Genomic DNA, 270,408 nt, shown 5'->3' on the forward strand with positions numbered 1-270,408 from the left:
AAGGAAGCGACGGACGGAGTGAAGCTTACGTTGTTTTTTTAAAAGGATTTTCTGATGTAGTTCATACAAAAATACACTGTGTATCTGGTCCAAGAGTTATGACCGGCAAGCCACAGAAAATTTACGTTTGCTTTTAATCACAGAGGCCACAGAACAAAACTTTCCATGACGGGTCTCACTCCCGAGTAACGGCACTGGGCTTCTGCCTCGTCGTGGAGCAGAAAGCACAGGTTTGAGATTTCACTGGAAGTTGGAACGGCAGTTTCTGCAAACCTCATAAAAGGGAGGACTGATTTAGTCCTAGGATCTCGGCAGGACACCTGAAGTTCAATTTTGTCTCTGAACAAAAAGCACTATAGCAGCCTGCAGGCTTTCCGTAGGATGAAGGGGGAGTTGGGGGGCCCTTCACTGGAGGAACTAAAAAAAAGCCAAATCATTAAAAAGGCCCTTAGAAAAAAAAACACCACCATGGAAAAAGGCAGCAAGAGAGAAGAGGTTCTCGCTCTCCTGCCTTCCAAGCAACCAGCGAATGTTTCAAGCCGTTCAACTACCTCTATCTTATCTCAGAGCGGTCCCTGCACATCTAGAGGAAGAAAGCCACCTGAAGAGGGCTTGCTGCTCCCCCTTGTCCATGCGGAACGTTTGATGTGAATATTTTCTAAGGTACAATTCCATGGACAGAAAGGACCAAGTTGAATTTAAGGGAGTTCAGCCAAGCTCTTTCATCCAACACTGTGACCCTGATCTAATAATCGGTGCTCTTTGCTTCAATTCTCCAGCTCTGACATACTTGGAAAAGTTAAAACGGTGAATATCTACTGATTACTAGTTGCTGGAAGACGTAATATGCACGCATTTTGAGTTCTTTGGAAGAAAGATGCTAGAGAAATGCAAACAATGAAATATTAAAGCATGGCATGACAGGTCTGCAGATATGAGACTCTTTTTTTTTTTTTTTTTTGACACGGAGTTTCACTCTTATTCCCCAGGCTGGAGTCCAGTGGTGTGATCTCGGCTCAATGCAACCTCCACCTCCAGGGTTCAAGTGATTCTCCTGCCTCAGCCTCCTTAGTAGCTCGGATTACAGGCGTGCACCACCACACCCGGCTAATTTTGTATTTTAAGTAGAGATAGGGTTTCTCCACATTGGTCAGGCTGGTCTCGAACTCCCAACCTCAGGTGATCCGCCCACCTCGGCTTCCCACAGTGCTGGGATTACAGGCGTGAGCCACCGCGCCTGGCCGAGTCTCTTTTAATAGACTCAGATATTTGACATTTCAAAAATGGAGAGTCAAGCTTTTTCCTATTTTTGAGCACAGAATCACACGGCAATCCAGTTGCACAAGAAGCTGCCGGAACTCACCCAGCTGTGACATCCATTTGCTCATTTAGTCCTCTTTAAAACACTCATTGAGAAACAAAAACAGACCCAGCGCGGTGGCTCACGCCTGTCATCCCAGCACTTTGGGAGGCCGAGGCAGGTGGATCATGAGGTCAGGAGTTCACGACCATCCTGGCCAACATTGTAAAACCCCGTCTCTACTAAAAACACAAAAAATTAGCCGGGCGTGAGGGCGGGCACCTGTGGTCCCAGCTCCTCGGGAGGCTGCGGCAGGAGAATGGCGTGAACCGGGGAGGCGGAGCTGGCAGTCAGCCGAGATCGCGCCACTGCACTCCAGCCTGGGTGACAGAGCGAGACTCCGTCTCAAAAAAAAAAAAGAAAGTCAGGATTCACAAATATTCCAAATTCATAGCGATTTTCCTTGAGTGTCTTGGAATACGCATAAACGGTAAATTCAACGCAACACAGAAAACTAAGCACCTTGGTGGTTCACACCATGGACCACTGGGAATTCAGATCATGAAAAAAGAAAACACACCCTGGCCGGGCGCCGCAGCTCACGCTGTGATCCCAGCACTTTGGAAGCCGAGGCGGGTGGATCACCTGAGGTCAGGAGTTCAAGACCAGCCTGGCCAACATGGTGAAACCCTGTCTCTATTAAAAATATAAAAATTGGCCAGTCACGGTGGCTCACACCCATAAGCCCAGCACTTTGGGAGGCCAAGGCAGGCGGATCACCTAAGGTCGGGAGTTGGAGACCAACCTGACCAACATGGTGAAACCCCATCTCTACTAAAAATACAAAATCAGCCAGGCGTGGTGGCGCATGCGCCTGTAATCCCAGCTACTCGGGAGGCTGAAGCAGAAGAATTGCTTGAACCCAGAAGGCAGAGGTCACGGTAAGCTGAGATGGTGTCATTGCACTCCAGCCTGGGCAACAAGAACAAAACTCCATCTCAAAAAAAATTTAAAAAATACAAAACTTAGCCAGGCGTGGTGGCTGGCACCTGTAATCCCAGCTACTCGGGAGGCTGAGGCAGGAGAATCGCTTGAACCCGGGAGGCGGAGGTTGCAGTGAGCCGAGATCACGCCACTGCTCTCCAGCCTGGCAGAGCGAGACTCCATCTGAAAAAAAAAAAAAGAAAAAGAAAAAAAGGAAAGAAAACACATCCTATGCCAAGCCTGTGCTCTCCTGGCCAAAATGAAATCATGCAGGAAGGATCCCACCTAGTTCACAATGGGACGAGCTGGAGCCCTGGAACCCTGATCACTGTCAGGAAAAAGGAAGATCCCCAAGGGGCTTGTTCACCCCCGACCCCAGCTGTGCACAAAACCTGTTTTCTCAAATGTGTGCACACATTACAACACCTTCCCAACAAAAGGTAGGAATATTTTAAAACGTAGAATCAGGGCCGGGTGCGGTGGCTCACGCCTGTAATCCCAGCACTTTGGGAGGCTGAGGTGGGTGGATCACAAGGTCAGGAGATCGAGACCATCATGGCTAACACGATGAAATCCCGTCTCTACTAATAACACAAAAAATTAGCCGGGCGTGCTGGCGGACGCCTGTAGTCCCAGCTACTCGGGAGGCTGAGGCAGGAGAATGGCGTGAACCCGGGAGGCAGAGATTGCAGTGAGCCCAGATCGCTCCACTGCACTCCAGCCTGGGCGACAGAGCGAGACTGCGTCTCAAAAAAAAAAAAAAGTAGAATCAAATCAGTGACCCTAACTTCCAGGGCTTGCCTCTGTGCTCTAGCTCACATTCCAACCCGTGTCAGAAGACAAATCAATCAGCAAGAGCTGTGGACGGCTACTCAGAGGCAGGCCTGAGCTGCTAACTGGGAGATGAGTACCAAGCCAGCAATGCCTACATGTCTGAGCAAACCTATCCCACAGCATTCCGGAGCTGGGACGGGAGGCAGGCCCACGCTAGAGGTGGCGTTTCTACAGCTCCAGAGATGGGCACCCTCCATTTCCCACGCGAAACAGCAGTCTTTCAACCTCTACACCGCCCAGAGTTAAGCAAACAGGGTCAGCGGAAGACACACCTAATAGCTTTGGGAAACCACAAAATGATTGCTTTGTGCATAATTTCTCTCAAGAAGAGTGCCTGATCATCTTTAAGTTACAAGGGTGACTTAAAGGGTAACTTAATAGTAACTTAAATCTTTCCCAGGCTTCGTTGGTCAGCAGCAGTCTGGAGCGTCATTGGCAGATAGAAATACAGAGCTCAGTAAGTATCAGTAATATCCCGGGACTTTAAGGCACTGTATTTGTTGTTTCATTCTTCTAGGTCTTTCTTCGCAGTGATAATCTCTTATGGGGCAATTTTTTTTATTTAATTTTTTTTTCCCAAGACGGAGTCTTGCTGTGTCACCCAGGCTGGAGTGCCGTGGCCCGATCTCAGCTCACTGCCAACTCCACCTCTCGGGTTCAAGCGATTCTCCTGCCTCAGCCTCCCGAGTAGCTGGGAGTACAGGTGTGTACCACCACACCTGGTTAATTTTGTATTTTTAGTAGAGATGGGGTTTCACCATGTTGGCCAGGCTGGTCTTGAACTCCTGACCTCAAGTGACCCACCCACCTCGGCCTCCCAAAGTGCTGGGATGACAGGCGTGAGCCACAGTGCCCGGCCATTGTAGGGCAATTTTTTTGACACCTTCATCAAATCCCCTTGTATGCTTGTAAAAGTCATTGGTTTGAAAAGTTTAAAAATATACCTCATGCCGGGCGCGGTGGCTCATGCCTGTAATCCCAGCACTTTCGGAGGCTGAGCTGGGCGGATCACGAGGTCGGGAGATCGAGACCATCCTGGCTAACACAGTGAAACCCCGTCTCTACTAAAAATACAAAAAAAAATTAGCCAGGCGTGGTGGTGGGCGCCTGTAGTCCCAGCTACTCAGGAGGCTGAGGCAGGAGCATGGCGTGAACCCGGGAGGCGGAGCTTGCAGTGAGCCAAGATCGCACCACTGCACTCCAGCCTGGGTGACAGAGCGAGACTCCATCTCAAAAAAGTATATAGATATATATATATATAGATATATAGATATGCCTCATAACCGTTTTACAGTTCAGTAATGTGATAGATTCCCAAGGCTCAAGCTATGAAATGACTAAACTTAATGATCATTTATCTAAACACAATAATAACATTTATTGAGCACTCACCATATGCCAGGCATGTGTATATTATCGCACGTAGCCTTTACACAACAAGGCAGGTGCTGTTATCACAAATGGAAAAGGAACGTGTGGTACAGAGATGTACAGCGCCTTGCACGAGGACACACAGCTAATAAACGGCAGAGCGGGGGCGTGAACTCAAGCAGAAGGACAAAAGAATCTATATTTTTAGCCATGTATTAGACTGCCTTATTATGCAGAGAAAAAACAAAGAGATTAAAAAATATATTACAAATGATGGAACAAGAAAAAGCCTCTCAAGGAACATTGCTCTTATTACTTTATTTTTATTTATTTATTTATTTATTTATTTATTTATTTAATACAGGGTCTTGCTGTGTTGTCCTGGCTGGAGTGTAGTGACACAAACATGGCTCACTGCAGCCTCCACCTCCTGGGTTTAAGCAATCCTCCTGCCTCAGCCTCCCGAGTAGCTGGGACCACAGGTACCCACCACTGTGACCAGCTAATTGTTATTTTTTGCAAAGACAATGCTTCACCATGTTGCCCAGGCTGGTCTCAAACTCCTAGGCTCAAGTGATCCCCCCACCTTGGCCTCCCAAAGTGCTGAATTACAGGTGTGAGCCATCACACCCGGCCTGCTCCTAACTGGACTGTTGTCCTTTATTACTAAAAGATTGGCCCAAGTCCTAGAAACACAGTCACCAGTGGGAGCCTGTCCTGGCTGGTCCGGGCTTCTTATGAAGAAGGCAGAAAATCCTCATTTTCAAAACGGCACCTTTTTGCCATCTTGTCCCACCTTGAAAGTGAATGCAAAGAAAAGATACAGTGGTGTCACAGCAACTGTTCTCTTCCTGGCTGCAGTGTTTGGATTCAAGGAAGAGTGGCAGAGCTGGAGTTGTAAGACTGTTGAGGTTGCTACCAAATCCTGTCCCACCCATAGGGCCAAAGGGATTCAGGTAAATTCTCAGCCAAGCTTCTCATTGAGTCTGAACTGAAAGAATCACCCAAAGCAGCCAGAGTGAGACTCCACTTCCCCTGGCTGGAGCAGGCTGACCAGGGATACCAGACCAGGGTCCCCTGACTCTGCAGACTTTCTCTTCCCCTTTGTCATGCAGGAAGTCCTGGGGCCACACCAGAGCCTCACAAAACTGTCCAGAGGAAGCCAGTGGTCTGCACCCTTGGATGTCAGTGCACCCACACTGACCGTATGTTTTTGATCAGGCATCCAGCCCAGACAAAGTTGAGCTCTGCGACTTTAACACCAAAAGAGTGCTCACTTCTGTGAGGCTGAAGTGGATCCCGGAGACGGACCTCTCCAGTCTTGACGAGTGAGTAACATACTCATCCAAAGGGAAGCCCAAATCCCCAAAGTCCCAATTTCACCACCTCCTGACTATCGATCACATTCCTTCTCTCTAGAAATCTGAAAATCATCTACCAACCTACTTATTAAAACAAGTCTAACTGCCTTAACTTCAGGATTATAGATTTGCTGATGAAATTGTTATAAATGCTCTCAAAGTTCTATTACCATCTAATTACAATTTATGCACAGCTATATCATAATGTGTGTTTTGGAAGCTGAAATAATATGTGTTTTGGAAGCCAAAAAAATTAAGCTTCAATTACTTTTGTACCTACCATGACAACAGGCAGAAACAGGACAATTTTGTATAAAGAATGTTTTTTTACATTTTTGTCCTTATTTTTTTTTTTTTGGTGTTTTCTCACAGTTCCTGTCAAGGTGAGAGGAACCAGGCAAAATGCAGGCTTAACATATATGGTCATCCCCAGGTTTTTTTTTAACTATATAAAGGAGAAATTAATAAAAGAAAAAAAGAAATACCACACAGCATTTTCTTTCCCCACCATAATTTTTCAATTTTCTTTAGAGAAATGCCAGCCAATAGCTAATTAGAACCACACCCTTTGTTATCCCAATGGCAAGAAGTATACGCGTGGGCTTAAAGAACAAATGTTAATGAGAACTTAAAAAAAAATTAGCAATCTGGAACTCTGGTTTCCCTTCAGTGTAAAACAAAATTCCCTTCTCTAGAGTTATTTTAATCGTTGGTGAAACGACACGGACAGAGTCCATCCACAAGACGTGTTCACCCATCCAGTGCTCTCAGCTGGGAGAACTCCGGCTCTTCACTTGTTCTGATGGGGAAATTAGCATCATTAGCTCACGGGCTTCTGAGCACCCTAACTTCAAACGAGACAAAAACTCAGTTACAGAAAAGGCACTTGTTCCACATCTCTTTGGTTTCAAGGGGGAAAATAATTCCTTTTTTTTTTTTTTTGAGACAGAGTTTCGCTCTTGTTGCCCAGACTGGGGTGCAATGGTGCGATCTCGGCTCACCGCAACCTCCGCCTCCCAGGTTCAAGCGATTCTCCTGCCTCAGCCTCCCTAGTAGCTGGGACTACAGGCATGCGCCACCAGGTCTGGCTAATTTTGTATTTTTAGTAGAGACAGGGTTTCTCCATGTTGGTCAGGCTGGTCTGGAACTCCCGACCTCAGGTGATCCGCCCACCTCAGCCTTCCAAAGTGCTGGGATAACAGGCATGAGCCACCGCGCCCGGCAATAATTCCTTTTAAAATCAGCACATAGCTTTTGTAATTTCCAAGAGTATGTGTTCCATAAGAAGGACAGCTGGAGTCTTTTTACCTGGTACATATCCCCGAGAAAGATCTTGAGTGGTTTGTTCACGACCAAGGAAAGAAACTATCTCCTTGAAAACTGGACTGGTTTTAGAGAATAAAGTATAGGATGTGAGTCAGAAAAACTCTGGGCCAAAAAGTAAAATGTTTAAGATGCTAACGCACCAGGGTTTGGGCACGTCCAGCACTCTCAACGGTATTTTCAAATGAGAGTCTGCCCTGTGTCATCCAGGTTCTCATCACGGAGGAATCAGCAGGTCCAGGCTAGGGCCGCAGAATACTTTTTGTCATGCAAAGAGCCTGTCCAGGGTAATAGAGAGCCAGCCATGGCCCATGTCCTATCGAATATTCTCCTTTTTCGGAAAAAGCTCTAAGCATTTGCAAAACATCTGTTTGCTCCATATTTTTACTATCCAAAAAATGTATTTCCTCTTCAGTAAAAAACACAACAATAGGCTGTTAAGCCTGTAACATTTTACCATAATTCTATGTTTTCAAAAGCTAGAAATCATTTGTATTGCCGGATAAGGACATTATTTTAAGTAGACTTTGGTCTACAACAGAAACTTGCCGTAACAATGAAAATCTTTTTTGGCAAATCACTTTCTGAACATTATTTCTCCACGAACGTACCACAAAAACCACCACCAAGGAAAACAAAGGATTCTCGTATTTTGAATCAAAAAGTACTGGCCATGCATATTCATACTATATCAAGCATGTCAATCAAAATGGGCAAAATAACCTAAAAAGCAGTAAAAATGCCAACTCTTGCCTCTGAGTGGTTAGTGAACCTATGTTTTCCCAATGTGAAATTTACAAACTGCATCGGATCAACTGTATTTCATACTTTAAATCTCAAATCTCTACCTCACACTGCTTCGGGATGGATGATTTACTCAAGACATTTGGGGTCACAGTATAAGCCTTTTGCTCCCAGTAAATCTAAATCATGCTTCTCAACAAGATTCTGCACATATAAAAGGAACACGTGGCACGCCTCGCCATGCTCCCCAGAGGAAACTAAACGCCCCCAGAATAGCCCTTCTGTCCACTCCAGAAACAGGCTTTCCCCAAAAAGGGAAGGGGGCTGGATTCACACGTTGGTTGCATCATATACACTCACGAAGCAACAGCGCTCCAAAACTTTTTCTGACTCCATTCATTACAAAATGTCCTGGATGTGCTTTATTATCACAGAGACAGACATCCTCACCCAAGGGACACACTCAGAAACCCAAATTCAACTCGGCAGCAAACTGGGAGACACGAGAAGTTGACAGCAAAGTATCCATTTCCCCAAATCCTCCTTCTTCCAGTCAATGTGCATCGATGGGGTCAGCTCAGCCCTTAACTCGAAGACCCCGGGACCACAGGGGCCACCACGCAGCTGAGCTCTGCACAGCCCGGGCTGTTCCCGCGCCCGGGAGGCGTCTGGGGAGGAGGCTGGACGGCCAGACAATGCAAAGCTCCCCGGCGGCCGCGAACTCAGCCTGGGGCGGGGGGGGCGGGGGAGGCGGGGGCGGGAGACGGAGCCGTGAGCGCCCTTCTCGGCCACAGCCACGGCCACGGTCACCGGCCGCCTCTCCTGACCTCGGCCTCGGCCCCCAGGTCCCCGGTCCCCGGGGAAGGGGCTCCGGGAAGGCAGGTTTCTCCCGGAAAGAAAGGAAACGCGCTGGTTTGGGCACCACGGGCGGGGGGCGCGCGCCCTCCCCTCCCCTCCCCTCCCCACTGTGGGAATCCGCGGGGGTCGGCGGCGGAGGCAGGAAGGGCCTGGCGCCTCTGCTCGCGGGTGAAGGGGTCGCGGAACCGGGATCCCCGAGCGCAGCCGCCCCCACCCGAGGCTCCCAGCGTGTGCGGACGGAGGGGCTCCAGCCGGGGTCCCGGGGGCCGAGGGGGGTCCAACTTTCCAGGGCGGGCGCAGCGCAGCACTCGAACCAAAGAGGGGTCCTGGGATGAGGGTGCGGGCACAGCGCGGAGAGGGAGGGGAGGGGGGGCAGAGGCGGGGACGGCGGGGTGGGGGGTGGGGAGAGGACAGTGGGTCGGGGGGCGAGGGACTGGGGGCTGGGGTCGGGGGGTGGGGGGCGGGCAGGGGGACAACGGGGTTGGCGGAGGGCAGGGGTAACGGGGGTGGGGGGCGGGCAGGGGCCGGCGAGGCCCGCGCCGCTCACCTTCCTGTGCTTCTCCTTGTAGGGCAGCGCCAGCCACGGCATGTCCCGCACGAAGTCCTGCCACTGCCGCTGGTCCTGGTCCGAGGACACGAAGACGATCTCCAGGCGCCGCCGCGGCTCGGGCTCCGCCGCCGCCCCGGCCCCCGCTCCCGGCCCCGGCCCGGCCGCCGCGTCCCCCCGCAGGCGCCCGTAGAAGGCGGCCAGGCTGGCGCTGAGCTGCGCGCAGGGGGCGCTGAGGCTGCAGCCGAAGTAGAGACCCAGCAGCGAGATGCCGCGGGCGCCCAGCGAGTGCACGTCCACCTCCTCGCCGCCGCCCGTCACCAGCTTCTCGCCGAGCAGCTCCTCCAGGAAGCCCGACATCCTGGCCCACCGCACGGCGGGCAGGCGGCTGCGACCCCGCTCCACGGTCCGCGCGGCGGGAGGAGGCGGCGGCGGCGGCGGCAGGCGCTGAGGAGAGCGGAGCCCGGCCCAGTAGGGTCGCCCACGCCACGCCCCCTCCGCCTGCCCGCGCCACGCCCCTTCCCCCGCCCTGCCACGCCCCCTCCGCGTCCCGCGCCACGCCCCTTCGGCTGCCCTCGCCACGCCCCTCCGCCCGCCCTCGCCACGCCCCGTTTGCGGCCGGCCATGGCCAGAGCTCTCCGCCCAGGCGGGGTCCGCAGCTGCCGGCCGCGGTGCGCGGGGTGATTGCTTGGGCGAGAAGCCGGACCCGAAACGCCGCACTCTCCCTGGAAAGCCCGCGGCCGAAGTGAAGAAAGGAGAAGGGCCCGCTGAGCCGGCGCTTTCCCGGGCTGCAGCCCGGCCCGCATTTTCTCTCCTCCTCAGTTCTAAATTCCCTCCAGACCTCCAGGGATCCCGCCCCCTCCCCGCGGAGCTCTTCACCCTCTTCCTGTTCCTCCTCCCCGGCCTTTCCCTCCTCTCCCTGCACGAAGCCTGACCCTCAGGCCGCTCCGGGACCCACTGACCCTGAGATGCTTATAGGACTCGCCGTCCTCACTGCATCAGGCCGGGCCTGGCTGGACACTGACTCCTCTGTGTGTTCCAAGCTGTTCTAAGGGGGCCCAGGACGCCCTCGCAGCTTCTGGTGGGGTCTGGTTAGGGTGCCAGGTCTCAGTGTGGGATTTCCGTCCAGGGGTCGCCGGGGCCTCTGCCCCCAGCGAATCTGTCTTCCAGCCTCACAAATGGATGCAAAGGACGCCGCGGGGCCTCCAGACCAATGCTGGCCGCGCTCCTGAATCCGCTCCATCCTCATGTCAAGTCTATGGATAGTTGAGAACATTTCTAGAGATCTTTTTTTTTTCCTACCAGCTGGCAGGATGCTCCCCGATGCTTAGGGAGAAGCTGAATTAAACAGGTGGTCTGGGCCGGGCGCGGTGGCTCACGCCTGAATTCCCAGCACTTTGGGAGGCCGAGGTGGGTGGATCACAAGGTCAGGAGTTCGAGACCAGCCTGGCCAATATGGTGACACCCCCCCCCGCCTCTACTAAAAATACAAAAATTAGCCGGGTGTAGTGGCAGGCACCTGTAACCCGAGCAACTCAGGAGGCTGAGGTAGGAGAATGGCGTGAAGCCGGGAGACGGAGGCTGCAGTGAGCCGAGATCGCTCCATTGCACTCCAGCCTGGGCAACAGAGCGAGACTCCGTCTCAAAAAAACAAAAAAAACAGGTGGTCCGTGGCGAGTACTCTGGCCACGCAGCGCCTCCCCCCAACCCAACCCACTGGTGCACGAAGCAGGTGCAGATCCGGGCCCAGCCACAGTAACAGGCCGCCGGTGTGGATCAGCTACTGACGACTCAGCGAAAGCAAAAAAATAAAAGCTGAAAACCCGCCCCTCTCAGAGCTTCCACCGCCGCTTCGGAGGGTATTTCCTGTGCATCCATCGCCACCTAATGGAAAGAGTGAAAAATGAGGCCGACCAGACTCCATTTGTGAAAAGACACTGCCGGGACACCAGGCACAATGCTTTTATTTTACAGCAGCTTTCCACATACACAAATAATAGGACGCTTTGCGGGAGCTAATTTAAACCTCAGAATAGAACTTCAAGCTTTTGGCACAAAACGTAAGTGTTCACATCGAAGGTTCTCCGTTTTTCTAGGGTAGAATAAGGAATGGTGCAGGGTTCCAGCTTGGTGAAATGTTACCATATAAAACAATTGGGAGAGGTGGAGATGGGAGCGGAAAGTGGACTGGCGTCTCTACAAGTTATATCCACTTCCTTAGTCACCTGCTGGTATTGCTAATGACACAGGTAAGATCTTTGATGGAGGACCACGTTCGAACACGCTAGAATCCTACTGCGAAGTCGAATTCCACCTTAATTCTTAGGAGACTTTCATGCTGAAAGCCTTTGCCACTGTAGGGACAATATTATAAAACACACACAGAAAGCATCACTTTTTAGTGAAAACTTTATTTATTTATTTATTTATTTTGAGACAGTGTGGGCGGCAAGCCACCCAGGCGCTGAGGCAAGAGACCAAGGACACGAGCCGTTCCAGTATAATAAAATATAAAACAAAATAGTTATACCAGATATAGATCTTAGATATGCTTATATATGAACATCATTCATCATTAGTTTGTAGCAATTACTCTTTATTCCAATATCATAATAATCCTCGCTCTATAATCATAATCTAGGGAAAACCAGGCCATACAGAGATAGCAGCTGAGGGGACATAGTGAGGAGTGACCAGAAGACAAGAGTGTGAGCCTTCTGTTATGCCCAGACAGGGCTACCAGAGGGCTTCTTGGTCTAGCGGTAACACCAGTGTCTGGGAAGACACCCGTGGCCAGGCAGACTGTGGTCTAGCGGTAGCGTAAGTGTCAAGGAAAAACACCTGCTACTTAGCAGACCAGGAAAGGGAGTCTTCCTTTCCCCGGGGGAGTTTAGAGAAGACTCTACTCCTCCACCTCTTGTGGAGGGCCTGACTGCAGGCTCGCCCACAATTATCCGGAGGCCTAACCGTCTCCCTGTGATGCTGTGCTTCAGTGGTCATGCTCCTAGTCTGCCTTCGTGTTCCATTCTGTACACCTGGCTCTGCCTTCTAGATAGCAGTAGCAAATTAGTGAAAGCACTAAAAGTCTCTAATAATGGTGGAAGCTGTTTCTCTCTTTGTCTCCTCTCTCTCTCTGCCTCGGCTGCCAGGCAGGGAAGGGCCCCTGTCCAGTGGACACGTGACCCACGTGGCCTTACCTATCATTGGAGATGGCTCACTCTCCTTATCCTGCCCCTTTGTCTTGTGTCCAATAAATATCAGTGCAGCCTGGCATTTGGGACCACTACCGGTCTCCGCGACTTGGTGGTAGTGGTCCCCCCGGCCCAGCTGCCTTTTATCTCTTTGTCTTGTGTCTTTATTTCTACACTCTCTCGTCTCCGCACACGGGGAGAGACCCACCGACCCTGTGGGGCTGGTCCCTACAGACAGAGTCTCACTCTGTTGCCCAGGCTGGAGTGCAGTGGTGCGATCTCAGCTCCTGCAACCTCTGCCTACCAGATTCAAGTGATTCTCCTGCCTCAGCCTCTCGAGTAGCTGGGATTACAGGCATGCACCACCTCCCAAATAGCTGGGATTACTGGCATGCACCGACTAATTTTTTTGTTTTGTTTTGTTTGTTTGTTTTTTGCAACAGAGTCTTGCTCTGTTGCCCAGGCTGGAGTGCAGTGGCATGATCTCGGCTCACTGCAAGCTCCGCCCCTCCAGGTTTAAGCAATTCTCTGCCTCAGCCTCCGGAGTAGCTGGGATTACAGGCGCCCGCCACCAAGCCTGGCCAATTTTTTGTATCTTTAATAGAGACGGGGTTTTCACCATACTGGCCAGGCTGGTCTCAAACTCCTGGCCTCAAGTGATCCACCCGCCACAGCCTCCCAAAGTTCTGGGATTACAGGCATGAGCCACCGCCCGGCCTTGGTGAAAACATTTAAAGCTACTCATATGATATATATTAAATTACTAGGCCGGGTGAGGTGGCTCACACCTGTAATCCCAATACTTTGGGAGGCCGAGGCAGGCAGATCATGAGGTCAGGAGATTGGGACCATCCTGGCTAACACAGTGAAACCCCCTCTCTACTAAAAATACAAAAAATTAGCCGGGCGAGGTGGCGGGCACCTGTAGTCCCAGCTACTCGGGAGGCTGAGGCAGAATGGCATGAACCCAGGAGGCGGAGTTTGCAGTGAGCCGAGATCGCACCACTGCACTCCAGCCTGGGTGACAGGGAGAGACTCCATCTCAGAAAAAAAAAAAAAAGTATATATATACACATATATACATATACATATATACATATATACACATATATACATATATACACATATACATATATACACATATATACACATATACATATATACACATATATATACATATATACACATGTGTATATATATACACACACACACACATACATAGTTACTAGACGTCTTTTGAAATCCTGTAAATGGGTTACAATGTTTTATCATCTCATCCAAATCCTATCTGAAAGGCCCGTGCACTGGGTACATGGGTTAGGCACTACTGAAAGAGTGTTAGAGTCCTACACTCTGACACTTTCAAAATTATGAAAACTACAGAAATGTAAAAGGGCCATCAGCATTTACCTGCTACGGCAGCCAAAGGGCAAGAGGCATTTGGTGTGGAGGCCGGTGAAGAGGGAATTTGAGGGGCTGCAAATATTGCAAATATTCAAGTATTAACTTTGGTATACTTGGTGCAAGTCTGATATAAAGAGGAGGTTTCTTCCATGTGTGACTTGTCTTATTTTACAGGAAAGCACTTTCCACTGGAGTGTGTCCAAACCAGCATCTGGCACCTGGGGAAGGGAGAGTTCGAACACACTGCACATGAAATATAAATAAAATTTAGAGAATTGTGGATGCGGCAGGCCTTGGTTAGAGGCCAAATATCACAGCTGCCTTTTAAAGGGGTGTGGAAAGGGGGGATTTGCAATGGAAATGATGCCAGAATCATAATTGTAGTGGGTGTTATAAGAAGCCCAAGGAGTCATTTGGCATCCTGTGAAGAATTAGCCAGGGTGCTCCGGGCTACAGAAATCTCTCTCTCTGTGTATGTGGTTCTCTAAAGGAGAATGTCCCCACTGGTGTTCAGCTAGCGATGTTACATGAATCGACTTGGCTATTCTGAAAAGTATTATTGTTTTACAATATGTAGGAATGAGCCTCAACACGTATCGCATTCTGGAGAACATATTAGAGTTTTCTCTTCAGAAATTGCATTTGAAGGCACACGAAGTCATACGAAATACACACAGCACAAATATATATTTGTCACTTTTAAGATTCATAAATCACAGTCCTTGGACTTTAGAAAGAGTAGCACACATGATGTGGGCCGGGCGCGGTGGTTCACGCCTGGAATCCCAGCACTGTGGGAGGCCGAGGCGGGCGGATCACCTGAGGTCACGAGTTCAAGACTAGCCTGAGCAACATGGCAAAATCCCATCTCTACTAAAAATTAAAAAATTAGCTGGGTGTGGTGGCGCACACCCATGGTCCCAGCTACTCAGGAGGCTGAGGTCGGAGGATCACCTGAGCCTGGGAGGTCGAGGCTTTCAGTGAACCGTGATTGTGCCACTGCACTCCAGCTTGGGTGACAGAGTAAGACCCTGTCTCAAAAAAAAAAAAAAAAAAAGTAGCTGGTGTGGTGGCGTATGCCTGTAGTCCTAGCTACTCAGAAGGCTGAGGTGGGAGGATCGATTGAGCCCAGGAGGTCGAGGCTGCAGTAAGCCATGACTGTGCCACTGCACTCCAGCCTGGGTGACAGAGCAAGCAAGACTTTTTCTTAAAAAAAAAAAAAAAAAAAAAAGCATTCGTGACTCATGGGAGAAGATCAAAATATCAACATTAACAGGAGTTTGGAAGAAGTTGATTCCAACCATCACACGTGTCTTCCGTGAAGGAAGAAAGTGTGGATGCGGTAGAAACAATGAGAACTAGAATGAGAGGTGAAGCCTGAAGATGGGGCTGAGATGGCTGCAATCTCATGACCAAACTGTAGCAGGTGAGGAGTTGCTTCTTGTAGATGAGCAAAGACAGTGCCTTCTTGAGGTGGGTTCTGTTCCTGGGGAAGACGCTGTGAACATTGTTGAAATGACAACAAAGGACTTAGAACGTCAACTTAATAAGGCAGCGGTAAGGTTTGAGAGGACTGACTCCAATTTTGAAAGACGTTCTACTGTGGGTAAAATGCTATCAAACAGCATCGCACGCTACAGAGAAATCTTTCTTGAGAGGGAGAGATGATGGATACGGCAAGCTTCACTGCAGTCTGATTTTAAGCGCTTTTACCACAGCCACCCAACCTTCAGCAACCACCATCCTGATCAGTCACCACCAGCCATCAATATTGAGGCAAGACCCTCCACCAGCAAAATGATTGCAACTTGCTAAAGGCTCAAATGATCATTAGCATCTTTTTTTTTTTTTTTGAGGCGGAGTCTCGCTCTGTCACCCAGGCTGGAGTGTGGTGGTGCCATCTCCACTCACTGCAAGCTCCGCCTCCCTGGTTCATGCCATTCTCTTGCCTCGGCCTCCCAAGTAGCTGGGATTACAGGCACCTGACAGGATGACCAGCTAATTTTTGTATTTTTAGTATAGACAGGGTTTCACCATATTAGCCAGGACGGTCTCGATCTCCTGACCTCGTGATCCACCCTCCCCGGCCTCCCATAGTGCTGGGATTACAGGCGTGAGCCACCACGCCCAGCTGTTTTGTTTTTGTTTTTGTTTTTTTGAGATGAAGCTTCATTCATTGTCCAGGCTGGAGTGCAATGGCGCGATTTTGGCTCACTGCAACCTCTGCCTTCCTGGTTCAAGCCATTCTCCTGCCTCAGCCTCATGAGTAGCTGGGATTATAGGTGTGTATCACCACGCCCAGCTATTTTGTTTGTATTTTTAGTAGAGACAGTGTTTCACCATGTTGGCCAGGCTGGTCTCAAACTCCTGACCTCAGGTGATCCATTCGCCTCAGCCTCCCAAAGTGCTGGGATTACAGGTGTGAGCCACTGTGCCCGGCCTGTGATATTAGTTTTATTGTTGTAGTCTGGAACCAAAGCTGCAATATCTTGAGGTTTGCCAGTATATAAACACACAGAAACATATTCCTAACAAAACAAGTAGGAAATATCCATGATCATTCCAGCCCGTGTTTCTGTAACTGGCCATGGGTTGTGGCTGGTATTTATAATGACCTTTCACTATCCATTGTGTATTCCCTTTGCTTTCAGTAAGCACCTCAGCTGGTTGTGGGTCTTTTCCTGGTGGGTGACCCAAACTTTCATTCCTGAAAGGTCTGGGCCCTTGGTAGTCCTGCCTGGATTGAATTCTTGTGGTTTTTCCATTGCCCTAAATCATAGGCCATGGTCTACTAGGACACCCTGAGGGGCCTCCTCTATTCCAGACATACTCTTGCTCACCTCAATTGTGGACTTGTGGTCCAATTTAGGATCAATCACCCCAGCCAGCACAGTAACTCTCTTATCTGCCTGTTGATTCAGAGGCAGCAGGAGGCCAAATAGGCCCAGCAGAAGTCCTCACTTGGAGTTCAATGGCACCATTGTTGGGTCTTCTGGGGGGAAACATTCCTCCATTTGGAAATACGACCCCTAGGCCAGCAGAGCATAAGGTCACGTGAACAGGAAACAAACATCTTGCTGCTGGGTCACTAGGGGTACTAGGGACTGGTGCCCCTCTCATTGCCACCCCTTGATTCCCGGACCCATGAATCCTGGCTGTGGGAGAAACAGCACCCTACACTCAGTTCTGATTCAGAGCATATACTGCCTCCTGGAGAACTCTGGCTGATCGCTGGTGGTCGCTGGCTGATCACCCCAGGGATTGGGGTCACCGGCTGATCACCCCAGGGATTGGGGTCACCGGCTGATCACCCCAGGGAATGGGGTCACTGGGTCGCTGGCTGATCACCCCAGGGAATGGGGTCACCGGCTGATCACCCCAGGGATTGGGGTCACTGGCTGATCACCCCAGGGAATGGGGTCACCGGGTCGCTGGCTGATCACCCCAGGGAATGGGGTCACTGGGTCGCTGGCTGATCACCCCAGGGAATGGCATCAATTCAGGGGCTCAGGGTTGGTCTCTGTTGCTGGCAGTTGGGGCTTTCAGCCATGGCTGCAGCCAGGATGGCCATAGTGAGTAAGAGTCTGTGCTGTGAGCCCATGAATAACCTTTATCCCTGCCCCCATGGCCACTTTGTTCATGAGCCCACTGGGCACTAACTGTGGTGTCGGGGGAGAGAGGCTGAGCAGCACCCAGAGAACGGGCCATCCTATCACTTGAAGATTCGAACCCTTCCCTGGTGAGGCCACCCTTTGGCGAGCATTTACATGGGACACAAGTATCGTCACGGTTTTTGCCCACATACCTCTTCTCTCAGTTCCCTCGGTTTCCTTGTCACTAATTTTCCAATCACGTTCCTTCCAAGTCCCTGACTCTCCAGGCAAATCATTGGCTATGGTCGGTGAATCGGTGTGTGCTCTCACGTCCAGCCATTTCTCCTTCCAAGCACAACCAACAACCAGGTGCACTGCGCCAACGTCTGCCCACCGGGAGGATCTGCCCCCACCGCTGTCCTTCAGGGATGTCCAAGGAAGAGGCTGGAGGGCAGCAGCTGCTCAGTTTCGGGCAGAGACTGCACGTGGTACAGAACTGGGATGTGAGTCTTCGCTTTCTCTGTCAGCTGATCATGGAGGACTCCCCATGATGCTAGAGGTGCAGGCTGGGAAAGGGATGGCAGGGTGGAGTTGCGGCAGTGGGAACCAAGGGCCTTTGAAGCTGCTTCTCCATCTAACTTCCTGGTGCCTTCAGGGCCTGCTTGGGCCCAGTCACGTGTATACTATTTCCATTAGATGGTGAAGCACGGTGCTGCTGTGCACACCCAACTTTATGGCTTGATGGGTCAGAGAACCTCCAGTTCACGACGGGCAGCTCAGGCCACATGGTAACTCCATGGCCCATGGCTAAGCATCAGTCTCCAAGAAGGCCCAGTAGCAGTCCAAAAGCTGTGTCTCCAAAGTAGAGTACTGTCCACAGGATGGCAGAGCTTTGCTCCAAAATCCTACAGGCTTGCTCTGCGATTCACCTACGGGGCCTGCCAAAGGCTGCAAACAGCATCCTTGTCTGCCACGGTCTCTTCAAGCATCACTGGATCAGCTGGATCACGTGGCCCACGTGGAGAGCAGCTTGCATCACAGTCGGAACCTGCTACAGTGCGTTCTCTCGCTCTGGTCCCTCTCAAAGCTAGCAGATTTTCAGGTTGCTCTATAACTAGGTCAGGCTAACACGCCCAAATGAGGACTGGGTTGTCTTTAAGTATCTGGACACTAAACGGCCCAGTCAAGTTGACACACACAATTGCCCATCACACACTCTGCCATGGGGTATCTTTAAGACGTAGCACAAGAGAAAGGAGGGTGCAGAAGAGGTAGGAAATACTAAGCTACAACTTGTCTTTTTTTTTTTTTTTTAAAGAAACAGGGTCTTAGCCAGGCGCGGTGGCTCACGCCTATAATCCCAGCACTTTGGGAGGCCGAGGTGGGCGGATCATGAGGTCAAGAGATTGAGACCATCCTGGCCAACATGGTGAAACCCCGTCTCTACTAAAAATACAAAAACTAGCTGGGCGTGGTGGCGGGTGTCTGTAGTCCCAGCTACTCAGGAGGCTGAGGCAGGAGAATCGCTTGAACCCGGGAGGCGGATGTTGCAGTGAGCCGAGATCACACCACTGCACTCCAGCCTGGTGACACAGTGAGACTCCATCTCAAAAAAAAAAAAAAAAGGAAAAAAAAAAAGAAATGGGGTCTTGCTCTGTCACCCAGGCTGGGGTATAGTGCTGTGATCATGGCTCACTGCAGCCTCCAACTCCTGGGCTCAAGTGATCCTCCCACCTCAGCCTCCCGCATAGCTGGAATTACAGGTGCACTCCACCATGCCCGGCTAATTTATTTTCTTTCTTTTTCTTTTTTTTTTTTTTTAGAGATAGAGGTCTCACTATGCTGCCCAGGCTGGTCTTGAACTCTTGACTTCAAGGGATCCTCCGGCTTGGCCTTCTGAACTGCAGGGATTAGAGGCATGAGCCACTGCACCCGGTCCCATTTGTAATTCTTTTTTTTTTTTTTTTTTTTTTTTGAGACAGAGTCTCGCTCTGTCGCCCAGGCTGGAGTGCAATGGCACAATCTCGGCTCACTGCAAGCTCCGCCTCCCGGTTTCACGCCATTCTCCTGCCTCAGCCTCCAGAGTAGCTGGGACTACAGACGCCCGCCACCACCAGCTAATTTTTGCATTTTTGGTAAAGACAGGGTTTCACTATGTTGGCCAGGCTGGTCTTGAACTCCTGACCTCAGGTGATCCGCCCGCCTCAGCCTCCCAAAGTGCTGGGATTACAGGTGTGAGCCACCGCGCCCGGCCTGTATTATAAGCTTTAATGTCTGTTTTATATTTTCCTTTTTAAAAAGTTGGTATTTTGTGGCAGATCCACTAATAAAGGAAATTACCTGATAGAGAAGTGCATACAGCAGAATATGGAGGCGAGATCTGACAAGGATGAAGACGAAGAAAGGGGGAGAAGATCGTTGTTCTCACTGGCTATGGCAGAAGTGTGGTGCAGATCTTTCTGGCACCAGCTTGATATATAACTTTGGGGAGCCACCGTGATTTATTATTCTTTCCATTATTCCTTTTATCCCTTAGCAAAGCAGGACAAGTCTGGTCTCTGGGTTGCTTTTTTGTTTTTCTTTTTTGAGATGGTTCTCACTCTGTCGCCCAGGCTGGAGTGCAGTGGTACGATGATGGCTCACTGAAGCCTCGACCTCCTGGGCTCAAGCAATCCTCCCACCTCAGCCTCCCAAGTAGCTGGGACTACAGGCACATGTCACCATGCCAAGCTAATTTTTGTATTTTTTTGTTTTTTTAGAGATGGAGTCTTGCTCTGTTGCCCTGGCTGGAGTGCAGTGGCATGATCTGCAAGCTCCTGCAAGCTCCACCTCCTGGGTTCACGCCATTCTCTTGCCTCAGCCTCTTGAGTAGCTGGGACCACAGGCACCCGCCACCACGCCTGGCTAATTTTTTGTATTTTTAGTAGAGACAGGGTTTCACCGTGTTAGCCAGGATGGTCTCGATCTCCTGAACTCGTGATCTGCCCGCCTCAGCCTCCCAAAGTGCTGGGATTACAGGTGTGAGCCACCAAACCCAGCCTAATTTTTGTATTTTTTTGTAGAGACACAGTCTCACTATGTGGCCGAGGCTGGTCTTGAACTCCTGGGCTCAAGTGATCCTCCTGCCTTGACCTCCCAAAGTGCTGGGATTACAGGCATGAGCCACCATGCCCGGCCATTAGTCTCTAGTTCCTAAACAACTTTCCTAACTCTTTTCTGACTTTCTTGTAGAAGCGTAAAGTGCTGGAGAAAACATTGTGCATTTTTCTATCTGCTTCCAGTACTTTTCAGATCAGATCTGAGGATTATAATTCATACCCCTAGGCTGGGCACGGTGGCTCATGCCTGTAATCCCAATACTTTTCAGATCAAATCTGAGGATTATGACTTGTACCCCTAGGCCAGGCACAGTGGCTCACACCTGTAATCCCAGCATTTTGGGAGGCCAAGGCGGGCAGATCACTTGAGGTCAGGAGTTCAAAACCATTCTTGTCAGCCTGGTGAAACCCCATCTCTACTAAAAATACAAAAAATTAGCCGGGCGTGCTGGCACATGACTGCAAGCCCAGCTACTTGGGAGGCTGAGGCAGGAGAACTGCTGAACCCAGCAGGCAGAGGTTGCAGTGAGCCGAGATCTCACCATTGCACTCCAGCCTGGGTGAAGAAGCAAGACTCTGTCTCAAAAAAAAAGAACTAAACCTGGACGGAAGCACCTGTGTCTTCCTGGGCACTAGTTGTAAAAGCAACACATTGAGTTCAGATTTTATCCTGGCATGAGGTAGAATCCAGAGCAGGGAGCACGATCACAGTCCTGTGTGGGAAGATCATTCTGTGAATCGTTTGGAGAGGAGCAAGGTAGGAGGCTCAAAAACCAGTGAAGAGCCTATTAATTAAGAGGCCGGAGCGGTGGCTCGCACCTGTAACCCCAGCACCTTGGGAGGCTGAGGTGGGAGGATTGCTTGAGCCCAGGAGTTTCAGACCAGTCTGGGCAACAGAGTAAGAACCAGTTTCTGTAAAAAAGGTTTTTAAAAGTTAGCCCGGGGCACGGTGGCTCACACCTGTAATCCCAGCACTTTGGGAGGCTGAGGTGGGCGGATCACGAGGTCAGGAGATCGAGACCATCCTGGCTAACACGGTGAAACCCCGTCTCTACTAAAAATACAAAAAATTAGCTGGGCGTGGTGGCGGGTGCCTGTAGTCCCAGCTACTCGGGAGGCTGAGGCAGGAGAATGGCGTGAACCCGGAAGGCGGAGCTTGCACTGAGCTGAGATCACACCACTGCACTCCAGCCTGGGCAACAGAGCAAGACTCCGTCTCAAAAAAAAAAAAACATTAGCCCATTAGCCCGGCATGGTGGTACATGCCCATGGTCCCAGCTACTTGGCAGGGTCGAGGTAGGAGGATCCCTTGAGCCCAGGAGGTCAAGGCTGCAGCGAGCCACGATGGGGCCACTGCACTCCAGTTTGGGCCACAAAGAAAGACCCTGTCTCAAAAAAAAAAAAAGAGTCTCGGAGAAGACATTACTTCCAATTAGATTAATCAGAAAAGGTAAGTTTTGAAGGGCAGGAATATTTAAAGACAGAGCTGAGGGGCATGAGTGGAGTGTTGTGAGAAGAAAAAAGAATTACTAGCAAAAGTTCACCAGGGCCCGAGTGCGGCGGCTCACATCTGTAATCCCAGCACTTTGGGAGGCCAAGGCGGGCAGATCACTTGAGGTCAGGAGTTCAAGAGCAGCCTGGCCAACATGGTGAAACTCCGTCTCTACTAAAAATACAAAAAAATTAGCTGGGCGTGGTGGCTCACGCCTGTAGCTAGGGTCAGGAGGCTGAGGCAGGAGAATCACTTAAAGCTGGGAAACGGAGGTTGCAGTGAGCTGAGATCGCACCATTGCACACCAGCCTGGGCGACAGAGTGAGACTCCATCTCAGAAAAAAGAAAAAAAAAATGTGGTCCTCAACCAGCAGTAGCATCACCTGGGAAATCCAAAATTTCACACCCACCTCAGACCTTTCTGAGTCAGAAACTAACTCTGCGCTCAGCAGCTTAACCACCTGGTTCTCAGTGATGGTTTAGGGCAGCCTCACGGACCTCCAGTAAGCCCAGCCCCTCACCAGGCCAATACTCTATGAAGATGAACAGATGATGCTATTACGTGCCCTTCACTGTGGAGACAGAAGGGAGGGACCGACGGTGCTCAGGGCTGGGCCTGGAGGACCCCATCCGGAGCCTGGAGTGCTCTTTATCGCCGGCTGCCCGTGGGAACCCACGACTCACGGCTGGAGGCCCTACGCCCCCTGCCTTGTTTCCATCTGCTGCAGCCAGCGACGTCAAGCCTTATTCCATCTGTCAGACCAGGCCAGACGATAAATGTCCTCTTGTGGGGAAAGTGATTCAGAGAGAAGAGCTAAGAGCCACTCCACCCTCACATAATCCACCCTCACATAATCCACCCTCACATAATCCACCTCACATAATCCACCTCACATAATCCACCCTCATATAATCCACCCTCACATAATCCACCTCACATAATCCACCTCACATAATCCACCCTCATATAATCCACCCTCACATAATCCACCTCACATAATCCACCCTCACATAATCCACCCTCACATAATCCACCCTCACATAATCCACCTTACATAATCCGCCCTCATATAATCCACCCTCACATAATCCACCCTCACATAATCCACCTCACATAATCCACCCTCACATAATCCACCTCACATAATCCACCCTCACATAAGACTGTGCAGCTGTCTGGTCTCCATTTCTGCCGGGTAGGGTATTCCATCCTCATCTCGGGCAACATGTCCCAAAAGTATGGTTTCCAGTACGGCTCCTTAGGTCCCACCCATTTCTTCTCTGGGACCCCAAAGACCCACCCCCCACCTTTTTCTTCTTTTTTTTGACACGGAGTCTCTGTCTGTCTCCAGGCCGGAGTACAGTGGCACCATCTCGGCTCACTGCAAGCTCCACCTCGTGGGTTCAAGCGATTCTGCTGCCTCAGCCTCCTGAGTAGCTGGGACTACAGGGGTGCAGCCACTATGCCCGGCTAATTTTTGTATTTTTAGCAGAGACAGGGTTTCATCATGTTGGCCAGGATGGTCTCGATCTCTTGACCTTGCTTCAGCCTCCCAAAGTGCTGAGATTACAGGCGTGAGCCACTGCGCCCAGCCAAGACCCTTAAAAGAAGGACACTTCACTTCCTCTTACAACTCAGACATACCTGTGAGGCTCCTGGGCTATGGAACACCCCAGCCCTTTCGCAGCCCTTGATGGAAATTGTTTTTCAGCCCTCTGAATAAAATGACCACTGTTTACTTAGAGTAATCTTTTTTTTTTCTTTTTTTTGAGACAGGGTCTCGTTCCCTCGTCCATGCTGGAGTGCAGTGGCACGATCATGACTCACTGCAGTCTCAACTTCCCAGACTCAAGCAATTTTCCTGCCTCAGCCTCCCAAAGTGCTGGGATTACAGGTGTGAGCCACCGTGCCCAGCAGAGGAATCTTTTCCGATCAACATCTTCTGAGAGTCCCTGGCCCAAGTAGGCAGATGCTTGCTACGGCACTGCCTTCAGGCCATTAGCAAAAAGTGTGCTTAAATGCCCAGAGGTGTTCCCAGGCCACGTTTTGTTCATACGAGGAGTACAAAATGATGCCAAAGTGTTAGCATTCTTGGGACTGAAAACCTCTCTCCAACATCCCCTAGGATTTTCCTGGATACGACCAGAAATCCATTCCCAATTTCTCTGCCTCCAGGCCCCAATTCTGGTTTCCTCAAAGAGGAGGAAGTGTTCTTGGTTCCCAAAATATGCTTGCGGTGCAGTGGTATAATGGTAAATGTTTAACAACAATAACAAAAAGGCCCTAACTGGCCGGGCGCGGTGACTCACGCCTGGAATCCCAGCACTTTGGGAGGCCAAGGCGGGTGGGTCACCTGAGGTCAGGAGTTTGAGACCAGCCTGACCAACATGGTGAAACCTTGTCTCTACTAAAAATACAAAAATTAGCCGGGCATGGTGGCATGTGCCTGTAATCCCAGCTAGTCAGGAGGCTGAGGCAGGAGAATCGCTCAAACCCGGGAGGTGGAGGTTGCAGTGAGCGGAGATTGCACCACTGCACTCCAGCCTGGGTGACAGAGCAAGACTCTGTCTCAAAAGAATAATTTTAAAAAGTAAGGCAACAAATTATCAGGAGTTTTTGAGCTGGTTGTTAAGCAGGGTTATTATTAAAAATTACATTCTATACATTTATAATAAATTACACTAAAAATAGGTAATATGTGCTCAAAACTCATCCCCTCCTAAAAATTTTACTACACTGTACTCCTATCTATGCTGTTGAGGTTATTTCCATAGATTGTATCTGTGTGATAGAAACACCATGTAACCACATGCTGCTGTACGTCTTCCCAATTCTGACTGATGACCTCGCTTGGTAGTTTGAAATCAGCCATGATGGGGATATTAACACCACACAAGTCAGCAAATGCTGTCAGTTAGGATCTTTTTTTTTTTTTTTTTTTTTTTTTTTTTTTTTTTTTTTTGAGACGGAGTCTTGCTCTTGTCGCCCAGGCTGGAGTGCGATGGTGCGATCTTGGCTCACTGCAACCTCCGCCTCCCGGGTTTAAGAGATTCTCCTGTCTCAGCCTCCCGAGTAACTGAGATTACAGGCGCCTGCCACCACCTGGCTAATTTTTATATTTTTAGTAGAGACGGGGTTTCCTGCTTCAGCCTCCTAAGTAGCTGAGAATACAGGCGTGCACCACCATGCCCAGCTAATTTTTGTATTTTTTTTTTTATTATTTTTAGTAGAGATGGGGTTTCACCATGTTTGTCAGACTGGTCTCGAACTCCTGACCTCGTGATCCACCGGCCTCGGCCTCCCACAGTGCTGGATGACAGGCGTGAGCCCCCGCGCCCGGTCCGTGCATTTACAGCACAAGTTCACGCTTATCTACAAAGCATCTACCTCTCACCGCACCTTCCGGGACCGCAGGATTTAACGCCTCACCGCCCGATGACAGCACGAGGCGGAAAGGGCAGCGACAATGCTCGCGCGTCCCCTCCCGGCGATCCGGAGCACGGCAGCCCCGGAGCGCGCGGCCACTCCTCGCTCCCCTCAGGAGCTCGTAAGAGCCCCGCGCGGGGCCGAGGCGCGAGAGCACGCGCAACGCTTCCTGGGAAATGTAGTTGGATGTCGGATTAGAACTACAAATCCCGGTACTCACCGCGCTGCAGCCCCGACCGTGCGGGCGCTTTCTGGTGAATCTGAATCTCGTTTGTCTGTGACATGGGGAAAGCTGTCCAAGCCCAATTCCATTTTCACAGGAGGCTTTCTTTTTGGAAACATGATAGCGGTCTCGCTGGTGTGCGCACGACGAGCGTTGCGGCCGCGGCTTCCTCCTGCGGCGAATCTGCCGTTGCGTCACAGTGGCTAGTCTCAGGGCCCGCAACGTGACGCTTGTCGAATCTGCTGCGGGGAGAAGGACGCGAGGGTTGCTTGGGCAGCGACTGTCATGGCGGCGGCCGCCCCCAATGCCGGGGGATCGGCCCCTGAGGCAGCGGGTTCCGCCGAAGCTCCGCTGCAGTACAGCCTTCTCCTGCAGTACCTGGTGGGTGACAAGCGTCAGCCCCGGCTCCTGGAGCCTGGGAGCCTGGGCGGGATCCCAAGTCCAGCCAAGAGTGAGGAGCAGAAGATGATCGAGAAGGCGATGGAAAGCTGCGCTTTCAAGGCTGCGCTGGCCTGCGTGGGAGGTGAGGCCGGGCGATGGGACCCTTGGGAGGCTGAGGGCCTGGACGGCAGTGGGGATCTCTGCCGAGAAGACCACGCGCCTGGGAGGCGAGGGACTGCGGGCCTTGACCTTGACCACACCCTCGCCTCGTTCGTGAATCGGGCGTCACCTCTCCTGCCCCCTCAGGTCGGCTTTCCTGATGAAAATTGGATCAGAGAATCGGTGCTGTGGTTGGGGCCTGAAAGTTATTACATGACATCCTGGCTAACACGGTGAAACCCCGTCTCTACTAAAAATACAAAAAATTAGCCGGACGTGGTGGCGGGCGCCTGTAGTCCCAGCTATTCGGGAGGTTGAGGCAGGAGAATCGCTTGAACCCAGGAGACGGAGCTTGCAGTGAGCCGAGATCGCGCCACTGCACTCCAGCCTGGGCGACAGAGCGAGACTCCGTCTCAACAACAACAACAAAAAGTTATTACGTGGGTGACTTCATTCATCCGTTTATTCCCTTAAATTCACTCATTCTCTTAAATAATTCTTTCAACAAATTGCTCCTAAGCAATATCACGTGCCAGGTGAAAGAGACAAGAGCCTGGTCTTCATGGGGCCTGTATTATACTATGTGGAGAAGAATGTTGAGCAGGAACACTGCAGAGGAAGGATGCAGACATATAGAAATGCACATGCAGACGACTCTAGGGCAGCGGTTGAGGTTTGAAAAACTGAAAGACCATTGTGACTAGACAGCCCCGAGCAAGGAGAGACGAAGTCTGCACTTGTCCTTCTGTTTTTCCCTTAAGTTGAAGGGGAGGTGCCCATGATTTTATTAAACTCATATTGACCATGAGGTCATGAGAGGGCATCCATCTGGACACGTCCAGCCGGCTCAGGAAGGACAGATGTGGCAGCAGTGTGGGATTTGCCATTAGGTAGCTGTGTGGCCTTGGGAGAAGTTGCTTAACCTCTCTGAGCCTCAGTTTATAGAAAGGAGAGGCTAATAGCATCTGTCTCACTGGATTATTGTGAAGAATGAATGAGGCTGTGGCATACTGGCATGTGGTGCTCAGTAAAGCATTACTGTGAATGTCACAGTGGCCAAGAGAGTGATTTGCAAAGTTGATAGCTGAAGTTGAGGGTGGCTGGTTTACATATGAGAGAGTGTAGAGAGAATAGAGGGTTAAAGATGGAATCTTGAGAAATGTTAGGGAATGACAGGAGGAAGAAATCTTAGAGACAGAGAAGATGATGTCAGTAACATAGACCCTGGATTGTGCAAAACCCTCCACCAGGCAAGTGGAGAGTTTGAGTGGCAAGAGGGGGGTATCCTCTGCGCCGGTGGTCATCCAAAAGTATGGTCCCTTCCAGGATGATCCCAATAGAGTAATGCAGAAAACATGCCAAAGACACCTTCATCTCTGTGTTTGCTTCTAGGATTTGTCTTAGGAGGTGCATTTGGGGTGTTTACCGCTGGCATCGATACCAACGTGGGCTTTGACCCTAAGGATCCTTACCGTACGCCGACTGCAAAAGAAGTGCTGAAAGACATGGGGCAGAGAGGAATGTCCTATGCCAAAAATTTCGCCATTGTGGGAGCCATGTTTTCTTGTACTGAGTGTTTGATAGAATCTGTAAGTGTCTCTGCCTTCTGAGAAATCCTTGCTGGGGCCACCATTTCATTACTTTTAAAGAGAAATTGCTCTTTAAAAGTCATTTGAAAGTTGTTACTAGAAAGCAGATCAGAAGCATCAGATACATTCTAGGTTGAACTTCCATAAAATAGTCCCTGTGGCAGACTTTTTGTGTGTTTACAGTATGGGCTTGCATTATTTTTTACTTTTTGTAGGCTAGAAGTTAGCTAATGATTTTAAACGAGACTTATTGGAGAGCCCCTTGAAGAAATTTTGATTACATTCCAAATGCTGGACTTGGTTTCAGCACTCTGGTGCCACCTGCAGGAAGCATCTATGAACGCATACTATATATATATATAAATATACACACTGTATACTTAGGAACTATATTTTCAAGAAAGATTAGGTTTCCTTTGGGTAGGGACTGAATGAGCTAACGAGCAACCCTGCGTATTCCTCCTTAATGGTCTGCCTTGGCTTGTTTCTTTGGCTCTAACGTGTACTTCTCCGCCCACAGCACCGGGGAGCGTCGGACTGGAAGAACAGTGTCATCAGTGGCTGCATCACGGGAGGAGCTGTTGGTTCCAGAGGTTAGTAAACGGCTCTCGAATGCTTTTTCTCTGTGGCCTTGGACAACGTGCTGAGGTTGTCATTTCCAAACACACCAGTGTTCCAGGGACACTTGATCTTCTTCCCTCTGACAAATAAATCATGTTTGTTTCTGTGTTAACTCGGTTTTGGAAACTTGCTAGGATCCAGATTAGGGTTTCCCATCGTTGGCACTACTGACATTTTCGACCAGATGAATCTTTGTCGGGATGGGGTCTGTTTTGTGCATTCTAAGATGCTGAGCAGTATCCCTGGCCTCTACCCACGAGATGCAAGTAGCACCCCCGTCCGTTGTAACAACTTTTTTTTTTTTTTTAAAGAGACCGAATCTCACTCTGTCGCCCAGGCTGGAGTGCAGTGGCACGATGTCAGCTCACTGCAACCTCCACCTCCTGGGTTCAAGCGATTCCCCTGCCTCAGCTTCCCAGGTAGCTGGGATTACAGGCACCCGCCACCATGCTCAGCTAATTTTTATTTTTTTATTTTTTTAGTAGAGACCAATTTCACCTGGTCTCGAACTCCTGACCTCGTGATCTGCCCGCCTCAGCCTCCCAAAGTGCTGGGATTACAGGCATGAGCCACCACGTGTGGCCAACATTTTTCTCAATAATTCTAGACAATTGTCTTTTAATTTTAGATATAAATTATAACAGTAATATCTTTCTGCCCTTGGGGATTCTGATTTCTACCCATTGAATGCTAAGTACAGATATTCTAGAAATATTAGATTATCAGCTGCAAAAAAAAAAAAAAGAAAACCAATTTGCTGCCTCTTCTCCCCATTGGCATGTCCATTCAGAGCGTGGTGGAGGGCCTTGGTGACTTGACTTTCCTAGAAGCAGCAGTGTTTTATCACTGGGCCACTTTCCATCTGTCATGCCCTAACTTACCCAGAGCAAAAAGCCGGTTTTCTCACTTCTGAGAGACAGGATGATTTGCTGTCATGAAACCTGGTTTTGCTCCTCAAGCACCATTTATGATGACGGAGTGACTTCTCCGCCGGTCGTCCCATTGTTCAGCTTCGCCAGGGCCTCTTTGAGAAGCTCTGCTGTCTCCAGTACTGCTTTGATCACCTTCCCAGGAATGTATTCCATAAACAAATCAGGGTCAAGGCCATATGCTTTCGTTTGATTCCGAGGGCTGCTTCTCTCAACCAGTTTCCTGCCTGTGAGGGGCTATTTCCCTAAGACTAGAAATACCCTTTGAAGGAGAAAAGCTAAACAAATGTAGTTAGATAAAGCGCACTGGATTAGATCATATACACTGCTTCATTGATGTCTTCCAGAGCTATGATCGTTTGAATGACTTACACTGCTTAAGCTCATTTCATGACACTGAGGGTGTGCCAACTTTCCGTGAGTGCCTCGTGACCCAGCAGCTGTCACCACAGGTCATGTTCTTTCTGTTTGTTTGACAGCTGGCTTAAAGGCTGGGGCCATTGGTTGTGGAGGTTTTGCTGCTTTCTCTGCTGCGATTGATTATTACCTCCGGTGAGAGTAATTGCCTGCAGGGAAGGATGATGCCAGCCCCGGATCCGGGCTGCTCTCTGGAGGACAGTTTCTGTACCACACCAGGGCCTTGCTTCAGGGCCTGAAGACATTCATTTTCCCTCATGTCGTTGGTATTCTGAGGGAGCTGCCTGGCTTCTCTGCCTCCAGCCTTCAGGGCAGCCACACTTTGCTGCTCCTGGACTCCAGCCAGCCTTCACAGAGGGCGTCCCGTGCCAGATTCTCTCACAGCAGATCGGGAGACAGGATGTTGACATACAGGAATTCAGCTCCACAAAGCTTCAGGCCTGACCACAGCTGGCCCTCTAGGTTGTTTGGTGTTGTGGGCACAGAGGTGACAGTGTCTCTGCAGGCACTCAGGAAGCTGTTCTACCTTGGAACTCCATGCAACTATCCGTCTCGAATACCAGGGCAGGGCAAGGCGGACTGATGCCGTCCAACCAATTATCTCACTTGTTTTGTGTTCTGTCATCCTTGTTTTTTTTTTAAAAATACGCTCCCCTCCCCCACCGCCACACACCTTACAGTTCAAAAGGTTGGTTTATTTGTATTTTATTTTCAAATTCCCTATTCCAAAAATAGTGCCGGGTGGCCCAAAGATAACATCTGAAGGGAAAGAATGAGAAAGCTCCCAGGGAAGCGGGGGATGGGGCGCTGAGGCAGGGTTGTTAGAGGTCTGTGTCATCCTCACCAAGATCATTACATCTGCCAGGGCCTGCCTCAGGAAGCCCAGCCCAGCCTTTTCCTGGGATGCAGTGAAATCCCATCCGTGAACTCGATGGGCCCCTTGTAGAAAAACCCTCCTGTGCCGGCCGAGAGGCACACACTGGTTTCACGACGTGACTGCTGGACCTGGCCGAGCTTGAGGCCACGTGTGAAGGGTCCTGCTGTGGTCATCTTGGTGACTCGGTCACAGCAGCTACTGGCCAAGATCAGACGTCGCTGAGGGGCTGTTCACCAACATCCTCGTTCTCCAGGGTCAAGGAAGTGTTTTAACATGTCGTGTTTTCGACTTCACGTTGTGGTATTTTTCTTGGCCTAGTTGTGTGCCATGGATATTTAAAAAAAAAAAAAATCCGTCTACAGTTGGGCTTCAGCACTGGTGCTGCTTTACCCTGGTGCTCTGTGGGGGGATGACACTGCTGGAGTCAGGCCTTTGCTCTTGGGTGGGGCACAGGCAGGTCACTTGGCGGGGGCCACACAGTGCTGGGCACCTTCAGCCAGTGGTGATGAGTCTCCTTTTTCCTATAATACGGTAATTCCTCTATCCTTTCCTTTTTTGCCTTCTTCCTCATCTGCCCTGTCTTCTGGCCCACACGCTCTTAACCAGCGTTCACACTCAGTGTACATGGCCTGGAGGCCCGAGTGTTTGTACATGAGTGATGATGTCAAACCCAGCTGGTAACACCTTCCTTGGGTCATGTTTGCCATTTTCTTGGAATGAATGTGAGTTCCTGCTCAGGGCTCATGTCCTTTTACGGCGAATTCTATATAACGCCCCTCCCAGTCTCACAGCCAGGAGGCTTCATCACTGCTAGGCCAGTTGGAGCATTCCCTAGAGCTCAGAACAAATTGTTTCCTCTGCTGTCCCTAAATATAGGACACCTACAAGCACTCTGAAGCAAGGGCAGACATTCCCACCTGGTACCTGTCAAAGTCCTAGGATGCCTGGGATCTTCCATCTTTCAGTCTAGCACGTGGGACCAAATACAAGAGATGCTGCCCTCACAACAGCCTTGGAAAAGATGAGCGCCAGGGCTGTCAGTAGCCATCGGTTCAGTAAGCGAGGCTTTGTCCACGCTGCCTATTCACTCGAGAGATGAATAGTTTCCTGTTTTCGATGGCTGGGGAGCCAGTATGAGCTCATAAACCAAACAGCAATTTTCAGAGACATCTGTTCCTGATCTTCAGAATAAACTCAGTGTCCAGTTGCTTCAGCTGGTGGGAGCCAATATTCACGCCACTGACTCTCTCAAAGGGAGGGTGGGCCCTCGGAGACCCAGCTTCTCTGACAAGCAGATTAGACCAAAAGGCTGCCTCAAAGATATGCCACTTTGAAGGAAAGCGTTGAGAAGCGTTTACATAAAAGAAGACGCTTCCTGTTCAGTGGACAACTTCATGCCACTTTCAAGGCACACCGATGGCCAGGTCCCAGGTGGGACATTTGTACTGTAGCAGCACATGGCAAAGGCGAGCCAGAAGCAGCCTGGATGCTGGCTGATCCGGAGGCCTTTGTGAAGAGCAAGGAGAGGGCTCCAGCTCACCTCCCCGCAGCTCTGCCCCAGCCCCCGTGGGCCACAGGGAGGCTCAAGGGGAGTGAACTAGGTAAACAGATTCCTGGAAACTCACATCTGGATGCAGCTGCAAGAGTTAAATATTTACCTTGGTGGCTTCCCTGGACCACCGCGAACACAAACATCCACACCACAGGGCTGAGTTTTGTGCAAATGTTGGGGCTTTGCATTTTTTATTAACATTTTCCTCTCACGTGGTTTACATCAATTTATAATAATCTACATAAGTTGAAACAGAACATAGACAAAAAAATATATCCTTACCAACTTATTAAAGTCAGATATTCATGAAGGGTCCCATCCTACCTGTGTATCAGCAGAAACTGGCAGCCATCAGCCATTGCCCAGCAAGAACAGGCAGACCTGGCGTTTCTTAGCCTGACTCCTGCTGGGCACAGCCCACCCTGCTGGGCACAGTGACTGGAGGTTCCAGGCTGCACAGTCCCTGCTCACAGAACCCTTAGCCTGACTCCTGCCGGGCACAGCGACTGGAGGTCCCGGGCTGCACAGTCCCTGGCTCCTGACTCCTGCCGGGCGCAGTGACTGGAGGTTCCGGGCTGCATGGTCCCCGGCTCACAGGAGACCCTGCTGGGTGTTTCCTTGGTGCAGTTTAGTCCAGGTCTGGCACCTGACCCTCCCCACTCTGGGGGTGGGATTTATAAATATGAGCCTTTGCATTTCTCAGCCTTTGCAGCCTTCCCATAGCCTGTTCTCACGTTGCCTCAGCGAGCTTGGGGCTGTGGGGCTCCCTGAGGCTGAGACGCGAAGGTGCCCAGTCTGGGCCGTGACTCACTCTGCCCCTTCCTGTCCATCACTTTGGAAGCAAGCAGGAGCCTTCTGTGCCACACACCGACACTCGGATGCCAGGCAGGGACCTTAGGAAGGGCCAGGCGCTGCATCTTTAGACTCAAGTTCACCGCCTTTCCCAGGGAGCAAGGGCTCCTTGCTAAGCTGCTCACAGGCAGCCGATGGTCAGTACTTCCTTCCTCTTGGGCATGTCTTTCCTCCGTGCACAGAGTATTTACTGTTCTGCCCAAGGCCACAGGAGTAAACAGGCTCAAAAAGGGCCTCTCACCGCGCACGCGCTGCAGCGTTAGGGCCGGCAAACCCTTCTTTAAGACTCAGCCCTGAGCACAAGCAATGGGAACTGAGCTCCCCAGCCCTGAGGGCCCCGAAACGACGCTCTGCCACACAGAAGAGCCGGGGAGCTGTAACTGGCTATAAGTCGAGCCCCTGGAGCTGCATCTGCTCTCCTAGGCTGATGGCCCGAGGCTGGCAGCCGCAGCTCGTGTGGGAAGTGTATGGTGGGAACACAACTCACTCCTTCCTAGTACCGGGCAATGCGTCTGCAAGTCGGGTCCCTGCTCCCTGGCGGGTGCCTACAGCACCAACAAGGAGGCCCCGGCAGAACCCAGCCCCTAGAGGCGGCTGTCTGATTCCCCACTCTCCCCACAACTTCTGGAGTTCCCAGTGTTTACCCAAAAGGCTGTATCCAGAAGCTGGGGCGGCACCACAATGGCTGGCCACCGTGGGCCTGGGCCTTTGCTTCCCAGGTCCTGGAGGACCGTGGCAGTGCTTGGCTGTGGAGTGTGTGTAAAATCTAAGGCAAGAGTACCGCGAGGTCCTGCGGTGCCAGGGGGCTCCTGGCTGCAGCCTACCTGCCTGGACACCTGCTTCGGCCACATCAGTCACCCTCCAGGAAGCCTGGCCCCTCTTGAAAAGCCCCCACAACTCGCTCCTAAGAGCTGAGCTGCCCCCCCGCGACCCGGGACACCCAGCGTGGCATGTGCATTCCTCCCCCGTTCAGCCTGTGGTGTTTCCTCAGCAGCCTGACCGCCTCCTCCCCCATTCTCTCCTGACCCTCTGGCTATCTCGATAGCAGGTCACCTGTGAGTCCTTACACTCAAAGGAAATAGAACAGCAGGGAAGGGAACTGAAAAGCAGTAGAAGAAACAGTCAGAGATGCCTCACTGATAGGCAGGAGGCCGAACAGGTAAACCCCAGAAGTGGAGATTCCCAAACGGAAAATTCCAGAAATGGGCGCTCCAGCTCTGTGCTAAGCTGGGGACGAGTGTGAGTGTGTCTCCTTGTCCAACATTTGCACAGGCAGCAAGGCAAAGCAGGTGTGCTCCCAAAGGCGGAGTTTGAGGAGGGGCTGGCAGCGGCAAACGGCAGCATCGAACGGACCGCTGCTGCCCCGGCAACCCAGGGCCTCTTCAGAGCTTTCAAGGCGATGGAGCGAAGACCAAGGGTGCACATGCATGCAGGCAGGCTGGGAAGGAAGAGCGGGTGGAGGAAGACTGAGGGGAGGCTGCCAGGAGACCGCCATCTGGGAGCAGGGCCAAGAGAGAAGCTGGCAGCAGTTACACAGCGCAAAATAAAAGGCCTTGGGCTGGACTCAGGCGGAAAGAAAGTGCTGGAGGAAATGAAAGAACAAAGCGGGCTGTCTGTGTGCCCACGCCGGGCCGGTCACTACCTTTTCTGCCTGACAAGTGTACATAAAACAATTCCCGAACAGCACGGAGCATCAGACACAACTAGAGGTATGGAGGGCAGGAGGTGGGATGCGGTGGTGAGGCTGGGGCTGGGCAGCCGGCTTTGTACAAGGTGGCACAAAAGACGTACGCATTCCAGTTCTTGGAAGCTGGCTTCCCTCGAGTCTGGAGTGCTGGGTTTGGGAGTTTTCTATTGCAGTCTTTCAAGTCTGAGTTGGACCCCGGGCTGCAGGGGCTGGTTCCACCACCCCCCGCAGCCGCCCTGCCTCAGACTACACGTCGGTGGAGAAGTACAGTGTGTTCCGCTTGAGTTCTGCGAAGGAAATGGGGGGGTGCTGCAGGTAGTAGAGGAGGACCTGGACCTGTGGGGAGACAGGAAGGCGGAGGCTGGGCTCCCTGTGCTTGGCCTCGCCGTCGACGTGCGAGAAGACGTCGTCCTTGCTGACTCCGGCCTGGGTTGCCCCTCCCACTCCCTAGACTGGCTCCGCCCACCGCCCCCTCCTGGGGAGCCCAGGTGTGTTTGCCTTTCTGCAGCCGTGGAAGGTGCTACGGGGCAGAGGGTGGGGGGCCTAGGGCCACTTCCCCAACCTGGCCATAAGCTTCTGCTCTGTCCTGAGGCGGCCACAGTCTGGCCCCTGCTCTGGGTCTTGCAGGAATCCCAGGGAAGCCTCCCGCCCTTGGAAGCAACCTCAGAGCTTCCACCCATGAGGACAAGGGCCCAGCATCTCCCCACCCCTGGGCCTGCTTTCTGAGACCGAGGCCCTCCTGAGAATGCAGCCGGCATCTCTGGGCCCTGGTCTAGGCTCACATGTTTGTTTTGGCCTGGGAGGGGCAGAAGTGTCTGCAGTCCTGCCTCCCTGGTGACACCCCATAGCCCATCAACCCAGCTTCCCACGAGGGAAGAGGTGTGGGGACTCTGAGCTGTTCTCTCTCCTCCTAAGGGGCTGGTCTCACCCTCCGCCAGCCACGGGCCCGGGCGGTGCCAGGGGTACCTGCGCCATGACGTCATGGGACCGTCACCCTCTGCCAGCCACGGGCCCGGGCAGTGCCAGGGTACCTGCGCCAGCCATGATGTCATGGGACCGTCACCCTCTGCCAGCCACGGGCCCGGGCAGTGCCAGGGTACCTGCACCAGCCATGATGTCATGGGACCGTCACCCTCCGCCAGCCACGGGCCCGGGCGGTGCCAGGGTACCTGCGCCAGCCATGTCATGGGACCGTCACCCTCCGCCAGCCACGGGCCTGGGCGGTGCCAGGGGTACCTGCGCCAGCCATGATGTCATGGGACCGTCACCCTCTGCCAGCCACAGGCCCGGGCGGTGCCAGGGGTACCTGCGCCAGCCATGATGTCATGGGACCGTCACCCTCTGCCAGCCACGGGCCCGGGCGGTGCCAGGGTACCTGCGCCATGACGTCATGGGACCAGATGTCCGCAGCCGAGGTGAGGTGTGCTTTGCTCTCCACTTCTGAGGGTCTCAGTAACGTGGGTCCAAACACGGTAGCCAGGTTGTGAAGTGACATTTTGTTGATGGGCTCCTTCTCGGCAACCCTAAGAAAGAGAAGATGGGGAAGAAAGAAGCCCTTCCTCAGCAGCCACTCGGAGCTCCAGAACCCTTGGCCTTCGCTGTGGGATCTCCTGAAGGACTCCTGGAAGGGGTCACCTCGTCTCTGTCTCCTAGGAGTGGGGACCTCCCCCGGGGGAAGGGGACTCATCCAGGAGAGCAGGGCCCCAGCCATGTGCCAGGGTTCTGTGCTAACATCTCCAGCTGCTGGGTCCCCCTGAACTGATGGTGAACTGCCAGAGCCAGGGAGCCCACAGATGCCAACTCCAGCTCCCTTGCCTGAGAGCAGATGCTGTTCTGAAAACTCCCTGGAACAACTCACACTCGCCACAGTCCTTTGAGGTAAATATGATTATCGTCACCCCCATAGTGTAGATGAAGAAACCGAAGTACAGAGGGGTAAGTGACTTGCCCAAGGTCACACAGCCAGCAACTGGTAGAGCTGGGATTTGAACCCCGGTAGCTGCCTCCAGGACCTACCGCTCTGTTGCTTTCTCATGTGCTAAGTGGCCCAAAAGAAGAGTTAAGGTGGGTGGGGCAGGGGAGAAAGGCGGGGCCTGGAGCCCAGCAGGGGTCACTAGCTAGACCCGGGGCTCTGCCAGCTGTGCTGGGGCAGGAGCAGCCCTACTTCCAGATGAGCCCGGGGACTGTCCCCCCGTGCCTCTCCGGAAGGGTCTGCCTCGTGGGACCCAGGGCTGCCTCCTATGCCTCTCCGTCTGCCTCGTGGGACCCAGGATTGTCCTCCCTCTGGATCCTCTCCTGCTTCTCTTACTCAACAGGCCAGATGCTCTGCGATGCTTCCCTGGGGTAACAGCAGGAGCTGCCATCAGGGCTGGTGTCCAGGCAGGCCCAGGGTCAGCAAACATATCAGAGGGCCTCTGGTTCTCCTTCAGTCTCAAAAAATGTTTCTGGGCTGAGACCCACCCACCCTAAGCAGCGCCTCTCACCCTCAATACCATCATTCCCACCCTCCAGGCAGGAGCTGTGGCTGCGCCTGCTTTGGAAACAGGCAAACAAACACTGTGATGCCAACAGGCAGCTGTGCGGCGGGGCCAGCCCCTCACCACACGCGCGCACACGGTCCAGCCAGGGGCCCAGATGTGGGAACAGACTGTGCCCAGTTCCCAGGGTGGAAGCCGAATGAATTTTCCCTTCCCACTCCTCCCCACAAGGCTTGCCAAATGCTTTCGGAATTGGTTGGGGCTCTAGTCCTGGCCAAACCAGAGGAAAAATGTTTCATGATGGGAAAAACAAGACACCAGTCCCGGGCGCGTCCAGGTCTCCGCTGGCTCTCCCGAGCCTGGCCTGGCTGAGCTGCAGCGGGGGGCCTGGCCCTGAGCTGGGGCTGAGCTCAGGGAAGAATTGTTCCGCAGAGCAGTCTGAGGGGGCTCCCCGGTCCTGGCGTGCAGGTGGGTTTAAGGGACGCCCAGGGACCACCTCCCCACGCAAGCCTGAGGACCTCTGAACTTTGCTACAAGTACAACCAACTTTAGCCACTCTTGCTTGGACCTGACTAGAAAGGGAGGTGGGAAGGCAAGAAGGGTCTGAATTTAGGATCTGGAAGTTGAGAGTTCTAAGGACAGGTCTGCTACTAACCCAAGCAAGTCTCCGCCTGGTGTGGGGACTCAGTTTCCCTATGTCTAGTGAGGTGTGGGCCAAGACCAGTGGGTTTCACCTTTTTTGACTGTGGCCCACAATACAACCCATGCTGTAACACAGTCCACACGTCTCTATGTAACTGAAAAGCAGCACCTGCATCAAGGCTTGCAATGTATCCTCCTGCTGTCTGTCCCCCACTGCTGTCCATCCCCACTGCTGTCCATTCCCCCACTGCTGTCCATCCCCACTACTGTCCATTCCCCACTGCTGTCCATCCCCACTACTGTCCATTCCCCACTGCTGTCCATCCCCACTACTGTCCATTCCCCACTGCTGTCCATTCCCCACTGCTGTCCATCCCCACTGCTGTCCATCCCCACTGCTGTCCATCCCCACTGCTGTCCATTCCCCCACTGCTGTCCATCCCCACTGCTGTCCATTCCCCACTGCTGTCCATCCCCACTGCTGTCCATTCCCCACTGCTGTCCATTCCCCACTGCTGTCCATCCCCACTACTGTCCATTCCCCACTGCTGTCCATCCCCACTGCTGTCCATCCCCACTACTGTCCATTCCCCACTGCTGTCCATCCCCACTGCTGTTCATCCCCACTGCTGTCCATCCCCACTGCTGTTCATCCCCACTGCTGTCCATTCCCCACTGCTGTCCATCCCCACTGCTGTCCATTCCCCACTGCTGTCCATCCCCACTGCTGTCCATTCCCCACTGCTGTCCATCCCCACTACTGTCCATTCCCCACTGCTGTCCATCCCCACTGCTGTTCATTCCCCACTGCTGTCCATCCCCACTGCTGTCCATCCCCACTGCTGTTCATTCCCCACTGCTGTCCATCCCCACTGCTGTCCACCCCCCACTGCTGTCCACCCCCCACTGCATCTAGAGATGGCTGCATTCGTTGAATGAACCACCAGTAGGTTGGGACCCACTGATTATAAAACCTGCCTACAGTCCTAATACTATCTGTTCTCCATTTCATTTATAGAAGGCTGAATTGACATAATGAACCACTGGTAGGTCAGGACCCATGATTATAAAACCTGCCTGTAGTCCTGGGCTCTCACCCTGCCATTCTGAGCATTCTGTGGTCAATATTTGAGGTTACTACTGGTTACGGGACCCAAATATTTCTCAAAACAGAAAAACATGAGTGCAAGAACTTGGAAAGCAAACTCTCACTCCCCACAGACAGCCCGATGGAGGCCAGCGCCCACGAGGAGGGACTGAGGAGGTGGGGTTGGGGCCCCTCCCCGTTACCTTTTCACGAGGAGGGACTGAGGAGGTGGGGTTGGGGCCCCTCCCCGTTACCTTTTCACGAGGAGGGACTGAGGAGGTGGGGTTGGGGCCGCTCCCCGTTACCTTTTCAAGTGTTCCAGCAGGAAGAGGAAGGTGATGAGGTTGGGGTCGGGCAGGGAGCGGAGCAGGTGCATCATGCAGTTTTCCTTGGCAGCAGGGTCTGACAGGGCTGTGGGAGAGAAGGGCCAGTGTGGCGTTTGGCTCCTGGGGCTCCCCGCCAGGGCCCCTGTGGTCGTGAGGCTGTGGGCCCCTGCGGGAGAGAGCCCAGGCTTCCAGGCCTTTGGGGAGCAGACCCCGCAGGGGAGGGCCTGGTGTCTGGGTGGGCTGTCAGCAGCTGCTTCCTCCAGGAGGCCCCACCACGACTGGTAACTCAGCCAGGAGGCCGGCTGGTGGGAGCAGACCCCCTTCCTGCAGCTGACTGCATAGGCCTTGGGTGCTGGGGCATCCCCTGTCTCGTAACAGGACACCCCCTGGTCTGTGTGGCTACGGTTAAGCCAGTAGGGACATATCCTGCCAGCGGTGGATTCTCTTTCTCCACCCCCTCTGCTGCTGGAGTATGGGTGCAAGCAGCCTTCGTGGGGGGCTGAAGCTCCAGTCTGCCCCAGGAGCAGAGAAGGCTGAAGGGATTCCTTGGGGCTGGGTTTGGCCCAGGTGGGTGGAGGCGGAAGGCCTGCTGGCCGGGGCCCTCAGCAGAGGTGACGGGACGGTGTGTGGTCCCGCTGGAAGGCTCAGCACAACCCGTCTCCAGTGCCCTATGGCTTGAGCCAGCCTCCTCCTTGGCTCTGGGATACTGGCTTCTGGCCACTCACCTCAGGGCAGTCTTCCCTGGATGCTCGAGCTTCCAAGCAAGAGGCCAACGTCCAAATAGGAAGCAGAAGGGGCTGCCCATGGGGACATCAGGGGCAAGAGGCAGGCGACAAAGGGCCCAGTGTCTGCACCAGGTCCCAGCAGGCCACACCTCACCCTCGGACCCCTCAGCCACAGGCCCCAGTGCACTGGGAAGGTCAACCAGCAAAGGAAGCCACAGATATTTCTCCTGCTGGTGACTTCTCCGGGCAGGGAGTCTTGGCTCAGTCTGGCCCAGCCCAGTCCTAGGAGCCCTCAGGGCCTCACCGATGCCCTCCATGAAGGCTGGGTAGAGTCGGTCCGTGAGGAGCGGCTCGGGCAGTTCCCGGAAGTAGAGCTTGAGCGTCCCGGCGATGGCGTTGATGTCCATGTCACTCAGCATCAGCAGGATGTCCTTGTTATCTGCAGGGGTGGGGCCGAGGTCAGGCAGCCTTAGCCGGGCCAGCAGCCCCGTTCCACCCCCGACCCATCCTGACACAGCCCCCACCCACTCCAGCTCTGGTTCTGGTCTCCCCTGGAAGAGCGGGATGTAGAGAGGGCCCACAGGTGTCTGTGACTCGGCTCTGTGGGTCGGGGTTGGGGGAACAGGGAGAGATAGCCTGGGGGCCATCTGCTGTGGCTGCTTGGGAAAGGGTGTTTGGGGAGTGAAATCCATCACCCAGAGTTCAGAGCCACATTCATACCATGTGGCCCGCAGCTTCCTTCCGACTGGAACCTCCCCATCGCTAAGCCCCTCTCTGGAAGGCATTGCACACTTTTCACACGTAAAAGCATGTTCTGACAAAGCCTCAGCTTCTAGGCTGCACAGAGGCACCAACGCCGGCCAGTTCCCAGGCCCCACCCCGTCCTCCACTCCAGGCTCCCCACGGATTCATCCCTGCCTGGCCAGTGCAGGTTTCTTGACAGTGGGGTATGTGGCTGCTGCACCTGAACCAGCAGGAGCAGGGAGGAGAAACCAGAAAGGTCAGGCCTCACCATGGTGGGCTTCACGCAGAGGCAGCACTGCCCCAGAGGGGACCTGGGGCCCTGGAGACAGCAGGTGCAGGCTCAAAGCTCTTTCCCTGCGGCTCACCAGGCACCCAGGAACTAGCAAGAAAGACTCTGGAGTCAGATCTGAGTTTTAAGTCCAGAACCAAAACCTACAAGTTGGGTCATCCTGGGCAAGTGATTCGGCCCTTCTGAGTTTCTGCAGTTTCTTACCTGCAGCAACGGACAGGAGATTGGAGGGGAGGGGATTACGTGAAAAAACACAGAGAAAGCACTTGCCACGGGGACTCTGAAGCAGACCAAGCCTCCTCTCCAGGGAGGCTCCTGGGTCCCCCGAGCTCTCCTGTCCATCCCACCAGCCTGCTCAGACACAGCCACACCTGCCCCGGCTGGGCCTCCCAGACTCACTGGCATCGAAGACGGCCTTGAGCGCCTGGATGTCCGTGGCCACGCCCGATATCCTGTAGATGCCAACCTCCTCGATACCCCTCTTCTCCACCTCCTCCACGCACTGCCGGACGATGTAGGGCACCTTGGAGCGCTCCCGCCTGGGGTGGAGCGTGAGGATGGGTGGAGGGCGGCCCCCACGACAGCTCTCCCGTAGCAACCCTCACCCAGCACACACACCCTGGAGAGCTTCTAGCATTTGGGATGGAGAGCTGGGGCGGGGGCAGGGGCAGGGCAGACAAAGAGGCCACCGCACCCCACCCCAGCCAGCCCACCCGAGGCCTGCGGAAGGGGCAGCGACGGACGTGGGCAGGAGAAGCCTCGGGAACTCGGGAAGGTAAGGCCGAGACTCTAGGGAAACAACGTCCCCCAGATTCAGATGCTTGTAGGAGGCCCAGCAGGCAGCCCACACGAGGAGGCGGGTCAGGCCTGAGACAAGGGGCCAGGGTGGTGGTGAACCGGGGGACACGTGCCCTTTCCCGAGGGGCCGCCAGTCCCCGTTGGTGCCGAGCCCAAACGCAGGCCCCCGGCTGACAGAGCTTCCCGCTTGTTACGAGGAGCAGACGATCTGGGATCTCACAAGAGACCTTCCAGCGTTTAGGTGCTGGCTCGCGTGCTTCTGAAGTGTCCTGTGAGCGCCTCTGCGGCCACTCTAGATCCACACCGGCCGTCTGCCACCGCCGAGCTGGGGGTGACTGATTAGGTGCCAGGATGGGCACCGGCAGGGAGGGCTGGGGGGGACCCAGGGCACTGACGCCAGGACTGGGAGACCGGAGGCAGCACCTACTTAGTCACCACGCTGATCTTCACACCGAAGACGCCGGTCTGCTTTTTGGACGGGGTCCTCTTCAGGCTCATATCTCGGCTGGTGAATTTCATGGAAAATTCCACTTTGATCTGGTTGGGGGGTGAGGCAGGTAAAGATTCCCCAGGGTGTGAGTGCCCGAGGAATGCCCCCAAAACACAGGGGTCCCCTCCCCAAGACTGCAAACGAGGGCTAGCTCACACCCAGGGCTCCCTCAACACAACACCTGCAGGACAGCAGCGGGCAGGGTGTGGGCAGGAGGGGAGAGGGGGCTGGGCTGCGGGGAGGTCGAGGCGGCACAGCGGCCCCAGGAGCAGCCACAGGGCCGGGCTGCCCACCTGCTGCACAGACGTTCCACCTCCCGGCTCACCCCACTGATCATTCCCATCCCCGGCTCACCCCGTTCATCTCAATCACGTCCGTGTGCCAGTTCTTGGTCTCCACAGTTTGTGGGTCCAGCTGCAGAGAGAGAATGTGGGTGAGAGAGGTGCCAGCTCGGAGGCCAAGCCAGAGATCTCCCCGTGGGTCAGCACTGCTCAGAGCCAGCTACACGGTCAGGAAGGCGGAAGTGAGCAGCTGGGATAAGCTGATGTTTACCTGGAAATCAACCCTTTGGGGGGACCCTAGCCCCCAGGCCCCTGTGGCCGCCGTGAGGGAGGCAGGGCACACTCTGTTACCTGCCGTGAGGGAGGCAGGGCACACCCTGTTACCCGCCGTGAGGGAGGCAGGGCACACTCTGTTACCCACCATGGGGGAGGCAGGGCACACCCTGTTAGGCACTCCTGGCTGCCAGCCCGGGACATGGGTATTATTACCCCATTTCACAGATGCAGAAACTGAGGCTCACAAAAGGTAAGCACCTGATTAGGAGGCGCTCAAGTCCATCAGGAGGGAACCAGCCCATCCACATGGAGGTGTTGAAGAGTCAGGAGCCCGCGCACAGGAGGCTGCCTGGGTTTGAATCCTGGCAAGTTTTAAACTCACTAAGCCTCAGTTTTTCCATCTGCAACAGAACCTGCCTCCCTGGGATTGCTGGGAAGATTCAGGGAGAAAACTTGGGTCAAGCCATTGGCTCCCAAATAAGCAAATCCTCCACAGGGGAAGTCCCCGGGCTCGGGCTGGAGCCCAGGGAGGTGCGGACCCCAGGGGAGGTCAGAGGCAACCCTCACACAGGACTGTTCCACGTTCTGTTTCTGTAACTCAGGGGCCTTCGCGCCCGTCTGCCTGTGCACCTGCGAACTAATTCTGAGCAACTGTGCACTCCCTGGCACTTTCTGAAGTCAACATCTGAACATTTCCAAGTTTAAATAGTTGCAAAGAGTATGATTTCCAAAATCATGTCAATATTGCCATCCTAAAATAAAAGTGTGACATCATTCCTTCTCATGGATTCAGTGGGATCTAAATACCCCAGTGACGTGATACCCACACTCATCCATTTAAAAACTACACGAGGCCGGGCGTGGCGGCTCACGCCTGTAATCCCAGCACTTTGGGAGGCCGAGGCAGGCGGATCTCGAGCTCAGGAGATCGAGACCATCCTGGCTAACACGGTGAAACCCCGTCTCTACTAAAAATACAAAAAATTAGCCGGGCGTGGTGGTGGGCGCCTGTAGTCCCAGCTACTTGGGAGGCTGAGGCAGGAGAATAGCGTGAACCCAGGAGGCGGAGCTTGCAGTGAGCCAAGATCGCACCACTGCACTCCAGCCTGGGCGACAGAGCGAGACTCCATCTCAAAAAAAAAAAAAAAGAAAACATCTAAACAATGTTGAAAAAGAACACAGCTATAGGGCTAATATTACCCAATTTCAGGGATTATTATATAAAACTCTCAAAATTCAATATTAAGAAAACAGGCCAGGCACGGTGGCTCACGCCTGTAATCCCAGCACTTTGGGAGGCCGAGGGAGGTGGATCACGAGGTCAGGAGATCGAGACCATCCTGGCTAACACGGTGAAACCCCATCTCTACTAAAAAAAAAAAAAAATACAAAAAATTAGCCGGGCCTGGTGGCGGGCGCCTGTAGTCCCAGCTGCTGGGGAGGCTGAGGCAGGAGAATGGCATGAACCCAGTAGGTGGAGGTTGCAGTGAGCCGAGATCGCACCACTGCACTCCAGCCTGGGCGACAGAGTGAGACTCTGTCTCAAAAACAACAACAACAACAACAAAAAACTACATAAACAAGCTCTTCTTTCCCTCACAGAGCCCCTGGATCTTCTCTCCTTGAATTTGTTTCTATTCCATTTCTCCTAAAGAATGTTGTCCTAGTTTATATTTTTATATTTTCAAGTCCTTTATTCACCGTTACATTTTGCTTCCACAAAAAAAATCTGTATACATTGAAAACAAAAATTTCCAGAGACCGCAAGGCTCCAAATATTCAAAATATATTCAGGATTAGTTAGTACCATGATTGGCAGTACATAATTAAAAAGACAGCCAGGCACGGTGGCTCACGCCTGTAATCCCAGCACTTTGGGAGGCTGAGGCTGGTGGATCACCTGAGGTCAGGAGTTCGAGACCAGCCTGGCCAACATGACAAAACCCCGTCTCTACTAAAAGTACAAAAGTGAGCCGGGTGTGGTGGCGGGCACTGTAATCCAAGCTACTACTTGGGAGGCTGAGATGGAAGAATTGCTTGAACCCAGGAGGTGGAGGTTGCATTGAGCCAAGATCACACCACTGCACTCCAGCCTGGGCGACAGAGTGAGACCCTGTCTCAAGGAAAAAAAAAAAAAAAAAGTAAGCCGACACATCATATACATTTTATTTATTTATTTTTTTTGAGACACAGTTTCACTCTAATTGCCCAGGCCGGAGTGCAGTGGTGCGATCTTGGCTCACAGCAACCTCCACCTCCTGGGTTCAAGCGATTCTCCTGCCTCAGCCTCCCGAGTAGCTGGAATTACAGACACACACAACCACACCCGGCTAATTTTTTGTATTTTTAGTAGAGACGGGGTTTCTCCATGTTGGTCAGGCTGATCTCGAACTCCCGACCTCAGGTGATCCACCCGCCTCGGTCTCCCAAAGTGCTGGGATTACAGGCGTGAGCCACCGCGCCCGGCCTCATTATACATTTTAATAAATATTAAGTAGCAGAGTAACTTTTTGGTGGAATGCTCTCTCAATGAGATGGGCGGAACATTTTTTGCTTTAGTTCGCGTATCTATAGGGTATTATTTTTTGCTAGAGTGAAACGAGGCTCAGCATCAATTCGGTTCATGTTTCTGGTTTTGTGGTAAAGATGTGCAGGTGCCGTGGCTCCCAGCCACAGGATCACTTGAGCCCAGGAGTTCGAACCAGCCTGGGCAATGTAGGACCATGTCTCTAAAATGAACAAGAAAGATGTGAACAATGAAACATTTTGTTCACATAAAGAAGTAGATGAGGTCGAAAAGAGTTTTATCACAGCCGCGTTACACCATTCTTTAACCTCTCTCCATGCTATCCGCCTTAAATCGCATATATACCTATTACTGAAAATTACTTGAAATGATCTCTCAGGTGAAAATTGAGTCCTCCATCAGTTTTGTGGAAGGCAAATAACTGGATACCACCTGACTTTTGAAAGGTTCTAAGTGGCCACTAGAGTCTTTTACTTTCTGAACACCGACCCCAACGTTTCTTTTTTTCTTTTTTTTTTTTTGAGACGGAGTCTCGCTCTGTCGTCCAGGCTGGAGTGCAGTGGTGCAGTCTCGGCTCACTGCAAGCTCCACCTCCCAGGTTCAAGCGATTCTCCTGCCTCAGCCTCCCGAGTAGCTGGGATTACAGGTGCCCGCCACCACGCCCAGCTAATTTTTTATTTGTAGTGGAGATGGGGTTTCACCACGTTGGCCAGGCTGGTCTTGAGCTCCTGACCTCAGGTGATCCACCCGCCTCGGCCTCCCAGAGTGCTGGGATTACAGGTGTGACCCACCATGCCTGGCCCCTACCCCAACATTTCTTTTTTTTTTTTATTGATCATTCTTGGGTGTTTCTCGCAGAGGGGGATTTGGCAGGGTCACAGGACAATAGTGGAGGGAAGTCGTAGAGGGGGATTTGGCAGGGTCATAGGACAATAGTGGAGGGAATGTCAGCAGACAAACAAGTGAACAGAGGTCTCTGGTTTTCCTAGGCAGAGGACCCTGCGGCCTTCCGCAGTGTTTGTGTCCCTGGGTACTTGAGATTAGGGAGTGGTGATGACTCTTAACGAGCATGCTGCCTTCAAGCATCTGTTTAACAAAGCACATCTTGCACCGCCCTTAATCCATTTAACCCTGAGTGGACACAGCACATGTTTCAGAGAGCACAGGGTTGGGGGTAAGGTCACAGATCAACAGGATCCCAAGGCAGAAGAATTTTTCTTAGTACAGAACAAAGTGAAAAGTCTCCCGTGTCTACCTCTTTCTACACAGACACAGCAACCATCCGATTTCTCAATCTTTTCCCCACCTTTCCCCCCTTTCTATTCCACAAAACCGCCATTGTCATCATGGCCCGTTCTCAATGAGCTGCTGGGTACACCTCCCAGACGGGGTGGTGGCCGGGCAGAGGGGCTCCTCACCTCCCGGACGGGGCGGCTGGCCGGGCGGGGGGCTGACCCCCCCACCTCCCTCCCGGACGGGGCTACCCCAACATTTCTAAAAGCCCCTCTGTTCCCCACCCAGGAGGTCTGCGCACCCCGGGCCAAGCCCCCACAGCCAGCCTCAGGCCTCTCCTCTGCAGAGGACAGGATGGCGAGATGCTGGCTCTCAGGCAGATGGCTTTCTGGCAATAGCACCTATGGCAGCTGAGAATCTGCAAACTGATTTCCTGAAAACCCTCCTGCCCACGTCGCCCTCAGAACGTCTCTGTGCACTCTGAGGTGTGCGTGCCACGGTTTGAACGCAGTTGCTATAACAGGCCACTGTCATCACGGAAGGGAAACTGGATCTGGGTCAGCCCTGGGCTTCCTGCAGCTCGATGTAGGTCCTTCCCACATCTTCTATCACCCACACACCGGCTGGGGGCAGGTGGTACCCAAGCCTCCGACGGGGTCTGGGTCTGCACTGGGTTCGCCCTGGGCCCCGCATCTGGGGCCAGCTGTGGCCCAGGCCCTGTCTTTGGCTGTTCCCTGCCCAGAGAAGGGATGGAACCCAGAACAGGAGACAGAAGAAGTCGGGTGTGTGCAGAGAACCAAGTGCCCCTCAGGGAGAACCACTGCTCCGAGCACCTCTTCACACACGGGAAGCGTGAGGCCATCACCAGCCCGGCTGGAGGCAAGGGTCCTACAGGGTCTCAAAGGAAGCCCCAGCTCTGGCCTTACTTTCCCGAAACCTCTCTCCCCTCTAAGCTGCTTCTGTTCTTTGCAAACCCTCCTGGATCACACAGGCTGTCCCTCGTAGTTCCTTCATCTCGTCTGGACACGGAGCCGGGCCTGGGTCTGTCCCCACCTCTGTCCCCCAGCAGTAGCCACACAGGGTGGAGGAAGCAAATGCTCTTTGTCGACTGAGATGCTACCCTTGGGAGAAACATTCTGGAGCGGCCATGCCCTCTTTTTTTTTTTTTTTTTTGAGACAAGAGTTTCGCTCTTGTTGCCCAGGCTGGAGTGCAATGGCGTGATCTCGGCTCACTGCAACCCGTCTCCCAAGTTCAACCGATTCTTCTGCCTCAGCCTCCCGATTAGCTGGGACTACAGGTGCGCACCACCACACCCGGCTAATTTTTGTATTTTTAGTAGAGACAGGGTTTCACCATGTTGGCCAGGCTGGTCTCGAACTCCTGACCTCAAATGACCCACCCACCTCGGCCTCCCAAAGTGCTGGGATTACAAGTGTGAGCCACCATGCCTGGCCAATTTTTTTATTTTTAGTAGAGATGGGGTTTCACCATGTTGCCCAGGCTGGTCTTGAACTCCAGACCTCAGGTGGTCCGCCCACCTTGGCCTCCCAAAGTGCTGGGATGACAGGCGTGAGCCACCGCACTCGGCCTGTATTTATTTTTCTAGAGACAGGGTCTCACTGTGCCGTCCAGGCTGCTATGTTGCCCTGGGCTTCAGTGATCCTCCTGCCTCAGCCTCCTGAAGAGCTGGCATTACAGGCATGTACCACTGTGTGGGCCCTTATTTTTTATTTATTTATTTATTTATTTTTGAGACGGAGTCTTGCTCTGTCGCCCAGGCTGGAGTGCTGTGGCGCGATCTTGGCTCACTGCAAGCTCCGCCTCCCGGGTTCACGCCATTCTCCTGCCTCAGCCTCCTGAGTAGCTGGGACTACAGGCGCCCGCCACCACGCCCGGCTAATTTTTTGTATTTTTAGTAGAGACGGGGTTTCACCATGTTAGCCAGGATGGTCTCGATCTCCTGACCTCGTGATTCGCCCACCTCGGCCTCCCAAAGTGCTGGGATTACGGGCATGAGCCACCGCACCTGGCCCGGGCCCTTATTTTTTAATTGACACATTGCAGTTGTATGTATTTATGGGGCGCAGTTTGATGTTTTGAGACCACCCCTTCTTGAGGCAGGTCTCTCCACACATCAGCATAAGCCTCAGGCCAATTCCATGGCCCCTGCTCCGATTCACCCACAGCCCCTCCCCCGCCCCAGCTTCCCCCCAGCTGCCTCCTGGCAGCTTCTGCAGGAAGCTGAGCCAATGGTCCCTTCCCAAGTCTCAGGGGGACCTGGACACAACCTGGTGGGGGGGAGTGTGCAGGATTTGGAGGCAGGCTGATCTGAGTCTCCCATTCAACCGTGCACACTCGGGCAAGGCCTTTCACCTCCGTGAACTTCAATTTCCTCATGGAGGCATCCACACCTGCCTCACAGGGCTGTTATGGAAGAGTGAGAGCAACGGACTTATCTCGAGCTCTTCCGGCAAGTCTGACACTGATGAATCCTCTACACACAGCATCTGCGTTCATGATCATGATAGCAGACATATGCGGTTTAAGCTCTCATAGCCGCTCCCATCTCACAGATGAGGATGCTGCAGCTTAACGAGAGCAAGGAATTTACCCAGTGCACACCTAGGAAGTCAGAGCTGGGGTTCAAAATCAAGGCCCCCAGCACCCTCTCGGCTGAAACTGCAGAATGTGTGAAGTCCATGACCCGCAGCTGCTGTAATTGCTGCTTCCTCAGAAAGGCAACATCGGGCCTCCTGGTGTGCGTCCCGACCCGGTGGGCAGACCTGGGTGCTGGGAGGCCACCCCCAGTACAGCCCTCCCGCTGCCTCGTGCCCATCACCTCCGCTCCAGCTGCCAGGTTCAACCTGGGCGCATCTGACCCAGGACTGCATCTCCTGATGCCAAGGCCCAGTTCTCGCCCCGCCTCCTCCAGGGAGCCTTCTCGGAGAGCCCCAGGTCACGGTGGGAAACTTTGGGTCCTCTCTGCCTCCCTGCTCCACTAAGATCTACCCTCTGCAGCCTCCCAGGCGACACTTGCTGCTGTCTCACACACTCCAGCCCCTTCTGAGGCCAGGCCTGGGCCAGGGGCACTTTCCTAAGCTGTAGGCCCCTCAAGCCCTGACATCTTCCCGGTGCCTGCTGCAGGTGTGGCCCTGGTATCTGCTGCAGGTGTGGCCCTGGTATCTGCTGCAGGTGTGGCCCTGGTATCCGCTCAGAGAGGCCTGCCTGGCCCCACGGTGCCCTGACAACGACGCTCTGTCTCCCAGGAGGCCATCAGCCTCCAGAAACCAAGTCTATTTCAGGATATCATTTAAACACAGAGGAGGGAGGGAGAGGGACAGCGTACATTTTCCAGAGAAACGCTGCTGCCCGAAACTGCGCTGGCTATTTATAACTCCTGGGAAATGTGGACTCTGCTATTTCCTGATGAGATTAGCACCGGGGTGGAGGGGCTGGCCCCTGGGATGTTGGTGGATGGGACACCTGACTGCTCACCCTCTGGTCCCAGCAGACAGGTGCCTTCCATGGGCCCAGGGGAGCAGGTACTTGGGGGATGTCTGATCACCTGAAGCAGGGAGACAGAGGGAGCTCGTGAAGGGTCAGGCTGGGAAGACCACTGGGGCACACGAGCACTGGGGCCTCCCCAAGGTGGGCCACAGGCAGGAGACAGAAACAGGCTGCAAAACATCGTGGAGCCAAAAGGCGGACGAATGACTGGGCCAGGGGTCGACGACTGGGCCATACATGGTCACTGAGAGCAGCTCAACTATTTCCTTCTTTTTTTTTTTTTGAGACGGAGTCGCACTCTGTCGCCCAGGCTGGAGTGCAGTGGCGCGATCTCAGCTCACTGCAACCTCCACCTTCGGGTTCAAGCGATTCTCCTGCCTCAGCCTCCCGAGTAGCTGGGGCTACAGGCACGAGCCACCACGTCCGGCTAATTTTTGTATTTTTAGTAGAGACGGGGTTTCACCGTGTTGGCCAGGCTGGTCTCCAACTCCTGACCTCAGGTGATCCACCCGCCTCGGCCTCCCAAAGTGCTGGCATTCCAGGCGTGAGCCCCCGCGTCCGGCCGACTATTTTCTCTTTGTCTGGGCACTTCGCCTGGTCAAATCATGACTGCGCATTCAGGCCTCTCCCAAAGAGAAACGCTGGCGCTGGGGGCTCATGTCCAGGAGACGACCAGGTCCCCTGCGGCGAAAACCCAGCAGGCAGGGGCACCGGGTTGAAATGGGGCTCCGTCACCTCCGAGGGAGCAGGAGTGGAGACCCGAAGGTGAGCGTGGATTCTCTGCCAAGAATCCCGTAGGTGGCTGGTGGAGGTCGCCTCGCCTTTCTGGACCGAAGTGACCTCATGTTTGGGGCAGGAATCAGCAAAGTGGCCCCGCAGCGGGGAGAGGATTTGAGGCTCCAGGGCAGAGGGTGCTCCACGCACACCTGAGCATCCTCCAGGGCTGAGTTTCAGGAACATCCTGGGGATGCCCCTGAGGGTCTCAGCCCTTCCTCTCGGCTCACCTCTCACCCCCTGGGGCAGGTGACCCCATTTCTCCTGCCTCTGCACGGAGGGCTGCTCCCGGCCAGCTCCCCGTGCTCGGATTCAGGGGCATGCTCCCTCCGGTCTCCACTTCTGCTCCCTCGGAGGTGGCAGAGCCCCCATTCCAACCCAGTGCTCCTGCCTGCTGGGCCACACTCTCCACTGTAGCGCGCAGCTCGCCCCAAGGTCTTCGGAGATGGTTTCCACCACCTCCCTCCCACAAGCCCTCACCCAGGGCCCTTTCATCCACAGTAAGGGGCCTGTGGTGGCCCTGCCCAAGGCAGGTGGGACTTAGAACTGGCCACTGGGGGTCTCAGTGGAGGGGGGAGCAGACGTCCCAAGCAGCCTTCAGTGGACACCACTCAGGACGTGATCCAGGGGCTCACTGGGCGACGGGAATCTGAAGACCACATTTGCCAGGGACCCAAGGGCTCCCAGGCCTCCGCCTCCTTCCTGAAAGCCGCTTCCCTCAGGAGCCCACTCGGTCACTCCCACCGCCCAGGAGCTGACCCCCCGAGAAGCCCTGCCTCCAGGCACAGCCCTGCCCTCGGGGGCCGCCCCATCCTGCCTCTCACGGCTGGCGCTCTTCTACCCTCCACCCTCTAAGCCCCGGCAACCCAGAATGCGGGAGGGTTTCCCTCAGAGGGGGTTGCAGAGGTTCATAAAAAAAAGTGCTTCTTCGGCCAGGTGCGGTGGCTCACGCCTGTCATCCCAGCACTTTGGGAGGCCGAGGCGGGCGGATCACAAGGTCAGGAGATCGAGACCAACCTGACCAATGTGGTGAAACCCGGTCTCTACTAAAAATACAAAAATTAGCCAGGCGTGGTGGCGGGTGCCTGTAATCCCAGCTACTCGGGAGGCTGAGGCAGGAGAATCGCTTGAACCCGGGAGGCGGAGGTTGCAGTGAGCCGGAGTTGAGATTGCGCCACTGCTCTCCAGTCTGGAGGCAGAAAAAAAAAAAAAAACGCTTCTGCACAACAAAGGTGGTAAATCTGTTCCTGAGAAGTGGGACAGGAACGCTAGAAAATGACTCCCAGCCGGGCGCGGTGGCTCATGCCTGTAATCCCAGCACTCTGGGAGGCAGAGGCGGGCGGATCACTCGAGCTCAGGAGTTCGAGACCAGCCTGGCCAACCTGACGAAACCCCATCTCTACTAAAAATACAAAATTAGCCGGAAATCACTTGAACCCGGGAGGCAGGGGTTGCAGTGGGCCAAGATAGTGCCACTGCACTCCAGTCTGGGCAACAGAGCAAGACTCTGTCTCAAAAAAAACAAAAAAAAAACAACAGAAAATGACTCCAGAAGGACCTCAGTGCAAGTGGCCCCCGGACAGGGAACCACGTGGAAGGTGGAGCTGTGTGGGCACATTTCACGCCTGCCCTGGAGGGGCCGCGGAGCCCAGGCCCTGAGCCAGGCATCGGGTCTGAGGGTGGGCACGTTTCCTGGGGCTCCCAGGCCAGCGGCCACGGTGGCAGCCTGGGCTGGCTTTCCCCTGCCCTCCCCCAAGGGCAGCCCCACGCTCAGGGCTGGGTCCCCTTGGGACACCGAAGCCGGCCTGTCATTGGGGCAGACCACAGGCGTGAGAGGCACGGCGGGGCTGGCAAGCTGGCAACGGGGGAGACGGGAGTTGCCAAGACCCTGCCTCTCCTCCCTCGAGGAGGCGCCGGAGGATTCCGTCAACGTGGCTGCTCCGAGCGACTCCGAGAGAGGCAGGGCAGAGAGGGAGGGGCTGCCAGGACCTACCCCTGGCTTCCAGCTCAGCAGCTGGGTTGGGGACACCGGGCCAGGCTCCATAAACTCTCCACACATCTTCCCATGGCTTGGCATCCACACTGCTAGGCCAGGCAGGCTCCGCCTCTCCAGCCCTCACCCTGCAGGGTCAGCCAGGCTCCCTTGTAGCCAAGGTGTCCTGCAGCCAAGGTGTGCCCACCTGCCATACCCAGGCCAGCCACAGATAGGCTCGGGCTGATGCTGTGTCCCAGGGCCTCGGCTGGCCTCCCCTCCAACACCAGAGAACTTCGAAGTTCCCCAAGCCTCATGGAAGGAAGGGGGTTAGCAGCTCTGAACGACGCTTTTGTCGAAGGCAGGCTAGCCTCTTAGCACCCGCAGCAACCTGCCTTCCCCAGCGTCCATTCTAGCACCTCTGCCTGCCCCACGTCCACTCCAGAGCCTCTGCCGGCCCCACGTCCACTCCAGAGCCTCTGCCGGCCGCACGTCCACTTCAGAGCCTCTGCCGGCCCCACGTCCACTCCAGCGCCTCTGCCGGCCCCACGTCCACTCCAGAGACTCTGCCGGCCCCACGTCCACTCCAGAGCCTCTGCCGGCCCCACGTCCACTCCAGAGCCTCTGCCGGCCCCACGTCCACTCCAGAGCCTCTGCCGGCCCCACGTCCACTCCAGAGCCTCTGCCTGCCCCACGTCCACTGCAGCGCCTCTGCCTGCCCCACGTCCACTGCAGAGCCACTGCCGGCCCCACGTCCACTCCAGAGCCACTGCCGGCCCCACGTCCACTCCAGCGCCTCTGCCTGCCCCACGTCCACTCCAGAGCCTCTGCCTGCCCTGGCACCCACTTTGCTTTTAGCCCCCGGGCTGGGCATGGCTGACCTTGAGGAGAAGCAGACAAAACCCAAACCTGGGCTGCTCTTGGAGGCCCCACAGCCAGGCACATCTCCCCCAGCGGCCTGGGGCTCCGTCTTCCTCAGGGCCAGCCCATCCCACCACTGCCTCCCTGTGCAGGCAGCCTGGAGGCTTCAGCTTCAGCTCAGAACTGGGCTACAAATACCAGCCAGGAAGCTGGCCCTGCCCCAGCCCAGGGCAGGTCGAGGATGCCAGGGTAGCAAGGGCAGGGGCAGTGGGGCCCTCTTGAGAAAAGGAACAGGCCAGGGCCAAAGCAACACAGAGGCCCTGTCCTGAAAGGAAAGGGGCGCCCTCAGAGGTCAAAGTCCAAGATGAGAGGCCTTCTGTGGTCCTGACTAGGAAGCTTCACGCTGGAGGCCACGGGAAGGCCAAGGACCTGTCAGACCTCCGTGGGCTCTGAAGCCTCGAGCTGGACCTGGAGTGGTTAAGAAACATTAACAGGGCTGGGCGCGGTGGCTCACACCTGTAATCCCAGCACTGTGGGAGGCCTAGGCGGGAGGATCACCTGAGGTCAGGAGTTCGAGACCAGCCTGGCCAACATGGAGAAACCCCGTCTCTACTAAAAATACAAAAATTAGCCCGGCGTGGTGGCACATGCCTGTAAACCCAGCTACTCAGGGGGCTGAGGCAGGAGAATCGTTTGAACCCAGGAGGCGGAGGTTGCGGTGAGCCGAGATTGTGCCATTGTACTCCAGCCTGGGCGACAGAGCGAGACTCCATCTCAAAAAAAAAAAAAAAAAAAAAAGCAGCATCAACAGCCTTCTCTGATACCAGCTTCACCCTCCCTGCCCAGGCCCAGAACACTTTCTGGGCATGGAGCTTGCCGCCGGGGACGTGAGGGGCTCCAGCAATTCCAGGGCCCAGGTCAGCTCTGAGCGGCCCCTCCCAGGCCTCGCCTTGCTCCGAGTCTCACGTTCGGTGGCGTCGTCGAGAAGAACTGTCGTGCCTGTTGCTATGCACGGCGTGCCAGGCTGGGCACCACACTAATGCCTGACGAGCAGGAGCCCGGCGTCTCCAGACACCCCCATCTGGGGCACGCAGCCCAACCCCAACCGGCCACGGAAGGCAGGACACCGCGGGTGAGAGCCTGCGCTGAGACTGAGCGGCCGGGGTCTGAACGTTGTTCCTCGGCTAAGCCACTCACGTGACATCATCTGGGTCACTCTCTGAGCCTCATTCCTCATATATAAAACAGTCTGGGCCAGGCACGGGGGCTCCCGCCTGTAATCCAGCACTGTGGGAGGCGGAGGCAGGTGGATCCATTGAAGCCAGAAGTTCAACATCAGCCTGCGCAACATAACGAAACCTCGTCTTTACAAAAAATACAAAAATTAGCCAGGCATGTTGGTACATGCCTGTAGACCCAGCTACTTGGGAGGCTGAGGTGGGAGGATTGCTTGAGCCTGGGAGATGGAGGCTGCAGTGAGCCGAGATGGTGCCATGGCACTCCAGCCTGGGCGAGAGAGTGAGACTCCCACAAAAAAAAAAAAAAAAAAAAATTAAAAAATGTAAAACAAAATTCAAAACACATTTAGGCCTGGCGCAGTGACTCACGCCTGTAATCTCAGCACTTTGGGAAGCCGAGGCGGGTGGATCACCTGAGGTCAGGAGTTCAAGACCAGCCTGGCCAACAAGGTGAAACCTCGTCTCTACTAAAAATACAAAACTTGGCCGGGCGTGGTGGCGGGCACCTGTAATCCCAGCTACTCAGGAGGCTGAGGCAGGAGAATCGCTTGAACCCGGGAGGCGGAGGTTGCAGTGAGCCAAGATCGCGCCACTGCACTCCAGCCTGGGCGACAGAGCAAGACTCTGACTCAAAACAACAGCAACAAACAAAAACAAAAGAACCCAAACAAATAAATAAATAAACAGTGTGAATAACAGCACCTTGTAAGTGTCACCTCAGTTGCGTCACAGGCTAAGACTGATGCCTCGTACGGTACGTGTTCAAAACATATCGTCACAGAACTGTGCCTGAACACCCCGCGGCTTCCCACCGCATTCGGATTAAAGGCCGAGCTCCCCGTCCTGAACCGCAGGGCCCCACGTCGCCTGGCCGCCGTCCCCTGACCCCACGTAACGCGCCACACTGTCCCCCTCTGCCTCTGAACACACCTGCCTCGGGGTGCGGACCTTGCCGGTTCTTTGGCCTGGAATGCACTGCCCCCAGGTTTTTTATGGCTGAATTCTTCTTGTCATTTAAATCTTCGTTCAAAAGTGATCCTCTCAAGCCAGGCAGCCCCCCGTCACTCTCTACTGCGTTACCCAGTTGTGTTTATTTTTTTCACAGCACTCATCTGACCCGCAAGGATCTCATTTGTTGACGGACTCCTCCTGCAGACAGGGTCTCGTCTGTCTCGGGCGCCTCTGTGTCCCTAGTTCCTGCAGGCCTGGCACGTGGAAGGTGCTCCGGCAATACTCACAGGCCAGAGGAGCCAACTGGGGCATGGGGGAAGGAGGTGACAATGGCTCCCCGCCGGGGCTGCTTCAGGACAGGGGTCAGGAAGCCCTGTGTTCCCACTAAACCCCCTGCTCCCGTGTCCACTGAATGGCTGGCGTTGGCACAGGTGCAGCCCTGTGACAGACTCTCCCAGGGTGCTCAGGGTTTAAGGTTTAGGACTAGGAATCTTGAGACATGGCCAAGATCATCACATGAACTGGATTCCAGGAGATCATCCTGTTCAGCTCCTTCATTGAGCTGATACCAGAGAACCAGAGAGGCAAAGGGATGTACTCGCGGGCACACAGCAGTTAAGTAGCAGACTGAGACGAGAAAAATGGGAAACCTTGACTCCCACCAGCCTGGCGCCCTGTCTTCTCTGGCACCTTGTGCCACATGAGACTGAGGGCTGGGGACCCTGGAGGCCTCCCCGAGCACAGCCACGGCATCCAGGCATCGGATGGGAAGGGCGCTGTGGATGTCACGACTCTGGCTGTGCTGGTCATCGGTACCAGCCCCGGCTGGGGTCACGGTCCAGGAAGGAGACCCCTCCAGATTTCGGCTCAGGAGCTGGTTCCGCTGTCTTGAAGCGGGACTGGGGAAGTCTCTGTGGGGAACCTGGGGCCTCCTGGCCTCTCTACAGAAGCCCAGGACCTGCTCCACGGGCCCCTCCCGCCTCTCCAGGGCCCATCCTGGAGGGCCAAGGGTCTACGGCTCACTGGACCCAGGACTGACGCTGCGTTTCTCCCCAGGGTGGGGCAGGCAGGTCACAGGCGCAGGGGACTGTCTGTTCCTCGAAGGTGCTGGGGGGCCGTCAGGACACAAACATCTTCCTGCCCCAGCACGAGTTCACAGGGGAAAGGAGGCCAAAGAACAGCACCTGCTGACCAGTTCCCAACCATCTGGGCAGTGAGCGGGGCCACTCAGCAGAGGGCCAGGCCTCTCCAGCACCAGCGCCCTGTGGCCAACACCTGGCAGCTCCCCCAGACTCACACCTGCAGGCTTGGGGGTGCTTCCAAAATGCCTGGGGCAGCTCCCCCAGACTCACACCTGCAGGCTGGGGGGCTCCTTCCAAAATGCCTGGGGCAGCTCCCCCAGACTCACACCTGCAGGCTTGGGGGCTCCTTCCAAAATGCCTGGGGCAGCTCCCCCAGACTCACACCTGCAGGCTTGGGGGCGCTTCCAAAATGCCTGGGGCAGCTCCCCCAGACTCACACCTGCAGGCTTGGGGGTGCTTCCAAAATGCCTGGGGCAGCTCCCCCAGACTCACACCTGCAGGCTTGGGGGCTCCTTCCAAAATGCCTGGGGCAGCTCCCCCAGACTCACACCTGCAGGCTTGGGGGCTCCTTCCAAAATGCCTGGGGCAGCTCCCCCAGACTCACACCTGCAGGCTTGGGGGTGCTTCCAAAATGCCTGGGGCAGCTCCCCCAGACTCACACCTGCAGGCTTGGGGGCTCCTTCCAAAATGCCTGGGGCAGCTCCCCCAGACTCACACCTGCAGGCTTGCGGGCTCCTTCCAAAATGCCTGGGGCAGCTCCCCCAGACTCACACCTGCAGGCTTGGGGGCTCCTTCCAAAATGCCTGGGGCAGCTCCCCCAGACTCACAACTGCAGGCTTGGGGGCTCCTTCCAAAATGCCTGGGGCCTCACTGCCTCTGGGTACTACAGCAACACTGGGCTCAGGCAGCTTTGGCCTTTGAGGAACCCCCTTGATTGGCAGGTTCTCCTCTCCCTGGTCCAGAGCCATCCAAAAGCTGGGGCACCGCGCCCAGCACCGCTGGCTGGCCAAGCCGTCTGTGGCCTGCAGGGAGGCTGGGGAGGACCAGCGCCCTTCTACCTTCCCTAGGTACCAAGAAGCGGCACCTTGCCAAGTTCACTCAGAGCAGGGTTCCCGCCTTGATGTCTACAGCCCCCTCTGAAGTCGCACACAGTGTGTGCATGGGGTGGCTCTGTGTCTGAGTGCCCTCCAGAACCTTCATCAGATTCTCAGAGTCCAGGGTTCCCGCTCTGCGGACTCAAGCAAGCCTCTTGGGAGCTGGCCTGGCAGAGAGATCAGAGAGTACTCATGAGGCCCCAGCAGTGAGGTCTGCCCACTCGGCAGGTGGGTAAGTGCTGTGGAAAAGAGGGAGGGTCGCCCGACCCCACTGCCAACCTGTCAGCCAGCCTGGCCGCAGTCAGGAGCCACACATAGGCCCAGGAAGAAGTGGGCTGGTGTAGGGGCCTCCAGCTCTCGGGGGAGGCACCACTGTAGTCCCGTCTGTGGCTGAGGGGTCACTATGGGGGTGTGTGTGAACAGAGAAGACACACGATGAAGCTTTCTTCCCACCGGGAAACAAGGAAGGGCGGTGGGCAGCCGGGCCAGGCCAGACTCCTATTGCAGAAGGCTGCGAGATCTTTCCTGACGCCCAGACTGGATTATAAAATAAAGTAGACGAGCCCAAGACATATCTGTATCTTGTACCCAGCACCTGTGTACCCTCGATGGCCAAGTGAGTGGTAGAGTGAACCTCTGGGGTGTGCACGTGGTCTGCACACCTGGTGCCATCAGGAAGGAATAAACGACAGGCTCTGTGAGGGGTGGGGTTGTCCTGCAGTGGCGATCAAGCTGACAAAGAAAGGGACCCTTTTTTCCCCCCACCCCGAGACTGAGTCTCGCTCTGTTGCCCAGGCTGGAGTAAAGTGGCATGATCTTGGCTCACTGCAACCTCCACCTCCCAGGTTCAAGCGATGCTCCTGCCTCAGCCTCCCTAGCAGCTGGGATTACAGGTGCCCGCCACCATGCCCGGCTATTTTTTTTTTTTTTTGTATTTTAGTAGACACGGGGTTTCACCATGTTGGCCAGGCTGGTCTCGAACGCCTGACCTCAGGTGATCCACCCGCCTCTGCCTCCCAAAGTGCTGGGATGACAGGCGTGAGCCACCACACTTGGCTAATTTTTGCATTTTTAGTTGAGACGGGGCTTCTCCATGTTGGCCAGGCTGGTCTTGGACTCCTGACATCAGGTGATCCAAGAAAGGGACCTTCTTCTAAGACCATCGTGAGCCTGAAGCTTCCCCGAATGGCCCAAGAGGGGCTCTCCACCCCGCCCTTCCTCGGGTAACACCTCTGATCCTCTCTGAAGCAAAGGCAGCAGCTCCCATCACAGAACACGGGACTCGCCGTGGGGGTCAGCAGTGCCGGTGTCCAGCTTAGGAGGAGCTCTTTGGAAGTAGCAGATTCCCAGACCCACGTGGCTGTGCTTCGGGGCAGAGACGAGGTCACCTGAAGCTGCACTCAATCTCCTTAGACCCTGCCGGCTCAGCCTGAGTCCCCACCGCCGGCCAGCATCTGGCCTGGTCTGGGTCAGGAGCGTCTTGGACTTGGTTGCTCTATAAGGGCCTCAACTTCCCCGACAGACAAGTGCTTCTGGACCGGCCTCCCTTCAGGCCCTCTTAGCCTCCTCACGGCTCCCACAAGGGGATGCTGCGGGGGTGGGGTGGGGGGGTTCCTCCTTCAGCCCCTTCCCTTCCAAAGCTCAAGCGAGAATCTAGAATTCAGCCCCTTCCCATCCAAAGCTCAACCAAGAATCTAGAAGAGGGAAGGATGGGAGGGAGAGGAAGGCACCGGGCCTGGTCTACTTGAGTGTGATTTGAGGCAAAAAAAAAAAAAAAAAAAAAAAAACAGGGAAAAGGAAAGAAAAGTAGAAACGCGAAGTTCAATACCGAGAGCCCTGGCTGAACCCACAAACCCAGATGCCACGTGTCCCCAGCTAAACACTCGCACAAAAAGCTGACTGCCAAGTCAGGGGCTGGAATGAGGCTTTGGCCCCTGAACTCTCCTCTGGGGACAAGAACAGCCCAACCACCGGGACCCCCGCTGGTACCCAAAGGATCCTCCGTGAGTGTCCCTGCCTCCTCTCCCCCAGAAACCAGAGGCCCTGCGCTATTTAAAGGCTCAGTTCTGATCATGAGACCTTTCCATCTGAACAGATTGTTTAATCCCAGCCCTGGATGAGTCACGCCCCCGCCTCCAGCCTTTAATGAACCTTCAGGTCAGTGGAAGCAGGAGGGCCACCCGTGTTTCTTGCACCCACAGGGTCACTCAGGGCAAAGTTAACGAGGAGTTAATGAGGCAATCCCTCCTGCCAGTCTGGGCAGTACCAGGCACCCTTCCCTTACCCCACCGAAACGAAACTGCCTAGTCCCAGCCCCTCGGCCCAACTGTGAAGCTGCTGCAGGAAAATGCCAGGTTAATGTGGCTGAGGATAGAAAGAAAGAGGCCTGGCCCCTTGACTCTGCTGCTCACCCTCTGGCCTGCGCACAGCGAGGTGGGAAGCACAGGGCAGACGTCCCTCCGTCCACCACAGCGCTGACCCCTGCGTCCACAACACGGACACACCGTGGCGGACGTCCCTCCGTCCACCACAGCGCTGACCCCTGCGTCCACGACACGGACACACCGTGGCGGACGTCCCTCCGTCCACCCCAGCGCTGAGCCCTGCGTCCACGACACGGACACACCGTGGCGGACGTCCCTCCGTCCACCAGAGCGCTGACCCCTGCGTCCACGACACGGACACACCGGGGCGGACGTCCCTCCGTCCACCCCAGCGCTGAGCCCTGCGTCCACGACACGGACACACCGTGGCGGACGTCCCTCCGTCCACCCCAGCGCTGAGCCCTGCGTCCACGACACGGACACACCGTGGCGGACGTCCCTCCGTCCACCAGAGCGCTGACCCCTGCGTCCACGACACGGACACACCGGGGCGGACGTCCCTCCGTCCACCCCAGCGCTGAGCCCTGCGTCCACGACACGGACACACCGGGGCGGACGTCCCTCCGTCCACCCCAGCGCTGAGCCCTGCGTCCACGACACGGACACACCGTGGCGGACGTCCCTCCGTCCACCACCGCGCTGAGCCCTGCGTCCACGACACGGACACACCGTGGCGGACGTCCCTCCGTCCACCACCGCGCTGAGCCCTGCGTCCACGACACGGACACACCGTGGCGGACGTCCCTCCGTCCACCCCAGCGCTGAGCCCTGCGTCCACGACACGGACACACCGTGGCGGACGTCCCTCCGTCCACCCCAGCGCTGAGCCCTGCGTCCACGACACGGACACACCGTGGCGGACGTCCCTCCGTCCACCACCGCGCTGAGCCCTGCGTCCACGGCACGGACACACCGTGGCGGACGTCCCTCCGTCCACCACAGCGCTGAGCCCTGCGTCCACGGCACGGACACACCGTGGCGGACGTCCCTCCGTCCACCCCAGCGCTGAGCCCTGCGTCCACGGCACGGACACACCGTGGCGGACGTCCCTCCGTCCACCCCAGCGCTGAGCCCTGCGTCCACGGCACGGACACACCGTGGCGGACGTCCCTCCGTCCACCACCGCGCTGAGCCCTGCGTCCACGGCACGGACACACCGGGGCGGACGTCCCTCCGTCCACCACCGCGCTGAGCCCTGCGTCCACGGCACGGACACACCGGGGCGGACGTCCCTCCGTCCACCACAGCGGTGAGCCCTGCGTCCACGGCACGGACACACCGGGGCGGACGTCCCTCCGTCCACCACAGCGGTGAGCCCTGCGTCCACGGCACGGACACACCGGGGCGGACGTCCCTCCGTCCACCACAGCGGTGAGCCCTGCGTCCACGGCACGGACACACCGGGGCGGACGTCCCTCCGTCCACCACAGCGGTGAGCCCTGCGTCCACGGCACGGACACACCGGGGCGGACGTCCCTCCGTCCACCACAGCGGTGAGCCCTGCGTCCACGGCACGGACACACCGGGGCGGACGTCCCTCCGTCCACCACAGCGGTGAGCCCTGCGTCCACGGCACGGACACACCGGGGCGGACGTCCCTCCGTCCACCACAGCGGTGAGCCCTGCGTCCACGGCACGGACACACCGGGGCGGACGTCCCTCCGTCCACCCCAGCGGTGAGCCCTGCGTCCACGGCACGGACACACCGGGGCGGACGTCCCTCCGTCCACCCCAGCGGTGAGCCCTGCGTCCACGGCACGGACACACCGGGGCGGACGTCCCTCCGTCCACCCCAGCGGTGAGCCCTGCGTCCACGGCACGGACACACCGGGGCGGACGTCCCTCCGTCCACCCCAGCGCTGAGCCCTGCGTCCACGGCACGGACACACCGTGGCGGACGTCCCTCCGTCCACCCCAGCGCTGAGCCCTGCGTCCACGGCACGGACACACCGTGGCGGACGTCCCTCCGTCCACCCCAGCGCTGAGCCCTGCGTCCACGGCACGGACACACCGTGGCGGACGTCCCTCCGTCCACCCCAGCGCTGAGCCCTGCGTCCACGACACGGACACACCGTGGCGGACGTCCCTCCGTCCACCCCAGCGCTGAGCCCTGCGTCCACGACACGGACACACCGTGGCGGACGACCCTCCGTCCACCCCAGCGCTGAGCCCTGCGTCCACGACACGGACACACCGTGGCGGACGTCCCTCCGTCCACCACAGCGCTGAGCCCTGCGTCCACGACACGGACACACCGGGGCGGACGTCCCTCCGTCCACCCCAGCGCTGAGCCCTGTGTCCACAACACACTGTGGCCGACGTCCCTCCGTCCACCACAGCGCTGACCCCTGCGTCCACGACACGGACACACTGTGCCACGCAGCACACGTTAGGGGACGGAATTGCTCGTCACACAGAGCAGCCCAGGGCCGGGGCCACCCTGAGCTGCACTGACACCAACTGCTCAGCAGCTCAATAGCCCGGCGTCTGCCTGGCCGCCACCCCTGCCCAGAGATCCCCATCAGACACGGAGCCACCAGGCACTGCCAGAGGCAAACCCAGCTAAGGAATTCCTGAAGGGGCTTCTCAGTTCTGCCGGCCACAAATGCATAGGGAAAGAACTGAGAGTCTGGGAACTCAGGTTTAAAAGTTGCCCCCTGCCCACCAGGCGCCTCCTCAAAGGGGCAGGTAAACTGGAAGCGCCCTGTGTGGCTGGCGCTGGACCCGGAACCTGCCAGGTCAGTTTCTTGCCAACCCTGACGTTTGGGGATGGATGGTGAGCTCTGGGCTGGTGCCTGCTGGCCTCAGCAGGGGCTGGGGAGGGGATGAGTCCACGCTGCCGGGCACAGACAGCTGCCTCAGCACAGAGGGGCTCTGGCAGCAGCTGGGGCCAGCAGGGCTCTGCTAGCCCAGTCCCCAGGGAGGCTGAAGGTGACACAGGGGCCAGTGCAGTACAGCTCAAGTTGCTGCCCTGCCCAGCACTTTCCAGGGCTGATGTCACCTCTGGGAGGTCAAGTACGCCCCATGGCAGGAGCTGAAACAAAACGAGGGGCCAGTGAGCCCAAGATCACTTCGTCCTGGCTGATGCCAGGAGCCTCAATGCCAGCTGGCAGTAAAAGCCTGCAGAGAGGTCCTGTGAGCCTCAGGAGGAGCTGCAGATCCCCACCACGGACTGGCCAAGGCCTCCCTTATTGCTCTCTTGATGGATGGGCCCAGCTCTGGCCAGCCGGACTGGCACTCTGGGACAGCTTACTCAGACAGTTGATTTGATCTGCAGAGTTATCGAGCACTTCCTGTGTGCTGGGCGCTGGGTCTGGCTCTTCCTCACATGCCCGATGCCAGGGCCCCAAGCCAGCCCCGAGGCAGCCTGCCCAGCTGCAGGACAGTCGGCTTCTATCTCAGATTTTAATCCCAACTCAGGTCTGGGGCTGCAGGGGCACCGGCGGTCTGCCCTGGCACACGGACGGAACGCCTGGTGCCCGGCGGGCACTGGGCCCACAGTCAGATGGGTGGTCCCTGAAGGGAAGCCTGGAGCCCCCAGACCCGGCAGCATCCCCCCCTCCCCACAACCCTGCACAGAGAAACCTCACACGGCAGACGGTGCTGCGGTCGGCGCCCCTCAGCAAAGGGGCAGCCAGCAAGGCCCGCTGGATGCAGGGGTCAGGTCGAGGCTGAACAGGGCGGCAAGACATAGACCCAGAGGCAGGCGACTCCCCGTGCGCTGTTTGCGCTCCCGGAGTGGAAAGCAGGGTCCACCTGCCGAGAAGAAACCTCCCTTCTCCCGAGGCAGGGGCAGATGCCCAAGCGCCAGGGTCCGGGTGGGGGCGGCCCCAGCATTCGCCATCAAGTTCAAGCCACTTAGAGGGACACGCACAGACCCCAGCTCTGTCCCGGGACTCCACAGAGGGGGCGGGAGCGGGAAAGGCGAGCGGGACCCCATCAGCCCCCGCAGCTCCCCGAGCCCCCGCAGCGCCCCCGAGCCCCCACCCCCTGGAACCTCCAGCCCCCGCGGGCACCTTGTTTCGGAGCAGCTTGTTGCGCACGCGGCCCCAGAGCCGGGCGCCAGTGTTGGGGGGGCGCTTGCTCCCCGACTCCTCCAGCTCCAGGGGTTCGCGCCCCGCCTTCGGGCTGCAGTCGGGCTGGGGCAGGACGTCGGTCATGCCGGGGGGGACGGGACGCGGCGCTGGAGAGAAGGCGCCTGTGGAGCTCTCAGCCCCGGCTGCCAGTCCCGCTAGTTTCCTAGTCCCGCCGGCTTTCCCCGTGCTCGCCTCCCTCCCTCCCTCCCTCCCTCCCTCCGCGTCCCTCCTCCCTCCTCCGCATCCCTCCTTCCCCGCCCTCCGCGAGGCTGCAGCCCAGGCTGAGCGCCGCCTCCCAGGCCCAGGGCCGCCCCTCCAAGCCCCAACCCCGGGTTTCATCCCTGGCAAGGGCGCTGCTCCTCCCCGACCCCACCGCCCTCCCTCGAAATAAAGTTTACACCAGCCCCACACCCCAGTCCCTCCCTGCTGGGTCCCCGTGTTGCCCACCGGGCTGCTCCAGGGGCCAAGCGGAGGGGCCGGCAGGGGCCGGGGGCCAGGCGGGGGCTGCATTTTGGCCACAAACAGCTGCCCTCCTCCCCGGGCAAAAGACTCTGACAGCCCTGGGGTCGCACTTCCCCACCCCCAACTTCTGCCCCAGGCACCTTCCTCAGAACCAGCTTGGTGACCCGGCCAGACCCTTGTGGACCGGCACTCAGAAGCCTCCTCAGGTGAGAAATGTAAGGATAAAGGAGACCCCTAGTGTGGGAATCCCAGTGGGAATCGGGTCACTGATCTGCTCAGGGACAGGAGCAAAAGCCCGAAACGACGCGGGTCACATGTCCAGCCAGAGATGCCTCTTGAGGGGTCACTTTGAACTGTGGCCCTTTGCACCTCACCAAAAAAGGTTTCCGCTGCCAGGGGCAGAGGACGCCACGGGCAACCACCCGCGTCCGTGCTGGGCTCAGAGGACACCACGGGCAACCACCCGCGTCCGTGCTGGGCACCGAGGACACCACAGGCAACCACCCACGTCTGTGCTGGGCACCGAGGACACCACGGGCAACTACCCGCGTCTGTGCTGGGTGCAGAGGACACCACAGGCAACTACCCACGTCTGTGCTGGGCGCCTCTGTGCTGGGCTCAGAGGACACCACGGGCAACCACCCGCATCCGTGCTGGGCACAGAGGACACCACGGGCAACTACCCGCGTCTGTGCTGGGCACAGAGGACACCATAGGCAACTACCCACATCTGTGCTGGGCGCGTCTGTGCTGGGCACCGAGGACACCACGGGCAACCACCCGCGTCTGTGCCAGGCACCGAGGACACCACGGGCAACCACCCGCGTCTGTGCCGGGCACCGAGGACACCATGGGCAACCACCCGCGTCTGTGCCGGGCGCAGAGGACACCACGGGCAACCACCCGCGTCTGTGCCGGGCGCAGAGGACACCACGGGCAACCACCCGCGTCTGTGCTGGGCTCAGAAGACACCACGGGCAACTACCCGCGTCTGTGCTGGGCACCGAGGACACCACGGGCAACCACCCGCATCTGTGCTGGGCTCAGAGGACACCACGGGCAACTACCCGCGTCTGTGCTGGGTGCCTTGAGAGAGAGAAGAACTTGTTCTTGACCCTCAATTTAGTGAACTTTCTAACCGCAGACTAGGACACAAATTACGTCTCAAGGTAACAGTGCAAGTTAGAGTACAGTATTCAGAGAAAAGAGAAAGGCTGAATCCCAAATGTTTAACTATGCAAAACCCAGGGGTGTCTGGGGCCTCGGACCTCTGCAGACCCCAGCACGGCACAGAAAGGAAACCAGTATTTGCACCGTGGCAATCGCGAACCAGGTCTTTCAAACGCCCGACTGCATGTGAGCCTCACATTCTTGTCATGTTGGTGTGACTGCCCTGTTCTAGAGAGGTGAGGACAGGGGGTCAGGAGGTCCAGTTCTTGCCAGGGTTACACAGTGCCAAGTGAGGATGGGGAGGTCCCCCCAAAGCCCTTGGTGCTCACAAGCACCGTGCCTTACTCAAACACAGATGATGCTTTGGATTCAGGAAAAAGAGCTGGGTCAGGACATTTCTTGGTTGACCCCAAGGCAGGTGGGTCGGGGCCCAGAGACAAGCCCTCGGCATCTGGCGTCACCGGCCAGGCAGGTGTCAGGATTTCTTCTCGGAGGCCTTGGTATTTTTGAGGAATAGGTGGCTTCCCTGCAGAGACAGCCGTAGTCAGAGCTGTCCTTCGTGGAAGGCTGGCAGGGACCAGGCATCATGGATTAAGTCACTTACCCCTCCCAACTGTATGAAGTCAGTACCAGCATCCCCGCTTTACCTCTGAGGAAACGAAGGGCTCTGACAAGCTGAGCTACGTGTCCAAAGCCAGGACAAGCTGGAACACAAACGGAGGTCTGGCTAACTCCAAAGCCCACACCCCTGTCACTCACTGTGATGCCCTAGTGTGGCAGGATCTGGCCCTGGACTATCTTCCACCTGGCTGGTGGAGGGGGGCCCTGGGGCGTCCTGCCTGGGGCCTGCTGGGCTAGAATCGGGCCTCGGTCTTCACTGTCCCTGCAGGGGCGGCCAGACCAGCTCCGCTTCTTCCTGGCTCACACGTCACACGCACCCCTGGACGGTGCACACGGAACTTCCTCAAACCTGAGCTGCTAAGTGGGGGCTGAGCCACAACAGCCTCACCAGCACCGCCTGAGGGGGAGGTGGAGAGACGAACGGAGGTAGGAACATGCCTGTGTCCCCTAACTGAGGCCTCAGTCACCCTTCTCCACCCCTCCTTCGCCTGCCCCTTCCAGGGCTCCAGGAGGACCCAGACAGCCCCTTCACACAGCCACAAAGCCATCTCCTCCAGGAAGGCTCTGCTCACTCCTCAGGCCCCACTGCTTGGTCCCACTCATGTCATTTTTTTTTTTTTTTTTTGAGGCAGTGTCTTGCTCTGTCGCCCAGGCTGGAGTGCAGTGGTGCAATCTTGGCTCACTGCAGCCTCCGCCTCCCCAGCTCAAGCAACTCTCCTGCCTCAGCCCCTTGAGTAGATGGGACTATACACACCCACCACCACGCCCGGCTAATTTTTGTATTTTTCGCAGAGACGAGGTTTCACCATGTTGGCCAGGCTGGTCTCAAACTCCTGACCTCAGCCTCCCACAGTGCTGGGTTTACAGGCATGAACCACTGCACCTGGCCCCACTCATGTCACTCTAGAGGCAGTGACTGAGGGCCCTGGCTGCGTGCCCGACCCTGGGGTGGGGGTTAAGGCATCACAGAGACGAATCAAAAGTCAGTGCTTGACAAAGGGGCAGCCAAGAAAGCAGAGATGTCCATCAACAGGAGGCAGACAAGCATTTGTGCATGTGGCACGGGTCACTTGTGCACCTACTAGGCACCACGCCCAGATGGACAAAACCCGCACAAAATCCCATATTACAGCCTCAGAACAGGACAGACAAAATGCCACGAACATCGAGAGACACAATTTCCAGCTGGAGGCAACCGGGGAAGGCTTCCTGGAGGAGAGGGGTCAGCGTGGGGCCCTCGGGGCTGTGGGGAAAGGCCATCCACCCTCGCTGGGTCCCAGCTTTACTCTACCTCCCTCCAGCAAACGTGCAATGGCTGTCGTGTAACTGGCTGGTAGGGTGCCATTATAACTGCTCTCCACGTTTGCGCCGCAGTGCTCCTGGCGCCGTGACTTAACTTCGGAATCGGCCCCTCACTGGCCTATGGTCCCCTTCCCTCGGGCTGGGTCCCAGGCCACAGGGTGCAGACTGAGAGAATGCATGCCCCTCCCTGCCGCCGGGTGTGTGGGAGAAGGGGGCCGTGTGAATCCTGTTCCCAAGGCCCAGCACTCATCTGTCTTAGGAACCACAGGCTCAATACTTGTCTGGGTAAAGCAAGCTCGGACTGGATGAACGATGGCCAGCTGGTCTCCATGGTGACATAAGTGCCTTCGCAGATGGGTAGCCGAGTTGGGAGTCTTCCCCTGAGACGCTCATCTTTCCCTTCCTCCCTATGGACTGGGGGCTTCCTCTGGGGACAGCGCAGACTTGCCTTCTCTCCCCCAAGCCCGACTCATTGCTTCCTGGAGTCAATGGTCTTGGGTGGAAGAAGATCTGTGCAAGACAGATGTCCCCAGCAAAAGCAGAAGTCTGAATTCTAGTCGCTGCAGCCCACCACGGACCCCTCCTCATCTCTGCTGGGTTCAGCTCAGGCTATCCCAACGACCTGGGAAGGGGCCACACTCCTTCCTCCCTCACTCCTTCCATCCCCTAAACCTGCTCCCCCTCAACCCTTCCACCCCCTACACCTGTTCCCCCCACCCCTTCCATCCCCCACACCTGTTCCCCCACCCCTTCCATCCCCCACACCTGCTCCCCCCACCCCTTCCATCCCCTACACCTTTTCCCCCACCCCTTCCATCCCCCTACACCTGCTCCCCCAACCCCTTCCATCCCCTACACCTGCTCCCCCACCTTCATCCCCCACACCTGCTCCCCCCACCCCTTCCATCCCCCACACCTGTTCCCCCACCCCTTCCATCCCCCTACACCTGCTCCCCCCACCTTCCATCCCCCACACCTGCTCCCCCCACCCCTTCCATCCCCCTACACCTGCTCCCCCCACCTTCATCCCCCACACCTGCTCCCCCCACACTTTCCATCCCCCACACCTGTTCCCCCACCCCTTCCATCCCCCTACACCTGCTCCCCCCACCCCTTCCATCCCCCACACCTGCTCCCCCCATCCCTTCCATCCCCCTACACCTGCTCCCCCCACCCCCTCCATCCCCCTACACCTGTTCCCCCTACTCCTTCCATCCCCCTACACCTGCTCCCCCACCCCTTCATCCCCCACACCTGCTCCCCCTACCCCTTCCATCCCCCACACCTGCTCCCCCCACCTTCCATCCCCCACACCTGCTCCCCCACCCCTTCCATCCCCCACACCTGCTCCCCCACCCCTTCCATCCCCCACACCTGCTCCCCCCCACTCCTTCCATCCCCCACACCTGCTCCCCCACCCCTTCCATCCCCACACCTGCTCCCCCACCTTCCATCCCCCACACCTGCTCCCCCCACCCCTTCCATCCCCCTACACCTGCTCCCCCCACCCCTTCCATCCCCCACACCTGCTCCCCCACCCCTTCCATCCCCCTACACCTGCTCCCCCCACCCCTTCCATCCCCCACACCTGCCAGAGCCCTCCTCAGACGACTCCCCAGGCTGGATAAACAGAGCCTGGTGGTAAGGCCCCCACGAACAGATGTCACTGCCTTTGGAATTAAAAACATTCCTAGTGGACCATCCCATCCTCCCTCAGCCCCTCCCCAGGCTCTCTGCCAGGGGAGTGAGAGGGGCTGTCCCCGGGGAGACGTGGGTGGGACCCCGCATTACACCTAGGGAGGGGGTCATGCCACCCAGCACAGCTGTGACTGAGGTAAAATCGGGTTAAGGTGGTCAGCGGCGGCATCAACGAGGAAAAAAGGTCACATCCTGCCCCGTGCGAGTGGGAGGGGCAAGGGCTGCAGCGGGGCTGCCTCGGTGACAGCTGGGGGTGGGGACGGCTTCCAGGCAAATCCTCCAGCCTGTGAGCACCAGGAGGAAAGTTCTGCCTCAGAACCTAGAAATGCAGCTGCCGCTTTCCTGGAGTGACTTCCTCTTTCCCACCAGAACGACGCTCCTCTCCCCCAGCCCACACTTGAACCCCGATTCCTCGTCCTCTCCGCTAGCGCAAATGACTCCAGGAGAGGGGGTTTCTGAGCAGCCAGCTAGACCAAGGCCACAGGCGCCCCAGTGGGGATAGCCTGGGAGCCAGCTGGGGCGGGGAGAGCCCCAAGAGGCCGCCCAGAGAGTCCAGAGCCCAGGAGGAGCCTGGCACCCAACTGAGGACGGGGACCGAGGGGATGTGGCTCAGGTCTGCCAAGAACACTCCCTCTCTCAGCACCAGAGGATCAGGGCACCGGCTGGGCATCAGAGGACCAGAGCTGGGGGACAAGAAGGTGCTGGAGGAGAGCAGGGCGGACCCGAGGCTGGGGGGCAAGAAGGTGCTGGAGGAGAGCAGGGCGGACCCGAGGCTTTGGGGGCTGCAGAGAGCCTGCCAGTGGCTCCTGCCCAAAGACAGGTGCAGGCTCCAGGATGAGAGAGAGACAAGCAGGCTGAGCATGGGAGCCCGGGGTGCCCAGCGCCCACACAGAGGGCGTGCGAGTTGGGCGGGAGGATGGCACGTTCCGGGGACAGCTGTGGGGGAGTGTGGATGGGAGTGTCCCCCAACTCGGTGGCTCTGTGGTCACTGCATTCTTACTGTGTGTTCTGACCGTTTCCTGTACCGACCCTAACCAAAACCTACGGACTGGAAGGCCAAGTGTCTTCCCAGAATGAGACACTGAGACTCACTCTAGATTTTTCTCCCCACCCATCGGATACCTCTGGGTATTTGCAATGTTCAGAGCCTGCATTCGGCCTGGGGACAGGAGTCACCCAGCAGCCAATGGCAGATTAGACCCTAGGAGCTATGTTTGTTTCTTTCTTTCCTTCCTTCCATCCTTCCTTCCTTCCATCCATCCACCCATCCATCCATCCACCCACCCACCCATCCTTCCATCCATCCATCCATCCATCCACCCACCCACCCATCCTTCCATCCATCCATCCATCCATCCACCCACCCACCCACCCATCCATCCAGGTGGGGCTGGGAGAGGGGTCCAGGGTGGGCTCAAGGTTGAAGATGGGCACAGTGTAAGGAAGAAGGCAGTCAGGATGAAATCAGTTGCTCTACGGCCCAGATCTAGGCCTGCCCAAGGTAACCTGCTGTCCTCCCAACTCCCCAAAGGCCTGCGCCGGCTCCTAGGGCAGTCCCGAGTACGTGCTGCTTCTCACACAGCTCCAGCCTCCCTCTGCCTGACCTCCAGCCTCTCTCTGGCCACGTCAGGCTGGTGTCGCCAGGGTGCTCGGTGGTTCTAGGTACGGAGGAGAGGCTGAAACAGCCCAAGAGCTTGTCTGCTGCAGGAGAAGTGTCCCGACAGCCCGTCCCTGGCAACCCCTAGCGATTCTCACAGCACATTTGGTCATGGAAAAGGGTGAAAAATGCACTTCAGCCTTTGGGAACATCTTGCTTATCTAGAACAAAACTCACCCAGGGACAGAGTGGGCAGGGCGTGGCCCCTCAGTATGCTGTCCCTACCGCCGGAGCCCCCTGGGCTGCTTGCCTGCTCCTCCTCCCGGGAAAGAGGAGGTGTGGCCGGGTCTCCCAGCACAGCCGTACATTGCAGCCTGAGGCAGGAGGGGCTGAGGCCTGAAGGTGGGATGGGGTCGCCGAGCCTCCCTGCTCTTTCTTCATCCTGGATTCCCGAACGCCTCCCTTCCACCCAAGCTCCGAGCTCACGGTGGCCAGAAGCAAAGCCCTGGGAGCCAGGGACCTGTGGACTCAACGGCTGTGTTTTTCTCTGGGTTCAGTTTCCACAGCTGTCAAATCAGGAGCTCGGAACAGACACACGGTCTCCGGTGAGATTTCTTTTCTGCTGAGGACGCACCCCTGCCGTTTTTTCCAAATGAAATTTTATGCCGACGTCTCCCTGCCCACCTCGTCGGATAAAAGCAGAAGCAGAGAGAGCAGGCGCCCTGGCTGAAGAGGGGATGTGGGGCCCACCGGCTCACACCTGCTTTTCCGCCACCCCTCGCCTGCCTTGGGGCTCATGTCCCTCCCCGGAATTCCCACGCCCCACAGGCAGAATCTGAGGCACACCTCAGCGCCCCGCCCTCCTTTCAGGCACCCACAGCTCAAACCTTAGGTTCCCAGCAGCTCCTAGAGGCAGTTCTCCCGAAGGCCTCGCTCCCCCTCGGGGTGGGGGACGTGGGGGTCAGAGAGATTAGGGGCTTTGTAAGGACACCTCTGGGTCAGACGCTGAACCTGCAGCTCCAGTCGTGTCTCTGCTTCTCTCCCTCCTTTGGGAAACTCAGGGCTTTTGCTCAGTGGCTGTGGGTTCGCCCCGGCAGCCTCGAGAGGGGACAGCGCCTGTCTAGTGGGTCAGGCGGGCGTGTCTGGGTCATCTTGCGTCTCCAGCCGCGCTAGGGTCTTTCCCGAAGCCAGGGCAGCTCAGCACTTGCCTCCGAGGGCGTGAACACACTGTGCCCATCCCTCCCTGCCCCAGCTCAAAGCTGCAGGCTACACTGGGGCTTAGACCCTCGCCCAGCACTACCACGGTCCACGCCCCCAGGCCACGGCAAGGGCGGGGCTGGCCACGAGGGGCTGCTGTGAGTCTGCGGTGGCCGCAGGCTTGAGGGAGGCCAGCAGAGCCCACCCTAAAGGTGACCCCCGCTCAGCATTCATCTGCAGCCTCAGCCCTAACTCAAGAAATTCTCTGGCAACCCTTCTGTGGCGTCCTTCTCTTGAAGCTTTCAGAAAACATGGAAAGTGGGACAACCCTGGAGCTGATCCTTTGGATTCCTAGGAGGAAGCAGCAGCCTCCGCCCGCAGGGAGGTTAGTGGCTCACGGGGAGGCATCTATGTCTGCGGCTTTCGCCTTGGCGAGTTCGCTGAATGCCACGGACCCGAGAGGACACTCTGAAGGGTCACCCGAGGTTGGCCGGCTAAGATCAAACCCAGGTCCCGTGCCTCTGAGTCTGGGAGCCCGGCACCCAGAGCTGAGAACACCTTTTTTTGGTCTGTCAGGAGGCTGGATGTTCTCAGGGCCTGACTGCATCGGCTCCTGAGGTCCTGTCTGGACCGGCTTCTCTGCATGGTGCCCACCCTTCAGAGGTGGGTCAGGGGGAGCGGGCGCCAAGCCTGCCTGCTGAGGTGGCACTTCCCAGGGGTGGAGGGGAGCGGGGGGAGCCGACTCACACCTCCATCTGCTTTCCTGCTGGATGCTTCCTGCCCAGAATCCACTGGGCAGAGTCCAGGCTCCCAAAATCAGGAACACCTGGGCGATGGAGGCAGCTGAGCAGGGCTGACTAGAGAGGTTCGTGCCCCACGTTTGGAAAAGCTTTCGATGGCAGGGCAGGCACTCTCGAGGGACCCTCCCCCGACTTCCCCCACCCAGGAGAGGCTCTGCTGCCCACTCTCCAAGGAGAACCAGGCGTCTAGACCTGCCTTGAAGAGGGACAGCAGGTGGGAGTCTGGGCTGGAGAACAAATGTGCCCGAAACAGCTGGGGTGGGCAGGGCCAGAGCAGGACAATGGCTGCAGTCACAGGGCCCTGGGAGGAAGTGGAGAGTCAGCAGGAAGTAGAACCAGGCCTGGGGCTCAGCCTCCACGGTCCCCATGTGCCTGGGGAACTGGCACAGGGGTGGGGGTGGCGGCAGAGGGAAGAGCCCCACGTGGGCCAGCTGTGAGGGTGGCAAGCAGCAGGGAGGCGGAACTCCTAAGCCAGGAGCCGAGGCAGGGCCTGACATGCACTCCTGGCCTTGGCGGGCGCCGACGCGGGCTGATCTTCCAGGGAGAGGTCACTCCGGTGTCCCAGGACAGGGAGCTATGGGGGCTGTGAGTGCCAGGGCAGGGGTTGGGGACGGGAGAGATGGAACCAAAGGGAAAGGCCTGTGTTCCTTCCCAGTTGAATCAAGGCCTCCCTCAGGGCCAGGGGCCCAGCTGTGGTCAGTGTGGCCCACGCGTGAGGCCTGGAACAGGGGAAGCACTGAGGACCCACGTTACCGGCCGTCGATCATCTTCCTGGGAGGGGTCCCAGTACCACCATGAAGAACGAGAAGGGGCCGGAGCTGGAAGGGGCTCTGGGCTCACAACCCAGGGCCCCCAGGACGCACGCACAGGACCCTCAGGCAGAGTCGAATGGGGACAAGACACCCCTTGGGGGTCAGAGGGAGGGAAGTGGGGCAGGGGAGCCCTTGACTCCTACCCTGGCGGGCTGCGGCCCCACGTTCTCTGCAAGCTTCCTCGTGCTCTCCAGAGTAATTGAAACCAGAAGCTGCTCCCCAGCCGCTGACAAAGGCCCCTTGTTTCCAACCACACCAGGCCAAGCTCAGAGCTGCCGCGCTGGGTCATGGCAGGGAAACCTCGGGCCAGCCGGCATTGAGGGCCCCGGCCTTGACTTCCCCGCCCCTGCTATGAGGTTGGTTCAGCAAAGCCAGTCTGACCCCATCAGCTTAAGAAAATAATGCTGCCTCGGCCAGCCAAAGGCCCCGACCCAGGGGACCACTTATAGGTGACAGCCTTTAGGAGGGGGCTGCTGGACAAGTGACACCCAGAACCACTGGAGAGGGGTGGGGGACAGGCTGCCTGAACCCGCCAGCTTAGGGCAAACCGCGTACTGACTCCATGCCAGGCCCCGGGTCCAGGGTTTCATGGACCCTCACATTCAGTCCTCTTACAGCCCATCTGACGGTCAGGAAGCTGAGGCTCAGAGGCAAAGATACTTGCTCTGTTCTCCCAATTAACAATGGAGAAAGCTAGACTCAGCCCCGCAATATCTGTCTGGCCTCAAAACCCCGGCAACACTGGCTAACGATCCAAGTTCTCTTGTTTTCCTTTTTTTGAGACAGAGTCTCGCTCTGTAGCCCAGGCTGGAGTGTAATGGTGCATTCTCGGCTCACCGCAACCTCCACCTCCCGGGTCCTGGTTCAAACAATTCTCCTGCCTCAGCCTCCCAAGTAGCTGGGATTACAGGAGCGCACCATCACGCCCGGCTAATTTTTCTATTTTTAGTAGAGACGGCGTTTCACCATGTTGGCCAGGCTGGTCTCGAACTCCCGACCTCATGATCCGCCCGCCTCGGCCTCCTAAAGTGCTGGGATTACCGGCATGAACCACCGTGCCTGGCCTAAGTTCTCTTGTTTTCTTTACCAGACGGTGAGGTCCTGGTACCCACCGTCTGTGAGTCTTTGTACCCACAGCCCGGGGCCTGCCATTCAGAGGATGTATCGTAAACAGAAACAAGTGAGTAAACGGGTGAAAGCGTGGACGCGCACGTCACGGCACCGACTGGCTCTTCCAGGTATGTGAGATCCTTTAAGCCAGTGCTGAAGGTGGGGCAGGAATAGTTACCCCCAATGAATCAATAAAGAAACTTGGCCGGGTGCGGTGGCTCACGCCTGTCATCCTAGCACTTTGGGAGGCTGAGGCGGGTGGATCACAAGGTCAGGAGTTCGAGACCAGCCTGGCCAACATGGCGAAACCCCGTCTCTACTAAAAATACGAAAATTAGCTGGGCATGGTGGTGGGCGCCTTTAATCCCAGCTAACCAGGAGACTGAGACAGGAGAATCACTTGAACCCGGGAGACGGAGGTTGCAGTGAGCCAAGACTGCGCCATTACACTCAGCCTGGGCGACAGAGAGAGACTCCATCTCAAATAAATAATAAATAAATAAATAAATAAATAAATAAATAAATAAATAAATAAAAGAAGAAACTGAGATGCCAAGAGGTCAAGGGACCAGAGGTTGTTCCCGCGGCCTCAGGGTGACTGCGTCTGCATTCGACGCACCTAAACCACTGACCGGGGGAGGAAAGAGCTGACCCAGGAAGAAGGATGAAGGGGTCAAGGGGCAGGGACACTTGGCCGGGGGGGAGAGGAGGCCGAGGCAGGGGGCCCAACTGTGTGCTTCAACTACAGGAGACTAATAGTGACCAGTCATGCCCTAGGGTCACGGGTCCTGCTCATCTATTACAGCTGGGAGGCAGGTGGGGGACAGAGCTTGGGTCTGGAGAGAAGGAGGCTGTGCTGTCTCCATCCTCAGGGACGAGGTTCTTTTTCTCAACGAAAGGCAAGAGCGTTTTGGGTGGAAACAACCCAAATGTGCACGGATGGACGGACGGACAGACGGATAAACAGACATGGCACCTACATCCACGGACGGACGGATAAACAGACATGGCACCTACATCCACGAATGGATGGATAAACAGATGTGGCACCTACATCCACGGATGGATGGATAAACAGACGTGGCACCTACATCCACGGATGGATGGATAAACAGACGTGGCAGCTACATCCACAAACGGATGAATAAACAGACGTGGCACCTACATCCACGAACGGATGGATAAACAGACGTGGCACCTACATCCACGGACGGATGGATAAACAGACATGGCAGCTACATCCACAGATGGACAGGCGGATAAACAGACGTGGCAGCTACATCCACGGGTGGGTGGATAAACAGACATGGCACCTACATCCACGGACGGATGGATAAACAGATGTGGCACCTACATCCACAGATGGATAAACAGATGTGGGAGCTACATCCACGGACAGACAGATAAACAGACGTGGCAGCTACATCCATGGACAGATGGATAAACAGACGTGGGACCTACATCCACAGACGGACGAACAAATGTGGCACCTACATCCATGGACGGATGGATGGGTAAACAGACATGGCACTTACGTCCACAGACGGATGGACGGACGAAGAGACGTGGCACCTACATCCACGGACAGACAGAAGGACAAACAGACGTGGCACCTACATCCATGGATGGATGGACGGATAAACAGACATGGCACCTACATTCACGGACGGATGGATGGATAAACAGATGTGGCACCTACATCCACAGACGGATAAACAGACGTGGCACCTACATCCACGGACGGACGGGCAGATAAAGAGACGTGGCATCTACATCCAGGGAAATTGTATCCAGCCTCAGAAAGGGAGGAAATTCAGACACACAACGGCATATGGGTGAAGCTCAAGGACATGAGGAGGACAAATGCTGTCTGATTCCACCTACGTAAGGTTCCCAGACTGGACAAATTCGTACAGACAGAAAGCAGGCAGGTGGTTACTGGAGGCTAAGGGTGCAGGAGTGGGGAGTTATGATTTAATGGGGATGGGGTTTCGGCTGGGGAGGGCCAACAAGTTCTGGATATGCACACTGGCAACGGCTGCACAACACCAAATCCACCTATGGCCATGGAGCTGTGCACCCAAAAATTATTATTTTTTGAGATGGAGTCTCACTCTATTGCCCAGGCTGGAGTGCAGTGGCATGATCTTGGCTCACTGCAACCTCTGCCTCCCGGGTTCAAGCAATTCTCCAGCCTCAGTGTCCCGAGTAGCTGGGACTACAGGCGTGCACTACCACGCCCGGCTAATTTCTTTTAGTTTTTGTAGAGATGGGGTCTCACCATGTTGGCCAGGCTGGTCTTGAACCCCTGATCTCAGGTGATCCATCTACCTCGGCCTCCCAAAGTGCTGGGATTACAGGCGTGAGCCACCGCGCCCGGCCCCTAAAATTTATTAAAATGGTAACTTTATGTTATGTATATTTCACTACAATCTTTTATTTTTTATTTTTTATTTTTTTCAGTGGAGATAGACTCTTGCTGTGTCACCCAGGCTGGAGTACAGTAGCGCAATCCTTAGCTCACTCTCGCCTCCTTAGCCTCCCGAGTAGTCCACAGCTACACCACGTGAGCTACTATGCCTGGCTTCTACCACTATTTTTTCTTTAAAAAGAATAAAGGCCTGACGCGGAGGCTCACACTGCCTTCCTGGCCTGGAACCTGCCCCTCCCACCACAGGGTCTTCAGCACTGCTGTGCCCAGGGAGGGGCTGCCCTGGCAGGCACGTGGGGAAGTGGAGCTGCCTCCCAGGCACAGGGAGCAGAGGTGGACTGTGGGGTGGGGGCTGTCCCCAGCCTGCGGTGAGCGAGGGAATGACGCAGGGCCGGGGGGCGGGCAGGGGGTGCAGAGGGCCCCTCGGGTTTAAGTAGCTTCTTGGTCTCAGGCCTTTCTCCAGTCTGGGGACAGTGGCAGAAACTGAGCTGTGGGGCCCCAAGGGAAAGCGCTCTCCTCAGGCCCAGCCCGCCAAGAAGGGCCGGACCCTGGGAATATGCTAATCAGCTAGCGGGTAGGTTGCAGCTGGAGCGGCAAGGCTGGAAATAGAGTAGGATAAACACAGTGGAGTCCCCTGGGACCAGGAGCCAGGGCAGACTACGCCGGGGGGCAGGGGCAAGAGCCGGTGGAGGGGGGGCTCCCAGCTAAGCGGACCTGGATGGGGGCCCTGAGTCTGGGGCCCTTGTTCACCCACTAACAAGCTCTGTGACCGCGGCTGCCTCGCTCACCCTTGCTGGTGTCCATTTCCTTCTCTCCGGAAAACAGGATTGGATTAAACGCCCTCTAAGATTTATTCCAGGCCGGGTGCCGTGGCTCACGCCTGTAATCCCAGCACTTTGGGAGGCTGAGGCGGGCAGATCACCGGAGCTCAGGAGTTTGAGACCAGCCTGGTCAACATGGTGAAACCCTGTCTCTACTACTACTAATAAAAATCAGCTGGGCGTGGTGGTGGGCGCCTGTAATCCCAGCTACTCGGGAGGCTGGGACAGGAGAATGGTGTGAACCTGGGAGGCGGAGGTTGCAGTGAGCCGAGATTGCGCCATTGCCCTCCAGCCTGGGCAGCACGGCAAGACCCCATCTCAAAAAAAAAAAGACCTCTTCCGGCCAAACCCCCAGGAATCCTCTCCTTTTATTCATTCCTTCTACTGGCCTTGCTTGCAGCTCCCCGCCACCCCTGCTGAGGCTGACTTTCCTGGGACCCTCCCTTCACATTCCTGCCTCCCTGCCAGGCGGGTCTGTCCTCCGGAACGCCCACCCTACTCCCTTCTGCGGAAGCGGGCCTGCCCACCTTGCTGGAATAACACAGAGCCTTAGCATAGCAATTGCGCTGGCCGCTCTATACCAAGATTTCTACAAAGAATATAAAGTACTTTTAACAAAGTATCCAAAAAGGTGCTTAGGAAGATTCCATACAGCTTTAGAGAAAAGGAGGTTTATAATAATCCATGAAAACAGAAAAACAGACAAAACAGGCCCTGATTAAATCTACATAAGAATGTGTATACCTCAAGAAGGGAAAAGGCACAGAATAAACCGGCTGCTTCAGAGGAGCCGGAGGGATGGTTTCTGATTAGGTTTCAAGTCTCTTTGCTTCTACTGCAATTTTCTTTCTCATACAAACATTGCTTTTGGAATTAAAAAACCCAGGCTTCCAAATCGCTCTCGTTCCACCTCCTCCTTGAAGCCTCCCTAATTCCAGCCCATGGTGACCTTTCTGCCTCTGAATTCCTGCGGGACAATCTTCCGTACTCTTACAGCAGGACAATCCTCCGTCCTCTTACAGCAGGACGATCCTCCGTCCTCTTACAGCAGGACAATCTTCCGTCTTCTTACAGCAGGACAATCTTCCGTCTTCTTACAGCAGCAGCAGGACAATCCTCCGTCCTCTTACAGCAGGACAATCTTCCGTCCTCTTACAGCAGGACAATCCTCCGTCCTCTTACAGCAGGACAATCCTCCGTCCTCTTACAGCAGGACAATCTTCCGTCTTCTTACAGCAGGACAATCTTCCGTCTTCTTACGGCAGGACAATCTTCCGTCTTCTTACAGCAGCAGCAGGACAATCCTCCGTCCTCTTACAGCAGGACAATCTTCCGTCTTCTTACAGCAGGACAATCTTCCGTCTTCTTACAGCAGCAGCAGGACAATCTTCCGTCTTCTTACAGCAGGACAATCTTCCGTCTTCTTACAGCAGCAGCAGGACAATCTTCCGTCTTCTTACAGCAGGACAATCTTCCGTCTTCTTACAGCAGCAGCAGGACAATCTTCCGTCTTCTTACAGCAGGACAATCCTCCGTCCTCTTACAGCAGCACAATCTTCCGTCTTCTTACAGCAGCAGCAGGACAATCTTCCGTCTTCTTACGGCAGGACAATCTTCCGTCTTCTTACAGCAGGACAATCTTCCGTCTTCTTACAGCAGCAGCAGGACAATCTTCCGTCTTCTTACAGCAGGACAATCTTCCGTCTTCTTACAGCAGCAGCAGGACAATCTTCCGTCTTCTTACGGCAGGACAATCTTCCGTCTTCTTACAGCAGCAGCAGGACAATCTTCTGTCTTCTTACAGCAGGACAATCTTCCGTCTTCTTACAGCAGGACAATCTTCCGTCTTCTTACAGCAGGAGGCAGCAGGACATCTAGAAATGGGCTCTGCAGCCAGCTGCCCGCCCTGGCTCACTCCTGGGCACATGGCCTTGGCCGGGCTCCTTAGCCGCAGCTTCCTCATCTTTCTAGCTGTGATGATATTCCTCTCCCACAGGGTCCTGGGAAGATCTCCTGAGACAGCAGATGGAAGCATTTAGCACTGTGCTGGGCTCGTCCTGGGCTCGCTCATGTGTGCACGGCTATTGTGGCTGACATCTAGCATTCTTCTCACTGGAGAACATGGACCAATATACTCGTCTTTCCAATCTGACAGTGGGTCCCTGGAGGCCAGGACCCCGTCCTGGGCTGGGGACCTCACAGACGCATGCTAAGTACCCCTCCTGCTGTTTTCTTTTCTTTTTTTTCCCCAGACAGAATCTCACTCTGTCTTGTCCAGGCTGGAGTGCAATGGAGCAATCTCAGCTCACTACAACCTCCACCTCCCAGGTTCAAGTGATTCTCCTGCCTCAGCCTCCCAAGTAGCTGGGATTACAGGTGCCCGCCATCACGCCTGGCTAATTTTTGTTTTTTTAGTAGACACAGGGTTTCACCACGTTGACCAGGCTGGTTTCGAACTCCTGACCTCAGGTGATCCCCCCGCCCTGGCCTCCCGAAGTGCTGGGATTACAGGCACGCACGACCACCCCTGGCTAATTTTTATATTTCTAGTAGAGACGGGGTTTCGCCATGTTGGCCAGGCGAGTCTCAAACTCCCGACCTCCTAATCCGCCCGCCTCGGCCTCCCAAAGTGCTGGGATTACAGGCGTGGGCCACACACCCAGCTAATTCTTGTATTTTCAGTAGAAACAGGGTTTCGCCATGTTGGCCAGGCGGGTCTCGAACTCCCGACCTTGTAATCCGCCCGCCTCGGCCTCCCAAAGTGCTGGGATTATGGGCGCGTGCCACCACGCCTGGCTAATTTTTGTATTTTTAGTAGGAAAGGGGTTTTGCCATGTTGGCCAGGCTGGTCTCGAACTCCTGACCTCGTGATCAGCCCACCTCGGCCTCCTGCTCTTTCCCGCACGTGCTCCCCTCTCCTTCCTCCCAGGGGCACCAGGCACAAGTGTCCCCTGCCCAGAGGACTCCAAGACAAAGGATGCTTACCTTATGCCATAAAGCAGCACCTCAGCTGCTTCTCCAGGCCACTAGCCATGCCACGGCCCTCTGTCCGGGCTGGGGGATTTGTTGACAAAGGCCTGAGACGTGGGGACATGGCACAGAGGAGGGAACATGGCCTTTCCCACATACCATACGCAGAGATGCCTTGGCCAAGGTACTTAACCTCAGTACCCCAGTGTCCTCATCTGTAAGATGGGGAGGAGGGACTGTCATTCTCCCTGGAGGATCACGACAAGGATCACACGAGGAGATGGCATTTGGGAAGCGGCCTCCAGGAGCACAAGTGCTGGACACACATTGGGACGCATGCTGCCGTCTGTCTGTCACTAAATGCTTCCCCCACCCCACCCCGCCGCTGAGACTCCTGCCCCACTGCCCCATCAGGCGACCCAGAGTGGGGGCCTCACCACAGCAGCAAATGCCTGCGCTTAGGCCGTAGGGCCCCTTGCTTTCTCTGGATGGGCTGCTGGGAGGGGGCTTAGAGAGAAGTGGGGGCCTCAGAGACTGCCCCCCTCCTCCTGCCTTTCCTTCAGGCCCCCTGAATATCCCCGAGGGCTGGGCCCTATCTCAAAGCCACCTCTGACTATGTCCTCAGCGCCTGCCGGCGGGCAGAAAGACTGCATTCCAGAGGCTAGTGCCAGTTCCCTTCCTTAGATGTGTGGCCGGAGTGAAGGCAGGGACAAGCTGTGGGGACAGACCGTTCCGTGGCTCCGTGGGGCCCGGGTTCGTGGGAACAGCTCCGTGCGGACTCGTCACCCAGCCTGGCCATCCACGGTGGCTCTGAGGGCAGTCACGGGGCGAGACTTCCTAAGCCACGGCCCGCCCCTGGGGCATGCCTCCCCCGCCGAAGGCAGGCTGGTGAGATGGTTCTGCAGCGGAGGGCCAGGGCCGGGCCTTGGCACGCTGAGTGCTGGGGGACTTCAAAGGCCTCCAGGGGACTCTGGCTCTGAACTGTCCGCTCACAGGCCCAGGTCAGCTGGCAGCAGGAAGGTTTATGTTTCTTTTAATATCAACTCCCAGGCATTTAACATTCCTCGAAGCTTAAACACAGAAACATTTTCCTTACCAGACTCTGCCTTCTGCTTTGCCAAACATAACCTGGCTTCCTCCCTCCCCCACCGCCTCCATCTGCTCCTGTCTCCAAGAGGCTTGCAGTGACTGATGGTGTGTTTCCCCTGGGGCTTGTGCAGCTGAGTGAGAAGGAGAGAAGCAATGGGGCTGAAGTCCAGGTGGGGGAATGTGCCCTCGGGATCTGGGAGCTGAGTTCTCAAGGGGCTGGGGCCCACCATGCCCACGGGGCTGGCTGCCCGGCACATCCTTGTAACTCGTCTATTCCACAGCCACCAGTGGCCCAGGGAGTGTGGCGTGGCGGCCACTCGTCTCTTGCCTGGGCGTCTCCTGGGGCTGGACAGGCCAGCCCAGAACCCTTCCGTGCCTGTCCCTCTAGCCCAGCCCAGGGACAGGGAGATGGGGCTCCCTCCCCTTATCCCCACAGAGAGCAGGTCCCAGGGACTGAATCTCTAAAGCCCATTTCCTAAATCACGAAGGACTGGCTGGCAGTTGCCTGGCAGCCCTGTCTCCCTAGTGACGAGTACTGAGAAGCAGGGTGCAGGCCCCACAGCATCGGAAAGAGACGTGTTTAGGAACACGGGGCGTATGCGGCAGAGGCCAGGCCCCTCCACGTGGGGGCCCCTGGTTCAAACACTGGAGCCTGAGATGGGGCAGCGAGTGGGAGACCCACACAGCTCCCCAGGGGCAATGCTACCAAGGACCTGCAGGTAAGAGCCAGATACCAAACTCGGTGGCCAAGACAATGCATCAGAGAACAAATGCTTCCTGCTAAAAAGCATCATTCAGCTCCCTGTTGTAGACGGAGCCATCGCAGCCTGCGCCTGGATCACGTCCGGGGCCACGGTCAAGAAGCTCGGCGCCCAGCTGCGCCCGGATCACGTCCAGGGCCACGGCCAAGAAGCTCGGCGCCCAGCTGCGCCCGGATCACGTCCGGGACCACGGCCAAGAAGCTCGGCGCCCAGCTGCACCCGGATCACGTCCGGGGCCACGGCCAAGAAGCTCGGCGCCCAGCTGCGCCCGGATCACGTCCGGGGCCACGGCCAAGAAGCTCGGCGCCCAGCTGCGCCCGGATCACGTCCGGGGCCACGGCCAAGAAGCTCGGCGCCCAGCTGCGCCCGGATCACGTCCGGGGCCACGGCCAAGAAGCTCGGCGCCCAGCTGCGCCCGGATCACGTCCGGGGCCACGGCCAAGAAGCTCGGCGCCCAGCTGCGCCCGGATCACGTCCGGGGCCACTGTCAAGAAGCTCGGCGCCCAGCTGCGCCTGGATCACCTCTGGGGCCACGGTCAAGAAGCTCGGCGCCCAGCTGCGCCTGGATCACCTCTGGGGCCACGGTCAAGAAGCTCGGCGCCCAGCTGCGCCTGGATCACGTCCGGGGCCACGGCCAAGAAGCTCGGCGCCCAGCTGCGCCTGGATCACGTCCGGGGCCACGGCCAAGAAGCTCGGCGCCCAGCTGCGCCTGGATCACGTCCGGGGCCACTGTCAAGAAGCTCGGCGCCCAGCTGCGCCTGGATCACGTCCGGGGCCACGGCCAAGAAGCTCGGCGCCCAGCTGCGCCTGGATCACGTCCGGGACCACGGCCAAGAAGCTCGGCGCCCAGCTGCGCCCGGATCACGTCCGGGGCCACGGTCAAGAAGCTCGGCGCCCAGCTGCGCCCGGATCACGTCCGGGGCCACTGTCAAGAAGCTCGGCGCCCAGCTGCGCCCGGATCACCTCTGGGGCCACGGTCAAGAAGCTCGGCGCCCAGCTGCGCCTGGATCACCTCTGGGGCCACGGTCAAGAAGCTCGGCGCCCAGCTGTGCCTGGATCACCTCTGGGGCCACGGTCAAGAAGCTCGGCGCCCAGCTGCGCCTGGATCATGTCCGGGGCCACAGTCAAGAAGCTCGGCGCCCAGCTGCCCTGGATCACCTCTGGGGCCACGGTCAAGAAGCTCGGCGCCCAGCTGCGCCCGGATCACGTCCGGGGCCACGGTCAAGAAGCTCGGCGCCCAGCTGTGCCCGGATCACGTCCGGGGCCACGGCCAAGAAGCTCGGCGCCCAGCTGCGCCCGGATCACGTCCGGGGCCACGGTCAAGAAGCTCGGCGCCCAGCTGCGCCTGGATCACGTCCGGGGCCACGGTCAAGAAGCTCGGCGCCCAGCTGCGCCTGGATCACGTCCGGGGCCACGGTCAAGAAGCTCGGCGCCCAGCTGCGCCTGGATCACGTCCGGGGCCATGGCCAAGAAGCTCGGCGCCCAGCTGCGCCTGGATCACGTCCGGGGCCACTGTCAAGAAGCTCGGCGCCCAGCTGCGCCTGGATCACGTCCGGGGCCACTGTCAAGAAGCTCGGCGCCCAGCTGCGCCTGGATCACGTCCGGGGCCACGGCCAAGAAGCTCGGCGCCCAGCTGCGCCTGGATCACGTCCGGGGCCACTGTCAAGAAGCTCGGCGCCCAGCTGCGCCTGGATCACGTCCGGGGCCACGGCCAAGAAGCTCGGCGCCCAGCTGCGCCTGGATCACGTCCGGGGCCACTGTCAAGGAGCTCGGCGCCCAGCTGCACCTGGATCACGTCCGGGGCCACTGTCAAGGAGCTCGGCGCCCAGCTGCGCCTGGATCACGTCTGCGGCCACTGTCAAGAAGCTTAGCATGCCCAACGCCCGAGGCTCAACCTCAGTACGGGTCAGTTACCGTCTCCCTTCATTTCATGGTCACAGAAGCTACCCCCAAACCAGACCACTTGCTGCACAGCACGAGGCCACACGAGGTACCAGACGGGAGTGTGAGTGGCTCCACCATGTTACGCCTTTTCCCGCTCCCAAGCCTACTTCTCTTAATAGGTTGGTGAATAGCAGCCATCTTCAAAACTGGCAGAATGTTTCAGAGACACAGGCTGCACACACAAAGGCCTTTTTCCTATATATGTTTATAGGGAGCCAAAAGCACAGTTGAGGCGTAAATGCTGTTTTTATTTATTTTTATTTTTTTGGAGACACGGTCTGACTCCATCACCCAGGCGCGATCTCAGCTCACTGCAACCTCCGCCTCCTGGGTTCAAGCGATTCTCCTGCCTCAGCCTACTGAGTAGCTGGGATTACAGGCGCACGCCACCACGCCCTGCTAATTTTTGTATTTTTAGTAGAGATGGGGTTTCGCCATGTTGGCCAGGCTGGTCTCGAACTCCTGACCTCGTGATCCACCTGCCTCGGCCTCCCAAGGTGCTGGGATTACAGGCGTGAGCCACTGCGCCCAGAAGCATAAATACCCTTAACCCCAGGCGCAGCCTCTACTAACACCCAGAGTCCCCACCCGAAGCCACAGACTCCCAACGCAGCTGAGTAAGGTCCAGCCACCCTAACAACAAGTCAGAGACTCCCCTCCCCCCAAGCCAACAAGCAGGACCCTAAGTCTTTCGGGCAGAAGAGCAAACGCCTGGTCCATGTGCCTAACTCCCGTCCCCCGTCAATGGCAGACACGGCTCCTCACACACAGCATTCCTCCCTCCCATTCACCGACGCAGCCTCTGAATCCTTCTCAACATGGCGTTGCGGGAAACAACCACCCATAGACTAAAGCTGGGGTGTGAAAACAAAGCTGGTCGTTTCCATCTTGCAGAAGCATAGATGACCCACCTGAGGAGCCAGGCACACACCTGGGCTTCCGGGGCCACAACAGGCAGCCACCTCTAGCAGGGAGGGGAGAACCACCTCCTGGGGAACTTTCCTCCAACCAGCTTGGAACCAAAATCACGAAAGAGCAGGCTCCTTGACCAGAATTCCTTTTCAACTGGAACCACGTCCTGGAGGCTCCCTCAGCCTCGCCCTGGCGCCCTGGCCTCACCTGGATCTGTCCTTTGCCCATGATCTTGTCCACGATCTCATTGTTGTCCTTGTTGACCTTGGTCTTGTCATAGCACTTCTCATAGCACAGGATCCTCAGGGACTGGGAGCCCTCCAGCTCGATCTCAAACTCCTGGGAAAAGATGGGACAAAGGGCCCTGAATCTCCGAAGCTGGGAGGCCTGGCTTTCCGGCAGGTGCGCGCCTCAGCTTTGCAAGGAGGAGGGAGTAAGCACGGCCCACGAAGTACACGTCAGATTTTCTGGAGCTCCCAGAGGCCTCCCATCACCCCTGGAGTCTGGGGGCCTGAGCTGACACCACAGGGTCTGACACCCAGACACACACCGTGATCAGAAGCCAGAGGAGCAGGGAGCAGAAAGGGGGGTGCAGACACAGCTGGTCCAACCAACGGGCTGGCCGTCCCCAGCAGACAAGCCACGAGCACGGGGCGGTGGGGTCCCCACAGAGACGCCAGCCCCTGCCACTCACCTCATCCCACTTGGGCTCCGCTGTGTCCCGGAACACCCTGGTTTTGGCTTTGCTGACAAAATAGCCGAAGGAATCCACCTCCAGGGTACAGTACAGGTCTGTGGGGGAAGGACAGACGGAGATACTGAGTGAGTGGGGCCAGGGTGGGGCAGCTGGGGCGGCGCTCAGGATGGAGGGGGACATCGCATCTGTCCTTTCCAACGTCCCCACGGATGGCATCTTGGCTCTCTCCTCCCTGAAGCCCGGGACCATCTGGCTTCTCCCCTGCCCCCTTCTTAGGGGCTCAGCCCTCCCTACCTCGGCTCACCCCACACTCTGCCCTTCCTACCTCGGCCCTCCCCACACTCTGCCCTTCCTACCTCAGCCCTCCCCACACTCTGCTCTTCCCACCTCGGCCCTCCCCACACTCTGGCCTCCTCCTCCCTCTAAAGGGCCCTTGACTGTTGCGTCTCCACATCTTCCTCACCATGGAGACACACCACAAACTCTTCACTGATCGCCCTGGAGCCACCTCTCCCCGTAACATGGGTGCCCAGGCCTCAACACCGGCATTTGGGGTGGGAGGCGCAGGAGGCGTTTAGCAGCCCTGCCTCTGGGTCCTGAATGCTCGGAGCATCCCCTGCCGCGGTGACGACCAACAACGCCCACGTCCCCAAGCCCAGGGTGCTGTGATTTCCTCCGCTGCACTTAACATAAACCAAAGGGATCTTCTTTACCCGTGCGTCCCTAGTCTCTCTCCCCCAACGACGAAAACACCATGTGGAGAGAAGCCTGGGTTTTCCTGCCTGCCGGTGTACCCGCAGTACCAAGAACAGGGCTGGGAACCCAGCTGGCACACGGTGAATGAGGCTCCCACCACCACCAAGCGCTCCAGGTAACAAGGCAGTGGAGGGCTGGGGCGGGAGGGCAGGGCCGGGGGCTTTCCCGGGCATTTCCATCTTCCACCCTGGCCTTCAGGCTGAAAATCTACCTTGGGACCCAACTGCTGAGGCCACAGCACCGGCACGGACCCCAGGCCCTCTGCAAACCCACACCCGCCCTGGGCTCGGACCCCAGCAGTCCTCCCACCTCCAGGGAGATGCCGAAGTTGTTCCCAGGGTACCAGAGGTGGCGTGGGGGGTGCCTTTGGGACACCATGGCCAACCCTCTGCAGCGTGAAACAACGTCAGAGGTCACAGTGTGGGCATACAGTGCAGGTGGCTTACTCCACTTGGCCCCTGCAGCTGCCCAGCTGGGCCATTCTCCATCAGAACAGCTTTCCTGGCCGGGCAAGGTGGCGCACGCCTGTAAATCCCAGCACTTTGGGAGGCCAAGGTGGGCAGATCACCTGAGGTCAGGAGTTTGAGACCAGCCTGACCAACATGGTGAAACCCCATCTCTACTAAAAATACAAAAGTGAGCCCGGCGTGGTGGCACATGCCTGTAGTCCCAGCTACTCGGGAGGCTGAGGCAGGAAAATCGCTTGAACCTGGGGGGTGGAAGTTGCAGTGAGCTGAGATGGCACCACTGCACTCCAGCCTGGGCGACCAAATGACTCTTTCTCAAAAAAAAAAAAAAAAAAAAAAAAAAAACCAGCTTTCCTGCAGAAAGGACAGTGCAGCTACCCCGAGAAGCCTCCAGCTGGAGCAACAGAAAGGAGACCCAGGTGGGCCTCAGAACACACAGAACGGGGCTGGGGATTCGCAGGTGAACAACACAGAGGCCCTGGGCACCCCGGCCTGGGCCAGACCAGGGAGTGGGCCTGTGTGTCTGAGACGGGCCATGAAGTGCTGTCATCATGGATTGATCTCGGTGTAAGCCAACCCTCCTCAAGGGGCTGGGGGACGGCTCACAGGGTCAGAGGGAGGGTTCCGGAAGGGGCTGGGGGAGGGCTCACAGGGTCAGAGGGAGGGTTCCGGAAGGGGCTGGGGGAGGGCTCACAGGGTCAGAGGGAGGGTTCCGGAAGGGGCTGGGGGAGGGCTCACAGGGTCAGAGGGAGGGTTCCGGAAGGGGCTGGGGGAGGGCTCACAGGGTCAGAGGGAGGGTTCAGGAAGGGGCTGGGGACGGCTCACAGGGTCAGAGCGAGGGTTCTGGAGTCAGACCATCTGGGTCCACACCCCGGCTCTGCACAAATCACCTCCCTTCTCTCCCCGGGTTCCTGTCTGCACAGCAGGAAAAGTCATGGTGCCTACACCCTGGGCCTGCCTGTCCAGAGGTCCTGAGTTTACCACGGCTGAAGACACAGGGCCTCACCTCTGAGTGAGAACAGACATATGAGTGGGTCAGGGGTGGCGGCGGCGAAGGGAGTGAGGATAATCTGGGGGTAAAGAGAGATTTTGGAGCAGCTCAGCCGGCTCTGACACCCGCCCAGGCTGGGAGGCCACGGGCCAGCTCCCTGAGGCAAGGACCTCCCGGCCAACGGGAAGCAGGAGAGGGAGTGGCGGCGCCTGGTCCAGACATGGGTGGGACAGTGCTACGGAGCTCACTAGCCAGAAGCTCCCAAGCGGCAGCCCCCAAGAAGGAAGGTCTGTGGGTCTGGAGAGGGTTCAGGAAGCTTCCACGGTAACAAGCAGCCTGAGGGACCGTGTGGTGTTCCCGGCCAGACATCGAGAAGTGCCCGAAAGGTTAGAGCTCGGGCTCTGGTGCCGGAAGACGTGGATTCTGCTGCACCACCTGCTACTGTGTGACCCCAGGAAGGAACCTTGAGCCCCTCCGAGCCTCGGCGTCCTCGTGTGTAAAACAGGGATGGTTTCCGTGACCTCAGCGGGACGCCGGAGGCTCAGAGCGGGCCGTGAGACTGAGAGGCTCTGAACACGCCACAGGCTTTGCACGTGTGAGTACGTCCACATGCCAGCCGTGTTCTCTTCTCCAGGTGCACGGTAGGTGCTGTGTAAATTAACGACTTCATTCCGCATTTCTGAGCTCCCGTTCATCCCAGGGTAAAGGAGACCTGGTTCCCGCCCTCAGAGAACTCACAGTGGGAGACGCAAATTGTTAAGTGACAAAACAGCATGACAGGTGCCATAACCAGCTTGCCCTGAGCAGGACGGGGGCACAAAGAACCTGAGCGGGATGGGGGCACAAGGAACCTCAGGGGATGGGGGCACAAGGAACCTCAGGGGATGGGGGGACAAGGAACCTCAGGGGACGGGGGCACAAGGAACCTCAGGGGACGGGGGGACAAGGAACCTCAGGGGATGGGGGCACAAGGAACCTCAGGGGACGGGGGGACAAGGAACCTCAGGGGACGGGGGGACAAGGAACCTCAGGGGACGGGGGCACAAGGAACTTCAGGGGATGGGGGGACAAGGAACCTCAGGGGACGAGGGCACAAGGAACCTCAGGAGATGGGGGCCAAGGAACCTCAGGGGACGGGGGCACAAGGAACCTCAGGGGATGGGGGGACAAGGAACCTCAGGGGATGGGGGGACAAGGAACCTCAGGGGACGGGGGCACAAGGAACTTCAGGGGATGGGGGGACAAGGAACCTCAGGGGACGAGGGCACAAGGAACCTCAGGAGATGGGGGCCAAGGAACCTCAGGGGACGGGGGCACAAGGAACCTCAGGGGATGGGGGGACAAGGAACCTCAGGGGACGGGGGCACAAAGAACCTGAGGGGACGGGGGCACAAGGAACCTGAGGGGATGGGGTCACAAGGAACCTCAGGGGATGGGGGCACAAGGAACCTCAGGGGATGGGGGCACAAGGAACCTCAGGGGATGGGGGCACAAGGAACCTCAGGGGATGGGGGCACAAAGAAGGGACAAAGAAGGGAGGCCAGTCTGCCCCCAGGAACTCAGGGAGGCTTCCTGGGAAAGGCTGCTCTAACGGCCCGGGGAGTCACCTCTGTGTGGGGCGCTGCAGGGAGGGGCGAGGGCGGACCCCACCTGCCAGTGAAGAGCAGCGAGTGGGAGGGGCAGGTGGAGAGGGAGAGAGTCAGGGTTTCTGATCCTCTGTGATGTTAAGTCTTTTCTCCTCTCTGTGACTCGGTTACCTCCTCTGACAAACGAGTAGAAACTATTAGCTGTCTAACTGACTCACAGATTCCCGTGTGGATAACAGGTAGATAAAAAGCGCAACCAGGCCGGGCGCAGCAGCTCATGCCTGTAATCTTGGGAGGCCGAGGTGGGAGGATGGCTTGAGCCCAGGAGTTCAAGACCAGCCTGGCCAACATGGGGAGAACCTGTCTCTACAAAAAAATTTTTTAAAAATTAAAAAGTGCAATCCTACTTTGTGAGACACTAAAAACAGATTTAGTACAAGGAACCCACAAGGGGGAAGGGCAGAAAAAGGGATGAGCGTGGCAGCACACCAGCGTTGCACACACACGATCATATCCCAGCCTGCTCTCGGGTCAAAATTCACAAGCGTGATTGCCTTTTAGTGGAGGCCCAGAGAGGTTAAGAAACTTGCCCAAGGTCACACAGCTTGTCATGGGCAGATATGAAGTTGGAGTCCACGTGTTTATTGCCCTCAGATATGAAGTTGGAGTCCATGTGTTTGTCGCCCTCAGATATGAAGTTGGAGTCCATGTGTTTGTCGCACTCGGTTTCTTTTTTTTTTTTTTTGAGACGGATTCTCGCTCTGTCGCCCAGGCTGGAGTGCAATGCCATGATCTCAGCTCACAGCAACCTCCGCCTCCCGGGTTCAAGGGATTCTCCGGCCTCAGCCTCCCAAGTAGCTGGGACTACAGGCGTCCGCCACTATGCCCAGCTAATTTTAGTATTTTTAGTAGAGACGGGGTTTCACCATGTTGGCCCGGACGGTCTCGAACTCCTGACCTCGTGATCCGCCCGCCTGGGCCTCCCAAAGTGCTGGGATTACAGGCGTGAGCCACTGCGCCCAGCCCCTAGGTTTCAGACAGCTTCGGGGAGGGCTTGAGAAAGAGGACTTTGGAGACAAAGGCCAGGGGTGACCTCCCTGCCAAGAGGAGCTGGTTTCTGGCCTTCAGGGGAATGCCCCATGTCTAAAGGCGTGCTGGCGGGGCCCCATCCTGGGCAGAGCAGTGCAGAATCCACAATGGCCCACCCAACCTCGTCCTGGCCAGGGCACTTACTGGCTGATTGCTTAAATCCCTTGGCAGAGTGGACGATGACATGAAGGAAGCCATAGAGTCCTGGAGACTCGTCGTCTGCAAGACAGAAAAGCCCCCAGGGCAGAGGGTGGTCAGCGGCTCCCCTCCGCTTCCACCCCAGGCCGGCGGGAGGCAGACGGGGTATGAGACTCAGCTGAGTCTTGGTCCAACATCACCACCTGGTGGCCAGATGAAAAAGTTTCCGAAGGCCACGGCGGCCTTGTATGTGAGCTGCCCGGGGTAGGGCTGGGGGGTCCTTCTCTCCTCCACTCAGCCTGGGGGGGTCCAGCACACCCACCATCCTGGCCCAGGGACTTAGTACCATTCCCCATGGGTACTGTCTCTCCCTCCAAATCCTGCCTATCCTGGCACTGAAAACTGACCAATATGATAAATCATTCTGCTAACGGAAGAGAGAAGGCCCAGGCCCCTCCTATGTGGAGGAAAACTTGCCTTCAGGACCCCGTTCACAAAGTGGACCCTTTCCCAGCACACAGGCAGCTAGAATCCACCCACTCCGGTCAGTTCCCAGCCCTGATCACAGCTCCCCACTGCTCAAAACCCCCACGGACTCCCGGCCTTACAGCATGAATTCCAAACTCCCTTGCTTGGGATTCAAGGCCTTTCAAGAGCTGGTCCCTGGAAACTTCCAGCCTCATTTCCCATACACCATTTTATCTACCGGGTCTGCTCTCTCACGAATACATTAACAGCACAATCTCAGTGCACCAGGGTGCCAGTTCTCCCAAGCCAGACAGAGGGGCCCAAGGAAAAGCTGGGGTCATCTGGGAACTCAGTAGACAGTCGCCCCTACCCAAGCTGTGTCCTGGCCACTGAACAGTCTCAGCACAGCCGAGCAGGGATCAGCCATTTACAGCCACGTGTCTGTCTGAGTCCTTACGGGAAGCCAGCCACGCTCTGAGGGCTGGGACCTGCCGGTTGGGCCACCTCTGGTTCCCGAGCTTACCGTCTTTATTGCTGGTGACAGGAATGTTGTGTACAGTCCTAAGCTTGAAACAGGATCCTGTGAGCACCTGGAGCTCCACTGAGCTCAGGACAAAGGCCTGGAGATCTGGAGGGAGAGCCGAGAGAGAAGGGAGCGTGGGCACTGGTCCACCAGGACCGGCTGCTCTTCCCTGGGGGCTGCTGCAGGAAGACGGCTTAATCCCTGGGGCAGACTTGGTCCTTGCGAGGGAGGGGGAAGGATTTGTGGACACAGCGGGACTGATGTAGATGCTGTGAGAGGGGTCAGAGTAGGAGAATCTAACTGAAGAGGTGTGTGTGTGTGTGTGTGTGTGTGTGTGTGTGTGTGTGTGTGGTATGTGTTTTGTTTTTGTTTTTTTTTGAAACGGAGTCTCACTCTGTCACCCAGGCTGGAGTGCAGTGGTGTGATCTCAGCTCACTGCAACCTCCGCCTCTCAGGTTCAAGGGATTCTCCTGCTTCAGCCACCTGAGTAGCTGGGATTACAGGTGCCCACCACCACGCCTGCCTAATTTTTGTGTTTTTAGTAGAGACGGGGGTTTCACCATGTTGGCCAGGCTGGTCTCAAACTCCTGACTGGGATTACAGGCGTAAGCCACCGTACCCAGCCTCTGTGTGTGTGTGTGTGTGTGTGTGTGTGTGTGTGTGTGTGTGTGTGTGTGTGTGTGTGTGTGTGAGAGAGAGAGAGAGAGTTACAGAGAGAGAGAAAGCCCAGGCTGGGCTCTGGGTCCAGTCCCAGGACTAAATCATCATGTCTTTCAGCCAATCAGTTAGATTCTTTGGGTCTCAATTAATCCGTAACATCCTTAAACGCCCATCCCTGGCACCTCTGAGGGTGACTGCGAGGGCCAAAGACGCGATACTGGACATGAAACGCTTAGAAATACAAAAGGCCCATCAATGCCACGGACATCATCGGGGAGCGTGGAAGAGGCAGGAATTTACCCTTCTTCTGTAGTTTCTGAATTGCTTCTCTCCACTCTGACCTCTCGTAGTCCGAGGACAGTAGGAACAGGTAACTCTGAAGAGAGGAGATAAGAATAAAGTGGGTGACCACAGTCAGGCAAAGCGTACTCCCAGATCCTGGGGACCCCAACAAAGCTCCTTTTATCTTTTTTTTTTTTTTTTTTTTTGAGACGGAGTCTCGCTCTTGTTGCCCAGGCTCTAGTGCAGTGGCGCGATCTCGGCTCACCGCAACCTCCGCCTCCCGGGTTCACGCCAATCTCCTGCCTCAGCCTCCTGAGTAGCTGGGATTACAGGTGCCCACCACCACGCCCGGCTAATTTTTGTATTTTTAGTAGAGACGGGGTTTTGCCACGTTGGCCAGGCTGGTCTCAAACTCTTGACCTCAGGTGATTCGCCTGCCTCAGCCTCCCAAAGTGCTGGGATGACAGGCATGAGCCACCGCGCCCGGCCCAAAGCTCCTCCTTATCCAGGCACAGCTGACCTTGCAGGAGGAGGCAGCTGGGGGTGGGTGGGTGAAGGGGGAGCTCCTTCCTGGGAAGCCAAGGTGACAGGAGCGGCTGTGCCAGGGACGGCCAGCAGAGGGCACTCATTCCCCACGAGAGGGGAGAGCGAGTCAACAGCTGGAGCCACGGCAGCCTCCTCAGGAAGAGGGGGCCTGAGTTTCCGGTTCGTACAGGTCAGGGCCGGGAGCCACAGAGTGGGCTGCTCTGGACTAAGGAAGGGGCTGTCTCGGTCCCGCCCCCACCCGTCCTGACCTTTCCATTCCGATTGTGGATCCTGAACGGGATTGTGGGGGAGTTGAGCAGCAGCAGGAACTCATTCTCAAACATCTTCTTCTTCAGGCGCTCGATGGCCCGGCTCTGGCCTTTGTTGGCTTTCTGCAGGAGATGGGGACACAGAGGGTTCCCCTCACACTCGGGCCTTTCTCACGAGCAGCACTAAGCACGACACTCCGCTGTGTGTTAACATGCTCTTTACATTTTCCGTATTTCGTGATGTTTTGACATCTTGCGGCAGGAGAGGCGGGTAGCTGGGTGAGAAACTGCTCCCCCGCAGGGCTCGCTAATTCCTAAGCCTGTCAGTGACGCCCTATGAGCACAGCTTTCATACACACAACCACTGATCCAGAGCCCACGTCCCCAACCACCTTCTCTACCCAACGCTCACTCGCCAAGCCAGCATCTCCTCTGCCCCACGTCACCCAGGGCCAGGGACCAGGTCACTAGAGACCACCCCTCTAGCCCAGGGCTGCCAACATAACGGAAGCTAGCTGGTGCCAAGCCCTTTCCCTGCCCTGTTTCTCCACAGAAAAGCTGTGGCCACACTTTCTTTCCATTCCTGCCTCCTGTTCAAAGCTGGCACCTCCCCACGTGGCCCTGGGTGGGGTGCTATGCCTCCTTCTCTTGGGAACCCTAAATAATACAAATATTACAGTAGCATTAACCTCTCTGTACTGTCACTCTGCTGCCTCTACACATTAAATCCTGGGTACAACAGAGACACCTGCTTTAAGAAACCTCAGACACCTTTCAGCCTGAAGCCCCACCTGCTTGTCTGGCACCAAGGCCCCCATGGCAGGGTTCCAGCCTCCCTGCCCGGCAGACAACCCACCCGGCCCCCTCGGCTCAGCCTCCCCGCCTCACCAGACATTCATCCTCTGCGGGCAGAGCCTGCTCCCTCAGTGTTCCAAGTTTCTGTCTGTTTCATAAAGGAGCCCCTCCCTTTTATTAACCACCATTATGCTTCAAGTCTCAGCTCCCAAGGCCATCCTCAAGCTCCTCAGTTAGAATTCATCTCTATGGTGTTTTGTTCTTTTTAATCCACTGGACTGGCAAAATTGTAAAGAATGTTCACAGCCAGTGTTGTGACACTGTGGGGGACAGTCACCCTCACACACCGCAGGGGGAATGCCACCAGTCACAGCTTTTTCAGAGGTAAAAGCCTGTCAATTAAGCGCACACTCACCCTGCCCTGCCCATCCCACCTGGAGGGAACCTACTGCAGAGGCACCTGTGCAGTGATGTCGACTTGCCTGCTAAGAGCGAAGAATCAGAGACAATCCAAACATCCAAAAACATTTGTACGCAGCCAAGCGACAGAGCAGGAGGCAGTTGTTAAAAAGAATCTGATACTGCCGGGCGCGGTGGCTCACGCCTGTAATCCCAGCACTTTGGGAGGCCGAGGTGGGCGGATCATTTGAGGTCAGGAGTTCGAGACCAGCCTGGCCAACATGGTGAAACCCCGTCTCTACTAAAAATGCAAAAACTACCGGGCGTGGTGGCGGGCGCCTGTAATCCCAGCTACTCGGGAGGCTGAGGCACGAGAATCGCTTGAACCCGGGAGGTGGAAGTTCCAGTGAGCCCAAATCTCACCAGTGCACTCCAGCCTGGGTGACAGAGCGAGACTCTATCTCAAAAAGAAAGAAAAAGAATCTGATACATCCAAAGGGCTCAAAGACCCACTGTGGAGTGAAATGCTGAAGTTGCAAAACAGCACGTGTAGTCTAGTCTCATTGGACACGCGGGCGCACACCAGTATAAGCGAAGAAGAGTTCAGAAGAATACACCTCAAACTGTCAGCAACGGGAGGTGAGTGGCGACCAGCTTTACCCTGTACATGCTGGTACTGTGAGCATTTCTCATTAAAACCAGCCAGTATTATATTGGTGATTAGAAAAAACATGAAAATTTAAAAAATTATTATCAAGAGAACAAGGCTGAGCACAGTGGCTCACACCTGTAATCCCAGCACTTTGGGAGGCCGGGGCGGGTGGATCATGAGGTCAGCAGTTTGAGACCAGCCTGGCTAACACGGTGAAACCCCGTCTCTACTAAAAATACAAAAAATTAGCCAGGCGTGGTGGCGGACGCCTTTATTCCCAGCTACTCAGGAGGCTGAGGTAGAAGAATTACTTGAACCCGGGAGGTGGAGGTTGCAGTGAGCCGAGATTGTGCCACTGCACTCCAGCCTGGGCGACAGTGACAGAGTGAGACTCCATCTCAAAAAAAAAAAAAAAAAAAATCACTGCTTCTTCTGTGACTCAGAGGATGGCACCTGTGCCTCTCCAGTGACTCACATGTGCCACACTCTGTGGTCAGCAAGGGGCGTGTCTGCTTCCTCCACTGGACAGGGATATACATGAGGCACCCGGCACACCCCAGGCAGCAGAGCCAGTGGGGCTCTGTTAGTGTTGACTGTTGACTCGACTGGGCACAAGGCCACGTCTGCACAGCTGGGGCAACGGGGAGGCAGCAAGCCTCCCAGGGGCGGGTGGGAAACAGGCACGCAGGATGCTCCTGGGCGGGCACTGTGGGCAGGGCCCAGCCGTTCAGGAGGGGGACAGCTGTGCTGGCGAGGGAGCCCTCTGGGCAGATGTACCCCCAGTTGGACCCTCCGTCCTAGGACATCCCCCAGCCCTGAACACTCCTGGGGCTGTAATGCTGATCTTGCTTTCCCCTGTTCAAAGGGAGATGCTTGAGTTGAAAGAATCCTCAGAGAGGCCATCTGGTTATGTTTTCTTCAATAATTGTTTGTTTACTAAGTGCCTTTTTTTTTTTGAGATGGAGTCCCACTCACTCTGTTGCCCAAGCTGGAGTGCAGTGGCGCGATCTCGGCTCACTGCAACCTCCACCTCCCGGGTTCACACAATTCTTTTGCCTCAGCCTCCCACGTGGCTGGGATTACAGGCAACCACCACCACACCCGGCTAATTTTTATATTTTTCATAGAGACGGGGCTTCATGATGTTGGCCAGGCTGGTCTTGAACTCCTGGCCTCAAGTGACCCACCAGTCTCAGCCTCCCAAAGTACTGAGATTACCGGTGTAAACCACCACGCTGGGCCCTAACCACCTGTTTTCTACGTGTCGAATATGAGGAACATGGAACAGAAGAAAATAGCGCTGTCCCTGGAGTTCAAATTCCAGTGGGGAAGAGAGGAGTCTGACAATGCACTTACAATTCAGTACCATTTAAGCAAAGCCACAGATGAACAAAAAGCCACAGGATCTGGGGACAGGGCACCCAACCAAGACTGTGGTGGGCGTGGGTGTCAGAGAAGCTTCCCAGGGGTGGTGAGGCCTAAGCTGAACCTGAGAGGTGAGGAAAACAGACCAAGCTGACCAAATGGCTCCAGGCCCTTCCTCCACTCACAGGGATGCTCCTCCCGTGGTGCCTTCCTCTAGACACTGCTGTTATGTGAACTGAGGGCTATGCATGTTCCTCTAGACGCTGTTGTTATTTGAACTGAGGGCTATGCATGTTCCTCTAGACACTGCTGTTACGTGAACTGAGGGCTATGCATGTTCCTCTAGACACTGTTGTTACGTGAACTGAGGGCTATGCATGTTCCTCTAGACGCTGTTGTTACGTGAACTGAGGGCTATGCATGTTCCTCTAGACGCTGTTGTTACGTGAACTGAGGGCTATGCATGTTCCTCTAGACGCTGCTGTTACGTGAACTGAGGGCTATGCATGTTCCTCTAGACGCTGTTGTTACGTGAACTGAGGGCTATGCATGTTCCTCTAGACGCTGTTGTTACGTGAACTGAGGGCTATGCATGTTCCTCTAGACGCTGTTGTTACGTGAACTGAGGGCTATGCATGTTCCTCTAGACGCTGTTGTTACGTGAACTGAGGCCTATGCATGTTCCTCTAGACGCTGCTGTTACGTGAACTGAGGGCTATGCATGTTCCTCTAGACACTGTTGTTACGTGAACTGAGGGCTATGCATGTTCCTCTAGACGCTGTTGTTACGTGAACTGAGGGCTTTGCATGTTCCTCTAGACGCTGTTGTTACGTGAACTGAGGGCTATGCATGTTCCTCTAGACACTGCTGTTACGTGAACTGAGGGCTATGCATGTTCCTCTAGACGCTGTTGTTACGTGAACTGAGGGCTATGCATGTTCCTCTAGACACTGTTGTTATGTGAACTGAGGGCTATGCATGTTCCTCTAGACGCTGTTGTTATTTGAACTGAGGGCTATGCATGTTCCTCTAGACACTGTAACTGAGGGCTATGCATGTTCCTCTAGACGCTGTTGTTACGTGAACTGAGGGCTATGCACATTCCTCTAGACGCTGTTGTTACGTGAACTGAGGGCTATGCACATTCCTCTAGACGCTGTTGTTACGTGAACTGAGGGCTATGCACGTTCCTCTAGACGCTGTTGTTACGTGAACTGAGGGCTATGCACGTTCCTCTAGACGCTGTTGTTACGTGAACTGAGGGCTATGCATGTTCCTCTAGACACTGTTGTTATGTGAACTGAGGGCTATGCATGTTCCTCTAGACACTGTTATGTGAACTGAGGGCTATGTGTGTTCCTCTAGACACTGCTATTATGTGAACTGAGGGCTATACATGTTCCTCTAGACGCTGTTGTTACGTGAACTGAGGGCTTTGCATGTTCCTCTAGACACTGTTGTTACGTGAACTGAGGGCTATGCATGTTCCTCTAGACACTGTAACTGAGGGCTATGCACGTTCCTCTAGACGCTGTTGTTACGTGAACTGAGGGCTATACATGTTCCTCTAGACATTGTTGTTATGTGAACTAAGGGCTATGCATGTTCCTCTAGACGCTGTTACGTGAACTGAGGGCTATGCATGTTCCTCTAGACGCTGTTGTTACGTGAACTGAGGGCTTTGCATGTTCCTCTAGACGCTGTTGTTACGTGAACTGAGGGCTATGCATGTTCCTCTAGACGCTGTTGTTACGTGAACTGAGGGCTTTGCATGCTCCTCTAGACGCTGTTGTTACGTGAACTGAGGGCTATGCATGTTCCTCTAGACGCTGTTGTTACGTGAACTGAGGGCTATGCATGTTCCTCTAGACGCTGTTGTTACGTGAACTGAGGGCTATGCATGTTCCTCTAGACACTGTTATGTGAACTGAGGGCTATGCATGTTCCTCTAGACACTGTTGTTATGTGAACTGAGGGCTATGCACGTTCCTCTAGACGCTGTTGTTACGTGAACTGAGGGCTATGCATGTTCCTCTAGATGCTGTTGTTACGTGAACTGAGGGCTATGCATGTTCCTCTAGACACTGTTATGTGAACTGAGGGCTATGCATGTTCCTCTAGACACTGTTGTTATGTGAACTGAGGGCTATGCACGTTCCTCTAGACGCTGTTGTTACGTGAACTGAGGGCTATGCATGTTCCTCTAGACGCTGTTGTTATTTGAACTGAGGGCTATGCATGTTCCTCTAGACGCTGTTGTTACGTGAACTGAGGGCTATGCATGTTCCTCTAGACACTGTTATGTGAACTGAGGGCTGTGCATGTTCCTCTAGACGCTGTTGTTACATGAACTGAGGGCTATGCATGTTCCTCTAGATGCTGTTGTTATGTGAACTGAGGGCTATGCACGTTCCTCTAGACGCTGTTGTTACGTGAACTGAGGGCTATGCATGTTCCTCTAGACGCTGTTGTTATTTGAACTGAGGGCTATGCATGTTCCTCTAGACACTGTAACTGAGGGCTATGCATGTTCCTCTAGATGCTGTTGTTACGTGAACTGAGGGCTATGCATGTTCCTCTAGACGCTGTTGTTACGTGAACTGAGGGCTATGCATGTTCCTCTAGACGCTGTTGTTACGTGAACTGAGGGCTATGCACGTTCCTCTAGACACTGTTGTTACGTGAACTGAGGGCTATGCATGTTCCTCTAGACGCTGTTGTTATTTGAACTGAGGGCTATGCATGTTCCTCTAGACACTGCTATTATGTGAACTGAGGGCTATGCATGTTCCTCTAGACACTGTTGTTATGTGAACTGAGGGCTATGCATGTTCCTCTAGACACTGTTATGTGAACTGAGGGCTATGTGTGTTCCTCTAGACACTGCTATTATGTGAACTGAGGGCTATACATGTTCCTCTAGACGCTGTTGTTACGTGAACTGAGGGCTTTGCATGTTCCTCTAGACACTGTTGTTACGTGAACTGAGGGCTATGCATGTTCCTCTAGACACTGTAACTGAGGGCTATGCATGTTCCTCTAGACGCTGTTGTTACGTGAACTGAGGGCTATGCACGTTCCTCTAGACACTGTTGTTACGTGAACTGAGGGCTATGCATGTTCCTCTAGACACTGTTGTTATGTGAACTGAGGGCTATGCATGTTCCTCTAGACACTGTTATGTGAACTGAGGGCTATGCACGTTCCTCTAGACGCTGTTGTTACGTGAACTGAGGGCTATGCATGTTCCTCTAGACGCTGTTGTTATTTGAACTGAGGGCTATGAATGTTCCTCTAGACACTGTTATGTGAACTGAGGGCTGTGCATGTTCCTCTAGATGCTGTTGTTACATGAACTGAGGGCTATGCATGTTCCTCTAGATGCTGTTGTTATGTGAACTGAGGGCTATGCGTGTTCCTCTAGACACTGTTATGTGAACTGAGGGCTATGCATGTTCCTCTAGACACTGTTGTTATGTGAACTGAGGGCTATTCATGTTCCTCTAAACAGCACTTTGGCTGCATCCATGGGTACTGGTATGTAGTACACTCATTTCCAGACAGCACTAAACAGTTTGCAGTTCTCATTTTGAATTTTGATTTCCTCTTTACCTTGTCAGTTTGAACTTTCCAAACCAATGCTTTTTTTTTTTTTTTTTTTTTGAGACAGTCTCACTCTGTTGCTCAGGCTGCAGTGCAGCGGTGGAATCTCAGCTCAATGCAACCTCTGCCTCCCAGGTTCAAGCAATTCTCCTGTCTCAGCCTCCTGAGTAGCTGGGATTACAGACAGAAGCCACCACGCCAGGCTAATTTTGTATTTTCAGTAGAAATGGGGTTTCACCATGTTGGCCAGGCTGGTCTCAAACTCCTGACCTCAGGTGACCTTCCTGCCTGGGCCTCCTAAAGTGCTGAGATTACAGGAATGATCCACCATGCCTGGATAATTTTGTATTTTTAGTAGAGATGGATTTTTACCATGTTGGCCAGGCTGATCTTGAATTCCTGACCTCAGGCGATCCACCCTCCTCAGCCTCCCAAAGTTCTGGGATTAAAGGTGTGAGCCATTGCACCCAGGCTGACCAGTATTCTTGTTCACTTCTAATTTTACTCCACTGTGGTCTGTGAACATGACTTGTATGCTATCAACTTGCAGAAAAATTTTGAGATTTCCTTAGTGGCCTATTATAGGATAAATGTGAATGTCCCAAACCTGTGTGACAAGAATCTCAGTTTTCTGTCAGGGCACAAGCTTCTCTGCATTTTTAAGTCAAGCATGTTAATTGTGGCATTCAGGTCCTCTCTCTCCTTATTTATTTGCCTACTTGATCTGTCAGTTTCTGAGAGGCCTCCCAGGTCTTTTTCCTTGCACAGGTCCTGCTTTTCCTTACAAAAGCCTGCTTTTTCTTCTCTTGCTTCCCTCTACCTCCACTTTTTTTTTTTTTTTTTTTTTTTTTTTTGACAGACTCTCACTCTATTGCCTAGACTGGAGTGCAATGGCATGTTCTTGGCTCACTGCAACCTCCACCTCCCGGGTTCAAGCCATTCTCCTGCCTCAGCCTCCCGAGTAGCTGGGATTACAGGTGCCCACCACCACACTCTGCTAATTTTTGTGCTTTTAGTAGAGACAGGGTTTTGCCATGTTGGCCAGGCTGGTCTCAAACTCCTGGCCTCAGGTGATCCGCCTGCCTCGGCCTTCCAAAGTGCTGGGATTACAGGTGTGAGCCACTGCGCCTGGCTACTTGCTTCCCCTTTCTATCGTGTTCAACATGCACTGCTTTCCAGGGCACTTCCCATGTTAGCCCTATGAAATCCTGAGCACTGACCCCCTCGATCTGCTTGGAGCTACTGTAGTCGGGGTCTTTCCCTTAGTAACTACACACTCAAGGCTCCCTCTCAAAGTCTCAAACCTTACAACTTCCCGCCTCCACCTCCCCCAACACAGCTGGCTCAAAGGGCCCCAGGCTCAGATACCAAGCTCTGCTCACCTCCTTCTGGATTTCACTCTTGAGGGCAGAGATCTTCATCTTCATGTCCTCCAGCTCATGGTCTGGGAAGGGGTGCACCTGGGGGCTGGCCTCAGACTCCTCGGGGGATGGAAACACCAGGTCGGCCAGGGGGATGTACCACTTACAGTCATACTGCTGGTGCTTCCTGCAAACGAGCCAGAGGGAGCCATGAGCCAGAGGGAGCCTGGCTCTTCCAGCCTCAACTCCTGGGTCCAGAACCACAGAACCACTGACAGGGGTTGACTGAGAACTCGCCAGAAGCAAGAACGATCCCTGCTCCTGAGGAGCCTGATTGGGAAACACACACTGGAGTGATGAGAGCTGGGTTCTGGGGTCCGCCCCGCCCACAGGGAGCAACTCCACCCCTTCACCTTACCAGGCTTCTGGCCCAGATGACTCATGTTGTCAAACATCCCAAACCACTTAGGTATCAAGAAGAGCGAAGCCTTCCTGGCTGGGCTCACATTTTCCTATTCCCCACCACAATCCCCTCCCTCCCTTCTAGACTATCCGTGTTCAATATCCTTCAGGCTAGCAATGGAATACAGGTGTTATTCCAAATGCCACCTCTTATCAAGAGTGGTCACATGGGTCAACACTGGGTGGAGGATTACAAAGCCACATCCAAGTCTAGCAAGAAAGTGTGCCCTAGTTGATTAGTAATGTCTGCCATGGCAAAGGACGGCAGGCAGAGGCATATGTGATTAGTAATGTCTGCCATTGCAAAGGACGACAGGCAGAGGCATGTGTGCTTATTATCGCCATCTCTGCCTCAGAACTATCTCAAACATGATCTAGTTCCAGGGAGTCATGTCCTTTATTATTATTTTTTTTTAAATTATTTTTATTTTGTGAGATGGAGTTTTGCTCTTGTTACCCAGGCTGGAGTGCAATGGCGCGATCTCCACTCACTCCAACCTCTGCCTCCAGGGTTCAAGCGATTCTCCCACCTCATTCTCCCAAGTAGCTGGGATTATAGGTGCCTGCCATCACACCCAGCTAATTTTTGTACTTTCAGTAGAGACGGAGTTTTGCCATGTTGGCCAGGCTGGTCTCAAACTCCTGACCTCAGGTGATCCACCCGCCTTGGCCTCCCAAAGTGCTGGGATTACAGGCATAAGCCACCGTGCCTGCCCAGTCATCCCTTTACTGACGTTCATAATCATCGATCCTTCCCCTAGGACTTAGATTTGCACTTCTCATTCTGACCCTTGAGTGTTGTGGTGGGCGCGTGGCTTGCTCCCCCTGAGCTATACCTGGGGGCATAGCCAGCCAGGGAGGGCTGAAGGGAGAGGTAGGATAGCCTGGTGGTGTAACACACTGGCTGTGGAGTCCCCTGTGCTGTACTTGGGGGCACAGCCAACCAGGGAGGGCTGCAGGGAGAGGCAAGATAGCCTGATGGTAAACGAGTCCCACAGACACGGGTTTGAATCCAGACTGCCGCTTCTCAGCCGTGAGAAGGGGTGTGCTTGGCACACTGCAGTTGATCACTAAGTGTGGGTGGAAGAATGTGTGAATGAACGCAGAATGAGCCTCTGCTCAAGGCACAGAGCAGACCCACACTCCCGGGTAGAGAGAAGGAGGCTCAAAGGAGCTTGCACATCAGCTTGGGGTTCCAGTCCCACCCTCCCGGGTAGAGAGAAGGAGGCTCAAAGGAGCTTGCACGTCAGCTTGGGGTTCCAGTCCCACCCTCCCGGGTAGAGAGAAGGAGGCTCAAAGGAGCTTGCACGTCAGCTTGGGGTTCCAGTCCCACCTGTGCCTCTAGCTGTGCGAGCTTGGGCTGCTTATTTACCTTCTCCAAGACTCTTCTCTCATCTATGATTAGGGAACAACAGTCGCTACTTTGTGGAGGTGTTGGGAGGACCAGAAATCATGTATTCAAAGCATGTGTCACGGCACCTGGCATGGCCTAAACCCTCAATAAATAGTAGCAGGAGACGTGGTGAATATTCACAGCACTGCAGTTAGCAGAAATTCAGAGATGTCTAATAAAAGGAGAATGCTTAAGTAGACGATGGCACATCCACGGGTAACATCGTGCAGGAAAGTAAAAGGATGATTATGAAGATGAGGCAGCAACAGGGAAAATGCTTATGACACGAAACAGAAACAGCAGAGCCCCAAATTGGGCATTCACAGTGATTACGACTGTGTGAAGAAACATGAGAACATTTAAAAACAGGGAAGGAAGCAGCGCGGCAGGAGGCGGACCTCATGCTTCAGTTGGGGACGGGGTTTCCTCCAATGTCCTTATATTATCTTTATAATTAAAAACATGACTTACTTTCAGGAAAAAAGGCTATGTAGTGAAATTAAGTTAATTAATATAGTTTTTAAAAGGAAAAAACCGGCCAGGCGCGGTGGCTCATGCCTGTAATCCCAGCACTTTGGGAGGCCGAGGCGGGCAGATCACCTGAGGTTGGGAGTTCAAGACCAGCCTGGCCAACATGGCAAAACCCTGTCTCTACTAAAAATACAAAAATTAGCCAGACATGGTAGCGTGGTGGCGTGCACCTGTAATCCCAGCTAGTCAGGAGGCTGAGGCAGGAAAATCGCTTGAACCCAGGAGGCAGAGGTTGCAGTGAGCCGAGATCGCACCACTGCACTCCAGCCTGGGCAACAGAGCAAGACCCTGTCTCAAAAGAAAAAAAAACCAACAAAGTTGCTGAAGGCTCCATGGGTGGCAGGGTCCGGCCTCCCTCCCCCACCCTGTGCCCCTGGACTCACACACTCACCCTGCAGAGGTCCGAACCCCCTCCCCCGCCCCCTGCCCCTGGACTCGCACACTCACCCCGCAGAGGTCCGGACCCCCTCCCTCACCCCCGGACTCACACACTCACCCCGCAGAGGTCCAGACCCCCTCCCCCGCCCCATGCCCCTGGACTCACACACTCACCTCGCAGAGGTCCGGACCCCCTCCCCCGCCCCTGGACTCACACACTCACCCCGCAGAGGTCCGGACCCCCTCCCCCGCCCCCACCCCTGGACTCACACACTCACCCCACAGAGGTCCGGACCCCCTCCCCCGCCCCCACCCCTGGACTCACACACTCACCCCACAGAGGTCCGGACCCCCTCCCCCGCCCCCACCCCTGGACTCACACACTCACCCCACAGAGGTCCGGACCCCCTCCCCCGCCCCCACCCCTGGACTCACACACTCACCCCACAGAGGTCCGGACCCCCTCCCCCGCCCCCACCCCTGGACTCACACACACACCCCACAGAGGTCCGGACCCCCTCCCCCGCCCCCACCCCTGGACTCACACACTCACCCCGCAGAGGTCCGGACCCCCTCCCCCGCCCCCTCCCCCTGGACTCGCACACTCACCCCGCAGAGGTGCGGACCCCCTCCCCTGCCCCCTGCCCCTGGACTCGCACACTCACCCCGCAGAGGTCCGGACCCCCTCCCCCTGGACTCGCACACTCACCCCGCAGAGGTCCGGGCCCCTGCTTCCCCCGCCCCCTGCCCCGGACTCGCACACTCACCCCGCAGAGGTCTTCTTCAGCTTGGCACACAGCAGGACATCTGTAAAGAGGAAGACGTGCCGCAGCTTCCGGGAGCTCTCTGACACTTCCACCAGGAAGCCGTCCTTCACCAGCTGTCGCGTCTGAGGGAGATGGCAGACCCCCCCAGCCTGCTCAGAGGGGAATGTGGCCGAGGGCAGAGCCTGCACACGGGGGCACGGCCAGCCAGGGAGGACTGGACCGAGAGGCGGCATCGCCTGTCATCCCTTAACCAAAGGTGGTTCAAGCACTGCCTTCGGAGTCACATGGACACGGGTTTGAAAGCCAACAGGCTTCTCAGCTGTGATCTCAGACGGGCTCCCTGACCTCTCTGAATCCCAGATTCACCTTCTGTAAAGTGCGGATGGTGATGTCTGCCTCATAAGGTGACTCATCGAGATGGTGCGTGTGAAACAGCACAGTGCCTGGCACATTAAGTGTGCGCAATGCACGGGGCTCTCCGCGGCTACCCCTGGAGCCCCCTGCCCGGGACAACCTGGTTTCTCCACCCTGGGGCACGAACATCCCCGTTTGCAATCCCTCCTGACCGCGGCGGCGAACTTCATCTAGCCCCGGCTCAACCGAGACCCGAGACCCGCTCAGGCCTGTCCGTGCTACTCCTCCCTGGCTTCTCCAGCCCCCTGGGGATGAGACCTGGGCCGTCCAGCCTGGGACTGCAGCAGTGCCCAGAGGGGACCTGCAGCCAACTCTAACCTGGGCTCTGGGTGGTTTCTGCTCTACGTGGGAGTTCCAGAGTTTCCAACCCCCGCTCAGAGCCGGGGGGTCGTCCCCATCTGTGCCAGCCTTTCCTGTATGATACACGGTGTGACCTACATCTGCTGTAATACGTAGGTGAGCGTATTCAAAGTATACAATTAAGATGACCGAGGCCGGGCGCGGTGGTTCACACCTGTCATCCCAGCAATTTGGGAGGCCAAGGAGGAAGGATCACCTGAGGTCAGGAGTTTGAGACCAGCCTGGCCAACGTGGCGAAACCCCGTTTCTACTAAAAATACAAAAACTAGCCAGACATGGTGACGCCTGCCTGTAATCTCAGCTACTCGGGAGGATGAGGCAGGAGAATTGCTTGAACCCAGAGGGTGGAGGCTGCAGTGGAGCTGAGATCACGCCATTGCACTCCAGCCTGGACGATGGAGTGAGACTCAGTCTCAAAAAAAGGATGACTGAAAACGGAGGGTACGCTAAGCCCTCTGGAGATTTTTCAGATATCCCCAGAGTAAAACAGATGACGGGATCCCCAGACGCTGCACATCAGCACCAGGAGCCGCACGGAATCGGCTCTCTCTGCCCAGTGGACACTGTCCAGGCCTGTCCCTCACCACTTTCTCCCCAGGAGACCCTGGGGGCTCGTAAACAGACCACAGGAGCAGACACCCTGTCAGCCTCACTCGTAACGGCCGCCTAATGGCCTCCCCTGGACAGGAAGCCTTTCACCCGGGCCCGGCTGCCAATCCACGAAGGCAACTGTCCCTCTCATGCTTCCTGGTACTCCCCTCGCTGGGCTGTCCCCACCCTTGCACCAAGAAGGGCCCCCAGGGAACGGCTGTCCCACATGCAGGTGCCCACTGGACATTCCGGCAACCTGGACGGCCTCCACCGCCTCCAGCGCCAGCCTTTCCTGCTGTGGGCTCCCCGCAAGCTACTGCGTGTGCAGGCCGAGCTGAAGCAGCTCCAAGCTCCTGCTCCCTTCGCTTCCTAGGAGACCCTGACGGCATCACACTGGCCAGAGGCAGGTGTCTGCATTCAAGAACGAGGCACCCGGAGGCCACTTCCCCGGCGTGGGCCTCCAGACAGTCCCAGGTGAGGAATCCAGCTCTGACACCAGTGGCTGAAAGACTGCGTGGTGGACCTGGAGAGACTCCCCAGCCTCAGGTTCTTCTGGCTCACTGGATTGTTATTATTATTTCTGAGATGGAGTCTCACTCTGTCACCCAGGCTGGAGTGCAGTGGTGCGATCTCGGCTCACTGTAACCTCCGCCTCCTGGGTTCAAGCAATTCTCCTGCCTCAGCCTCCTGAGTAGCTGGGACTACAGGCATCCGCCACCACGCCCAGCTAATTTTTGCATTTTTAGTAAAGACGGGGCTTCACCATGTTGGCCAGGCTGGTCTCAAACTTCTACCTCAAGTGATCCACCTGCCTCGGCCTCCCAAAGTGCTGGGATTACAGGTGTGAGCCACCGTGCCCAGCCTCCCTAGATTATTATGAGGATTAATGAGACACTGGACTTAAAGCTCTCAGCCTAGGGCCTGGAAAGCTGCAGGTCATCAGGGTGACCAAGGGCTGAAAACCTCTCCTTGGCTGGGAATGGGGAATCAGGATTGGAGAGGCAGGAGGCACCCGGCGCCGCCTGTGTGTGAGAGAAGGGGACGAGGGACCTGCCGCCCGTGTGTGAGACGGGGATGAGGGACCTGCCACGTGTGTGTGACAGAAGGGGACGAGGGACCTGCTGCCTGTGTGTGAGAGACGGGGACGAGGGACCTGCTGCCTGTGTGTGAGAGACGGAGACGAGGGACCTGCCACGTGTGTGTGAGAGAAGGGGATGAGGGACCTGCCGCCTGTGTGTGAGAGACAGGGACGAGGGACCTGCCACGTGTGTGTGAGAGACGGGGACGAGGGACCTGCCGCCTGTGTGTGAGAGACGGGGACGAGGGACCTGCCGCCTGTGTGTGAGAGACGGGGACGAGGGACCTGCCGCCTGTGTGTGAGAGACGGGGACGAGGGACCTGCCTCGTGTGTGTGAGAGACGGGGACGAGGGACCTGCCGCCTGTGTGTGAGAGACGGGGACGAGGGACCTGCCACGTGTGTGTGAGAGACGGGGACGAGGGACCTGCCACGTGTGTGTGACAGACGGGGACGAGGGACCTGCCACGTGTGTGTGAGAGACGGGGACGAGGGACGTGCCGCCTGTGTGTGAGAGAAGGGGACGAGGGACCTGCCGCCCGTGTGTGAGAGACGGGGACGAGGGACCTGCCACGTGTGTGTGAGAGACGGGGACGAGGGACCTGCCACGTGTGTGTGAGAGACGGGGACGAGGGACGTGCCGCCCGTGTGTGAGAGAAGGGGACGAGGGACCTGCCGCCCGTGTGTGAGAGACGGGGACGAGGGACCTGCCGCCTGTGTGTGAGAGACGGGGACGAGGGACCTGCCGCCTGTGTGTGAGAGAAGGGGACGAGGGACCTGCTGCCTGTGTGTGAGAGACGGGGACAAGGGACCTGCCGCCCGTGTGTGAGAGAAGGGGACGAGGGATCTGATACTTCTCAGCCTGGGTGAGGGGCCGTGCCGGGCTCTGAGCTCACCTCCCCCTTGGGCGTTGTCACTGCAGTCCGGCGGGGGTCGATGTCCTCGTTGATGCTGGACAGGAAGTTCTGGGAGATGCGGAGGGCATCCTGCAGCAGCGGGTAGTCGGGGTGGTCCACAGGTGTGTGCTTCAGCAGGTCCTGGGAAGGGTGAGGCGGTGAGTTGAGGGGAGCGGCTCTGGGGCCTGATGTGTGGCCACCGGGGAGTGCTCAGTCCCCATCCAAAGGGTGGGCACTCAGGGACCTGCCTAATTCCCGCAAAATCTGAACTACAAATCAGAGTCAGGCCGGGCACGGCGGCTCATGCCTGAAATCCCAGCACTTTGGGAGGCCGAGGCAGGGGATCACTTGAGGTCAGAAGTTCGAGACCAGCCTGGGCAACGTGGTGAAACCCCATCTCTAGTAAAAATATAAAAATTAGCCAGGCGTGGTGGCAGGCGCCTGTAATCCCAGCTACTCGGGAGGCTGAGGCAGGAGAATTGCTTGAACCCAGGAGGCGGAGCTTGCAGTGAGCTGAGATCGCGCCACTGCACTCCAGCCTGGGTAACAGAGTGAGACTCCGCCTCAAAAAAAAAATAAATAAATAATCAGAGCCAGCACAGCAGGGGAGAGGGCCCTGGCTGCCCCCTCTTCTCCTGGCCACAGTCATACTCTTTCCCCAGTGCGGAGACCAGGTGGAGGCTCATCCCCCCGAGCAGCTGGGAGAGAAACCCTGTGTCTGCCCTGCAGCTGCTCCAAGGACACTGGAGACCAGGAGGCAGCGGGTGGGGAAGCAGGAATGCCTGCCTCCCCGGGAGCACCTGGCCACGTCAAGCTTAGTAGCCAAGCTGTATTCAGGCCCTGGCCTGGCGTCACGGATACCGCGGGCCAGACAGGCATCCTTGGAGCCTAGGAACCCCTGATTCCCCAGGTGGACTGTTTTCGGTGACTCCAGCACCCTCTCACCCAGGCTCAGTCTTCCACTGAACTCCTAAGCCCTCTCTGGCCATTCGGGGGCTTGACACTCACGTGTAGGACTAGGGTGCTCCGAGTGACCCGGTCAATGGGCTTGTAGAGCAGAGCTGTCGGGGGAGACAGGGAGAAGGAGGAAGAGGATGATGGACGAGGGCAACCCAACACCCCAGAGACCAGCTTCGTCCCCCCACCCGCATGCTTCCCACGTGAACACCCCTCGAGGGACACCAGAGTGAGCCCACGGCAGCCCCCACCTCTGTTCTCACTCCCCGGGCCGACCAAACAGCAGACACAGGTGACACACAGCCCTGGCAGCCCCTGCTCCCTCCGCAGCCCTGCCTCCTCTCCCATCAGACATGGCTTCATCGAGAGCCGCCCTGCCCCCCTCCCCAGGCCTGTCCTGGCCTCACCTGGCTCAAGGCAGATGCTCTCCTGGACCCCCAGCCCTGAATCACACAGCTCCACCCAGCCACGCCCTGAAGAGTCCAGCACACCTGCCACATGCAGGACCCCAGAATCACACAGCTCCACCCAGCCATGCCCCGAAGAGTCCAGCACACCTGCCACACGCAGGACCCCAGAATCACACAACTCCACCCAGCCATGCCCCACAGAGTCCAGCATACCTGCCACATGCAGGACCCCAGAATCACACAACTCCACCCAGCCATGCCCTGCAGAGTCTAGCACACCTGCCACACGCAGAACCCCAGAATCACACAGCTCCACCCAGCCACGCCCCGCAGAGTCCAGCATACCTGCCACACGCAGAACCCCAGAATCACACAGCTCCACCCAGCCATGCCCTGCAGAGTCTAGCACACCTGCCACACGCAGGACCCCAGAATCACACAACTCCACCCAGCCATGCCCCACAGAGTCCAGCATACCTGCCACATGCAGGACCCCAGAATCACACAACTCCACCCAGCCATGCCCTGCAGAGTCTAGCACACCTGCCACACGCAGAACCCCAGAATCACACAGCTCCACCCAGCCACGCCCCGCAGAGTCCAGCATACCTGCCACACGCAGAACCCCAGAATCACACAGCTCCACCCAGCCATGCCCTGCAGAGTCTAGCACACCTGCCACACGCAGGACCCCAGAATCACACAGCTCCACCCAGCCACGCCCCGAAGAGTCCAGCACACCTGCCACATGCAGGACCCCAGAATCACACAGCTCTACCCAGCCATGCCCCGAAGAGTCCAGCACACCTGCCACATGCAGGACCCCAGAATCACACAGCTCCACCCAGCCATGCCCTGCAGAGTCTAGCACACCTGCCACACGCAGGACCCCAGAATCACACAGCTCTACCCAGCCATGCCCTGCAGAGTCTAGCACACCTGCCACACGCAGGACCCCAGAATCACACAGCTCCACCCAGCCATGCCCTGCAGAGTCTAGCACACCTGCCACACGCAGGACCCCAGAATCACACAGCTCCACCCAGCCATGCCCTGCAGAGTCTAGCACACCTGCCACACGCAGGACCCCAGAATCACACAGCTCCACCCAGCCACGCCCCGAAGAGTCCAGCACACCTGCCACATGCAGGACCCCAGAATCACACAGCTCTACCCAGCCATGCCCCGAAGAGTCCAGCACACCTGCCACACGCAGGACCCCAGAATCACACAGCTCCACCCAGCCACGCCCCGAAGAGTCTAGCACACCTGCCACACGCAGGACCCCAGAATCACACAGCTCCACCCAGCCACGCCCCGAAGAGTCCAGCACACCTGCCACATGCAGGACCCCAGAATCACACAGCTCTACCCAGCCACGCCCCGCAGAGTCCAGCACACCTGCCACACGCAGGACCCCAGAATCACACAGCTCCACCCAGCCATGCCCTGCAGAGTCTAGCACACCTGCCACACGCAGGACCCCAGAATCACACAACTCCACCCAGCCATGCCCTGCAGAGTCTAGCACACCTGCCACACGCAGGAACCCAGAATCACACAGCTCCACCCAGCCATGCCCTGCAGAGTCTAGCACACCTGCCACACGCAGGACCCCAGAATCACACAGCTCCACCCAGCCATGCCCTGCAGAGTCTAGCACACCTGCCACACGCAGGACCCCAGAATCACACAGCTCCACCCAGCCACGCCCTGCAGAGTCTAGCACACCTGCCACACGCAGGACCCCAGAATCACACAGCTCCACCCAGACACGCCCTGCAGAGTCTAGCACACCTGCCACACGCAGGACCCCAGAATCACACAGCTCCACCCAGCCATGCCCTGCAGAGTCTAGCACACCTGCCACACGCAGGACCCCAGAATCACACAGCTCCACCCAGCCATGCCCTGCAGAGTGTAGCACACCTGCCACATGCAGGACCCCAGAATGGGGGAAGGAGACATGCTGTGTTTCCAGGAAGGGCAGCTCCCCAGACCTTATGATTCTCAGGCTCCTGGAGCTGAAGGCCAGGCACAGCCAGCTGGGATTGGCATGCCTCACTGTGATCCACAGGACTGGCCTCATCTCTCAGAGGAAAGACCCCTCCCCACATCCTCAAACCCCAGATAGCAAAGCACAGGAAGGCTGGAGGCAGGGAGGCTGGAGGCCAGGAGGCTGGCCTGATCTCCACAGAAAGGCTCTGCTCCCCGAGGCCAGCCTGGCCAACCAGTGAAACCCCATCTCTATTAAAAATACAAAAATTAGCCAGGCGTGGTGGCACATGCCTGTAATCCCAGCTATTTGGGAGGCTGAGGCAGGGAAATCACTTGAACCCGGGAGGCGGAGGTTGTAGCGAGCCAAGATCATGCCACTGCACTCCAGCCTGGGTAACAAGAGCAAAACTCCATCTCAAAAAAAAAGAAAAAAGGCTGTGCTCTCAAACACGTGTCAGCCTGAGGGGCAAAGGTTTCCTGAAGCAACTCAGGTTAGGCCTCACATATGAGAGCCCCAAAGAGGCTGGGAGGACGCAGGCAAGGCCAGCCCAGGCCCCCAAGAGCCACACCCTCCACAACCCAGACACCAAGTGAGGATGGCTGGGATTCAGCAGGGACAGGTGGAGGTGGCAGCTGGTGGATCAACACTTCCCAACACCCTTCCTGTACGCGGCTGTGCCCGCCCTCCCAACAGGAGGCTCAGCTTCAGTCCTGCACCTGGATGCTCTGTCCCTGGGGTCATGACCTTGGGCCTCCTGCCGCAGGGGCAGTGACAGAGGCAGGGTGGTCATCTGGGAAGAAGGATCCCAGACTGGGTGTCCCATAGGACCAGGTTGTGACAGGTCCCAGCGTGAACACGCACGCCCTAGCCGGGCCCCAAACCCAATAGTTCTCCAAAGCCTGAGATATAAATACGCCGTGCGCGGCTAAGCAGACACTTCAGGGAGCAATCTGCTGGCTGTGAAGAAAATGCAGCCTTAGCAGGGCCACCAGCCTTACCCGCAGTCCGAGCTTGGCTGCCCGTCGGAATCACTGGGGGAGCGGTTAAAAGATACCGATGCCTGCTCCCCAGCCCCGTCAACTCAACCCAAATCTCTGCAAGACCACAGGGGCCATCAGCATTTCTATAAAGCTTCTTTACTGATTTGAATGTATAATAATGGTTGAAAACCACTGCTTTGTGTTTTATTTATGTATTTATTTTAATTTTTTTAAAAATATAGAGACGAGGGGCCGGGCACGGTGGCTCACACCTGTAATCCCAGCACTTTGGGAGGCCGAAGCGGGTGGATCATTTGAGGTCAGGAGTTCAAGAACAGCCTGGCCAACATGGTGAAACCCCATCTCTACTAAAAATACAAAAATTAGCCAGGTGTGGTGGCAGGCGCCTATAATCCCAACTACTTGGGAGGCTGAGGCAGGGGAATCTCTTGAATCCAGGAGGCAGAGGTTGCAGTGAGCTGAGATTGCGCCATTGCACTCCAGCCTGGGCGACACAGTGAGTCTTCGTTTAAATAAAAATAAATATAGAGACAAGGTCTCACTATGTTGCTGGTCTCGAACTCCTGGCCTCAAGCCAAATACAAGTTGGTCTTGAACTCCTGGCCTCAAGCAATCCTCCTGCCTCAGTCTGCCAAAAGTTGGGATTACAGGCATGAGTACCCGGCCAACCACTGGTTTACGTAAATACACTTCATATGACATATCTGTAGCCCTTTTTTATCTAGCAGTTTCCAGAGACCCTCCCCATGGGCCATGGAAGCTTGAAGGAATGAGGCCAGTCTTGGGGTATCCTCGGCACTGAGGGTGCAGCCCAGGTCCTAGCTCAGGTGGGATCCATTTCTGAGGCTGTTTAAGGCACCCACCTGTGGCTCAGCCCATCTTCAGGGGGAAAAAATCACACTCGAGAACCCCAGAGACCCAAAAGAAAGCACAAGCTCAGCAGACACCTGCCAGGGTGGGCTCCGGAGTGGCGGCTCCACAGAAAGCTGACACTGCATTATCGGCTCCCCGCAGCCCTCTCTTGGGTCCCAAGAGGAAGAGGTTTCTGACTAAGCTCAGAGGTCTGAACACTGGCAGGTTGGGTTTCAGAGGGGTTATTAATATGTCTGTGGTCACCTCCAGAGTCCACCTGAGTAAGGCTGTGGAATGAGCCCTGGAAGGGCGGCCAGGAGGGCAGGTGCACGGGGGGGGGGGGGGGAAGGGGTGGGGTGGCACTGGGACCACATCAGATATGGAGGGAACCGGGGGAATAAGAGCGACCCTGAAGTTTGTGCTCCCCACAGCCCCTGCACGCCGGGGTCCCCTGAGAACTCAGGGTGAGGCACTCGCTCTGGCCCTTCCCCTGTCCCTGGGCTCCTGCAGGCTGGCCTGCTTCCTGCCCGGCCTCACCCACTCTCCCTCTCCACTGACACTGACTTGGGCAGCAAGCTGGTCTCTCTCTAGTTTGCTGGGTGCTCACTCTGTGCCCAAGGGTACTGAGTTAACTGCTTTGCTCTCATTATTTCCTGTGATTAAAACGGGAAGCAATTCTCACTAGCCCCATTTTACAGACAAGGCAACTGAGGCCAGAGACTTGTGGCTACAAGTGGTGGGAGCTGGGTAGATCCACCCGCACTCCTTGCTTTGAGCTGCACCCTCTTCAGGGAAGGCAGCACCTGTAAAACCTCAATGAACCACAGGAGGGTTCTTGGAAAGAGTGACCAGGATGGGGTGAGCCCCCTCCTCACGAGCTGGCCCTTTCACTCCTCATTCCCCACTTTGAAGCCGACTTCAACAACAGTATCACGGAGACCGAAGCAACGTGAACTCCAGGTCCCAGGTCCGTTTCATGGAGTCGAAGCTTCCTTTTGGGGAAGGGAGAGGAAGCCAAGGGTACGTTTCCTTTTCAGGGAGGCACAGTCAAGACCTGACCAACTCCTAGGCCAGACCAAAAAGACCATTTCTCCTCCGATCGCTGACCAGGCCAATTTCAAGTGAGAACAGGGTTCCTGCAGCCGTCCTGCTGGGCCGCAGGAGAGAGGCTGCCTCAGAGCTTGCTTCCATCAAGAGGGTCCTGAGAAAGTCAGGGGACAGTGGCCCCACACAGCCCCTCCAGCACAGCCGCCCCTGGGAAGGAGCCCAGGAAACCTGCCATCTCTCTACCGGCAAGCCACCATCCCCCTCACGTCAGCCTTCGACAAGGAGCTCCGGGTTACCAGGGAGATAGGAAAGCAAAGTGACTGAGAAGGGTGCAGAGCCGAAACACCTGGTGGGAAGGAAGAGGAAGGTCCTAAAACCAGCCGCCCGCTGCTCGCACAGACTCAGGCCCAGAGCAGCCGGCCTGGGAGCCACACGTGCCCACCCCACTCCCTGCCACAGGCAGGCAGGGCACCCCTTGGCACGTCTTGCCTCTTGAGGCAGGGTCCACGGGCTTCTGGACACCTCCCTACCTGGGCCGGCTTCATCCTCCTACGACCAACAGTCGTGTTGATGACATGCACCTGATGACATGCACCTGTCCCGGGACTTCCCCCAGCCCCCAGCCAGCTGCGGGAGCTGCAAGGAGGATGGTCCGGGTCCCTTCCACCGAAAGGTGGTGTGTGTGTGTGTGTGTGTGTGACCTTCACAGAGTAGCTTGCCACACCCCTCTCCCGCTGGCCCTGCCGACCTGCCTTCCACAGTTGAGGGCCCAGACCTCGGCTGGGGGTCTCTCACGGCTGGAAACAAACCTCTCCTTCCTGCTCCCACAGCCCCTCCGTGTCCTCCGCCTACTGCTGCATGTGCGCGGAGCACACAATACCCTGCCGCCCAGCCTCCGCGCCTCTCTCCAGAAACAAAGAAACTCCCAACTTCTCCCTCCGGCTCGCGCTGGCGCCCTCTCGGCTGGCAACGCCGCCGTCCGGACCATCGCCACCCGTCGCCACGCTGTGCCTGGCCCCCGCAGACCCTCTCCCTGGCCTCAGGGCTACTACGTCTGCGGGCACAGCTCGTCGCCGTCTCTCCCTAACAGCCCCTCCAGGAAGTTCTCTCACACTAGCCCTCCAATTCCCCACCGATCCTCGGGGCCACCTGGACCCCTCCAGCCTGGTCCTTCCATTTGCAAGCGGCCCTGCTCTGAGCAGCCCCCAGGTTTCAACTCTAGGCTGGACACCGCCAAAACGAAGGGGGAATTCAGGTCCAGCCGCTTGCCCACCCTCCTTCCCTGCGGCCCTCTAACCTCCCCGGCCACATCTAAGCCCACTCCAGCCGGCCCCCAGAGGTGGGAGGGTCCGCCACCTCCCACAGCGGGCACCTGGGTTACCATAGGTGCAGTTACAGCAGAAGCGAATAATGAGGAGAATCTCCATGGCAGCCTCTGTCCCCGCGGCGGGAGCGTGCAGCCATCGCTCCAGGCTCCCCGGCGCCCACCAGCAGCCCGGCCACTCAGCCACCTTGCTGATGCTGCCGCACAGACTCCAGCATCGAGCAGCCGCTCCGGAGTGCTCTTCCAGCAAGGGGGAGGGGAGGGAGGCGCGTGGCGAGGAGAGGAGGGAAGGGGAAGGGGAGGAAGGGTAGGGAGGGAGGGACCCAGCAGCCTGCTGGCATCCTAAAGAGGAGCACGTTTGTAGCTGGCTGGCTGCCTGGGCACGAGGCTGGAGTCCTCGCGTGCGCGCACACACGCACTCAGCTCACACTCACACGCGCTCACACACGCTCACGCTCACACGCACACACACACGCACACACAAGGGGAAGGGCGCCGCGTTCACGCAGCCTGTTGCCTGCACAGCCAGACAAAGGTAGGTAGGTGCCTGTAATCCAGCCCGCTCCCCGAGGTACCTTCCATGGTGACAGACGTGTGGCTGTCCTTGGAGTCCTTGGGACCTTTCACTTTGAGTTCCTGCCAAAGGGAGGAGAGGAGTCATGGCCTGTTCTGTCCCTCACCTCTCCCAGCCCCCACTGTGAGCCTGGCAAGAAGGGGAGTTCTGAAGCTCAGGGTGCACGTATGAGAACAGAGGCCGGGCGTGGCGGCTCACGCCAGTCATCCCAGCACTTTGAGAGGCCGTGGTGGGCGGATCACCTGAGGTCGGAAGTTCGAGACCAGCCTGGTCAACACGGTGAAACCCCATCTCTACTAAAAATACAAAAGTTAGCCAGGTGTGGTGTCAGGTGCCTGTAATCCCAGCTACTCGGGAGGCTGAGGCAGGAGAATCGCTTGAACCTGGGAGGCGGAGGTTGCAGTGAGCCGAGATCACACCATTGCACTCCAGCCTGGGCAACAGGGCGAGACTCTGTCTCAAAAAAAAAAAAAAAAAAAAAAAAAGAAAGACAAAGGAGCCCCATGGCCATGGGCTGCCTCTGCCACCCCAATCCCTGTGAACTCCCGGAGCCTCGTGGAGTCCAGTGGCTGGGGTGTGGGCAAGAAGGAAGGGACTCCAGGTCCCAGAGATGAGAGAGGCTGGCAGGGAGCCCTGTGATTACAGGAACCCCGACTCAGGAACCCTACACGTCGGCCAAGGGCAGACAGGGTTTGAGTTGACCAGCGCCAGGTACTCCAGCCAATCTTTAGGGCATGAGGAACCCATGAGGTAGGAAGGAAGGGTCCCACACGCCAGCAGGGAAGTGGTGGACCTTCGGCAGAGATGCTGAGCTCCCCAGGACAGTGAGCTGCATCCTACCCCCATCAGAGAGCACTTACTCAGCCCCCAGCACCCCCGACACTCCCCACCCACCACTGCCCATGCTGGGGGTCCGAGAGGAAGCTCCGAGGGAGGAACAGCCAATGCCCCTCCTGGACCCCAAGCCAGGCAGCAGGTAGTGAGTACTGGAAACAGACCCCAGGGATGACTCATCTGCTCCAAGCCTCTTTATCCTCCTTTAGAGACGTTCCAGCCCTAGCTTTTGCTAACAGGACAGTGCAGCCTGCAACTGGAGCTGTAATACCATCCCCACTTGGCAGACAGAGCACACGGAGCCTCAAAGAGGGGTGTGGGAGGGAAGGCAGGAGGCAAGGTGAGGCCAAGGTCAGGTGCCCAGGTGATGAGGCCAGGGTCAGGTGCCCAGGTGATGAGGCAAAGGTCAGCTGCCGAGGTGATGCCACCTGCTTGGTCTGCAGGGGAGGAAGCGCTCAGACAGCAGGAACTTCCTATTTCTGTCTCAAGCTGTTTCTAGACAGAGAAAACCCCCGGAGACGGAGCTTGGGTGTGTGTATATTTTGGGGGGCGGGGGGTGGGGTTTACTCAGCGTCCCCAGGCTGTGTCTCTGGCTGGTGCCTGGATTCCCAGTGTGTGTATATTTTGGGGGGCAGGGGGTGGGGTTTACTCAGCGTCCCCAGGCTGTGTCTCTGGCTGGTGCCTGGATTCCCAGTGTGTGTATATTTTGGGGGGCGGGGGGTGGGGTTTACTCAGCGTCCCCAGCCTGTGTCTCTGGCTGGTGCCTGGATTCCCAGTGTGTGTATATTTTGAGGGCGGGGGGTGGGGGATACTCAGCGTCCCCAGGCTGTGTCTCTGGCTGGTGCCTGGACTCCCAGATTTCGGGAATGTTTCCTCACGCCCCCTCCAGTGAAGTCTAGGGTATGAAATCACTCCTGCTGCAGAGAGGAGCCTAATTGCAGTAATTAAGTGGCAGCCTCAGCAGGAAGCAAGCACGTCATCGAGTGAGTCAGGATGAGAAGCCACCTGGCAGAAAGCCAGGGGCCTGGCTCTGCCCTCCAGGGTGGGCAGGCTTTGAGGGGCTTATGGTTGGGTGTGGGGGTTTCTGCCTAGGCACAGAGAACAGGCAATCAGCCCAGGCCAAGAGAAGACCCCACACTCTCTGCACCATGTCTGACCCCGGGATCTTGGGCGGCCTCGGCAGGGCTGCTCTGAACACAGACCAGGGGAGTCCAGGTAGTTCCTGGGTTGGGCTGGAAACCGCAGGGAAAGCACCATTTCTCCAGCCCCTTTTATTTGTATTTTTAATAGAGACGGGGTTTCACCACGTTTCCCAGGCCGGTCTTGAACTCCTGGGCTCAAGCCCATCTCCCGCCTCGGCCTCCCAAAGTGCTGGGATTACAGGCGTGAGCCACTGCGCCTGGCCTCTCAGCCACCTGACTCCATGGAGAGGGACTTCCCCACCCTGCACTTCGTCCTCTCAGGCAGAGGGTGACACATCTGCTCCATGGGTCTGGGAGAAGAAACTATGGTCAGCCATCCTCTCTCTGCACACTGGGTAAGAGGCGTGGGCTCTGTCCTCATTGTGGAGAGGGGCCTGTGGTTTCCTATTCCTGCAAGGGACTCAATAGATACTTTTTTTTTTTTCCAGACAGGGTCTCGCTCTGTCACCAGACTGGAGTGCAGTGGCGTGATCGCAGCTCACTGCAACCTCCACCTCCCGGGTTCAAGAGATTCTCCTGTCTCAGCCTCCCAAATAGCTGGGATTACAAGTGTGCACCACCACGCCCGGCTAATTTTTGTATTTTTAGTAAAGACGGCGTTTCGCCACGTTGGCCAGGCTGGTCTCAAACTCCTGACCTCAGGTGATTCGCCCGCCTCGGCCTCCCAAAGTGCTGGGATGACAGGTGTGAGCCGCCACGCCCGGCTTCTATAGGTACGTTTCATTCCAGAGGCGAAGTGTCAGCAAGCCCACTGTGGCTACAGATCCAAATCCACATTTTCCAAGCTGCATTTTTTTTTTAACAGTAATGAAGCTGACATGTTCATCTCCAACTGTCAGCTTCTCTGCCGCCTCTCGGTGGATTCTAAACGTGGGCATCGACCGTCACCCCTGAAGTTTCAGGAAAACTACCCTGCGTTTCTCCAACTCTTCTAGTGTTAGAGCTGAGACGGGAACACAAAGGGCCAAGAGGGGCCTTTAAGGCAGGACTCCCAAAACTGCAGAAGCTTCTCCCCTTTTCTAGGATGGAGGTTCTCTTGCCCCGAGCTGGGGGCTGTTCCTCTCAGGCCAGTGCTTCAGGGGTGCCACTGAGGTCTTTTTGGACAAAGGGATGAACTGGGCTCTGTCCTGAAGGATCCTAAGCAACTGTCCCTCCATGCCACCTCTTGGGTAGAAATGTTGATGGCAGATAGGACTGCACCTCTGCCCTGCGGAGGAGTGCGGGAGGAAGGCTGGGCCTCAGGAGCAGAAGCACGCGTGTTCCCGGCCAGGTAGGCTGGGCCTCAGGAGGAGAAGCACGCGTGTTCCCGGCCAGGGATTCTAAGGCTCCTTCTCCACATAAGTGGCTCTTACCCTTTTTGTGTTTATGGGATTGCAGTCTTAGAGTTGGCAAGAACCTTAAAAGACGACCTATAGTCCAAATTTCCTCAAGACTTCCCTGTCATAAATATTACCCAGAAGCTTGTTCAAATATAGAATCTTGGGCCCCACACAAAGCCTTCTGAATCAGAAGCTCCGGGGAAGGTGCCAGGAAATCTGTGTTTTAAACAATGCCCCAGTGATTCTTATCAAGCAAGGTCAGGATTAGCTGGCCAAGCCGGGCTCAGTGGCTCGCACCTGTAACGTCAGCACTTTGGGAGGCTGAGACGGGCAGATCACCCGAGTTCGAGACCAGCCTGGCCAACACGGCAAAACGTCATCTCTACTAAAAATACAAACCTTAGCCAGGCGTGGTGGTGTGTGCCTGTAATCCCAGCTACTTGGGAGGCTGAGGCAGGAGAATCACTTGAACCCAGGGGGTAGAGGTTGCAGTGAGCCGAGATCGCGCCACTGCACTCCAGCCTGGGCAACAGAGCAAGACTCTGTCTCAAAAAAAAAAAAAAAAAGGATTATCTGGCCATGTCTAAACCCCTCATTCTACCAGACAGGACATAAAAGCCAAGAGGGGGGACGTGACTTGCTCAAGGTCACCATAGTGTGGTGTGGGAGAACACTGCCTTGGATTTTTTTTTTTTTTTTTTTTTTGCCTCCCCTGTTCCTCTCTCTAATCTGAAAGAGAATAATAAAAAAATAAAATAAAATAGATCGTTTTCTATTAAGAGGGAAAATGTCAGGTGCAAGAAAGCAAATATCAGGCTAAGTGTTACCCATTAGAGTAACCACTTCACCGACTGGCAAGCGAGGGAGGGGAGACCAAGGGCTCTGAGCAGCCCCCAAAGCTCCTTGTCCATCAGGGCGGCTGTGCGGGGAGCGGCCTACCTCTGAGATCTTCTGGAACTGGTTGTTGGACTGGCTGCACTTCTCAGCTGTCTCCAGAGCAACTTTATAGTTATCGACAAACGCTTTGTACACACCGAGCTGGCTGGCCTGCAGGGAGGAGTCAGGGAACAGAGGGAGAGGAGAGTGGGAGGGGAGAGGATTAATGAATGGATGAAAGCTTCACGGAGCACCAGGAGCCCCCGTGCACTGAAAACCTCTCACTCAGCTCGTTGGGAACTTGGGGAAACGCAGGGATGAACATATTACAGTGTCCCTTTGAACTGGACAGTTTCCATGGAAACCAGCTCAGCCAATAAGGTTAACGAGGGGGTCTGGGGTTGGGGAGACCAGGCTAGGGCCTTTGTTGGCCTGCTAGAAATTCAGCTCTTCACAGCATCCAGCTTTCCTCAGCACGGTGAAGGTCTCCCAGGGTTTGAAATCCCTTAATGTCTCATACTTCCTTCACATCCTGGAATTAGCCGGAGCAGGGAGAGAGGGGGGTGTGTGTGCTGGGGGGAGCTGGCACGTGTGGCCTGCTCAGGCCTCCCTCCCCACGTGCAGCGTGGGGCATGACATTTAAAGGTGCTGTCTTGGCCGGGCGCGGCGGCTCACGCCTGTAACCCCAGCACTTTCGAAAGCCTGAGGTCAGGAGTTCCAGACCAGCCTGGCTAACATGGCGAAACCCCGTCTCTACTAAAAATACAAAAATTAGCCGGGCGTGGTGGCGCGTGCCTGTAATCCCAGGTACTCAGGAGAATGAGGCAGGAGAATCGCTTGAACCCAAGAGGCGGAGGCTGCAGTGAGCCAAGATCGTGTCACTGCACTCCAGCCTGGGTGACAGAGTAAGACTCCGTCTCAAAAAGAAAACAAAACAACAAATGAAGATGCTGTCTTTCCATTTCCCTTGGCCTTGAGGCCCCGTCCTCACCTCTTCCACCTCCTCTACCTCCAAGGAGCCAAAGCCCCAGCCTCACTACACGTTTGCCTGTCACTCACACAGTCACAACCTGAGTCACAACCACACAGAGCCTCGCCTCTTCTGAGAGGCAGGGCAGACCCCATCGCCCCTTTCTGCAAAAGGGGAAACCGAGGCTCCATAAGTCAATTCCCCAAATATTTATGGAAAGGCTTCGCTGCGCTGTATATAAGCACTTCCTCTTAAGGGACCAAAGGGTAGAAATTCAAATTAAAGCCATCACGAGATATTTTATACTCATCAGAAGGGTCAAAATTTGAAAGTCTAATTGACAGCAACGGCTGGCAAGCATATGGGGAAATTTAAACTCCCTGTTTTTGTTTTTGTTTTGAGATGGAGTTTCGCTCTTGTTGCCCAGGCTGCAGTACAGTGGTGCGATCTCGGCTCACCGCAACCTCCGCCTCCCGGATTCAAGGGATTCTCCTGCCTCAGCCTCCCGAGTAGCTGGCGTTACAGGCGCCCGCCACCACGCCTGGCTAATCCTGTATTTTTAGTAGAGACGGGGTTTCTCCATATCAGTCAGGCTGGTCTCAAACTCCCAACCTCAGGTGATCCACCTGCCTCAGCCTCCCAAAGTGCTGGGATTACAGGTGTGAGCCACTGCGCCCGGCCAATTAAAACTTTTTTTTTTTTTTGAGATGGAGTCTCGCTCTGTCACCCAGGCTGGAATGCAGTGATGCCATCTTGGCTCACTACAAGCTCCACCTCCCAGGTTCGCGCCATTCTCCTGCCTCAGCCTCCTGAGTGGTTGGGAGTACAGGCGCCCGCCACCACGCCAGGCTAATTTTTTGTATTTTTTTTTTAGTAGAGACGGGGTTTCACCATGTTAGCCAGGATGGTGTCGATCTCCTGACCTCGTGATCCACCCGCCTCGGCCTCCCAAAGTGCTGGGATTACAGGCGTGAGCCACCGCGCCCAGCCAATTTAAACTCTTAGACTACTCGGGGAAGTGTAAATTAGTACAATTATTTGGAGAGCAATTTGTTAATAACTAATAAAGCTGAGAATAGGCATGGCCTATTTTCAGTTGAACTAATAACAGTGTGGATAGGCACAGCCCATCGATTGCTTAGCAAATCCACTTTTACATGCAAACTGCAGAGCTGTATCGTTCAGTGCAGTTGCCACCAGCTACCTGAGGCTACCAAGCACCTGAGATACGGCCGGTTCAAACTGAGACGTGCCGGACATGTAAAATACACAGTGGGTTCCAAAGCCTTAGTATGTAAAAGAGAATGTAAATTACCTCGTTAATTTTTAAATACTGATTACATGTTGAAATAATATTTGGATCTGCGGGAATAAATAAAAGATATTCTCAAAATTAATTTCACCTGCCTATTTTTACTTTTAAAAATGTGGGTATTAGGGGCCAGGCGCGGTGGCTCACAACTGTAATCCCAGCACTTTGGGAGGCCGAGGCGGGCAGATCACCTAAGGTTGGCAGTTCGAGACCAGCCTGGCCAAAATGGTGAAACCCTGTCTCTACTAAAGATACAAAATTATCCGGGCATGGTGGCACGCATCTGTAGTCCCAGCTACTTGGGAGGACAAGGCAGGAGAATCGCTTGAACCCAGGAGGTGGAGGTTGCAGTGAGCCCAGATTGCATCACTGCACTCCAGCCTGGGTGACAAGAGCAAGACCTCGTCTCAAAAAAACAAAAAAAAGGTGGGTATTAGAAAATGTGAAATGATGTATGTGGCTCATAAGCTATTTCCATTAGACAGCAGTGCTCTGGAGCAAATGGCCTATGTGTGTGCCCCAGGGGACTCAAGGGTGTTCACCATCTCACTTTTCCTCCTCATAGTGGAGGGACTGGTAACAAATGCTCACAAACGGGGGAAGCCGCGCACACAGCCATGAACATGGATGCACCCGATTTACACATAGCATTGCTGACAAGCTCCAAAACGAACATGGGTTGAACTGTAAAACACGATTGCTGACAAGCTCCAAAACGAACATGGGTTGAACTGTAAAATATGATATATGTGTATACTTATACACTTTTTTTTTTTTTTGAGATGGAGTCTCGCTCTGTCAACCAGGCCGGAGTGCACTGGCACGATCTTGGCTCACTGCAAACTCCGCCTCCTGGGTTCAAGTGATTCTCCTGCCTCAGCCTCCTGACTAACTGGGACTACAGGCACGCACCACCACACCCGGCTAGTTTTTGTATTTTTAGTAGAGACAGGGTTTCGTCATATTGGTCAGGCTGGTCTTGAACTCCTGACCTCAGGTGATCCACCCGCCTCGGCCTCCCAAAGTGTTGGGATTACGGGCGTGAGCCACCACGCCTGGCTTAGACACATTTTTAAAGTACATGCAATTGGGAGCTGTGGTACACACACCTATAGCCCTCGCTACTTGGGAGACTAAGGTGGGAGGATCACTTGAGCCCGAGTTCAAGTCCAGCCTGGAGAACATAGCAAGACCGTTTTTTTTTTTTTTTTTTTTTTGAAGTACAGGCCAACCCAAAATAGATACAGATATGTAGTAAACACACAAACTGCAGTCTGGAAGGCTATCCACCAAATTCATGCCAGTAGCTGCTTCAAGGAGGAGGAGGGAGGGGAGACTCCACCTTCATGTGTGACGCTGTATTTTCTTCATTAGAAGGTTCTGCTATTATTCTTTGGAGTTTCTGGTTTAAATGTTTTTCAATACAGCAGCAAGGGGGATACAGCTGCTGCCTGGCTTCCTCAGGGGCCTCTGCTTCCCACCGAGGTGCTGGGGGAAGTGGGCTGCTGTGGACCCCCACCCCGGACCACTCTGCTTTCTGCAGGATCCTCATGCTCCCCAAGGACCCAGAGAGGCTGGGGTGGGGGGTAGGGGTGGGGGCAGGCTGGCCGCAGCATCGGCTGAGCCTGGAGCCTCCCAGTACAGAGGCAGAGCCCTTTGAGGAAGCTGGTGGGGCAGGGGAGCGAGGGGCATCTGGAAAAGTCAGACGGGAGCGCGAGTGGGGACGCCTGGCGTGACGCCAAGGCCAGAGGCATTCAGGTCTCAGCTGCAGAAGGGCAGGACTTTAAAAGGGGGCTGGGCCGGACTTTTAAAAGAGGGCGGGGCCTGAGTTTTAAAAGGGGGTGGGGCCTGACCTTAAAAGGGGGCGGGGCCGGACGGGAGGGAGTTTATTTCCTCTTCCAGGGAGTACTGAGGCCCGGCCCATCAATGCCCACGCTACACGAGGCGTACTAGACAGTCGCTGCCTAAGCCAAGGTCAAATCACCGATATTCTTCCAGGAAAAGGCTCCTCTTGCCCCCTTTCCCACAAGAAGGAGAAAGCCCGGAGGCCCGGGTTGGCACACCACCCTCCCAGGAGCCAGGGGCAGGAGCCAGCCGTGCGGAGGCCTGCGTCCAGGGTCACGGTAATCTCAGGGACTGCCGCTGCCACAGTCACCCCAGGCTGTAGGGCCCGAGGCCTGGCTTGGCAGGTTCATTAACTGGGAAGTGCAGGTTGCCTGGAAACAGCAGCCTGGCACTGGAGTGATCTCATAAAACAAACAGCAGAGACGCTAATTCCCTTCTCTCAGTAACGAATAATCAAATACCCAGAGTCTTCGGCTGAAAATAAACCACCTCCGGATGCCAGACCTGACCCGGCTCTCCCCGGGCCCTCCCAAACCTGCAGCCCCAGGGGCCTCAGGCATCAGTTCACGATGCTGGGGAGGGAAAGTGGTGGGTAGCAGATTCACGGCCAGGCCTGTGGAGCCAAGACCAGAACCGGGGACAGCCAGGTCCAAGTGACAAAGATAAACTGTGACAGCGTTTCCAGCAACCCTAGGTTTGCTCTCCTCTACCCTCCTGAGGGATGAGGAGAGGATGCCCCCCAGGCCACTCAGCTCAGGTGAGCAGGCAGTGATGACAGGTGTTCACCATCCCTGAACCGGAGGGAGCAGGTGGGTCTGCCAGAACCAGAGTGTGGCATTCCCTTGAAAGGATACCTTCCAGGGTGCCTCTTCCCACTTTAATAATAATAATAATAATAATAATGGCACTGATGATAATGACCAGTTATTGAGTACTTATTAATTTATGATGTTCCAGGCCCTGTTCCAAGCACTTTTTCTTTTACTTTATTTTATTCTATTTCTTTTTTTGAGACAGAGTCTTGCTCTTGTCGCCCAGGCTGGAGTGGAGTGGCATGATCTCGGCTCACTACAACCTCTGCCTCCCGAGTTCAAGCGATTCTCCCACCTCAGCCTCCCGAGTGGTAGCTGGGATCACAGGTGCGTGTTATCATGCCCGGCTAATTTTTGTATTTTTAGTAGAAACGGGGTTTCACCATGTTGGCCAGGCTGGTCTTGAACTCCTGACCTCAGGTGATCCGCCCACCTTGGCCTCCCAAAGTGTTGCTGGGATTATAGGCATGAGCCACTGTGCCCAGCCATTTTTTTTTTTTTTTTTTTTTTTTTGAGACAGAGTCTCAGTCTGTCATCCAGGCTAGAGTGCAATGGCCTGGTTTTGGCTCACTGCAACCTCTGCCTCCCAGGTTCAAGCGATTCTCCTGCCTCAGCCCCCTGAGTAGCTGGGACTACAGGTGCATGCCACCATACCCAGCTAATTTTTTGGTATTTTTAGTAGAGATGGGGTTTCACCATGTAGGCCAGGCTGGTCTCGAACTCCTGACCTCACGATCCACCCACCTCGGCCTCCCAAAGTGCTGGGATTACAGGCGTGAGCCATCACGCTCAGTCAGGCCTATTCTATTTCTTTGTAGAGATAGGGTCTTGCTATGTTGCCCAGGCTGGTCTTGAACTCTAAGCCTCAAGTGATCTTCCAGCCTCAGCCTCCCAAAGTGCTGGGATTACAGGCGTCAGCCACCACACTCAGCCCCATGCAGTTTTCAGATATCACCCAATGAGGTAAATACTGTTACTATCCTGTCTTTTACAGATGAGGAAGCTGATTCAGAGCGGTTGGGTAAGTTGCCCAGTTGCAGGTTTAATCTGGCAGCGCTGGGATTCAAGCCCACTTTGTGACACAGCTCTAGAAGCTGTGCTTGAGAAACAGGACTCTCAGGACAGAAATCTCAGGCCCTGCGACGTCTCCCTCCATGCCCTTCCGAGTTCTCCCGAGGCCCAGTGGTCAAGGTCACGGTGCATTCACTCATTCAAGCAGTGACCACTGGGCTGGTTCTGGGAGTCTAAGAAGAAGGAAATGTAGGCCGGGCGCGGTGGCTCACGCCTGTAATCCCAGCACTTCGGGAGGCCGAGGTGGACGGATCACCTGAGGTCAGGAGTTCGAGACCAGCCTGGCCAACACGGCGAAACCCCGTCTCTACTAAAAATACAAAAATTAGCCGGGTGTGATGGCGGGCGCCTGTAATCCCAGCTACTCGGGATGCTGAGGCAGGAGAATCACTTGAACCCGGGAGGAGGAGGTTGCAGTGAGCCGAGATCACGCCACTGCACTCCAGCCTGGGCAACAGGAGTGAGACTCCGTCTCAACAAAAAAAGGAAATGCAGTCCGTCCTCCTGCAGCTTGTGGTTTGGGGGAGTCAGGCAGTTACTAGTGCTCACTACGAGGACTGGCACAAGGCCTGCATTTGGCGACTTGGAAAGCCTTCTTGGAAGAGGTCCCTTCTAAGCTGGGAACTGACCAGGGGAGGCCAGACGAGAGGCGGACGGACGTTTCAGGCACACGGGGCCTCAAGTACCAAGAGTTAAGAAAGTGCCTGCCCTGGGAACTGAGAACAGAAAGTCCAGTGTCAGGAGCACAGAGGTGCGGGGAGGAAGCTGCCAAGGCCGGGGCTGGACACGGGTCAGCGTGCAAAGGGTCTCTCGAGCCATTCCTCGGAGCCTGACCTTCATCCGAGGGCCGTGGGGATCTGCTGAAGGGGCCGTCGAGGTTTCAGTGACTCTCTCCCCTCTAAGGAGAGGTGGGGGTGGGAGGTGAGTGGGCCTGGAGGCAGGAGCCACACAGGAGGATACGCAGCTGTCCAGGTGAGGGCCACGGGTGGCCAAGAAGAGGAAAAGGCGGCTGTGAGCAACGGCCAAAAAGTGGAGTCCACAGGACAGGTGGGGGAGGGGGTGCAGCCAGAAAGAGTCTGAAGCACTCGGTGACGTAAAGACAGGAAGCGGAGCAGGTGACGCCGGAGGCAGGGAGCTCAGCTCTGAACACACTCAGCTAGAGGTCCTAGGAGTGTCCAAGCAGGAGAGGGAGAGTCTTCTCCAGCGTGAGAAAGGCAGAGCCCTGTCCATTCAGCCAGAACACGGCAGGGGAGGGGAGGAGGCCTCCAGCCTCTCACACCCAGAGAACAGGGCAGGAAGGAGGAGAAGGTCCTCTGGCCTCTCACACCCAGAGAAGAACCGCGGCCTGGACTCCCAGTCTCCCTCTTGCCTGCTGGGCTGTCAGATGTTACGTAGCAGAGCTGGGGAGGGGGCTCCATGAGTCTGACGTGGGGGTCCTCCAGGGGACACAGCCAGAGATGGGGCAGAGCTGGGGGAGAGGGTGTCACAGAAGCACAGGGAACCAGAAGACTTCCGTGAACGTTTCCCAACACGAAGTCTGCATGTTAACCCACCCGCTCCTGCCGCTCCCGACCCTGCAGTGGTGAGCAGGGCTGGGCTTCAGTGCTTCCTGCTCTTGGGACCTCAGGAGAGGATCATCGGCCAGTGTGCCCAACTGCTTCCTTTTACAGACCCGAGGTCTCAGGGGAGCAGTCCTCATGCCCCCAACCCGGCATGTGCCCCTCTGTTCACTGAGGGACAGGAGACTGAAGCCCAGCAAGGAGCCTTCATTCCAGGGCTGGTTCCTCAGAGCACCCTCCGGGAGAGAGAGGGAGCACCTCCGGGAAAGACGGAGCACCCTCTGGGAGAGAGAAGGAGCACCCTCCGGGAGAGAGAAGGAGCACCCTCCGGGAGAGAGATGGTGCTCCTACAGAAGTGCCCATCCACCCAGCCAGTCTCCACCCAGCCCGTCTCCACCACCCCTGGAAGGACCTATCCACACAGCCCGTCTCCACCACCCCTAGAAGGACCTATCCACCCAGTCCGTCTCCACCACCCCTAGAAGTGCCCGTCTCCACCCAGCCCGTCTCCACAACCCCTAGAAGTGCCCGTCTCCACGCAGCCCGTCTCCACCACCCCTAGAAGGACCTATGCACACAGCCTGTCTCCACCACCCCTAGAAGTGCCCGTCTCCACCCAGCCAGTCTCCACCCAGCCCATCTTCACCACCCCTGGAAGGACCTATCCACCCAGCCCGTCTCCACAACCCCTAGAAGTGCCCGTCTCCACCCAGCCCGTCTCCACCACCCCTAGAAGGACCTATGCACACAGCCCGTCTCCACCACCCCTAGAAGTGCCCGTCTCCACCCAGCCCGTCTCCACCACCCCTGGAAGGACCTATGCACACAGCCCGTCTCCACCACCCCTAGAAGTGCCCGTCTCCACCCAGCCCGTCTCCACCCAGCCCGTCTCCACCACCCCTGGAAGTACCCATCCACCCAGCCCGTCTCCACCCAGCCCGTCTCCACCCAGCCCGTCTCCACCACCCCTGGAAGGACCCATCCACCCAGCCCGTCTCCACCACCCCTAGAAGGACCTATCCACACAGCCCGTCTCCACCACCCCTAGAAGTGCCCGTCTCCACCCAGCCCGTCTCTACCACCCCTATAAGTGCCCGTCTCCACCCAGCCCGTCTCCACCACCCCTAGAAGTACCCATCCACCCAGCCCGTCTCCACCAGCCCTAGAAGGACCCATCCACCCAGCCCGTCTCCACCAGCCCTAGAAGGACCTATCCACACAGCCCGTCTCCACCACCCCTAGAAGGACCTATCCACACAGCCCGTCTCCACCACCCCTAGAAGGACCTATCCACACGGCCCGTCTCCACCACCCCTAGAAGGACCTATCCACACGGCCCGTCTCCACCACCCCTAGAAGGACCTATCCACACGGCCCGTCTCCACCACCCCTAGAAGGACCTATCCACACGGCCCGTCTCCACCACCCCTAGAAGGACCTATCCACATGGCCCGTCTCCACCACCCCTAGAAGGACCTATCCACACGGCCCGTCTCCACCACCCCTAGAAGGACCTATCCACACAGCCCGTCTCCACCACCCCAGAAGCTCCCAGGGCTGCACCAGGGGAGGCCTAGAGTCAAGGCCCCGGCCCCAGGTGCCCCGTAACACACAGGCCCAGGCCTTCCTCCCGGACTCAGAGAGGTCTCAGGCCTTCAAGGAGTCCGAGAGGGCTGCCCCGTCCTCTCCTGAGGCTCCTGCAACACTATGGGCTCCACTGAGGCCCTGCGTGAGGACCCTCCATCCCTGGCGGACTCACCAGCTTCTGGAAGAGGTGGCCCATGGTGACCTGGCTGTCCCACTGTTGCACCTTGGGGCACAGGTTGTCATAGAACTCCTTGTGGATCTCATAGATGTCCTGGATCTTGTAGAAGATGGTCTCGATCTGCTGGATGGTGAGCACGGGCTGGGAGGTGGTGGCGGTGGCCTTCAGGGGTTTCATGGGCTGGGAGAAACAGACGAAGAAAGAGCAGAGGTCGGGGGTAAACAAACCAGAGTGTCGGCAGGCCCCGGGGCCTATCGTTAGCCCTTCCCGCTGCCCAAGTCCTGCCCAGACAAGGCTGCCAAAGGCAGGGCACTGAAGCGAGCTTTGTATCAAGGAGCCACTGCCACAGGCCCCAACAAGCCGCACACTCGACAGCAGGAACCTGGCCTGGCAGCTGTGCCAGGCCCGAGGGGTGGTGCCGGGGCTCACTCCCCTACCACGCAGCTGAGCTCAGCAGCAGCCTGTACTGGGTTAACAGGATCCGCGTCTTTCTTCCACGATAGCCTGTGCCCCGAGTCATAAGCTCCTTGTCACACTTCAGTGGAAGGAAGGGTTGACAGGGAACTCAAGCCTATAGCTGTTTCCTTCCAAGAAACAGAATGTGGTTCTAGGACTCCGAGGGTAGGGACCCGAAGTTACTCAAGACCAGTCTTGGCCTCACTGATATTCCAAGTTCCCGTCACTTGGCACAGGGAGAGGCATGGGCGTTCACGTGTCCCCCACCGCGTCCCACCCCCGTGGCAGACATTGCTAAGCGACCGTGATGGCCCTTCCCACTGCGCATGGCAGGGGTCTCCAGTCTCAGACTCTTTCTCAATGCCTGCCTGTCTATACCAAGATGCTCCAGGGCCTGCCAGTGTAGACGGTGAGGTGGCAGATAACACAGACCAACCCCCACCACTGGCAGGGAGCTGATGCCATCACCTTCCAGCCTAGCAGTGGGACTGTGGGATAATGGGACGTGCAGGCATTTCCTCAGTGTGGTTCTCTGCATTTTATAAATCACCTACAATGAATAAATATGAATAATCAGAAAAAAAAAAAACCGAAGATGACCAGGCTGTACTGCAAAGGCCCTGCAGGAGACAGGGCCTGATAACCTGCCATACAGGGAAGGCGTGGCAGGGAAGGGCAGGGTGGCCAGAGGGAGAGCAGCCACGTCGGATTCTTTTTTTTTGGAGACGGAGTCTCGCTCTGTCACCCAGGCTGGAGTGCAGTGGTGCGATCTCGGCTCACTGCAAGCTCCGCCTCCCGGGTTCACGCCATTCTCCTGCCTCAGCCTCCCAAGTAACAGGGACTACAGGCGCGTGCCACCACGCCCGGCTAATTTTTTTTGTATTTTTAGTAGAGACGGGGTTTCACTGTGTTAGCCAGGATGGTCTCGATCTCCTGACCTCGTGATCCACCCACCTCGGCCTCCCAAAGTGCTGGGATTACGGGCGTGAGCCACCGTGCCCGGCCAGCCATGTCGGATTCTGTTGATGTTCTTCACCTACCTGAAGGCCACGTGGAAAGAGGCTTAGACTTGGCTGGTCACGGTGGCTCACACCTGTCATCCTAGCACTTTGGGAGGCCGAGGCAGGTAGATCACCTGAGGCCAGGAGTTCGAGACAAGTCTGACCAACATGGTGAAACCCTCTCTACTAAAACTACAAAAATTAGCTGGGCGTGGTGGTGCACACCTGTAATCCCAGCTACTCAGGAGGCTGAGGCAGGAGAATCTCTTGAACTCAGGAGGCAGAGGTTGCAGTGAGCCAAGATTGCGCCACTGCACTCCAGCCTGGGTGACAGAGCCAGACTCTGTCTCCAAAAACAAAAACGAGGCTTAGACTTAGTCTGCGTTGCTCTGCAGACCCAGGAACAGTGGGGAAAAGTTATGGGGTCAGATTCGGGCTCACTAGAGCTGTCCCCCGTAGGATTAAGTAGTGAGCTTTCCGACAAGAGAAGCATTCTAGCAGAGAATGGGTGACTCCACTGCTGAAAATGCTGCACTGAAGGGAACACCAAAGCCAGCGCCAGCTCCCTCTGAACGACGACCACCAGCTCCAGCCAACCATGGCAAACTCCCAGCCCAGCCTCACTCCAGCCTCACATCACCTCATTCTGATGAAGTCTCATCTACTCAGACATATCGCCTCACTCTGATGGAGACAGAACCCATGTTCACTGGAAGAAGTCGTCTCATCTACTCAGACACCCAGATGGTGCTCTGCCTTCTGGCCCCTTCATCCTCCAAGCTCTAAAAAGCCCAGATCCAACAATCCATGCAGGACAAAGCAGGACCCTCCTTCTGACCCTCGCCGCGCTAGAATCAACGGCCCCTCGGTGTCCGGTCAGGCCTCTCCTGACTCTCACCGTCCTAGAACCAACGGCCCCTCAGTGTCCGGTCAGGCCCCTCCTTCTGACCCTCACCGTCCTAGAACCAACGGCCCCTCAGTGTCCAGTCAGGACTCTCCTTCTACCCTCGCCGTGCTAGAATCAACGGCCCCTCGGTGTCCAGTCAGGCTCCTCCTTCTGACCCTCACCGTCCTAGAACCAACGGCCCCTCGGTGTCCGGTCCTTGCTAGGCAAGCACATGGGGTTCCACCTGGTGCAGGCCAGGCAGGGTGGGCTTGAGTCGCAGCTCTGCTGTGCGCATATCACTCAGCATCCCTGGGCTTCGTGTCACCAGCAGCCTCATGTGTGAAACTGGGATAATACAGCCATGCGCTACCTACTGGCATTCCCGTCAGTGCGTACACGATCATGGTCCCAGACTGCAATTTTTTTTTTTTTTTTTTGAGACAGAGTCTCACTCTGTCACCCAGGCTGGAGTGCAATAGTGCAATCTCGGCTCACTGCAACCTCCGCCTCCCAGGTTCAAGCGATTCTCCTGCCTCAGCCTCCTGAGTAGCTGGAATTACAGGCGTCCGCCACCACGCCCAGCTAGTTTTTGTAGTTTTTGTAGATACGGGGTTTCACCATATTGGTCAGGCTGGTCTCAAACTCCTGACCTCAAGTGATCCACATGCCTCGGCCTCTTGAAGTGCTAGGATGACAGGTGTGAGCCACCGTGCCTGGCTGAGACCTTTATAATCCAGTTGGGCAAAATGGGCCAACACAGATGAAATGACTATGGACGATGCGACCGACTGTAAGCACCAACCACGTGGTTCCAAGGTTGTGCTGGAGTAGCCTGGAGGGCTGCATGGAGGAGGCAGACATACCAGGTCCTTGGAGAGCTGAGCAGGTGGAGGAGTGGGGGCGTAGGGAGGCATGCCAGACAGGGAAACAGAACGCACCGGGGGGCAGGAGCAAGAGAAGAGTGTCCCCCCAAGCCCAGGTGGGTGAGCTGAAAGCTTTGGGGACTCCCCAACCTCCATGAGGGACATGGAACTAGCTTCAGGATTGACATCGTCGTAAGAGTTTATCCTTTTCACCTCGACGCAGGACCCCACGGAGGAGCCCACAGAGTCGCCACAGAGTCCCCAGACCCAAGAATTCTTGTCCCTGCCTTGGCGCAGTCCCCACTGAGGGGGAAATAAGGGAAGCAGGAAGGCGGCAGTCCCAGGAAGGCCAAGGAGATGGGATTTCTCAGAAGCCGCGACGCGCTCATCTGCCACCCACACGGAGACGAGACACAATGGTTACGCTTCTTCCTCAACTTCCCGCCCCGTCTGCAAAAGGGGAAGAAATGGACACTCACCCACAGCCAGTCACAAGGACGGGGCCTGCGCTTGGGGCATCAGATGGTTCTCATGACACGATGGGGACCTTGGCTGTTACTCCTGATTTCACTCGCGGGGAGGGGACAGGGCTGGGTGTGCGCCCTTGGCTGGCCAGGACCCTTGAGGCCGTTATTTGTGTCTGGTGAAGTCCTGCGTATGGGCTCAGGGGCAGGAGGGTGGACTGAAAGGCAAGGTGACCCACACTGAGCTTTGGCACGGCACAGCCGTTCTGCCAAAGCACTAGCACACCACTCAGGCACCCCCTCCTCCCCAGTCCTGCTGCAGGGATAAGGGCAGGCCCCGGCTCTCCATTTCACCACTCGAGTTCTCGGAGAGGACCCGTGAGTGACTTCGACCCTGGCTCCCAGCCCAGCTGCTTCTCAGGAAGACGGGCCTGGGCCGGTTCTCACTTGCCAGTGGGACTTCACACAGCCGTTTGTCAGCTCTGTCCCCCAGCGACCGGCCTTTCGAAATAAGGGAAAGAAATGTACCCACTTCCTCCACCTCCTGCCCCAGAAGGCCTGGCATGCTTGCTGCCATGCCACCCGAGCCACTCGTCACTGGAGCCCAGGGAGGAAGGCCTCATTCACCTGTTTTATACATAAAGAGCCTGTGATGCAGTGTGGCCAGAAGGAGTCCACCCCAGGAGGGCCAGTCGTGGCCAGCGGTGGGAGGGGCTCTGGGGAGTGGCCTCACCCTGTGGCCCCAGTGTAGCAAGACACAGTTCCCAAGCTCAGTTCCCAGTGTCAAGGAGATCCAGAATTTCAATGCATTTGGCTTCATCTTTTTTCCTTCACCCCCTACTTCGACCCAGGCTCCCAGGCTTTTCCTGTAATCAGAGCCCACCAGGAAGCAGGAGGGCCCCAGAAGATGACCCCCACAAGCACCCCAGAGGCCAGGACGGAGGCTTCTGTGTGGAGGCTCGTTTGCCCCGTGTGTGCACACGGTTTTAGGTACACACACCCAGCCCTTTGCATATCAGGAAGTGTTCAGATGAAAGCAAACAGGCTGGGACAGAGCGGTGGGAATGGGGTCAGGAGTGGGAAAGCGAGCATGGAGGGAACGAGTTTCTTCTCCTTCAAGCTGGCACCTTTGCGAGGCCACCCCGAAGAGCAGAAGGTTTAGCTTCCTCCTAGCTGAGGGGTGGGGAGGGTGCAGGGGTTCCCAGCTCAGGGAGGAGAGGAGGAAGGGTGTGATTCTTTCACTCTGAGGTTTTCTTCTGAGGCTGTGGCTGTGGAGGGTCCTACTCCTCTTCCTGAGCCCTCCTACCACAGACCTGGCCTCCCAGCGAGTTCTTCCTTTGCTCCCTCTGGTCTCTGCTCAAGAAAGAGCCAAGCAGGGGCCCAGGAGGAGAGAGCTGGGGGAAGGTGGGGAACCCGCCCCGGGAGGAGAGAGCCGGGGAAGGGGGGGAACCCGCCCCGGGAGGAGAGAGCCGGGGAAGGGGGGGAACCCGCCCCGGGAGGAGAGAGCCGGGGAAGGGGGGGAACCTGCCCCGGGAGGAGAGAGCTGGGGAAGGGGGGAACCTGCCCCAGGAGGAGAGAGCTGGGGAAGGGGGGAACCTGCCCCGGGTGGAGAGAGCTGGGGGAAGTGGGGGAACCTGCCCCAGGAGGAGAGAGCTGGGGAAGGGGGGAAACCTGCCCCAGGTGGAGAGAGCTGGGGGAAGTGGGGGAACCTGCCCCGGGTGGAGAGAGCTGGGGGAAGTGGGGGAAACCTGCCCCAGGAGAGAGCTGGGGAAGGGGGGAACCTGCCCCGGGTGGAGAGAGCTGGGGGAAGTGGGGGAACCTGCCCCAGGAGGAGAGAGCTGGGGAAGGGGGGAACCTGCCCCGGGTGGAGAGAGCTGGGGGAAGTGGGGGAACCTGCCCCAGGAGGAGAGAGCTGGGGAAGGGGGGAACCTGCCCCGGGTGGAGAGAGCTGGGGGAAGTGGGGGAACCTGCCCCAGGAGGAGAGAGCTGGGGAAGGGGGGAAACCTGCCCCAGGAGAGAGCTGGGGAAGGGGGGAACCTGCCCCGGGTGGAGAGAGCTGGGGGAAGTGGGGGAACCTGCCCCAGGAGGAGAGAGCTGGGGAAGCGGGGAAACCTGCCCCAGGAGAGAGCTGGGGAAGTGGGGGAACCTGCCCCGGGAAGAGAGAGCCAGGGAAGGGGGGAACCCGCCCCGGGAGGAGAGAGCTCGGGAAGGGGGGAACCTGCGCCAGGCATATCAGGAAGGGGGCCCCTGCCCCACAGATTCTGCCTTTGGGGCATGAGCTGTTAGAAAGGCAGAGCAGGGAGGGGCTCTTGGTCTTGGCCCAGAGGAAGAGGCTCGTGGGTGGCAGGTGGGATCTAAGGGCTCCGTGTCTGATGGGGACAGGCGCCACTCCCTCCTTCAGGGAACGGGTGTGTTGTGGCAGAAACCACGAAGCCCTAACCTGTCTCCTCTCCCAGCAATAGAGAAATTAACAGTGTCAACGAACACTCAGGCTGTGTTCTAAGAGCTTTATGTGCCGGACACAGTGGCTCACATCTGTAATCCCAGCACTTTGGGAGGCTGAGGCGGGCAGATCACTTGAGGTCAGGAGTTCAAGACCAGCCTGGCCAACATGGTGAAATCTCATCTCTACTAAAAATACAAAAATTAGCTGGGCGTGGTGGTGGGTGCCTGTAATCTCAGCTACTTGGGAAGCTGACACAGGAGAATGGCTTGAACCCAGGAGGCGGAGGTTATAATGAGCCGAGATTGTGCCACGGCACTCCAGCCTGGGCAACAGAGCAAGACTCCGTCTCAAAAAAAAAAAAAAAAAGAACTCTGTGTATAAATTCCTTTAATCCTCACAACGACCCCATGAAAAGCATAGTATTTGTATACCCAGTTTGCAGATGGAAAAACTGAGGCACGATAGCTCATCCACCTGCTGAAAGCCTGGAGCCAGTACGGCCAGGCAGTCTAGATCCTCTGTCTGAACTCCTTTCAAATACACATCCTGTTAGTAATGACAACTATGTTCCTTTTTGGACAGCAATTCACGGTTTGGAAGACGTGTTTCACAAATGTCTGACGGGTTGTCTCTTTGCCTGTCCTCCTTTCTTCCACTAACAATTGAGTGTCTTAAGTAACTCAACGCTGTATGAGGTCCCAAAAGCATCTCCCGATCTTCTCAACCCCATGGAAAGAGAGAGAAAGAACGGCATCCCTCTCATCTTCAGATCCAGAAATGGAGGCTCAAGGAATTTATGTAGAGCTCGCCCAAAGCCAGCAGTTTTCTTTTCTTTTTTTTTTTTTTTGTGATGGAGTCTCACTGTGTCGCCCAGGCTGGAGTGCAGTGGCGCAATCTCAGCTCGCTGCAAGCTCCGCCTCCCGGGTTCACACCATTCTCCTGCCTCAGCCTCCCGAGTGGCTGGGACTACAGGTGCTCGCCACCACGCCCGACTAAGTTTGTTTGTACTTTTTTAGTAGAGACGGGGTTTCACCGTGTTGGCCAGGATGGTCTGGATCTCCTGACCTCGTGATCCGCCCACCTCAGCCTCCCAAAGGCTGGGATTACAGGCTTGAGACACCGCGCCCGGCCAAAGCCAGCAGTTTTCAAACCCACAACAGGTGTAAGACACCATGGGCCCGGCAATTACATATATATACAGGCACACAGACAGACAACAAACCGAAAGTTCCCTCACTTATCTTTCCCGTGTATGATGCATGCTGACATTTTTTCATTGGTTTAAAAATGCTGGTTCAACCCCTGTACTGGTTTCACAACCCACTGTACTGATTTCACAACCCAATGCACTGATGGGCTGAGAGGCACAGTTTGGGAAACAGGGCAATACGCCTGCTCTTCATGGCAGGGCCAAGTCTTGCCCTAGCTCCGGCCCCAGGCCGGGACCCTCAGCTACCTGCCACACTGCCCCTCACTTGGAAAACAGCTCCGTACACACAGATTAACTCCTGGAGAGATGGGACGTACTCGGCCTGGCGTGTGGCAAAACAGCTGCACATTCAGAGTTTCGCTCTTGTTGCCCCGGCTGGAGTGCAATGGTGCGAACTCGGCTCACTGCAACCTCCACCTCCCGGGTTCAAGCGATTCTCCTGCCTCAGCCTCCTGAGTAGCTGGGATTACAGGGGCCCGCCACCACGCCCGGCTAATTTTTTGTATTTTTAGTAGAGATGGGGCTTCACCATGTTGGCCAGGCTGGTCTCGAACTCCTGACCTCAGGTGATCCACCCACCTCGGCCTCCCAAAGTGCTGGGATTACAGGTGTCAGCCACTGCACCCGGCCTTTTTTTTTTTGAGGAATTTCACTTCCGTCGTCCAGTCTGGAGTACAGTGGCGCACTCTCAGCTCACTACGACCTTTGCCCCCAGGTTCAAGCGATTCTCATGCCTCAGCCTCCTGAGTAACTGGGATTACAGGTATGCACCACCACGCCTGGCTTTTTTTTGCATTTCTAGTAGAGACAAGGTTTCACCACATTGGCCAGGCTGGTCTCGAACTCCTGTCCTCAAGTGATCTGCCCACCTGGGGCTCCCAAAGTGCTGGGATTACAGGCACTGAGCCATGGCGCCCCGGCCTGCACCTGCACATTTACACAGTCATTCCTGGGTAACATAAATGTCAAGTCCCCTGGGACACTGACAGCATCTCAGGGTTGACGTGTGACAACACCTCACGTCATGGCAAGTACTTAAATGTGCATCTTAGAATTCTTGTTAAGAATGAGCTTCCACAGATCCACACTTCTGCGTCTCCCTTTTCTGACAATTACCTTATGTCTCAGGCTGCAAAACACCCAGAAGAAAGAACTTGACACACCACGATCACTCTGCGTAACATTCAGACACATCTAAGGAGCACTTTCTTCCAAGGCAAAACCACCTCACATCTGTGTAGTACTTTTATCTTCCGAAAACATTTTCATATTCCCCTCCCAATAAGACTCTCACAACGATGCCTCCATCTGGGAGGGGAACTGAGGCATGTTACCGAGAGCTGAGTTTGGCCTGATGCCTCAGAGCTGTGCCGCTTCTCAAAAGAACACAGACAGGCCGGGCGCAGTGGCTCATGCCTGTAATCTCAGCACTTTGGGAGGCCAAGGCGGGCAGATCACCTGAGGTCAGGAGTTGGAAACCAGCTTGGCCAACATGATAAAATCCCGTCTCTACTAAATACGAAAATTAGCCAGGAGTGGTGGCGTGCACCTGCAATTCCAGCCACTCGGGAGGCTGAGGCAGGAGAATCACTTGAACCCGGGAGGCAGAGGTTGCAGTGAGCCGAGATCGCACCACTGCACTCCAGCCTGGGTGACAAGAGCAAAACTCCGTCTTAAAAAAAAAAAAAAAAAAAAGAACACAGCCTCCCACCTCATATTTCCTGACACGGGGCCTCAGGATGGCACTAACGGTTCCCTCACCCAGGGAGGCAGAAGGACTTGGACGCAAGACTGCAGAGACTTCTTAACTGGATTGATTGGGAGTGACTGCCCAGAGCCCAGCGTGGAGAAGGCGCTCGGCCCCCGCCCAGGCAGGCAGAGCACCGTGATGGGTTCATGATGCCCTATGCCAGGGTCGTGGGTGACAGGTGTGTTTGCCATCTCTAAGCCGGGTGTGCTGCTTCTCCTGCCTTTTGAGAGCTGGAGCTGAGAGGCACAGGCCCTTTCTGGCAATGACCCGGGCTGCCTGATGCCCAGCCAGAAGCAGACCAGCTGCAGACTCTGTCCACAGGGAGGGACGGGTACAGGTCCCCTTTCCTCTCCAACTCCGAAAGCAGCTTCAGAGCATGACATCACCCAACACGGGCGGGGGGACCGGAAGGCCCCAGAGCAGGGACTGTACTCACCAGCAACAGGGCTTCCAGCTGGTTAATGTAGATCTCTTCGCTGGCCAAGAACCCCGAGAGAACCAGCTTCCTCATCTCCAGGCCTTTCCCTGCTTCCACCTGCACAAACGCAAAGCACAGCCAACAGCTCATGAGCAAGGAGGCCAAAACCCTGCGTGGACGGTCTGTTTCCCTGCCCTTCCCCGCCGACCTTTTTTTTTTTTATTTTGAGACGAAGTCTCGCTCTGTCACCTAGGCTGGAGTAAAGTGGCACAATCTCGGCTCACTGCAACCTCCGCCTCCCGGGTTCCAGTGATTCTCCTGCCTCAGCCTCCCGAGTAGCTGGGATTACAGGCACCTGCCACCATGCCCAGATAATTTTTGTATTTTTAGTAGAAATGGGGTTTCGCCATGTTGGCCAGGCTGGTATAGAACTCCTGACCTCAGATGATCCACCCACCTCAGCCTCCCAAAGTGCTGGGATTACAGGTGTGAGCCACCGCGCCCAGCCATCATGCCAGACTAATTTTTTGTGTATTTTTAGTAGAGATAGGGTTTCACCATGTTGGCCAGGCTGGTATAGAACTCCTGACCTCAGGTGATCCGTCCGCCTCAGCCTCCCAAAGTGCTGGGACTACAGGCGTGAGCCACCGCGCCCGGCCCCCCTTTCCCCTTTCCCCTTATTTTAAGCGACACTTTCATAGTGGATAAAAGTCAGATATTATGATAAAAATATACAAAACATGCAGAAATATAAAAGGAAAAGACAATCACCCATATTCCTCCTGTAACATCTCGTTTTGCTTCCCTCAATCTATTTTCCACATTTCCCCATCTGATATTCATCCATCGATTCATCCACCTGCCAACCAAGCCAACCTTCTCATGGTGAGCAAGACACAAGGACCTGCCCCAGGTCTGCTGGGCAGTTTAACGGGCTGTGCGGGGATAAGGATGTTCAGGAGGGAAAATCAGAGTCATGACTGAGGCAGGGCACGGTCACAAGGGAGGGCACACCAGGGGCCAGAATCTAAGTCTGGGGGGCAGAGAGGGGTCCCAGAGGAAGTGACAGATAAACCGAGAGAAGTGTGGGTGCAGAGAACGGAATGGAAGGGCCCCAGCCTTGAGGCCTCCTAGTCACAATTCTGTCCTTATCCTCTTGTCCCCAGGGGCTCAATCCCACAACAGAAGGCCAGCTGTGAGCCCCTCAGCCTTACCGCACCCCTGCCCCACACACTTGCCCCAGCACTTCCTGATCACCTCACTGTGCCGGGAACAGATCCAAAGTGGCCTTCTCCTCCCTCCAGAACTGCTGCTCCTTAGTGTGGAGGTCACACGCTATTGGGCATTGGATGTCCACCAACTAGCACAGTGCCTGGCACAGAGAAAGTACCCCCAAAGTCTTCCTCAGTGGAAAAACATGCATAGTAATTCTTCTCAGCCAGGACCCCCAAGAGTCATCCCTGGGCCCCTCTTCCTTCTCTCTCCTTTCCCTCTGCCACACCGAGCCCCCAAGCCCTTCCGCGCTTCCCTGCTCATCTGTCGCCTCCTGTTCCCTCTGTCCCACCCCTCCCCTCTCCTGTGGCTGAGGCCCCCGGCATCTCACCCTGTCACCTCCTGTTCCCTGTGTCCCACCCCTCCACTTTCCTGTGGCTGAGGACCCCTGCATCTTACCCTGTCGCCTCCTGTTCCCTCTGTCCCACCCCTCCCCTCTCCTGTGGCTGAGGCCCCCGGCACCTCACTCTGTCGCCTGGGTTCTCGAACCGACTTTTCCCCCCTCTCTTCCTCTCCTCCTGCCTGTCCCACATACCAGAGCTGGATTCAACTTCTAAGAGTGCCACCTTACCCGATGCTCGCCAAGGACCGAGTATGAATACTGCAAAATGCGAGTACTTGGGGATTCCACGGGGCTATGTGTCCATTTATTTATTCATTCAATAAATATTTACTGAATGTCCACCAGGCCCTATAGATACCATGGGAAACAGACAGTGGCCCCCGTTCTCAAGTGGCTTAGACTCTAGTGGGAAAGACATTTATTTTTTCATTTTTTTTTTTTTTAGAGACGGAGTCTCGCTCTTACGCCCAGGCTAGAGTGCACTGGCGCGATCTCGGCTCACTGCAACCTCTGCCTCCCAGGTTCACGCCATTCTCCTGCCTCAGCCTCCTGAATAGCTGGGACTACAGGCGCCCGCCACCACGCCCAGCTAACTTTTTGTATTTTTAGTAGAGCCGGGATTTCACCGTGTTAACCAGGATGGTCTCGATCTCCTGACCTCGTGATCCGCCCGCCTTGGCCTCCCAAAGTGCTGGGATTACAGGCGTGAGCCACCGCACCCTGCCGGAAAGACATTTAAAAAACAAGTAAAGATTCGGCCCTAGACTGGGACGTGGGGCCCACCATATCCTTTATGAGCCACCTGCAGTGGCCCAGATGCCCGTCCCTACCCTTCCAGACTTTCCCACAGCCAGGACATCGCTCAGTCTCCCCCACACGCAGGAGAACCAGCTTCCTCATCTTCAAAGGTCTCTAGCTTTCGGTTCGTTCTTTACCTGCTGCCTAAAATGCCATCTTTCCCTGAGGCATCGTGGCCACAGAAGGGGAGTGAGAGGGCCGGGGAGACAGGGTAGTGGTGAGGGACTGCTTGGAAGATGCTACACTGGTAGGTTTGAAGACAGAGGATGGGGCCACGAGCTAAGGAATGCAGAGAGCCTTTGGAAGCTGGAAACGGCAACAAAATGAACTCACTCCCCTAGAGCAGGGGCTTCCGATCTTTTGGCTCCCCTGAGCCACACTGGAAGAAGACGACTGTCTTGGGCCACACATAAAATACAATAACACTAACGACAGCAGATGAACTAAAAGAAATATATATAATGTTTTAAGAGTTTACAAATTTGTGTCGGGCCACATTCAAAGCAGTCCTGGGCCGTATGGCCACAGGCTGGATAAGCTTGCCCTAGAGCTTCCAGAAGCAATGCAGCCCTGGAGATCCTTTTTATTTTAATTAATCTATTTATTTATGTATTTACTTATTGAGACAAAGTCTCCCTCTGTCGCCCAGGGCTGGAGTGCAATGGCATGATCTCAGCTCACTGCAACCTCTGCCTCCCAGGTTCAAGCGATTCTCCTGCCTCAGCCTCCCGAGTACCTGGGATTACAGGCGTCCACCATCACACCCACTAATTTTTGTATTTTTAGTAGAGATGGGGTTTCACCATGTTGGCCAGGCTCGTCTCAAACTCCTGACCTCAGGTGATGCGCCCGCCTCAGCCTCCCAAAGTGCTGGGATTACAGGTGTGAGCCATGGAGCCGGGCCGAGATCCTTTTTAGATTTCTGTATAAGAGAACAAATTTGTATGGTTTTAAGCCCTTAAGTTTGTGGCGATTTGTTTCAGCAGCATTAGAAAAGCAAGACAGACCCCACGCTTCAGGCAAGGGCAATAGTTACTTATTGGCGGCTTCACAAATTCCAGGAACTGAGCTTCGCTATCTTCGTGGTTCAACTCACCAGAGTCTCAAAACCTGGCAGGTGTTATCATCTTCCTGAGGCACCGAGAGTCGGGACTGCCAGAGGCCTGCACAGCCTCCAGCACACGTAGCCCCGGGGGACAAGATCAGAGCCTGGAACAGCCCCCAGCTCCAGCCCCTCCAGGTCAGACCCTCAGGGGTCTTCCTGCTGCTTCCCAGCCTTGACAAATGGGAACTCATCCCCTGTGCTGGGGGCTAGCACCCCCTCCTGTTCCCTGCCAACCAAGGATTTGCCTGAGGGTTTAGCAAATGCCACACCGTGAGCTTTAACTGTAGAGCTGGTTGGACTAGGATAGGGGGAAAAAAGGGATTTGCAGCCCCAGCCACAAACAAGCTTCATCCCCCCTGGCACGAGCATAGACCCTGGAAGCCCTGTAATCGCCCATTTCTGCAAGATCCTCCCCTCAAGACTTCCATTCACAATCCAGTCTTGAAAGGCTGGTTCTGATGGGAAGACAACTCAGGAAGACCCTCCCTCAAGAGGTAACAGTCAGCCCCAAGAGTCCTGCTCTGGGCCCCGTTCACGCTGCAGTTTTGGCTGGGATGGGAGCAAAGGCGTTGGAGAGTGTACGGATGGGAAATTAGCCTCGGTGCACTTGGCTAACAGGAGACCTGTTGCTCAGTCACCACCAAAGGAAGGCCTGTTCCATCTCCCATCTTTTCCAGCTTTCCTCAGACTCCACAATTCCCAGTTTAGAGCCATGAGGAAATTCACATTGTTTCTTCAGTCTTTGCAGGGCGTCTCTTGTCTCATCAAACAACAGGCTCACCACTCACTCACCCATTCCCACCGGGAGCCAGGCACCGGGAATACGAAGGTGAAGGAGAGGTGCCCACGTGCCCAGAATGCTCCGGAGTGAGTTCTCTAAAGAGTTCCAGGTCCCACAGCCTCTGCCACGCTGCCTACCTGTCTCTAGCACCGGGAAGCTGCCTGTCCTCACTTCCTCCCAGCCAGAACTTGTGAAATGCAGTCCTGGTGGGTTCGTTTATCCTCAGCATCCTGCACAATCTGCTAGGCTGACAGTGTGGCAGCTTGAAGCCGCCAAACCAAAGACGTCAGGTCACTCTGGTAGGGACAGTGTCTAGAGATAAGGCGTGGCCAGCTCAGGCCTGGTCCTCCACAGAGTTGAGAGGCTAAATAAAGCCTCCAAACATCTGGATCCAGGCCAAGCAAAGACACAATCTCTCCAGGAGCACTGGCCTCCAAGACAACAAGCAGGGCTGGCTCTCTGGCTGCGACTCAAGGCTATAGGGCATGCAGCGAGGGTCTGAGGCTTCACAGACGGTAGAAGTCAGTTCACGGGCCACAGCTGGCTGCCAGGAGTACCCAGCAGGATCTGCTCAGAGTAGATGCCACCGGGCCTGGGGGTGGGGGTGGCCGTGCCTGGGGCTTATACCCACACCAAGCACCAACCTCAGGACAACTGGCCCATCTCAGTCTCAGGACAGCTGAGGCAGTGTAGAGACATCGAGAGACCCTCTCCTCTCCCAGCGCTAGGCGCTGAGGAAGTCTCTTTCAGCTGCTTCCTTGGCAGAATTTAGAACAGAGAAGACGGGTCAACTGCTGGGGGAAAAAGACCAAGTTCCAGCGGCCCCTCTCTCCTGAAGGGTGGATCCCCGTATTCTGGGCTCCCTGTTGCTGTCTGAAGTCTTAGGCAGGCACCATGGGGCACAGGCAATGTTTTGAAACTTCGGTTGTTCATATCCCACCCTTAAAATTTTGCCATACTCACATACCACCACCTGCACTATTCTTTACTCAATATTGTTCTTTACAGTAACTTTTTTTTTTTTTTTTGAGACAGAGTCTCACTGTGTCACCCAGGCTGGAGTGCAGTGGTAGGATCTTGGCTCACTGCAACCTCCATCTCCCGGGTTCAAGTGCTTCTCCTGCTTCAGCCTCCTGAGTAGTTGGGATTACAGGTGCACGCCACCACGCCCAGATACTTTTTGTGTTTTTAGTAGAGACAGGGTTTCACCATGTTGGCCAGGCTGGTCTTGAACTCCTGACCTCATGATCCACCGCGCCCAGTCTCCCAAAGTGCTGGGATTACAGGCATGAGCCACTGCGCCCAAGAACTGACTTGTAAAAAGCAGTCTTACCCTACACATATTTGAAATCGTAAGAAAAATGTACAGGTCATATTTTTTCTAATATATATTAAAATATATACTTAACCATTAAAATGCAAAATATAGATCGAGGTGCCACCGATCATTTCTCAAATCACCACATGTGGGGCCCGCACTTAGAAAAATATCCAAATGGGGGATACAGGCATGATGTGGAGGCACAAGAGACCTGGGCAGGTGAAACAGAAATAGAGATGTTTCAGATGATCCATTAAAAACTGGCACAGAATTGGGCTGGGCTCAGTGGCTCACTCCTGTAATCCCAGCACTTTGGGAGGCCAAGATGGGCAGATTGCTTGAGCCCAGGAGGTGAAACCCTGTCTCTACAAAAATACAAAAATTAGCCCAACGTGGTGGCATGTGCCTGTAGTGAGGGGGAGGCTGAGGTGGGAGGACTGATTGAGTCTGGGAGGTGGAGGCCACAGAGAGCCATGATTGTGCCACCGCACTCCAGCCTGGGTGACAGAGTGAGACTCTGTCTCAAAAGAAAAAAAAAAATGGCACAGAATGATACCTAAAGGGTTAATCTGCATTACAAAAGGGTTTTTATTCCTGACAAATAAGTTCCTTAAAATAGCACCTTCTACAACGCCCCCGTCACAACCCTACCTATCTTTAAATAGAATGGCATGAAACATTTTTGGCAAGTGTCCGCCATTTTACAGATGCAACGTGACGCTGCTATCAGTATTTGCATTACCAGTTTTACAGATCAATAACTCTTCAAAGGTAAGTCTGGGCTGAGATATGCAGCAAACTCCAGCTATAGCTTTGGAGAAAACTGCAGCCAACTTTACCTCTGCCCCCTAGGAAGACGAAGCGTCTCGGAAATGACACTGGAAACAGGATTGATTTATGGGCCTGGCTCTTGGGCACGTGCTCACAACGCAACTGCTGCTTAAGGTAAGTACCCCTAAAGTAAAGTAATAGCAAAGAGAATTGCCTTGGATTCCTACCAGCTGCCAGGGAAGGGTGTGCCAAGAACCTCTGCAGCCCAGGACAGGAGTGTATCATCCAGAAATGACCCTTGGCCTGCACACACACACACATGCACGCATCCAGGCCATCCCCAACTCCACTAGAAGTGGTCCCTTCTCCCCTGAAGTTGGTGCCATTTTATCAGTACTCTATTCTCACAGTCTTTTTTTTTTTTTTTTTTTTTTTTGAGACTGAGTCTCACTGTGTCGCCCAGGCTGGAATGCAGTGGCATGATCTTGGCTCGCTGCAACCTCTGCCTCCCAGGTTCAAGCGATTCTCCTGCCTCAGCCTCCTGAGTAGCTGGGATTACAGACGCCCACCCCCACGCCCAGCTAATTTTTCTATTTTTAGTAGAGATGTGGTTTCACTATATTGGTCAGGCTGATCTCGAACTCCTGACCTCAGGTGATCCGCCCACCTCAGCCTCCCAAAGTGCTGGGAATACAGGCGTGAGCCACCGCATCTGGCCCACCCTGCCTACTTCCGTACTCTATTCCTACTTCCGTACTCTATTCCTACTCCCTGTACCTGCCCCTTGCTCTGAACGCCTTGTGAGGGAAGATCACGCCTTGTTCCTGTTGTCATCTCTACAGTGCCAGGCAGGGTGCTCTGAAGAGCACCTAACCTGAGAGTGTTTGTTGAATGAATCCAGGAGCTTTCTTCCCACCGCTCTGTGGCCACCTGCTTGTCTTCTCCCTCTGAGGCCAATGCCGGTAGAGGAGGGAGGAATTCTAGAGGTGTTCAGGATGGAGCAGGGAGCCTGGAACTCCCCAGCATTCGAGAAAGGTCCCCTTCCCCCATGCTGGCAGCAAAGCAGAGGGGAAGACTCCATCCCGGTGCTCACGGGGACCCAGGAGGAGCAGCGTTTTCAGGTGTGACACGTGCTCAGGCTCTCTCGGCGTCCGTGGGCCACCGCCGTATGCAGCAGGACACCTCTGAGATGGAGCGAGGCTGGGAACCTGGTGCACCCTTCGTGGGCCCCAGCGGGCCTCACACATTGTGCAGATGCTCACAGGCACCAGCCCCACGCCAAGCACTGTGCAGTGTTCAGCAGTGAATATGACATGGTCCTGCTCCTCCAGGAGAATGGGATATAATTGCGGAGGCAAATGTCTAGGGTTCTGAGCATCTGAGCAGAATGAAACACGGGCTTAGCTGAGGCATACGCCAGGGTCCAGCAGAAGGGGAGGTCCAGGAGGCAGCCTCTGAGTGGGCCCACATCTGTGCTGGGGGCTTCCCAGAGGAGGCCCATGAGGGCCACACACCTCCCATCCCAGCATTGCTACTCCCAGCCTGACTCCTGGCTCAGGAGCAGACTTTCCCACCCTGTTCCTAGTGGGGAGGCTGGTCAGACCCTAAGTGCAGAGGCCTCCCTGAGCCCACCGGGAGACGTGACTTACCCCCACGGCCCTACGCCAGCACCAGATCAGAGAAGACAGGGTGGGGTGCCAGCCACTGCCAGCCTCCCTGCAGCTCCACTCCCCACCCAGGCCTGCAGCCACCGCTCCACCCATCCTCACACATCAGCCATCTCCCGTGGTTCTGCATCTATTTTTACCTCCATTGGCTCCTCCTCAGAGCCACACTGTAGAGTGGGTGGGGCAGGACTGTGATCCCCATCTTCTGTGAGGGGCAGGGAGGCCCAGAGAGGTTCAGGGACAGCCTCCCGTCCCCAGCAATGCTGGCTGCACATGCCTTCTAGGCCCCGCCGATGGGCACTGGGTTAGGCAGCCTCGCCTAGCAGTCTGCAAACTCCCCGAAACGCATCCTCACTGGGCCTCCCTTCTCGACACAGAACCAGAGAGCAGTTGAGCAAAAGGCTGAGGTGGAAGCTCTGAGAGGTGTGTCCAGGAGAGAAAAAGGAAGACCGCTGTGGTGTGCCGGGCCAGACTCACAGAGCCGGCGTGGTTCCGGGGCCGCCCTGCTCCTCAAGGGATTCTGGCCACCACTGCCCTCCAGTTCCCCCGGGAGGCAACCTCTCCTACAGGACGGGGCATTGCTGCAGAGAACGCCGTCAGCCCCAGAGCGGGTGGGCCAGGGCCCAGCAGATGCTCCCTGCCTGTCCCGCCTCGGGAAGGGCACCTGCCCACCTGGCTGCAGCCTCCAAGCCAGCTGTTCCCTCCCCCCTTCAGCTGACCCAGTGCTTTTCCTTCAAGGAAGCTCAGTGACCTCTGGCTCTTGCCCTTTGCAAACACCCTCTTGCCTCAGCTCAGAGACACCAAGTCCCTGTCTCCTGGCTGGGAAGAGGGTGGCCCCTCTCTTGCGGTTGCCGTGGAAACGGGGGATTCCTGCCCACCCGCTCCAGGGAGGCGGCGAGGCTCGGGCTGACAGGCGCACCAGGTGACTCCTGGCACAGCCGCCGGAGCCCTGAGCTGGGCTGGCCTGGAGGGGGCGGCAACCACTCCCCCGAGGACACCGGTCGGGGAGGCAGGCCCGCCCCTCTCCCCCGGGAACAGCTGCCGGGGCCGGGACCCTCGCGGACTCCGCCGAGGGCTTCCACCCGGCCGCGCGCTCTGCGCCCCCATCAGCCATTTCTCCCGCGCACCTTCGGCAGCGCCGGCCCGGCCCCCCCCAGCGCCCAGGGCGTGTCACGCTCCCACCTTCACAGCCACCAGGAAGGGGGACCCTGAGCCGGGGCTGGTCGGGGTTCCCAGCTCGCACTCCTCCAGGAGAAACACATCTTCGTCCTCCAGAACCTTGTCCAGCAAGCCTATCGCCTCCTCTTCCTCCTCCATGGCAGCCGGAGCCCGCGGAGGGCAGACAGGAAGCGGGGTCCACGCAGCGGCGGCGGGAGGAGGGAGGAGGGAGGAGGCGGGCGGGAGCGGGGGCAGGTCTACACCCGCGCGCCCGGCCTGGGGCTCCCGACCCGGGACTGCATCCCGGACCTAGTCCAGCCCGCTCCGCCGCCGCCGCCGCCGCCGCCGCCGCCTCGCGCGTCCTCGCCCGGCGAAAGGGGGAGCAAGGCCCGGGCAGCCCCTGACGCCGTGCCCGGCCCGTGGCGGAGGCGAACCCGCCGCACAGCAGCCCAGCGCCCTCCTCCGAGTCCCGCCCGGCCCCGCAGGGCCCGCCCTTCCCGGGCTCCGGGGCTCGGGCTCGCGCTCGCTCCGAACACACAGGAAACGCGCGTCGCGAGGTGGAGCCGCCCGTCCTCTGGGGTTGCGGGGCCGCGGCTGGTTGAGGCTTCTGCGGCGGAGGAGGAGCGAGGAGGCCGCGGCCGGGCCGGGCCGGGCCGGGCCGGGCCGGGGTGGGGTGGGGTGGAGCGGGGAGGCCGCTTCCCAGACGCATCTTCATTCCCCGCGCGCGGCCGAGCCAGGAGCCCGGCGAGCAGGGGCGACCCCCAGAGCCACCCCGGAGTCCCCATGCGCCGGAGCCCCCATGCGCCGGAGCCCCCTTCCGGAGGGGAGGCCCCGGCCCGCCCAGAAGCCACAGCCGCGTCCCGGCCGCCGCTGGAGGAGTCAGGCTTTGCAACAGACAGGCCTGACCTGCCCCCAAGCAGGAGCGCGGCGCCACCACGGTCCTGCTCACGAGCGGTGGGCGTCCCACTCACAGGGACCAGGATCCCCCTCCTCCAAGCAGCCCCCCTCCTCCGAGCAGTCCCCCCAACTCACAGGTGCTGAGACCAGCACCCCCACCTCCTCCGAGCAGCCCCCCTCCTCCGAGCAGTCCCCCCACTCACGGACGCTACTGACACCAGCACCCCCACCTCCTCCGAGCAGCCCCCCAGCCACCCCACCGCAGGGGGCCATCCTGCAAGGGGAGTGCACACAGAACCCAGGACAGGCACCCAGAACCCAGGACAGGCACCATCGCCGGCCCTGCCCACTCCCAGCCAGCTTCCCCTGGCTTCTCCAACGGTTGCAGAACCCCCAACTGTGCAGGGAGTGAGGCCACATTCTGGTCCCCCTGGCCCTAGTTCCCGGATGCACATACACCTCCTTCCATGGGAGGAGGAGTCCAGGGGAGGCCCTGGGAAAAGCTCTTTTACAACCCAACGATGGAGCAAAGGTTGCAAACGGCACCCATGAGGGTGCGGGTGAGGCCTGCGGGTGAGGCCAGCCGGTGAAGCGAGCCAGGTAGGGCAGGGTGAAACCACCACTCACTCCAGCTGATGGCTGCTGGAGGAAACGCAAGCTCATGGCTGCCTGATCTCTGTTCAAAATAAGCTAAAATCTGGCTTATTAACAGGAATGCTCCTGATTTTAAAACGATGGCAAATAATTAACATTTTAAAACAACATGGTGCCGTCTAAATGAACCACACCTGTGGCCCGAGTTCAGGCCACAGCCCCCCACTCCCCCCAGAATTCTTCAGAAGCTCTGGGCTCTAGGTGGGGCTCATGCAATTCCATTGGCAGCAGAGAAGCTGCTCTCTCTGGAGAGAGGCTCCATCCTGTTTCAGAGCTGAAATACAGAGCAGGGGATTGGGGGGTGAGCCCTTGGGGGGCCCCAGGGCTAACAGCCTTTGATCAGGGAACTGTGCCACCAGGGTTCAGCAGAGGCACACCCCCACCCCACCCCACCCCACCCATCTCCTTCCAGCCCCTGGTTTTCCCCTGTCCCTGCCCGGGTGGGTTATAAATAGCCAGGGCGCATCTGAAGGGCCCTTTCAGCCACAATTCCTCATTTGGTGCGGGTGGGTGAGGCTGTGGCCAGGGCTTGGGAACGACCAGGCCTGGCATTCCCCAGGGCACAAGTATGCCAGCTCAGGGCCTGGTACCACGGGTTCTACTGTCTCCCGCCCAGCGGGCTCCAAGTGCATGGTATGGGCTGCCCACATGAGTCAGACCTGCAGGTGACACGAAGAAGGGCCTAAAACCCCACAGGCCCCTGCTGTGTTCCTTCCTCCACTCAAGAGGACATGAGGTGCCCTTGGAAGTCTGCCAGGATATCCTCGTCCCTGTTCCCCACACCTCTACACGGCATGGTGAGACTGACGCCCACTTCTTCCCAAAATTCCTGAACCCCACACAAGTGACTCCCTGAGTATCCAGGGCCTCTCTACTCCACCCTGTCCCCGGTGGCTGGAAATTCCAGTGAGTAATGAGAGTGCCCCTCCATCAGACACAGACTCCACTCACAGGCCCTCGGTGCCCCCCTGGAGGGGAAGTGACTCACCAGTCCCCACAGCTTCCCTCCCCTTCCCTTACAAATGCCCTGAGCCAGCCCTGGACCTGAGCTCCACACTCCGTCTGCCTCGGCCTGGCTCCTAATGTTCTCCATAGAAGCAGCCTGCTTCAAAGGCCCCCCAAATGGTTTATTCCAAAGCCAGAGGCCTCCCTCTCCGACTCTTTGGCCTCCGCAGTCTAGAGTTTCTCCAAGCCCTCAGCTACCCTGTTGATGCAGGCACTGCCCCGACCACTCTCTGGTGTAGGCTGGCCCTTCATTCTCCCGCCTCCTGTAAATGTGGAGTCACTTGCTTGGGCCCAGCCTCAGCCCTCTGCTCCCTTCCCCCAGAGAAGCAGCCCTTCTCCCTTCCAGGCCAGTGGTGGCCCACTGCCAGCTCCAGCCCTGGTGTCTTGCTGGGCTCTAGGTCTAGCACCTGCCCCGGCCACTGGGTCTCCTCACTTGGAAGCCCCAGCCACAGCCCTTCCACTCCACACATCTGGACCAAAGGACCTTCCTCCTTCTGAAACAGCTTCCCCTTCCGGGTTTCCACTTCTGTTAGTGCGGCCGCCATCTTGCGAGTCTTCCTTCCCTCAACCCCCACATCCCTTTTACCAAGTCCTTCGGTTCTTCTTTTCCTTTTCCAAAGCCACCACCCCACCAAGCTTTAGAGCCTCTTACACCCACACGACCACACGTACTTCCCCACTTTGGCTCCTGATCTTGTCCGTCCATCTGTCTGTTCATTCATTCATTCATACCCAGAAAAGGCCTGGCATGGCACACATACAAGGCTGGGAGACGGGGCCCTTGCCGTTCGCAGGCTCTCGATCCGTCTGGGGTGAGGACGTGTGAACACACGAGGCAGTGTTCTCGTTTACCAGCCACCCTGGGGATGGAGAACAGTGGCACTAACGCTGCCTGAGAGTGAAAGCTTCACTGGACAGTGGCTTCTGAGTAGCATCTGGAAATAGGGAAGGGTTTCCAGGCAAAGAAGAGAAGGCCCGAAAGGAAAGGGTTAAGCAGCTTCAGCAACCTGGTTGCAGTGGCGCACCTGAAATCTCAGGTACTCAGGAGGCTGAGGTGGGAGGATCGTTTGAGCTCAAGAGTTGGAGGCTGCAATGAGCTGTGATCGCACCACTGCACTCCAGCCTGGGCAACAGAGCCAGACTCTGTCTTGAGGGAGGGAGGGAGGGAGGAAGAGAGGAAGGAAAGGAGGAAGGAAGGTAGGTTAAGAAGCACTGCTTGCTAGAGGACAGAAGATGAACTTGGAGAAGTGGGCTGAACAGCATCATGGAGGGTGAGGGGCATAAGCACACACCACACCTAGCTAATGTTTGAAATCTTTCGCAGCCACTGAGATTTCTGACACCATCAAGTCTAAAACTCAGTCTCCAATGGTTGACTCCCCACAGTCTTCCCCCACACCCACCCTCCATTCCCTCCTTCCCTGACCCAATCAGCAAGCATTTGTTAATGCCTGACCCAATCAGCAAGCATTTGTTAACCGCCTGACCCAATCAGCAAGCATTTGTTAACCGCCTGACCCAATCAGCAAGCATTTGTTAACGCCTGACCCAATCAGCAAGCATTTGTTAACCGCCTGACCCAATCAGCAAGCAGTTGTTAACCGCCTGACCCAATCAGCAAGCATTTGTTAACCGCCTGACCCAATCAGCAAGCATTTGTTAACCGCCTGACCCAATCAGCAAGCATTTGTTAGCCGCCTGACCCAATCAGCAAGCAGTTGTTAGCCGCCTGACCCAATCAGCAAGCATTTGTTAGCCGCCTGACCCAATCAGCAAGCAGTTGTTAGCCGCCTGACCCAATCAGCAAGCAGTTGTTAACCGCCTGACCCAATCAGCAAGCAGTTGTTAAACGCCTGCTGTGCACCAGGCAGTGTGCTAGCATTCGGAATGCAGCCATGGACAGGGAACCCCGTGCCTACCGTTGTGGAGTTGACAGTCTCGGGGACAGACTGACCTGGTGACTGACTCCCAAGGCAGTGTCAAGGGAGGGGCAAGGCTGTACTGAGGAGGGGAGCAGTGTCAGAACTCTGCAGCTGAGGTGCCACTTTTCTAGAAGGGATAACATGGGAACACCTATTGCGATTTTTTTTTTTTTTTTTTTTTGAGACGGAGTCTCGCTCTGTCACCCAGGCTGGAGTGCAGTGGCGTGATCTCAGCACACTGCAACCTCTGCCTCCTCGGTTCAACCCATTCTTTTGCCTCAGCCTCCCAAGTAGCTGGGATTACAGGAACCCACCACCAGGCCCAGCTAATTTTTGTATTTTTAGTAGAGATGGGGTTTCATCATGTTGGCCAGGCTGGTCTCGAACCCCTGACCTCAGGTGATCCACCCGCCTCGGCCTCCCAAAGGGCTGGGATTACAGGTGTGAGCCACGGCACCTGGCCCACTGCTCATTTTTAGATTCGACTTTAAACGTCACCTCCTCCAGGGAGCCTCCCGTGACTCCCCATTGGCTGCGTCAGATGTGCCCACTGGTGCCCTCAGAGCCCACTCTACGTTCCCAATCGTGGCACTTCTATTTTAACTTCTTTATTTTCCTGTTACATCACTAACAATTCTAACTCTGTAGACACACATAATAAAGAAAGAGAAAGTCTCCTCTGGTTCCCTCTGACAGAGGGAGCCTCTAAGAGTTAGTTATACATTTTTCCTTATTTGTGTCCACGAATAAACTATACATATGGGCCGGGTGCAGTGGCTTACGCCTGAAATCCCAACAGTTCGGGAGGCCGAGGCAGGTGGATCACTCAAGCCCAGGAGTTTGAGACCAGCTGGGCAAAATGGCAAGACCTCATCTCTATAAAAATTTTAAAAAATAATTAGCTGAGTGTGGTGGCATGCTCTTGTGGTCCCGGCTTCTTGGGATGCTGAGGCAGGAGGATTGCTTGGGCCAGGATATTGAGGCTGCAATGAACTGTGTTTGTGCTACTGTGTTCCCGACTGGACAACAGAGAAAGACCCTGTCTCAAAAAAAAAAAAAAAAAATTAGGCTGGGCGCGGTGGCTCACGCCTTTAATCCCGCACTTTGGGAGGCCGAGGCAGGTAGATCACTTGAGTTCAGGAGTTCATGACCAGCCTGGTCTACGTGGTAAAACCCTGTCTCTACTAAAAACACAAAAATTAACCAGGAAGGGTGGCACAGGCCTGTAATCCCAGCTACTCTGGAGGATGAGGCACAAGAATTCCTTGAATCCGGGAGGCAGTGGTTGCAGTGAGCTGAGATCACACCACTGCACTCTAGTCTGGGTGACAGAGCAAGACTCTTGTCTCAAAAAAAAAAAAAAAAATTCTGGCCGGGCACAGTGGCTCACACCTGTAATCCCAGCACTTTGGGAGGCTGAGGCAGGCGGATCACCTGAGGTCAGGAGTTCGAGACCATCCTGGCTAACACGGTGAAACCCCATCTCTACTAAAAATACAAAAATTAGCTAGGCGTGGTGGTGGACGCCTGTAGTCCCAGCTACTCAGGAGGCTGAGGCAGGAGAATCGCTTGAACCCAGGAGGCGGAGGTTGCAGTGAGCCGAGATCGCGCCACTGCACTCCAGCCTGGGTGACAGAGCGAGGCTCCGTCTCAAAAAAAAAAGCAGTGGTTAGAGATGCTGGTGGGGCTGGGGAACAGACAGGAGAGAGACTGTGTGAGGCACAATGACATGAGTTTAGTCTGGCTGGTTCATGCATTCATTCAGCTAATATTTACTGAGCACCTACTGTGTGCCAGGCACAGTTCTCAGCACCAGAGACCGCAATGAGCAAGTTTTGTTACAAAACCGACAAAATCTGTCTCTCGTGAGAGTTCACAATTCTAGCAGGGAGTTGGTCCTGAGGCCACAGAGGTAGGCAGGGGGTCCAGGGGTCAGGTCAGACAAGGCCTTGACAGCTGTGCAAAGGGAAGGGGGGCCCTATAGGTGAAGGGAAGCGGGGCCCCATAGGCAAAGGGAAGGGGGGCCCCATAGGCGAAGGGAAGGGGGGCCCTATAGGCGAAGGGAAGGTGCTGAAGGATTTCAGGCCAGGTGTGACAGGACATTCATCCTGCATCCCTCCTGCTGACATCAGATGACTCTTTCTAAAATACTGCTCACTCTGTGCCCAGCAGGAAGCCACCAAGCCAGCCCAAACAAGGGCCGTGGGGCCCCAGCTGATGACTCACCCATCTCACTGTTGACAGTAACCTCTCAAAGGGCCTGGCACGTTCTCACTTCCAGGCCTTTAACAACAGCAGGTCCTCGGCTTGAAGCACTTTCTCCCGCCTCTTGGCTTCTCCCTGGCTCTCCCAGCTTTCCTGGCAGAAACTCAAGCCCCACCTCCAGACTGTATGAAGCTCAGTAGCTCTTCGGCCAATGGGAACCGACACCAAAGGGCAAGTGCCAGGGCAGTTGCAGCCACTAACTGCAGCCACAGATGGGACTGGATTCGTCACCTTCCAGATCACCTTGCTCCTCCCTCTGCCTCCTCTCTGTTCTAGTACAAGTCACTCCAAAATCATATCCATAGTTCAACTACATAAAGCTAAAGTTGGCCAGATGCAGTGGCTCACGCCTGTAATCCCAGCACTTTGGAAGGCCGAGGCGGGCAGATCACCTGAGGTCAGGAGATCAAGACCAGCCTGGCCAACATGGTGAAACCCCGTCTCTACTAAAAATACAAAAAATTAGCCAGGCGTACTGGCGGGTGCCTGTAATCCCAGCTACTAGGGAGGCTGAGGCAGAAGAATCACTTGAACCTGGAAGGCGGAAGCTGCAGTGAGCCGAGATCACGCCACTGCACTCCAGCCTGGGTGACAGAAGGAGACTCTGTCTCAAAAAAATAAGATACATAGTCTGGGCGAGGTGGCTCACGCCTGTAATCCCAGCACTTTGGGAGGCCGAGGCGGGCGGATCACCTGAGGTTGGGAGTTCAAGACCAGCCTGGCCAACATGATGAAACCCCATCTCTACTAAAAATACAAAATTAGCCGGATGTGGTGGCCTGTAATCCCAGCTACTTGGGAGGCTGAGGCAGGAGAATCACTTGAACCCAGGAGGCGGAGGCTGCAATGAGCCGAGATTGCGCCACTGGACTCCAGCCTGGGTGACAGAGGGAGACTCCATCTCAAATAAATAAATTACATAAAATAAAATGAAGCTAATGTTGAGGAGAAGCCGGTACACAACACTGTTTATACAGTGAAACAAATAAACTAAAACAGAAAGAAAACTCCCCTGCACTCTGGATGTGAGCCCCAGCTCTGCCTCTTGCCAACTGTGTGAACTGGGCCATGTCATCTAGTCTCCCTGTGCCTCCGTTTCCTCATCTATAGAATGGGGGTAATTACGGCACCAACTCTAGGGCTGCCAGCTAGCCAGAAGACGGAGATCCCAGACAGGGCATGAGAGCTGTGGGATGCGCCAGGCCAGCCAGGTGTGGTTCATCAGGGAAGATTAACAGTATGCAGAGGTGAGCAAGATCCCAGCCAGGTGTGAATGTAGGAGGACCAGAAGGACGGGAGCCAGCGATGACGGGACCCAGGGTCACAACCAAGGCACTAGTCTACCTACTTCCGACTCACCTCCTTCCCAACTGGGACAAGCCCAGGAGCCACCCTGAGCCTCAGTGTCTTCATCTACTAAACGGGGGCAGCCCCATGGCTGGAGGACTTGGGTGGCAGGGCAGCCCCTGGGCTCCTAGCACAGCACCTGGCACATGGGAGGGTCCAGCTCGTGTCCTTCTCTTTGCAGCAGGGACCCAAGATCCAGGAAGGGGAGAAAAGCAGGGGCCGGCTGCTGGGGAGCGGAGGCTGAAACTCGAGGAGTCCCTGAACCACACAACCCAGGTCCGGAGCAGTCAGGAGGGAGTGGAGCAGGCACCATCTCAGGAGTTCCTGGCTGCCATGCCGCCTCTTCACGCACCTACCAGCAACCTCGAAACCCAAGCCCCAAGCCTTCCGAAGAGACCAAGAAAGGGAAGAAGAGGCTGCAGTTCTTCCCAGCGTTATCCCTCAGCCTGAGTTCCTCCCAAGGTTACCCCTGAGCCTGAGTTCTCCCAGCGTTATCCCGAGTCCTTCCCAGGGTTATCCCTGAGCCTGAGTTCCTCCCAGCGTTATCCCTGAGCCTGAGTTCCTCCCAGCGTTATCCCTGAGCCTGAGTTCCTCCCAGCGTTATCCCTGAGCCTGAGTTCCTCCCAGCGTTATCCCTGAGCCTGAGTTCCTCCCAGCGTTATCCCTGAGCCTGAGTTCTTCCCAGCGTTATCCCTGAGCCTGAGTTCTCCCAGCGTTATCCCTGAGCCTCAGTTCCTCCCAGGGTTATCCCTGAGCCTGAGTTCTCCCCAGCGTTATCCCTGAGCCTGAGTTCCTCCCAGCGTTATCCCTGAGCCTGAGTTCCTCCCAGCGTTATCCCTGAGCCTGAGTTCCTCCCAGCGTTATCCCTGAGCCTGAGTTCTCCCCAGCGTTATCGCTGAGCCTGAGTACCTCCCAGCGTCATCCCTGAGCCTCAGTTCTCCCCAGCGTCATCCCTGAGCCTGAGTTCCTCCCCAGCGTCATCCCTGAGCCTGAGTTCTCCCCAGCGTTATCCCTGAGCCTGAGTTCTCCCCAGCGTTATCCCTGAGGCTGAGTTCTTCCCAGCGTTATCCCTGAGCCTGAGTCCTTCCCAGGGTTATCCCTGAGCCTGAGTTCTCCCCAGCGTTATCCCTGAGCCTGAGTTCTCCCCAGCGTTATCCCTGAGCCTGAGTTCCTCCCAGCGTTATCCCTGAGCCTGAGTTCCTCCCAGCGTTATCCCTGAGCCTGAGTTCTCCCCAGCGTTATCCCTGAGCCTGAGTTCCTCCCAGGGTTATCCCTGAGCCTGAGTTCTCCCCAGCGTTATCCCTGAGCCGGAGTTCCTCCCAGCGTTATCCCTGAGCCTGAGTTCCTCCCAGCGTTATCCCTGAGCCTGAGTTCCTCCCAGCGTTATCCCTGAGCCTGAGTTCTCCCCAGCGTTATCCCTGAGCCTGAGTTCCTCCCAGCGTTATCCCTGAGCCTGAGTTCTCCCCAGCGTTATCCCTGAGCCTGAGTTCCTCCCAGCGTTATCCCTGAGCCTGAGTTCCTCCCAGCGTTATCCCTGAGCCTGAGTTCCTCCCAGCGTTATCCCTGAGCCTGAGCTCTCCCCAGCGTTATCCCTGAGCCTGAGTTCCTCCCAGCGTTATCCCTGAGCCTGAGTTCTCCCCAGCGTTATCCCTGAGCCTGAGTCCTTCCCAGGGTTATCCCTGAGCCTGAGTTCTCCCCAGCGTTATCCCTGAGCCTGAGTTCTCCCCAGCGTTATCCCTGAGCCTGAGTCCTTCCCAGGGTTATCCCTGAGCCTGAGTTCTCCCCAGCGTTATCCCTGAGCCTGAGTCCTCCCCAGCGTTATCCCTGAGCCTGAGTCCTTCCCAGCGTTATCCCTGAGCCTGAGTTCTTCCCAGCGTTATCCCTGAGCCTGAGTTCTCCACAGCGTTATCCCTGAGCCTGAGTCCTTCCCAGCGTTATCCCTGAGCCTGAGTTCCTCCCAGCGTTATCCCTGAGCCTGAGTTCCTCCCAGCATTATCCCTGAGCCTGAGTTCTCCCCAGAGTTATCCCTGAGCCTGAGTTCCTCCCAGCGTTATCCCTGAGCCTGAGTTCTCCCCAGCGTTATCCCTGAGCCTGAGTTCCTCCCAGCGTTAACCCTGAGCCTGAGTTCTCCCCAGCGTTATCCCTGAGCCTGAGTTCTCCCCAGCGTTATCCCTGAGCCTGAGTTCCTCCCAGCGTTATCCCTGAGCCTGAGTCCTCCCCAGCGTTATCCCTGAGCCTGAGTCCTCCCCAGCGTTATCCCTGAGCCTGAGTTCCTCCCAGCGTTATCCCTGAGCCTGAGTTCCTCCCAGCGTTATCCCTGAGCCTGAGTCCTTCCCAGCGTTATCCCTGAGCCTGAGTTCTCCCCAGGGTTATCCCTGAGCCTGAGTTCTCCCCAGCGTTATCCCTGAGCCTGAGTCCTTCCCAGCGTTATCCCTGAGCCTGAGTCCTCCCCAGCGTTATCCCTGAGCCTGAGTTCCTCCCAGCGTTATCCCTGAGCCTGAGTTCCCCCCAGCGTTATCCCTGAGCCTGAGTTCCTCCCAGCGTTATCCCTGAGCCTGAGTTCCTCCCAGCGTTATCCGAGCCTGAGTTCCTCCCAGCGTTATCCCCGAGCCTGAGTTCTCCCCAGCGTTATCCCTGAGCCTGAGTTCTCCCCAGCGTTATCCCTGAGCCTGAGTTCCTCCCAGCGTTATCCCTGAGCCTGAGTTCCTCACAGCGTTATCCCTGAGCCTGAGTTCTCCCAGCGTTACCCCCGAGCCTGAGTTCCTCCCAGCGTTATCCCCGAGCCTGAGTTCTCCCAGCGTTACCCCCGAGCCTGAGTTCTCCCAGCGTTACCCCCGAGCCTGAGTTCCTCCCAGCGTTATCCCTGAGCCTGAGTTCCTCCCAGCGTTATCCCTGAGCCTGAGTTCTCCCCAGCGTTATCCCTGAGCCTGAGTTCTCCCCAGCGTTATCCCTGAGCCTGAGTTCTCCCCAGCGTTATCCCTGAGCCTGAGTTCCTCCCAGCGTTATCCCTGAGCCTGAGTTCTCCCCACTGTTATCCCTGAGCCTGAGTTCCTCCCAGCGTTATCCCTGAGCCTGAGTTCTCCCCAGCGTTATCCCTGAGCCTGAGTTCTCCCCAGCGTTATCCCTGAGCCTGAGTTCCTCCCAGCGTTATCCCTGAGCCTGAGTTCTTCCCAGGGTTATCCCTGAGCCTGAGTTCTCCCAGCGTTATCCCTGAGCCTGAGTTCCTCGCAGCGTTATCCCTGAGCCTGAGTTCCTCCCAGCGTTATCCCTGAGCCTGAGTTCTCCCAGCGTTATCCCTGAGCCTGAGTTCTTCCCAGCGTTATCCCTGAGTCTGAGTTCCTCCCAGCGTTATCCCTGAGCCTGAGTTCCTCCCAGGGTTATCCCTGAGCCTGAGTTCCTCCCAGGGTTATCCCTGAGCCTGATTTCCTCCCAGCGTTATCCCTGAGCCTGAGTTCCTCCCAGCGTTATCCCTGAGCCTCAGTTCCTCCCAGCGTTATCCCTGAGCCTGAGTTCTCCCCAGCGTTATCCCTGAGCCTGAGTCCTCCCCAGCGTTATCCCTGAGCCTGAGTCCTCCCCAGCGTTATCCCTGAGCCTGAGTCCTCCCCAGCGTTATCCCTGAGCCTGAGTTCCTCCCAGCGTTATCCCTGAGCCTGAGTTCCTCCCAGCGTTATCCCTGAGCCTGAGTTCCTCCCAGCGTTATCCCTGAGCCTGAGTCCTTCCCAGCGTTATCCCTGAGCCTGAGTTCTCCCCAGGGTTATCCCTGAGCCTGAGTTCTCCCCAGCGTTATCCCTGAGCCTGAGTCCTTCCCAGCGTTATCCCTGAGCCTGAGTTCCTCCCAGGGTTATCCCTGAGCCTGAGTTCCTCCCAGCGTTATCCCTGAGCCTGAGTTCTCCCCAGCGTTATCCCTGAGCCTGAGTCCTTCCCAGGGTTATCCCTGAGCCTGAGTTCTCCCCAGCGTTATCCCTGAGCCTGAGTTCCTCCCAGCGTTATCCCTGAGCCTGAGTTCCCCCCAGCGTTATCCCTGAGCCTGAGTTCCTCCCAGCGTTATCCCTGAGTCTGAGTTCCTCCCAGCGTTATCCCTGAGCCTGAGTTCCTCCCAGCGTTATCCCTGAGCCTGAGTTCTCCCCAGCGTTATCCCTGAGCCTGAGTTCTCCCCAGCGTTATCCCTGAGCCTGAGTCCTTCCCAGGGTTATCCCTGAGCCTGAGTCCTTCCCAGGGTTATCCCTGAGCCTGAGTTCTCCCCAGCGTTATCCCTGAGCCTGAGTCCTTCCCAGCGTTATCCCTGAGCCTGAGTTCCTCCCAGGGTTATCCCTGAGCCTGAGTTCCTCCCAGCGTTATCCCTGAGCCTGAGTTCTCCCCAGCGTTATCCCTGAGCCTGAGTCCTTCCCAGGGTTATCCCTGAGCCTGAGTTCTCTCCAGCGTTATCCCTGAGCCTGAGTTCCTCCCAGCGTTATCCCTGAGCCTGAGTTCTCCCCAGCGTTATCCCTGAGCCTGAGTCCTCCCCAGCGTTATCCCTGAGCCTGACTCCTCCCCAGCGTTATCCCTGAGCCTGAGTTCCTCCCAGCGTTATCCCTGAGCCTGAGTTCCTCCCAGCGTTATCCCTGAGCCTGAGTTCCTCCCAGCGTTATCCCTGAGCCTGAGTCCTTCCCAGCGTTATCCCTGAGCCTGAGTTCCTCCCAGCGTTATCCCTGAGCCTGAGTTCCTCCCAGCGTTATCCCTGAGCCTGAGTTCTCCCCAGCGTTATCCCTGAGCCTGAGTCCTTCCCAGGGTTATCCCTGAGCCTGAGTCCTTCCCAGGGTTATCCCTGAGCCTGAGTTCTCCCCAGCGTTATCCCTGAGCCTGAGTCCTTCCCAGCGTTATCCCTGAGCCTGAGTTCCTCCCAGGGTTATCCCTGAGCCTGAGTTCCTCCCAGCGTTATCCCTGAGCCTGAGTTCTCCCCAGCGTTATCCCTGAGCCTGAGTCCTTCCCAGGGTTATCCCTGAGCCTGAGTTCTCTCCAGCGTTATCCCTGAGCCTGAGTTCCTCCCAGCGTTATCCCTGAGCCTGAGTTCTCCCCAGCGTTATCCCTGAGCCTGAGTCCTCCCCAGCGTTATCCCTGAGCCTGACTCCTCCCCAGCGTTATCCCTGAGCCTGAGTTCCTCCCAGCGTTATCCCTGAGCCTGAGTTCCTCCCAGCGTTATCCCTGAGCCTGAGTCCTTCCCAGCGTTATCCCTGAGCCTGAGTTCTCCCCAGGGTTATCCCTGAGCCTGAGTTCTCCCCAGCGTTATCCCTGAGCCTGAGTCCTTCCCAGCATTATCCCTGAGCCTGAGTTCCTCCCAGGGTTATCTCTGAGCCTGAGTTCCTCCCAGCGTTATCCCTGAGCCTGAGTTCTCCCCAGCGTTATCCCTGAGCCTGAGTCCTTCCCAGGGTTATCCCTGAGCCTGAGTTCTCCCCAGCGTTATCCCTGAGCCTGAGTTCCTCCCAGCGTTATCCCTGAGCCTGAGTTCTCCCCAGCGTTATCCCTGAGCCTGAGTTCTCCCCAGCGTTATCCCTGAGCCTGAGTTCCTCCCAGCGTTATCCCTGAGCCTGAGTTCCTCCCAGCGTTATCCCTGAGCCTGAGTTCCTCCCAGCGTTATCCCTGAGCCTGAGTTCTCCCCAGCGTTATCCCTGAGCCTGAGTCCTTCCCAGGGTTATCCCTGAGCCTGAGTCCTTCCCAGGGTTATCCCTGAGCCTGAGTTCTCCCCAGCGTTATCCCTGAGCCTGAGTCCTTCCCAGCGTTATCCCTGAGCCTGAGTTCCTCCCAGGGTTATCCCTGAGCCTGAGTTCCTCCCAGCGTTATCCCTGAGCCTGAGTTCTCCCCAGCGTTATCCCTGAGCCTGAGTCCTTCCCAGGGTTATCCCTGAGCCTGAGTTCTCTCCAGCGTTATCCCTGAGCCTGAGTTCCTCCCAGCGTTATCCCTGAGCCTGAGTTCTCCCCAGCGTTATCCCTGAGCCTGAGTTCCTCCCAGCGTTATCCCTGAGCCTGAGTTCCTCCCAGCGTTATCCCTGAGGCTGAGTTCCTCCCAGCGTTATCCCTGAGCCTGAGTTCTCCCCAGCGTTATCCCTGAGCCTGAGTTCTCCCCAGCGTTATCCCTGAGCCTGAGTCCTTCCCAGGGTTATCCCTGAGCCTGAGTTCTCCCCAGCGTTATCCCTGAGCCTGAGTTCTCCCCAGCGTTATCCCTGAGCCTGAGTCCTTCCCAGGGTTATCCCTGAGCCTGAGTTCTCCCCAGCGTTATCCCTGAGCCTGAGTTCTCCCCAGCGTTATCCCTGAGGCTGAGTCCTTCCCAGCGTTATCCCTGAGCCTGAGTCCTCCCCAGGGTTATCCCTGAGCCTGAGTTCTCCCCAGCGTTATCCCTGAGCCTGAGTTCCTCCCAGCGTTATCCCTGAGCCTGAGTTCCTCCCAGCGTTATCCCTGAGCCTGAGTTCTCCCCAGCGTTATCCCTGAGCCTGAGTTCTCCCCAGCGTTATCCCTGAGCCTGAGTTCTCCCCAGCGTTATCCCTGAGCCTGAGTCCTTCCCAGCGTTATCCCTGAGCCTGAGTTCCTCCCAGCGTTATCCCTGAGCCTGAGTTCCTCCCAGCGTTATCCCTGAGCCTGAGTTCTCCCCAGCGTTATCCCTGAGCCTGAGTTCCTCCCAGCGTTATCCCTGAGCCTGAGTTCCTCCCAGCGTTATCCCTGAGCCTGAGTTCTCCCCAGCGTTATCCCTGAGCCTGAGTCCTTCACAGGGTTATCCCTGAGCCTGAGTTCTTCCCAGCGTTATCCCTGAGCCTGAGTTCTCCCCAGCGTTATCCCTGAGCCTGAGTCCTTCCCAGGGTTATCCCTGAGCCTGAGTTCTCCCCAGCGTTATCCCTGAGCCTGAGTTCTCCCCAGCGTTATCCCTGAGCCTGAGTCCTTCCCAGCGTTATCCCTGAGCCTGAGTCCTTCCCAGGGTTATCCCTGAGCCTGAGTTCTCCCCAGCGTTATCCCTGAGCCTGAGTTCTCCCCAGCGTTATCCCTGAGCCTGAGTCCTTCCCAGCGTTATCCCTGAGCCTGAGTTCCTCCCAGCGTTATCCCTGAGCCTGAGTTCCTCCCAGCGTTATCCCTGAGCCTGAGTTCTCCCCAGCGTTATCCCTGAGCCTGAGTTCCTCCCAGCGTTATCCCTGAGCCTGAGTTCTCCCCAGCGTTATCCCTGAGCCTGAGTTCCTCCCAGCGTTAACCCTGAGCCTGAGTTCTCCCCAGCGTTATCCCTGAGCCTGAGTTCTCCCCAGCGTTATCCCTGAGCCTGAGTTCCTCCCAGCGTTATCCCTGAGCCTGAGTTCTCCCCAGCGTTATCCCTGAGCCTGAGTCCTCCCCAGCGTTATCCCTGAGCCTGAGTCCTCCCCAGCGTTATCCCTGAGCCTGAGTCCTCCCCAGCGTTATCCCTGAGCCTGAGTTCCTCCCAGCGTTATCCCTGAGCCTGAGTTCCTCCCAGCGTTATCCCTGAGCCTGAGTTCCTCCCAGCGTTATCCCTGAGCCTGAGTTCCTCCCAGCGTTATCCCTGAGCCTGAGTCCTTCCCAGCGTTATCCCTGAGCCTGAGTTCTCCCCAGGGTTATCCCTGAGCCTGAGTTCTCCCCAGCGTTATCCCTGAGCCTGAGTTCTCCCCAGCGTTATCCCTGAGCCTGAGTCCTCCCCAGCGTTATCCCTGAGCCTGAGTCCTCCCCAGCGTTATCCCTGAGCCTGAGTCCTCCCCAGCGTTATCCCTGAGCCTGAGTTCCTCCCAGCGTTATCCCTGAGCCTGAGTTCCTCCCAGCGTTATCCCTGAGCCTGAGTTCCTCCCAGCGTTATCCGAGCCTGAGTTCCTCCCAGCGTTATCCCCGAGCCTGGAGTTCTCCCCAGCGTTATCCCCGAGCCTGAGTTCTCCCCAGCGTTATCCCTGAGCCTGAGTTCCTCCCAGCGTTATCCCTGAGCCTGAGTTCCTCCCAGCGTTATCCGAGCCTGAGTTCCTCCCAGCGTTATCCCCGAGCCTGAGTTCTCCCCAGCGTTATCCCTGAGCCTGAGTTCTCCCCAGCGTTATCCCTGAGCCTGAGTTCTCCCAGCGTTATCCCTGAGCCTGAGTTCTCCCAGCGTTATCCCTGAGCCTGAGTTCTCCCAGCGTTATCCCTGAGCCTGAGTTCCTCCCAGCGTTATCCCTGAGCCTGAGTTCCTCCCAGCGTTATCCCTGAGCCTGAGTTCTTCCCAGGGTTATCCCTGAGCCTGAGTTCTCCCAGCGTTATCCCTGAGCCTGAGTTCTCCCAGCGTTATCCCTGAGCCTGAGTTCTCCCAGCGTTATCCCTGAGCCTGAGTTCCTCCCAGCGTTATCCCTGAGCCTGAGTTCTCCCCAGCGTTATCCCTGAGCCTGAGTTCTCCCAGCGTTATCCCTGAGCCTGAGTTCTTCCCAGCGTTATCCCTGAGCCTGAGTTCCTCCCAGCGTTATCCCTGAGCCTGAGTTCCTCCCAGCGTTATCCCTGAGCCTGAGTTCCTCCCAGCGTTATCCCTGAGCCTGAGTTCTCCCCACTGTTATCCCTGAGCCTGAGTTCCTCCCAGCGTTATCCCTGAGCCTGAGTTCTCCCCAGCGTTATCCCTGAGCCTGAGTTCTCCCCAGCGTTATCCCTGAGCCTGAGTTCCTCCCAGCGTTATCCCTGAGCCTGAGTTCTTCCCAGGGTTATCCCTGAGCCTGAGTTCTCCCAGCGTTATCCCTGAGCCTGAGTTCCTCCCAGCGTTATCCCTGAGCCTGAGTTCTCCCCAGCGTTATCCCTGAGCCTGAGTTCTCCCAGCGTTATCCCTGAGCCCGAGTTCTTCCCAGCGTTATCCCTGAGCCCGAGTTCCTCCCAGCGTTATCCCTGAGCCCGAGTTCCTCCCAGGGTTATCCCTGAGCCCGAGTTCCTCCCAGGGTTATCCCTGAGCCCGAGTTCCTCCCAGCGTTATCCCTGAGCCCGAGTTCCTCCCAGCGTTATCCCTGAGCCCGAGTTCCTCCCAGCGTTATCCCTGAGCCCGAGTTCTCCCCAGCGTTATCCCTGAGCCTGAGTTCCTCCCAGCGTTATCCCTGAGCCTGAGTTCTCCCCAGCGTTATCCCTGAGCCTGAGTTCTCCCCAGCGTTATCCCTGAGCCTGAGTTCTCCCCAGCGTTATCCCTGAGCCTGAGTTCTCCCCAGCGTTATCCCTGAGCCTGAGTTCTCCCCAGCGTTATCCCTGAGCCTGAGTTCCTCCCAGCGTTATCCCTGAGCCTGAGTTCTCCCCACTGTTATCCCTGAGCCTGAGTTCTCCCCACTGTTATCCCTGAGCCTGAGTTCCTCCCAGCGTTATCCCTGAGCCTGAGTTCTCCCCAGCGTTATCCCTGAGCCTGAGTTCCTCCCAGCGTTATCCCTGAGCCTGAGTTCTTCCCAGCGTTATCCCTGAGCCTGAGTTCTCCCAGCGTTATCCCTGAGCCTGAGTTCTCCCAGCGTTATCCCTGAGCCTGAGTTCCTCCCAGCGTTATCCCTGAGCCTGAGTTCTCCCCAGCGTTATCCCTGAGCCTGAGTTCCTCCCAGCGTTATCCCTGAGCCTGAGTTCTTCCCAGGGTTATCCCTGAGCCTGAGTTCTCCCAGCGTTATCCCTGAGCCTGAGTTCTCCCAGCGTTATCCCTGAGCCTGAGTTCCTCCCAGCGTTATCCCTGAGCCTGAGTTCTCCCCAGCGTTATCCCTGAGCCTGAGTTCTCCCAGCGTTATCCCTGAGCCTGAGTTCTTCCCAGCGTTATCCCTGAGTCTGAGTTCTTCCCAGCGTTATCCCTGAGCCTGAGTTCCTCCCAGGGTTATCCCTGAGCCTGAGTTCCTCCCAGGGTTATCCCTGAGCCTGAGTTCCTCCCAGCGTTATCCCTGAGCCTGAGTTCCTCCCAGCGTTATCCCTGAGCCTGAGTTCCTCCCAGCGTTATCCCTGAGCCTGAGTTCTCCCCAGCGTTATCCCTGAGCCTGAGTTCCTCCCAGGGTTATCCCTGAGCCTGAGTTCTTCCCAGCGTTATCCCTGAGCCTGAGTTCTCCCAGCGTTATCCCTGAGCCTGAGTTCCTCCCAGCGTTATCCCTGAGCCTGAGTTCCTCCCAGCGTTATCCCTGAGCCTGAGTTCTCCCCAGCGTTATCCCTGAGCCTGAGTTCCTCCCAGCGTTATCCCTGAGCCTGAGTTCCTCCCAGGGTTATCCCTGAGCCTGAGTTCCTCCCAGCGTTATCCCTGAGCCTGAGTTCCTCCCAGCGTTATCCCTGAGCCTGAGTTCTCCCAGCGTTATCCCTGAGCCTGAGTTCCTCCCTGGGTTATCCCTGAGCCTGAGTTCCTCCCAGCGTTATCCCTGAGCCTGAGTTCTTCCCAGCATTATTGCCTGAGCCTTCCTTTGCTCCTCCCTTCCTCCTGACTGAACATCCCAGAACTACTTGGTTCCATTCCACAAATACCAGTTGAGAACCCCTAGGTGCCGAGAAGCTTCCACTGGGGTCCATACAGATGATCAGGGATTAAGGTCCTGATCTCACAGGGCGGATGCACCCCACAAGTGACCGTGCATACCTCCCAAACTGCAGTAGGATCAGCGGCGGGGTGGGTGTGAAAGCTTCACAAGGGAGGGCGTGTGAGCGGGACCTGACAGTGCTGTGCAGGCTCTAGCATCATAGAAACCCAAGTTTCAATAACACGCGGCCCCGCTGGCTGCATGGTCTTGGACAAACAATAATATTAATAGCTATTATTAAGAGATGGAGTCTTGCTCTGTCACCCAGGCGGGGGTACAATGCCTATTCACAGGCGTGATCCTAGCACCTCTCAGCCTCCAACTCCTGGGCTCAAGCGATCCTCCTGCCTCAGTTCCCCTTGTAGATGGGATTATGAGAGTTAACTACCATGCCCAGCTAATCTTAGGCAAATTATGTCACCTCTCCGAGCCTCAGTTTTCGCACCTGTAATGTGGAGATGGTTATAGCACCTACCTCATAGAGTTGTTGGGGCTCTTAAATGAAACCACACACATGAAAGGTTCAGCACAAGCCTCTCTAAGCAGCTGTGATGAGGGGGAGGGGGAAGAAGAGGATGATAGGGACAATGATGATGATTTTTTTTTTCCTTTTTTTCTTTTTCTTTTGAGATGGCATCTCACTCTGTCCCCCTGGCTGCTGGAGTGCAATGGCGTGATCTCAGCTCACTGCAACCTCTGCCCCCACTGGGTTCTAGCAATTCTCCTGCCTCAGTCTCCCAAGTAGCTGGGATTATAGGCACCTGCCACCACACCCAGCTAATTTTTTGTGTATGTTTTTAGTAGAGATGGGGTTTCACCATGCTGGCCAGGATGGTCTTGAACTACTGATCTCAGGTGATCCACCCACCTCGGCCTCCCAAAGTGCTGGGATGACAGGCGTGAGCCACCGTGCCCGGCCAATGGTGAGGATTTCAATTCACCTCCACCCTTATCTTTGGGTTCTCCTGCAGGCTGGAGTCTAATCCCCTGTTTCGATTTTGCATTGACAAAGCATTCTGCCAAACACCATCTCACAGAAACCTCACAACAGCTGTGAGGTTTGAGCCCTGTGAGGTCAGGAGGGAGGAAATTCTCAGTGTCTTCATACTACAGATGAGCAAACTGCAGCTCTGGTGGGGAGTCATGAGTGACACCCCTCAGGCCACACAGTGAGACAGTGGTAGAGTGGGGACAAAACCCAGTTCTTCTCTGTGCCTTGTGGCCCCTTTTTACTAAGCTTCCCAAGAGGCAAGCAGACAGAGGAGTCTGTGGCCTGTGGGGAGGCGGGTTTTCTGTAAGACCATGGTCCTGCCTTAGGAACCTACACCCCCACTTGTCAGCTGAGATGAGTCCTGGCCCATCCTTCTCTAGTGAAACTGGGTAGTCTCAGCTGAATGGAGCCACCCGTGGTCTGTGGGCCTGGCCCTGCCGTGCTGCCCTGCTCAGCCTGGACTTGGGCAGGGTTTATGGGACAGGGCTTCAGGTTTCACCCTAATACCTCTGTGGGATCCATGTCTTGGGGACACAAACGAAGACAAAGGCAGAGAGCAAGGCTGTGGAAGGGCGTGTTGGGGAGAGAGGAGCATGTCCTGCCAACACCGCAGAGACCCGGCTTCACCCGGGGCCACCCCATGTGGCAGAAAGGAGGTTGATTGCAAAAGCAGGTTCGGTCATGGTGCAGCAGATATTGATCTGACTTGGTCTTTGCAGTGGTAATGCTGTTGGCCCCCCAGCCCTCTAAACCTGGTGAGAAAAGTCTTGTGGGCCCTGGTGGCCAAGGGCTGTGCGCTTTGGTGAGCCAGGCCTAATGCTGCAGGCCTCCCCTCATGCTGAAATTCCGCAGCATCTTCCTGCAGCTGCTCACAGTGGGATGGGAGCTGAGTCCCCCAGGCAGGGCTCTGAGCCCTGCTGTGGTCTGAGAGCTGCTCACAGTGGGATGGGAGCTGAGTCCCCAAGGCAGGGCTCTAAGCCCTGCTGTGGTCTGAGAGCTGCTCACAGTGGGATGGGAGCTGAGTCCCCCAGGCAGGGCTCTGAGCCCTGCTGTGGTCTGAGAGCTGCTCACAGTGGGATGGGAGCTGAGTCCCCCAGGCAGGGCTCTGAGCCCTGCTGTGGTCTGAGAGCTGCTCACAGTGGGATGGGAGCTGAGTCCCCCAGGCAGGGCTCTGAGCCCTGCTGTGGTCTGAGAGCTGCTCACAGTGGGATGGGAGCTGAGTCCCCCAGGCAGGGCTCTGAGCCTTGCTGTGGTCTGAGAGCTGCTCACAGTGGGATGGGAGCTGAGTCCCCAAGGCAGGGCTCTGAGCCCTGCTGTGGTCTGAGAGCTGCTCACAGTGGGGCCTCCTCCCCACTACCTTTCAGGGGAGTTAGAGCTATCTAGAGACAAGGAGACTGAGGCTCAGCAGTATGAGGACACTTGCCCAATGTCTCACAGCTAAAGAGTAGTAGATTTTCTTTTCTTTTCTTGAGATGGAGTCTCACTTTGTCACCCAGGCTGGAGCGCAGTGGCAAGATCTCAGCTCGCTGCAACTTCCACCTCCCAGGTTCAAGCGATTCTCCCGCCTCAGCCTCCTGAGTAGCTGGGATTACAGGCATGCGCCACCACGCCCGGCTAATTTTTGTATTTTTAGTAGAGACAGGGTTTCACCATGTTGGCCAGGCTAGTCTCAAACTCCTGACCTCAGGTAATCTGGCTGCCTCAGTCTCCCAGAGTGCTGGGATTCCAGGCGTGAGCCACCGCGCCCAGCCTGAGAGTAATAGATTTTCATCTGCGCAAAGCTTATCTGCTTTCCATCCTGGGTGGCTGAAGGAATAATAGTGTGACACTTCATTTTCTAGGCCAACCTGACTAGGCCACAAGGTGTCCAGATACTTGTCCAAACATTAATCCGGACATATTTGTGAGGCATTTGGGATGAGGCTGATACGTGTATTGGTGGACTGAGTAAAAAGACTCCTCCCCAGTGTAGGTGGGCCTCATCCAATCCACTGAACACCTGAATCAACAAAAAGGCAGAATAAGAGGAAGCTCCTCTCGCCTGACTACCTGAGCGTGAGCTGGGATGTTGGCCTCCTCCAGCCTCCAGACTCGGACTGAAACACTGGCTCTTCCTGAGCCTCGAGTCCACTGGCTTTTGAGCTGGAATTTACATCCCTGACTCTCCTAGCTCTCAGGCCTTTGGACTTGGACTGGAACTCATATTGGCTGTCCTGGGTCTCCAGCTATTGACTGCAGAGATTAGGACCTCTAAGCCTCCATAATCACCTGAATCAATTCCTTCTAATACTTTTCTTCGTATGTAGATATAGATACAGGTAACGCACACACCCTATTGGTTTTGTTTCTCTAGAGAACACTGACTAACGCAAAGACTCAACCTTGGGCTTCCCGTTGGCTGCATATCTGGGCGTGGAAGGCTCAGCGATAAGGCGGTGCCAGAAGCCAGATATCTGAATATCTACAACAATTGTCTGATTTGGTCCAGAAGTCCCTCCTGTTCCCAAGGCCCCAGCAGGAAGCCTGGTAGGGGAGGGGACCTGTTTGGCCAAATAAGCACAGCCAAGCCGCAGAAACCTCGGTCTTTTATTCATAGTATTTTTTAACCATAACATCCCCAAGTACTCAGGAAGAGGCGTCAGCTCCCTCCAGGCACCCCGTGTAAACAGCAATACCTGCAGAGTCCACTAGGTGGGGCCGGTGACCCAGCGGAAAGGGCAGAAACGCTCCCCGAAGAGGGAAGGCAGGTGCGCGGATGGGACCTTTGCCAGGACGATCCCCAGGCTGGACAAGTGCTCCCTACTCCTGCCTTGTGTGGCTTCTAGTCGATGGTGTAAACATCAACCCTGGGGGCCACAAGCACTTTAGGGGGCAGTCACTCTAGCATCTCTGGATTTCAAGGTCCTCAAGCCAAGTGAGTCCCTCGTGAGCCACCAAGCAACACGCACAGCCACCAAGTCAAGTTCTGCCCCAAAGCCCCGGAGCGCCAGGCGGGGGCATCTGTGCGTGACGCCCGTGATCTGTCTCCCGAGGGAAGGCACCTGCCAGCACCAAAGGAATCGGAAAATCGACGGACACGGACACCAGTCATGGTGGTCACGCGACAAGGACAGGGCACAGGGACAGGGAGCAAAGAGGGAGGTGGCGCGGGGACAGGCAGCGGCAAAGACCCTGGCCCCACACCGGGATTCCGCAGCATCTTCCTGCAGCTGCTCACAGTGGGGTGAGAGCTGAGTCCCCCCGGGCGGGGCTCTGAGCCCTGCTGTGGTTTGAGAGCTGAAGGCAGAGATGGGAGCGAGAGTCTTCTCCTCCTTGCTCTCCCCTGGTTGGCCCCCGTTCAGGTCCCTGAACACCTGCTCTGCCTCCTTGGGTTACTATTTGTACCCTGAGCCCAATGCCTCCAGGAGAACCAGGGCAAAAAACCTGCCCCCGCAGGTCCGAGACGCTTGTCTCTAACCCGCCTCCCGTCTTAGGGCAGGTCAACAACACACTGACCAACCCCCTCGCCGGCCCCCCTGCCTCCCACCTGCCCCCCGCCAGCCCTTCCCAAAGGTGCACGCCTGGGCTGCCGCTAAACTCGGCCTCGGCCTCTGTTGCCATGGCAACAATGTGGCTTCCCCCAAGTGGGAAGCCCGTTGCCAAGGCCCTTGTTGCCAAAGGCTATAACAGCCACCCCGGTGTGTGCAGAGGGGGTGAGAGCTCTGTGGGGGGTGGAGGGTGGCCAGGGAGGCTGGAAGGAGCAGGGGGTTCTCAAGAATGGGAGGGTTCAGGCGGCCTCAGCTGGGATGGGGGGGCACTAGCCCCTGGAGGAAGAAGAGGCAGCCCGTGGCATCTCAGCGACTGCTCCTCTGGGGACGTCAGAAGGCAGAACGGAGACCCCCTACAAAACACACCCGGACGAGCAGGACCAAGCAAGGATGGGGCACTCCCAGTGCCCCCTGCAACACACACCCCCCACAGACGACCGGCTTGGATTCTTCTCCCCCGCCAGCTCCAGGCAAACAACCCCAAGAACCTCTGTTTTGCTCGTTCATGTGTCTCCGACGCGCACACACAAGCTGCGCTCAGACAGCGTCAGTCCCTGTCGCCAGGAACACGTTAATGACAAGGACTGCAAACCCTCCACAGTTTCTATCCCTGGCCTGTCTCAGAGCACATACTTAATATTCCTTCTACAACGCTTCTCTCTGGAGCAGAGCTCTTGTCTCTGTCAACAAGGAGAGGTGGACGCCATCAGAGTTTGTTCCCTTCCAAAGTGAACAGAGGAGGGCTGGAGCGGGCAGCTCATTGCACCCACAGGGAGCACCAGGCCCAGGCTGGCTTTGCGGGTGCAGCATCTGAACACCTGGAGCCCATGGGCCACGCATGCAGCCACTGCCTGGCCTAGGTGCAGAGGGGAGGAGAGCCTGGTCCTCTCCTGGGTCCTCTCGAGGAGACAGGCTGACAGGGGAAAGCTGAAAGAGGCAGGGAGGGGTCTGGGAGGCCTAGGGAACAGATGGCTGGTAGAGGGGGAGAGACAGGGGCGGCAGCGTTGGCAAAGCAGGTGGGGAGGGAAGCCTGAGCCTGAGAGGGGTCCAGGGCCAGGACGAGATGACGAGGCACCAAGAACGGCCAGGTCCAAACGTCTCCAGTCCCAATCTCTCGAGACCAACCCAAGCAGGGCCTGGCCCACGACGCCCAGGCCTTCCCGTCACCCCTCCCCAAACCCAGAAGGAAAAGCCGGTGTACCTACCCCAGGAGCCAGTCCCTCGGGTGGAGTCGGGGAGACGCCATCCCCCCCACCCTGGCTGCGGGCGCTGAGCTGCGGGGACATGGTGGGCGACTCATCGATGTACGGCATGGTCTCTGAGCCCTCCGGGGGCCCCTTCTGCTCCTCATTCCCCTCTCCGTCGTACTCGTCCGTCCCGTAGCTGAAGTCTGAGACAAGGAACAAGAAAGGCCACTGAGAATCCTCCACCAGAGCTGCCAGGGACTGGTAGCGTAGTGGGCGCCGGCGGCGGCCCCCGGCTGCCATGGCCCCGGCTGCACCATCCACGCCTGGCCCGGGCGGGGGCTGTGCGGGGGCCTGGGCCTGGTGAGGGGCCGGGGAGAGCCAGCAGGCACCGGGCCCTGCACGCTCCGGGGCTGCTGGGAGGCGGGGAGGAGCGGCTCTGCTGTTGCTATCCGACGAAGAGCATGTCAGCCGCGTATTTCAAGCTGCTGTTTTCTTTGCCTTCTGCCTAATTCCAAGTGTAAAAATTAACAGTGGGAGCAAGAGGCAGGACGCTTCCAACTCTCCTCTCTGAGTCACCATTTTGCTTTTTATAGGGAATAAGGAGGTGGGGGGGGCCGGTCGATGTCACTTCCTGTGGCCCTCCTCCTTGGGTACCATTTGTACTGAGCCCACTCCCTCCAGGGGGCCAGGGCAGGTTCTGGAGTGTGGGAGGGGAGCCTTCAGCCCTCAGAACAAGGCCCTGCACAGAGGACAGAGCCCAAGGCAGCAGGGCGTGGGCGAGGAGGCTGTGCCCAGGCCTGGCAGGGACAGGGGCTCACAGCAGACTCCTCGGAGCCGGTGCTTATTTCTATCACCCCAATGTGGGCTTCCTTCAAAGGAGGAGGGAAGGAAAGGCCACCGGGAAGTTGAGCCGCATTAACCCCCCAGGGCTGCCAGCACCACTTGGGCTCCAGAACCCAGGCACGGAGCCCACCCACCTTGGGAGGGGAGGCTGAGCCAGTGCAGCGAGGGGGGTGTGCAGGTCAGCAGCTCAGGGCTTCACATTTTCCAAAAGGGTTACGAGGGTGGCCTCAGAAAGGCCCCTGCGTCCAGCCCCACCAGCCTGGCTATAGGAGGGACCCTCCCACAAACCGGCCCCTGCCCCTTGGCCTGTTTGCTCCCCGGCTCTGACCCACCACGACTGGGAACGGAGAACGTGGCAGTGTTGCTTCCGAGGGCCGTGGTGGACCTCCTTGGGCTGGGGCCACCAGCGGGGGGTGGACACCCCTCTCACACTCATCGCAGAGCAGGGGTAAGCTTCAGCACTCGTGCAGGCCAGCGGGAGCTGGCACCGCAGGGCGTCCTGGAGACACGAAGATCACTGTGCCGGCAGCCTTGGGGCCAGCAGGAGCCTCCTACGCACTGGACTGCCCAGTGGCGGCGTCCGCTTGTTAAACCTCCCCGGGTATCTTCCGGGCGGGACTCCCTGGCCAGGCATCTTCAGATCTCGCACAGTGTGATGGGGGAGGCTGGCTGAGCCTGCCCTGCCATCTGCCCAGACATCCTTTCCTCCAGGTCACCCTCCCTATGGTACCTGGCCCCCTGGCACCTTAGTGAATCCTGCCCCTTTGTCCTTGAGCCCCTGGGGCAGGAGGTGAGCATCTGAGTCATCACTGTACGCCAGCACCCACACCCCCACCTGTGGCAGGCTCTCGGGGAAAGTGCGTGGAGCGAATGAATGAGCAGAGGATCGCACCGTCTGTCTCAGGTCTGAGGCTTCAGCCAAGTCCCAGCCAGCCAAGTTCTCCACGGGGGCCCCAGCTCTTCCCTCCTCTGTCACAACACACCAGCCCACAGGCAACCAGCAGCTGGAGAATGGTGTCAACAGGTCACCGGGACGCCTGGCCGTGGCCACACTCTGCCCAATCTGGCCTTTTGGCAGCCGAGCGCTTCCCCTAGGCTCGCTGCACCTGCTTCTGTCGGCTGCCTCTCCTCGTCCCTGAGCCAATGCCCCATTCAGCTGCCAGGGGACATGGACTAGTTTTTTCCCTAGACAGGCTTGTGTATGAAGAACCACAGGACCCAGGGATGCCCCATCACTGAGATTAGTGTACACCACACACCTGGGCAGGACCCAGGGATGCCCCATCACTGAGATGCGTGTACGCCATACACCTGGGCAGGACCCAGGACGCCCTCCCACTGAGATACGTGTACACCACGCACCTGGGCAGGACCCAGGGATGCCCCATCACTGAGACGCGTGTACACCACGCACCTGGGCAGGACCTAGGACGCCCTCCCACTGAGATGTGTGTACGCCACGCACCTGGGCAGGACCCAGGGATGCCCCATCACTGAGATGAGTGTACACCACACACCCGGGCAGGACCCAGGGATGCCCCATCACTGAGACGCGTGTACGCCACGCACCTGGGCAGGACCCAGGACGCCCTCCCACTGAGATGTGTGTAGGCCACGCACCTAGGACATAAGGCCCAGTGCCCTGGAGACCATGACACTTGTGTCTGTGGCTGGAGGGATGTGAAATGACTCTGGTCCTTCCAGGGGGAGGAGGAAGAGGCACAGCGGCACCCAGCTGGCCTGAGTCTGGGTCCGTGAAGGGCCTGGCCGTTTGGTGACACCCCCTCACTCTGGAGAAGCACAGGAGGGGATGGAGGGCAGCCTCCCGCCGGCCCCTCCCTCCTCCCTCCTCCTCTCCAGGAGGCTCCAGGCTGCCCTGTTGGTGCCTGGAGTCCAGGGAAAATAAGCAATAGTGGACCCCGGCTTTGCCCACAGTTTAGATTCCAGCCGGCCAAGCAGACTCTCCTGTACACTGGCCAATTCCCAGGGGTCGCAGGAATGGACCCCACACACTTGGGAGATCGTCCAAGATCAACGGGCGGGGGAAGGGACGGCAGGGAAGGCGGAGGAAGGTCTCTGCCAGTCTCCCCACGTGCACAGTTCATCCTGATCAGAGCAGAGGACCACGGGCCCTGCCATCCCCTGCTCCTTCCAGCCTGGATGTTCCGCGGGGAGGCAGTTCTTATTTTTCCCAATTTACATACAATTGCCGAAGGTCACAGGATCTGAACCCAGGTCTCAAATGCCCTCCCTTTCCCTCTGAATCTCACTCCAGAGAAGTCCCCTTCCATATCCCTCCTGGTTAAGGGGGGCTGACCATGGAGCTGAACGCAGGGGGCCTGAGGACAGGGTGCTGGTGGGGGGAGGCCCAGGGGCGGCGAAAGGGCTCGGCCTGCGAACATTTCCAGGGCCTTCCCCTTTCATTTCTGCCCCCACAAAACCATGAGAGCCCAGGAGACTCCAACCAGGAAAAGGGGTACAGAAAAGACGGGGAAACCAATCCTCGGAGAAGGCAGGAACCCTGGGGGAGAAAGATGGGGACCTCCTGAGCACAGGCTTCAGTCTCCGATGGCCACAGGTGGGTATGCTGAGCAGACAGCGGCTTGGGCACCAGATCTCAAAAAAGAAGAAAAGGCAGACAAGGCAAAGGCTGCTGGCAGCCAATATCCATTTCCCCGCCGACTAACAGAAATCCTACTGTCTTCGGAGCGGCAGTGCACCCAGCAGCTAGTCCAAAGACACCTTTCCTGATGGTGTGAGCCGTATGAGTACGTTCTGGACAACAAGATGTTACACGGATACGTGTGGAACTTGCAGGAAGCTGCTGGAAGAGACTGATTTAGCCGAAAGGTACACTATCCACACTGCCCTTGTTCCTCCTTCTGTTGCTGGTTTGGAGAGTTGATGGGATGGCTGGAGCCCCAGCAGCCATCCTGAACCATGAGGTGAGCTGAGGCTAGAAGCCACCACTCAAGACGGCTGAGCAGAAAGCTGGGAGTCCAGGTCACTGAGGGCACAGTGGAGCCCACCCCAGGAAGGTCTACCTAGGGACGTTTTCACAAGCTGGGAGTCCAGGTCACTGAAGGCACAGTGGAGCCCACCCCAGGAAGGTCTACCTCGGGACATTTTCACAAGCTGGGAGTCCAGGTCACTGAGGGCACAGTGGAGCCCACCCCAGGAAGGTCTACCTCGGGATGTTTTTACATAAAAGAAAGAAAAAGTGCCAAATGCGATTTGAGCCTCTGTTACTTGGTTTTTCTATTATCTGCAGTCAAACCTAAGGTAACTGACCCAGGTGATCTTCCCTGACGTCCCCGCTTCGGTGCTTTTCCTCTGACTGTCACCGTCCTTCTCAGGCTCCTTGGTGAAATCTTCTTTCTCTACCCATCCCTTAAAAATTGCTGTTCCCATGGAGGGGAACGTCACACACTGGGGCCTGTTGGAGGGTGGAGGGCAAGGGGAGGAAGAGCATTAGGACAAATACCTAATGCACGCGGGGCTTAAAACCTAGATGACAGGGCCAGGCACAGGGGCTGACGCCTGTAATCCCAGCACTTTGGGAGGCCGAGGCGGGCGGATCATCTGAGGTCAGGAGATCAAGACCATACTGGCCAATATGGTGAAGCCCCATCTCTACTAAAAATACAAAAAAATTAGCCAGGCGTGGTGGTTGGCGCCTGTTGTCCCAGCTACTTGGGAGGCTGAGGCAGGAGAATGGTGTGGACCCAGGAGGCGGGGCTTGCAGTGAGCTGAGATCCCGACACTGCACTCCAGCCTGGGCGACAGATCAAGACTCCGTCTCAAAAAAACAAAAACAAAAACAAGAACAAAAAAAGATTCATGCACTTCAGCAAATGCTGGGCTCCAGTGAGTGACATGCTGGAGTGAAGTGTACAACTCTCTGCAACTTACTCCAAAATACATACAAAATAAGATGGGCTGAACGCGGTGGCTCACACCTGTAATCCCAGCACTTTGGGAGGCCGAGGCAGGTGGATCACGAGGTTAGGAGTTCAAGAACAGCCTGGCCAACATGGTGAAACCCCCTCTCTACTAAAAATTCAAAAATTAGCGGGGTGTGATGGCGGGTGCCTGTAGTCCCAGCAACTTGGGAGGCTGAGGCAGGAGAACTGTTTGAACCCGGGAGGTGGGGGTTGCGATGAGCTGAGATTGCGCCATTGCACTCCAGCCTGGGTGACAGAGTGAGACTCTGTCTCGAAACAACCAACCAACCAACAACAAAAAAACCAAGATGGAATGATGATGTTCAGAGGGATGGAAAGATGGACAGCTGTGTGATAAAGCAAGCGCATAAAAATCATCACTGGGAACATTAGACAGCAGGTGAATGGGTGTTCACTGTGAATTCTTTCAACTTTTCTGTGTGCTTACAATTGTTCATGATAAAACGGTGGTGGTGGCAGGGACTGGTACTCGCCAGCTTCCATCAACCCCGCATCACCTTCCTCTCCCGAATTGTGTTCCTGCTCCCGGGAGAAGTCTGGGCTGCAGACTCCTGGGCATCTCCACATTTAGGAGCCTCAAACTCAGGCTTTTCCCAAAGTTAATACAGCCTTTTCCCAAAGACCACACACTTAGGGAACCTGGGAGCCATTCTAGATGCCTCCGCATTCCCGCCCCTCATCTCCTGCACTGTGAGGCATCCCCCCTCCTCCCCACCCTCACCAACTCTTACAAGGACAATTCCAGCACCCTCCCCACAGCAGCCGGGTCACAAATCAGACGGTGTTGCCCCCCATTCACTTAGGGACACAGCCCCGCTCCTCAGCTCAAGGCCCTTTGTGGTCCGCACCTGCTCCACCTTTCCAGGGTCCTATTCTCCTGCCCCGTGACATCAGACTCCTTCTAGCTCCCTGCGGTGGGTTCAGTAGTGGCCCCCCCACAAGGTATGTCCAGATTCTAATTCCTGGGACCTGGGAATGTGACCTTATTTGGAAAACATTCTTTGTAGATGTGAATAAATGAAGGGTCTCAAGATGAGAGCATTGTCGATTAACCGGTGGGTCCTAAATCCAATGCTGTGTCCCTATGGAAAGAGAAAGGGGGAAAACACAGACAGAGGAGAAGACAGAGGCAAGGTTTGGAGTGGGGCTGCCACCAACCAAGGAATGCCTGGAGCCACCAGACACTGGAAGAGGGGAGTAAGTGGGAACTCTGCCCCGGCAGCCTGGGGAGGGGCTGGGACTTTGATTTCAGACTTCTGGTCTTCAGACTGCGAGAGCATCGATTTCTGTTGTTCTAAGCCATCAAGTTCATGGCAATCTCTAATGGCAGCATTAAGCCACAAATGCAGCGCCTGACACGCACACAGCTCCCCCCTTTGCACACCAAATGCAGTGCCTGCCACGCACACAGCTCCCCCCTTTGCACACCAAATGCAGTGCCTGCCACGCGCACAGCTCCCCCCTTTGCACACCAAATGCAGTGCCTGCCACGTGCACAGCTCCCCCCTCTTTGCACACCAAATGCAGTGCCTGCCACGCACACAGCTCCCCCCTTTGGACACCAAATGCAGTGCCTGCCACGCACACAGCTCCCCCCTTTGCACACCAAATGCAGTGCCTGACACGCACACAGCTCCCCCCTCTTTGCACACCAAATGCAGTGCCTGCCACGCACACAGCTCCCCCCTTGTTGCACACCAAATGCAGTGCCTGACAAGCACACAGCTCCCCCCTTTGCACACTAAATGCAGTGCCTGACACGCACACAGCTCCCCCCTCTTTGCACACCAAATGCAGTGCCTGCCACGCACACAGCTCCCCCTTGTTGCACACCAAATGCAGTGCCTGCCATGCACACAGCTTCCCCCTCTTTGCACACCAAATGCAGTGCCTGCCACGCACAGCTCCCCCCTTTGCACACTAAATGCAGTGCCTGCCACGCACACAGCTCCCCCTTTGCACACCAAATGCAGAGCCTGCCACGCACACAGCTCCCCCTTTGCACACCAAATGCAGTGCCTGACACGCACACAGCTCCCCCCTCTTTGCACACCAAATGCAGTGCCTGCCACGCACACAGCTCCCCCCTTTGCACACCAAATGCAGTGCCTGACATGCACATAGCTCCCCCGTCTTTGCACACCAAATGCAGTGCCTGCCACGCGCACAGCTCCCCCTTTGCACACCAAATGCAGTGCCTGCCACGCGCACAGCTCCCCCCTTTGCACACCAAATGCAGTGCCTGACACGCACACAGCTCCCCCCTCTTCGCACACCAAATGCAGTGCCTGCCATGCACACGGCTCCCCCCTTTGCACACCAAATGCAGTGCGTGACACGCACACAGCTCCCCCGTCTTCGCACACCAAATGCAGTGCCTGCCACGCACACAGCTCCCCCCTCTTTGCACACCAAATGCAGTGCCTGCCACGTGCACAGCTCCCCCTTTGCACACCAAATGCAGTGCCTGCCACGCACACAGCTCCCCCCTTTGCACACCAAATGCAGTGCCTGACACGCACACAGCTCCCCCCTCTTCGCACACCAAATGCAGTGCCTGCCACGCACACGGCTCCCCCCCTTCGCACACCAAATGCAGTGCCTGACACGCACACAGCTCCCCCTTTGCACACCAAATGCAGTGCCTGACACGCACAGCTCCCCCCTCTTCGCACACCAAATGCAGTGCCTGCCACGCACACAGCTCCCCCCTTTGCACACCAAATGCAGTGCCTGCCATGCACACGGCTCCCCCCTTTGCACACCAAATGCAGTGCGTGACACGCACACAGCTCCCCCGTCTTCGCACACCAAATGCAGTGCCTGCCACACGCACAGCTCCCCCCTCTTTGCACACCAAATGCAGTGCCTGACACGCACACAGCTCCCCCCTCTTCGCACACCAAATGCAGTGCCTGCCACGCACACAGCTCCCCCCTTTGCACACCAAATGCAGTGCCTGCCACGCACACAGCTCCCCCCTCTTTGCACACACTGCTCCCGTGCCTAGAAAACCCTCCTTGCTGGGCGCGGTGGCTCACGCCTGTCATCCCATCACTACGATGCGGGGCATCCTCCGAGGCAGGAGGATCACTTGAGCCCAGGAGTTTGAGACCAGCCTGGCCAACGTAAGGAGACTCTGTCTCTATGAACACACACAAAGACACGCACACACACACATACACATATATATATACCTCTCCTTACCCCTTGTCCACCTGGTGAAATCCTGTTTTGCCCTCAAATCTGCCTCATCTGTGCCCCCTCCCAGGAACTTTCCTGTATTCTGCATATTATGATAATACTTGAATACCGAAAGCACTTTTTTTTTTTTTTGAAATGGAGTCTCGCTCTGTCACCCAGGCTGGAGTGCATTGGCAGGATCTCAGCTCACTGCAACCTCCGCCTGCCAGGTTCAAGCGATTCTCCCGTCTCAGCCTCCCGAATAGCTGGGATTATAGGCATGCACCACCATGCCTGGCTAATTGTTGTATTTTTAGTAGAGACGGGGTTTCACCGTGTTAGCCGGGATGGTCTCCAACTCCTGACCTCGTGATCCGCCCACCTCGGCCTCCCAAAGTGCTGGGATTACAGGCGTGAGCCACCACACCTGGCCAATAAAGCACTTTTACAAGCCAATGAGAAAAGATGAAAACCCCAACTTTCTAAATGTGTAAGGGACATGAACAGAAAATTAAAAACAGAACTACAAACATTCAAAGTGCATTAAAAAGAATGTTAACCTCATTTGTAATCAAAGAAAATGTAAAGTTCTATATAGTTTTCACTGTTCATGTCAAATTGGCAAGGATTTTAAGATAATAATAACTATCCAGAGTTGTCAGGGCACAGGCACTCGCAGAAACTCTTGGAGGCTGCCTATAACTGGCACAACTTTGGCTGGGCACAGTGGCTCACGCCTGTAATCCCAGCTCTTTGGGAGGCCGAAGTGGACGGATCACCTGAGGTCGGGAGTTCAAGACCAGGCTGACCCACACGGAGAAACCCCATCTCTACTAAAATACAAAATTAGCCAGGCGTGGTAGCGCATGCCTATAATCCCAGCTACTTGGGAAGGCTGAGGCAGGATAATCACTTGAACCTGGGAGGTGGAGGTTGCGGTGAGCCGAGATCACACCATTGCTCTCCAGCCTTGGCAACAAGAGCAAAACTCCATCTCGAAAAAAAAAAAAAACAGTTGGCCCAACTTTTCTAGAGTCAATCTGGTAACTGGTATCAAAAGGTTTAGTGGTTGGTACAGTTTACACCCAGCGTAATAAGATTATGATCTATGATACTAGTTATAAATGAACATAAAAATAAAGTTATAAGTCACAGGGCTGTCTGTAAGTGTGAAATATGAAAAACAACCTGAATTATGAGACTGGTTGAGTCAATTATGGTTTTTCTACAAGATGGGCTGCTATATAGCATTAAAAACTATATGGATGATGAATAGCATCTTATCAAGTACAAAAAGAGATTAATAACAATAATTAAAGTATGTTACAATGTTTGAAAAAAGTAAAAACGTACGTGCATAGAAAAAAGGCTGGAAGGCTACAACACAAAATCATTAGAGCCTTCCGATTCTGGAAATTTGGGAAAAATTAATGTACGGTCTCTGCTCTCTAGGGCACTGGTAGGCACCCAACACCCGTCTTCCCTTCTTCCTTGCTTACTCTACCCTCGTTTTCTAGGAAGTGGCAACAGACCAGTCCCAGGCAAGATACCCGCTTTCTCTGCCTCTCTCATTACCAGGAATGGCTGCCCTACACCGTTCTGGCCACGGAGACCCAAGTGAAGCATGCTGGGGCCTCTGGCAAGGCCCTGACTTTGATGATTACAAAGAGATGTTTTGCCTTGAACTCATACCTATGACTGGAGCTACGGTGGCTTTACTGCTGCCACCAGGAAGAGGTCAAGAAAGAACAGAGGCCGGGCGCATGGTTCATGCCTGTCATCCCAGCAATTTGGGAGGCCAAGGCGGGCAGATCACCTGAGGTCAGGAGTTCAAGACCAGCCTGGGCAAGATGGTGAAACCCCATCTCTACAAAAACTACAAAAATTAGCCGGGTGGTGACTCACGCCTGTAATCCCAGCACTTTGGGAGGCTGAGGCAGGTGGATCACCTGAGGTCAGAAGTTTGAGACCAGCCTGCTCAACATGATGGAACCCTGTCTGTACTAAAAATACAAAAATTAGCCAGGTATGGTTGCACACACCTGTAATCCCAGCTACTCAGGAGGCTGAGGCAGGAGAATCACTTGAACCCAGGAGGCAGAGGTTGCAGTGAGCTGAGATTGTGGCACTGCACTCCAGCCGGGCAACAGAGCAAGACTCCCTCTCAAAAAATAAAAATTAATTAATTAAATTAAATTAAATAAATAAAAGAAAGAACAGAGCCATTTCCCTCATGCTGTTCAGCTGAGCCACACTAGGAAGAGCCTGTCTCATTTCCCGCTCATGGGAAATACAAGTCCCTATATATTGGGTTTTCTGCTGCTTACAATGAACACGTTTCCAAATGATATCCTCACAGCCCAGAGAGGAAGCGAGTCCAATCAGCAATCAAATCTCCGAGATGCTACGACAGAGGCCTCAAAGGCCCGGCGAGGCGGACCGGAGGGTGTGGGCAACACTCGGGGAGAGGAGGTGGCTGGGGAGGCTTCGGTGCCACGCTAAGGAAGACAGTTCATCGCTGTGGCTGAGAGCAGGGACCCTGCGGTCCGGCAGCAGAGGTTCCAGCCCACGCTCTGGCACTTCCTAACCTCTCTGTGCCTCCGAGGAGTGCCTGGCACAGGGCGGCTGCTCCTAAATGGATACGGGTTTAGCAAATGCGTGTGAAACGGGGGACGACACAGGATCGAGTGCACGGGCCGCTGCGGGGGTTAAACTGGATGACACGCATACGGCACTTAGCACATAGGAAGCACCCAATCCATCTCAGCTGCTATTATTAATGTTATTAATTGGATCTTGAAAGCTGTGTGGGTGCCTGCCAGGCGGGTGGGGGACAGGAGCAGAGTTTCAGGCAGTGAGAGGAGGCTTGGCAGTGGCACCCAGTGGGAAACAGCAGGGCCCCTGGAGGGGACTATAAATAGCCAGGAGGGCTAGAACACAGAGTGAGCAGAGGGGGAGAGGGCCATGCTGGAGAGGAGGCAGGGACTTGCTCCTGAGAGCCTCGTGAGCTGAGCCGAGAGCCGTGCAGGACTCAGTGAGGATGGGTGACCTGGCCCATGACCCTCTGCAGGCTCTTGCTGGCCACATCATTGCTGAATATTGCTAACTTTATTTTTTATTCTTTTTCTTTTTCTTTTTTTTTTGAGACAGAGTTTCACTCTTGTGGCCCAGGCTGGAGCGACACCCTCCAGCCTGTCGCAAGGGTGATACAAAGGCTGACTGTAAGTGATAAACTTATTTTCTGCCCAAGAATTGAGGATGGGAGTGAGAGAGGGAAGCGCAGCTGAGGGAGCCCAGCCCTGACCATTATTCCACCAAAGCTGCATCAAAAGTCTTCAGAGAGGCCAGGTGCGGTGTCTCACACCTGTAATCCCAGCACTGTGGGAGGCTGGAGCGGGCAGATCACCGGAGGTCAGGAGTTTGAGACCAGCCTGGTCAACATGGTGAAAGCCTGTCTCTACTAAAAATACAAAAATCAGCTGGGCCTGGTGGCAGGTGCCTGTAATCCCAGCTATTCGGAAGGCTGAGGCAGGAGAATCGCTTGAACCCGGGAGGCGGAGGTTGCAGTGAGGCAAGATTGGGCCACTGCACTCCAGCCTGGGTAACAGAGCAAGGCTCTGTCTCAAAAAAATAAACAAATAAAGTCAGGTAATGTGATTCTTCCAGTTTTGTTATTTTTGTTTTGGTTCCATATAAATTTTAGCATTTTTTTTTCTATTTCTGTGAAGAATACCATTGTTTGAGCATTATTCGTAAAGTCCCTGGGATATTCAGAATGGTCAGTGAGCACTGGTTTAAAGTCACCCCCTGCATTGGCCCCTAACACGAGACTCAGCCTGTCCTTCTGTCCTTTGAAGCTTCGAAGCCAGGCACGGATTCCTTTTCTAGGATGAAAGTCCTACATATGTCTTCTTCCAATAGAAGGCTGTTTTGTCTACATTGAAAATCTGATCTGTTTTTGTTTTGTTTTGTTTTGTTGTTGTTGTTTGAAATAGAGTCTGGCTCTGTTGCCCAGGCTGGAGTGCAATGGTGCGATCTCAGCTCACTGCAAGCTCCACCTCCCAGGTTCAAGTGATTCTCTTGCCTCCACCTCCCAGGTTCAAGTGATTCTCTTGCCTCAGCCTCCTGAGTAGCTGGGATTACAGATGTGCACCACCAGGCCTGGCTGATTTTTGTATTTTTAGTAAAGACAGGGTTTCACCATGTAGGCCAGGCTGGTCTTGAACTCTTGACCTCAAGTGATCCACCCACCTCAGCCTCCCACAGTGCTGGGATTACAGGCGTGAGCCACCGCGCCTGGCCAAAAATCTGATGTTTAGCGTGGTGACCTTCCTTTACAGTCTTTGCTACACCTTCTGGACAACTGGCCGCAGCTTCTCCATCTGTACTTGCTGCTTCACTTTGCCCTTTTCTGTTATGAAAGCGGCTTCTTTCCCGACCCCTCATGAACAAATCTCTGCCAGCTTCAAACTTTCCTCTGCAGCTTCCTCACCTCAGCCTTCACAGACTTGCAGAGTGCAAGGGCCTTGCTCTGGATTGGGCTCCGGCTCAGGGGAACGTTGTGGCTGGTTTGATCTTTATCCGACCACTCAAACTTTCTCCATATCAGCAGTGGGGCTGTTTCCCTTATCATTCTTGTGTTCACTGGAGGAGCACTTTGAATTTCCTTAAAACACTTTTACTGTGTGTTCACAATTTGGCTAACTGGTACGAGAGGCTCCGCTTCCAGCCTATCTTGGCTTTCAACAAGCCTTCCTCACTACACTAAATCATTTCTTTTTTTTCTCTCTCTCTCCCTTCTCTCTCTCTCTCCCTCTTTCTTCCTTTCTTTTTTAGACAGTCTCTCTCTATCACCCAGGCTGGAGTGCAGTGGCACAATCTCAGCTCACTGCAACCTCTGCCTCCCAGGTTCAAGTGATTCTCCCACCTCAGACTCCTGAGTAGCTGGAATTACAGGCGCCCGACACCACGCCCGGCTAATTTCTGTATTTTTAGTAGAGATGGGGTTTCACCATGTTGGCCAGGCTGGTCTTGAACTCCTGACCTCGTAATCTGCCCGCCTCGGCCTCCCAAAGTGCTGGGATTACAGGCCTGAGCCACCACGCCCGGGCTAAACTGAATCATTTCTAGCTTTTGATTTAAAGTGACAGACGCACACCTTGAGGCCACTGTAGGGTTACTCACTGGACTAACTTGGATATTTTTGTGTCTCAGGGAATAGGGAGGCTGCAGCGGAGAGAGGAGAGAGGCTGGGAAAGGCTGGTGGGCGGAACAGCCGGAACACACAACATTCATAGATGAAGGTCGCCGGGTCCGGTCTGTGGTGCCCAAAACAATGACAATGCTAACATGGAGGATCGCTGATCACAGATCACTGTAATAGGAGTCATAACAATAAAAAAGTCTGAAAGATCGTGAGAACCACCAACAGTAACAGAGAGAATGCGAGGTGACCACACACTTCCAACTGGTGAAAAAAAACGCAGCATCTTTGAAGCTCAACTAAGCATGGAGGTGCCGTAAAGCGAGGTACGCCTGCACATGAGTGCCGTAAAGCAAGGTACGCCTGCATCACAGGAGTGCCGTAAAGCGAGGTATGCCTGCACCGCAGGAGGCATTTACTTTAGGTTGGAGCAAAGGTAATATAATGGTAAAAACCACAATTACTTTTTTTTTTTTTTTTGAGACGGGGTCTCACTCTGTCACCCAGGCTGGAGAGCAGTGGCACAATTTCAGCTCACTGCAACCTCCGCCTCCTGGGTTCAAGCAATTCTCCTGCCTCAGCCTCCTGAGTAGCTGGGATTACAGGTGCCCACCACCAACACCCGGCTAATTTTTTTTTTTTTTTTTTTTAGTAGAGATGGGGTTTCAGCATGTTGGCCAGGTTGGTCTCAAGCTCCTGACCTCAGGTGATCCACCCACCTCAGCCTCCCAAAGTGCTGGGATTACAGGTGTGACCCACCACGTCCAGCTCTCAACTACTTTTGCACCAGCCTAAATACAAAGCTCAAGAACAGGCGAAACAAATGGATGGTGATAGAAGTCCATGGCAGTGGCTTTCTGGGGGTGGACGACGGGGACAGGGAGTGTTGGCTGGGAAGGGGCAGGAAGCAACTTTCCAGGACACTGAAGATGTTCCATATCTTGATCTGGGTGTTAGTTACACAAGCAGACATATGGAAATATTCACCAAGCTCTATGCTTAAGACTGGTGCACTTGAAAAGCTTTTTTTTGTTTTTTGTTTTATGTTTTTTTTAGAGACAGAGTCTCGCTCTGTTGCCCAGGCTGGAGTGCAGTGGCACAAACATAGCTCATTGCAGCCTCAAACTCCTGGGCTCAGATGATCCCCCTGCCTCAGCCTCCCAAGTAGCTGAGACCACAGGCATGCACAACCATGCCTGGCTGATTCGAAACAGTTTTTGTAGACACAGGGTCTTGCTATGTGGGCCGGGCTGGTCTTGAACTCCTGGCCTCAAAGAGTCCTCCACTTTGGCCTCCCAAAGTGCTGGGATTATAGGCATGAGCCACCACACTCTGCCTGAAAAACTTCTTAAGAATTTAAAATCTAAGTTGTACTGTTGCAGGAAACTGAGGACCGGAGAGACCGATATGGAGAAGGGAAGGACTGTTTATTTTAGGTATGCACTAGCTCAGTGGATTTGCATTTAAAAAGCTTAGCATTGAATAAAGACAGAATGGGGTTTTTATAAGCAGACTTCACAAAAGTAAAACAAAAGCAGTTAATCATATAGTGCATAACTTGTGGCTTGTAGCTGTGTCAAAAGAAAAACAAGGACTGGCTAAATCCAGACATTTGTAAACACAGTTATGCTTAGGAAGCCAGGGAAAGGAGTAACAGTAAAGGAATTTTTCTTTCTTTTTTCCTTCAACCTTGCTCTAAAAGGCGGGTGTGTGGAGCCCATTTCTTTAGCCTTGGCTTCTTAAACAGCGTTATCTTATAACTCCTTAAAGTGAGCTTGCTAGGCAGAAAAAAAAAATAGGTTTTTTTTGTTCCTTTGTTTTTTGTTTTTTGAGATGGAGTCTCGCTCTGTCGCCCAGGCTGGAGTGCAGTGGCGCCATCTCGGCTCACTGCAAGCTCCGCCTCCCGGGTTCAAGCCGTTCTCCTGCCTCAGCCTCCCGAGTAGCTGGGACTACAGGTGCCTGCCATCATGCCCGGCTAATTTTTTTGTATTTTTAGTAGAGACAGGGTTTCACCGTGTTAGCCAAGATGGTCTCCATCTCCTGACCTCGTGATCCACCCGCCTCGGCCTCCCAAAATGCTGGGATTACAGGCGTGAGCCACTGTACCTGGCCTGTTTTTTTTCTTTTTAACCCTTGCCTTGCCTGTTACTTTTCTTGCAGTAAATACATACATATTTATTTTTAAATTTCTGCCTCCGTACCATTATGACTCATTTACAATGGAGGAAATGAAAGCGCAGGGAGTTAAGTTACTCGTCCAAGATTTCACGGCAGTCAGGTGGGAAACCAGATGGACACAGGTCGTCCAACTCCACGACCTTTGCTCTTAAAATGTTATCATATGTAGGACTCATACAAATACCAAACACGAAGTGTGTGGGCTGCCCTGAGGGGTTCACATGGAAGAAACAACCAGTCACAGAGCGTGAGGAAGGAAAAGGTCCATTTGCAGCAGGGTCTCAGCGTGCAGAATGGGGGCAGGACGCAGGAGGTTGGCCCTGATGAACAGACTGGTACCACTGAAGCCGAGCTCTGGAGGGGTCAGACTGCAGAGGGCCTGGAACACTGTCCTGAAGAGTCAGATTTCACGCACACTGGGAGCCACGGATGCCAAAATGGCAAGGTGATTTCAGAGGTGACTTCAGGAAAACGAAGCTGACTGTGGTGCATGAGATGATGTGGAACGGGGCAAACCGTCCCTCCATGCTTTGTCAAAAGTGACCGTGGTGGGAACCAAGGGCAAAGTCTGGCGATGGGAGAGTTGACTGAAAGTGCGGCCACAGCAGGGTCCTCTGGGCTTGGAGGACTGAGCGATGGACAGGAAGGGGGAGCTGGTTCCTGGGGAACAGACCCTAAGTCCAGGTGGAGACATGTCTGGACTGAGAAGACTCATGGCCATCCCTGTCAGAAGATCCAACGGGCAGCCAGACAGCAGAGTCTGGACCACAGGTGTGGATCTGGGAGGCCGGCGACCCTGAACCAGGGAACCGGCCAGTGGAAGCGAGGCTGCCACTTCCCAGGTGCCACCTGTACCAGATCAGCCTGTCCGGGGCAATTTCAGCAGGGATGGTGGCTCAGATACAAAACCTACCACCTCACCTACAACAATAAGGACACTGTCTTCTACTGCACTTTATTTTATTGATTTATTTATTTTTGGAGACTAAGTCTCAATCTGTCGCCCAGGCTGGAGTGCAGTGGCGCAATCTCAGCTCACTGCAACCTCCGCCTCCCGGGTTCAAGCAATTCTCCTGTCTCAGCCTCCCAAGTAGCTGGGATCACAGGCACCCACCATCACGCCCAGCTAATTTTTGTATTTTTAGTAGAGATGGGGTTTCACCATGTTGGCCAGGCTGGTCTCGAACTCCTGACCTCAAGTGATCCGCCCACCTCGGCCTCCCAAAGTGCTGAGATGACAAGTGTGAGCCACCGCGCCCGGCCAGTCTTCTATTGCACTGGGAGGCAGAGGTTGCAGTGGGCTGAGATCGCACCATGGCACTCCAGCCTGGGTGACAGAGTGAGACTCTGTCTCAAAGAAACAAGATGAGGATAACGATACCATGTCACAGGGTGGTTGTGAAAATGACATTAAATAACATGATGTAGGTTAAAGGACTGGGCACACTATCCGGGCAGAAGGGTCCTCGGGAAAGGTCAGCTGAAGCCGAGTGGGTGTCGTAGGGAATGGGAGAGTAGACACCTTCAGGGTCCAGGTGACCCCAGCTGATCCAGAAGATATTTAATACCATCGGGAGCCCCTCAGTCAGGGCCTGGCTCCAAGGGGAGGAATCCTGGAAACCAGCATCTTTCCCACAGGACGAGCCACCTCCTTCTCAGGGCCCCCCACTCTTTGATTGATGGAGCAGAGGTTGGGGAGCCAGGACAGCTCAGTGGTCAAGGGCAGAGGCTTTGGAATCACACTCAGTTTCCATTCCTGAGATTAGCACTTCGGGAATGTGACCTTAGCCATGTGACCTTGGGCAAGCTACTCAACCATTCAGAGCCTCAGTTTTCTCATCTCTAAAATGGGGATAAAAACAAGATCTATACCTCATGAAGCTTTTGTGAGGTTACAATGAGGAAATATATGCTATGCAAGGCACCCAAAGCTGGCGCTCACAAAACGGCAGCTATTATCATTATTCCCCTGCTCTCCTTCCTGAGTACCAAGAACCCTTAGGGACCTCCCGGCCCTTAAAAAACAAACCAGGGCTTTGGCAATTTGCAGTGAGTTAAGGCTACAGCAAGCTTTGTCAGCTAACTCTGCTGTTCATCAGTCAGCCTCCATTCAGCACAGGCTGGTGGACTAGTTACGACTTAAATTCTTTTTTTTTTTTGGAGACAGTCTTGCTCTGTCTCCCACGCTAGAGTGCAGTGGCACAATCTTGGCTCACTGCAACCTCCACCTCCCCGGTTCAAGCAATTCTCCTGCCTCAGTCTCCTGAGTAGCTGGGATTACAGGCGCCCGCCACCACGCCCGGATAATTTTGTATTTTTAGTAGAGGTGGGGTTTCACCATGTTGGCCAGGATGGTCTCAAACTCCTGACCTCAGGTGATCCACCTGCCTCGGCCTCCCAAAGTGCTGGGATTACAGGCGTGAGCCACTGCGCCCAGCCAGTTCATGACTTGAATCCTAAGATACCTGTTCCAGTCTTCACTGAACACTGGAATACCTGGGGAGTTGGGAAGCTCTCTGGCTCCTACCCCAGAGATTGCTACTGAATTGGTATGGAATGGCCTGGGCATCAGGCCTGTTAAAAGCTCCCCAGGTGACTCTAATGTATAGGAAGGCCAAGAGCCGCCAGGTTCAGACAAGGACACTGAAGTGAGCGTCTTTACAACCAAATGGAACTAAGACTCTTGCTGGGCACAGTGGCTCACTCCTGTCATCCCAGCACTTTGGGAGGCCGAGGCAGGCGGATCACCTGAAGTCGAGAGTTTGAGACCAGCCTGGCCAACATGGAGAAACCCCGTCTCTACTAAAAATATAAAAATTAGCCGGGTATGGTGACAGATGTCTGTAATCCCAGCTACTCGGGAGGCTGAGGCAGGAGAATCGCTTGAACCCGGGAGGCGGAGGTTGCAGTGAGCTGAGATCGCACCATTGCACTCCAGCCTGGGCGATAAGAGCGAAACTCCATCTCAAAAAAAAAAAAAAAAAACTCTGAAGCAGCCTATGAAGCCATCAGCCAGGCGCGTGATCAATTCAGCCAGCACAGGGAAGGCTGCCTGGAAGAGGCAGGGCTTGACCTCAGTCTTGGGGACTGTGGGATTCGCCGGGGAAGAGAAGAAAAGACGGACGGAAAGGGCTTTGCTCTGATTGTGAACCACAGACAGGCAGGGGTGGGGTGGGGTTCGGCCCCTGTCTCATTCACTCAGGACCCTCAGCCTGGCCTGTAGCAGCCACTGGGAGCACAGACAGCGCCACCCTCACCCCGAGGCCTGGAGCCCCTCATTAGCCCAGCAAAGCGGCAACTGGAGGCCGGGCAGAGGCCGTGGGGCAGCTCACTCCTGGGAGGAAGCTCACTCCTGTGGGGCAGCTCGCTCCTGGGGGGCAGCTCGCTCCTGGGGGACAGCTCGCTCCTGGGGGACAGATCATTCCTGGGGGGCAGCTCGCTCCTGGGGGACAGATCATTCCTGGGGGGCAGCTCGCTCCTGGGGGACAGCTCGCTCCTGGGGGACAGCTCGCTCCTGGGGGACAGATCGCTCCTGGGGGACAGCTCGCTCCTGGGGGACAGATCGCTCCTGGGGGACAGCTCGCTCCTGGGGGACAGATCGCTCCTGGGGGACAGCTCGCTCCTGGGGGACAGATCGCTCCTGGGGGGCAGCTCGCTCCTGGGAGGGAGCTCGCTCCTGGGGGGCAGCTCGCTCCTGGGGGACAGCTCGCTCCTGGGAGGGAGCTCACTCCTGGGGGACAGCTCATTCCTGGGGGGCAGCTCGCTCCTGGGGGGCAGCTCGCTCCTGGGGGACAGCTCGCTCCTGGGGGGCAGCTCGCTCCTGGGGGGCAGCTCATTCCTGGGGGACAGCTCGCTCCTGGGGGACAGCTCGCTCCTGGGGGGCAGCTCGCTCCTGGGGGACAGCTCGCTCCTGGGGGGAAGCTCGCTCCTGGGGGACAGCTCATTCCTGGGGGACAGCTCGCTCCTGGGGGACAGCTCGCTCCTGGGGGGCAGATCGCTCCTGGGGGGCAGCTCGCTCCTGGGGGACAGCTCAGTCCTGGGGGACAGCTCGCTCCTGGGAGGGAGCTCACTCCTGGGGGACAGCTCGCTCCTGGGGGACAGATCGCTCCTGGGAGGGAGCTCACTCCTGGGGGACAGCTCATTCCTGGGGGGCAGCTCGCTCCTGGGGGGCAGCTCGCTCCTGGGGGACAGCTCGCTCCTGGGGGACAGCTCAGTCCTGGGGGACAGCTCGCTCCTGGGAGGGAGCTCACTCCTGGGGGACAGCTCGCTCCTGGGGGACAGATCGCTCCTGGGAGGGAGCTCACTCCTGGGGGACAGCTCATTCCTGGGGGACAGCTCGCTCCTGGGAGGGAGCTCACTCCTGGGGGACAGCTCATTCCTGGGGGGCAGCTCGCTCCTGGGGGGCAGCTCGCTCCTGGGGGGCAGCTCGCTCCTGGGGGGCAGCTCATTCCTGGGGGACAGCTCGCTCCTGGGGGGCAGATCGCTCCTGGGGGGCAGCTCGCTCCTGGGGGACAGCTCAGTCCTGGGGGACAGCTCGCTCCTGGGAGGGAGCTCACTCCTGGGGGACAGCTCGCTCCTGGGGGACAGATCGCTCCTGGGAGGGAGCTCACTCCTGGGGGACAGCTCATTCCTGGGGGGCAGCTCGCTCCTGGGGGGCAGCTCGCTCCTGGGGGACAGCTCGCTCCTGGGGGACAGCTCAGTCCTGGGGGACAGCTCGCTCCTGGGAGGGAGCTCACTCCTGGGGGACAGCTCGCTCCTGGGGGACAGATCGCTCCTGGGAGGGAGCTCACTCCTGGGGGACAGCTCATTCCTGGGGGACAGCTCGCTCCTGGGAGCTCACTCCTGGGGGACAGCTCATTCCTGGGGGGCAGCTCGCTCCTGGGGGACAGCTCGCTCCTGGGGGGCAGCTCGCTCCTGGGGGACAGCTCGCTCCTGGGGGACAGCTCGCTCCTGGGGGGCAGCTCGCTCCTGGGGGACAGCTCGCTCCTGGGGGGCAGATCGCTCCTGGGGGACAGCTCGCTCCTGGGGGGCAGCTCGCTCCTGGGGGACAGATCGCTCCTGGGGGGCAGCTCGCTCCTGGGGGGCAGCTCAGTCCTGGGGGACAGATCGCTCCTGGGGGACAGCTCAGTCCTGGGGGACAGCTCGCTCCTGGGGGGCAGCTCGCTCCTGGGGGACAGCTCATTCCTGGGGGGCAGCTCGCTGCTGGGGGGCAGCTCATTCCTGGGGGACAGCTCGCTCCTGGGGGACAGCTCGCTCCTGGGGGGCAGCTCGCTCCTGGGGGACAGCTCGCTCCTGGGGGGCAGCTCGCTCCTGGGGGGCAGCTCGCTCCTGGGGGGCAGCTGCCGTTGCAGGAGTTGTTTGCTGCGGCTCTGCCTCCACTGCTGGGAACAGACTCGAGGCCCCACCACGGGCGGGTGTTATGGCCTCTCCGGTTGCCGTGGAGATGAAATCCAATCATCCACCTCCAAGATCCCTGGAAGAGGGAGGCAGAGACCATAGCCGCCTGGAGAAGTGGCCGCCTGGAGAAACTCAGGGCTCCACAGCCTGAGACAAAGGAATCATAGGTCTTGGACATCAGGGGCAGAGGCTGAGGCCCAGGGTGTCAGGGTGGCCAGCAGCCCTGGGCAGAGAAGCGCATGTGGCTTCACCAGTCTCCAGCTCTTGGGGATGGATGGGACATGCTGAGTATTATCTGCGCGGTGTTTTACACGGTGAGCCCACGGCCAGGATCTCATTTCATCCCCACAGCCCAGGGAGGTTGTCAAAGTAGCTATGAATGGCCCCCTTTGACACGGGGGAAAACTGAGGCTTCTGGGTCTCATCCAAGGCCACCTGGCTGAGAAACAGCTGAGCCACATATTAAAGCTACTCTTTGCACCAAGGCCATTGTTTCCTGCGATTTGACAAAATCCCCCCACCTTGGCAGAGGGAACTAAAATTCCTCATCTCTCTGTAGGAAAGACAGTTATGTGCCCACCGAACATAGAGGAATCATACTGCAGACGGGCCGTATAACCTTGCCGTGATACCACGAAAGCTGATGGCATGTGTATGCAAGCAACAGCCATTCAACAAACATCTCCTAAGCTATCACACACCAGATGCAGTGGCGGGCACAGACTCCAGCACCCCCAGCTCCGTTACGAGTCGCCCATGGAAAGGCAACGGGATTCAACGAGGTGGGCATGGGGCCAGGAGGCAGATCTGGGTCCCGCGTTCAGACCTAATCTCTAGGTGCCGCCACTTCCTTATCTGTAAAACGGGCAAGACACAGCTGCCCTGCGCAGTTCACAGGGCTGCCCCTGTGGAGTGACAAGAGATACCAAATAAAAAGAGCATTTCACAAACAATAACGCGTTCAGTCAATCAGGCAAAAAAAAAAAGGGGGGGCAGGGGCCAGGCTCAGTGGCTCACGCCTGCAATCCCAGCACTTTGGGAGGCTGAGGTGGGTGGATCACCTGAGGTCAGGAGTTCCAGACCAGCCTGGTCAACATGGTGAAGCCCCGTCTCTACTAAAAATACAAAAATTAGGGCCGGGTGCAGTGGCTTATGCCTGTAATCCCAGCACTTTGGGAGGCCGGGGCGGGCACATCACCTGAGGTCAGGAGTTCGAAACCAACATGGTGAAACCCTATATCTACTAAAAATACAAAAATTAGCTGGGTGTGTGGCGGGCCCCTGTAATTCCAGCTACTCGGGAGGCTGTGGCAGGAGAATCACTTGAACCCAGGAGGTGGAGGTTGCAGTAGGCCAGATGGTGCCATGGCACTCCAGCCTGGGTGACAGAGTGAGACTCTGTCTCAAAAAAAATAAATAAATAAAAATAAAGGAAAAAAAGAAAGAAAATAAATCCTCTACAAAGAAAGCAAGTCTGAGTTCGTTTGGGGTATCGGTATATTCTGTCTTCCCCGCGAGGTGGTGGCCCCCTTCTGCTCACTGCCTGTTATTTGTGGCGCCCAGGACAGGACTCACGCAGAGCCAATGCTCTGTAACTGCTGGCTGAGTGATACGATCTCCTAATAATCCTCCTCATCTCTTCCCATAACAACCAATTCAATTATTTAGGGTCTGGGGGTCCAGGAAGTCCTTCTGACAAATCCCACAGGAGTTCTAACCCTTATTAGAGTTAACAGCTTCAGCCTACTTCCTGCTTCCCCTCCGAACCTCCTCAAGAATTGATAACAAGTAATAATCCTGGGCTGATTTGATTTAAGGCTCTGCTCTTCCTCCTGTCTTTCCCTGTGGGAAATGCCACTCAGCCCCAGAGCTGCAGAAGGCGGGTGGCCAGGAGGCGATGACCTGGGAAGACCTTTCAATCCAACGGTGCTCACCACCCGCCTGGGATGGCCTCCTCGGAGCCCCCCTCCCATCTATGGCTTTGTAAGTCCTTAGGGTATTTACGAAAAATTAAATGACAATCTAGTGCTGAGAAGTAGGAAGAGGCAATTCAGAGAACAGACGAGTAATGCCAGGTCCAGAGAGGCCAGCAAGACTCTCAAAGCAGCCCTGCAGGGTGGCAGCAGCCAGGACCAGGATGCACGACCCCTGCCTTCCACCCCAGGGTGCCCTTCAATCCCAGAGCCACGCAGCTCCGGGCTCCTGCCCCTGTCCGCAGAAGTCGCCCAAGGCGTCCACTTGCACCCCTTCACACATACACCTGCAGAAGCAGCCGCACCTCTGCCCAGTGCTGCTGGGTGGCCACGTTCACTGGCCTTCGGCTCAAAATGCTGGCTCTCCACCCAGAGCCTTCCTGGGCCTTAAACATAATTCTACTGTTGAACTGGGCTGTCACAGAGTGCCTCAAAAGTCACCTCCTTCTCCCCACTCCCAGCTCCAGAGCACCGGTGACTGTGACTTCCACTTCCAATGTCTTGTGTCATTCAAGGAGGGCAGGTAAGAGGACGTGCCCAGGTTAGCCTCTTCCTTGGACATTTGACGTCACCATTCCTCCAGAGTGGTGCAAAGCTAGGTGTGCGCGGAGCTGGGGAAGGGCAAAAGCCCAGCCAGCTTGTCTCTGCTTGTTTCTATCCACGCAGGCACATGGAGACATACACACACACACACACATCACATCCTTGTGGCCCCACCACCTCTGGCCCCCACACTCCATTCAGCCCCCGGCCTCTCTGCTGCCATAAGCACCCTCCTACCAGCAAGCACAGCCATCACTTGGAGGGTGTGGCCCTGAGCTCTGGCTTCCCCAAAGGTGAAACAGAATGATAGGATTGTTGTGGGGATTCCATGAGATGACGTCTGTAAACAGCTCAGCACAGTGCGGGGCACATGAAGATGACCATGATTCTGCCACTTCCCCTAGAAGTCAGTTACACCCAAGTCCCTTCAGTGCCCAGACACCTGCCACCATGCCGCCACTGCCACATGACACCACTGCCACCACTGCCACATGACACCACTGCCACCATGCCACCACTGCCACATGCCACCACTGCCACCAGGCCACCACTGCCACCATTGCCACTACTGCCACATGACACCACTGCCACCATGCCACCACTGCCACTACTGCCACCACTGCCACATGACACCACTGCCACCAGGCCACCACCGCCACCACTGCCACCACTGCCACACGACACCATTGCCACCACTGCCACATGACACCACTGCCACCAGGCCACCACTGCCACCACTGCCACAAGACACCACTGCCACCATGCCACCACTGCCACACGACACCACTGCCACCAGGCCACCACTGCCACCACTGCCACCATTGCCACATGACACCACTGCTGCCACTGCCACCACTGTCGCTACTGCCACCACTGCCACCATGACACCACTGCCCTGGCCACAGAGCAGGCTCAAGGGCCTTCATCCTTCACATAAGCCACTTGCCACTATGTGGTCAACACGACCAGTGCCCAGCAATATCCCCATCCTCCTGTCTTTCTGGGCACATGGAAGGCTGTACTGTCTGGCCACTTGGCAGTCCCTGGGCAGGGCCAGGTGCTCAGTCCTGGCTAACAAACTGTAAGTGGATGTGACAAGTATCATTTCACGGCTGAACAGTGAAAAATTACACACAGCTCTTTCTCCCTTTCTCCTCCCTCTGTGACCCTTGGAGGCCACATATTCCAAATGGTGCAGTCTCCATCAGGCTGGGTCCCGGCATGACCACGGGGAGCAGAGCCCCCCGTCTACCGGGACCACTGTGAGCAAGCAGCAGCTTGCTTGTGTTAAGTGATGAGGATTTCAGCAGTAATTTGTGGGGGGTTTTGGTTGTTGTTTTTTTTTTTTTGACACAGAGTCTCACTCTGTTGCCCAGCTTGGAGTGCAGTGGCACAATCTCGGCTCACTGCAACCTATGCCTCCTGAGTTCAAGTGAGTCTCCTGCCTCAGCCTCCTGAGTAGCTGGGATTACAGTCACCCACTACCACACTCAGCTAATTTTTATATTTTTAGTAGAGATGGGATTTCCCAATGTTGGCCAGGCTGGTCTCAAACTCCTGACCTCAGGTGACCCACCCGCCTCAGCCTCCCAAAGTGCTGGGATTAGTGTGAGCTACCACGCCCGGCCTTCAGCATTTATTTGGTTCTACGGCATGACCGGCTACCCTAACACCCTGCTCCCACTCAGCCCTTCCATGTATGCTCAGCAGGCCAATCCCAGCCTCACGGAAGCTCCACACACACTTCCCAACACAGCACCTGACAGTCCTTTCTCCTAACCCCACCCACGCCAGCCTCATGGCAAGCTGCAGCCGCCGTTTTCCCATTCAGGAGAGAAGCAGAAACCCAGCACCCTCTTCTGGGGAAAGACGGGAAAGCAAGGTGGAATGTCTTCCAGCAAGTAAGTAAGTGCCAGGAGCACCAACGGCTTAGTGTTGGGTAGAAGCTGGCACCTGAGGGCCACGCCTTCCCGGCCAGCATGATGGCCCCAGGCTGGTCAATGACCCACCCACTCTCCCCAGGCTGGTCAATGGGCCCACCCACTCTCCCCAGGTTGGTCAATGGGCCCACCCCACGGTAAGCTTCAAGGATGGCCTGCTTGCTGCTGATGAGTGAAGTAAGCCCAAAGGTTGTCGGGGAAATACCCGCATTCCTAAGAGCATTATTGACACTCGCCAAAAACCAGAAACACCTCAAGTGTCTATGGGTGGATGAATGGACACACAAAACGTGGCCTTTACATAAAACGGAATATTATTCGGCTTATATTCCGACACAGGCCAATTCTGACATAGATGAACCTTGGGGGCATTAGGCTACGTGAAAGAAGCTGGTCACAAAAAGTCAAATACCACATGATTCCACTCGGATGAGGTGCTTAGAGCAGTTAGATTCATCAAGTCAGAAAGTAGGAGGGTGGTGGCCAGGAGCTGGGGGCTGGAGAAACGGGGAGCTGTTGTTTAATACAGGGGTCCCCAGCCCCCCGGGCATGGACCGGCACCAGTTCGTGGCCTGTTGGGAACCAGGATGCACAGCCGGAGGTGAGTGGTGGGTGAGCGAGCGTCACCCCCTGAACCCCACTTCCCATCCGAGCAGCAGCGGCATTAGGTTCTCGTAGGAGCGTGAGCCCTGTCGTGATCTGCGCGTGCGAGGGATCGCAGTTCCATCCCGAAAGCGCTCCCCACCCTTCCCTGGTCCGTGGAAAAAGTGTCTTCCACGAAACCGGTCCCTGGTGCGCTGGTTTCACAGATGCAGAGTCTCAGTTTAGCCAGGGGAGAGTTCCGGAGATGATGGTGCTGATGGCCGCACCACACTGTGAATGTGCCTCGGGCCACTGATGCGTACACCGGATGGAAAATTTTAGGCATGTGTATTTTGCCATAATTTTTTTTTTGTTTTTTGTTTTTGTTCTTTTTGAGACAGAGTCTCACTCTGTCACCCAGGCTGGAGTGCAGTGGCGCGATCTCGGCTCACTGCAAGCTCCGCCTCCCGGGTTCACGCCATTCTCCTGCCTCAGCCTCCCGAGTAGCTGGGACTACAGGCGCCCGCCACCATGCCTGGCTAATTTTTTGTATTTTTAGTAGAGACGGGGTTTCACTGTGTTAGCTGGGATGGTCTCGATCTCCTGACCTCGTGGTCCACCCACCTCGGCCTCCCAAAGTGCTGGGATTACAGGCGTGAGCTACCTAGCGCCCAGCCTATTTTGCCATAATTTAAAAAAATAGAATAAAATCTAAATTAAAAAAAAAAAGTAGACAGGAAAGGAGTAATACCAGGGACAGAGACCCCTCCATGGGTATCGACAGGAGGCCAGGGGGCTGAACCAGGCCTGGAGCCCACCCAGCTTCTGAAGAGGGGTTGGGAGTCACCTTCTGAATTACAAAGGAAGATCCCACCTCCAGAACTCATTTCTGGTTTTGGTTTTTTTGTTTTTTTTTTTGTTTTGAGACACAATCTCACTCTGTCACCCAGGCTGGAGTGCAGTGGTGTGATCTCAGCAACTTCCACCTCCCGGGTTCAAGAGATTCTCCTGTCTCAGCCTCCCGAGTAGGTGGGATTACAGGCATGCACCACCACACCCAGCTAATTTTTGTATTTTTAGCAGAGATGGGGTTTCACCATGTTGGCCAGCTGGTCTCGAACTCCTGACCTCAGGTGATCCGCCCACCTCGGCCTCCCAAAGTGCTGGGGTTACAGGCAGGAGCCCCTGTGCCCGGCCCAGAGCTCATTTCTGTTTTGCCGCCAACTCCCTGGCACAAGACAAGCTCAGCTCGGCCATAGGTAGGGGTTGCCGGGCACCTGTCAGCTCCAAATGCCAGGAGCCAGGCTCTCCGAATTCCACTCCCAGTTTTAGCTGTGTGTCCTGGGGCAACTTGCTTCATCTCTCTGTGCTTTAGTGTCCTCATTTGTCAAATGAAGATAATAACATAACAACATCATCCCATACAGCTTTTGTGACAGTTAAATGAGTTAGTCCAGGCGAAGTTCTAAGAACAGGGCCTGGCACGTGGTATAACGTTAGTGGCTATTATTGTCATCACTGACGTTGTCACTGCTGTTGTCCCTGTTGTTATGATTTCTCCCCATAGTCCCGGCCTGGGAGAGACACCGAGAGGAAGGCCAGCTTGTCCGGTGTCTTCTCAAGGGCTGACACACTTCTCAAAGTGCTGAGATTACAGACGTGAGCCACCGCGCCCGGCCTGTGTCAGAATTTTTTTTGTTACCCACCTGACAAAGCTCTTCATCTTGCTAAAGATAACAGAGCACTTGGCCAAGCCAGCGCGATGTCTGCGTTCAGATCTCCTCTCTCATCTTTTGCCCACAATGGGAAAGGAGGTAAAAAGTCTGTGTTCCGGGTGTGCTGAGCACTTGCTGTGTGCTGGGAGTTGCGGTAGACACTGTCCTGTATGATTCCACTCTGAAGAGGTGCTCAGAGCAGTCAGATTCATCAAGACAGAAAGAGGAGGGTGGTGGCCAGGAGCTGCAAGCAGCGGCACACGTGTGGGCAATACACAGGTTGCCCAAGCGCCGAGAGAGGCCCAGGAGGACGGGCCCTGGGCATGGCAAGCGCACCGCCCCCTCTCACTCCTCCGGCGGCCGCCGTCCACTCCCAGTCCTAGATCTGAGCTCCTTCCTGGGAGTCCAGGGCCCTTCACAAGTTTGGGTGAACAATCCCGGTACACGGTCTGCGGTAACATCCTGCACGGCTCTAAACCAGAGGCAACAGGGCACCCCACCCACTGGGAACCACGCGAGCAGGGAGGGACGAAGGGAGGAGCATCACGCACACAGACGCCGGACTCCCTAGGTTCTGCAAACCCAGCCATAAACACACAGAGGCCCACAAGCCCATTCCTGAGCCTCCCTCCCTTGCTGAGCTATTGGTGCATGTATGTGTGCATATATATACACATGTGCACACACACACTCCTGGGGGTGAGGAGGTCACGTAAGCAACTTGTTTTCATCTTTCTAAAAGGTAAGAATGGAGGCAGGAGAACATTTGATTCAGAGCTCATGCTCTGCAGCCAGACTGACTGGATCTGAATCACAGGCTCCACCCCTTACCAGCTGTGTGACCTTGGGCAAGTCACTTAACCTCTCTGTGCCTCTGTTTTACCTTCAACATGGAGTAATAATAGCACCCAAGTTCACAGGGTTTCTGTGAGGATGAAACGAGTAAACATCTAAAGCACACCGAAGAGACTATTAGTTCCTATTACCACACCTCAGAAGCTCAGCAAGTCAGATCTTATGACTGCCAGGCTCTCACAGAGGCCCTGGTTCCCCTCTGGTTCTACGTCTTATTTCCCTGGACCAGTTCCCTAAAGCCCTGTCTGCTGAGAACTCATCTGACAATTCATCCTAATCCCTAGAGGGCCCCAAGCAAAAATCCCAAGCTCAGTTCCTGCACCCAGGCTAGGCTTGGTCAGTGCCCAGCCCTGCCCTCCCCAACTGCTTCCTGGGCGTGACACCCTCAATGCCCCCACCTCTCTCATTCTGCCATTTAGAAACCACAAAGGGCCTCGGTCAGCCACTCCCCACCTCAAAGCCATGTTTTTCCCTGCGGAGAGATTGTCATGGTTTTTCCAGCAGGGGATGGACAAGTGTGTTTCTTCACGGGACATCCTGAGAATGCCTGATTCTGGGGATGGCTGACATCCTACAGAGCCCTGGACAGGAAGCCCAAGGATTTAGGTTGAACCCTTTTTGAGCAGGTCACTTCAACTCTCTGGCTGCCCGATCCTGCTGTTCTGCAAAACAGGAACGTCACTGCCTCCTCCCCAAGTGAGGGAGAGGATACAACAGAAAGACAGGACATCCATCCTGGCTAACACGAGCAAACCCTGTCTCTACTAAAAATACAAAAAAGTTAGCCGGGCGTGGTGGTGAGCGCCTGTAGTCCCAGCACTTTGGGAGGCCGAGGCAGGTGGATCACGAGGTCAGGAGATCAAGACCATCCTGGCTAACACGAGCAAACCCTGTCTCAACTAAAAATACAAAAAAGTTAGCCGGGCATGGTGGTGAGCGCCTGTAGTCCCAGCACTTTGGGAGGCTGAAGCAGGTGGATCACGAGGTCAGGAGATCGAGACCATCCTGGCTAACACGGGGGAACCCCGTCTCTACTAAAAATACAAAAAAGTTAGCTGGGTGTGGTGGCGGGCACCTGTAGTCCCACCTACTCGGGAGGCTGAGGCAGGAGAATGGCGTGAACCTAGAGCTTGCAGTGAGCCAAGATCGCGCCACTGCTCTCCAGCCTGGAGAACAAGAGTGAAACTCCGTCTCAAAAAAAAAAAAGACAGGACAGTGTCTGCTACAACTCCCAGCACACAACAAGTGCTCAGCACACCTGGAACACAGACTTTTTACCTCCTTTCCCATTGTAGGCAAAAGATGAGAGAGGAGATCTGAACCCAGGCATTGCACTGGCTTGGCCAAGTGCTCTGTTATCTTTAGCAAGATGATGAGCTTTGTCACGTGGTTAACAAAAAAAATTCTGACACAGGCCGGGCGCGGTGGTTCACGCCTGTAATCCCAGCACTTTGGGAGGCCGAGGTGGGTGGATCACATGAGGTCAGGAGTTTGAGACCAGCCTGGCCAACACAGTGAAACCTGTCTCTACTGACAATACAAAATTAGCCAGGCATGGTGGTGCACGCCTGTAGTCCCAGCTACTTGGGCTGAGGCAGGAGAATCGCCTGAACCAATGAGCCTAGATTGCACCATTGCACTCCAGCCTGGGCAACAAGAGTGAAACTCTGTTAAAAAAAAAAAAAAAAAATTCTGACACAGCCTGGGCAGGTTTAATCAGGTGTGATCCAGAGCCGCCCTCTGTTCTGGGAGATGGGGACCAGTCTGGACCCCTTTCTTGCCCCATCATCAGGTACACTTGGTCAAATCCCCACCATACCCCTTCCCCCATAACTAGGCAGAAGGACCAAGGAAGGCCCCCTGACACTACATGGGCCTGGCGTGGCCCCCTGTGTCCCTCAGTCATACCCCCCAGCCTGGCCAATGCCCAGATGGCTTTTGGGACAGTGCCCATCATGCCCCCCAGCAGATGGCACACCTGCGGGGAGGGCTGGGGATCCAGGCACACCTGCGGGGAGGGCTGGGTCCAGGCACACCTGCGGGGAGGGCTGGGGTCCAGGCACACCTGCGGGGAGGGCTGGGGATCCAGGCACACCTGCGGGGAGGGCTGGGGATCCAGGCACACCTGCGGGGAGGGCTGGGGTCCAGGCACACCTGCAGGGAGGGCTGGGGATCCAGGCACACCTGCGGGGAGGGCTGGGGATCCAGGCACACCTGCGGGGAGGGCTGGGGTCCAGGCACACCTGCGGGGAGGGCTGGGGATCCAGGCACACCTGCGGGGAGGGCTGGGGTCCAGGCACACCTGCGGGGAGGGCTGGGGTCCAGGCACACCTGCGGGGAGGGCTGGGGATCCAGGCACACCTGCGGGGAGGGCTGGGGTCCAGGCACACCTGTGGGGAGGGCTGGGGATCCAGGCACACCTGCGGGGAGGGCTGGGGTCCAGGCACACCTGTGGGAGGGCTGGGGATCCAGGCACACCTGCGGGGAGGGCTGGGGTCCAGGCACACCTGTGGGAGGGCTGGGGTCCAGGTCTACCGAACCTGTCAGCCTGTCACACGCATCACATGGTGAGAAAACCTCGCCCAGCAACCATCTCATCCTTCTCACTGGTTTGAAGCCTGGTGGTCACCATAGCAACAGGCTCCCGCTCCAGCCTGCCAGGCGGGGCTGATGCAATTCTCGGCAGCGAGCAGCTCCAACTCAGCTCACATGGCTCTGCTCCCACTCGGGGGCGGGCGCGTGGGAGGACCAACGAAGAGGGAGGAGGTGGGCACGCAGCCCACAGAAATCTCAGCTTCCCCCAGCTCTGCTCCGAGGACTGGGTCTAAGGGACGAGGGCCAGGAATTGAGCAGCGGGTTCACCTCCCATGTCCCTCATGACCCTGGTGTCGCTGCCGCGGCTGCCACTTCTGGGAGAGTCATCTCTAAGGCCTCAGGGGACCTGGGGGATCGGGAGACAGGCTGTACCATGGCGTCTCCACCACCACACGGTCCCCACCCCACCAGCTGGGCACCCCCACTTCCCGGGGCCCACGGGCAGCCTGGACCTTCAGAATTCAACAGGTGCAGCTTACAGTTCCCGTCCCATGGTGCTGCCTGCCCTGGTTGCATTAAAGTGCTCATAAAGCCCAGAATCCCCCTGCAAGCCAAAATATCTCCATGGTGCTGGCCAGCCCCCTCCTCCCAGCTTTCCATCCCACTCCACAAGGGTGTCTGGCTGCCCTGGGGAGTGTTACCTCCTCTGCACGGAAGGCACACTAGCTGAGAGCCCGTTCAAGCATCCACATCCCCCAATTTCATGGAACGAGCACACAGAAAGGATGGGGGTCACCTCGTCATGCCTGCCTGCCCACCCCCAACACACTGCGGACACAGGGAAGGAAGCCACAGGACAAGAGCTTGGCAATGCTGTGTCCTCAGGGCTCCGGCGCCTACCCATGGATGCAGTGCTCGCCCTCCCAAGGCCGGTGTCCTGGTGACGATGCCACTAGCGCCAAGAATGCTTCCCTCCTGCAGGCCCCGCTCCCTTCCCCATTCCAGCAGCCACTTCCCACACTGCATTCGTTCCCTCCTACCTGGCCCTCACCAACGCATCCACCCAATCCCGGCAGGGCCTCAGCACAAACAGGGCCTGCTCTGGGACCGTGCCTCCTGCCAGGAGGCTGTGCCAGGAGGAGGGATCTGCAGATCCCTTCCCGGGCGCCCTGGGGGCCAGCCAGTCACACTGGGCCCTCTCTGTGGTCGCCTCGATGCCTGTGGGAAGTGATTAGCTCTGAGGCCACTTGAGAGATGGTGTTCAGCTCTGGGATGTCCCAGCAATGTGTACTATGGGAGCCTCCAGGATGACTGGAGCAGATGGGCAGAGGAGGTAAACTGTCAGGCTGGGGGCATCTTTCCAGACACAGAGATCCACGGAGTCACGTTGAGTGAGTCCAGAAAGGAACCCACATATCTATGGTCGACGGATTGTCAACAAGGGCACCAAGACCCTTCATGGGGAAAGAAGAATCTTTTCACCAAATGGTGCTGGGACAACCAGATTGCCACATGTAAAAGTTGAACTTTTACTTTCTACTATATTCAAAAAATAACTCTAAATGGATCAAAGACCTAAATGTAACAGCTAAAGCTAAACAACATGTAGAAGAAAACCTGGGGGTAGATCTTCATGGTCTTGAACTTGGCAAAGGATTCTTACATACGACACCAAAAGCACAAGCAACAGAGAGCACGGGGGAACCGCACGTCATCAATGAATGCTTCTTTGCTTCAAAGGACCCCATCAAGAAAGTGAAAAGACAATGTGCAGAGGGGAAGAAAACATATCTAGACTATATTTTAAAAATCTTACAACTCAACGATAAAAAGACATCTAGGCCGGCCGCAGTGGCTCACACCTGCAATCCCAGCACTTTGGGAGGCCGAGGCGGGCAGATCACAAGGTCAGGAGTTTGAGACCAGCCTAACCAACATAGTAAAACGCTGTCTCTACTAAAACTACAAAAATTAGCCAGGCGTGGTGGCAGGTGCCTGTAATCCCAGCTACTCGGGAGGCTGAGGCAGGAAAATCCAGGAGGCGGAGGTTGCAGTGAGCCGAGATTGCGCCATTGCACTCCAGCCTGGGCAGAAGAGCGAAATTCCGTCTCAAAAAAAAAAAAAAAAAAAGGATAGGGTGGCAGGTAGGTGGGTGACCAGATCCTGCTGGCCATCAAGGGACAGGAGAGGTGCTCACCGTGGAGCACAGTGTCCTGGTACCCAGGTGGCCCCAGGTTCAACTCCAACACTGTGATCCTCAATGGGGGTGCTGTGGGGACCCAAATTCAGACACCCATGCCCACCAGTCTACACCAGAGGGCAGACGGGTATCTAAGGGGCACACGCTGTGGGGAAGAGCATAGGCCTCCGGCTGCAGGGGGCTCATGAGGAGCCATTCTGAGGACTGAGCCTTTGTTGAGAGGGAACCTGGGGCCAGGTGGCTGCTCCCTTCACATGGGCGACAGTGTCCAGTGAGAAAATAAACTTCTTTTCATGTGAAGAAAAAAAAAAAGGCCTCTCCTGAGTTCCTGGCTGGGTAGCCGGGTAGACGGCAGAGCTAAATGCTGTGGTGGCTCACACCTGCAATGCCAGCACTTCGGGAGGCCGAGGTGGAAGGATCACCTGAGGCCAGGAGTTCAAGACCAGCCTGGCCAACATGGTGAAAACTCGTCTCTACTAAAAATACAAAAATTAGCCAGACGTGGCGGCGCACACCTATAATCCCAGCTACTTGGGAGGTTGAGGCAGGAGAATCACCTGAACCCGGGAGGCGGAGGTTGCAGTGAGTGGAGATCGTGCCACTGCACTCCAGCCTGGGTGACAGAGAGAGACTCTGTCTCAAAAAGAAAAAAAAAAAGCTTTATGTGCATAATCTTATGTAATCCTCTTAACAATTACTTGGTGAATAGTGAGTTCCACTATCATCCCCATTTCATAGAGGAGTAAACTGAGGCACAGGGAGATGGACTAACTTGCTCATAGTCACGTAGTTAGTTAATGGTGAGGCTGGGATCTGAATACAGGCAGCCTGAGAAGCGGCTCTTCCGTCCACCTCCAACCTCCTTTTAGCCGAGGGTTTTGAGCTCATTTCAACACAGCCACTGTGTCCAGGGATACCAGCAAAGAATTAGATCAATGTCAGGCTCTGACGCACAGGCAGGCTCAGTAATAACAACAGTCCACACACACATACGATAAGTTAACTCACTGCAGCCTCACACCGCGCCAGGAGGCAGGCACTAATATTATCTCAATTTTACGGATGAGGAAACTGAAGCTCAGAGAGGTCAGATGACTGGCCCAAGGTCACACAGCTGCTGAGTGGCAAAGCTTGGAACCCGGGCAGTCTGGTCTCAGACACTACCCTCTCTTGCTACTAAGTCAGTCGTGCTACAGCGCACATTACTTTTTTTTTTTTTTTTTGAGATGAAGTCTCACTCTGTCGCCCAGGCTGGAGTGCAAAGGTGCAACCTTAGCTCACTGCAACCTCCACCTCCCGGGTTCAAGTAATTCTCCTGCCTCAGCCTCCCAAATAGCTGGGATTACAGGTGTGCGCCACCACGCCCGGCTAATTTTTATACTTTTAATAGAGACAGGGTCTCACCATGTTGGCCAGGCTGGTCTCGAACTCCTGACCTCATGTGATCTGCCTGCCTCGGCCTCCCAAAGTGCTGGGATTACAGGCGTGAGCCACCGCGCCCGACCTCAGTGCACACAGTTCTAACATGCCTAGGGGGCTGGTCCCTCAGGCCACAGGCCATGAGAAGCAGCAACTACAAGGCAAGAGCCGCTGCTGGAACACGCCCAGCGGAACAGGGGGAAGCCAACAATCCCGGCAGATGAAGGAAAGGAACCGGCAGGCACACCGCTCTCACGCCAATGCGTGCGGACAGCCTGGTGGGATCAGCAGGACCATAACCTGAGCCTGCCTGCCAGGCACAGAACCTCAGGCGCACCCAGGCAGACCCACAATGGGGTGCACTCAGCCCCGTATCATTCATGCTGCAGGTCAGCCTAGGAAGGGATCGTGCAGTTTGGTAGGTCACCTTCTGGAATGGATTGAAAAGGATTTTCTTGCCTAATAAGGGCAGGTATTACTTTATGAGGCTCATTTCAAGCGTGCATGGGTATATGTGTGTGTGCAGATGTACGTATGTGTGTCGCATTGCAGTGTGAAATGATTTTCCACTATGGATTCTCTTCCAACAGGTGGAAGGAGCGTGACCACCCCTGAGTAAGCCGCCATTTATTCCTGCAATGGAATTCCAGGCAGCTTTGACGGTGCACAGTTTAGAGCTACAGTCAGGAGCGAAGATGAACCTAAAAACATAAATTTAACCAGAAAAGGGCAGCTCACAGGAACATACTTACAATGTAATTCTTCTTCTTTTTATTCTTTTTTTAAATTTGTATTTATTTATTTTTTTTAAAGTAGAGATGGAGTTTCGCCATGTTGCCCAGGCTGGTCTCAAACTCCTGGACTCAGGCAATCCAGCCGCCTCGGCCTCCCAGACTGCTGGGATTACAGGCGTGAACCACCACGCCCAGCCGTCTCGTTGGTCTTTAATAAACCAAACCCAGACATTGTATGTGCTGTTTTGCATATTGCTACATTTCACATATAACACAGAAAATGGCTGGGTGGTGGCTCACACCTGTAATCCCAGCACTTTGGGAGGCCGAGGCAGGCAGATCGCCTGAGGTCAGGAGTTCAAGACCAGCTTGGCCAACATGATGAAACCTTGTCTGTACTAAAAATACAAAAATTAGCCAGGCGTGATGGTGGGCACCTGTAGTCCCAGCTACTCGGGAGGCTGAGGTAGGAGAATTGCTTGAACCTGGGAGTTGGAAGTTGCAATGAGCCAAGACCGTGCCACTGCACTCCAGCCTGGGTGACACAGCAAGACTCTGTCTTAAAAAAAAAAAGGAATCGGCCGGGCGCGGTGGCTCACGCCTGTAATCCCAGCACTTTGGGAGGCCGAGGCGGGCGGATCACGAAGTCAGGAGATCGAGACCATCCTGGCTAACATGGTGAAACCCTGTCTCTACTAAAAATACAAAAACAAAATTAGCCGGGCGTGGTGGCAGGCGCCTGTAGTCCCAGCTACTCGGGAGGCTGAGGCGGGTGAATGGCGTGAACCCGGGAGGCGGAGCTTGCAGTGAGCCGAGATTGTGCCACTGCACTCCGGCCTGGGTGACAGAGTGAGACTCCGTCTCAAAAAAAAAAAAAAAAAAAAAAGGAATCAAAAGTGTGTAGGGCTAGTCCAACCCTTACATTTCACAGCTGAGGACACAGAGGGCTGGCGTGGGAGTGGCGGAGCTAGAATAAAAACCCAGATCTCCTGCCTCCCAGTGCAGCAAAAGCCACTGTTGTAACCACAGCCCAGAATTACCCAGAGAAGGCTGAAGCCTGTTCAGACTACAGGGAGCCTGTTTGGGACTCACAGTCCTCTGGCGACGAGCAGAGACTCTTCATGCTTTCGTGCCTTGGACCCACAGCAGCCTGGTGAAGCCAAGGGACCTTTCTCTGAAGAATGTTTTGAAATGCGTAAAACTAAACTATGCAGGATGACAAAGGAAACCAACTATATTAAAATGCTGTCTTAGTCATGGAACTCTCGGAGTCCAAGAGAAGTAGGAATGCAGTACTCATGCACAAGAGAAGTAAGAATGCGGTACTCACATACAGGAGAAGAAAGAATGCGGTACTCACACACACGGGAGAAGTATGTGGTACTCACACACACAGGAGAAGTATGTGGTACTCACGCACATGAGAAGTAAGAATGCAGTACTCACACACAAGAGAAGTATGCGGTACTCACACACAGGAGAAGTAGGAATGCGGTACTCACACACAGGAAGCACTCAGTAAAAGCCAGTGACACGACCATTAATCTTCAGAATCCCTTCCACGTCCTTGGTCGTGGGTCAACGATGCTGAGGAGGGAGGCCCAGGGACCTGTGTCTTTGAGTCAGACCCATGGGAGCCCCTCCAGGGCCTGGTCTCGGCTGAGGGATGAGGGATGCTGGCCCTGAACTGCAGGCCCCACACGTGACGCTGCCACCACTGGGGAAGGTGCCTTCTGGAGGGAACAGGTCCCTTGGGGCTGAGAGGAGAGGGACCCACAGCAGGCCCTGCCTGGAGACAGGGAGGTAGGGCGCAGGAAGAAACACTTACACCAATAGGAGCAGAGCCCTGGGGTCTAGGGCCGCTGTACCTCTCCTCTCTGGTACAAGATTCAAGAATTGCTTGAACCCAGGAGGTGGAGGCTGCAGTGAGCTGAGATTACACCACTGCACTCCAGCCTAGGCAACAGAGCAAGACTCTGTCTCAAAAACAAAAAACAACAACAACAAAAAACCACACACACACACACACACACACAAGGACTAACACAGCCTCTTATGGGCCAGGCACTCACACATTATTTAAGCAAAGTTCATGAAATGTCAGCTCTGCAACTGTACAGTCAGTAGGAATTACACCCCAAATTCAGATGAGGAAAGAGGCTCAAAGATGTAACAGCTTCATGGAACCAGCATTGACACCTACGTCTCTCTGACTCTAAGGAGAATTGAATCCCAGTGAATGTCCGCTCGTTCATTTTTCATTCATTCATTCACTCACCAAACACTTCTCACGGTTCAGGCACTGTTCCAGGTGCCAGGGGTACAACGGAGCAGCAAACAGACCAAATGTCTGCCCTGTGGAGCTGAGTTCACGCGACAGCCAGACGCCGAACGCGTACGAGGCTCTGGGGAGGGAGGCGGCGCAGATGACTCAGCCAGGGCCACCCCCGAGGAGCTCACATTCAGGTTAATGGAGGTGTTGCCATTCTCTGTTGAAGAAGTGGGGGAGGACAGACGGAGCGCATCTGAGAACCGTGAATTATTAACACTTTTCACAGAGGCCACGCTCCACAAAGGGAACTTCAGCAATACGGAAATCTCCCAAGGTGGGACGCCCGTGCGGTGGAGGCAACGTCACTCCATCGAGCCGTTGCTCTCTGGCCCCGCCACCTGTACGAGTGCTGCAGACGGTGCCTTCTGAGGGAAGGGGGCAGGTGTCGCTGGACCGCCCTGCCTGCTAAATATCCATGTGGATTCCCGGTCCAAGGACACCATCCCTTCTCAGGGATGCAAGGCTGGGGGCGGGGCGGGAGTCTCATCTCCTTCCCAGCACCTATCCTGGGAAGGTTCTGTCGGAAATCCCCGTCACCCACAAGTCCAGTCTTTTTTTTTTTTTTAAGACAAGGTCTCATTCCTTTGCCCAGGCCAGAGTGCAGAATGTGATCACAGCTCACTGTAACCTCAAACTCCTGGGCTCACATGATCCTCCCACCTCAGCCTCCCAAGTAGCTTAGACTCTAGGGGCATTCCACCACACCTGGCTAATTTTTAAAAATTTTTTTGTAGAGACAGGGTCTTGATATGTTGCCCGGACTGGTCTTGAACTCTTAGTCTCAAGCAATCCTCCCATCTCTACCTCCCAAAGTGCTAGGATAACAGGTGTGAGCCACCGTGCCCGGTCAAAGTCACTATTTTTTTTTTTTTTTTTTTGAGATGAGGTCTCACTCTGTAGCCCAGGCTGGAGTGCACTGGCATGATCTTGGCTCACTGCAATCTCCGCCTCCAGGGTTCAAACAATTCTCCTGCCTCAGCTTCCCTAGTAGCTAGGATTACAGGCGTGCACCACCACACCCAGCTAATTTTTGTATTTTTAGTAGAGACAGGGTTTCACCATGTTGGCCAGGCTGGTCTCAAACTCCTAACCTCAGGTGATCCACCCGCCTCGGCCTCCCAAAGTGCTGGGATTACAGGTGTGAGCCACAGCGCCCGGCCAGAAGTCACTCCTTTTACAGCTGGGCCAAAGGCACCTGTTAGGTCCTCTCCCACCCTCTACACCACTAGCTAATGGTAATCATAGCATCCATTCCCCTGGGAGCCCCAAACCAGCCCGGCAGATGCATTTCACTGCAGAGGCTCATTAAGTGACTTTCCCAGTGCTGCACGGACTTTACGCGGGGACTCTGGGTTTGAATCCAGGCTCTGCAATGTTGCAATTTCTCTTTCCTTTGCCGACACATCCTCCAAAGGTTAGAGACTCCCAGCAGAACTGAGGATGTGAAAAGACTCAGTTCATGGTGGGGACCCAGTGAGTGTTTATCAACAGTAACAATTATCCCTTACTCTGGTAGAGAACAGTGCCATGAACACACGTCGCCAGCATCCAGCTTCTCAGCTGATTTTTACAACAGCCCCAGGACATACGTGGGGCAGGTGTTTATCACCCTCACTTTGCAGACAGGAGAGACTCGGCAAGAACAGCTGCACCTAGACACAGCCTGGTTTCCTGGTGTGGGCCCCTCCGGATCCCCTCTCCCTGCTTCTCCATCCTCTTTTCCACCCCAGCAGGAGATGAGAGGAAGACAAGGGCATGAGGCTGGGATGTGGTACCCCCAGCTCCCGACTGTGGGCCACCCGGGCTGTGCACGCTCCTGCCCAGAAGCCCTGACCACGTGGCCTCTGCCTCCAGGTCTAGGACACAGACCCTGCCCTCACCCTGCCCACATTTCCGTCATAACTCTCCCCGCACTCCTCAGCCTGAGTGTGGCATCTGCTTCCTGACGGGCCCTAATGGATGTGGCTCACACCTGTCATCCCAGCACTTTGAAAGGCTAGGCCGGGCACAGCGGCTCACACCTGTCATCCCAGCACTGTGAAAGGCTAGGCCAAGCACAGCGGCTCACACCTGTCATCCCAGCACTTTGAAAGGCTAGGCCAAGCACAGTGGCTCACACCTGTCATCCCAGCACTTTGGGAGGCTGAGGCAGGTGGATCACGAGGTCAGGAGTTTGAGGCCAGCCTGGCCAACATGGTGAAACCCCGTCTCTACTAAAAATACAAAAATTAGCTGGGCTTGGTGCTGGGTGCCTGTAGTCCCAGCTACTCAGGAGGCTGAGGCAAAAGAATCCCTTGAACCCAGAAGGTGGAGGTTGCAGTGAGCCGAGATCCTGCCATTGCACTCCAGCCGGGGCGACAGAGTGAGACTCAATCTCAAAAAAAAGAACATGAACATTAATCTTTTGCTCCATTAATTTGTGCCTCTCTGTTCTCTCCTGTAAACTGGAGATGATAAGTATCTTCTTCATAGACTTTGTGAAGAATAAGGGAGTTAACACAGGCAAAGTGCTTGCAACAGTGTGGGACACACAGCAAGCGCTAGGCTAACGTTCGCTGTTATCACTGGCCACTCTGCATCAATCGCATCATGATTTTTTGTGTCGACTCTGTATCGACCCTGTAAAAGCAAAATCTCAATGTTTCTGTGACAATTCCATAGAAACTTTTCTTCAGCTTGGCCTCTAGGAGCCAGGGGGTGGCACAAAAGAGAGAAGCAAGTCACAAGATGAGCAAGAAGCATCTAGGTGGGACCCTGGCAAAGTGTCACACACAGCACTGAATCCAGACGCAGGGACCCCAGAAAAACTGCAAGATGTCCAGTGAACATGGATGTCGGAGCATCTAGGTAGGACGGACCCTGGCATAGTGTCACACACAGCACTGAATCCAGACGCAGGGACCACAGATAAACTGCAAGACGCCCAGTGAACATGGATGTTGGAGCATCTAGGTAGGACCCTGGCAAAGTGTCACACACAGCACTGAATCCAGACGCAGGGACCCCAGATAAACTGCAAGACGCCCAACGAACATGGATGTCGGAGCATCTAGGTAGGACCCTGGCAAAGTGTCACACACAGCACTGAATCCAGACACAGGGACCCCAGATAAACTGCAAGACTCCCAGTGAACATGAACGTCGGGTGAGCAACAGACAAGCTTTCGGTCAACAGATAAAATGCAAGACGTCCAGTGAACATGAACGTCGGGTGAGCAACAGACAAGCTTTCAGTCTACTATGTCCTAAGTTTTGTATAGGATATACTTTCTTTTCTTTTTTTGAGACAGGGTCTCACTCTGTTGCCCAGGCTGGAGTGCAGAGGCGTGATCTCAGCTCACTGAAGCCTCGACTTCCCCAGCTCAAGCCATCCTCCCACCTCAGCCTCCGTAGGAGCTGGGACTACAGGTGTCTGCCACCACTCCCAGCTAATTTTTTGTATTTTTATTAGAGACAAGTTCTCACTATGTTGCCCAGGCTGGTCTCGAGCTCCTGGCCTCAAGTGATCCTCCTGCCTTGGCCTCCCAATATGCCCAGCCATATAGGATATACTTAAAAATTATTCATTGTTCATCTAAAATTCTAATTTAACGGGGCATTCTTATTTTTATTTGCTGAAAAACTCAGCAATGCTTTCAGTGTGGTTGGTAAGATTGTTCCCATTCTAAAGGTGAGAAAAACACAGCTCACTAGAGCGTAAATAACTTGCTGGAGGTCACAGACTAAGCAGGTGTTCAAAGACCAAGCTCCCGGCCTGCAGAGGTGCCTCCGCCCAGCCAAGCAACAGGCCTGGGGCCACAGAACCGGGCCCTGGAGCGCCTTCCCACAATCCAAAAATGCCCCTCAGTCCCTGGAGGGGAGCCTGTGACCCGGAGGAGCCATTTTCTCCTGGGCAGAGGAAGCTCCTCACAAGCCAGTGCTGGGGGAAGAGCTCCTGCGGGTGGATGGCCAGGAGGAGGTGCAAGAGAGGGCTGCAGTCAGCCAGGGTGGCACCCACAGCCCTTCCGGGAGCCACCCCTGCCTGGCGCTGGGACCTGGAGACAAAATGTCCAGGAGGAAACTCAGGAAGCTCCAGAGGAAACCCCTCAGGAAGTCCTGAAATAGTTCCACAGCCCAGAGTGAAAACTTTCTTTTTTTCTTTTTTCTGAGACGAAGTTGTGCTCTTGTTGCCCAGGCTGGAGTGCAATGGTGTGATCTCAGCTCACTGCAACCTCCGCCTCCCAGGTTCAAGTGATTCTCCTGCCTCAGCCTCCCGAGTAGCTAGGATTACAGGCATCCACCACCACGCCCAGCTAATTTTTGTATATTTTAGTAGAGACGGGGTTTCACCATGTTAGGCAAGCTGGTCTCGAACTCATGACCTCAGGTGATCCTCCTGCCTCAGCCTCCCAAAATACTGGGATTAGAGGCGTGAGCCACCATGTCCAGCCCCAAAACGAAAATTTTCAAGTGAGAGCAGCCTTGAGGGTGCCATGGTCTCTCTGAGTCCAGGGCGTAGACCCCCCACTGCCCGGCAGCTTGGCCCGGCTCGCAGGGCCCCCTCCCCAGAGCCCACGCAGATGACCTCAGCCCCCGCCCCCGGAGTGTCCGCACCCACCCTCCCCAGCGCGGTCCCACCTCTGCTCTCCCAGAGCCCAAGGCGGAGTTTCACTTCGGTCATTCTCAGCTCTATTTTTACTCAAAGGTGGTAGGAACACCACACGTTCAAAGCAGGACCGGCAAGTCTCCTGACTCCACGCGGCTGCAAGGCTGAGCTTTTCTGTGAGCAGGGACGGGGGCAGGCTGCGGCCCCATGCAGGGCTTCTCTCCAGGGCCAAGAGTCTAGGTCCAGTGCCCAGTCCCCGGTCCTGACACTCAAGCAGGTGACATTCAGCGTCCTCTTCACCTGGCTGAGAAAGGCCAACAGCATCCCCAGGCAGAGGAACAGCACGTGCAAAAGGCACCAAACTATGAATGGGCGAGCGTGGTATCCTGGGAAACCGGGAGAGGCTCAGTGTGGCCGGAGGCCCGGGGGTGTGGCAGTGGGGCCAGGAGGGGAGGCTGCGGCTGGAGATGGGTTGGACCCAGTCTCTGAGAAGGCTCCCACGTTGTGCTAAGGAGTTTAGAGTTTATCCTGCAGGAAGGAGGGAGCTACGAAGGCTTGGAGGGCAGATGCTGCAGGCGCCTGGTCCTTCCCATCCAGTGTGGGCAGCGCGGGCCTCACCTGGGATTTGCTAGAAATGCAGAATCCAGGCCGGGCGCAGGGGCTCACGCCTGTAATCCCAGCACTTTGGGAGGCCGAGGCGGGCGGATCACCTGAGGTCAGGAGTTTGAGACCAGCCTGGCCAACATGGTGTAACCCTGTCTCTACTAAAAATACAGAAACATTAGCTGGGCGCGGTGGCGCGCGCCTGTAGTCCCAGCTACTTGGGAGGCTGAGGCAGGAGAATCGCTTGAACTGGGAGGCAGAGGCTGCAGTGAGAGCTGAGATCGCGCCACTGCACTCCAGCCTGGGTGACAGAGCCAGACTCTGTCTCAAAAACAACAAACAAGCAAACAAAAGAAATGCAGAATCTGAGCTCCGGACCTGCCAAATCAAAATGTGCATGTCCATCATGGCGGGCATTCCCCGGGGGCTGGGGGACCCCGTGATACCCCAGTGATTTATCTTCTCGGGGTGAGGCAAAGCCTTGAGCTCTGGCTGGGCGGAGAGAGTGGCCACCAGTTGGATGTCTCCACTATCCCCTTCTGATGGCCCTTCTGCCCTCCTAACACCCAGCTCCACCTCCTGCTTGCATCCTCCCTGCTCCAGGACTCTCCGGGGCATCCCCAGTGCTGGAACCAGACACCCAGAGCCCTAGAGCGCTTCGTCTCTTCATAGCCACCCCCACCTCCAACCAATCACAAAGCAGCATCTTCATAGCCACCCCTGAACCCAACCAATCACAAAGCAGCATCTTCATAGCCACCCCTGACCCCAACCAATCACAAAGCAGCATTTCCCAGGGTTCCACCTGCTCGGTGCCTAGCTGGGTGTTGCGGGGAAGGGAGAACCACCACGGTGAAAGGCTGGTCCCCCGAGCGGAGGGCGTAAGCCGAGGAGCTTTTCAGACATGCAGAGGCCTGGGCCCCAACCTGAGGTCTCATGCCCCAGGCCCTGGCATTGGGCGCTTCTGGCAAAGAACACAGGCTGAGGCATCCAGACAGATGTGTTGTGTGACCTCTGGGAAGTCCTGGGGAAGCATGAAACAGGATAAAAATGGCTAAGAACTCAGCAGGTTGCCGGAGGCTAAATGGGATACTGTTAGCAAAGCAGAGAGGACAATGTCTGGCATCCTATCACGGCAGCCTTTGTTATTCTCTCTCGTGCCTCTAAGGAGTTGAGAGTCTGGCAGAGAAGAAATGACAACTGGCATGAAACACGGTGCAGGTAAACACTATAAAACAACACGATATCGGCCGGGCGGGTCGCTCACGCCTGTAATCCCAGCACTTTGGGAGGCCGAGGCGGGCAGATCACTTGAGGTCAGGAGTTCAAAAGCAGCCTGGCCAACATGGTGAAACCCCGTCTCTACTAAAAATACAAAAATTAGCCGGGCGTGGTGGCGCACGCCTGTAATCCCAGCACTTTGGGAGGCCGAGGTGGGCAGATAACCTGAGGTCGGGAGTTCGAGACCAGCCTGACCAATATGGAGAAATCCCGTCTCTATTAAAAATACAAAATTAGCCGGGCATGGTGGCGCACACCTGTAATCCCAGCTACTCGGGAGGCTGAGGCAGGAGAATCACTGGAACCCGGGAGGTGGAAGTTGCAGTGAGCACTGCAGAGGTTGTGGAGATTGCACCATTGCACTCCAGCCTGGGCGACAAGAGCAAGACTCTGTCTCAAAAAAAAGATAAGAAAGTGCTAAGCGATGTGAGCCGGAGCAATCAGCATTAGGGACTCTGAGCCAGGGATCTCACTAAGGCCAGTGCTCGAATCAGGCCTGGAGGGTTTCCTGGAGGTGGTGGTAGCTGAGCTGAGGCTTGAAGCTGGTTAGATCCTTGGAGCACAGAGCTTTGCAGGATGGTGAGAGGCCTTACTGGCTAGAGAACGGGCAGTGTGCTGGGAAACTGGAATGGATAACAAGAGGTTCCCCCAGTCTGGACTGAATGTGGTGGGAAAGGCAATGCCCCACTGAACCCACTGAAGGTTTCTGGGCAAAGGAGAGAAAATGGGTTTAGCACAGCTACAGGCAGTTGGAAAGGGAACAGTGTCCTTCACTCAGGGAGGGGCTTGAGCACAGACACTGCAGGCACCCACAACAAGGGCCTGGCTGTGCTGGCAGCTGACCAGCTGCAGCAAGGTCCTCCGGCTAGAAGCAGCAGCTCTCCTGACAGCCAATGTGCATTCCATCCTTTCTTCCCAGGGAGCAGGAGACCGAATCAGCTTCTGCTGATTCTACACCCAAAGATGGCACTTGGTGTCCCAGCTCATCCAGGCCTCCCAAGGGGGAACGTGGGTCAGGAGCTGCCACGGGGTCTGCAAAACGCTTGCTGGCCTCGACCAAGTCAAGGTGGCTGTTCCACGCGGCTGGGTGGACGCCAGCTGGTCTCTCATGACCCTCCCCATGACGCACTCGCAAAGTAACTACCAAGGCTTTCTGCTCCATTAACACCAAAGCTGGCCCTGCAGGGGAAAGAGGAGGGAGGGAGGACGTGGATTTTGTCTAGACGGAGGCACTCACAAAGCCAGATGGTGCCTGAGCTTCCGCCACGCAGGAAGAGGGTGAGCAGAGGAGGGCAGAGAAGACCTGGTGCGTCCCCCTCAGGGTGCCCCCCATGGCAGAAGTCACCAGCAGAGGCCAAGAACAATGGCCATCCCCCTTCTTATCCTTAAAATCAGGGTAACAACCTTTCATAGGTTTACTGTGAAGATGAAATGAGATCACGAATGTGAGAACACTGGCTCTACTCTTGCACCCGTGAGGTGTCCAATCAATTGCTTTACTTTTATTCCTATTGGGAAATGGGCTCAAAAGATCTGTGTCAGGGGTTGCCTTTCATCTGGCCAGAATCCAGAGCTACAGAAGGGTCTGGCTTGATTTGAAGTCCCAGCCAAAGGGGGCTCCGCTAAGGTGTAAGCCCCCCAGACACAGGCCTTCCCCAGGGGCTGACCTCTGCGCGGGGGACTCTCTGGGCTCGAGGGCCGTCGTGGGTGTGAGCCTGGGTCTGGAGGGTCTGCCCCGTCATTAACATGCTGCGCGGGAGAGTTCAAACACAGCAGCTGGCTCTGCAGCCCAGCAGGCCCTGGGCCTCGGCAAAGGACCTCGATGCTCAGTGGCCTGATTTATGGCTGAGGGCTCTCTTTATTTTCCTTTTAAAACTATGGAGGTGGATTTTAAAAGGCTGGAGAGCAGGGCCAGCATGCTTGGGCTCTGCCAAATCCCCGCGTCCTTGCCCCTGGCCTAGCTCTAGAAACTGGGCACTGGCCCTGCTCCATCCCAACCGCCAAAGTCTATTCTCACTCTCCCTTTCTCTGTGTTTGTGTTTGTATGGGGGGGTGTGTTTGTGTTTGTGTTTGTGTGTGTGTGTGGGGGGGGGTGTGTTTGTGTATGTTAACAATCAGCACTTCTTGCCAATAATCCCAGGAACGCAGCAATGCAGGCACGTGGGTACTGCAGGCACGTGGGCTCCAAGTGCCCATGAGGAGATTTCCTTAGGCTCATGCCCCTAGGAAGAGGCAGCCCAGTTGGTGGATGCTCCCAGTGCTTCCAGGATACCTGGGGCAGAGGGCTGTCTCCTCATATCACGGGGGCTTAGGGGCAAGACGCAGTCTTCACAACTGTCTTTCTAGCTAGAGAAATGAACCCAGATCCATCAACCTCAGTGAAATACCAGCGTCAAGGGGCCCCCACCAGCACCACTGTGAAGGGTAAGAGTGTGGGAGAAAGAACACAGTTTACAGCGGGGCCAACCGAGCGCACAGTTCCTGGCTTGTAGTCTGCGACCTTGAATTAATTAATTTAGTTTATTTATTTATTTATTATTTTGAGACAGAGTCCCATTCTGTCGCCCAGGCTGGAGTGCAACAGCGTGATCAGCTGACTACAACCTCCGCCTCCCGGATTCAAGCAATTCTCCTACCACAGCCTCCCGAGTAGCTGGGATTATAGGTGCCCGCCACCATGCCCGGCTAATTTTTGTATTTTAGTAGAAACGGGGTTTCATCATGTTGGTCAGGCTGGTCTCCAACTCCTGACCTCAGGTGATCCACCCACCTCGGCCTCCCAAAGTGCTGGGATTACAGGCCTGAGCCACCGTGCCTGGCCTGTCTCTTCCATTCTTTCTAAACCAAATTAAAAACTCGTTTCTATGAATCCATCAGGACTGATGGACTTTCTTTTCACGGGACCCCAGGATCCTGGGAGACCCAAGGATGAGGTTTCTATCTATGTCCCTCTACAGAACCCAGACACAGTTCCCAAAGAGGCTCCCGTGGGCGCCATTGCACAGAACAACTGCAGGGGGCACCCTTGCATAGCACACACTGCCACGCTGACCCCACAACTCCCAGAGGGGTCTCTCTCCTAAAACTTCACCTTCAATAGCACACACTGCCACGCCAACTCTACAACTCCCAGAGGGGTCTTTCTCCTAAAACTTTGCCTCCAAGGGAGAGACTCACTCAGAAAGATGACGTATGGGCTGTTTAGGGCCGAGGTAACGCGAACGGGGTAACCACAAGTGACGAAGTCAATTGCGGCTGTGAGGAGTAGATGTTCCCAGCCAGAGAAATAACTGGCTTAATTACACGGCGCCTTTGGTCCCCGTAATCTCGATCCATTAAACCTTTGCTGGTGACCAGGAGCCGCTGCCCAGGAGGAAGGGGTTAGCCCAGAACACTCACAGAAGCAGCCCTTCAATCCCACGAAGGTAATGATGGCCACATCCTTCCCCAACAGCCCCGAGTAAGCCCACAGATCCCTGCTCAATACCAGGCTTCTCTAGGCAGCACCAGCTCCACCGATGCCCCGGGGAGGCCAGCAGCCACGCTGCCCGGAGTGACAAGGACTCTGAGCTTCCTTGGCTCTGGTTTACCTGAGGCCTCCCAGCCACCCAAGACTTTCTGGAGACCTTGCTAGCCTTAGGCAAGATGCCTGATCCCGTCTGCCATGTCCACCTGTGACCTAGAGGCACACGAAGGCATCAGAGGTGAGGGCAGGGACAAGAAGGAGGGCAGTGAGGCCAGGCACGGTGGCTCAAGCCTGTAATCCCAGCACTTTGGGAGGCCGAGGTGGGCGGATCACCCGAGGTCGGGAGTTCGAGACCAGCCTGATCAACATGGAGAAATCCCTTCTCTACTAAAAATACAAAATTAGCCGGGCGTGATGTATGGCACCTGTAATCCCAGCTAGTCGGGAGGCTGAGGCAGGAGAACTGCTTAAACCCGGGAGGCAGAGGTTGCAGTGAGCCGAGATCGTGCCACTGCACTCCAGCCTGGGCAACAAGAGTGAAAATCTGTCTCAAAAAAATGAAGACAGAGGGGAGTGGCACCCGATTAATCAATCAGGTCACCACAGAGCCGACCACATCTGCCTCCATCTACTGAAGCCCAGGCTGACTCTGACATTTTCCATACGGCCAGTAAACCCAGATTCATCTTTCGGTCTAGTGTGTGAGGGGAGGAAGGAAGGGCAGGAGGAGGATGCAGGATAAAGCCTGGAAAAAAAAACTGGGTGAGAGGCCCCAGTCAGGTCTTGATCCGGGGACAGAGAACCCGCTGCTCCATCCACAAGTGGCCATGGCCTTGCTCTGGTGTGTGGGGAGGAAGGAAGGGCAGGAGGAGGATGCAGGATAAAGCCTGCACAGAAAACTGGGTGAGAGGCCCCAGTCAGGTCTTGATCCGGGGACAGAGAACCCGCTGCTCCATCCACAAGTGGCCACGGCCTCAGCTGGTCCCGCCTCAAAGGGCTCTTTGCCAAATGCCCAGGCAGGGGTGGGATTGGGCATTATCTTCAGCCTCCATACAGGGGTGCCTTCCGTAGCCTGCCTATTGCCCTGATTTCTTTCTCCTTCCCCCTTCACAAGGTCTGGGTCAGGTTCTCCTCAAGCTTCAGGGACCAGCGGAACAGTCCCGCTGCTCCCAGCAGCGCCATGTCCCCAACTGACCATATCTTGCCCTAAGAAATGCAAGCTACTCCTGGGCCGGGCACGGTGGCTCACACCTGTCATCCCAGCACTTTGGGAGGCCGAGATGGGTGGATCACGAGGTCACGAGATCGAGACCATCCTGGCCAACATGGTGAAACTCCATCTCTACTAAAAATACAAAAATTAGCTGGGTGTGGTGGCACATGCCTGTAATACCAGCTACTCAGGAGGCTGAGGCAGGAGAATCACTTGAACCCAGGAGGTGGAGATTGCAGTGAGCCGAGATTGCCCCACTGCACTCCAGCCTGGGTGACACAGCGAGACTCCATCTCAAAAAAAATAAGAAAAGAAATGCAAGCTACTCCCCACAGCAGCAATGGACTTTCCCACATGTGGAGACAAGCCAAGGCCACATGTGACAAACAGACTCCCCTATCACAGCCCCAGAGATGGGTGAGCTGCAGAACTCTCCCCCGGTACAAACAGTCACTTGGAGAAAAGTGCCGAGAATACAGAACAGAGCAGGTAATCTACCCCCCACACATCACCTCAGTCCACCCAACATATCACCTCAGTCCACCCCCCACATCACCTCAGTCCACCCCCCACACATCACCTCAGTCCACCCCCCACACGTCACCTCAGTCCACCCAACACATCACCTCAGTCCACCCCACACACATCACCTCAGTCCACCCCCCACACATCACCTCAGTCCACCCCCAACACATCACCTCAGTCCACCCCCCACACATCACCTCAGTCCACCCAACACATCACCTCAGTCCACCCCACACACATCACCTCAGTCCACCCAACACATCACCTCAGTCCACCCCCCACATCACCTCAGTCCACCCCCAACACATCACCTCAGTCCACCCCCCACACATCACCTCAGTCCACCCCCCACACATCACCTCAGTCCACCCAACACATCACCTCAGTCCACCCCACACACATCACCTCAGTCCACCCCCCACACATCACCTCAGTCCACCCTCCACACATCACCTCAGTCCACCCCCCACACATCACCTCAGTCCACCCCCCACACATCACCTCAGTCCACCCCCCCACATCACCTCAGTCCACCCAACACATCACCTCAGTCCACCCCACACACATCACCTCAGTCCACCCAACACATCACCTCAGTCCACCCCCAACACATCGCCTCAGTCCACCCAACACATCACCTCAGTCCACCCCCCACACGTCACCTCAGTCCACCCCACACACATTACCTCAGTCCACTCAACACATCACCTCAGTCCACTCCCGACACATCACCTCAGTCCACCCCCCACACATCACCTCAGTCCACCCCCCACACATCACCTCAGTCCACCCAACACATCACCTCAGTCCACCCCCCACACATCACCTCAGTCCACCCCCCACACATCACCTCAGTCCACTCAACACATCACCTCAGTCCACCCCCCACACATCACCTCAGTCCACCCAACACATCACCTCAGTCCACCCAACACATCACCTCAGCCCACCCAACACATCACCTCAGTCCACCCAACACATCACCTCAGTCCACCCCCCCCACACATCACCTCAGTCCACCCCCCCACACATCACCTCAGTCCACCCCACACACATCACCTCAGTCCACCCAACACATCACCTCAGTCCACCCCCAACACATCGCCTCAGTCCACCCAACACATCACCTCAGTCCACCCCCCACACGTCACCTCAGTCCACCCCCCACACATCACCTCAGTCCACTCGACACATCACCTCAGTCCACCCAACACACATCACCTCAGTCCACCCCCCCCACACATCACCTCAGTCCACCCAACACATCACCTCAGCCCACCCAACACATCACCTCAGTCCACCCCCCACACATCACCTCAGTCCACCCCCCACACATCACCTCAGTCCACCCAACACATCACCTCAGTCCACCCAACACATCACCTCAGTCCACCCCACACATCACCTCAGTCCACCCCCCACACATCACCAACACCCGCCACCACCAAGGGCCTGGCAGGGGCAGCGGGCGCAGGGTTGTCTTGAAGCCGCCTGCCCTAGGTTTGCGCCCAAAGGGCTCAAGCTCAGCCAAACAGCTGCCGCCAACGCTGGCAGTGAAGTCTTCCAATCATAAATCCTGGCAAAAGCGCAAGACTCCCTTTGGGGGTCTCTGACTCCACTACAAGCGAGTACAATGACCAAATCCACACAGCAGGAAACGCATGGACGGGCCAGCTGACAGGTTTCAGCTAACAGGGGTTTCTGCTGCGGGGAGGAGCTCAAGGAGCCAAGAACTCGAGTTTTCTTTTCCCACCCGTACTCAGACAACCAACACCTATGGAGGGCCTGTGCGGGAGCCGCTGTGGGAGGCGCCGCCTCAGAGCTGGTCTGATACCCTGTTCCTGCTGGTCCTCCTGCCACATTCCCTGCCCCTTCCTAAGTCCCGTGCCGGCCTCTCCCAGTCCCTCAAGGCTTTCCCGGATGAGGAGCGCAATGAGCTGGACAGCTGAGCGGCTCGATAGCTCTCCTCACCTTCAAAGCACTTTATAAATATGAATTAATCCACACAACACCCACGAGAGCCATCATGCCCTCCCTCTTCAGAGGTGTGGGCAGAAGGAAGGTACCGGAATCGTCCCAGAAAGCAGATCATACCTCAGACAGAGAACAAGTCTTCCATCCTACCCGCAAGAGTGAGGCAGAGCCTCCCCGCCATTCCCCATCTTCCATCCTCCTAACAGCATCTTCCAGCCAATTCTCCACAAATTTCCTTCCTTTTCCCGAAGAACAACAGTAGCCAACAATCACAACCACAGAAACCTAAGTTTCTCTCAGTAGATGACTTAATTCTTCTGCCAGCCCCACCTCTGAGACTCCAGCAGCCATGACGATTATGGGCCGGTGTTGACAAAAAGCAATAAATTACTGGGCTATTCCGAAAACAAGCGAGTATCCGCCAGCAGGCGCTCACTAGCACACACGGAGGGGTCTGATGCGGCCCCGAGAACTGAACTGCTCTGATCAAACGCACACAGGCTGTCAGACCAGTGGCTTGGTCCCTGGTGTAGAGAATGTGGGGCTCAGATGAGAAACTGAGGCAGGCTCATGATCACCTGGAGACAGGCTTACATCTCCACTGCTCCAAATACTTTCCTGGCCCATAGATGGGGCACTGAATCTATAAAGGGCATGAAAATATCACAAGAGAATGAAATCGCCCTTGGAAGTGTTGCTTGGGGTAAGAGAAGTGAGCTCCAAAAAGCAGGCTCTAGTAACAACAGATGGTCACGTTCTGCTTTCCATGAGGGCCAAGCCACTGCAGGCTCTTGCTTGGCTCAGCAGGGAAGGTATGTTTGAGACCAGGACTAAATTACTTGGGACCAAATGGAGGCCGAAGTGGCAAAGGGAGAGGCTTTAAATACAGCCTCTGCCTGTCCTCTAAATAAGTCCTAAACACACATATAAAGATTTTCCATTTGAAGAGGTGCCAGATGATCAACCTGCCTGGGGCACACGTATGTCTTGATCCAGATCTGCTTGGAGAATCCCAGGGACCGAGAAAGTTTCAAAGCACACCTCCACCCCCATTTTGGGCTACTCCGCAGAACTTAATTTAATCCAATTTAATCCCATGGGATTGGGAAAATAAAAATAAAAAAATAAAAATAAAAAAAATAACAAAGAGAAGATGATACGTGTTTAGCGGAAAGGATGATTAAAGACCTAGAGGCATTATGACCAAGAAAACATGGCCGGGTGCAGGGGCTCACGCCTGTAATCCCAGCACTTTGGGAAGCCGAGGCAGGTGGATCACCTGAGGTCAGGAGTTGGAGGCCAGCCTGGCCAACATGGTGAAACCCCGTCTCTACTAAAAATATAAAAATTAGCCAGGCGTGGTGGCACCTGTAATCCCAGCTACTCAGGAGGCTGAGGCAGGAGAATCGCTTGAACCGGGGAGGCGGAGGTTGCAGTGAGCCGAGATCACACCGCTGCACTCCAGCCTGGGCGAGAGAGCAAGACTCTGTCTCAAAAAAAAGAGAGCCTCAGAGAGAGCATCATACCAACCCCAGGGAGAGAAAGGTAAGGTACTGAGGGGTGAAACTGACATTGCTACATTAATGCAGGCAAATGAGTGGCGCAGACACAGGAATTGAGGGATGTCTGAAACCATCTGTCACTCCACAGGCAAAGGACTCTGCTCCCATCAGCCCCAGGGCCCCTGGCAGCTGGGATCCAACTCTTCTCCTTGAGGCAGACAAATCACACTTACCCCAGCCCTTCAGGACTTCTACCATAGGAGAGATGGGGGGTTTGCTGCCCAACCCTCATCAAATGGCCACCAAACCTGTGATGGAAGTGGGCACACTCCTGTCAAAACCAGAAAGAATGAACTGCCAACCCCAAAGGCAGGAAGTGTGTTCAGGGCCGGGCGCGGTGGCTCACGCCTGTAATCCCAGCACTTTGGGAGGCTGAGGCGGGTGGATCACGAGGTCAGGAGATCGAGACCATCCTGGCTAACACGGTGAAACCCCGTCTCTACTAAAAACACAAAAAATTAGCCGGGCGTGATGGCGGGCACCTGTAGTCCCAGCTACTCGGGAGGCTGAGGCAGGAGAATGGCGTGAACCTGGGAGGTGGAGCTTGCAGTTAGCTGAGATAGTGCCACTGCACTCCAGCTCCAGCCTGGGTGAAAGAGCGAGACTCCGTGTCAAAAAAAAAAAAGAAGTGTGTGAGGGGAGGGGCTGGCTGGCAGGCTGGCACCTTAGGAGCAGAGAGCCACCAGCCTCGGTGGGTTCAGACAGAGCCTCAGCTGTCCCTGCCTGGGCTCCAGGCCCAGCCCCCAGGTCCTGCAAGAGGCACAGGGCCAGGTTGGGGTCACAGCCATTGAAGCCATTTACCCTGCCGGACCGTTTCAGGGAGAACTCTGCAACAGAGGACCATAGAGAATGGTGTCCCCCATTCCGTGACATTCCAAGGCCTTGAATAAACTCAGACATACCCAGGTGGTACTCGGGGTCCTCCTCATTATTCTAGGGTACAATCTGAATTCCAGCTCAGCTATTTGTTACTTATGTGATCTTTGGTCTACGATTTATGCTAACTGAGCCTCACTTTCCTAATCTGTAAGAGTTGCAGAGTTGTGAGATTTGGAGAGAATGGATAGAAAGTGCCTAGCACAGGCCGGGCGCAGTGGCTCACGCCAGTAATCCCAGCACTTTGGGAGGCCAAGGTGGGAAGATCACCTGAGGTCAGGAGTTCGAGACCAGCCTGACCAATATGGTGAAACCCCATCTCTACTAAAAATACAAAACTTAGCTGGGTTGTGGTGGCAGGCACCCATAATCCCAGCTACTCAGGAGGCTGAGGCAGGGGAATTGCTTGAATCCAGGAGGTGGAGGTTGCAGTGAGCCAAGATCGCACCACTGCACTCCAGCCTGGGCAAAGACGGAGAACCCGTCTCAAAACAAAACAAAAAACAAAAACAAAAAAAAAGAAAAGAAAAAAGAAAGAAAGAGAAAGTGCCTATCCCAGTGCCTGCCATACAGTAGGTGCTCAGGAGATGCTATTATCATTGTTACCAGGAACAATGCTCAGAGAGGGGAAGGCAGGGAACCTCTAACACCGAGTCATTCCCATCTCTAAGTCACACTGCCACCCTGTGCCCTGGGTATACCCCCTTTACAGTTCCCGATGGATCTGGCATTTGTGGAGATTTGTCACCCCAGGACTGTGAGCCTTGTAAGCAAACAGCTTCCTGAGAAGCAGAGGAACTTCCTCTAGGAGCCACAAAACCATGCTGCCAGGCAAATGACAGCTCGGGTATTTGTTTTAATTTAGGCTCTTGTCAAGAGGAAAGTTGATGGCTAACAGCCCAAACATGACTGCACAGCACCTCCCCAGGAAGCCTCCTGCTACAGCTCTCCACTAAGCTGTTCCGAAGAGGGAGGCAGGGACTCCTCACACTGCGGCCACATCAGTGCCCCCTCCCACCCACCATCCAGGCCACCCCAGGAACCGCCCAGAGGCCAGGGCAGCAGCAGGAGGGTAGACAGCTCAGGTGCCAAACTGCCTGAATCAGGGCTGCCCAACAGAACCCCCTAAGAGGCCTTGGCCTAATTCCCTTTTCTGGCATTCCTCTGGTCAGGAATTTTCAAGGTGGCCTCAGGCAATTTTGCTTTTTTGCTCCAGGCGTGGGAGGAAGAGGGTGGGGTATGGAAGACTTGGAAATGATCAGCTCAGAGGAGTCTTCTGCCGCAGAGAAAGCTAGAGACAGGGTTCCATACGATTGCAGGCTTCGGGAAATAGGGAAACAAGAACTGGGTTTTGCAAAGAGCCAGAAACACTCAGGAACATAAGCACACGTGAATCTGAGGCATTGTTATGACGGCTGTTTGCAAGCACACGGCTAAGAGAGGGCCACTAATCCTGCCTCCGGGTCAGGAGCTGATCTGCATCTGCGCTCCGAACAGATGTGTGCCCCCATTCATGCAGACGCACGTGCACGCACATGCCACACAGCCGTGGGCCCTGACCTTCACCCAACGACGCTGGCCTCCACAGGGGAAGGAGCAGATGGAGCGGCGGCACTGGGCACAGGACCTATGCCCAGGGGATCCGGCTTTGCCCCTTTGACGTTGAGAAACCAAAGCAGAATGAACCATCACAAGGACAGCTCCTGGGGGGAGGAGAGGAAGGAACATGGGATGGAGGAGGAGGCGGGTGGAGAAGATGATACCTGAACCCAAGGGGATGCTGAGATCAGAGGTTGAATGTTGGGTACCACACAGCCTCCAGGGTAAGGCTTTGGGGCTCAAGGCATCACCCTTCTCTACTCCCCCACCTCCCTCCATATGACTTATCAAGGAACTCTAGCTGGGGTGACCCTTACAAATGCCCTTGTTGGCTCAAGCCTGTAATCCCAGCACTTTGGGAGGCCGAGGCGGGTGGATCACCTGAGGTCAGCAGTTCGAGACCAGGCTGGCCTCATGGTGAAACCCCATCTCTACTAAAAATACAAAAAATTAGCCGGGTGTGGTGGTGGGTACCTGTAATCCCAGCTACTCAGGAGGCTGAGGCAGGAGAATTACTTGAACCCGAGAGGCAGAGGTTGCAATGAGTGGAGATTGCGCCACTGCACTCCAGCCTGGGCGACAGAGCCAAGACTCCGTCTCAAAAAAAAAAAAAAGAAAGAAAGAAAACGCTCCTGTCCCATGGCATCCAGTGCCTAGAATCAGGCTGAACCAGGCTCCACGTGGCCCCACGTGCCTCCCCCAACTCCTGCCTGGGAGATGTGCTGAGAGAGTGGGAGGGTCCCACTCACGTGGGCCAGGAAGGGCGAAATCCACTATGTAAGCCCAGGAGGACCCTCTTCCTAATCCCCGAGAGCATTCAGGAAAGGTGTCTCAGGGAAGGGTGGGGAGAAGGGGCGGTGCCTTTCTAGCGCCGGAGCAGGAGCAAGGTGCGGTGGTGGGGGCGGGGAGCGGCTCTCGGTTCGCCCCAAGCCCCCCCACACCATTACCCGAGATCAGTTACGCATCCCCCGGGGCCATGCAAGAGCAATCACATGATCCAGAGAGATTTGGGAGCGAGGGGGTGGAGAACTCGAGAAGGTTTGTTTTTTTTTTCTTCTGAGGGTGGTGGTGATGATGAGGGTGGGGGTGGTGATGAGGCTGGCAGGAAAGATTGCTGAGCCCGGGATTTTCAGCTCCCGCATCCAAACGGCCCCCGCGGATATCTGCACCCACCGTCTCCCCTCCCACTCGATCCCACCCCAGCACCGAACCCCTGGGCCCTGAACCACACATGGCCCCGGTGCCCCTGGGGTGGCAAACTCGGGTGCCAACGACTGCTCCCAAAACGGCCTTTCGGCTTCAGCCTGGACAGAGAAGCTGCCGGTCCAGGGGCGGGGGCAGCACCCAGAAGGGCCTCCCTCCCCTGAGGCTCGCGGAGGCCGGATTCACAACAGGTGGGAGGGGGGACGCAGCTCTCGGCTCGGTCCGCCCACGGTCCCCGCCCCCGGACCGCAGGAATCCTCTCTGGGGACCCCCCCGCCCGCGCCCCCCGGACCAGCCCGGCGCCTGGGTCCCGACCCCGATCCCGATTCCCAACCCGACCCCGATCCGGACCCCGATCTCGCCCCCGCCCGCGCTCCCCGGACCAGCCCGGTGCCTGGGTCCCGATCCCGATCTTGGGGTCCCGATCTCGAGTCTGAGGTCCCAACCCCGATCCTGGGGTCCCGATCCCGATCCTGCGGTCCCGATCTCCATCCTGGGGTGCCGATCCCGATCCTGGGGTCCCGCCCCCGCCCGGCACACGTACTGCTGTAGAGGGTGTCGATCCAGGACAGGCGCGGCAGGCCCCGGTGGCTGAGCGGCTCCATCCCGCGGCGGCGGCTCGGTCAGATCCGAAACCCGACCCTCATCGCGCAACAAAGGAGGGAGGGCGGGCGGGAGCCGGGGGAGGCCGAAGTTGCGAGCGCGGAGGGGCGAGGAGGCCGGGAACCAGGTCCCCGGGAGGAGCGCGGGGCGGCCGGGGCAGGGGCGAGGGCGGGGCGGGCGCCCCCAAAACCCTCCCGAACCCTCCCGGCCCCTGCGGCCGCGCCGAGCCCAGCTGCGGATCCCGGAGCCGATGAGCAACTTCGCGGGGGGCGGGGCGGGGGTGGGGCTTCGTGGTGGGGCGGGGCTTTGGTGCGGGGGCGGGGCTTTGGTGCGGGGCGGGGCGGGACCAATAGGCTCGAGGCTCCGCCCTCCGCAGGACGCCCCCGGCCGGGCTAAGGGGGCAGCGGGGCTCCGGCTCTGGGCGAGGAGGGGCCGCGGGGGTCTCGGGGGGTCTCCAGGCAGCGGCGCAGACCCAGGTCCCCCTCGTCCCCCCCGCGCCGGGCTCAGCAGGATCCTGGCGATCCGCAAACCAGGTGCCGTGGAGGGCCCGGGAGCCCACAGGGGTGACATCACCTCCCGCCCGGGATCTCCAAGCGCGGCTTCGCGGGCGGGAGCGGCGGCCGGGCCCCTCCCCAGCCAGACCCGCTGCGGTACCCACGGGGTGAACGTCCTGCGCGCCGCAGGAGGCGCCTCTCTCCTCCCGAACCTTCCCCCGCTCGTCCCTTTCCACACCCCTGACCTCAGAGCGCGGCCGTTCCCGCCACACATGGAGGGGGGCGGGTGGAGACCCGGGAGGACCGAAGTCACGGGGGCTGTGGGGCCAGGACAGTCCCACATGTGCCGCTCCTGGGCAGAGGACAAACTGGAGCCAGGAGAAGCCCCAAGGGCTCCACGCGTTCCCCTCCAGGACCCCTCCTGGGGACCCCGAGCCGCGGCCTGGAAAGCCCATCGTGTTTGCATCATCACCTAGAAATGGTGGGAAGTCGGGTCAAGAGGCCTGAGAAATGACCGTTTAGAGACGAAATTCCCTCTAACGAAGACCCCCTCGCCCAAGGGCAGTGAAGAGATTGGGGGCCCCATGCCTGTCTCCTGTGGGCTGGTTCTGTGGGAGCCATGGCAGCTTCCCCACAGACCTCTTTGGGCCAAGCGACCCTGGAGCAGGGAAGGACAGGAGGGGAGTCAGGCCAGGGGGGTCCAGGGCATTGGGGCTGAAGCCCCTTCCTGAACCCAGGGAAAGGGAAGTAGTGGGGCCCACCCAGGGGGCCCGGTACCCCAGATAGTGACATTGCAGATACCGGAGCTGTCCCCACCCCACCCCATCCCCAGGCAGCTTAAGGGGAAAACCTTCTTGGAGCCCAGCCCTACAGAGGCCTACCAGGAAGGTTAAGTCAGCCTGGCCTTTGCCGGGGGCGGTGTGGTCGGCACCCGCAGAACGCTGGAGGGGTGTGGGGGTCGGTCCTCATCACTCCAAACAGACACACACACATCTAGTTCTTAAGGGGAGAAGCAGCTCCTCCCCCGGGATGCTGAGAGGAAGCCCCATAAGCTGCTTGGGCAGAGGCCTCTGCAGCTGCCCCAGGGGAGATGGGGGTCACCCACTCATCACAGGCTGGGGAGCCCCTGGGAGACGCACGGGATGATGCTCTGGGTGGGGAAGCCTCTACAGGTGGCTGCAGCAGAAGTGGTTTTCAATATTATTAGCCCGTCCCTGCGTCCCCAGGGCTCCCTCCGCCCCAATCCTCCTGGCTCAGGCACCAGCGCTGTCTCTTGCCGCCCCTCCCTGCAGCTGTCACCCTCCCACCGTCCCTGACTAGCACACAGGATTGGGAGGGCCAAGCAGGCACCTGGAGCTTGGCAGGGAGGGGGCGTGCATCTCCAATGAGACGCTCCAGAAATAGAGCTTCGGCATGGGAAGGGAACGAGAAGGCTCTCGGAGGACCGCGAGGCCGGAGGAGCCATGAAGGGCATCTCTTCTTCCCACCTGGAACTCTCGGAAGACAGCCCAGGGGAAAGGCGGAAACGGGCATGAGCTGCCGCCACCAGGAGCCACCAGCCCAGGAGGCAGCAGCACCGTCCCCTCCTCAAAACAACAACAAGCAAGAACGCCCGGGCCCTCTCCCCACACTGTGGGGTTTTCCTGATGGCCACATCCGGCGCTGACTGTGAGGGAGCTATGGATGTATGCTTCTGCCTGAGTCACATACATTTGCGTACATTTTACATTTTTATCTACAAAGGCTTGAACAAGCTATTTTCAGCATTCTCCAAGCTAAAATGTGGCAGTTGCTTTCCTTCGCGTTGCCATAGTTTGCTTTTTTCTGTCTACATTCTGTCCAATCCTGGCACTCTCGGACCCTCCACTCCATAACACGATAGAGGGTAGAGGGAGAGACAAATCTTGAGGGCTCTACGGAGGAAACTTCTGATAACGAACACAGAACACCGACTGTGTGCCCGGCTTAGCGTTTCGTTCACTAGCGTGATCTCACCGTGAATGTCACTGTTATCTCTGTTTTCTCCCTTTTCCAGGTCAGAAAACCGAGGCCCTAAGCAGCTGAGTAACCCACTCAGAGGGTAAGTGAGGGCTGGGACTTGAACCCTGGCACTCTGTTCATGCTCTTTTTTTGTTTGTTTGTTTTTGAGACAGAGTCTCGCTCTGTCCCCCAGGCTGGAGTGCAGTGGTGCAATCTCGGCTCACTGCAAGCTCCGCCTCCCGGGTTCACGCCATTCTCTTGCCTCAGCCTCCCGAGTAGCTGGGACTACAGGCACGTGCCACCACGCCTGGCCAATTTTTGTATTTTTAGTAGAGACGGGGTTTCACCGTGTTAGCCAGGATGGTCTTGATCTCCTGACCTCGTGATCCGCCCGCCTCGGCCTCCCAAAGTGCTGGGATTACAGGCGTGAGCCACCGCGCCCGGCCTGTTCATGCTCTTAAACACCACGCATACTGCCTCCACGGCCAGCTAACTGGTGATCACCGGGTGCTGAAGGTCCTGAGAAATCTCTGCGGGTCCATGGGGTTAGAGACCACCCTCTGGGAAACCCTGTCAACCCTCTTCCATCTCCAGACGTCTGTCTCAGACAACGTGTCTCAGGAAAGGGCAGTCACTTCGAGATTCCCTTGATACCTTTGTTGGATGGCTTCCAGTAGATGTTAACACCACGGCCAGATGCTAACCTTGGCCACAGAGACAAGTGTGTGAGCCTTTGAGCACCACAGTGATTTGGGTGGGAACAGAAACCTCCGCATCCCTGGCACTGAGGAGTTGGGGAGATCCAACGTCACGCACTGGGAAGGAAGGAGTTAAAGAGTCCTTCTCCTCCGAGCTTTGCCAAAGGTGATGCTACCCTGAAGTGCTCTAACCCCAGCGATCAACCCCAATCTGTCAGAGCAGCGGGGAGCTGTGGCAGACAGACCTTCCTGATTCAGCTAAATGTGGACCGGGTGGGGACCAGCCAGTGCTCCCCAAGGCACTGAACCCCCATCTATCAAGCTGCCTCCTCCAGGCCCCTTCTAAGCATTCCCCAGACAGTCCCTGGGGCCAGTGCTCTCCACCCTCCCAGCCCTCCCTCCAGCCTGTGCACTCAGACTGTCTGCAGCTCCCCAACCCCAGGGTGACCTGCCTGCTCCTGCCTCATCACTGGACTTAAAGGGGATTTCATGGTTGGGTGCACCGCCAAGAGCACTGGGTTAATGATGAGGGGCTGAGTGGGAAGAAGGTACATCCCATTTTCAAGGCTATTTGCCCTGCTCCTAATTCCCAAGCACGTGCTACTCACGGCCTCTCCAACGACCAACTCTTGCTTCTACCAATCAAGGTAGAAGCCTTGGTTCTTGGCCAGGACGGAAAAAAGGGGACGGGCCCTAGAACCAAAACTGGGTATCTCCACATTTCCTCCCTTCTCATGTTAGCAGCTCAGCTCCACTGCACACGACAGGAAGGCCCCAGGAGTCTCTGCTTCCTTGATCACCCAGAGGTCACCGCTGATGACAAAAATATGTTCCCATGCGGGGGCCAGGCAGGGAGCCCCATTGCGTGCAGAGGCTGAATACACAGTGGGTGGGAGGGAGTGGGGCCCTCTACATTCAAATGAAAAACCAAAACCAAAAATAGACTGTGATGACCAAAAAACCGAGAGTTTGCACCCTCACTGGCCCATCAGGTCCTTAAAAGCTGGGACTGGCCGGGCGCGGTGGCTCACGCCTGTAATCCCAGCACTTTGGGAGGCCGAGATGGGCAGATAGCCTGAGTCTGGGAGTTCGAGACCATCCTGGCCAGCATGGTGAAACCCCGTCTCTACTAAAAATACAAAAATTAGCCAGGCGTGGTGGCATGTGCCTGTAATCCCAGCAGTAAGCGGAGATCCTGTCACTGCACTCCAGCCTGGGCAACAGAGTGAGACTCCCTCTCAAAAAAAAAAAAGCCAGAGCCGGGCACAGTTGCTCACGCCTGTAATCCCAGTACTCTGGGAGGCCGAGGTGGGTGGATCACGAAGTCAGGAGATCGAGACGATCCTGGCTAACACGGGGAAACCCCGTCCCTACTAAATATACAAAACATTAGCTGGGTGTGGTGGCGGGCGCCTGTAGTCCCAGCTACTCGGGAGGCTGAGGCGAGAGAATGGTGTGAACCCGGGAGGTGGAGCTTGCAGTGAGCTGAGATCACGACACTGCACTCCAGCCTGGGGACAGAGCAAGACTCCGTCTCAAAAATAAAAAATAAAAAAACCAGGACTGCATCTTCCTCACTGGGCAGACCCAGTGCTCAGCGCAGTGGGTGAACAAGGCTCAGGTAGACTCCCAGCACAGCTACGACCTCGTGGTGCCTCCAGATCAGCTTTCTGCCGAAAGCCCAGCAGATCGGCATTCAATAATGCACATTGAACAAATAAAATTAATGACAGCTAACAGTTATTGAGTGCTTTTTTTTTTTTTGAGACAGAGTCTTGCACTGTCATCCAGTCTGGAGTGCAGTGGGCATTCTCACAGCTCACTGCAGCCTCGAACTCCTGTGTTCAAGCTGATCCTCCTGCCTCACCCTCCCAAAGTGCTGGGATTATAGATGTGAGCCACCGTGCCTGGTCTACTGAGTGCTTCTTAAGTGCCAGGCACTGCTCTATCTGCTTTACGTAGGTTATTTCACCTAATCCTTACAATAAGCCAATTTACTATTATCTCCATTTCACAGAAGAAGAAATTGAGGTGCAGAGAGGCTAAGCCATTGGCTAACTAGCAGATGGCGATGCTTGGAAATGAACCAAGTCTGAATCCAGGGTTCCCGTGTGTAATCTCTGCATTGAGCGGCAATTAGTGAATGAATGAATAAACAGAATGAAGTTAAACTCAGGGAGGAAGAAATCGGAGCTACACGAGGGAGGCAGGCAGCGTTATTTCAGAACCCTCCCAGGGCCACTGATGATAAAGTAGAAAGAGAACTGGTATCCCAAGAAAACCATATCTACTACAGCAGGCCAGATGACCCTGGAGACAAGCTGAACAAAGTCCAGTGACAATCTCCCAAATGCCAGTCCCGGCCAAACCCCACTTCTTCAATGCCTCCAGCCAGTCTCAAGAGTTTCCAGCCTCAGTGTTCACATCTGTAGACAGTATGCGCCCAGGGCCAGGCACAGTGGCTCACGCCTGTAATCCCAGCACTTTGGGAGGCCGAGGCCAGCGGGTCACCTGAGGTCAGGAGTTCGAGACCAGCCTGGCCAACATGGTGAAACCCCATCTCTACTAAAAATACAAAAATTAGCTGGGCGTGGTGGCGGGCACCTGTAATCCCAGCTACTCGGGAGACTAAGGCAGGAGAATCGCTTGAACCTGGGAGGCGGAGGTTGCAGTGAGCCGAGATCGTGCCACTGCACTCCAGCCTGGGTGACAGAGTGAGACTCCGTCTCAGAAAGAAATAAAAAAAAATAAAAAAAAAAGAAGGTATGTGCTTAGGTGGATCAAGAAGACGACCTCCAGGCCTCCTATGAGCACTAGCAGAATATAAACTACCTGTCAGATCCTGGGGTGGCCTGTTTTCCATGCTTTGCTCTATTCCCATTTCCTTGGTACAGTAAAGCAGCATTTACTATTCTTCTTTTTTTTATTTCTTCTGAGACGGAGTTTCACTCTTATTGCCTGGCTGGAGTGCAGTGGCAGGATCTCGGCTCACTGCAACTTCTGCCTCCTGGGTTCAAGCGATTCTCCTGCCTCAGCCTCCCGAGTAGCTAGGATTACAGGAGCCCGCCACCACGCCTGGCCAATTTTTTGTATTTTTAGTAGAAATGGGGTTTCGCCATGTTGGCCAGGATGGTCTCGAACTCCCAACCTCAGGTGATCCGCCCGCCTCGGCCTCCCAAAGTGCTGGGATTACAGGCGTGAGCCACCATGTGCAGCCAGCATTTACTATTCTAAGATTCATCCTCAGCCCTCCAGTCTGGGGAAAGAAGAAAATTCCCCAGGCCTCCACAGTGTCACCTGTAAGGGTGAAGTCTCAGCCTACGAGTCTGTCTTTTGCCCTCTTCTCACCTGCCCTCTGCTCAGCCTCCCGGCTTTTCCAGCAGCCAGTGAGATCTACAGGCAACAGAGGTGAACTGGAAGCCCTTCCCAGTTAGTCATTTCTGCACCAAAGTTTTGTGTCAGCTTGAGTCATGGGAAGACCTGCTGCCCTGGCAAGATGTGGACCTGCTCCCCGGGGAGCTGCATTCACCCCCTCACTGCCTCCCTAGGCATCACTGCAGGATAAAGCACAGTGACATCAGGTCCTTGCAGCTGTGACACTCCCCACACGCCCCCACACACTTCCCAGGGGCCGAGTTGAAGCCCCATTCCCATGGCCAGGGGCCACAGCAAGGGCAGCATCCTGGGCAGAGCCGCTGGCTTAGATTGTGCACTCCCCGAGCCACTGTTTTAGGAGGGTGTCTCGTCAAGCCCCAGCTCACGTGGCCCTCACCTGATATGGCTCAGATGACACCACCCACAGGTCAACAGCAGAGTTTTCCCAAAGGGTCCGTCCGAGGGCTCAACAGCAGGGCCTGGAGCCCCCTCCTCATTTACTTACCACCAAGTCCCCATCAGCATTCAGAAAGATGCCAGCAGAAGAGTCCAATGAATTCTCTAAGTCTCCAAAACCCAGAGATTCAGTTCAGTGGCTCCAATCTCCTTAGCCCCAAGGGAAACAAGAGCACGTCCAGCTGGGGTCAGAGCTCACGGGCTGGCCCTCTGCCCTCCTGTGGTCACCACGGCCCCGAAGCTGGCCGTGCTACTCGCTCGTTCAGCCAGAATTCTGCAGACGCATCCCAGGCCTACGCTGCTCTGCCAGGACCTCTGACACCACCCACCAGGCTGGCCCTGTCCCCATCAGGCCCAGGAGTGGCCGCAGGAGCCGAGGGCAGGCTGTCAAGGAGACGGGCTCCGAGAGGCAGCGGCTCACCATTCAGCAAGGCGAGGGCAAAGGAACCTCAGAGCCTAGCCAGGGGCGCCTGCCATCAGTGGAGTCTCTGCTCTGGGGCTGCCGGTCGGGCCGTGTGTGCTGTGTCTCTTTAAGGACCAGGCCTCTTTAAGGCAAGTTCCCTCTGCAGTCTAGTCCTGCCTCTGCCCGTCCTGCGGCAGAGTGGGGGCTCCCCAGCGCCATCTGGCGGCCGCACAGCAGCACCTCGGCCACCAGAGGCTTCCAGCCAAGCGGCCCGCAAGTGCCTGGACAAAAATCTCCAGCTTGGACACAGGGCTGCAGGCTGCTGTTGGGAACACAGCTGGGGGAGTCAGGAGGAACTCCGTCCGGGAAGGAGAGAGCAGAAGCCCCCAGGAGTGACATGGGGAGAATGATCATCCCGCCGGACAAAACCTTCACTAAAATATCCTCAAATGGGCCGGGTGTGGCAGCTCACACCTGTAATCCCAGCACTTTGGGAGGCCAATGTGGGCGGATCAGCTGAGGTCAGGAGTTCGAGACCAGCCTGGCCAATATGGTGTAACCCCATCTCTACTTAAAAAAAATACAAAAAGTAGCCGGGCATGGTGGTGGGTGCCTGTAATCCCAGCTACTCGGGAGGCTGAGGCAGGAGAATCACTTGAACCTGGGTGGCAGAGGTTGCAGTGAGCCGAGATCATGCCACCGCACTCCAATCTGGGTGCGACAGAGTGAGGCTCCCTCTCAAAATAAATAAATAAATAAATAAAATATTATCAAATTGGGCTGGGCACAGAGGCTCACACCTGTAATCCCAGCACTTTGGGAGGCCAAGGCAGGCGGATCACTTGAGGTCAGGAGTTCCAGACCAGCCTGGCTCATGTGGTGAAACCCTGTCTCTACTAAAAACACAAAATTAGCCGGACATGGTGGCGGGCATCTGTAGTCCCAGCTACTCAAGAGGCTGAGGCCGGAAAATCACTTGAGATCGAGGCTGCAGTGAACTGAGATCGTACCACTAACACCCCAGCCTGGGAGGCAGAGCGAGACCCTGTCTCAAAAAAACAAATAAGTAAATAAAAATAACAATGTGTGGGAGCATTTAAAGAGGTCACAATAGGCCAGCTGCAGTGGCTTATGCCTGTAATCCCAGCACTTTGGGAGGCCGAGGCAGGCAGATCACTAGGTCAGGAATTTGAGACCATCCTGGCTAACACGGTGAAACTCTACTAAAAATACAAAAAATTAGCCGGGCGTGGTGGCAGGCACCTGTAGTCCCAGCTACTCAGGAGGCTGAGGCAGGAGAATTGCTTGAACCTGGGAGGCGGAGGTTGCAATGAACCGAGATCGCACCACTGTATTCCAGCCTGGGTGACAGAGCGAGACTCCGTCTCAAAAAAAAAAAAGAGAGGTCACAATAACTAGGGGTCGCTACTAGCCTTCAGTAGGCAGAAGCCAGAAATGTTAAAATGTCCTACAGGACTTGCCCTACAGAACATCTGTTGTAAGTGCCAAGAGCGTTGAGAACTCTGCCTGGTTGGGGAAAACAGGATGGCGGATGGCGAGTTCCCATCTCACCCCCAGCTGGTCCTCTTTCCCCATCACACTGCTTTGGATGTCCTTCCTACTAAATTTCGCCTTCATAAACGTAGGGGTGGAGGGAGGGGGCAGTCTGACCCAGCTGCCTTCACAAGGGAAGCCGGTGCCTCTGGCTGCCCCTCCCAGAAGCCAGGCACACACACCCCTGAAATCACTGCACCAGCTTCTCTTAGGCTGAGCTGCACCCAGGACATGCAAATTTTCCATAAAGCACTTTCGGGTTCTGATCGTGAAACCTCGTGACTCCTAATTTCCTCTTCCCCAAGCTCTTGGCACCTTGTCCTGAGCTGGTCAGCCCAGTCTCATGAACACACAGTCCGGTGCCAGGAGCTGGCACGAGAAACTAGCACACATGACTTGTGTTCTCCCGAAAGGAGAGTGAAGAAGGGTGAGACTCCGGCCACAGTGGCCGCGTTTTGGCTGGGTCTGTTGGTTGGAGCAGTCCCAGGCTCACGAGACTGACATCAAAGATATGAAGATCAATTAGAGGAAAGAGTTTCCCAGTGTCTAACACAACTGAAGGCTTGCTCTAAGACATCCTAAAACACATGTAGCATGTCATTCCTCTCTTACTAAGACCTGTCTATGGCTTCCGTTTTTTTTTTTTTTTTTTTTTTAAGACAGAGTCTCGCTCTTGTCCCCCAGGCTGGAGTGCAATGGTGCAATCTCGGCTCACTGCAACCTCCGCCTCCGGGTTCAAGTGATTCTCCCGCCTCAGTCTCCCGAGTCACTGCTGTCGGGATAGAGACCCACACATCCTTTTGGTGGCCTAAGGAACCTGTGGCCAGGCCTCTGCACCCCTTTCAGCTTCATCTGGCACATTCTGCTCCTTGCTCTCTTCTACTTTTTCCTGCCTTGGAACTTTTGCATAGGTTGACATCACTGGCAAAAACGCTCTACCCCCGCTCTGCCTGGGTAACTCCTACTCTCCCTTCTGGTCTTAAGTATCTTGTCTTCCAGGGAGCTTTCCCGACCCACCAGACCAGGAAGGCCTGCGTCGTTCCCTGCTTCTGAATGCTCAGGACTCTTGTAAACGTTCAATGCCTGTCTCTCCTGCTAGACTGAGGTCTCTTGGAGGATAGGAACCACATCTCTGTGATTCACTGTAACCCCAGGACCTTGCACAAATAGTTTCAGTGAATGAATGAGCGAGTGTGAATGAATGAATGACCAAGTATATTCCTGGTCACAAAGAGCCTGGAATGAGGCAGTACGGGTGTTCCACCCAGCCCACCTCCACCAGCTGGAAAAGAACTGTTTGGCTGGTTGAGACGTCGTGCCGAGAATGACCACCCTCTCTGGAAAGATGTAAAGAAAGAACAACTGGCCCCTGGGATGGGATTTGGGGTGGGAGAATTGCTGTTCCAATTAATTCTCTAACTGCTCACAAAAAACCCTAGCTGAAAATTCCCCAGTGCACAGGGTTCCCTTGTTCAGCAGCCAGCATTGGAGGCTGTATTCCTTTCTATCCAATCAGGCCCCAACATGGAAACAGCACAGAAACCCAGAAATGGTTCAGCCCACTAAGGGAACTTCGGTCTCAGTTCTCAGAGTCCTTCTCCGAGGCCTGTCCCAAATTTGCAATAAAACTTGTTTTAAGGCCAGGCACGGTGGCTCACGCCTGTAATCCCAGCACTTTGGGAGGCCGAGGCGGGTGGATCACCTGAGGTCAGGAGTTCGAGACCAGCCTGGCCAACAAGGTGAAACCCCGTCTCTACTAAAATTACAAAAATTAGCCGGGCGTGGTGGTGGGTGCCTGTAATCCCACCTACTCAGGAGACTGAGGCAGGAGAATCACTTGAACCCAGAAGGCGGAGGTGGAGGTTGCAGTGAGCTGAGATCGTGCCACTGCACTCCAGCCTGGGCAACAGAGTGAGGCTCCATCTCAAAAAAACACACACACAAAAACTTGTGTTTGGGGGAGGGAGGTAAACAGTAGCTCTTCCCTGGGAAGAAAGCAGTTTCTAGGTGGGTGCCCGTCCTGTCTGCTCTCGCCGTCTGCTGGGATTCCGAGAAAGAAGATGCTGGTTGCTCACGGTATGCTCAACCCCTCTGCCCCACGGCGCTGCAGGCGAAGCTGTGACTCACCAGCTCCCAGGGATGACTTTGATGCACCTCCAACCAGACAGATGGAAAATCTGGCTTTCAGTTCAATGATGGGAGAAATATGATAGAAATGGATTCTGGGCCCTCACGCTCCCAAGGGGCTGGCCTGAGCGAGTCTGCAGGGCCTGACAGACAGGGCTTGGGCACGACTTCTGTGGCTGCAGATTGCGCTGGGCCATGGTGACCACCACGCTGACCCGAGGGCGCTGTACAGTGCGACACCAGACTCCAGGTCTGCTGGGGGCCTGTGCCCAGGGGAGAGGCTCCTTTCCATGTTCCCGTCACCAAAACAAAGAAATAAACAAAACAACCAATGTCAAATCAAGATCCGGTTCTCGGGCCTTGAGTTTGTAAAGATCCAGAAAGCCACCCCAGCAGACGGCGGTTGGTCCGCCAGCTTCCCGCCAGCTTCCCGCCAAGCTTCTCACCAGCTTCTCACCCCTGCCTAGTAACGATGTTCCGGCATTTTTCTTTTCTTTTCTTTTCTTGAGACAGAGTCTCCCTCTGTTGCCCAGGCTGGAGTGCAGTGGTGCAATCTCAGCTCACTGCAACCTCCACCTCCCGGGTTCAAGCGATTCTCCTGCCTCAGCCTCCCGAGTAGCTGGGACTACAGGTGCCTGCCACCACGCCCGGCTAATTTTGTATTTTTAGTAGAAACGGGGTTTCTCCATGTTGGTCAGGCTGGTCTCGAACTCCTGACCTCAGGTGATCCACCTGCCTCGGCCTCCCAAAGTGCTGGGATTCCAGGCGTGAGCGGCCGGCCTGTTCTGACATATTCAACAGTGTCAGGGTTCTTCTGTCTCCTGAAATGAGGGGTGTGGAAGAAGAACAGAGGGTAACATAGAAACGAGGCAGCAAACACTTGCACGTGCTACCTGCGCCCAGGCTGCCGTCAGGACTCTGCATGTATTAAATCACTTCATTGTCACCGTGCCACACGACCGCTCCAGGAGCCACACATTAGCCCCTCAACACTCTGCTGCCTTTCTCCAACAGGAGGGAAAGAGCGCTCGACCGAGCACAGCCTGAATCCAGCTGCTGGTTCTGCCACTAACTTGCTGTGTGACTCTGAAGAACTGCCTTTCCCTGTCTGTCCCTTGATGTTCTCACCTCCACACAAAGAGATGTAAGTCCCAGGCAGTAGCTGATAAAGGAAGGGGGAAACTTTCCTGTTTCCCGCCCTTCAGTTCCTATATTCCAGGAAGTTTAATGGGTTTTCAGGGCTAGAAAAGTTATTATTATTACTATTTTGTAGAGCCAGAGTCTCACTATGTTACCCAGGCTGGTCTCGAACTCGTAGGCTCAAGCAATCCTCCTGCCTCATCCTCCCAAAGTGCTGGGATTACAGGCATGAGCCACGGCGCCCTGCAGAAAAGTTACTTATTATTTCACTGAATATTCCCTGAGCCCTACTGTATAAACCAGAGTTCCTTTTCCCAGGCTGCTTATGATAATAGACTTCAGACATGCCCAGAAATCACAGAGAGGGAAAGCACAGACAGTGGTCTGGACAGTGAGTTACGGAGGGGGCAGGAGGGAGGTACCACTTCAAACTGAGCTGATGACTAAAAGCTTCTAGAAAGAATGTGGGCTGGGCACGGGGGCTCACACCTGTAATCCCAGCATTCTGGGAGGCCGAGGTGGGCGGATCATCTGAGGCCACGAGTTCAAGACCAGCCTGGCCAACATGGTGAAACCCCGTCTCTGCTAAAAATACAAAAAATTAGCTGGGCATGGTGGAAGGCACCTGTAATTCCAGCACTTTGGGAGGCCGAGGCAGGAGGATCACCCGAGGCCACGAGTTCAAGACCAGCCTGGCCAACATGGTGAAACCCCGTCTCTACTAAAAATACAAAAAAATAGCTGGGCGTGGTGGAAGGCACCTATAATCCCAGCACTTTGGGAGGCTGAGGCAGGTGGATCACCTGAGGTTGGGAGTTTGAGAGCAGCCTGACCAATATGGTGAAAACCCCTCTCTCCTAAAAATAGAAAATTAGTGGGGTGTGGTGGCGGGCGCCTGTAATCCCAGCTACTGGGGAGGCTGAGGCAGGAGAATCCCTTGAACCCAGGAGGCGGAGGCTGTAGTGAGCCAAGATTGCGCCATTGCACTCCAGCCTGAGCAAAAAGAGCGAAACTCTATCTCAAAACAGAAAGCAAAACAAAACAAAAACTTGCACAGAGGCAGACGTGGAAATGGAGCGAAGAGCTAGAATGGATGACTGTGGAGAAGGTTCTTTTGGGAACTGGGGGCGAATATAGAAACTGCTACTAATCTAACGTGTGGCCTCAGCATGAATTCAGGAAAACAACAGAATTAGCAGCTTTTCTTAGATCCACCTTATAGAGAAGCCTTTCTGGGACACCCCCTCCCCCTCAATACCCACAAGGATTCAGGACTCCCCCGCTCTCCCGGCGAGTTTGCTGAACGCCCTTCGGCCGACGTGTCCCAAGCATCGCCAGTATTTACGTTCTAGGCACCCCGTTAAGCACGTAACCTTCACTCTTCGCAAGCAGCCTCTCTATGTGGAAGCCACAGTCACCACGCCCGCTTTACAGAAGAGGCTCAAGGTCACACTGCTAGAGAGTGACAGAGCCAAGTTCTCACTCGGGTCTGGCTCGGTCCAGAGCAATTGTACCTGGCCACCAGTCCTGAAGCTTCAGGAAAGCATCCTGACCAGATGCCGCCCGACATTCACTCAGGAAGAGCTCGGTTTCCAGCACGCCAGGGAGCACTGGCAACTGACGCTAATTCAAGCACATCAGTGCAGCCCTTTTTGTTTGTTTGTTTTTGTTTTTCAGATAGAGTCTCCCTCTGTCCCCTAGGCTGGAGTGTGGAGTGCAGTGGCACAATCTCGGCTCACTGCATCCTCCGCCTCCCAGGTTGAAGCGATTCACCCGCCTCAGCCTCCTGAGTAACTGGGACTACAGGCACCCGCCACCACACCCAGCTAATTTTTTTTTTTTTTTGTATTTTTAATAGAGACGGGGTTTCACCATGTTAGCCAGGATGGTTTTGATCTCCTGACCTCGTGATCTGCCCACCTCGGCCTCTCAAAGTGCTGGGATAACAGGTGTGAGCCCTGCGCCTGGCTACTGCAGCTCTCAAAGCTACTCTCCAGGGGAAGTGGCAAAGGAAGGAAGACACAAAGATGAATTTCCATCCTCTTTCTCCTCTACTGAAATCTGACAAGCTCCTGGGTCTTTTGATTTCTCCTTGAACATGAGGTTTGTACCTGGAGGATCTCTGGTGGCAAGGGTGTTTCCTTTGTTTTTTTTAATTTATTTATATTTTGATTGATTGATTGAGACAGAGTCTCTCTCTGTCGCCCAGGCTGGAGTGCAATGGCACGATCTTGGCTCACTGCAACCTCCGCCTCCTGGGTTCAAGTGATTCTCTTGCCTCAGCCTCCCAAGTAGCTAAGATTACAGGTACACGCCACCACGCCCAGCTATTTTTTTGTTTTGTTTTGTATTTTTAGTAGAGAGGGGTTTCACCATGTTGGCCAAGCTGGTCTCAACTCCTGACCTCAGGTGATCCGCCTGCCTCGTCTTCCCAAAGTGCTGGGATTACAGGTGTGAGCCACTTCACCCAGCCTTCTTTATTTTTTAGCGACAAGTCTCACTCTATCGCCCAGACTGGAGTGTAGTGGTGCAATCATAGCTCACTACAGTCTCGACCTCCCATGCTCAAGCTATCCCCCTGCCTCAACTTCTTGCATAGCTAGGACTACAGGCATGCACCACCACACCCGGCTAATTTTTTTTTTTTTTTTTTAGATGGAGTCTCGCTCTGTTGCCCAGGCTGGAGTGCAGTGGTGCGGTCTCAGCTCACTGCAACCTCTACCTCCCAGGTTCAAGCAATCCTCCTGCCTCAGCCCCCCTAGTAGCTGGGATTACAGGCATGTGCCACCATGCCCTACAAATTTTGTATTTTTAGTAGAGACAGGGTTTTGCCATGTTGGCCAGGCTGGTCTCGAACTCCTGACTCAGGTGATTCACCCGCCTCGGCCTCCTAAAGTGCTGGAATTACAGGTGTGAGCCACCACGCCCGACCCTAATTTTTTTTTTTAAATTTTGTACAGACAGAACCTCACTATGTTGCCCAGGCTGCTCCTGAACTCCTGGCCTCAAATGATCCTCCCACCTTGGCCTCTCCAAGTGCTGGGATTACAGGCGTGAGCCATCAGGCCCGGCCCATAAGGGTGTTTTCTACTGCTACAGTGATTAACTAGTCTCTGGTGTATTTCTCTCCCAAAGGCAGCCCCCAGCCCTGCCTGACCCAGGCTCAGCAAGTAGCATAAGAAGCATTTTAAAGAAAATTATTGGCCGGGCGCGGTGGCTCCCGCCTGTCATCCCAGCACTGTGGGAGGCCGAGGCGGGTGGATCACGAGGTCAGGAGGTCGAGACCATCCTGGCTAACACGGTGAAACCCCGTCTCTATTAAAAACACAAAAAATTCGCCGGGCGTGGTGGCGGGCACCTGTAGTCCCAGCTACACAGGAGGCTGAGGCAGGAGAATGGTGTGAACCCGGGAGGCAGAGCTTGCAGCGAGCCGAGATTGTGTCACTGCACTCCAGCCTGGGCAACAGTGCGAGACTCTGTCTCAAAAAAAAAAAAAAAAAATTATTGGCCGGCGCGGTGGCTCACGCCTGTAATCCCAGAACTTTGGGAAGGCAAGTTGGGATTGTGGGGAGAGATCACTTGAGGTCAGGGATCACTTGAGGTCAGGAGTGCGAGATGAGCCTGGGCAACATGGCAAAACCCCATCTCTACTAAAAATACAAAAATTAGCCAGGCATGGTAGCAGGTGCCTTTAATCCCAGGTACTCAGGTGGCTGAGGCACGAAGATCGCTTGAACCAAGAAGGAGAAGGTTGCAGTGAGCCGAGATCACGACACTGCACTCCAGCCTGGGCAACAGAGTGAGATTCTGTCTCAAAAAAAAAAAAAAAAATAGGCAAGGTGCGGTGGCTCACGCCTGTAATCTTGGCACTTTGGGAGGCCGAGGCAGGCGGATCACCTGAGGTCAGGAGTTCAAGACCAGCCTGGCCAACATGGCGAAACCCTCTTTCTACTACAAATACAAAAATTAGCCGGGCATGGTGGCACGTGCCTGTAATCCCAGCTACTCGGGAGGCTGAGGCAGGAGAATCACTTGAACCCAGGAGGTGGAGGTCACAGTGAGCTGACATCACACCACTGCACTCCAGCCTGGGTGACAAGAGCAAAAACTCTGGCTCAAAAAACAAATTAATTAATTAAATTTAATTTAGAAAAGATTTCTTAGCTAACTTCTCAGAGGAGCATAGGACAAAACTGGGTATTAACTCTACATCCTGCCTCACCCACCCCCTCCCTAAATGTTGATGACTCTGTTGCCCTGGGCTTACCAAAGAGCAGCCACACACACAGAACTTTCTGGAAAATCCTGTCAGTGCTCTGAACAAGGCTCGAGTCCCTGGGAGAAGACGGCACCACAGGAAGCTACAGGAGATCCAACCTTCCTTTTTTTTTTTTTTTTTTTGAGATGGAGTCTTGCTCTGTTGCCCAGGCTGGAGTGCAGTGGCGCAATCCTGGCTCACTGCAAGCTCCGCCTCCCGGGTTCATGCCATTCTCCTGCCTCAGCCTCCCGAGTAGCTGGGACTACAGGCACCCGCCACTGTGCCCGGCTAATTTTTTGTATTTTTAGTAGAGATGGAGTTTCACCGTGTTAGCCAGAGATGGTCTCGATCTCCTGACCTCGTGATCCGCCCGCCTCGGCCCCCCAAAGTGCTGGGATGACAGGCGTGAGCCACCGCGCCCGGCCGAGATCCACCTTCCTAAGGAAGGACCCTGTGCTGCTCAGAAACCTTCCCAAACACTCCAGGAATCCCAGCTCCCCTGAAGTGCCTCCTGGACAGACTCATCCTGCAACGCTCCAGAGGGTATCGGATCTCGGGGGCATCTCTTTCTTCAAGGCAGCCCCCAGCCCTGCCTGGCCCAGGCTCGGATGAGCATTGCAAGGAGCACTTTAAGGAGAGTCACTCCTATTTCAGAGCCTCTGGGAAACAGGCCGTGATCTCCTGCTGTGGCGCAGGGAGGGTTTGGCCGGCGGCTCTGAGCTGGAGCCACCTCCACTTAATGCTGGAGTGAATGATTTCAAACCTCTGTCTCTGCGGGTTTGAAAAAAATTGGGCCGGGTCAGCCCCATGCCCCATTTTTGGTCTGAGAGGTTGGAGAGAGAAAGACACCATCCCTCTGGCTCCTGACCGGTCATTCTGAAGCCTTGAGCTCTAGGAGCCTCCTCGGATCTTAGCCACAGCTCTGATGAAACCTCACCCTAATCCCCTTCTCGTGGCCCACAGCCTTCTAGACACTCATTGCCCAAGCCCCTGCATGAGTTATTTTCCCAGTTGCTGTTTCTGTCTGATTGTGAAAGATTCTTTCCTCCAAAAAGCCACATGCCTGTCACATGAGGGGAGTGCCAGACCACCAGCAGAGAGGGGGAGGGTGCTGGGAAGTCTTCTTTCCTGAACCCCAGGCTGGTCCCCTGAGTCTTGCGGAGTGGCTCCTGATTGCTCCCTATAGCCAACATCCCAGGGAGCTTGGGATCACACTGGAGGGAAGATCAGCGCTCACCCAAACCAGACCGTGACTTGGTTTTCCCCAGAGAGCAGTATCTATGGTGCCCCCACCTAAGACCTAACTGGAGCTGGGCTCCTCAGACCACTGGCTTTGGGGGCAAATACACCCTGCTGACTGTCAGATCAAAGCCATGCTGCAGGCAGCTGAGACAGGAACACTGCTGCTGCTGCTGCGCCCAGCTGGCCGCGGCCCCACGCTGCGGGTTAGTTCTTTGGGGGCCCTAAAGGAGAGCTGAGCTGTCGCCTTCTGGACATAAAGGAGCTGCTTTTGCAAAAGAGACTGTATCTGCCCCCTGCCACAACTAACCAGAAATGAGGAAGCTGCCACAGAGAAGCCTCCCAGTCTCTGGGGCTGCGGGTTCTGTCTGCTCCCCCTCCCAGAGGCCACACATGAGGCTGTACATGCAGGCAGGCCACATTTCCTTCCAGGCCCACAGACAACCTCGACTTCCTGCAAAGACCACTAACCCCAACGTCGGTACACGTGGCACGTTGCCCAAGGCCGAGCTGCTGCTGATTTTTAGTGTGACTTTCAGGACCAAAAAGGAAGAGGTTCTGTCTGGACAAGGAGAGCTTGGCCTGAGACACCAACAGACGGCGACTTCCCACCTGGCCTCTGCCTGATTCTGCAATCAAAGCTGCCTGGTTCCGGCCGGGCACAGTGGCTCAAACCTATAATCCCAGCACTTTGGGAGGCTGAGGCGGGTGGATCACCTGAGATCAGGAGTTTGAGACCAGCCTGGCCTCATGGTGAAACCCCATCTCTACTAAAAATACGATATTAACCAGGCGTGGCGGTGTACACCTGTGATCCCAGCTACTTGGTTTTTTGTTTTTGTTTTTGAGATGGAGTCTCGCTCTGTTGCCCAGGCTGGAGTGTAGTGATGCCATCTCGGCTCGCTGCAAGCTCCGCCTCCTGGGTTCACGCCATTCTCCTGCCTCAGCCTCTCCAGTACCTGGGACTACAGGTGGCCACCACCACACCCGGCAAATTTTTTTTTTTTTTTTTAATAGAGACGGGGTTTCACCGTGTTAGCCAGGATGGTTTTGATCTCCTGACCTTGGGATCCGCCCGCCTCAGCCTCCCAAGGTGCTGGGATTACAGGCGTGAGCTACCGCACCTGGCCAATCCCAGCTACTTGGGAGGCTGAGGTAGAAGAATCGTTTGAACCTGGGAGGCAGAGGTTGCAGTGAGCCGAGATGGTGCCATTGCACTCCAGCCTGGGCAACAGAGCGGGACTCTGACTCAAAAAAAAAAAAAAGAGGTGCCTGGTTCCAAGGACGAGGCCCTATCTCCTCCCAGACCTTCATTCCTCTGAGGGGGCCGGGGAAGGTGTGAAAACTTTGCTCAGGAGTGGTCAGGGTCACGAATGCCTGGTTCTGGAAAACAAAACCTCTCTCTGGCTCTGCAGGTGCCAGGGAAGACTGGGGGAAACAGAGGCAGTGAGCCAGGGCCCGGCTAGGAAGATCACCCGGGCTGCTGGCTCAGAAGCCACGCTGCAATTAACACACTGGCAGGGGCTCATCTGTACCCATGTCATAGACCACCAAGAGGCCACACGGAAGGTACAAAGCATACAGGCTGTTGGGGTTTTTGTTTTCTGGTTTTTTTGAAACAGGATCTTGCTCTGTTGCCCAGCTGGAGTGCAGTGGTGCGATCACAGCTCACTGTAGCTGATGGGATATTTTTGGGGGGTGGAAGGGAGAGATGGAGTCTCACCACAGCCTCCCCCTCCCGGGTTCAAGCAATTCTCCTGCCTCAGCCTCCCAAGTAGCTAGGATTACAGACGCCCGCCACACGCCCGGCTAATTTTTGCATTTTTAGTAGAGACGGGGTTTCACATGTTGGCCAGGCTGACCTCAGTTGAACTCCTGACCTCAGGTGATCCGCCCACCTCAGCTGCCCAAAGTGGTGGGATTACAGGTGTGAGCCACAGCACCTGGCCAATTTTTTTAAACTATAAGTTTATTCAGTTTTTTTTTCTGTCATATAAGTCATAAAGCGAGAATTTTAAAAACTTTTAGACAATAAAAGAGTAATATGTGACCCATAAAATACACCACCCCAATTAGCATTTTCCAGAGTTTTTGTATGCATACAATAGAGCTTTTTTTTTCTTTTTTTTTATTATACTTTAAATTTTAGGGTACATGTGCACAACGTGCAGGTCTGTTACATATGTATACATGTGCCATGTTCGTGTGCTGCAACCATAGAGCTCTTTACAAAGTTTTATAGTTGGCCTTCTCCACCTGGCTGGAAGCCACACTATCCCTATCCAAGGGCACCCTCAGATTCAACCAACCACAGATCAAAAATATTTGGGAGGAAAACAATAAAAAAATAGCACCACAAAAATAAAAAATACAAATAATACAGCATAACAACCACATAGCATTTGCAATGTATTAGGTATTAAAAATAATCTAGAGATAAGTTAAAGTACACGGGGGTAGGGGGCAGGCATGGTGACTCATGCCTGTAATCCCAACACTTTTGGACGATCGCTTGAAGCCAGGAGTTCAAGACCAGCCTGGGCAACATAGCAAGACACTGTCTCCATTAAAAAAATTTTTTTTAAATAAAGTCTATGGGAGACGTGATTAGGTTACATGTAAATACTACAGCACCTTATATAAGAGACTTGGGCGTCCCGGGATTCTGGTATCTGCCAGGGGTCCTGGGGCCAATCCCCCATGAAAATGGAGGGACAGGTGTAATTGGAGTGGCTCTCCAGACTGTGCCCAGGAATTTCTCAGCCTGATCTTTGGCCGGTCCAGCTTCATTTTCTCCCCTCCTCCCGTTACATCAAGCAGAACAAGTTTCACCTAGATGAGCTATGACCTCACTTTATTCGGGGCCTCCGTGGTGCAGACACAAAGATGGATCCCCATGGTGGAAACCCGGGCACGTCATCCCGGTTTGTTCATAGTGCAAGATGTCTCCGGTTACTTCGGGGAGACAGGAACATGACCTGGGTTGTCAGCACCGTCCAGGGACACCAGAGATAAAGCCTCATCTATAACATCCTCAGTAACAAGCTGAGAATTGCTCCTGACAAGGTCCTGGGGCTCTTCCTTCCTCTGGGCAGGGCTACAGCTTAGAGACTGGGAGAAAGCCTTGGGGTTGGCCAGGGCCACCCACCTGCCTCAGGAGGGGCTGTGTTAATGACATCAGCCTTTCAGCAATGGAAACTAAGGAGGATGGGGGGAGGAAAGTACAGGAAGACTTGTAAAGGGAAAGTTCGGTTTGGATTCAGGGCCCAAGCCCCAAACCCTGATAGGAATAAAATGATCAGAGGAGCAGCCGCGGGAGGCTTTGGTGCCCCTCAGGCAGCCGCATCACTCAAGACTGTTCACATCAGCAATAGCTTCACGGGGCCGGTGTCCACGAGGCTGCTGCTCCGGATGCAAAGCGTAATGCTTTAGGTCAGGATGTGGGTTCTAGAGACAGAACAGACCCGGTTCACGGCCTGGTGTCATGACGTATTGAACTTCTCTGAGCTTCAGTCTCTTCAGTAATGACAGTAAGTGCTTTAACTGAGATTGTTAAGGAGACCCAGCAAGATCGTGAAAAGAAGACACCCCGCACAGCGCCTGTTCCCTCGTTAGCGCTCACGCAGTATCAGCTATTATCATCATGCTGGCTGACTTTTATGTGAGCGTGTATAGCACGGGTACACACGCACACAACACCTCTCTCCGGAGGGTAAAAACAAGAGAAAAAGTGAAACAGGCCCCCTGAAGAGATGACGGCAACCCGATATTGTGCGTGGTGTGAAGGTCACCAAAGCAAAACCACACGCTTTGTTTTCTGGGGGTGTCTCATTGACAGTGCAGAGGTAGCTTATTAGCATTTTTGCTTGTTTGTTTGTTTGTTTGTTTGAGACAGAGTCTTGCTCTGCTGCCCAGGCTGGTGTGCAGTGATGTGATCTCTGGCTCACTGCAACCTCTGCCTCCCACGTTCACGCCATTCTCCCGCCTCAGCCTCCCGAGTAGCTGGGACGACAGGCGCCCACCACCACGCCCAGCTAATTTTTTTGTATGTTTAGTAGAGATGGGGTTTCACCGTGTTAGCCAGGATGGTCTTGATCTCCTGACCTCGTGATCTGCCCGCCTCGGCCTCCCAAAGTGCTGGGATTACAGGCGTGAGCCACCACGCCCAGCCTGCTTACTAGTGTTTCTTAAAAAGTCAAAGCAACGCTATTCTTCATAAGTGTGTTCCTCCCATACTTTGCTATTCAAGAGCAGCTAGATTAAGAAAAAGAAGATCCATCTAGAAAAACATAATCCCTTCGCCTCCTTTTATTTATTTATTTTTCGAGACAGAGTCTGGCTCTGTAGCCGCTCTGTTGCCCAGGTTGGGGCACCACCATGCCCAGCTAAGTTTTGTATTTTTAGCATAGATGGGGTTTCCCCATGTTGGCTAGGCTGGTCTCCAACTCCCGACCTCAGGTGATCCACCCCCTTCAGCCTCTCAAAGTGCTGGGATTACAGGTGTGAGACACTGCACCTGGACCAAGAACCTCTTTATAACAGATTCAGCCATACCAGAGCCCCAGAGCGCACATTCAAAAGACAATCTCCAACCTCTTATTACTCATCTTAGATCACTCATTCTAAATTGCAAATTCAAAGGGGATCACGGCTGTCTCTTTCCTATACTCTTCAGCGAACAGTCTCCAAACACACACGTGCCCACTCACGATGAAGTTGCATTCAGAGTATTTCCCCTATGGACAAAGAGGCTCAGATTCCTGAACCTCTTCTGAAAGGCCCCAGCTGCCCCCTTTTCACATCTTCACATATGAGCTGGCAGCAAATGTTGCATGAAATGAAGACCCTGTTAGGAAAGGGAAGCTGATCCATAGCCATCTACTCCTAATCCGCTGACCCTTGATGAAATAGGCCTAGGTTTAGGGTTAGGAAACACTGCGGCTAGAAACAGAGACCTTGGAGACAAATGGCCCTCTTGTTTCAACAAGGAAGCTTCTACTGCTTGGGAGAAAGTGGTCAGCTCAGCTCTCCTCGAACACTACTATTTAGGTTGGTGCAAAAGTAATTGCTGTTTTTGCCATTACTTTTTTTTTTTTTTTTAGATGGAGTCTCGCTCTGTCCCCCAGGCTGCAGTACAGTGGTGTGATCTCGGTTCACTACAACCTCCGCCTCCCGAGTTCAAGCAATTCTCCTGCCTCAGCCTCCCAAGTAGGTGGGAGTAAAGGCATGCACCACCACGCCCGGCTAATTTTGAATTTTTAGTAGCGACGGGGTTTCATCATGTTGGCCAGGCTGGTCTCGAACTCCTGACCTCAGGTGATCCGCCCGCCTCGGCCTCCCAGAGTGCTGGGATGACAGGCGTGAGCCATCGCGCCCGGCCCCATTCCTTTTAAAAGGTCTTTCATTTGCCAGTGTGAGCAGAGGATCCTGGGGAGGCCCCTTGGAAGGGGCTTCGGATCCAGCCAGGCTCCCGCGCAGCCCTCAGGGGGCGTGGCCTGGCCAGTGGGGGCGGAGTCCATGGGGCGGGGTCTGCGGGGAGGAGCCTACGGGGGCGGGGCCTTGAGGGGGCGGAGTCTGCGGGGAGAGGGCCGCAGGTCCTGGTCACGTGATGAGGCTGCGGTAAATCACCCGGGCTGCCTAGTCCTCCAGGCGCGGTTAATCCAGTCGGGAACCCCTGAGTCACCGCCCGCCTTCGCTGCGAGGAGCCTGGCGAGTGTTCGGCCTCGGTTTCTGAGGTTTCGGCGGGAGCGGTGATGCAGACGCCTTCAGGGCCCGGGCCGTGTCCGTGACTCGCGCAGGAAGGCGGATGGCGCCCCCCGGGCCTGCCTACACCCTGGGAACCTCGCGGGGCGAAGGGGGCTCGAGCGCTCTCTCCGCCTGGCGAGGGACCCGCCAGGGGGTGTGGCGTGAGTGTGTGTCCCGCCAGGACGTTCCGGTGGCGCCGCCTGACGCGGGAGAAGAAACCAGCTCCAGCTCCTCATCTGGATTTTACATAAATCCATGGCTCAAAGTGCTTTCCTGTCCGGACCTCGGTGCCGGCTTCACGGGGGAAATCCCTGGAGCCGAGGGGAGGGCACGAGAAACCACCGACCCCCGGCCCAAGGGCCAGCCCAGTCCACTCCTCCCGGCCTCTCCCTCATCTCGGCCTGGGCCCCGCAGAAGCCACCACCAGGGCTCCTGGATTCCACCAGGGGCATCATCTTAGTCCCCAGCGGGGCATTTAAAGACTTAATGTGGGCCGGGCGCGGTGGCTCAGGCCTGTCATCCCAGCACTTTGGGAGGACGAGGCGGGCGGATCACCTGAGGTTGGGAGTTCGAGACCAGCCTGGACGGCATGTGAAACCCCGTCTCTACTAAAATACAAAACATTATCCGGGCGTGGTGGCGCGCGCCTGTAATCCCAGCTACTCGGGAGGCTGAGGCAGGAGAATCGCTTGAACCCGGGAGGCAGAGGTTGCAGTGAGCCGAGATTGCGCCACTGCGCTCCAGCATGGGCGACACAGCGAGACTCTGTCTCAAAAAACAAACAAACAAAAAAATGAGAAACATGGGTTCAAACTACAGTCCTGAGCCATATGACCTGAAAGGACTATATATACAAAGGTGGTCCAGAAGATTATAATCCTGTATTTTTCTTGTACCTTTTGTACGCTTAGACGTGTTCAGATACACAAACATTTTCCACTGTGTTACAACGGCCTATAGTATTCAGTATAGTGACCTGCTACACAGGTTCGTACCTAGGAGCAGTAAGCTGTCTATATCATATATCATATCTATATCACATAGTGGGCTATACCATTGAGTATGTTAGTATTTAGGTTTGTGTGAAATATACAGCCAGGTGATTTTTGTATTTAGGTTTGTGTAAAATATACTATGATGCTTGCACAACAGTGAAATCATCTACACATTTCTCAGAACCTCTTTTCTTTTCTTTTTTTTTTTTTTTTTTTTTTGAGACTGAGTCTTACTCTATCACCCAGGCTGGAGTGCAAGGGCGTGATCTCGGCTCACTGCATCCTCTGCCTCCTGGGTTAAAGTGATTCTACTGCCTCAGCCTCCCAAGTAGCTGGGATAACGGGTGCACCACCATGCCCGGCTAATTTTTGTATTTTTAGTAGACATCAGGTTTCACCATGTCGGCCAGGCAGCTCTCAAACTCCTGACCTCAGGTGACCCGCCCACCTCGGCCTCCCAAAGTGCTGGGATTGCAGGCCTGAGCCACCATACCCGGTTTTATCCCCATTATTAAGAGACTGTAATGAGCTCTGGGCCGTTTGGCACATTACCCAATATTCTTAGGCCTTAGTTTTCTCATACATCAAATGGGGGCTAATAATACAAACCTCTCTGGTTGTGAGAATAAATGAAACAGTGCACAAATGAGATACAAATACTTCTAAGCATGCCGTGAAAGGCCTGAGAATGTATCATCTGTAACAGCCTGTTCTGTAGGCTCCTTCTGGAGAGAGGAGTGGGGTCGGGGGGAGAGATGACAGGAAATGACAGGCTTCATTTCCAAGATTTCAGTAGCGTTTGAATCTTTTCTATTGAAAATGCATTGGCTGGGTGCAGTGGCTCACGTCTGTAATCCCAGAACTTTGGGAGGCCAAGGCAGGAGGACTGCTTGACCCAGCAGTTTGAGACCAGCCTGGACAACATAGAAAGACTTCATCTCTACAAAAAATACCAAAATTGGCCGGGCGCGGCGGCTCACGCCTGTAATCCCAGCACTCTGGGAGGCCCAGGCGGGCAGATCACGAGATCAAGAGACGGAGACCATCCTGGCCAACATGGTGAAACCCCATCTCTGCTAAAAATAGAAAAATTAGCTGGATGTGGTGGTGCGTGCCTGTAGTCCCAGCTACTCAGGAGGCTGCGGCAGGAGAATCACTTGAACCAGGAGGTGGTGGTTGCAGTGAGCTGAGATTGCGCCACTGCACTCCAGCCTGGCGCCAGAGCAAGACTCCGACTCGAAAAAAGAAAAAAAAAATACAAAAATTAGCTGGGCGTGGTGGCGCGCACCTGTAGTCCCAGCTACTTGGGAGGCTGAGGCAGGAGAATTATTTGAACCCAGGAGGTGGCGGTTGCAATGAGCTGAGATCGCGCCACTGCCCTCCAGCCTGGTGACAGAAGGAGACTCCGTCTCAAAAAAAAGAGAAACAAAATTAGCTGGGTGTGGTGGCACACTCAGTTGGGAGGATCACTTGAGCCAGAGAGGTTGAGGCTGCAGTGAGCTCTCATGTCACCACTGACGTCACATCACTGTGATGGGTTAGACACTGATGCGTTTATAGTATAAATGCCACGTGACTGGGTTGTTGCGTGCACAACCGAGCATCCCTTGACCCCTTAGATCACACAGGTTTTATCCCAGGAATACAAGCCTAGCTCAATATTAGACAATCTGCATGATTCACTACATTAATTTATTATTATTAATATTAGAGACAGGTTCTTGCTCTGCCACACAGGCTGGAGTGCAGTGGCACTATGACAGCTTACTTGCAGCCTTGGACTCCAGGGCTCAAGCGGTTCTCCTGTCTCAGCCTCCTGAGTAGCCAGGATGACGGGCATTTGGAAACTGAAAAGTGGAAATAACCAGCTTTCGTTTCTGGGCTGCAGCTTGTTTAGTGCCACATCTTGGAGAAAGCTCTGTGCTTGTGGTTAGATGGGTTGATCTTGAATGGCCAAGGTGGGTGGATTGCTTGAGTCCAGGAGTTTGAGACTAGCCTGAGTTGGTCTGCAAACCAGCTCACCAGATATTGGGTTTCACCATGTCTCCAAAAATATTTTGTGAAATTTGTGAAACTCCATCTCTACAAAAAAATACAAAAATCAGGCTGGGCGCAGTGGCTCATGCTTGTAATCCCAGCACTTTGGGAGACCAAGGTGGGTGGATCACCTGAGGCCAGGAGTTCGAGACCAGCCTGGCCAACATGGTAAAACACCGTCTCTACTTAAAATACAAAATTTAGCTGGGCGTGGTGGCACGCGCCTGTAATCCCAGCTACTCGGGAGTTGAGGCAGGAGAATAGCTTGAACCCGGGAGGTGGAGGTTGCAGTGAGCTGAGATCTCACCACTGCACTCCAGCCTGGGCAACAGAGTGAGACTCCATCTCAAAACAAACAAACAAAAAAAGCCAGGCATTGTGGTTCGTGCCTATAGTCCCAGCTACTACTCCACAGGCTAAGGTGGAAGGATTGCTTGAGCCCAGGAGTTCAAGGGTGCCAGTGAGCTGTGATTGTGCCACTGGCACTCCAGCCTGGGCAACAGTGAGACGTGTCTCAAAAAAAAATGTGAACAGATTCTCTCAAAAAGAAGTAAGGTGAGAATATAAATTGGATCAACTTTTCTGAAGGATAATTTTACAATATCTATTTGTATTTAAAATGCATATATTTGGCCGTGTGCAGTGGCTCACACCTGTAATCCCAGCACTTTGGGAGGCTGAGGCGGGCGGATCACCTGAGCTCAGGAGTTCGAGACCAGCCTGGCCAACATGGCGAAACCCCATCTCTGCTAAAAATATAAAATTAGCTGGGAATGGTGGCAGGCGCCTGTAATCCCAGCTACTCAGGAGGCTGAGCCAGGAGAATTGCTTGAACTCGGGAGGTGGAAGTTGCAGTGAGCCGAGATGGCGCCAGTACACTCCAGCCTGGGCAACATGAGCGAAACTCCGTCTCAAAAAAAAAAAAAGAGAGAGAAGTGGGGGGAAAAAGGAAACTGTTGGAATCACAGACCTTATGACTTTGTAATTCCTTGCACAGCCTCTCTTAGAAAATCAACAACTTTGGTTTTTGTTTGTTTGTTGTTTTGTTTGTTTTTGAGACAGAGTCTCGCTCTGTTGCCCAGGCTGGAGTGCAGAGGTGCGATCTCGGCTCACTGCAACCTCCGCCTCCCAGGTTCAAGCGATTCTCCTGCCTCAGCCTCCCGAGTAGCTGGGATTACAAGGCGCCTGCCACCGCACCCACCTAATTTTTGTATTTTTAGTAGAGATGGGGTTTCACCATGTTGGCCAGGATGGTCTCAAACTCCCGACCTCAGGTGATCCACCCACTTCGGCCTCCCAAAGTGCTGGGATTACGGGCCGGAGCCACCGCACCCGTCCAGATCAACCACTCTGGGGCCACTGATATCAGAGATGGCCTCCCTGCGCTTGTCTAGGAATGAGGGTGTAGCAGACCCATTGAGTTATGAGTGTTTATAAAAGAGGAGTTGCTCGGCCCCCAGATGAGTCCCTGGGTGGAAAGGAAATGGTGGATACTAGAACTTGTTCTTCCTGGCCTTCCTGGGCAACTGACACACAGGAGGCAGCTCTGCCTGTGACCCGAAGGAACTAGGTGTCAGGAGCAGCAACGCAGGGCACCCCAGTGTGAAGTGCCCTTGGCCAGCTGAGGAATTGACATTCTCCTCTCCGGGAACAGTAGCAGCGTGTGCTGTGTCGCGATCGGGTGATTCCCACACCATCACTGCATGCCACGGTCCCCTGTCAGCCTGTGAAGAACCAGTCTCAGAGCCACATCTGTGGCAGAGAAGTCCCTGCTACTAATGAGATTCGAGTTCTCTGCTAACGTCGCGGTAGAGAAGTGCTGACCACTGCTCCCTTGTTGACTCTGTAAGGGAGAGGTTCAAGAGGGAGCTGCTGGCTGGGCACAGTGGCTCACGCCTCTTATCCCAGCACTTTGGGAGGCCAAGGCGGGCGGATCACGAGGTCGGGAGATCGAGACCATCCTGGCTAACACGGTGAAACCCCATCTCTACTAAAAATACAAAAAATTAGCCGGGTGTGGTGGCGGGCGCCTGTAGTCCCAGCTACTCGGGAGGCTGAGGCAGGAGAATGGCATGAACCCGGGAGGTGGAGCTTGCAGTGAGCCGAGATCATGCCACTGCACTCCAGCCTGGGTGAGAGTGTGAGACTCCGTCTCAAAAAAAAAAAAAAAGCCTGCTTTGTGCCTGCCAAGTCAGTTAAAGACGGCAAGTGCTTAGTATGGGTCTCTCTTGTACATACATGTATGTAGTTAACACCTGTTTGCTAGCCTAGTACCACAGTTACACTGAAGGCTCCTGAAGCAGAATTTTGAACTCTCCCGTGGTTCACTGCTCGGCTCAATGCAGGTGTCAATAAAGTTTGCCTTCATGGTGCCTGAATCCCTTTCTTCCAGATGGAGTTTATGGGAGCTTGGAATTGATAGAGTTCATGGGAGCCTGGAACTTACGGTCATAAAATCAGACATACAGTGTTTTACTCTCTGCAGCTGCGTTGAAGTGGGTGGTGTTTTATTGTTCACATCCTTCTCTTTTAACCTCTTTGTTTGTTTTTTTCTTTTTTTTTGAGACAGTCTTACTCTGTCCTTCAGGCTGGAGTGCAGTGGTGTGATCTCGACTCACCGCAACCTCCACCTCCAGGGTTTAAGCCATTTTCCTGCCTCACCCTCCCAAGTAGCTGGGATTACAGGCGTGCGCCACCACGCCTAGCTAATTTTTGTATTTTTAGTAGAGACAGGGTTTTGCCATGTTGGCCAGGCTGGTCTCGAACTCCTGGACTTAGGGGATTCACCTGTCTCGGCCTCCCAGTGAGCCACCATGCTCAGCCAAAGTTTGCTTGAATGGTGCCTGAATCCCTTTCTTCCAGATAGAGTTTATGGTAGCCCAGAACTGACCTCTCGTGGTTATAAAATCAGACATACAATGCCTTACTCTCTGCACCTGCTTTGAAGTGGGTGGTGTTTTATTGTCCACATCCTTCTCTGTTAACTTTCTAATACTTGGTGACGTGGACACCCCACACACATACGAGTTACACATATACATAGATAATTATACTGTTTTGTTGACCTTTTTCATTGAGCAGTTTGGAGGTATAATCACTCTAAATTTTCTGCAGCAATTCTTTTAAGCACTGGAAAAAGTTGCATTTATCAAAGTCCAGCAGGTATCCCCAATTATTTACAAATTCAGCAAATTTACGAATCACAACAAAGCTGCCATCTTAACTCCACGATGATCTTTGCTGCTGAAGAAAACAGATACATATGCCAAAGTGCCTTCAGAACCTCCAACAAATTAAAAAAAGAAAACACATATCTTTCATGGCAAGGACACCTAAATTAGTAAAGCACTAAATTAGTGAAGGCTGATCTCTTAGAGAGACAGGGAGAAAGTAGAGGTAGAAAGTAACAGAATCTAGAGAGGCAGAAGCTCAGCCCAGCTGTGTTGGTACTGTGGGGGCTGTCACTTTTTACCTGCGTAGAAAGTTCTGACCTAAGCCGGGCGCCGTGGCTCACACCTGTAATCCCAACTCTTTGGGAGGCCGAGGTGGGTGAATCACCTGAGGTCAAGAGTTCAAGACCAGCCTGGCCAACATGGTGAAACGCCATCTCTTCTACCCAGCTTCTCCGCGCTATCATCCACGTATCACTCAGCTTCTCTGCACTATCGTCCAGGTGTCACTCAGCTTCTCTGCACTATCGTCCAGGTGTCACTCAGCTTCTCTGCACTATCGTCCACGTATCACTCAGCTTCTCTGCACTATCATCCAGGTGTCACTCAGCTTTCTGCTATTGTGTTTGCTCTCAAGCCAAAAATCACTTTGGGCTGTTTCCTCTCTCTCTGCTTCCTGGCTCCTAACACAAAAGGGTAATTTATCACTTTATCAACCAACTGGCAACTCCTGTCTACTCACACACAAACTCAAAAGGGCTTTTTCCTCCATGCTTTGCTTAGACCAACCTTAACCTCTTAAGTACATTTAGAACCGTATTTTTGCATCCTTTTAACGTCAACCTGTGGGGCCAGATGGACGGCAAGGGCCCTATATTTTAAAGGCGCCAGACATTTACCACCTTATATCAAGCACTTGGCAAAGCCTGCCAAACTCTGGGGTGCTGGGCTGGCTGCTGAAAAATCTCCTGAGCTTGTTAAAAACAGAGATTCCTGGCCGGGCGCGGTGGCTCACGCCTATAATCCCAGCACTTTGGGAGGCCAAGGCAGACGGATCACGAGGTCAGGAGTTTGAGACCAGCCTGTCCAATATGGTGAAACCCCGTCTCTACTAAAAAATACAAAAATTAGCCAGGCGTGGTGGCAGACGCCCATAGTCCCAGCTACTCAGGAGGCTGAGGCAGGAGAATTGCTTGAGCCCAGGAGGCGGAGGTTGCAGTGAGCAGAAATCTCTCCACTTCTTTCCAGCCTGGGCGACAGAGTGAGGCTCCGTCTCAAATAAATAAATAAATAATGAAAAATAAATAAACATATGGATTCCAGGTTTTGCTCTGACCCAGTGGGATTCCATTTCAGTGGAGCTAGCCACCAAAAATCGATCTTCTTATGCTGTTCCTGCAGAGGTGTCTGACTTGCGATTTCCTCATTAATCCCCACAACATTCCAGGAAATAGACACTATTAACACATCCATTTTACAGATAAGATATCCAAGGCACAGAGACGTGAAATAACGTTTTTAAATCCTCACAGCTAGTAAGGGGTAGAGCTGAGGTTCAAACGTGGGCAGTCTGACCCCAGAACCCGCATCCTTTACTGCCATAAGGTGGTATCTGCCTTCAGCAATGCTAGCAAGGTGGGAACAACATGTAAATTACTGTAACAAGGCCGGCCACGGTGGCTCACGCCTGTAATCCCAGCACTTCGAGAGGCCAAGGCAGCAGATTACTTGAGGTCGGGAGTTTGAGACCAGCCTGGCCAAAATGGTGAAACCCCGTCTCTACTAAAAATACAAAAAATTAGCCTGGTGTGGTGGCACAAGCCTGTAATCCCAGCTACTCAGGAGGCTGAGGCCCAAGAATTGCTTGAACTTGGGAGGTGGAGGTTGCAGTGAGCCGAGATTGCACCGCTGCACTCTAGCCTAGGCGACAAGAGCAAGACCCCATCTCAAAAAAAAAAAAAAATTACTATAACAAGAAGAAGAATGAAACAAGTGTTAAACTGAGATACAAAGAGGCTGGGCATGATGACTCACGCCTATAGTCCCAGTACTTTGGGAGGCCAAGGCAGGAAGATCTCTCGAGTCCGGGAGTTCGAGACCAGCCTGGGCAACAGAGCAAGCCCTCATCTCTACAAAAGTTTTATAAGGATTAGCCAGGTGTGGTGGCACATGCCTGTGGTCCCAGCTACTTGAGAGGCTGAAGTGGGAGGCTCGCTTGAGCACAGGAGTTTGAGGCTGCAGTGAGCCCTGATCATGCCACTGCTCTCCAGCCTGGGCAATAGACCATGACACTGTCTCAAAAGAGAAAAAACAACAACAACAAAACAAAACAAAAAGAGACGCCAGGCACAGTGGTTCACACCTGTAATCCCAGCACTCCGAGAGGCTGAGGCGGGCGGATCATTTGAGGTCAGGAGCTCGAGACCGGCCTGGCCAACATGGTGAAACCTCGTCTCTACTACAAATACAAAAATTGGCCGGGCATGGTGGCTCACGCCTGTAATCCCAGCACTTTGGGAGGCTGAGGCCAGCAGATCACCTGAGGTCGGGAGTTCGAGACCAGCCTGATCAACATGGAAAAACTCCATCTTTACTGAAAGTACAAAATTAGCCGAGCGTGGTGGTGGACACCTGTAATCTCAGCTACTTGGGAGGCTGAGACGGGAGAATCGCTTGAGCCCAGAAGTTGGAGGTTGCAGTGAGCCAAAATCTCTCCACTTCACTCCAGCCTGGGCAACAGAGTGAGACACTGTCTAAAAAAAAAAAAAGAGAGAGAGAGAGATAAAGAGATACGTGGGGAGAAGCTATATCTGGGATGGGGATTTGGACTTAAGAAATTTTTCACCCTTTTACAAAACAGCTAAAGGAGTGTGAAATTCCCCCAACAAATCCTTGAATGGAGCTGCAGACAATCAGAGTCAACCCATCTAACCACACACAGAGCTTTCTCCAAGATGTGGCACTAAACAAGCTGCAGCCCAGAAATGAAAGCTGGTTATTTCCACTTTTCAGCTTCTAAAACCTGTTAATTTTGTAATATGCTCAGGGTGGGAGACAGCTCAGCCCGGGAAATGATGAGATGTGAAGCTGCAGATTCTGTTTTTCTCCCAAACACTGTGCCGGCCATTAATTCACCTAAAGACCATGATTTGAGACCCAACTAGCAAACTAAGGGGCGTCCAAAGAGCAGGAAGACGTAGCCATAGTTTAGGTGACTAAGCAGGTACTATTTGGTGTGAATTAAGGCTGCAGAGCTTGAAGGTCACAGCCTTTTTTTTGAGACGGAGTCTCGCTCTGTCCCCCAGGCTGGAGTGCAGGGGTGCAATCTCGGCTCACTGCAACCTCCGCCTCCCAGATCCACACCATTCTCCTGCCTCAGCCTCCTGAGTAGCTTGGACTACAGGTGCATGCCACTATGCCCGGCTAATTTTTGTATTTTTTTAAGTAGAGGCGGGGTTTCACCATGTTGGTCAGGCTGGTCTCAAACTCCTGACCTCGTGATTCACCCGCCTCGGCCTCCCAAAGTGCTGGGATTACAGGCGTGAGGCACCGCGCCCGGCCAAAGGTCACGGTCTTAACTCCTAAGTCCTTCTGTGCTAGCTTCTCAGAGATTGCACGCAAACTGTGCAAAGATACTGTCTTAACCCCACAGTGATTTCACTTCTTCAAAGATGACAGGCTCTATGGTTCCAAAGCGACAAAACTGTGAAAACAAGGCAGTCTAAGGTGCTGTTTCTATTTTGGAGAGATGTGAAATGGTTTGTTTTTTGTTTTTTGAGACCGAGTCTCGCCCTGTCGCCCAGGCTGGAGTGCAATGGCATAATCTCGGCTCACTGCATCCTCCACCTCCCGGGTTCAAGTGATTCTCCTGCCTCAGCCTCCCGAGTAGCTGGGATTACAGGTGCCCGCCACCACGCCCGGCTAATTTTGTATTTTTAGTAGAGACGAGGTTTCATCATGTTGGTCAGGCTGGTCTCGAACTCCTGACCTTGTGATCCACCCGCCTCGGGCTCCCAAAGTGCTGGGATTACAGGCATGAGCCACCACCGCTCCCGGCCTGAGATGTGAAATGTTACACAGGACTTGGACTTCCCCGCCCCCCACCACCACCTTAAACCTAAAGATAAGCTAACTTCAGGTCCCTTCAACCTAAAATGAACATTTATTTTGGCTTTCATCAGTTTTTGGAATCTATGATACTAGGATGTGTGTGTATATATATATATATTTCCTCTCCATGAGTAACCACCACCCCAGGGATGACTTAGGCAAAATATTTAAATTATTCCTTAACAAGTTTAAATTACCCTAACAATGCTGAATATCTACAGTTAATAGCAATTTAAAGGAATATAAAGGAGAGATATAAGATTTGAATATAAAAATTCTGATCCTGGCCAGGTGCAGTGGCTCACGCCTGTAATCCCAGCACTTTGGGAGGCTGAGGCAGGTAGATCACCTGATGTCAGGAGTTCAAGACCAGCTTGACCAACATGGAGAAACCCCATCTCTACTAAAAATACAAAATTAGCCAGGTGTGGTGGCGCATGCCTGTAATCCCAGCTACTCGGGAGGCTGAGGCAGGAGAATCGCTTGAACCTGGGAGGCGGACGTTGCGGCGAGCCCAGATCGTGCCACTGCACTCCAGCCTAGGCAACAAGAGCGAAACTCCACCTCAAAGAAAAATATATATATATTTGATTGTACATAGTTTTTCCCTGTAATGTGGCAGCTATCTCGGTGTATATAAGCTCAATGGCCAAGTTCTATTTCTCTCCAAATAAAATACTCAGACCAAAAAAGTGTTGCTCTTGACCAGGTGGGGTGGCTCACGCCTATAGTCCCAGCACTGTAGGAGGTGGAGGCAGGCAGATTGCTTGAGTTCAGGTGTTTAAGACCAGCCTGGGCAACATGGCAAAACCCCATTTCTACAAAACATACAGAAATTAGGTAGGCGTGATGGTGTGTGCCTGTAGTCCCAACTACTCAGGAGACTGAGGCAGGAGAATCACTTGAACCCAGGAGGCAGAGATTGCAGTGAGCCTAGATCTCCCCACTACACTCTAGCCTGGGTGACAGAGCAAGACTCTGTCTCAAAAAAAAAAAAGAAAAGAAAAGAAAGAGCTCTCCCTCTCCCTCTCTCTCCACGGTCTCCCTCTCCCTCTCTTTCCACGGTCTCCCTCTCCCTCTCTTTCCACGGTCTCCCTCTGATGCCGAGCCGAGGCTGGACTGTACTGCTGCCATCTCCGCTCACTGCAACCTCCCTGCCTGATTCTCCTGCCTCAGCCTGCCAAGTGCCTGGGATTGCCCGCGCGCCGCCACGCCTGACTGGTTTTCGTATTTTTTTGGTGGAGACGGGGTTTCGCCATGTTGGCCAGGCTGGTCTCCAGCTCCTGACCTCGAGTGATCTGCCAGCCTCGGCCTCCCGAGGTGCCGGGATTGCGGACGGAGTCTCGTTCACTGAGTGCTCAATGTCACCCAGGCTGGAGTGCAGTGGCGTGATCTCGGCTCACTACAACCTCCACCTCCCAGCCGCCTGCCTTGGCCTCCCAAAGTGCCGAGATTGCAGCCTCTGCCCGGCCGCCACCCCGTCTGGGAGGTGTACCCAGCAGCTCATTGAGAACGGGCCATGATGACGATGGCGGTTTTGTCGAATAGAAAAGAGAGAAATGTGGGGAAAAGAAGGAGAAATCGGATTGTTGCTGTGTCTGTGTAGAAAGAGGTGGACATAGGAGACTCCATTTTGTTCTGTACTGGGAGAAATTCTTCTGCCCTTGGGATGCTGTTCATCTATAGCCTTGCCCCCAACCCCATGCTCTCTGAAACATGTGCTGTGTCCACTCAGGGTTAAATGGATTAAGGGCGGTGCAAGATGTGCTTTGTTAAACAGATGCTTGAAGGCAGCATGCTCGTTAAGAGTCATCACCACTCCCTAATCTCAAGTACCCAGGGACACAAACACTGCGGAAGGCCGCAGGGTCCTCTGCCTAGGAAAACCAGAGACCTTTGTTCACTTGTTTATCTGCTGACCTTCCCTCCACTATTGTCCCATGACCCTGCCAAATCCCCCTCTCCGAGAAACACCCAAGAATGATCAATAAATACTAAAAAAAAGAAAAGAAAAGAAAGAAACTGAACACCTAAATAGAACTTACTATGTGCCAGGCTCAGCCCTTATATCAACTTGCTTAGTTCTCACAAATCTGCGAGGTAGGGAAGCTGTTATAACCCCCTGCTCCAGAGGAGGAGAGCGGGGCCCGCAGGGGCTGTGTCATTTGCCTAGAGTCACGCGGGAGTGAGTAGCAGAGGCAGCCGCAAACCCAGCTCTGAGTCTTCCTCTGTTCCCTGCACTAGACTCACTCCTCTCACATCGGAAGTGGAGAAAGGGGCCAGAGAAAAGCTGACGCCATTGGCAAAATCACGTCCAGCCTGAAGGGGCCCGTCGGCTCTAACTAATGCCTCCCATACACATTGCCCATCTTCCCATCTTTCAAGAAAATCCAGAAATCCAGATTGCTAGGTAAAACCTCCTGGATTTAAATGGATCCAATTTTGTTTTAACCCTCTGTAGCCCAAACAAAGCACATCAGCAGACTGCACTTAGCCTGGGGCCGGCCACGTGCCACCCTGCTGATGCAGCTGTCTCTAAGGACTGCGCTGTCCTCTGCCTGTCTAAAGACCCTGGGGAACTCTGGGTCTGGTGGCCAAAGGGGAGTCACCTCAGTGAACAACAGCTCCTTCAGCCCATTGATATGAATAATTAATTTCTGCGTGCTCACTGCCAGCCCACAAAGGTTACCAACAAGCTCGGCATTCAGGAAGCAACTCTGTGCCCTCTGAGACAATGAGGACAGGCGTGGGGGGATCCTAGGGGTGTTCAGGGAGCCCCATAATGAAGCCCAGCATGGTGAGCTGTGCTCAGAGAGCCAGTGGATGCCAGCCCAGCCTGCTGCCTAGGTGGGGCCACAGAGCATCATGGAGGCTCATTAGAGATGGGACATGTGGCGGCTTTCCCTGCTGTCAGCAGGAGTGGGCTCTGGATTCCTCAAGATGCTTTAAAATAAAACGAAAAGGCGCAATTATGCAGCCAAACAGAAGGCGAGGCAGCTGCCTACAAAACGAGGCTTTCTCCGTAATAGGACCCCAACCCCAGTGCACAGTGCGGCCGCCTCACCGTCCCCCCCCAGGCTGCAGCCGTGACGCGTCTGTAATTGGATGCTTCGCTGTTCCAGCTCTTGGATTATTCAAATTACAGGATTTTCAGTTTCAATTAAGGTTATGACCAGGCAACAAGATGAGCAAGATACCATGTTTCACCTTTATAGTCTATTTCAGCAAGAAGCATGGCCAAACTAGTAACAGTGGGGATAATCATAAAATTAACCAACACATACTGAGTGGTTACCATGTGTCAGGTCTGGTTCAAGGTATGTTATATACATATTGACTTATTTAACCTTCACGCCAACTTAATTGGCTATTGATATTATATTATCATTGTCCCCTAGCCTACAAATATAAACACTGAGGTGCAAAAAGGTTGAGGAATTTGCCCAAGGTCACATAGCAGTTAAGTGGCAGAGCCGTGAATCGAACCCAGGCAATGTGGTCCTAGACAGCGTGCTCTTATTTATTTTATTTTGTTTTGTTTTTTTGAGACGGAGTCTTGCTCTGTGGCCCAGGCTGGAGTGCAGTGGTGCAATCTCAGTTCACTGCAACCTCCACCTCCCAGGTTCAAGCGATTCTCCTGCCTCAGCCTCCTGAGTAGCTGGGATTACAGGCACGTGCCACCATGCTCAGCTAATTTTTGTATTTTTAGCAGAGACGGGGTTTCACCGTGTTGGCCAGGCTGGTCTTGAACTCCTGACCTCAGGTGATCCGCCCGCCTCGGCCTCCCAAAGTGCTGGCATTACAGGAACGTGCTACCACGCCCGACTAATTTTTGTATTTTTAGTGGAGACGGGGTTTCACCATGTTGGCCAGGCTGGCCTCGAACTTCTGACTTCAAGTAATCCGCTACCTCGGACAGCATGCTCTTGATCATCACACCAGTAGCTGTTTTCATTTATACAGAGCTCACCACATGCCAGACCCCATGCTACATTATTTCATTTAACCTTTGCAACACCAAGTGAGGTACAATGATCCCCATTGTATAGAAAAGAAAATAGGCTTATAGACAGGTGAATTAACTTGGTTAAGGACACAAAATAACAAGTGGCTACAGCCTGGATCCAAACCCAGTTTCCTCTGATTCAAAGCCAGGCTCTTAACCTTACTTGGTACGTAGTCCCAGCTCATTTAACTTACTGGCGTCCATAAAATTTAGGTCTGTCTGGAAAATTATCTAGTCCAGTCACCTTATTTTAAAGTGAAAAGCTATAGTCTGGAGAGGTTAACAGTTAGTGGTGAGCTGGAGTAGAGAATAACTTTGGCCCCAGAAAGAGCTGTGTTCCAATCCTGGCTCTGTCTTTTGTGAGCTGTGTGACTACAGACCAGTGACTCAATGTCTCTAGACTTGTTAATACAGAATGAGAAGAATGATCCTTAGTCTCATGGGAACATACTGATTAAAGTATGTGTGTAACCTACCCTTCTGCTCAACATTCGGCATGCCAAAACCATCTCATTACAGTCAGCTGTCCCCAAATTACAAATGGACGATTTCAAACTTTGGCCGATGAGTCTGTTCTTTATGATTTGAAATAATGCTGTAAGTGATGAGTAGGTTGCCAAGATGGGCCCCCAAGTCCAGTGAACAGAGACCTTGGAAAACTGCAGTGTACTTCTAGACTTCTCTGAATTCCTCATACATTCCAAATGTGCAAAATCCCCAAGGAAATCGCGTTTTTCAGGGAGCTGAGCAATCAGATCTTTAGGCCTTCCACCCTCACAGATGAAGTTAATATACTACTAGGTCAATGACATCAGGAACACAATAGGTTTGCATGGTGTTTAATTCTAGTATCCTTTTCTATCTGTTTGTTTGTTTGTTTGTTTGAGACAGAATCTCACTCTGTTGTCCAGGCTGGAGTGCAGTGGCGTGATCTCGGCTCACTGCAACCTCTGCCTCCTGGGTTCAGGCAATTATCCTG

General features: G+C 55.4%; 4 protein-coding genes across 9 annotated transcripts in view; 1 reads left to right on the top strand and 3 right to left on the bottom strand.

Annotated features, from left to right (window-relative positions):
* NXN (nucleoredoxin) overlaps window positions 1-9,805 on the bottom strand; it is a 184,535-nt gene extending 174,730 nt beyond the window's left edge. The window contains exon 1 of the mRNA XM_055102112.2: window positions 9,323-9,805. Coding sequence (XP_054958087.1) covers window positions 9,323-9,682 — 360 coding nt within the window. The 5' untranslated portion in view covers window positions 9,683-9,805. The remainder of the gene's footprint in view (window positions 1-9,322) is intronic.
* A 13,563-nt stretch (window positions 9,806-23,368) lies between these two features.
* TIMM22 (translocase of inner mitochondrial membrane 22) lies at window positions 23,369-31,016 on the top strand. The gene is made up of 4 exons (XM_003816834.5): window positions 23,369-26,273; window positions 27,683-27,879; window positions 28,400-28,472; window positions 29,909-31,016. The coding sequence occupies exons 1-4, from the start codon at window positions 26,036-26,038 to the stop codon at window positions 29,983-29,985; spliced, it is 585 nt and encodes a 194-aa protein (XP_003816882.1). The 5' UTR covers window positions 23,369-26,035; the 3' UTR covers window positions 29,986-31,016.
* A 1,416-nt stretch (window positions 31,017-32,432) lies between these two features.
* ABR (ABR activator of RhoGEF and GTPase) lies at window positions 32,433-231,937 on the bottom strand. 6 transcript variants are annotated; one of them, XM_034941210.3, is made up of 23 exons: window positions 231,584-231,937; window positions 174,574-174,758; window positions 141,083-141,181; window positions 131,565-131,750; window positions 122,300-122,407; window positions 118,007-118,067; window positions 110,850-110,902; window positions 109,842-109,982; window positions 106,505-106,626; window positions 102,995-103,160; window positions 94,798-94,920; window positions 94,022-94,097; window positions 93,062-93,166; window positions 92,077-92,151; window positions 87,041-87,138; window positions 86,554-86,685; window positions 42,747-42,806; window positions 42,330-42,439; window positions 41,504-41,643; window positions 40,376-40,510; window positions 39,326-39,431; window positions 36,190-36,337; window positions 32,433-35,150 (listed from the first exon to the last, which is right to left on the bottom strand). In XM_034941210.3, exons 1-23 carry the CDS (start codon window positions 231,642-231,644, stop codon window positions 35,061-35,063), a joined length of 2,580 nt encoding a protein of 859 aa, XP_034797101.1. In that variant the 5' UTR covers window positions 231,645-231,937; the 3' UTR covers window positions 32,433-35,060. The 6 variants fall into 6 exon arrangements, with proteins under 6 accessions (XP_034797101.1, XP_057156334.1, XP_057156335.1 ...); XM_057300351.2 differs by lacking the exon at window positions 141,083-141,181 and having other exon boundaries at window positions 231,584-231,913; XM_057300352.2 differs by lacking the exon at window positions 174,574-174,758 and having other exon boundaries at window positions 231,584-231,890.
* Window positions 42,909-64,536, bottom strand: LOC130540947 (uncharacterized). Its single transcript, XM_057300354.2, has one exon. It carries the CDS (start codon window positions 63,093-63,095, stop codon window positions 60,597-60,599), a length of 2,499 nt encoding a protein of 832 aa, XP_057156337.2. The 5' UTR covers window positions 63,096-64,536; the 3' UTR covers window positions 42,909-60,596.
* Window positions 231,938-270,408: the final 38,471 nt, after the last annotated feature.

Source organism: Pan paniscus, chromosome 19, assembly GCF_029289425.2.
Source record: "Pan paniscus chromosome 19, NHGRI_mPanPan1-v2.0_pri, whole genome shotgun sequence".
Lineage (NCBI taxonomy): Eukaryota > Metazoa > Chordata > Mammalia > Primates > Hominidae > Pan > Pan paniscus.

What these genes read in the sequence shown, in the direction of transcription:
- TIMM22 (XM_003816834.5), top strand. Translation starts at nt 26,036, where the DNA reads ATGGCGGCGGCCGCCCCCAATGCCGGGGGATCGGCCCCTGAGGCAGCG. An exon ending in CTGAGTGTTTGATAGAATCT is followed by an intron (nt 27,880 to 28,399) that starts GTAAGTGTCTCT and finishes CTCCGCCCACAG; the next exon opens with CACCGGGGAGCGTCGGACTG. An exon ending in AGGAGCTGTTGGTTCCAGAG is followed by an intron (nt 28,473 to 29,908) that starts GTTAGTAAACGG and finishes TTTGTTTGACAG; the next exon opens with CTGGCTTAAAGGCTGGGGCC.
- ABR (XM_034941210.3), bottom strand. Translation starts at nt 231,644, where the DNA reads ATGGAGCCGCTCAGCCACCGGGGCCTGCCGCGCCTGTCCTGGATCGAC. An exon ending in AGCTGGAAGCCCTGTTGCTG is followed by an intron (nt 131,751 to 141,082) that starts GTGAGTACAGTC and finishes TGTTTCTCCCAG; the next exon opens with CCCATGAAACCCCTGAAGGC. An exon ending in TCAGAAACTACAGAAGAAGG is followed by an intron (nt 93,167 to 94,021) that starts GTAAATTCCTGC and finishes CTCTCCCTCCAG; the next exon opens with ATCTCCAGGCCTTTGTCCTG.
- LOC130540947 (XM_057300354.2), bottom strand. Translation starts at nt 63,095, where the DNA reads ATGGGGATCTCTGGGCAGGGGTGGCGGCCAGGCAGACGCCGGGCTATT.